Below are 234,656 nucleotides of genomic sequence, written 5' to 3'. Positions count from 1 at the left end.
TTTATTGTGATAACACAGCTACAGTTACTACTACTATTTAACACATTAACAAGTCAGTTCCTATAATCACATCATCAGAACTACTAAACAAACAAAGTGATTCAACAGAACTAGGGTTGTTTATTGTGATAACACAGCTACAGTTACTACTACTATTTAACACATTAACAAGTCAGTTCCTATAATCACATCATCAGAACTACTAAACAAACAAAGTGATTCAACAGAACTAGGGTTGTTTATTGTGATAACACAGCTACAGTTACTACTACTATTTAACACATTAACAAGTCAGTTCCTATAATCACATCATCAGAACTACTAAACAAACAAAGTGATTCAACAGAACTAGGGTTGTTTATTGTGATAACACAGCTACAGTTACTACTACTATTTAACACATTAACAAGTCAGTTCCTATAATCACATCATCAGAACTACTAAACAAACAAAGTGATTCAACAGAACTAGGGTTGTTTATTGTGATAACACAGCTACAGTTACTACTACTATTACTAACACATTAACAAGTCAGTTCCTATAATCACATCATCAGAACTACTAAACAAACAAAGTGATTCAACAGAACTAGGGTTGTTTATTGTGATAACACAGCTACAGTTACTACTACTATTTAACACATTAACAAGTCAGTTCCTATAATCACATCATCAGAACTACTAAACAAACAAAGTGATTCAACAGAACTAGGGTTGTTTATTGTGATAACACAGCTACAGTTACTACTACTATTTAACACATTAACAAGTCAGTTCCTATAATCACATCATCAGAACTACTAAACAAACAAAGTGATTCAACAGAACTAGGGTTGTTTATTGTGATAACACAGCTACAGTTACTACTACTATTTAACACATTAACAAGTCAGTTCCTATAATCACATCATCAGAACTACTAAACAAACAAAGTGATTCAACAGAACTAGGGTTGTTTATTGTGATAACACAGCTACAGTTACTACTACTATTTAACACATTAACAAGTCAGTTCCTATAATCACATCATCAGAACTACTAAACAAACAAAGTGATTCAACAGAACTAGGGTTGTTTATTGTGATAACACAGCTACAGTTACTACTACTATTTAACACATTAACAAGTCAGTTCCTATAATCACATCATCAGAACTACTAAACAAACAAAGTGATTCAACAGAACTAGGGTTGTTTATTGTGATAACACAGCTACAGTTACTACTACTATTTAACACATTAACAAGTCAGTTCCTATAATCACATCATCAGAACTACTAAACAAACAAAGTGATTCAACAGAACTAGGGTTGTTTATTGTGATAACACAGCTACAGTTACTACTACTATTTAACACATTAACAAGTCAGTTCCTATAATCACATCATCAGAACTACTAAACAAACAAAGTGATTCAACAGAACTAGGGTTGTTTATTGTGATAACACAGCTACAGTTACTACTACTATTTAACACATTAACAAGTCAGTTCCTATAATCACATCATCAGAACTACTAAACAAACAAAGTGATTCAACAGAACTAGGGTTGTTTATTGTGATAACACAGCTACAGTTACTACTACTATTTAACACATTAACAAGTCAGTTCCTATAATCACATCATCAGAACTACTAAACAAACAAAGTGATTCAACAGAACTAGGGTTGTTTATTGTGATAACACAGCTACAGTTACTACTACTATTTAACACATTAACAAGTCAGTTCCTATAATCACATCATCAGAACTACTAAACAAACAAAGTGATTCAACAGAACTAGGGTTGTTTATTGTGATAACACAGCTACAGTTACTACTACTATTTAACACATTAACAAGTCAGTTCCTATAATCACATCATCAGAACTACTAAACAAACAAAGTGATTCAACAGAACTAGGGTTGTTTATTGTGATAACACAGCTACAGTTACTACTACTATTTAACACATTAACAAGTCAGTTCCTATAATCACATCATCAGAACTACTAAACAAACAAAGTGATTCAACAGAACTAGGGTTGTTTATTGTGATAACACAGCTACAGTTACTACTACTATTTAACACATTAACAAGTCAGTTCCTATAATCACATCATCAGAACTACTAAACAAACAAAGTGATTCAACAGAACTAGGGTTGTTTATTGTGATAACACAGCTACAGTTACTACTACTATTTAACACATTAACAAGTCAGTTCCTATAATCACATCATCAGAACTACTAAACAAACAAAGTGATTCAACAGAACTAGGGTTGTTTATTGTGATAACACAGCTACAGTTACTACTACTATTTCAACACATTAACAAGTCAGTTCCTATAGTCATCACATCATCAGAACTACTAAACAAACAAAGTGATTCAACAGAACTAGGGTTGTTTATTGTGATAACACAGCTACAGTTACTACTACTATTTAACACATTAACAAGTCAGTTCCTATAATCACATCATCAGAACTACTAAACAAACAAAGTGATTCAACAGAACTAGGGTTGTTTATTGTGATAACACAGCTACAGTTACTACTACTATTTAACACATTAACAAGTCAGTTCCTATAATCACATCATCAGAACTACTAAACAAACAAAGTGATTCAACAGAACTAGGGTTGTTTATTGTGATAACACAGCTACAGTTACTACTACTATTTAACACATTAACAAGTCAGTTCCTATAATCACATCATCAGAACTACTAAACAAACAAAGTGATTCAACAGAACTAGGGTTGTTTATTGTGATAACACAGCTACAGTTACTACTACTATTTAACACATTAACAAGTCAGTTCCTATAATCACATCATCAGAACTACTAAACAAACAAAGTGATTCAACAGAACTAGGGTTGTTTATTGTGATAACACAGCTACAGTTACTACTACTATTTAACACATTAACAAGTCAGTTCCTATAATCACATCATCAGAACTACTAAACAAACAAAGTGATTCAACAGAACTAGGGTTGTTTATTGTGATAACACAGCTACAGTTACTACTACTATTTAACACATTAACAAGTCAGTTCCTATAATCACATCATCAGAACTACTAAACAAACAAAGTGATTCAACAGAACTAGGGTTGTTTATTGTGATAACACAGCTACAGTTACTACTACTATTTAACACATTAACAAGTCAGTTCCTATAATCACATCATCAGAACTACTAAACAAACAAAGTGATTCAACAGAACTAGGGTTGTTTATTGTGATAACACAGCTACAGTTACTACTACTATTTAACACACTACTAACAAGTCAGTTCCTATAATCACATCATCAGAACTACTAAACAAACAAAGTGATTCAACAGAACTAGGGTTGTTTATTGTGATAACACAGCTACAGTTACTACTACTATTTAACACATTAACAAGTCAGTTCCTATAATCACATCATCAGAACTACTAAACAAACAAAGTGATTCAACAGAACTAGGGTTGTTTATTGTGATAACACAGCTACAGTTACTACTACTATTTAACACATTAACAAGTCAGTTCCTATAATCACATCATCAGAACTACTAAACAAACAAAGTGATTCAACAGAACTAGGGTTGTTTATTGTGATAACACAGCTACAGTTACTACTACTATTTAACACATTTTAACAAGTCACACTAACTAGTCAGTTCCTATAATCAACTAGGGTTGTTTATCAGAACTACTACTATTTAAACAAAGTCAGTTCCTATAATCAATCAGAACTACTAAACAAACAAAGTGATTCAACAGAACTAGGGTTGTTTATTGTGATAACACAGCTACAGTTACTACTACTATTTAACACATTAACAAGTCAGTTCCTATAATCACATCATCAGAACTACTAAACAAACAAAGTGATTCAACAGAACTAGGGTTGTTTATTGTGATAACACAGCTACAGTTACTACTACTATTTAACACATTAACAAGTCAGTTCCTATAATCACATCATCAGAACTACTAAACAAACAAAGTGATTCAACAGAACTAGGGTTGTTTATTGTGATAACACAGCTACAGTTACTACTACTATTTAACACATTAACAAGTCAGTTCCTATAATCACATCATCAGAACTACTAAACAAACAAAGTGATTCAACAGAACTAGGGTTGTTTATTGTGATAACACAGCTACAGTTACTACTACTATTTAACACATTAACAAGTCAGTTCCTATAATCACATCATCAGAACTACTAAACAAACAAAGTGATTCAACAGAACTAGGGTTGTTTATTGTGATAACACAGCTACAGTTACTACTACTATTTAACACATTAACAAGTCAGTTCCTATAATCACATCATCAGAACTACTAAACAAACAAAGTGATTCAACAGAACTAGGGTTGTTTATTGTGATAACACAGCTACAGTTACTACTACTATTCAACACATTGTGATAACAAGTCAGTTCCTATAATCAGTTCCATCATCAGAACTACTAAACAAACAAAGTGATTCAACAGAACTAGGGTTGTTTATTGTGATAACACAGCTACAGTTACTACTACTATTTAACACATTAACAAGTCAGTTCCTATAATCACATCATCAGAACTACTAAACAAACAAAGTGATTCAACAGAACTAGGGTTGTTTATTGTGATAACACAGCTACAGTTACTACTACTATTTAACACATTAACAAGTCAGTTCCTATAATCACATCATCAGAACTACTAAACAAACAAAGTGATTCAACAGAACTAGGGTTGTTTATTGTGATAACACAGCTACAGTTACTACTACTATTTAACACATTAACAAGTCAGTTCCTATAATCACATCATCAGAACTACTAAACAAACAAAGTGATTCAACAGAACTAGGGTTGTTTATTGTGATAACACAGCTACAGTTACTACTACTATTTAACACATTAACAAGTCAGTTCCTATAATCAGTTCCATCATCAGAACTACTAAACAAACAAAGTGATTCAACAGAACTAGGGTTGTTTATTGTGATAACACAGCTACAGTTACTACTACTATTTAACACATTAACAAGTCAGTTCCTATAATCACATCATCAGAACTACTAAACAAACAAAGTGATTCAACAGAACTAGGGTTGTTTATTGTGATAACACAGCTACAGTTACTACTACTATTTAACACATTAACAAGTCAGTTCCTATAATCACATCATCAGAACTACTAAACAAACAAAGTGATTCAACAGAACTAGGGTTGTTTATTGTGATAACACAGCTACAGTTACTACTACTATTTAACACATTAACAAGTCAGTTCCTATAATCACATCATCAGAACTACTAAACAAACAAAGTGATTCAACAGAACTAGGGTTGTTTATTGTGATAACACAGCTACAGTTACTACTACTATTTAACACATTAACAAGTCAGTTCCTATAATCACATCATCAGAACTACTAAACAAACAAAGTGATTCAACAGAACTAGGGTTGTTTATTGTGATAACACAGCTACAGTTACTACTACTATTTAACACATTAACAAGTCAGTTCCTATAATCACATCATCAGAACTACTAAACAAACAAAGTGATTCAACAGAACTAGGGTTGTTTATTGTGATAACACAGCTACAGTTACTACTACTATTTAACACATTAACAAGTCAGTTCCTATAATCACATCATCAGAACTACTAAACAAACAAAGTGATTCAACAGAACTAGGGTTGTTTATTGTGATAACACAGCTACAGTTACTACTACTATTTAACACATTAACAAGTCAGTTCCTATAATCACATCATCAGAACTACTAAACAAACAAAGTGATTCAACAGAACTAGGGTTGTTTATTGTGATAACACAGCTACAGTTACTACTACTATTTAACACATTAACAAGTCAGTTCCTATAATCACATCATCAGAACTACTAAACAAACAAAGTGATTCAACAGAACTAGGGTTGTTTATTGTGATAACACAGCTACAGTTACTACTACTATTTAACACATTAACAAGTCAGTTCCTATAATCACATCATCAGAACTACTAAACAAACAAAGTGATTCAACAGAACTAGGGTTGTTTATTGTTGTGATAACACAGCTACAGAACTACTAAACAAACAAAGTGATTTACAGTTACTACTATTTAACACATTAACAAGTCAGTTCCTATAATCACATCATCAGAACTACTAAACAAACAAAGTGATTCAACAGAACTAGGGTTGTTTATTGTGATAACACAGCTACAGTTACTACTACTATTTAACACATTAACAAGTCAGTTCCTATAATCACATCATCAGAACTACTAAACAAACAAAGTGATTCAACAGAACTAGGGTTGTTTATTGTGATAACACAGCTACAGTTACTACTACTATTTAACACTAACAAGTCAGTTCCTATAATTCATCAGAACTACTAAACAAACAAAGTGATTCAACAGAACACAGCTACAGTTACTACTAACACATAATCAGTTCCTATAATCATCAGAACTACTAAACAAACAAAGTGATTCAACAGAACTAGGGTTGTTTATTGTGATAACACAGCTACAGTTACTACTACTATTTAACACATTAACAAGTCAGTTCCTATAATCACATCATCAGAACTACTAAACAAACAAAGTGATTCAACAGAACTAGGGTTGTTTATTGTGATAACACAGCTACAGTTACTACTACTATTTAACACATTAACAAGTCAGTTCCTATAATCACATCATCAGAACTACTAAACAAACAAAGTGATTCAACAGAACTAGGGTTGTTTATTGTGATAACACAGCTACAGTTACTACTACTATTTAACACATTAACAAGTCAGTTCCTATAATCACATCATCAGAACTACTAAACAAACAAAGTGATTCAACAGAACTAGGGTTGTTTATTGTGATAACACAGCTACAGTTACTACTACTATTTAACACATTAACAAGTCAGTTCCTATAATCACATCATCAGAACTACTAAACAAACAAAGTGATTCAACAGAACTAGGGTTGTTTATTGTGATAACACAGCTACAGTTACTACTACTATTTAACACATTAACAAGTCAGTTCCTATAATCACATCATCAGAACTACTAAACAAACAAAGTGATTCAACAGAACTAGGGTTGTTTATTGTGATAACACAGCTACAGTTACTACTACTATTTAACACATTAACAAGTCAGTTCCTATAATCACATCATCAGAACTACTAAACAAACAAAGTGATTCAACAGAACTAGGGTTGTTTATTGTGATAACACAGTGATAACACAGCTACAGTTACTACTACTATTTAACACATTAACAAGTCAGTTCCTATAATCACATCATCAGAACTACTAAACAAACAAAGTGATTCAACAGAACTAGGGTTGTTTATTGTGATAACACAGCTACAGTTACTACTACTATTTAACACATTAACAAGTCAGTTCCTATAATCACATCATCAGAACTACTAAACAAACAAAGTGATTCAACAGAACTAGGGTTGTTTATTGTGATAACACAGCTACAGTTACTACTACTATTTAACACATTAACAAGTCAGTTCCTATAATCACATCATCAGAACTACTAAACAAACAAAGTGATTCAACAGAACTAGGGTTGTTTATTGTGATAACACAGCTACAGTTACTACTACTATTTAACACATTAACAAGTCAGTTCCTATAATCACATCATCAGAACTACTAAACAAACAAAGTGATTCAACAGAACTAGGGTTGTTTATTGTGATAACACAGCTACAGTTACTACTACTATTTAACACATTAACAAGTCAGTTCCTATAATCACATCATCAGAACTACTAAACAAACAAAGTGATTCAACAGAACTAGGGTTGTTTATTGTGATAACACAGCTACAGTTACTACTACTATTTAACACATTAACAAGTCAGTTCCTATAATCAAACATCATCAGAACTACTAAACAAACAAAGTGATTCAACAGAACTAGGGTTGTTTATTGTGATAACACAGCTACAGTTACTACTACTATTTAACACATTAACAAGTCAGTTCCTATAATCACATCATCAGAACTACTAAACAAACAAAGTGATTCAACAGAACTAGGGTTGTTTATTGTGATAACACAGCTACAGTTACTACTACTATTTAACACATTAACAAGTCAGTTCCTATAATCACATCATCAGAACTACTAAACAAACAAAGTGATTCAACAGAACTAGGGTTGTTTATTGTGATAACACAGCTACAGTTACTACTACTATTTAACACATTAACAAGTCAGTTCCTATAATCACATCATCAGAACTACTAAACAAACAAAGTGATTCAACAGAACTAGGGTTGTTTATTGTGATAACACAGCTACAGTTACTACTACTATTTAACACATTAACAAGTCAGTTCCTATAATCACATCATCAGAACTACTAAACAAACAAAGTGATTCAACAGAACTAGGGTTGTTTATTGTGATAACACAGCTACAGTTACTACTACTATTTAACACATTAACAAGTCAGTTCCTATAATCACATCATCAGAACTACTAAACAAACAAAGTGATTCAACAGAACTAGGGTTGTTTATTGTGATAACACAGCTACAGTTACTACTACTATTTAACACATTAACAAGTCAGTTCCTATAATCACATCATCAGAACTACTAAACAAACAAAGTGATTCAACAGAACTAGGGTTGTTTATTGTGATAACACAGCTACAGTTACTACTACTATTTAACACATTAACAAGTCAGTTCCTATAATCACATCATCAGAACTACTAAACAAAAAAAGTGATTCAACAGAACTAGGGTTGTTTATTGTGATAACACAGCTACAGTTACTACTACTATTTAACACATTAACAAGTCAGTTCCTATAATCACATCATCAGAACTACTAAACAAACAAAGTGATTCAACAGAACTAGGGTTGTTTATTGTGATAACACAGCTACAGTTACTACTACTATTTAACACATTAACAAGTCAGTTCCTATAATCACATCATCAGAACTACTAAACAAACAAAGTGATTCAACAGAACTAGGGTTGTTTATTGTGATAACACAGCTACAGTTACTACTACTATTTAACACATTAACAAGTCAGTTCCTATAATCACATCATCAGAACTACTAAACAAACAAAGTGATTCAACAGAACTAGGGTTGTTTATTGTGATAACACAGCTACAGTTACTACTACTATTTAACACATTAACAAGTCAGTTCCTATAATCACATCATCAGAACTACTAAACAAACAAAGTGATTCAACAGAACTAGGGTTGTTTATTGTGATAACACAGCTACAGTTACTACTACTATTTAACACATTAACAAGTCAGTTCCTATAATCACATCATCAGAACTACTAAACAAACAAAGTGATTCAACAGAACTAGGGTTGTTTATTGTGATAACACAGCTACAGTTACTACTACTATTTAACACATTAACAAGTCAGTTCCTATAATCACATCATCAGAACTACTAAACAAACAAAGTGATTCAACAGAACTAGGGTTGTTTATTGTGATAACACAGCTACAGTTACTACTACTATTTAACACATTAACAAGTCAGTTCCTATAATCACATCATCAGAACTACTAAACAAACAAAGTGATTCAACAGAACTAGGGTTGTTTATTGTGATAACACAGCTACAGTTACTACTACTATTTAACACATTAACAAGTCAGTTCCTATAATCACATCATCAGAACTACTAAACAAACAAAGTGATTCAACAGAACTAGGGTTGTTTATTGTGATAACACAGCTACAGTTACTACTACTATTTAACACATTAACAAGTCAGTTCCTATAATCACATCATCAGAACTACTAAACAAACAAAGTGATTCAACAGAACTAGGGTTGTTTATTGTGATAACACAGCTACAGTTACTACTACTATTTAACACATTAACAAGTCAGTTCCTATAATCACATCATCAGAACTACTAAACAAACAAAGTGATTCAACAGAACTAGGGTTGTTTATTGTGATAACACAGCTACAGTTACTACTACTATTTAACACATTAACAAGTCAGTTCCTATAATCACATCATCAGAACTACTAAACAAACAAAGTGATTCAACAGAACTAGGGTTGTTTATTGTGATAACACAGCTACAGTTACTACTACTATTTAACACATTAACAAGTCAGTTCCTATAATCACATCATCAGAACTATCAGAACTACAAACAAAGTGATTCAACAGAACTAGGGTTGTTTATTGTGATAACACAGCTACAGTTACTACTACTATTTAACACATTAACAAGTCAGTTCCTATAATCACATCATCAGAACTACTAAACAAACAAAGTGATTCAACAGAACTAGGGTTGTTTATTGTGATAACACAGCTACAGTTACTACTACTATTTAACACATTAACAAGTCAGTTCCTATAATCACATCATCAGAACTACTAAACAAACAAAGTGATTCAACAGAACTAGGGTTGTTTATTGTGATAACACAGCTACAGTTACTACTACTATTTAACACATTAACAAGTCAGTTCCTATAATCACATCATCAGAACTACTAAACAAACAAAGTGATTCAACAGAACTAGGGTTGTTTATTGTGATAACACAGCTACAGTTACTACTACTATTTAACACATTAACAAGTCAGTTCCTATAATCACATCATCAGAACTACTAAACAAACAAAGTGATTCAACAGAACTAGGGTTGTTTATTGTGATAACACAGCTACAGTTACTACTACTATTTAACACATTAACAAGTCAGTTCCTATAATCACATCATCAGAACTACTAAACAAACAAAGTGATTCAACAGAACTAGGGTTGTTTATTGTGATAACACAGCTACAGTTACTACTACTATTTAACACATTAACAAGTCAGTTCCTATAATCACATCATCAGAACTACTAAACAAACAAAGTGATTCAACAGAACTAGGGTTGTTTATTGTGATAACACAGCTACAGTTACTACTACTATTTAACACATTAACAAGTCAGTTCCTATAATCACATCATCAGAACTACTAAACAAACAAAGTGATTCAACAGAACTAGGGTTGTTTATTGTGATAACACAGCTACAGTTACTACTACTATTTAACACATTAACAAGTCAGTTCCTATAATCACATCATCAGAACTACTAAACAAACAAAGTGATTCAACAGAACTAGGGTTGTTTATTGTGATAACACAGCTACAGTTACTACTACTATTTAACACATTAACAAGTCAGTTCCTATAATCACATCATCAGAACTACTAAACAAACAAAGTGATTCAACAGAACTAGGGTTGTTTATTGTGATAACACAGCTACAGTTACTACTACTATTTAACACATTAACAAGTCAGTTCCTATAATCATCATCAGAACTACTAAACAAACAAAGTGATTCAACAGAACTAGGGTTGTTTATTGTGATAACACAGCTACAGTTACTACTACTATTTAACACATTAACAAGTCAGTTCCTATAATCACATCATCAGAACTACTAAACAAACAAAGTGATTCAACAGAACTAGGGTTGTTTATTGTGATAACACAGCTACAGTTACTACTACTATTTAACACATTAACAAGTCAGTTCCTATAATCACATCATCAGAACTACTAAACAAACAAAGTGATTCAACAGAACTAGGGTTGTTTATTGTGATAACACAGCTACAGTTACTACTACTATTTAACACATTAACAAGTCAGTTCCTATAATCACATCATCAGAACTACTAAACAAACAAAGTGATTCAACAGAACTAGGGTTGTTTATTGTGATAACACAGCTACAGTTACTACTACTATTTAACACATTAACAAGTCAGTTCCTATAATCACATCATCAGAACTACTAAACAAACAAAGTGATTCAACAGAACTAGGGTTGTTTATTGTGATAACACAGCTACAGTTACTACTACTATTTAACACATTAACAAGTCAGTTCCTATAATCACATCATCAGAACTACTAAACAAACAAAGTGATTCAACAGAACTAGGGTTGTTTATTGTGATAACACAGCTACAGTTACTACTACTATTTAACACATTAACAAGTCAGTTCCTATAATCACATCATCAGAACTACTAAACAAACAAAGTGATTCAACAGAACTAGGGTTGTTTATTGTGATAACACAGCTACAGTTACTACTACTATTTAACACATTAACAAGTCAGTTCCTATAATCACATCATCAGAACTACTAAACAAACAAAGTGATTCAACAGAACTAGGGTTGTTTATTGTGATAACACAGCTACAGTTACTACTACTATTTAACACATTAACAAGTCAGTTCCTATAATCACATCATCAGAACTACTAAACAAACAAAGTGATTCAACAGAACTAGGGTTGTTTATTGTGATAACACAGCTACAGTTACTACTACTATTTAACACATTAACAAGTCAGTTCCTATAATCACATCATCAGAACTACTAAACAAACAAAGTGATTCAACAGAACTAGGGTTGTTTATTGTGATAACACAGCTACAGTTACTACTACTATTTAACACATTAACAAGTCAGTTCCTATAATCACATCATCAGAACTACTAAACAAACAAAGTGATTCAACAGAACTAGGGTTGTTTATTGTGATAACACAGCTACAGTTACTACTACTATTTAACACATTAACAAGTCAGTTCCTATAATCACATCATCAGAACTACTAAACAAACAAAGTGATTCAACAGAACTAGGGTTGTTTATTGTGATAACACAGCTACAGTTACTACTACTATTTAACACATTAACAAGTCAGTTCCTATAATCACATCATCAGAACTACTAAACAAACAAAGTGATTCAACAGAACTAGGGTTGTTTATTGTGATAACACAGCTACAGTTACTACTACTATTTAACACATTAACAAGTCAGTTCCTATAATCACATCATCAGAACTACTAAACAAACAAAGTGATTCAACAGAACTAGGGTTGTTTATTGTGATAACACAGCTACAGTTACTACTACTATTTAACACATTAACAAGTCAGTTCCTATAATCACATCATCAGAACTACTAAACAAACAAAGTGATTCAACAGAACTAGGGTTGTTTATTGTGATAACACAGCTACAGTTACTACTACTATTTAACACATTAACAAGTCAGTTCCTATAATCACATCATCAGAACTACTAAACAAACAAAGTGATTCAACAGAACTAGGGTTGTTTATTGTGATAACACAGCTACAGTTACTACTACTATTTAACACATTAACAAGTCAGTTCCTATAATCATCATCAGAACTACTAAACAAACAAAGTGATTCAACAGAACTAGGGTTGTTTATTGTGATAACACAGCTACAGTTACTACTACTATTATTTAACACATTAACAAGTCAGTTCCTATAATCACATCATCAGAACTACTAAACAAACAAAGTGATTCAACAGAACTAGGGTTGTTTATTGTGATAACACAGCTACAGTTACTACTACTATTTAACACATTAACAAGTCAGTTCCTATAATCACATCATCAGAACTACTAAACAAACAAAGTGATTCAACAGAACTAGGGTTGTTTATTGTGATAACACAGCTACAGTTACTACTACTATTTAACACATTAACAAGTCAGTTCCTATAATCACATCATCAGAACTACTAAACAAACAAAGTGATTCAACAGAACTAGGGTTGTTTATTGTGATAACACAGCTACAGTTACTACTACTATTTAACACATTAACAAGTCAGTTCCTATAATCACATCATCAGAACTACTAAACAAACAAAGTGATTCAACAGAACTAGGGTTGTTTATTGTGATAACACAGCTACAGTTACTACTACTATTTAACACATTAACAAGTCAGTTCCTATAATCACATCATCAGAACTACTAAACAAACAAAGTGATTCAACAGAACTAGGGTTGTTTATTGTGATAACACAGCTACAGTTACTACTACTATTTAACACATTAACAAGTCAGTTCCTATAATCACATCATCAGAACTACTAAACAAACAAAGTGATTCAACAGAACTAGGGTTGTTTATTGTGATAACACAGCTACAGTTACTACTACTATTTAACACATTAACAAGTCAGTTCCTATAATCACATCATCAGAACTACTAAACAAACAAAGTGATTCAACAGAACTAGGGTTGTTTATTGTGATAACACAGCTACAGTTACTACTACTATTTAACACATACTAACAAGTCAGTTCCTATAATCACATCATCAGAACTACTAAACAAACAAAGTGATTCAACAGAACTAGGGTTGTTTATTGTGATAACACAGCTACAGTTACTACTACTATTTAACACATTAACAAGTCAGTTCCTATAATCACATCATCAGAACTACTAAACAAACAAAGTGATTCAACAGAACTAGGGTTGTTTATTGTGATAACACAGCTACAGTTACTACTACTATTTAACACATTAACAAGTCAGTTCCTATAATCACATCATCAGAACTACTAAACAAACAAAGTGATTCAACAGAACTAGGGTTGTTTATTGTGATAACACAGCTACAGTTACTACTACTATTTAACACTAACAAGTCAGTTCCTATAATCACATCATCAGAACTACTAAACAAACAAAGTGATTCAACAGAACTAGGGTTGTTTATTGTGAGCTACAGTTACTACTACTATTTAACACATTAACAAGTCAGTTCCTATAATCACATCATCAGAACTACTAAACAAACAAAGTGATTCAACAGAACTAGGGTTGTTTATTGTGATAACACAGCTACAGTTACTACTACTATTTAACACATTAACAAGTCAGTTCCTATAATCACATCATCAGAACTACTAAACAAACAAAGTGATTCAACAGAACTAGGGTTGTTTATTGTGATAACACAGCTACAGTTACTACTACTATTTAACACATAACAAGTCAGTTCCTATAATCACATCATCAGAACTACTAAAGTGATTACTAGGGTTGTTTATTGTGATAACACAGCTACAGTTACTACTACTATTTAACACATTAACAAGTCAGTTCCTATAATCACATCATCAGAACTACTAAACAAACAAAGTGATTCAACAGAACTAGGGTTGTTTATTGTGATAACACAGCTACAGTTACTACTACTATTTAACACATTAACAAGTCAGTTCCTATAATCACATCATCAGAACTACTAAACAAACAAAGTGATTCAACAGAACTAGGGTTGTTTATTGTGATAACACAGCTACAGTTACTACTACTATTTAACACATTAACAAGTCAGTTCCTATAATCACATCATCAGAACTACTAAACAAACAAAGTGATTCAACAGAACTAGGGTTGTTTATTGTGATAACACAGCTACAGTTACTACTACTATTTAACACATTAACAAGTCAGTTCCTATAATCACATCATCAGAACTACTAAACAAACAAAGTGATTCAACAGAACTAGGGTTGTTTATTGTGATAACACAGCTACAGTTACTACTACTATTTAACACATTAACAAGTCAGTTCCTATAATCACATCATCAGAACTACTAAACAAACAAAGTGATTCAACAGAACTAGGGTTGTTTATTGTGATAACACAGCTACAGTTACTACTACTATTTTACTACTAACACAGCTACAGTTATACTACTATTTAACACATTAACAAGTCAGTTCCTATAATCACATCATCAGAACTACTAAACAAACAAAGTGATTCAACAGAACTAGGGTTGTTTATTGTGATAACACAGCTACAGTTACTACTACTATTTAACACAGTTCCTTAACAAGTCAGTTCCTATAATCACATCATCAGAACTACTAAACAAACAAAGTGATTCAACAGAACTAGGGTTGTTTATTGTGATAACACAGCTACAGTTACTACTACTATTTAACACATTAACAAGTCAGTTCCTATAATCACATCATCAGAACTACTAAACAAACAAAGTGATTCAACAGAACTAGGGTTGTTTATTGTGATAACACAGCTACAGTTACTACTACTATTTAACACATTAACAAGTCAGTTCCTATAATCACATCATCAGAACTACTAAACAAACAAAGTGATTCAACAGAACTAGGGTTGTTTATTGTGATAACACAGCTACAGTTACTACTACTATTTAACACATTAACAAGTCAGTTCCTATAATCACATCATCAGAACTACTAAACAAACAAAGTGATTCAACAGAACTAGGGTTGTTTATTGTGATAACACAGCTACAGTTACTACTACTATTTAACACATTAACAAGTCAGTTCCTATAATCACATCATCAGAACTACTAAACAAACAAAGTGATTCAACAGAACTAGGGTTGTTTATTGTGATAACACAGCTACAGTTACTACTACTATTTAACACATTAACAAGTCAGTTCCTATAATCACATCATCAGAACTACTAAACAAACAAAGTGATTCAACAGAACTAGGGTTGTTTATTGTGATAACACAGCTACAGTTACTACTACTATTTAACACATTAACAAGTCAGTTCCTATAATCACATCATCAGAACTACTAAACAAACAAAGTGATTCAACAGAACTAGGGTTGTTTATTGTGATAACACAGCTACAGTTACTACTACTATTTAACACATTAACAAGTCAGTTCCTATAATCACATCATCAGAACTACTAAACAAACAAAGTGATTCAACAGAACTAGGGTTGTTTATTGTGATAACACAGCTACAGTTACTACTACTATTTAACACATTAACAAGTCAGTTCCTATAATCACATCATCAGAACTACTAAACAAACAAAGTGATTCAACAGAACTAGGGTTGTTTATTGTGATAACACAGCTACAGTTACATACTACTATTTAACACAGGGTTGTTTATTGTGATAACAAGTCAGTTCCTATAATCAGTTCCATCATCAGAACTACTAAACAAACAAAGTGATTCAACAGAACTAGGGTTGTTTATTGTGATAACACAGCTACAGTTACTACTACTATTTAACACATTAACAAGTCAGTTCCTATAATCACATCATCAGAACTACTAAACAAACAAAGTGATTCAACAGAACTAGGGTTGTTTATTGTGATAACACAGCTACAGTTACTACTACTATTTAACACATTAACAAGTCAGTTCCTATAATCACATCATCAGAACTACTAAACAAACAAAGTGATTCAACAGAACTAGGGTTGTTTATTGTGATAACACAGCTACAGTTACTACTACTATTTAACACATTAACAAGTCAGTTCCTATAATCACATCATCAGAACTACTAAACAAACAAAGTGATTCAACAGAACTAGGGTTGTTTATTGTGATAACACAGCTACAGTTACTACTACTATTTAACACATTAACAAGTCAGTTCCTATAATCACATCATCAGAACTACTAAACAAACAAAGTGATTCAACAGAACTAGGGTTGTTTATTGTGATAACACAGCTACAGTTACTACTACTATTTAACACATTAACAAGTCAGTTCCTATAATCACATCATCAGAACTACTAAACAAACAAAGTGATTCAACAGAACTAGGGTTGTTTATTGTGATAACACAGCTACAGTTACTACTACTATTTAACACATTAACAAGTCAGTTCCTATAATCACATCATCAGAACTACTAAACAAACAAAGTGATTCAACAGAACTAGGGTTGTTTATTGTGATAACACAGCTACAGTTACTACTACTATTTACACACACAAGTCAGTTCCTATAACAAGTCAGTTCCTATAATCACATCATCAGAACTACTAAACAAACAAAGTGATTCAACAGAACTAGGGTTGTTTATTGTGATAACACAGCTACAGTTACTACTACTATTTAACACATTAACAAGTCAGTTCCTATAATCACATCATCAGAACTACTAAACAAACAAAGTGATTCAACAGAACTAGGGTTGTTTATTGTGATAACACAGCTACAGTTACTACTACTATTTAACACATTAACAAGTCAGTTCCTATAATCACATCATCAGAACTACTAAACAAACAAAGTGATTCAACAGAACTAGGGTTGTTTATTGTGATAACACAGCTACAGTTACTACTACTATTTAACACATTAACAAGTCAGTTCCTATAATCACATCATCAGAACTACTAAACAAACAAAGTGATTCAACAGAACTAGGGTTGTTTATTGTGATAACACAGCTACAGTTACTACTACTATTTAACACATTAACAAGTCAGTTCCTATAATCACATCATCAGAACTACTAAACAAACAAAGTGATTCAACAGAACTAGGGTTGTTTATTGTGATAACACAGCTACAGTTACTACTACTATTTAACACATTAACAAGTCAGTTCCTATAATCACATCATCAGAACTACTAAACAAACAAAGTGATTCAACAGAACTAGGGTTGTTTATTGTGATAACACAGCTACAGTTACTACTACTATTTAACACATTAACAAGTCAGTTCCTATAATCACATCATCAGAACTACTAAACAAACAAAGTGATTCAACAGAACTAGGGTTGTTTATTGTGATAACACAGCTACAGTTACTACTACTATTTAACACATTAACAAGTCAGTTCCTATAATCACATCATCAGAACTACTAAACAAACAAAGTGATTCAACAGAACTAGGGTTGTTTATTGTGATAACACAGCTACAGTTACTACTACTATTTAACACATTAACAAGTCAGTTCCTATAATTGTCAGAACTACTAAACAAACAAAGTGATTCAATTGTGATAACACAGCTACAGTTACTACTACTATTTAACACATTAACAAGTCAGTTCCTATAATCACATCATCAGAACTACTAAACAAACAAAGTGATTCAACAGAACTAGGGTTGTTTATTGTGATAACACAGCTACAGTTACTACTACTATTTAACACATTAACAAGTCAGTTCCTATAATCACATCATCAGAACTACTAAACAAACAAAGTGATTCAACAGAACTAGGGTTGTTTATTGTGATAACACAGCTACAGTTACTACTACTATTTAACACATTTTAACAAGTCAGTTCCTATAATCACATCATCAGAACTACTAAACAAACAAAGTGATTCAACAGAACTAGGGTTGTTTATTGTGATAACACAGCTACAGTTACTACTACTATTTAACACATTAACAAGTCAGTTCCTATAATCACATCATCAGAACTACTAAACAAACAAAGTGATTCAACAGAACTAGGGTTGTTTATTGTGATAACACAGCTACAGTTACTACTACTATTTAACACATTAACAAGTCAGTTCCTATAATCACATCATCAGAACTACTAAACAAACAAAGTGATTCAACAGAACTAGGGTTGTTTATTGTGATAACACAGCTACAGTTACTACTACTATTTAACACATTAACAAGTCAGTTCCTATAATCACATCATCAGAACTACTAAACAAACAAAGTGATTCAACAGAACTAGGGTTGTTTATTGTGATAACACAGCTACAGTTACTACTACTATTTAACACATTAACAAGTCAGTTCCTATAATCACATCATCAGAACTACTAAACAAACAAAGTGATTCAACAGAACTAGGGTTGTTTATTGTGATAACACAGCTACAGTTACTACTACTATTTAACACATTAACAAGTCAGTTCCTATAATCACATCATCAGAACTACTAAACAAACAAAGTGATTCAACAGAACTAGGGTTGTTTATTGTGATAACACAGCTACAGTTACTACTACTATTTAACACATTAACAAGTCAGTTCCTATAATCACATCATCAGAACTACTAAACAAACAAAGTGATTCAACAGAACTAGGGTTGTTTATTGTGATAACACAGCTACAGTTACTACTACTATTTAACACATTAACAAGTCAGTTCCTATAATCACATCATCAGAACTACTAAACAAACAAAGTGATTCAACAGAACTAGGGTTGTTTATTGTGATAACACAGCTACAGTTACTACTACTATTTAACACATTAACAAGTCAGTTCCTATAATCACATCATCAGAACTACTAAACAAACAAAGTGATTCAACAGAACTAGGGTTGTTTATTGTGATAACACAGCTACAGTTACTACTACTATTTAACACATTAACAAGTCAGTTCCTATAATCACATCATCAGAACTACTAAACAAACAAAGTGATTCAACAGAACTAGGGTTGTTTATTGTGATAACACAGCTACAGTTACTACTACTATTTAACACATTAACAAGTCAGTTCCTATAATCACATCATCAGAACTACTAAACAAACAAAGTGATTCAACAGAACTAGGGTTGTTTATTGTGATAACACAGCTACAGATAACACAGCAGCAGTTACTACTACTATTTAACACATTAACAAGTCAGTTCCTATAATCACATCATCAGAACTACTAAACAAACAAAGTGATTCAACAGAACTAGGGTTGTTTATTGTGATAACACAGCTACAGTTACTACTACTATTTAACACATTAACAAGTCAGTTCCTATAATCATCATCAGAACTACTAAACAAACAAAGTGATTCAACAGAACTAGGGTTGTTTATTGTGATAACACAGCTACAGTTACTACTACTATTTAACACATTAACAAGTCAGTTCCTATAATCACATCATCAGAACTACTAAACAAACAAAGTGATTCAACAGAACTAGGGTTGTTTATTGTGATAACACAGCTACAGTTACTACTACTATTTAACACATTAACAAGTCAGTTCCTATAATCACATCATCAGAACTACTAAACAAACAAAGTGATTCAACAGAACTAGGGTTGTTTATTGTGATAACACAGCTACAGTTACTACTACTATTTAACACATTAACAAGTCAGTTCCTATAATCACATCATCAGAACTACTAAACAAACAAAGTGATTCAACAGAACTAGGGTTGTTTATTGTTGTGATAACACAGCTACAGTTACTACTACTATTTAACACATTAACAAGTCAGTTCCTATAATCACATCATCAGAACTACTAAACAAACAAAGTGATTCAACAGAACTAGGGTTGTTTATTGTGATAACACAGCTACAGTTACTACTACTATTTAACACATTAACAAGTCAGTTCCTATAATCACATCATCAGAACTACTAAACAAACAAAGTGATTCAACAGAACTAGGGTTGTTTATTGTGATAACACAGCTACAGTTACTACTACTATTTAACACATTAACAAGTCAGTTCCTATAATCACATCATCAGAACTACTAAACAAACAAAGTGATTCAACAGAACTAGGGTTGTTTATTGTGATAACACAGCTACAGTTACTACTACTATTTAACACATTAACAAGTCAGTTCCTATAATCACATCATCAGAACTACTAAACAAACAAAGTGATTCAACAGAACTAGGGTTGTTTATTGTGATAACACAGCTACAGTTACTACTACTATTTAACACATTAACAAGTCAGTTCCTATAATCACATCATCAGAACTACTAAACAAACAAAGTGATTCAACAGAACTAGGGTTGTTTATTGTGATAACACAGCTACAGTTACTACTACTATTTAACACATTAACAAGTCAGTTCCTATAATCACATCATCAGAACTACTAAACAAACAAAGTGATTCAACAGAACTAGGGTTGTTTATTGTGATAACACAGCTACAGTTACTACTACTATTTAACACATTAACAAGTCAGTTCCTATAATCACATCATCAGAACTACTAAACAAACAAAGTGATTCAACAGAACTAGGGTTGTTTATTGTGATAACACAGCTACAGTTACTACTACTATTTAACACATTAACAAGTCAGTTCCTATAATCACATCATCAGAACTACTAAACAAACAAAGTGATTCAACAGAACTAGGGTTGTTTATTGTGATAACACAGCTACAGTTACTACTACTATTTAACACATTAACAAGTCAGTTCCTATAATCACATCATCAGAACTACTAAACAAACAAAGTGATTCAACAGAACTAGGGTTGTTTATTGTGATAACACAGCTACAGTACTACTACTACTATATTAACACACTACTAACAAGTCAGTTCCTATAATCACATCATCAGAACTACTAAACAAACAAAGTGATTCAACAGAACTAGGGTTGTTTATTGTGATAACACAGCTACAGTTACTACTACTATTTAACACATTAACAAGTCAGTTCCTATAATCACATCATCAGAACTACTAAACAAACAAAGTGATTCAACAGAACTAGGGTTGTTTATTGTGATAACACAGCTACAGTTACTACTACTATTTAACACATTAACAAGTCAGTTCCTATAATCACATCATCAGAACTACTAAACAAACAAAGTGATTCAACAGAACTAGGGTTGTTTATTGTGATAACACAGCTACAGTTACTACTACTATTTAACACATTAACAAGTCAGTTCCTATAATCACATCATCAGAACTACTAAACAAACAAAGTGATTCAACAGAACTAGGGTTGTTTATTGTGATAACACAGCTACAGTTACTACTACTATTTAACACACTACTAACAAGTCAGTTCCTATAATCACATCATCAGAACTACAGAAACAAACAAAGTGATTCAACAGAACTAGGGTTGTTTATTGTGATAACACAGCTACAGTTACTACTACTATTTAACACATTAACAAGTCAGTTCCTATAATCACATCATCAGAACTACTAAACAAACAAAGTGATTCAACAGAACTAGGGTTGTTTATTGTGATAACACAGCTACAGTTACTACTACTATTTAACACATTAACAAGTCAGTTCCTATAATCACATCATCAGAACTACTAAACAAACAAAGTGATTCAACAGAACTAGGGTTGTTTATTGTGATAACACAGCTACAGTTACTACTACTATTTAACACATTAACAAGTCAGTTCCTATAATCACATCATCAGAACTACTAAACAAACAAAGTGATTCAACAGAACTAGGGTTGTTTATTGTGATAACACAGCTACAGTTACTACTACTATTTAACACATTAACAAGTCAGTTCCTATAATCACATCATCAGAACTACTAAACAAACAAAGTGATTCAACAGAACTAGGGTTGTTTATTGTGATAACACAGCTACAGTTACTACTACTATTTAACACATTAACAAGTCAGTTCCTATAATCACATCATCAGAACTACTAAACAAACAAAGTGATTCAACAGAACTAGGGTTGTTTATTGTGATAACACAGCTACAGTTACTACTACTATTTAACACATTAACAAGTCAGTTCCTATAATCACATCATCAGAACTACTAAACAAACAAAGTGATTCAACAGAACTAGGGTTGTTTATTGTGATAACACAGCTACAGTTACTACTACTATTTAACACATTAACAAGTCAGTTCCTATAATCACATCATCAGAACTACTAAACAAACAAAGTGATTCAACAGAACTAGGGTTGTTTATTGTGATAACACAGCTACAGTTACTACTACTATTTAACACATTAACAAGTCAGTTCCTATAATCACATCATCAGAACTACTAAACAAACAAAGTGATTCAACAGAACTAGGGTTGTTTATTGTGATAACACAGCTACAGTTACTACTACTATTTAACACATTAACAAGTCAGTTCCTATAATCACATCATCAGAACTACTAAACAAACAAAGTGATTCAACAGAACTAGGGTTGTTTATTGTGATAACACAGCTACAGTTACTACTACTATTTAACACATTAACAAGTCAGTTCCTATAATCACATCATCAGAACTACTAAACAAACAAAGTGATTCAACAGAACTAGGGTTGTTTATTGTGATAACACAGCTACAGTTACTACTACTATTTAACACATTAACAAGTCAGTTCCTATAATCACATCATCAGAACTACTAAACAAAAAAAACTGATTCAACAGAACTAGGGTTGTTTATTGTGATAACACAGCTACAGTTACTACTACTATTTAACACATTAACAAGTCAGTTCCTATAATCACATCATCAGAACTACTAAACAAACAAAGTGATTCAACAGAACTAGGGTTGTTTATTGTGATAACACAGCTACAGTTACTACTACTATTTAACACATTAACAAGTCAGTTCCTATAATCACATCATCAGAACTACTAAACAAACAAAGTGATTCAACAGAACTAGGGTTGTTTATTGTGATAACACAGCTACAGTTACTACTACTATTTAACACATTAACAAGTCAGTTCCTATAATCACATCATCAGAACTACTAAACAAACAAAGTGATTCAACAGAACTAGGGTTGTTTATTGTGATAACACAGCTACAGTTACTACTACTATTTAACACATTAACAAGTCAGTTCCTATAATCACATCATCAGAACTACTAAACAAACAAAGTGATTCAACAGAACTAGGGTTGTTTATTGTGATAACACAGCTACAGTTACTACTACTATTTAACACACTAACAAGTCAGTTCCTATAATCACATCATCAGAACTACTAAACAAACAAAGTGATTCAACAGAACTAGGGTTGTTTATTGTGATAACACAGCTACAGTTACTACTACTATTTAACACATTAACAAGTCAGTTCCTATAATCACATCATCAGAACTACTAAACAAACAAAGTGATTCAACAGAACTAGGGTTGTTTATTGTGATAACACAGCTACAGTTACTACTACTATTTAACACATTAACAAGTCAGTTCCTATAATCACATCATCAGAACTACTAAACAAACAAAGTGATTCAACAGAACTAGGGTTGTTTATTGTGATAACACAGCTACAGTTACTACTACTATTTAACACATTAACAAGTCAGTTCCTATAATCACATCATCAGAACTACTAAACAAACAAAGTGATTCAACAGAACTAGGGTTGTTTATTGTGATAACACAGCTACAGTTACTACTACTATTTAACACATTAACAAGTCAGTTCCTATAATCACATCATCAGAACTACTAAACAAACAAAGTGATTCAACAGAACTAGGGTTGTTTATTGTGATAACACAGCTACAGTTACTACTACTATTTAACACATTAACAAGTCAGTTCCTATAATCACATCATCAGAACTACTAAACAAACAAAGTGATTCAACAGAACTAGGGTTGTTTATTGTGATAACACAGCTACAGTTACTACTACTATTTAACACATTAACAAGTCAGTTCCTATAATCACATCATCAGAACTACTAAACAAACAAAGTGATTCAACAGAACTAGGGTTGTTTATTGTGATAACACAGCTACAGTTACTACTACTATTTAACACATTAACAAGTCAGTTCCTATAATCACATCATCAGAACTACTAAACAAACAAAGTGATTCAACAGAACTAGGGTTGTTTATTGTGATAACACAGCTACAGTTACTACTACTATTTAACACATTAACAAGTCAGTTCCTATAATCACATCATCAGAACTACTAAACAAACAAAGTGATTCAACAGAACTAGGGTTGTTTATTGTGATAACACAGCTACAGTTACTACTACTATTTAACACATTAACAAGTCAGTTCCTATAATCACATCATCAGAACTACTAAACAAACAAAGTGATTCAACAGAACTAGGGTTGTTTATTGTGATAACACAGCTACAGTTACTACTACTATTTAACACATTAACAAGTCAGTTCCTATAATCACATCATCAGAACTACTAAACAAACAAAGTGATTCAACAGAACTAGGGTTGTTTATTGTGATAACACAGCTACAGTTACTACTACTATTTAACACATTAACAAGTCAGTTCCTATAATCACATCATCAGAACTACTAAACAAACAAAGTGATTCAACAGAACTAGGGTTGTTTATTGTGATAACACAGCTACAGTTACTACTACTATTTAACACATTAACAAGTCAGTTCCTATAATCACATCATCAGAACTACTAAACAAACAAAGTGATTCAACAGAACTAGGGTTGTTTATTGTGATAACACAGCTACAGTTACTACTACTATTTAACACATACTAACAAGTCAGTTCCTATAATCACATCATCAGAACTACTAAACAAACAAAGTGATTCAACAGAACTAGGGTTGTTTATTGTGATAACACAGCTACAGTTACTACTACTATTTAACACATTAACAAGTCAGTTCCTATAATCACATCATCAGAACTACTAAACAAACAAAGTGATTCAACAGAACTAGGGTTGTTTATTGTGATAACACAGCTACAGTTACTACTACTATTTAACACATTAACAAGTCAGTTCCTATAATCACATCATCAGAACTACTAAACAAACAAAGTGATTCAACAGAACTAGGGTTGTTTATTGTGATAACACAGCTACAGTTACTACTACTATTTAACACATTAACAAGTCAGTTCCTATAATCACATCATCAGAACTACTAAACAAACAAAGTGATTCAACAGAACTAGGGTTGTTTATTGTGATAACACAGCTACAGTTACTACTACTATTTAACACATTAACAAGTCAGTTCCTATAATCACATCATCAGAACTACTAAACAAACAAAGTGATTCAACAGAACTAGGGTTGTTTATTGTGATAACACAGCTACAGTTACTACTACTATTTAACACATTAACAAGTCAGTTCCTATAATCACATCATCAGAACTACTAAACAAACAAAGTGATTCAACAGAACTAGGGTTGTTTATTGTGATAACACAGCTACAGTTACTACTACTATTTAACACATTAACAAGTCAGTTCCTATAATCACATCATCAGAACTACTAAACAAACAAAGTGATTCAACAGAACTAGGGTTGTTTATTGTGATAACACAGCTACAGTTACTACTACTATTTAACACATTAACAAGTCAGTTCCTATAATCACATCATCAGAACTACTAAACAAACAAAGTGATTCAACAGAACTAGGGTTGTTTATTGTGATAACACAGCTACAGTTACTACTACTATTTAACACATTAACAAGTCAGTTCCTATAATCACATCATCAGAACTACTAAACAAACAAAGTGATTCAACAGAACTAGGGTTGTTTATTGTGATAACACAGCTACAGTTACTACTACTATTTAACACATTAACAAGTCAGTTCCTATAATCACATCATCAGAACTACTAAACAAACAAAGTGATTCAACAGAACTAGGGTTGTTTATTGTGATAACACAGCTACAGTTACTACTACTATTTAACACATTAACAAGTCAGTTCCTATAATCACATCATCAGAACTACTAAACAAACAAAGTGATTCAACAGAACTAGGGTTGTTTATTGTGATAACACAGCTACAGTTACTACTACTATTTAACACATTAACAAGTCAGTTCCTATAATCAGAACTACATCAACAGAACTAGGGTTGTTTATTGTGATAACACATCAGAACTACTAACAAGTCAGTTCCTATAATCAATCAGAACTACTAAACAAACAAAGTGATTCAACAGAACTAGGGTTGTTTATTGTGATAACACAGCTACAGTTACTACTACTATTTAACACATTAACAAGTCAGTTCCTATAATCACATCATCAGAACTACTAAACAAACAAAGTGATTCAACAGAACTAGGGTTGTTTATTGTGATAACACAGCTACAGTTACTACTACTATTTAACACATTAACAAGTCAGTTCCTATAATCACATCATCAGAACTACTAAACAAACAAAGTGATTCAACAGAACTAGGGTTGTTTATTGTGATAACACAGCTACAGTTACTACTACTATTTAACACATTAACAAGTCAGTTCCTATAATCACATCATCAGAACTACTAAACAAACAAAGTGATTCAACAGAACTAGGGTTGTTTATTGTGATAACACAGCTACAGTTACTACTACTATTTAACACATTAACAAGTCAGTTCCTATAATCACATCATCAGAACTACTAAACAAACAAAGTGATTCAACAGAACTAGGGTTGTTTATTGTGATAACACAGCTACAAGTTACTACTACTATTTAACACATTAACAAGTCAGTTCCTATAATCACATCATCAGAACTACTAAACAAACAAAGTGATTCAACAGAACTAGGGTTGTTTATTGTGATAACACAGCTACAGTTACTACTACTATTTAACACATTAACAAGTCAGTTCCTATAATCACATCATCAGAACTACTAAACAAACAAAGTGATTCAACAGAACTAGGGTTGTTTATTGTGATAACACAGCTACAGTTACTACTACTATTTAACACATTAACAAGTCAGTTCCTATAATCACATCATCAGAACTACTAAACAAACAAAGTGATTCAACAGAACTAGGGTTGTTTATTGTGATAACACAGCTACAGTTACTACTACTATTTAACACATTAACAAGTCAGTTCCTATAATCACATCATCAGAACTACTAAACAAACAAAGTGATTCAACAGAACTAGGGTTGTTTATTGTGATAACACAGCTACAGTTACTACTACTATTTTAACACATTAACAAGTCAGTTCCTATAATCACATCATCAGAACTACTAAACAAACAAAGTGATTCAACAGAACTAGGGTTGTTTATTGTGATAACACAGCTACAGTTACTACTACTATTTAACACATTAACAAGTCAGTTCCTATAATCACATCATCAGAACTACTAAACAAACAAAGTGATTCAACAGAACTAGGGTTGTTTATTGTGATAACACAGCTACAGTTACTACTACTATTTAACACATTAACAAGTCAGTTCCTATAATCACATCATCAGAACTACTAAACAAACAAAGTGATTCAACAGAACTAGGGTTGTTTATTGTGATAACACAGCTACAGTTACTACTACTATTTAACACATTAACAAGTCAGTTCCTATAATCACATCATCAGAACTACTAAACAAACAAAGTGATTCAACAGAACTAGGGTTGTTTATTGTGATAACACAGCTACAGTTACTACTACTATTTAACACATTAACAAGTCAGTTCCTATAATCACATCATCAGAACTACTAAACAGCTACAAGTTCCTATAATCACATCATCAGAACTACTAAACAAACAAAGTGATTCAACAGAACTAGGGTTGTTTATTGTGATAACACAGCTACAGTTACTACTACTATTTAACACATTAACAAGTCAGTTCCTATAATCACATCATCAGAACTACTAAACAAACAAAGTGATTCAACAGAACTAGGGTTGTTTATTGTGATAACACAGCTACAGTTACTACTACTATTTAACACATTAACAAGTCAGTTCCTATAATCACATCATCAGAACTACTAAACAAACAAAGTGATTCAACAGAACTAGGGTTGTTTATTGTGATAACACAGCTACAGTTACTACTACTATTTAACACATTAACAAGTCAGTTCCTATAATCACATCATCAGAACTACTAAACAAACAAAGTGATTCAACAGAACTAGGGTTGTTTATTGTGATAACACAGCTACAGTTACTACTACTATTTAACACATTAACAAGTCAGTTCCTATAATCACATCATCAGAACTACTAAACAAACAAAGTGATTCAACAGAACTAGGGTTGTTTATTGTGATAACACAGCTACAGTTACTACTACTATTTAACACATTAACAAGTCAGTTCCTATAATCACATCATCAGAACTACTAAACAAACAAAGTGATTCAACAGAACTAGGGTTGTTTATTGTGATAACACAGCTACAGTTACTACTACTATTTAACACATTAACAAGTCAGTTCCTATAATCACATCATCAGAACTACTAAACAAACAAAGTGATTCAACAGAACTAGGGTTGTTTATTGTGATAACACAGCTACAGTTACTACTACTATTTAACACATTAACAAGTCAGTCATCAGAACTATAATCACATCATCAGAACTACTAACAAGTCAGTTCCTAAATCAAAGTGATTCAACAGAACTAGGGTTGTTTATTGTGATAACACAGCTACAGTTACTACTACTATTTAACACATTAACAAGTCAGTTCCTATAATCACATCATCAGAACTACTAAACAAACAAAGTGATTCAACAGAACTAGGGTTGTTTATTGTGATAACACAGCTACAGTTACTACTACTATTTAACACATTAACAAGTCAGTTCCTATAATCACATCATCAGAACTACTAAACAAACAAAGTGATTCAACAGAACTAGGGTTGTTTATTGTGATAACACAGCTACAGTTACTACTACTATTTAACACATTAACAAGTCAGTTCCTATAATCACATCATCAGAACTACTAAACAAACAAAGTGATTCAACAGAACTAGGGTTGTTTATTGTGATAACACAGCTACAGTTACTACTACTATTTAACACATTAACAAGTCAGTTCCTATAATCACATCATCAGAACTACTAAACAAACAAAGTGATTCAACAGAACTAGGGTTGTTTATTGTGATAACACAGCTACAGTTACTACTACTATTTAACACATTAACAAGTCAGTTCCTATAATCACATCATCAGAACTACTAAACAAACAAAGTGATTCAACAGAACTAGGGTTGTTTATTGTGATAACACAGCTACAGTTACTACTACTATTTAACACATTAACAAGTCAGTTCCTATAATCAGAACATCATCAGAACTACTAAACAAACAAAGTGATTCAACAGAACTAGGGTTGTTTATTGTGATAACACAGCTACAGTTACTACTACTATTTAACACATTAACAAGTCAGTTCCTATAATCACATCATCAGAACTACTAAACAAACAAAGTGATTCAACAGAACTAGGGTTGTTTATTGTGATAACACAGCTACAGTTACTACTACTATTTAACACATTAACAAGTCAGTTCCTATAATCACATCATCAGAACTACTAAACAAACAAAGTGATTCAACAGAACTAGGGTTGTTTATTGTGATAACACAGCTACAGTTACTACTACTATTTAACACATTAACAAGTCAGTTCCTATAATCACATCATCAGAACTACTAAACAAACAAAGTGATTCAACAGAACTAGGGTTGTTTATTGTGATAACACAGCTACAGTTACTACTACTATTTAACACATTAACAAGTCAGTTCCTATAATCACATCATCAGAACTACTAAACAAACAAAGTGATTCAACAGAACTAGGGTTGTTTATTGTGATAACACAGCTACAGTTACTACTACTATTTAACACATTAACAAGTCAGTTCCTATAATCACATCATCAGAACTACTAAACAAACAAAGTGATTCAACAGAACTAGGGTTGTTTATTGTGATAACACAGCTACAGTTACTACTACTATTTAACACATTAACAAGTCAGTTCCTATAATCACATCATCAGAACTACTAAACAAACAAAGTGATTCAACAGAACTAGGGTTGTTTATTGTGATAACACAGCTACAGTTACTACTACTATTTAACACATTAACAAGTCAGTTCCTATAATCACATCATCAGAACTACTAAACAAACAAAGTGATTCAACAGAACTAGGGTTGTTTATTGTGATAACACAGCTACAGTTACTACTACTATTTAACACATTAACAAGTCAGTTCCTATAATCACATCATCAGAACTACTAAACAAACAAAGTGATTCAACAGAACTAGGGTTGTTTATTGTGATAACACAGCTACAGTTACTACTACTATTTAACACATTAACAAGTCAGTTCCTATAATCACATCATCAGAACTACTAAACAAACAAAGTGATTCAACAGAACTAGGGTTGTTTATTGTGATAACACAGCTACAGTTACTACTACTATTTAACACATTAACAAGTCAGTTCCTATAATCACATCATCAGAACTACTAAACAAACAAAGTGATTCAACAGAACTAGGGTTGTTTATTGTGATAACACAGCTACAGTTACTACTACTATTTAACACATTAACAAGTCAGTTCCTATAATCACATCATCAGAACTACTAAACAAACAAAGTGATTCAACAGAACTAGGGTTGTTTATTGTGATAACACAGCTACAGTTACTACTACTATTTAACACATTAACAAGTCAGTTCCTATAATCACATCATCAGAACTACTAAACAAACAAAGTGATTCAACAGAACTAGGGTTGTTTATTGTGATAACACAGCTACAGTTACTACTACTATTTAACACATTAACAAGTCAGTTCCTATAATCACATCATCAGAACTACTAAACAAACAAAGTGATTCAACAGAACTAGGGTTGTTTATTGTGATAACACAGCTACAGTTACTACTACTATTTAACACATTAACAAGTCAGTTCCTATAATCACATCATCAGAACTACTAAACAAACAAAGTGATTCAACAGAACTAGGGTTGTTTATTGTGATAACACAGCTACAGTTACTACTACTATTTAACACATTAACAAGTCAGTTCCTATAATCACATCATCAGAACTACTAAACAAACAAAGTGATTCAACAGAACTAGGGTTGTTTATTGTGATAACACAGCTACAGTTACTACTACTATTTAACACATTAACAAGTCAGTTCCTATAATCACATCATCAGAACTACTAAACAAACAAAGTGATTCAACAGAACTAGGGTTGTTTATTGTGATAACACAGCTACAGTTACTACTACTATTTAACACATTAACAAGTCAGTTCCTATAATCACATCATCAGAACTACTAAACAAACAAAGTGATTCAACAGAACTAGGGTTGTTTATTGTGATAACACAGCTACAGTTACTACTACTATTTAACACATTAACAAGTCAGTTCCTATAATCACATCATCAGAACTACTAAACAAACAAAGTGATTCAACAGAACTAGGGTTGTTTATTGTGATAACACAGCTACAGTTACTACTACTATTTAACACATTAACAAGTCAGTTCCTATAATCACATCATCAGAACTACTAAACAAACAAAGTGATTCAACAGAACTAGGGTTGTTTATTGTGATAACACAGCTACAGTTACTACTACTATTTAACACATTAACAAGTCAGTTCCTATAATCACATCATCAGAACTACTAAACAAACAAAGTGATTCAACAGAACTAGGGTTGTTTATTGTGATAACACAGCTACAGTTACTACTACTATTTAACACATTAACAAGTCAGTTCCTATAATCACATCATCAGAACTACTAAACAAACAAAGTGATTCAACAGAACTAGGGTTGTTTATTGTGATAACACAGCTACAGTTACTACTACTATTTAACACATTAACAAGTCAGTTCCTATAATCACATCATCAGAACTACTAAACAAACAAAGTGATTCAACAGAACTAGGGTTGTTTATTGTGATAACACAGCTACAGTTACTACTACTATTTAACACATTAACAAGTCAGTTCCTATAATCACATCATCAGAACTACTAAACAAACAAAGTGATTCAACAGAACTAGGGTTGTTTATTGTGATAACACAGCTACAGTTACTACTACTATTTAACACATTAACAAGTCAGTTCCTATAATCACATCATCAGAACTACTAAACAAACAAAGTGATTCAACAGAACTAGGGTTGTTTATTGTGATAACACAGCTACAGTTACTACTACTATTTAACACATTAACAAGTCAGTTCCTATAATCACATCATCAGAACTACTAAACAAACAAAGTGATTCAACAGAACTAGGGTTGTTTATTGTGATAACACAGCTACAGTTACTACTACTATTTAACACATTAACAAGTCAGTTCCTATAATCACATCATCAGAACTACTAAACAAACAAAGTGATTCAACAGAACTAGGGTTGTTTATTGTGATAACACAGCTACAGTTACTACTACTATTTAAACACATTAACAAGTCAGTTCCTATAATCACATCATCAGAACTACTAAACAAACAAAGTGATTCAACAGAACTAGGGTTGTTTATTGTGATAACACAGCTACAGTTACTACTACTATTTAACACATTAACAAGTCAGTTCCTATAATCACATCATCAGAACTACTAAACAAACAAAGTGATTCAACAGAACTAGGGTTGTTTATTGTGATAACACAGCTACAGTTACTACTACTATTTAACACATTAACAAGTCAGTTCCTATAATCACATCATCAGAACTACTAAACAAACAAAGTGATTCAACAGAACTAGGGTTGTTTATTGTGATAACACAGCTACAGTTACTACTACTATTTAACACATTAACAAGTCAGTTCCTATAATCACATCATCAGAACTACTAAACAAACAAAGTGATTCAACAGAACTAGGGTTGTTTATTGTGATAACACAGCTACAGTTACTACTACTATTTAACACATTAACAAGTCAGTTCCTATAATCACATCATCAGAACTACTAAACAAACAAAGTGATTCAACAGAACTAGGGTTGTTTATTGTGATAACACAGCTACAGTTACTACTACTATTTAACACATTAACAAGTCAGTTCCTATAATCACATCATCAGAACTACTAAACAAACAAAGTGATTCAACAGAACTAGGGTTGTTTATTGTGATAACACAGCTACAGTTACTACTACTATTTAACACATTAACAAGTCAGTTCCTATAATCACATCATCAGAACTACTAAACAAACAAAGTGATTCAACAGAACTAGGGTTGTTTATTGTGATAACACAGCTACAGTTACTACTACTATTTAACACATTAACAAGTCAGTTCCTATAATCACATCATCAGAACTACTAAACAAACAAAGTGATTCAACAGAACTAGGGTTGTTTATTGTGATAACACAGCTACAGTTACTACTACTATTTAACACATTAACAAGTCAGTTCCTATAATCACATCATCAGAACTACTAAACAAACAAAGTGATTCAACAGAACTAGGGTTGTTTATTGTGATAACACAGCTACAGTTACTACTACTATTTAACACATTAACAAGTCAGTTCCTATAATCACATCATCAGAACTACTAAACAAACAAAGTGATTCAACAGAACTAGGGTTGTTTATTGTGATAACACAGCTACAGTTACTACTACTATTTAACACACTAACAAGTCAGTTCCTATAATCACATCATCAGAACTACTAAACAAACAAAGTGATTCAACAGAACTAGGGTTGTTTATTGTGATAACACAGCTACAGTTACTACTACTATTTAACACATTAACAAGTCAGTTCCTATAATCACATCATCAGAACTACTAAACAAACAAAGTGATTCAACAGAACTAGGGTTGTTTATTGTGATAACACAGCTACAGTTACTACTACTATTTAACACATTAACAAGTCAGTTCCTATAATCACATCATCAGAACTACTAAACAAACAAAGTGATTCAACAGAACTAGGGTTGTTTATTGTGATAACACAGCTACAGTTACTACTACTATTTAACACATTAACAAGTCAGTTCCTATAATCACATCATCAGAACTACTAAACAAACAAAGTGATTCAACAGAACTAGGGTTGTTTATTGTGATAACACAGCTACAGTTACTACTACTATTTAACACATTAACAAGTCAGTTCCTATAATCACATCATCAGAACTACTAAACAAACAAAGTGATTCAACAGAACTAGGGTTGTTTATTGTGATAACACAGCTACAGTTACTACTACTATTTAACACATTAACAAGTCAGTTCCTATAATCACATCATCAGAACTACTAAACAAACAAAGTGATTCAACAGAACTAGGGTTGTTTATTGTGATAACACAGCTACAGTTACTACTACTATTTAACACATTAACAAGTCAGTTCCTATAATCACATCATCAGAACTACTAAACAAACAAAGTGATTCAACAGAACTAGGGTTGTTTATTGTGATAACACAGCTACAGTTACTACTACTATTTAACACATTAACAAGTCAGTTCCTATAATCACATCATCAGAACTACTAAACAAACAAAGTGATTCAACAGAACTAGGGTTGTTTATTGTGATAACACAGCTACAGTTACTACTACTATTTAACACATTAACAAGTCAGTTCCTATAATCATGTGATCAGAACTACTAAACAAACAAAGTGATTCAACAGAACTAGGGTTGTTTATTGTGATAACACAGCTACAGTTACTACTACTATTTAACACACTAACAAGTCAGTTCCTATAATCACATAACACATCAGAACTACTAAACAAACAAAGTGATTCAACAGAACTAGGGTTGTTTATTGTGATAACACAGCTACAGTTACTACTACTATTTAACACATTAACAAGTCAGTTCCTATAATCACATCATCAGAACTACTAAACAAACAAAGTGATTCAACAGAACTAGGGTTGTTTATTGTGATAACACAGCTACAGTTACTACTACTATTTAACACATTAACAAGTCAGTTCCTATAATCACATCATCAGAACTACTAAACAAACAAAGTGATTCAACAGAACTAGGGTTGTTTATTGTGATAACACAGCTACAGTTACTACTACTATTTAACACATTAACAAGTCAGTTCCTATAATCACATCATCAGAACTACTAAACAAACAAAGTGATTCAACAGAACTAGGGTTGTTTATTGTGATAACACAGCTACAGTTACTACTACTATTTAACACACTAACAAGTCAGTTCCTATAATCACATCATCAGAACTACTAAACAAACAAAGTGATTCAACAGAACTAGGGTTGTTTATTGTGATAACACAGCTACAGTTACTACTACTATTTAACACACTAACAAGTCAGTTCCTATAATCATGTGATCAGAACTACTAAACAAACAAAGTGATTCAACAGAACTAGGGTTGTTTATTGTGATAACACAGCTACAGTTACTACTACTATTTAACACACTAACAAGTCAGTTCCTATAATCATGTGATCAGAACTACTAAACAAACAAAGTGATTCAACAGAACTAGGGTTGTTTATTGTGATAACACAGCTACAGTTACTACTACTATTTAACACATTAACAAGTCAGTTCCTATAATCACATCATCAGAACTACTAAACAAACAAAGTGATTCAACAGAACTAGGGTTGTTTATTGTGATAACACAGCTACAGTTACTACTACTATTTAACACACTAACAAGTCAGTTCCTATAATCACATCATCAGAACTACTAAACAAACAAAGTGATTCAACAGAACTAGGGTTGTTTATTGTGATAACACAGCTACAGTTACTACTATTTACTACTATTTATCACACACTAACAAGTCAGTTCCTATAATCATAGTCATCAGAACATTCCACACTAAACAAACAACAGAGTTCCAGGACATCTGCACATATACCACCTGACTGACTCACCAGGTACATAAACAAATTAAACATTAAGACGTATAAAAGTTTTGATGTCTATAACTATCATCTTCAGCTTATCCAGACGTGTTTCATTCATCTATTAAGCAACTTATAGTTTTTTACTTTTAATTACAGTTAGGATAAGTAGAAAAACGTGATTATCCCATGATATTTACAACTGAGAAATTTTACTCCGAGTTCAGTTGTTCAACTAAACAGTACACAGTGAAAAGTAATCATAAGATTACATATATTAACTAATTTACAAAATACAGATTATAGAGAATCACGTTTTTTACTGAATCCAGCACGGGTTAAAATTAGATGTTTGTGATATCAAAATACAAAGTCTATAGTTTTGTATAAATTAGGAACTCAAACTAACAATACTGACAAGGTGAAATATAAAATAAGAATTTCATATCTTTTTATTTTCCTGAGATATGAATTACTTGTTGAATCAAACACAGTGACCCCATTCACCTCTTTCCATTTGTGTTTGTCAATGGTCCTTGTATACTCTTAATACAATACCAATACACAACTTAGAATGTCCCCCTAGTGGTTTTCTCAGCCATTTTAATCTGGGAAAAGGCTATCACATACTTTTGATCCAAGATTTCAAGGAGGGAGGTTGTGTCTCTAGTCTGCTTGAAGTTTCATATGATTTTGGACCTAAATACTGCTTAGTTACAAATTATAGTGGAATTCTGTGGTATCAGTGTAGTTATTTATGATTTTTGGTGATTCATCTGTATATAAAACCTAAAAAAAAACGTTTATTTGATATCTTCTATGAGTAAAATTTTAAAAGGCTTAGCAACCTTTGTCCAACAGCAACAAAGTTCAAAGGTCATAGCTAGAAGATAATTGTTTGATTACTTCTTTATTTATTGTGCATATATATTTTAAATAAGTTATGAAACTTATGTCTAAACAGTAGTAATCTATATACACATGTAATGATTTTGACATTACTGTATAATACAAAACACCAGTCCACTAAAATACAGTCAGACCTGGATGTGGAATAGATTTATCATAACGTGAAATCACTTTGCACTCGGATTAGTAACTAAACAGACTCGATGTTTTCACAAACAAATATTTAGTAAAAATATTTCATAAATAATCTGATTTTGTGTGTACAAAAACACTTGTAAACTTTACTAAATGTTTGCCAAATTTTGTTAAGGTACACATACTGTATAAAAAATTGTATGGTAAATACTTAACACGAACAAGGGTGTATTATACTGAGACCATTGTGAAAGAGTTAACGAACAAGTCATCTTGTAAGCTTCAATAACATTACTTAAAAAACTAAACCTTAACCTATTGTTATACAATCAGCCTTTTATACCCAGAATCATCCTAGAAGCTCTCTGTGAACCCTTTAAAGTAAGATAATATTATTTCTTAGGTATTTTCAGGATGTTATAAAAATATGTAGGTTCAAGAAGTGTTGATAGAAATGAAATAGAAATCCTATAACCCTAGCACTTTCAAAAGGTGGTTCTTTTGAAAGAGATTAGGTTTATAGGTTTCTATTTCATTTCTTGTATATTGACACTAAAACTGTACAAAGTGTGACCTAACATGTGATTTATATACAACTTATAACCACCACATCTGTAGTGTAAATACACCCTATAATTCTATCAGCTGTACTAATAACAACAGAGCCTTGTGTCAATGAATGAAATGACACTACAATACTAAGAAATATTTGTTAAGTCCTGGTTCCCTATCAATATTATTTATGTAATAAAAAACAAACTTCTGGTCATATTTTCATCATATCTCCTGATTGTCAGGTCATACATTATTCATAATTAAACTACTTTGGTTACTTTCCTAAGAAATAAAATTTTTTTACTGTTACTAAACAAGTCGTCAATGTTTGACAGCTGCCACTCCACATAGAATCATCTAGATTCATTGTGGTCTCTTCTTCAGTTACTTTGGTATTCTGTAAAAGTCAACACAAGAACACATCACTTGTTTGTGTGCATCAGAAGATATAACAAGTTCTAATACAGTTAAATGTTTGTAAACAAACACAGCTTGTCACATAATCCACCTAATTATTAAAGTTAATGTCATTCAATAAAGTACAGAGCAACTGCTGTTAGATGGTGTACAAAACCTACCTTGTGGTTTCTCAGACACAAATATAACAAACATTTTAATATCTGTTACAACTGTTTAATCACAGAATGCTTCTTTCATAAACTTGTTCTTGTTGTAGTTTTGTTCTGTTAAACTGCTGTTATGTTGTAACTTATGACCAACTAGACAATCAACATCATTTTATAACATGTAGCAACTCAGTTGTTTTATGAAACATACTTTTAGTTTTACCTTTCAAAAGATAAACCTGATTATATCATATCTCGGACATTTAAAACAAAAGCCACGATTACATGTACAATTGCCATTTGGATCACACCAATTGTTTGTACAGAAAATTTTTAAATGAACCTTGTAGCCAGAAACCAGTTTTGTACAAATAATACTGAAGCACAACCTTTAGCCAGAAATGATCTTACCAGTAGAGCTGAACAATTACTTTGATTTATCACAAGTAAATTAATACCATGAAAACAACCAACTAACCAAGCTTGGTGTTTCCATTTGTTACCCAACATGTCATACAAAGACAGATCTTGCAGATTGTTTTATCTTGAACTAAAAATGTTAGAGAGAACCTAACTGAGGTGTTCAAGAATAACAGAATTGATAGTTTATTTCTTTATCATATTTTGTACTTAATAGTGAATGTAGTAAGTCTTGGAGATATAAATATGGCACAGTTGGCATCAACATGAGCTAAAATAGCTTCATTTTTATCAAAGGGACGTTTGGTCTTTGGAAAAGATGTCTTCAGATATAGGTGTAATTAATTTAACAAAATTCAAAACAAAACTTGATGAATATTTACATGATAATGGTTGGATTGAACAGATGAAATGTACCAGAATGTTGCAAGTTTTATAACCTAATATCTTTCTTCGTACCATAACAGCTGGAATTTAATCTGAAATCTTCCTGTTAGAATAACTTCAATGTTATCCTCTAACCTAGCATCTTCCCTTCAGACTATGACCACTCTATTTGAATGCTTTAACAACACCAACAAAAGTTAAAAATCAGAAACATAACAGAAATAGAATACTATAATGGATCTATCTGTAATAGGCAAAAACTCACTCAATAATTTAGTATAATAATAAATGTGAACCATAGCCAATAAATTAAAAGATAACAGAAGATTTCTACATCCATCTAACTGTTAATATTTAGTAGTCAGAGTCAGAAAAGCTGGAAACCCCTCTTGAAAGTACTCAGCTGAGTTGATTCAAGTCCTTGTGAGGGGAAAACCAGACAGCTGGGAATAAAATCTTGGCCATCAACACTACCAAAATAATCTATCTCACCACTTCCAGGAAGATACCAGCAATTAGTAGTTAAAAATAAAGAACTGCTAACCCTAACAGTTGATCATCACAGCCTTACCTTTAAAGTTAAAAAGTCAAATACATTACCTTCACTCATAACAATCACCTGCTCAGGTCTCTAAGTGTAGCACTTTCTCCGAGTAACTACTGTGACATTCATTTGTAATATTACAACAATTATGTAAAGTATCAGAATCTAGTTGTTAATACCATTACTATTAATACTAGACTATCTATGCAGCTTTTCATAACTACAACATTAGGCTTAGCTCAATTGCTAATAGAAAAAATTAATTTTGAACTTGAATTATTCGTTTCTCTGCAAGCAGTACTATTAATACCAGTCTTTATTATGGTCCTCATCAATTTTTATATTAATTTCAAATAATGTTTTTATTTTTCAGCAATTAGTTTGTTTGTTTTTGAATTTCACGCAAAGCCACTCGAGGGCTACCTGTGCTAGCCGTCCCTAATTTAGCAGTGTAAGACTAGAGGGAAGGCAGCTAGTCATCACCACCCACCGCAAACTCTTGGGCTACTCCTTTACCAACAATATGGGATTGACCGTCATATTATAACACCACCATGGCTGCAAGGGTGAGCATCTTTTGTGCAACGGAGATTCAAACCCGCAACCGTCAGATAATGAGTTGAATGCCTTAGTCCACCAGGTCTAACAGAAATGGAAGTTTATAACAAAAACAATAAATTCAGTAATAACCATAACTCATCCCATAAACAAGAAGTAATGTCATTATATTTATCAGTTCCAAAATATTTCTATTTATTAAATTTTCTAGTTCTACACACCTAAATGACACCTATTATTTTAAACGTAAGAATGCTTACAAACACAGTTTTTACACCAACATTAGTTCTACAGTTAACTGTAACAAATATCAAAAGTGAACTTACCTGTTGCTATCTTCTATAAAACCTGTAAACTACTGTAATAGCCTAATTATAAAATTGTTTTTAATCAGGCTATGATATTTATAATTGCCTTGCTATGGGTAACCACATAATTCTTTTTTTCACATTTGTTGCATTTCCAAATGTCTCTCTGTCTATGCATGTAGGTCACTAAGTCTTACAACCTGGAGGCTGTTCTGTTATAATACTGACTTTCGTAGACCTAGAAAAGTATATAACATTTTTCTTTCGTATAGTTTCTTAAGAAAATTATTAATATGTACTTAAGATTGCCTTCTAAGTAAACTAATATGATACAAAGGAAACAGTGGTATTATCAAAAACTGAATGTTTTTACTTTGAAACAATAAACTTTGTTTTTGTCTTCTCACAGTATAACGACTACAGATGTGGAAGTTCTGGTATCAATATCTATCACCAAAGCACTTTAATTTGTAAATGTTATGTATATTCATTAACAAAACAGTTCCTGTATATTCATTAACAAAACAGTTCCTTCTTTCCTACTATCAGTTATCTAGAAAACACTATTACACAGTATGTCACAGTGAGATTGTAACATCAGATATTGTTTATGTGGGTATACTTTACTGAAAATTTGTCTTATTTTAAATCTCATGACAACATTAGGTTTACTTTGTGCTGTGAATGTCATGTTTAAATTATTTTAACTCATTCTAGTATTGTTCTTACAAATACCATGGTAGAATTCAATATATTAATAAATGTAAATAAAACTATCAATAGATGGCACTGCATGTTTCCCGGTTCATTGCAAAATAATTTACAAGATTATAAATTTTTCTTCCGACTTTCAAGGAATTATTTGCATAACCCCTAAACCTCCTCAATAAATACTTTTATAAGTATCAGTTATTTTCTTTGTCTTATTTACACAGGGGGCTGAATAACAATCTTAAATGAGACAAAATTTTAAGTTTCAATATCTTTCCAGAATTACTATAAATTACAACACAGAATCACAAACCTGCAGCTTATAACAGTGTACATTCTTTAAATTTTTGTTTTACTGGCCCTTGAACTGTCTCTCATGAAGAGGTAGACATGCTGCTCAATGTTGTGGTATCTATAATACACCTCATCGGTTATAAGTTTTAAATCTCTCGTAACTATTGAGGAGTTCTGGAAGTGTGTGATTTTTATCATTTATGGTTCCACGACTTTGAAAATTATGCTCGTTCTTTATAAAATAAAAAATTTAAATATTTTTTAACTGACTGAATACTTGTGTACTGATGCTTAATGTATTCATACAGATTGATAGCAAAGCATTTTAAATGTAACTATGAACGGTTACAGCATATGCACTTGAACTTACCCGAGGTGAAACACATAAATAACACACATTCTTTCCTCTAAAAACCCAGGTATGAGTAAGATCCAATCCTACCTTTCCACAAGATAGGTATGAAAACATTATAATAATGGTTGAAACCTTCCGTTTTTGTTGGACAAATTTTTTTATTGGCAATAAAGAAACGTACAAAATACACTGAATTTGGAAACCAACATTAGTTTCTCTAACACCCACCCTACACAGCGATAAACACAATGGATGTAAGCTTGTTTTCTGGGACTGTCAAACTACATGTTTTTGTACAATTTAATAAATGGGTCTCACAAGAAACTGGTGCTTTCCTATTCAATACCTTTCACCTTCACCCCAGGGTCATAATGGTGAAAAGCAAGAGCTCTAAACCTAATAGCCTTCAACTTTTCAAGTTTCTCCTTTTCGTTCACACGCATCTCACCGAGTCTCTTAGTTTTTAAAAGTCTATTTCCTCTAGCAATGTTCAAACGGTGTAGCCTTTCCCAATATTGCAAGGTGTTTGGATTTAACTCTTCTAGTGAAGGAAGAGGACCTAATCTGAGATCCCAGATCCAATCAGGATATTCGTTGTCATCTTTAATTTTTACATCCTGCCCATCTGTATAGATGTTGCTACCACAAACGTAATTGACCAGCTTGTGAGGATCTGTTTCAACTGGTAACCTTTTCTTTTGCACAGCCACACCAACTGATCCTTTACCTTTTCCTCCCAGTCCAGCTGGAATATTAACATATAAAAGTAATAAATATAAACAAAAATATAACATGTAGAAAATACAATGTATGTTTGTACTAAACTTTGATGGACTTCAGAAGGTGTGAAGACCAACTAGTTTTTTAAAACACGTTATCAAGATGAAAGATGGTTTTGTCTTTTTTTTCATGATAATGTCATATTTATAGAACTAAAACAATTAAACCAATAACTTAATAAGTAAAAATGTCAAGGAAGTTGTATAAGTAAAAGTAAAATATGTCAACCACACCACATCTGACACAGCATTTTACCCAATGCTAATTATCCACCCACCCACAAACAACTTAAGACAGAAAACAATTGTAGGATCTGTTACATTTAACATATCTCTCATATGTTTTTTACAAACAGCCCTCCTAACTATGTCTGTGTTCAATTTATGTTATAGCTAAATGATTTCACACAGACTAATAATGTTAGATAAAAGGAAAACATTTATCTCGTGAGAAAATAAATCAGTAAGGACAAAAGATTTTAACCATTAAGATGAATACCAAGATATTGAAACCACATCTTCATGTTTATCCAGTTTTTAACTGTTCGCTATCACATTCTAACATGTTCCTTTGGTTTCAAAAGATGCCAGTAACTCTGGTGTTATCTACCAGTTATAAGAAGCTTGACACAGGAAGTTTGGTTAAGTTTAACATCAAAACAATCTCATATCAAACCTACTAGTGTTGTGTCTCTGATGTTATTAATTGTTTTCATGAACAATTTGACAATACCTATCAGTAATCACAGCCAATCCTTTATCCTGAGTACACTAGATCCAATTTGATGAACAATTTGACAATACTTATCAGTAATCACGGCCAATCCTTTATCCTGAGTACACTGGATCCAATTTGATGAACAATTTGACAATACTTATCAGTAATCACTGCCAATCCTTTATCCTGAGTACACTGGATCCAATTTGATGAACAATTTGACAATACTTATCAGTAATCACAGCCAATCCTTTATCCTGAGTACACTAGATCCAATTTGATGAACAATTTGACAATACTTATCAGTAATCACGGCCAATCCTTTATCCTGAGTACACTGGATCCAATTTGATGAACAATTTGACAATACTTATCAGTAATCACACGTAATCCTTTACCCTGAGTACACTGGACCCAATTTGATGAACAATTTGACAATCCTTATCAATAATCACACGTAATCCTTTACCCTGAGTACACTGGACCCAATTTGATGAACAATTTGACAATACTTATCAGTAATCACACGCAATCCTTTATCCTGAGTACACTGGATCCAATTTGATGAACAATTTGACAATACTTATCAGTAATAACAGGCAATCCTTTATCCTGAGTACACTGGATCCAATTTGATGAACAATTTGACAATACTTATCAGTAATCACAGCCAATCCTTTATCCTGAGTACACTGGATCCAATTTGATGAACAATTTGACAATACTTATCAGTAATCACACGCAATCCTTTACCCTGAGTACACTGGACCCAATTTGATGAACAATTTGACAATACTTATCAGTAATCACACGCAATCCTTTATCCTGAGTACACTGGATCCAATTTGATGAACAATTTGACAATACTTATCAGTAATCACAGGCAATCCTTTATCCCGAGTACACTGGATCCAATTTGATGAACAATTTGACAATACTTATCAGTAATCACAGGCAATCCTTTATCCCGAGTACACTGGATCCAATTTGATGAACAATTTGACAATACTTATCAGTAATCACAGCCAATCCTTTATCCTGAGTACACTGGATCCAATTTGATGAACAATTTGACAATACTTATCAGTAATCATAGCCAATCCTTTATCCTGAGTACACTGGATCCAATTTGATGAACAATTTGACAATACTTATCAGTAATCATGGCCAATCCTTTATCCTGAGTACACTTAATCCAATTTGATGAACAATTTGACAATACTTATCAGTAATCACGGCCAATCCTTTATCCTGAATACACTTAATCCAATTTGATGAACAATTTGACAATACTTATCAGTAATCACAGCCAATCCTTTATCCTGAGTACACTGGATCCAATTTGATGAACAATTTGACAATACTTATCAGTAATCATGGCCAATCCTTTATCCTGAGTATACTGGATCCAATTTGATGAACAATTGGACAATACTTATCAGTAATCACAGGCAATTCTTTATCCTGAGTACACTGGATCCAATTTGATGAACAATTTGACAATACTTATCAGTAATAACGGCCAATCCTTTATCCTGAGTATACTGGATCCAATTTGATGAACAATTTGACAATACTTATCAGTAATCACAGCCAATCCTTTATCCTGAGTACACTGGATCCAATTTGATGAACAATTTGACAATACTTATCAGTAATCATGGCCAATCCTTTATCCTGAGTATACTGGATCCAATTTTATGAACAATTTGACAATACTTATCAGTAATCACAGCCAATCCTTTATGCTGAGTACACTGGATCCAATTTGATGAACAATTTGACAATACTTATCAGTAATCACAGGCAATCATTTATCCTGAGTACACTGGATCCAATTTGATGAACAATTTGACAATACTTATCAGTAATCACAGCCAATCCTTTATCCTGAGTATACTGGATCCAAGAAATGTTTTGTGGTTAATAACAAGGAATCCAGTTTTTGGGATATGAAAATTTAAGACAGCTTGCCCAGGTAAAGAGAAAACTATGTATTGTATTCATTTTTGTGTCGCATAGCATGTTGAATGGTTCAGATGAGAGTTTGTTGTAATGTCAAAATCCAAAGTCTGTAGGAACTCAAATTACCTAGATTAATAAGATAGAATACAAGAATCTCCTATTTTTTCTATTTGCTGAGATATTACTGAGGTAGTGGATCAAACACAGTGGCCCCCACTTATGTCTTCCCATTTTTAAAACTGTCCTTAAATACACTTAATTATGTACATGTCAAGTGAATAACCAATCAAAACCATAGTATTTCATGTGTTGGATACAGTCCTGTTTTTTTGAAGCAGTATTTAAAGGAGGTAGGTTGTATCTTTAGCCTGCTTGAAATTAATTACTAAACTAAATAAATTATTGTGGAATTTTATGATGTCAATATAGTTATTTATTATTTTTGGTTATTGAAATGTTTATACATAAAGCCTGAAGAAGAAATGTTTCATTTTATATTCTCCAAATGTGAGATTTCTTGAGGCTTAACAACCTATAAGAAGTAGTAACTAAGTAAAAAGGTCATTGGGTCATATCTTCATTTGTTTTATGTTTGTATAAAAATTTGTTTAAGAACTTATTTGTAAATAACACTAATCTACACACACACATATAATAATTGAAATGTAGCTGTGTATTACAAAATACTAGTCAACTAAAACATAACAAAGACAGATCACATTGTAAAAGTTAAAAGTCATTTTTATATTGTTGGATACAGTACCAATGTGTGTTGCATTATTGTAACTTATCTTTACACATATAAATGTGACATTATGAGACTTAAGCTAGTTATACTAAACACTTGTGTCTTTGAGTTATAATTTGGAGTTATTCTAGAAGTAAAAATTATAATGTATATTCATTTCTTAATTTTTTATCACAGTGAAGAGGGTGGTCAAATTGACATACCCCCCCATGGTTAGGGTAGAGAAAAAAAAAAAAAGACAAAATATAGTCTTCCTGAAAACAAGTACTTGAAACATATTCAGCAAATAATATCCGAGATTTTTAATACAAAAAATAGTTGTTGTTTTTTAATCATGACATAAGACTCACTTTGTAGTCTGAATAGTAACTCAATACTTTCACAAACAAATCTTAAGTAAAAGTTATGTCATTAAAATATACAAATGTTTCTGTACATTATTAAAGTCTACCAAATTTTGTAAAAAAATATAACTGCACCAAAGGTTGTCATATAAATAATTAACATGTGCATATGTGTACACGAACTTGCATATATTTTACCAAGCTCCTTGTGAAAGGGTTTCAATTTATGTAAAGTCTGTGGTACGTGTCAACTTCCTGTTATTTATGTAAATTTGAAATGCTGGTATTGACATTAAATGGATCATTTTACATTTCACATGCCAAGTAAGAGAACAGGTTTAAAAAGTTCCAGAAGTGCTTACACTGACATTCTGTATTTTATGAATTTTGCTTTTTTGTAAAGTTCCAGTATCATTGGATATACAGTAATGCACTTATTCAAGTTTGTAGAAAATACAAGTGATGTGAGAAAAAAGATGGAAGATTACAAACCCAAACTTTGAACTCAATGTTCAGAAATGAGGAAAAAACAAAAATACTAAATATAATTCTGTGAGTTCTTAGATGAACTTGTATTACAGGGACCAGTAGACTATCATAACATTTTACATAAAATATATTATTTTGCTTGGTATAGTCCAGAGATAAACTACCCAAATTATTCCTGGTTTAAGATGCTTATGACATAATTAGAACTCTATCTTGTATCCTCTAGAATGCAGCACTTAAAATGGTCTGATTTAGATTTTCAAATTGTTATGGGCTTTAATAAGCTACCCAAAAGGGGTTCAGAGAAGAGGTGAAGATATAATGTTGAATACTAAAATGGATACAAGCTACAAAAGTTCATATCCAGGCTGATAATCTGGCTGAATATTTTTATAATTAGTTATTAATCTGTTAAATGTTTTTGTACCTTACGTGATTAGTGCTGGTAATCTCAAACTAATTTAGTTCTGTTTGATGATTTTCCTCGATGTAAGTAGTTATACAGACTAGTTTGGTTGGTGACTTTGATGGGTTTAGTTTGAATTTTGCACGAACCTACACAAGGGTCATCTGAACTAGCTTACACTATGTATCAGCGTAAGGCTAAACGGAAGTCATCACAACCCACTACCAACTCTTTGGCGACTTTTTTTACCAATGAATAATGGGATTGACTGTTACATTATAAGGCCCTCATAGCTGAAAGTGTAAGCATGTTTGGTGTGACAGAGATGAGATTGATGGGCCACATGGCCTAAATTTATCATCACATTTTATACTTAAAATATAATTTCCATTACTTCGGGAAATTGGCCTTTATTAATTTAAAGACTTAAAATAATAATTATATACGATTTATATTTGTCAACATTTGGAAAGTATTTATGTTCTGGATTAAGGCTTAAAAAAATAGACAAAACTATTAAGTACTACTTAATTTACTCCTTAGGCTAAAACGTAAAATACTCAAAATATTGGACTAAACAACAGAACTTAAAAGTTTGTTCAGCACATTATACAAGTTTTTTATCTGCTTTTCTTCTTTAATTTAGTGAATCTTTCAGAGCCTGAAAATCTACGACTTTATATTAGGATTCCCAATTAAATCAAACTGATTAAAATCCCGAAGCTTCGAACTTCGAGGAGTTATGGTACTTGTTGCAACTTATATTACAGATCTTTAAATATTTCGACATTAAATAAAAACGCGCAACATACCTATCGATGGCTTTTTAGCATATCCTAATTTTGAAGCGTTGTGTGGTGTCCAGGAAGTACCTAACAAATTATTCTTCGTAAAGTTTTTAAACGTGATAAAGGTCCTTTTTATGTTCAACGTTACAGTAGTAGCCATTTTTATTTTAATCATTTAATCTCGTCACCAACATCCAACAAGAAATCACCAATATTTTTTTTATAAAGTATATAAATTGTGGTTTCAAAATTTCTACCTTTCTGCTAAGGTTGTTGGAAACTTCCTTTTTTACGTTAATTTTATCTTTGAGCATAATAAAATAAAACTTTTTTAAAAATAATAGAAACAATGCTCAAAACCTTGTGTTACCGCGTAAGTTGCTATCTTGTTGTATAACAAGTTTTTAACAAACAAAATATGCTGTTTTCACATAATTGTCAAATTTAATAATAATAATACATTACACTGCATACATTTTTTCATTCTCGTTGAAAACAAAATTTATGTAACATGTAACATTTCTCTTGTGTTTAGCTGGTGTCACCAAGCGACAAGACTGGAGAAGAGAACAACAACATTTTTGATATCAGTGTACCTGAATAATATCGCAATATTCTGTAGAATTCCTCTATTTTTTTTCTTCGTCAGATGACCAATAGTTTTATTAAGATGTCGTTAACGAAAAAGTATGCAAATTTGTTAATAGATTTGCCAAGTCAAATTAATTTACAGTTTTCAAGTAATTTCATATAATAACATACATATTATTAATCACAACAGGATTGCGGAAAAAGCTGGTGAAAATATTAAATTATGTTATAACTTGGCAACTGAAAGAAACGACTTGAATATAGAAGGGTGAAAGCTTGCTCCAATAGTGTATGTATGTATTAAATATATGAACCTGATGAAAACTTTCTCTCAAGGATTGTTATTCTAACAAAGTTTCGGTTTAATGTTGTTGTTGTTTTTTTATTTAAGGATGCACAGGAAAATGTGTTGAAAAACTTTTTTTAAAAAAACTGTTTCACTAGATTTCCCCAGCAATGAAATCTAAGTAATTACTTTTTACTATCATGTTATAAGAAAAAGCTGTCTCAAGTTGCTTAAAATTATTAGACTTAGACATTTAATTCATCAAAACTATCAAGTTTTCGGTATCGTATTTTATAGTAATTTAAATCGGATCAACTACATTGACAATAACAGTCAGTCTCTTTCTTGATTACGAGAAACCCACTTGAAATAAAAACGTATCTCAGAACGGCTGGTATGGGTATTAACGCTTTTATTGACAAGGAGAGAACAGTTCTCTCTTTCTTAAGCTGAGGATGACCTAGGAAGATCTAAACGCTGTTCTATCTTTATCAGTAAAAGCGTTAATACCCATACTAGCCGTTGTGATATACATTTTTATTTCAAGTGGGTTTCTCGTAATCAAGACTGAGTCTGTTTATCAAAGTCTTGTACACTAGAAGAAAACTAAAAAAAAAAAAAAACATCTACTCGACACCATCTTCACTGTCTATAAAGCCTTCAATAAACTTAATTGAGTATGGTGACATGTAACCAGCCCGACAACCTATTTAAAAAAGCAAGCTCTTCAATACAAAATCATCAGATAAGCTTTCCGCTTAATATAACACCTTAATTCCCTGAATATAGTACATCAACTCAAAAACAGAACCCTCAAGTACGCGAACAAGTGTTAACCTAACAACAGCCTGGCCTGGCATGGCCAAGCGCGTAAGGCGTGCGACTCGTAATTCGAGGGTCGCGGGTTCGCGCCCGCGTCGCGCTAAACATGCTCGCCCTCCCAGCCGTGGGGGTGTATAATGTGACGGTCAATCCCACTATTCGTTGGTAAAAGAGTAGCCCAAGAGTTGGCGGTGGATGGTGATGACTAGCTGCCTTCCCTCTAGTCTTACACTGCTAAATTAGGGACGGCTAGCACAGATAGCCCTCGAGTAGCTTTGTGCGAAATTCCAAAACAAACAAACAACAGCCACTAAACTGAACAGTTTCCAAACACTAGCAACAACCCTTAAAATATGATGTACCCATCAGATTCCTTTTTCCCCTACTGCCCTCCGCTAGTACAGCGGCATGTCTACAGATTTACAATGCTAAACTCAGGGATTCGATTCCCCTCGGTGGGCTCAGCAGATAGCCTATGTGGCTTTGCTATAAGAAAAAAACACACACACACCATTTTCCCCGATGTGTTTGTGTTTTTCTTTTAGCAAAGCCACATCGGGCTATTTGCTGGTCCACCGGAAGAAATCGAACTTCTGATTTTAGAGTTGTTGTAAATCTTGCACATCTAGATCTAAGACTAAAACAGATATAAGGAAATAAAAATAAAACTTTTTTTATTTGAATAATTTGTACGAGCTGCATGCAAAATACTAAAGGCTTAAGCAACGACGTTAAAACATCTCAACTTTATTGATTACTCTACAGGCCTAACTTGACACAGGACCCAAGGGGAACACATATTCCTTTTGTGTAGAAAGTTTTCAGTATATTCGCTCAGTTTTAAGCAGAATTAGCAATAATTGTATCTTAGTTTGTACGATAAGAATGGATGGCTATTTCGCAGAATGTTTAATGTGATCACGTGCGAAAAGATTTCTCATTGTATTTCTCTGTGTATTGAATTATTAAATCTGCAGAAGCAAGCGAAAAAAAAAATCCAAGTAAAATGAAATGTTGTTACAACAGAGAAAATTTTAGTTGCAAAAAATAACCAAAGTATGGTTCTCTAGAAATTATAGACTGTTAAATTCACAAATAAATAAATGTTCTTTAAAATGCACTGATTAACATAAAAATTACCCTTAAATACAAAATAAGGAATTCCTGAAACGACTATGGTCCCGAACGTCCTTTGGCGGTTCGTAATATTTCTTTCCTAAGTGTAGTATATCTGTTTTATGTAAATACGTATATTATTACCAATATTACGTAATTAATTAAACTCGTGTACTTTAATTAAATAATAATGAACAATTCTCTCTCTTCTTTTTTTTCTTTTTAACTGAAATTAATTTTAATTTTTCAGCATGCTGAATAGGCCTAGCATCCGCAACATTTGTCTTATGTCATTACTCGTGAACAACGTGGAGTTTACTGCCTGTCATATCGTATTTTGTGTGTATTTTTTTTTTAAGGCGAATATTTAGAAAAATATAATGTATCACAATTTGATACTCTTAAGATTTTGACTATTATAAAGATATAAAGAGTTAATTTGTATGGATTATAAGACTATAATTCAATTTTATTTGTGTATTAAAATTAAAAAAATGCTTTTTTCACGTTCTGGTGTTATTTTTGTTATTTTACTTAGTTTGAGGTGACAAATTTCAGAAGGTAAATATATTTTCACATACGCATATTTTTTTATTAGATATATCAAGAACAAAAGAAAAGAATTATGAAGGGATACGATGTATTTGTTAAAGTTGTGGTAACCTCTATTCATCAAGTCATAAAATGGAGGAAAGCGATGTCACGTCTCAGTCGCTGGGTCGCGTCTATAATAAGAGGTAACAATCTTAAAGATGGAAATATTATTGAATGCATCCATCATCCACTTGGTCAGTTGTGCAAAATATTTTGTATTGTAATTGAAGAAACAATTCCAAATCAGACATCTCGTAAATTTCAGGTAAAGGTGAAATCTATTATAAGTCGAGAGAGATATGAACAAGATATTAATTCTAAAGGTCAAAGACTTATCCTTCTTGGAGGACTAAACTCTCCAGAGTTATATCTGAAACATCTTGTCAGCTTTCCACTTCTTTATCCCCGCAGTTTGTGTAAATTAGGTCTTGAAAGTTTTAAAGGAGTACTATTGACAGGGCCACCTGGTGGTGGTAAAACGTCACTTGTTAAGAAAGTTGCTATTGATTGTAAAGCACTTCTTGTAACAGTGAGAGGCCCTGAACTCTGTCATTCTGAACCAGGAGAGAGTGAAATGGAACTACGAAAAGTGTTCGAGGACATTCAGCTTGAGAGTGAGGAAGGCCCTACGATTCTGTTTATTGATGAAATTGACAGCATTTGTCCAAAAAGACATTCTGGAATTAGTTCTCATAGCAGAAGACTTCTTGCTCAACTTCTAATTCTCATGGATGGCTTGGATGTTAGAAACAAGTTTGTTATAATTGGTGCAACAAACAGGCCTGACCTTCTTGACAGTGCTATACGAAGACCTGGCAGGTTTGATAAAGAGGTGATTTAGTAGTTGTGAAGATAATACACAAAACACTGTTATTATTAAAAAAACATACATGTATTGATGTTCAACATACACTTTTATTAATTAAATTAATAATATAACATGTTCTACTTTAATATATTTATTGCCTTAAATATTATAGTAATTTACTGTTTATTTAAGTGGATGTACACATGGATATAATAACTGAGAAAACTGTATCCATGTCAAATCACTGTTTAAATAATAACCTCCAAATGTGTTATACAGAACAAATCTAACATTTGAAATAAATTTTTCAGGTGGATCAATCTCTGAATGGTTTTCAACCCTTCTCTGAAATCTTTTTTTTTTTTCATGTAATGTCTTTCAGTAAATGAATAATGAAGTTTAAACATTTTAATTGTATATATTTCCTGTTGTTTTTATTGACTGAATTCATGTGACATATATACAAAATTATTTATCTCTCAGATAGTGAAAGTAATATATTGTAGAATTCAATAAAAGAGTTGTTTATTTATAGGTATTTATAGGAATCCCAACATTTGAGCAAAGGGAAGAGATTTTTAGAGTGTTGACCCTTGGTTTAAACCTTGCTTCAAATGTTGATCTTACTGAGCTTGCCCTCCACACACCAGGTTATGTTGGAGGTGACATTGAACTACTCTGCCAAGAAGCTACCTTCACTTGCTTAAGAAATCATCGTAATATTGACTTTAATGGAGAACAAGCTGTAAGTAAAGCTGAAAATGGTTTATAAAATGTTAACTTTAAAACATAAAGGGCACTCATTGTATTTGTATCTTGTTGCTGAATAACTTAGTGGAATAGGTGCCATTGGTAGAAATATTGGGGTGAAAACTTTGTCATTATAAACATACAGTGAATTATAAAAAAATTCAGATGTCATAGTGCATAAAATTGAAACGGGTAAACTCGTCAGATTAAAAAAAATTTATGACCAGCCAATGAAATGATTATCACATAACTGATTCTTCTACATTAATTATACAATTACAAAATATTTTTGATAAAGAAACATACTATGATCTCAACCACTCACTGAGTGAGAAAGTTATGTTTGTGTCAATTTTTTCTTAGCTTGAATGTTACGACTTTCAAAATGAAGGTAGATATTGTTGGTGTTGTTACATTTAATTATCAGAAAAGGAAAGAACCTTTCAGTAGAAATCCAAGAGGCAAACTGAGATAAGAACAAATATTTGATGGAATGTTTACTCATCAGTCGTGTAATATTACTTTACAACTTCTGAGGTACCAGATCTAGAAATGTACGAAGAAATGTATGTATGTTAAAATTAACACAAATTCGAACTTTTATGTGACTGTCTAGTGGTTGATGTTTGTGTCTTTTTATTTCACATTTCATCAAACATTTTAATTATATCTTATTGAAGAAAAAGACAAAAACGAAATTTATTTTGTTATTACCTAAATTTAAACTTTAGTTATTCAGTAAAACAGTTAAAACTTATGGAAGTTATAAACAGTTATAAACATGCTCAGAACATCAAGAAAAGAATTTCTAAGACCTTTCCATAGGCCAAGATATTACAAAAGTTTATATCTGATTTGTTGAATTACTTCATAATTTTATGTTACCAGAAAAGAGAAAATATTTATTTAAAAATAATGTCTCCAGATTGATTTGATGAATTATTACGACATCATACAAAATTCTAATCACTGGATGTTAAGACGTCTTCTGTACTTCAGAGTTTTCTTTGTTTTAATAAGATTAAATTTGTACAGTTACTATTTACAAAAAACTAACTCGTAAAAACTAGAAACTATTTTGCTTTGTAATTATTAAAATCAGTAATATGAATATATCACAATAATAATATATAATAGTAGCAGCTCTTTCAGTTGTTGCTTTTAAACCATTGTTAGCAGAATGAAAATAATACTGTTCAAGTTGGAGAAATTAATAATTTTATTTGCAACATGTTAAATATAAAAGAATAATGTGCTGAAATGTGTTTTAATATTCAACATAATTTTTCACTGTAAGTATTTGTATTCTAATTTTTATCAACACACTTACCCTTTCATGACGTAGTAGTGTAATTTTTGTTATATGTATCACATAAATATGCTAAAATAAAACCAATTGAGAGATTACGTAATTGTGTCCTTTTGACACACATGCAGGACTTTTTAAACTTGTTCCTTAAAGTGGGGATTTTATGAGGAAAAAAATCTGTGAATATAAACTTTATAACCATGTTTAATGACTGAATCACAAATGGTTACCTTGTTGACTAACACTATTAACTTTATAAACATTTAATGTAACTGTTTACTTTGTGTAACAAAAACTTAAGTTCTATTTCCCACAATTCTGTAATTATATATATTTTTTTACTGATACATGAATATGAACTAATGATATATTTTTGATAATTCTTCACATTATAACTGTGTGTGTTTTCTACTGTTTCAGGACATACAGGTTTCTCGAGAAGATTTTATGGAAGTTTTAAAACAGATGTGCCCTTCAAGTCAGAGGAGTTCTTCCTGGCAGTGTGATGTAAAACCAGTCAAATGGTCTGATATTGGTGGACTGGAACAGGTCAAACGAAGGATGCAGATTGTAAGATTTGTAAAGATGTTACAAACCACAATTATTTGGTGTAAACTATGTTTGTTTTTCTACTGAGAGACAAGAACAGGGTATATAGTTATGGATGTAAAAAATCATTAGAGATGTGTGTATTTTTATAGCATTCTTTCCAGTTAGTTCATTAGGGAATCCTTGTATGTAGAGACATAGGTGTGAGACTTATTGGAAACCTCAACTTTTCTCCAGTTCAGCCAGTTAAAGACAGGATAAAAGTGACTGTTCATTTTAAAGTAGACTCAGGTGATAGAAACATGGATTTACTGCATTTAATATAAAAATTCAGTCACATTGTGACCAGTTTCAAGGTCGTATAAGACAGGATTTGAAAGGTCAGTGGGCACTACAATTCTGTCCCCTTCTTGATCTTACTCTCTGATGGTCAGGAGGTGGCTGATGTCCAGAGCATTGCTGATACTCTAGGTGAAAGCTTTTGCCGGGTATCTAGCACTTCTGCTTGTTCCTCCACCTTCTTGGCCATCAAGACTCGGGCAGAGCATTCACCTCTTTCCTTTCAAACTGACTGTCTCTTTGACTATAATTGTCCCTTTACACTGGTGGAACTGAAAATGGCCCTTCATCGGTCTGGCAGTACATCTGTTGGACCTGATGATGTACACTATGACATGCTGTGCTATCTCTCTCCTGCTTCTCTTGATATTTTTCTAATTGTCTTTAACCGGATCTGGCAGGAGAATGTTTTTCCTGATGCCTGGCGCCAGATTATTATTTTACCTTTCTCTAAGCCTGGGAAAGATCCCAAGATTCCTTCAAACTACCCACCAATTGCTTTGACGAGCTGTCTCTGTAAGACCGTAGAAAGGATGGTTAATGCTCGTCTTGTTTGGTTCCTCAAATCAAACAACCTCCTCTCACCCACCCAGTGTGGGTTCCGACGACAGCACTCCACCACAGACCACCTTATTCGACTTGAAACATCAATCAGAGAAGCCTTTCTCAAACGCCAACATCTTGTTTCAATATTCTTTGATATTGAAAAGGCTTATGACACAACATGGAGGTATGGCATTTTGCGAGACCTCCATACATATGGGTTACGTGGCCATTTACCCATGTTTATTAAAAATTATTTAATGGACAGGAGATTCCAAGTTCATGTGGGTTCGACACTTTTCAGTATAAAGATAAATGCCATCACTGAATAACTCCCTCTCACTGTTGCAAATGGGCTGTATGTCGACGACTGACACGAGATGTGAAAGTCGTCGAACATGAGATATATTGAGCGGCAACTACAAACTGCCCTCAATCATGTACTGAAGTGGACTATGGCAAACGGCTTTAATTGTTCTCTCACTAAAACCGTTTGCATGCACTTTTGCTGCCAACGGGGTATTCACTCTGGTCCTGAACTTCATATTGGTGAAGTTTTGCTGCCAGTGGTTCCTGAGACCAAGTTCTTGGGGCTTATCTTTGACTGTAAGCTGACCTTTATACCACACTTAAAGCAGCTACGGGTTAAATGCACAAGAGCACTGAACATTCTCCGTGTCCTCTCTACTGCCAGTTGGGGAGCAGATCGATGTTCATTGTTAAAGGTATATCGTGCTCTTATTCGATCAAAACTCAACTATGGATCAATGGTCTATGGCTCTGCCAGACCCACGGCCTTAAAGATGCTGTACTCCATTCATCACCAAGGACTTCGACTCTGCACTGGGGCTTTCCACACCTCCCTAGTTCAAAGCTTATATGTGGAATCTCAAGAACCTTCTATGCACCTTCGCTATTTTCAACTGTCTTTACTATATTCTTCTAAACTTCGTTCCTTACCAAAGCATCCCACCTGGGGATGTGTTTTCCTTCCTCAGTGGGCCGTACTTTTTCAGACCAGACGATCTGCCATTGCTCCTTTTGGCCTTCGCATCCAGGCGCTATTGGATGATTTGGATCTGTCCTTGGATAACACTGCAGAATCCACTGGTCAGCCCATCCCACCATGGCTTATTACAGTCCCCAAATGTTTTTTTTCTTTCAGTCATCTGAAAAAGGCAGATGCTCCAGATTGGAAGTACCGTCTTTTATTTAATAAACATCTTTCAAACAATCATTCCGTTCCAATTTGTACAGATGGTTCCAAATCAGGTAATTCAGTGGGCTCTGCCATGGTTTGTTGTGGTTTGGTGGTTGTGTGCAGAATCACCTCTACATCTTCTGTGTTCACTGCTGAACTGTACGCCATATCTCTTGCCCTGGATCATATTGAAGCTAAGCAGTACTCCAACTGCACTATTTATACTGACTCGCTTAGTTCTCTGCTGGCCTTGGAATCACTTCACGTTGTCTCACACCCTGTTCTCACTGATATTCAAAACCAACTGGCCCATTTCTCATTAACATCCACTTCTATCTAGGTTTTCTGGACACCAGGCCATATTGGTATTCGCAGGAATGAGCTTGCAGACACGGCAGCTAAATCTATCTGCTCAGGTACTATCACCACTGTGCCTATTCCGTACATGGACTATGATCTTGTATTCAAGGCTCGGCTCCGTGCCAGCTGGCAGTCCACTTGGAGAGAGCAACGTGACAACAAGCTTTTTCAAATAAAACCCTATATTGGACTTTGGCCATCTAGCTTCCGTAATGTTCGGAAGGAGGAAGTTGTTCTAACTAGACTACGCTTGGTCACAGTTTTTTAACTCATCATTTTCTTTTATGCACCAGTGTGTAGTTTGTGTAACACTCAAATCACTGTTAGCCACATTTTACTTTCTTGTCATCATTAGGACTCTCAACGACAGCACCATTTTAAACATGTTTTTTCCCAGGGTTTGTCTGGAACATTGGACAGTGTTATTGGTGATGGTGACACTGTCCACCTTGATAAAGTTTTTAGTTTTTTCATGGTCATTAATCTTTTTAATCTCATTTAAGTGTTGGATATTTATTCATTACACCTTTTTAATTGTGGTTCCCTTTTCAGAGTCTCAATCTCTCTAGTGCAATTTGAAATTGGAAAATGGCCAGAACATTAACTAACTCGACACCAGGACTGGAAAGACCAACTTCAGGTGACTGACGGTGGTTCTATAACTTGCCTGTTAGTCTTTCTGGTGGGTTATGATCATTACCATTATGCTACAGGAAGTCCTTTACAACTTCTTTTACTCTGCTCTCTCTCTTAACATGTAGACTTGGTGTCAACATTGGTTTTATACTTTTTCTGTTTTTCAATGATGTTTTGTTTTACCTTCATTTCCTTTTCTGTGTTTTACTACATTTAATTTGTTTTTACCTTTTTACCAGACGTTTGGCACAGATAGCCTTGCTGCTTTGTGCCATAAAACACTAAATCAATCAATCAATCAGTCACATTGTGACATTTTGGCAAAAGGCCCACATCAAACACAGAAATATGTTAAATAAATTGAACAATAAACATGCAAAAATACATAAAAAACAAAATGTTAAAAATCAAAACAAACAAGCATATACTTGGTTATTTGTCTTTCTCAGAGAATAATTGACATTTTCAATTGTTTTTCTTTTTGGGGTGGAAGGGATACTTTTAAGCCTCATCTTCATATGGTATGTATGCACCACCATTTTTGGAAATATAAAAATCTAATATCACTGACCTGTTTATGACAGTAAAGACAAACATGTTAACAACATTTTTCCAGGTCCAGATGTTGTAAAGTTTAAGTGTTCAGAACTGAAGTTGTACATATTTTTAAAAGATAAAAGGTCAAGAAAAGATAAGATGGCCTAAATCCTAAGATTAGAGAGGAAACCTTGAGCTACAACAGAAACTTAATACCTTATATTCACAACTGTGTATTATATACTCTCTTCAGGCTGTCGAATGGCCCCTTCTGTACCCTGAAGCTTTTGCCCGTATGGGAATTTCCAAGCCTCGAGGAGTGCTACTGTTTGGCCCTCCAGGTTGCTGCAAGACAAATTTAGTCCAAGCAGCAGCTACAAATTGTCATGTTACGTTCTTGGCTGTTAGTGGAGCCCAGATATTTTCACCGTTAGTAGGTGACTCTGAACGATCCATCTCCCAGGTATGTATATGTTTATCACTGTCAGATGATTGGGTTAGTAGGTGACTCTGAACAAGCCATCTCCCAGGTATGTATATGTTTATCACTGTCAGATGATTGGGTTAGTTGGCAACTCTGAACGATCCATCTCCCAGGTATTTATATGCTTGTCACTGTTAGATGATTGGGTTAGTTGGTAACTCTGAACGATCCATCTCCCAGGTATTTATATGCTTGTCACTGTTAGATGATTAGGTTAGTAGGTGACTCTGAATGATCCATCTCCCAGGTATTTATATGCTTGTCACTGTTAGATTATTGGGTTAGTTGGTAACTCTGAACGATCCATCTCCCAGGTATTTATATGCTTGTCACTGTTAGATGATTGGGTTAGTTGGTAACTCTGAACGATCCATCTCCCAGGTATTTATATGCTTGTCACTGTTAGATGATTGGGTTAGTTGGTAACTCTGAACGATCCATCTCCCAGGTATTTATATGCTTGTCACTGTTAGATGATTGGGTTAGTTGGTAACTCTGAAGGATCCATCTCCCAGGTATGTATATGCTTGTCACTGTTAGATGATTGGGTTAGTTGGTAACTCTGAATGATCCATCTCCCAGGTATGTATATGTTTATCACTGTCAGATGATTGGGTTAGTTGGTAACTCTGAACGATCCATCTCCCAGGTATTTATATGCTTGTCACTGTTAGATGATTGGGTTGGTTGGTAACTCTGAACGATCCATCTCCCAGGTATGTATATGCTTATCACTGTCAGATGAATGGGTTGGTTGGCAACTCTGAACGATCCATCTCCCAGGTATGTATATGCTTATCACTGTCAGATGATTGGGTTGGTTGGTAACTCTGAACGATCCATCTCCCAGGTATGTATATGTTTATCACTGTCAGATGATTGGGTTGGTTGGTAACTCTGAACGATCCATCTCCCAGGTATTTATATGCTTGTCACTGTCAGATGATTGGGTTAGTTGGTAACTCTGAACGATCCATCTCCCAGGTATGTATATGCTTGTCACTGTCAGATGATTGGGTTAGTTGGTAACTCTGAAGGATCCATCTCCCAGGTATGTATATGTTTATCACTGTCAGATGATTGGGTTAGTTGGTAACTCTGAACAATCCATCTCCCAGGTATGTATATGCTTGTCACTGTTAGATGATTGGGTTGGTTGGTAACTCTGAACGATCCATCTCCCAGGTATTTATATGCTTGTCACTGTTAGATGATTGGGTTAGTTGGTAACTCTGAACGATCCATCTCCCAGGTATGTATATGCTTATCACTGTCAGATGATTGGGTTAGTTGGTAACTCTGAAGGATCCATCTCCCAGGTATGTATATGTTTATCACTGTCAGATGATTGGGTTAGTTGGTAACTCTGAACAATCCATCTCCCAGGTATGTATATGCTTGTCACTGTTAGATGATTGGGTTGGTTGGTAACTCTGAACGATCCATCTCCCAGGTATGTATATGTTTATCACTGTCAGATGATTGGGTTAGTTGGCAACTCTGAACGATCCATCTCCCAGGTATGTATATGCTTATCACTGTTAGATGATTGGAAGAATCCATTACAGGTAATTAATACTGCTCTGTCACATATAAATCACATTTCTTCCTTAGTAATCTTGTTTTTTCTAAGTTGCAACATTGAATTGTTCATCTCAGTGCTACTTGTACACAGAATAAAACTTTAAGTATTACAGTATGGTCAAATATAAGTTTCATTCATCAGCTGAAGCAATCATTCTCTAGGTTTTTCACCATGCAAGACTTGGAGCACCGTCCATAGTTTTTATCGATGAATTAGACTCTGTGGTTGGAAAGCGGGCAGCTGCTAAGCACCAGAGTGTCCAGGAGAGAGTTTTATCTACATTATTAAATGAACTGGATGGTGTAGGTAAGTGACAGAAGGCCAAATTCAGCGATGTCATTGTATGTGCAGAGTCCACATATTTGTAGTTTCTGGAATTTAGTTACTGGACAAATGGGGGCAAAGCCAGTATGTTAAATGGGGCAATTAGTGTTAGCTGCACACAGGCACATCTGAGTTTGTGATGGTTTGAGAGGAATGTGTAAAACCAAGCTATGGCCAAACTACTGTTTTGTTATGAGGAATTTTTGTATTTTGTGGAAATACGGGATTTCTTTTCTGAAGGTCAGGACCTGTTGAACATTCATTTCAGACATAAAAAAATTTAGGTTTTATATTAGATATGTCAACCATTTTATTGATGGAAGAGTTATCATCTAAGGAGCAAAAATGTGTGACAGAAAACACAATGTTTGACAAGATGAGTGTGTGAATTGAATGAGTACACTAGACTCAATAGGTATATTAGGTATGTGAGTTCATTCTGTTGAATTATCAATTTTGTTTTTTTTTTAGAACATGTAACCTTGCTGGTATCAAAAATGGGTAAATTCATAAACAAGAAATTATGATCGTAAAGGAGAGCTTCAGTCCACATACCTGAAGAAGGATTATAGGGATCAATTATATTTAAACACACATCTCGCTCTTTTAATAACTTCCTTAACTGATTGTTGTTTACAGTTAAAGAACATTTACCTGAGTATGGTGAATTGATAAATACAAATAACGTAACTAATTCACGTGTTTCTGATGGAACATATGGTAAACTGATAAGTTGGGTACTTCTTGGGTGAATGGTATTCCAACCTTCTGTTTAAATAATTATGAAATATTCTATCAATAACAAAAATAGGGAAGTCATAACTGATGTCAATGAACTCCTTATTTATCACTTCATTCATATTAGGACTAAAGCTGTTCAGTGTTAATTTATTTTGTTAATGAACACTTTATGATTATTTAGTTGTTGTGTTTTCATTATGAGAGAGTTAAAGCAGATGGTGTTTGGAATTTATGCTTGTAAGTCACTGATGTTGAGAATGTAGCGAGTAGACGATTTGGTGATAAACATATAAATAGCATGAGATAAGCAGGAACAGCAGACAGACAAAGACAGTAGAAAAAAAAAAGATTAAAATTATAGGCTTAACGTTTAACTTAGGCCTAACGTTTAATATCTTAGAGTGAGACGAATATTAGGAAAGTGAAAAATAATAATAAGTTATTCCTTCAAAGTGTGATTCTAAAGTAACTGAATCAGCCTTGGTGCACTTTCACAAAAATAATAGGATATTTTGAAGAAAGAAGGCCAAATGATTATTGGAAGAGCAGTATACAAGTATGGTAACTCCCACAACGTTGTGATTTATACACCGTATGTTAATTAGTACGGTAGAAAGAGTACCGGCATTTGACAAGAACAATAGAGGTATATGTAACAAAGAGAATTTGTTCTAATAGGTTTAACTAGTTTGAATATACGTATATTATTTTGAAAACAATTTGAGAGCATGCTGTTTATATTTTAATTTATCACCAACAAGTCACACACAGCTACTGTATGAGTTTGTACTATAAAGAAATACAAGTAAGAACTTTTAGTTGATAATTGGCAAACACATTCTTTACATCTTACAATATTTTACAAGCACAATGAGACAATATTTTAACATTTTATCAGGTTTTTGTTCAGGTATAGTTTTATATTTTATTCAATAAACTGAACTAAGACAATAATTTCTTGAAAGGTAAATAATTCGTACTTCCTTTGTTATTTTAACTTAAGACTACAGAAGTTTTATTTCATATTTATCAGTCAGTAAAGTTGTGATTCATATTTACAGGTATCAGAATTGAAGACAAAAGAGGAACACTTGAATATGAAGGGACTCCTACTCTAGAAATTCAGGTTAGAACCAAAAACTAGTTTCGTGGAGTTACTGTAAAATACGAAATGAGAAACAAGACTTTCATTTTGATTAAATTATCAGTCCAGAACATATTTTTATGTTTTGACATTTTTATTAGTAACATGTTTACTTAGCATGTTTTCAGACCAAGAGCATACCTCTACCACCTAAAGAAAAAAAATTATTATTATAATTCATATAAAGCATTAAGAGTATAATGCAAGGAACAAATGGCTTTCGAAAATAAACATGTACAATTATTTAACGAAAATATTGAAAAACAAATCACTTGAAAATGTGTCCCAAATATTAAGTTCAGTGTTGTGAAAGACATGTACCTAATTGTTTTCATCCTCAGTGTAGGAAAGGTAACAGAATGAAACTTTCATCATATCATAATAATGATTTGTGTGCCTACATCTAGCATGCTGTTTACTTGTTCTCTTTGGCATCTTAGTTTCCAGTGAAAGGTAACATTGCATCCTGTTGACTGTGCAATTAGGAGAACCCTTTATATTACTCAACCTTTGGTGAATATATAACATGAAATATTTATTTTTATAAATTTTGTTTAGTTTTTCTGTATTTTTCAATAAATTAATGTAAACCGGAGAAGTAATTGTCACTTGTAATTAGTATTTTCAAAATTTCAGTATTTCAAAAGATTATTAATTGTGACTTCACCTAAAACATATTTAGGACAAATGATTCTAACATTGGATGTTCCTAGACAGATGTTGTAAGATCACAGCACATGACTCAGTTGATGTAGGTGACTTTTGATGTACAAGTGGGGTCCATATCCAATCAACATTTCAAACATTTTCTTCTAAACTTATTATTCACAAAATTACTTCTGGTTCCATTATTTTATTGGTTGCAGGGTTCCATATATGAACCACACAAACAAACATAAAACTACCATCAATATGGCATTGAAAAACATTACTTAATGTGATACAATGTTCAAATGATATTAAAGTACCTTCATACAACCAATACAGCGAAATGTCTGACACACTTATTACCTAGCAAGTTTAGATTGTTGAATTACCTATATCAAGTAGTTACATCTAACGACAGTTTAGTTTCTTGGGTTACTTGTAACATTTAGTTACATCTAACGACAGTTTAGTTTCTTGGGTGACTTGTAACGAGTAGTTACATCTAACGACAGTTTAGTTTCTTGGGTGACTTGTAACGAGTAGTTACATCTAACGACAATTTAGTTTCTTGGGTTATTTGTAACGAGTAGTTACATCTAACGACAATTTAGTTTCTTGGGTTATTTGTAACGAGTAGTTACATCTAACGACAGTTTAGTTTCTTGGGTGACTTGTAACAAGTAGTTATATTTAATGACAATTTAGTTTCTTGGGTGAGTAGTTACATCTAACGACAGTTTAGTTTCTTGGGTTACTTGTAACATTTAATTATATCTAACGACAATTTAGTTTCTTGTTACCTGTAACAAGTAGTTACATCTAACGACAGTTTAGTTTCTTGTAACAAGTAGTTATATTTAACCAGAGTTAAGAGTATCTTTATCTTGTTTGTTTTTCAGAAATCTCAATTATCCGTAGATAATAATGATGTTATGGTTGTTGGTGCAACCAATCGTCCTGACCTTGTTGACGAAGCTCTTCTTAGGCCTGGAAGATTTGATATGATCATTTATGTTCCACCACCAGATGGCCAGGTGACTTGTATACCTTATTTTAAAGGTTTTAACTGTTGTACATTGTCACTAAACACTATAGATGAAGACAGTAAGCCTGTTTGTGATGTAGACTCATTCTTACGTTATGTTTCCTTACTTGTGGGAAGAAAAACTTTTTTATGTCAAACGTTATATATCCATAAATGAAGCTTTGAGGGAAACATGACCCTGCAGTCTTGTGTTTATTTCATATACACTGTCATGGATACATAAAGATGTTTCTCTATTATTTTACGCTAGAAAAAAGAGGTGCTATCACACCATCTATAAACTATCATGGTTTCCATTAAGATGAGAACTGTTAATGTGAATTAGAAAATCAAACTGCCCTACTGATTTAATATGTTTCACTCGCAGATGATCCAAATGTATCATAATATATGTTTGTTTTTTTTCCCTCCAACTCTTGCATAAGTTGATCTTGTGTTTTTATGTTATGGATCTGTGTGTGTGTATACACATTAAATACTGTTGAATAGCAGAGTTCTAAATAATATTAAAACATGATATACCAAATAATATGTCTGATTGAAGTATTCGTGAATATTATTTTTGCCAGTTTATAAACTCAGAATCATGTTTTACATGTCATGGTGAATTCTGTACAATACACAGGCTAACCTCAGACTGGTCACTTTAAGATCAATATTAACTCTTGCAAATTTTATCTTAAAACTAAAACATTAATGTGAGGTCCAATTGTGAGTATCCAATAACCTAATGGTTTAACCTTCTAGGGAAGAGAGTCGATTTTAAAAGTATTAACGAAGAACATGCCTCTAGCAGACTGTGACTTGACCTGGCTGGCTGAAAATACACACTTATTTTCTGGTGCTGACTTAGAAAACTTGTGCAGAGAGGTAAACCCTTTCACTTTAAAAATTATGTTTCTATTTTGTTTAAGCCTCGTGAGTATTGAATAAAAGTCAGAAGCAAGTTATTTTAGTCTTTGAAGGTATAAATGATAAATACACAACTCTGAGAATGGTCTTCAATGTGGGGAATTACAAAACAAGTAGTGGTCAATGTAGTGGATCACAAGACAAGTAGTGGTCAATGTAGTGGATCACAAGACGTGTTGAACGTAGTGGATTACTAGACTTGTAGTGTTCAATGTTGATAAGTATATCCCAAACTTTTTGGACTATGGAACACTTTGATGTATAAAGCTGCTGAAGGAATCCTTAACAAACATCTATTTGTTAAAAAGGTGAAATCATAGAAAATTATCTTTGTACAATAAGTAAACACAGACACATATGAATATATAGAACTTCAGTTTTTATTTATACATTAATTAAACAGCTTGTGTTCAAGAAAGCAGTTTAGTCTTAACTTCATAATGTATAAACAAAGTCGTTTGTATTCAGTATAAAGTCAGTTTGTATTCAGTATAAAGTCAGTTTGTATTCAGTATAAAGCAGTTTAGTCTTAACTTCATAATGTATAAACAAAGTCAGTTTAACATTTCCTTTCTAATGGTAATGGTGTCGTTTGTTTCATTTGATGAATTCCCACATCAGTCACGGCATTCCATCTTGCTTCTTCACTTGAAACGCTCCATTCGACTGTCACTAGTGACTTACTCACAGTGAGTCGTCAATAAATCTACACCCATAAATGAAACAGCCAATCACAAATGGACTGCAGGGTGGCATAAAGAAAAGGCTGATGAGCTTCAAACCCTTTTACTGCAGCTGGAGCATACATTTCACAGTAAAAAGATTAAGTTATAACAAAATCTGGTCTACTTATGACTACACTACGCAAAATTTTCTTGGTAAACACAAAAACCTTAATGTGGGGGTTTACTGGATGTATAGTATTCACAAGACCAAGTCCATCTTGAATCATATACCTCCAATAAATTCTGTGTCAAGTAAAAAACTTAGAGGATACAGTGAATGATTAGAGCTTGTTTTAGAGTGTTAAAATGTGTAAGAAGCATCCTTGATACAGCGAACCAACCAACAACACTAAACGGAAGAAATATCATCAGTTTGATGCTCAAAGAGAAACTAGTTGGATGATAAAATCAACATAAAAATGCAACTGCACTAACACATTCACACAAATTGGTCTTGGCTGAACCTAACTACAAAACAGGAAATGTCATGAACTGAAATCAACCACGAATTTGAGGTAAAGCTAACTGTAGGAAACAAAAGTCAAAGAAACTGGACAAACCAGAACTCAGCGGGTTGTAATTCAGTAACCTACGGACAACCACATCAAACAAACTCTACACGTACTAAGATGACAACGCCAATCAATCACTATCACGCCGACACTGCCCGAACTATATCACATGGCTGAACAATCTTGTATAAGATCGTACCTACAGTTACATTAAGAAGGTCTTAATATAGAAGGTGAAATGTCCCAATGTACTTCAACTGGAAGTTAGTTTGTTAAAGTTTCCAAACCTACTGTTAGCCAATGTGTTCAGTTGAACACCTTGTCATATATCATTACTTTGATTCAACACAAGTGGTTCTCAATTTTTATGGTTAGGTATTCTTGGTATTTTGTTTCCTAATTAATTAAATAGGATTGCAAGTCTGAGTTTCCCTGGCTAGATGTAATATATATATATAGAAACCATCTGGTGTGTATTGTCATTAAACAAGTTTTTGTGCACATTAAACTATGATGTTTGTCACATAAATTTGTTTTTATCAACAGGCAGCTCTTGAAGCTTTAGAAGAGGATGGCTTTGAAGCTCTTGCTGTAAGAAATCACCATTTTATTCGTGCCTTGAAAAAAACCAAGCCATCTTTAACGGAAGTTCAACTTAATTATTACAACAGACTGGCCACAAGATTTATTAACAAGTCTTCAAGGTAGTGTTGTAACTTAAGCAAACAGGACAGAGTTACTCGGTACTTTTTAATGTTTTAACATGTTGGATAAAAATAAACTTCAGATTTAGGTGACATCACAGCTTGAAAGCAATGAATGACTTCAAAAATCAAAATAAGGTAAAAATCAACAATTACTACACATTAATACGTAATCAGTCTCTTCAGCCTCAGTACACACTTTCTTTAAGGGTGGTGGTTCAGAACTTTCTAGATTTTTGGGAGTTGCACCAGTTTTCTTGAACATGTACAATAACTGAGGCATGTACTTCTGTAAGTCTTTGATCTCAACCAGCTTGTCGTCAGGTTTGACTTCAGCTCCATGATTAACCAGAACTTGTCTCTGTTGGCTGTCAACAAAAAATACAACCAGAGTGAAAATATGTCTTGTTTCAAGTTTCTTAATGGATTGCCAAGTGTTTTTATCTATAAAACATACCCATTAAGAATACATATGCTGAATGAATTTGAAAATCAAAATGCTGTGGTTTGTTTGAAAGACCTCTGAGTAACAGAACCAATAGTTACAGGGTTAGATTAAGAAGTCGGTTACATCAACTAAGTAAAACTTAGACTAAACACATGTATCTACTTAAAAACTATCTCATAAGCTTGATGAATAATTACACTTGCTCAGAGACTGAAACAGTTATTACAGCTTTTACGTTAACAATAAAACAAGAACATTACTCCAATATTAGTGATGTAACTTTCCAACCAGAAATAAAACAACTTGTAAACTAATGGAGCTAACTACGTAGGAGAAACAAAAATTTGTAATGATTTATTAATCCAGTCATAAAGTGTCTTTAAAATATTGTTTTTGTTTCATTTGTGATCACCTTGTATCCACTTATTCCAATTTCCCCCTTGTTAGAAGTATCTTTCTTGATTTCAGATCCACTCAGAAACTAAGAATATACTATGTGGTTAAAGTTTTGATAAATAAACAGAACATACTATGTGGTTCAAGTTTTGATAAATAAATAGAATATACTATGTGGTTAAAGTTTTGATAAATAAACAGAACGTGCTATGTGGTTAAAGTTTTGATAAATAAACAGAACGTGCTATGTGGTTAAAGTTTTGATAAATAAACAGAACGTGCTATGTGGTTAAAGTTTTGATAAATAAACAGAACGTGCTATGTGGTTAAAGTTTTGATAAATAAACAGAAAGTGCTATGTGGTTAAAGTTTTGATAAATAAACAGAACGTGCTATGTGGTTAAAGTTTTGATAAATAAACAGAACGTGCTATGTGGTTAAAGTTTTGATAAATAACTTGTTACTATGAACTCTTATGAATTTAAACTTGCACAACCACATGTAAATTCACTACCTCCATACTCGTGTTTACTGTTTAATAGTATAAATATCACTGTAGCTGTTGTCATGCACAGAAATTATTGGCTTATAATTTGTCCAACTGTCATGTTTATTATAATTTTGAAATCATCTGACAGGCTGGATAGCTCTTTGGGTTGCATAACAAGTAAAACAGCTGAATGATCCATTATTTTAATTATGACAGACCTTCAAACCTTCGTATAATTTTAACCTACAATAATGACATTAAAGGTGTGTTGTTTGTTTGTTCCTTTTACGTACCTATTGCATGGATACATGTGTACCTTCAATACATTTTGTAACACGGATTCACATGATGTTACTGTTCCAGTCTCGAAGTTGTTTACCACTTCGGTCAGACTCGTCACCAGAACTGGTTCCGGAGAAGAATCCATGTTCACAGCCAGAAGACTCTTTCCATGAATGTTGACCTCCGAGACGGAGTAACTGATGTTAGGAACAAAGAAGCCCGTCGTCTCCGACAGTATAAGAGAGTTGTCTTTTTCAGATTCTGAATCCACATAACCACTCGAGAACCCAGAAGAGCACTTCTCAACACTAAGCTGGGCTTCAGTGTTGTCCATATTTAAAGTTTGAGATTGAACAGGTAATGGTATTATCACTTCCACAGGATATTTGGAGTTAGCATACAGTGTGTTAATATCTGTTGCAGTTAGAATAACCTTTGGAACCACTGGCATTGTAGTAGAGGACATGTTTATTGGAGTGGAATCCTTGTCAGTTGTGTCTGTTTTCAACTGTATCACTTGTGATGTCCTATCGGTTCTTTCAACAAGACTGCAGGAAGTGGGTTCTTTTGTGGAGGCCTGGATTGTTTCGTGAGACTCGGTTTCTTCTGTTATTGTAGGTAAACTGCTTTCATTTTCACTTCCTTCTTCTAAAGATGATTCAACTAAGTTTTCACAAGTAGCAGGCTGTCTGGTTTCTGAAGCAGATGGTCTCACAAAGTAACCACAAGCAGGAACTGCTGTTAATCCACCAAATAAGAGTGTTTGGTTTGGTATAAGTTTTCCCCAGTGATCCTTCAGACAAAACCCATCTTTTAGAACCTCCTTAACTCTACAAGATGCAGTTAAACTAGGCATGCTTCCTTCTGATCTAGGGACTATGTGGTAAGTATGTCGTTGTATGCTAAAATTATCAGACAGTTCACTGAAACTTAGTTGTTTTGTCCTCCCCAAAGTATCACATGCTTTACTTGTTTTTTGTTTTGTCTTAGAGTTCATTACTGTCACCTCATTCGTTGCATTTGTGTAATTTTGAGCATGAGGGGAAGAGACAGGTTTTTTAACCAAAGGTATGGTTTCTGGCCACCATTCAGCTATAACAATTCCCAACTCGGAATTGGCAGTTGATAGATTATCTACTGCTACAAAGGCAGTATCAGGTTTCACTTTTGTTTTATCCAAACCTGCAACTTGGCATAAAAACCTCATGTAAGCAACATCCCATTGAGTTCCTTTTGTTGTTTCACACTGCAATACATTCTCAGGTAACATGCAAACTGGTAGGATTTTTGATACTTCTGTCTGCACATATGGTATTATAGTTTCATTCACCTTCAACAAACCACAATCTCTTTTTCGTGTATAGTCAGAGGAAGGAGAACTGGTAAGTTTCTCTTGGCACAACTTTAAAAAGTCATAAAATTTGATGACATCTGCCAAAGAAACAATCAAGTCTTTGCTTGTAAACTCATCTTTTGCATATTGAAAACCACAATGATGTCCATTAATTTCATTCAAGAGTTTTGCTTCCCTTTTTGTAATGTAGTGACTTTTGATGTTTGTGCACGTGAAGACGTAAGGTGGTAACAGTCCAGCAAACTTCTTCACTATTTCTTGTTGTACAATTTTAACTGCAACGTATCTTTGACACAAACGAAATATAAAAGGCAAGTGAATATTACCGACGGTTACCCATCCGAAAGCTTTACCACTGTTCATTATATTTGTCACAACTTCTTTAAATCACAACTGAAGGAAAGCGGCAGTGTTGCCTTGTTGACAAGCACGAAGTTTATTGTTGTACCTTTACGTCACATTTGAGCTCGTCGGCAGTTTTTCCATGACTAGTAAATCGAAAGTTGAAAAAACATTTGTAAAAGCTGATGTCTTATCCCACATTTGGTATCAAATATACAATGTTATCCACAGTCAACCTTAATATGTTATCCACAGCACCTGGGTAACACATTTTCCACCCTCGTCTCACCTAAAAAAATTTTTTACTTTAACAAAACATTCGCATCTCTCTCAAATTCAACATAGTTTAACCTCACACTCAAACAGTTTATTTTACTATACTACCTTTATCTTACATTGTTTCCAGGCTTTCCGATATTAATTCTTGTATAATGTTTGGAAAATCTGTGGATTTCCCTCAAACCCTTTCTACCAAACTGTTGGACTCCCCAGTCAGTAAATGGTGTCAAATGAACCATCTTGGCCCTGAAACTTACACAATGGTAAAACTTTTCATTCAACCCCTTAGGGAATACAGGTATTTCACAAAAACTTTTATGGGGATTTGGAAAAGTGGACCTCGAATTTGGCATATTATTTACACTAGAGCATTTAAATAAGTAGGCCTACTAATTACTGTTTGTAATGGTTTGGTTAACAAAATTATATTAATATCGTCCATGATTATTAAACTGAAAATATGCAAAATATCAGTTGATGTATTACATGTGTAGAATAGAAATTCTGTAAATATGAGCAAATACACTCCCTAGTTAGCTGAGAAAACTACATTATTATAGTTTAGGGTTAGACCAGTTAGTTGTTTTATCAGGGCAATCAGATCAGAAATTGGGCTGTTACTGATAGAAATATAACTAGAAACTTATTAAACTTAAATATTTACTGCTTTTATGAGGATGTTGGGTGAGTTATAAAACGACTTGGACCAATTGATAAGTTCAATAAATACTTTGCAAATGACCTTTAGTTAAGCCTATAAAATCATGAAAGTTGCAAGTACACTAACGGTTAAACCAGTAAAATTTCAGGGTGTATTTATATAGTGGCGCTAAAGGGAAAGAAACTTTGTTACTCAACGCCTAAGTTAACATTTTTTATTTATATTTACATTGACAGGTAACATGGCAGTTACAGGATAATAACTAGGGGCTTCGTTAACACTCCTAATTAATGTGAAGCACAAACTTCCACCAAACACAATAAAAGTTGCTTGTCAATTGTGTTTCGTAATTACAGTTTAATGTCAATAATATTATTACGTTGACAAAATTACGTGACAATAGTATGAGGTCAGTCTCGTGCAGTGGGATCTAAAAATCTTCTGACATTTTTGTTCATAGCGCCTGGTATGGACCATCGTGGGTGTCAACAGAAGTTTCTCCAGGGGACATCTCTAAGCAACATGATATGAATGTACTGAATAAATTAAGAAATAAGCTTTTCATTTTCCGGGGGGCTGCGGACGAAGTTTGCTTTGTATATCACGACTGCCATTTTAACGGATGAATATTAAACACCTACCGAACTGAGATCCAGACTTTTTGACCTATTAAATGTGATGTGAACAAAACTAACTTGTACCGTACGTTAAAATTATGACAATTACACTGAGCCCAATCATTAACAAACAGATGAATTGACATTAGTAAATTTATTCCGTGTTAATAATTCCAAAGTTCACCATTAACATCCAAATATAATAATACAAGAAATTACGCCCCCACTGGGACAGCGGCAAGTCTACGGACTTACAACGCTAACATCAAGGGTTCGATTCCCCTCGGTGGACACAGCAGACGACCCGATATGGCTTTGCTATACAAGAAATTATTCCTATTACATTCCTCATATAAAAACACGGTTAATTGATTATGTTACGCAGTGTGGTATATATCCTTTCTATTCGTGATATGTATTACTGGTAATTCGTATGTTAAAACATTATGAAAATAAGTGTATTTATTTATTGGCTTAAATACATGTTAATTCACTAAAAACCCACGTTTCCTACCCCAGACAACCAAAAATGAGACTGCCCAACCAACCTGCTGAATTCGTAATTCATATAAAATTACTAAACGATCTAACGAAGTCTTAATAGATCATATATATTAGCATCGTATAAAACATTATACATTTATCTACCCTTTACTGAATTAGTGCCACTGACCAAAACTTGTATAGTGGAAATACGTGATATGTAAACACGTGTCGCGCTACGACAATACTGTAACCGTACTTAGCCGCTTACCCAGTCCAGTAATCCTTTGATGATAGATTTTCTTCAAATGAACCCAAATTACCAAAGTAAAAGGTGGTAATCATCACTTCTTCGTTCGGTTTTAGTACTTTAAGATTGTATGCCAATCATTTAATAATTTATACAAATAAAAACGCCTATTGTTTCGGAGATTTTTAATTTTCACAACTTGGAGATGTAAAAGAACCAATTCCATCTCTGTTACGAAGTGCAGCGAAACGACCATTCCATGTTTACTTTTTAAGGGAGAGACGTCAGTTTTGAGATGTTCTTGGTGAACAGTGCGCGTGGCACGAGCCTGCGAGACAGACTCGGACCATTTTACTTCCATAGGGGGTTACGATTTTTGCAGCATATTTATTTCGTTGAGTAATTATCGCTAATAATAGTTTGAATTTGCGAAAATACATAAATTGAAGTTATTTTGGGAACAAATAACTTCGCTAATTGCAAAAATAAAAATATAAGGCACATAAATCTGCTTGCTAAATTTATTTCAAAATGTTATTTTTTTTTCCTTTCTGATTATAGTTTATATAATATTTGAATTACCTACTTCACGTAACAATGTCAGTATTATTTAGATATTATGCTTATTGAAAGGAGTTAAAATGGTAGTGAAAAACATGAAAATAAACCTACCAGGTACGTGATTGATAGATTAGCTAATAATGACGTCACTTCTTATGTGTCTTACGCAGACACTCCCACATATTCAGTCTGAAAGTTTGTAGGTGTTTGGTTACTATGGCGTTTTACTGTGGTTCAAATTAAGGCAGAGTTTATTGTATACTCGTAAAAAGTGAGAAATCCATTTCTATAATTATAGAATACATAATAGGTATTATAAAGATATTGGTTTATGACTTAGGGTGTGAACTTTATAACAAATAACTCGTTTTATTTTATTACACCTTTTATTTTCTATATAAATAACACCTACTTTCAATATTCTAAACTTAAAGGTTAATGTCTAATGATGAAGACATCAGAGGGAGCTGGTGAATTTGAACACAGTTTTTAATTAGCAAAAAAAAATGTACGTTTGTGTGTGTGTGTACATATACACGAACGTTGTCCTTTAACACCGTATGGAAGTTGAAAATTGCTTACTCTAATCTCGAAGTGTACCATTGTTTCGGGAGTTCAACACTAGAGTGTGATGACCAAGAAAAACTTTTATGGATCTTACATGTATGTGTACGATCATAATTCCGAAGATGAATACCAAATCGCAAGTCATATTAGTAGGTCTGCCACATTTTACGGGTCTGTGTTATTAGTTTGGTGTTTCATACAGTTCAAGTATCCAGCGAGGAAAAGGATGTTGTCTGTTCTGAAAACAGGGCGTGGATTAATATTATATACTACAGCTATGTATATTGTAGTTAGCGAGTCGGGTTCGAATCCTTGTGATACAACAATATATCCTTCTCTCTTTTAGTTTTGTATGCGTTGTAAGAGTAACAAACGATTCCTTATCGTGAATAATAAAAGATAATATGGTATTAAATGGTTTCCTTCCCTCTGGTTGCTAGCTCTTAAATTAGGGACGGCGACATATTGTCGTAGTAACTTTACAATGCTGTTTACAAGTGCTATTGAAATTATGTACATGCACAATATGTATTTAAGTCGTAAAAAGGAAGCCGAAGTCGAGAATTTATTGGTGATTTAGGTTTAAATTAAAGTTTCGTTCCCCGGGGGGGATGAAAAATAACCAGGGGGAGTCAAAAACGCCAGTTTCTCTTCACCCCACTCGCAGCTATGAATTATAGGGCGCGTAACTTTTTAGTTTATATGTGTTCTCGAGATTCGAAAGAAAATAAATATTCATTCGTTCAGTTTCGTGGAGAGAGGAAACAGTCAAGAGAAGCTATGAATAAGTCAAGGGGAGAGAAAGAAAAAGAGGCTGATTAGGGAAGCTGAGGCCTGTTTGAGAATGGTATTACGCATGTCGTCTTTGCCAGGAGTAGTGTTCTTTATTGTTTTAATAGATGTTGTGACTTCGGTTATTGTTACCAGTTTGGTAAGGAGCTAGGTATTAGTAAGGTAGTTATTGTTTTCGCAGGATAAGGTGCTGGTGAAGTGAGAGCAGAAACAACCGGAGTTTTCTTCAATGTGGAGTTCTATTTGGTTGAAGTGATCGCTGTCAAAGTTCAGCGAATTAGGGGTAGAAAATATATGTTTATAATAATCAGTCAAAAGATTATCTGTTTCTTGGGCGAAAGCTGCAGTCCTATTATTGTATTCTTGGTAGGTTGAATTGTAGTTGCATATGGCTTTGAATCTTTTTTTTCAGAATGAGGAAGGATCCTTGTAGGAATTGTCTTATGATGTGCAGAAGTCCACCCAGTTTTTGTTTGTCAATCTGGTGACGGATGAGATTATTAATCTGGTTTATTCTGGTCATCAGATCGCAGGAGTTGATGAATTGGCTTCTTAATTTTCATCTTTTTCTGATTACCTTGTGAATTTCTTTTCTTAGTTACCATGAGATAAGGTGTATAATGAGGGTATGTTCAGGTACTATTGATTCTATTCCAGTGGTTATTTGTGCCAGATGTGGTTGTAGGAGATATAGATTGCTAGCATTGAAATTTTTTGACAGTTTGGTTGTTGGATTTCAGCTAACTTGAATTCGTTCGTTGGGCTTACGTTTCTGTTTGGAAATGATACACTTCGTTATTAGATGTGCAGAACTGAGATACCTCTCCTGTTACGTCCTTTGTACTATAGTAGTCTGGCAAGTTATTGATACTTATGGTAAAGATATGGAGGTTTTCGTTTTTACAAAGATCAAACGATTTTTGGGTTTAAGTCACCATGAATGCTAATAGAAAGTACAATTAACATCATAACTGATCCTCCTCTTGGTTAATTCTGATGAAGACATGCTCATTTTGATCCTTTAACATCACATGGGTGAAATCCCAAGTAGAAGGGAGCAAACTTTATGAAATCTTGGATTAGCTCGTCACTACTCAAAATGTCACCAGACGTATCACCAAAGACCACGTCTGTGACGAAGGCGATGACTTCTTGTATTAGCAGATGGTGGGTTTGGGTTAATTGCGCCGTTGGACGAGGGTTGAAGGTGGCCTCAGCGTAGAATGGGTTCTGCGTCGTAGGGACTGGACGAGTTGAGTGGATTGTTTTGGTTGTTGGGTAGACATACTTGGAAATTCGTTGAGTTAATCATCATTGGTGATTGTGTTTCTGACATTCACTGGTTTAAGTGGCTTGTTTCTTCTGAGGGTGATACCCCCTGAGTACTTGGTGTAGCACGTCTCTTCTCCCTTCCTCGAGCATTTGGCTACTTGGTGTGATCCACTGCATCTAACACATCTGGGTGCTGTTGTACAGACAGCCTGGGTGTGGCCGTATTTCTGCCAGTTGAGATACTGCAGGACTTTGGCAGGCTAGTTAGATTCTTTAACTTTCAAAGAAACAAAATGGCGACTCCTTCCTTGATGAGTTGTTAAGTTAGAAGAACGTCTTTAAGGTTAGCACGGACTAGAGGTGTTGGCAGGCTGGTGTTAGAGAATTTAATGCGGTAGATGCTGGTAACTTTAAAGTCTTCGCTTCGAAGCTCATATTTAATTTCTTGGAGACTGATGTCACGGTAGATACCTCGGATGACGGCCCAGCATGGCCAAGTGGTTAAGGCACTCGACTCGTAATCCGAGGGTCTTGGGTCCGAATCTCCGTCACACCAAACATGCTCGTCATTTCAGCCGAGGGGGCGTAATAATGTAGCGGTAAATCGCACTATTCGTTGCTAAAAGAGTACCCCAAGAGTTGGCGGTGGGTGATGACTAATTGCCTTCCATCTAGTCCTACACTATTAAATTAGGGACGACTAGCGCAGATAGCCCTCGTGCAGCTTTGAGCGAAATTGAAAATCAAAACAAACCTCGGATGACAATTGATTTCGTGGGGATATATTTACCCGGCCCGTGGATGTTGAGTTTTGCTTTGGCGAAGGCTTTGGCTGGCCATGGCTTAAGGAGTTTAACGTAATTCTTCAGATGTAGGCATTTGATTACCAGACCTCCGCGAGGAAGGTGAAAAACTTCGGTGAAGTTGACTGAAGTAAGATGATTGTTTGTTGTCTGGCAATCTCTGATTGTCCAACTACTGTAGGAATTCTTTCAACGATAATGGCAGAGCAGGTTGTTTTTGTTGGGGACCTGTTGCCGAGGAAGTTGGCGAGTTGACGTGGTCAGTCATTGGGTTCTCTTTGACTTATTGCTGTGGATGGTTAGTGGTATCTGATTCTTGAATGGAGATATTGAATGAGGATATTTCACCGACAATGCTTGGCTGCTGATGGAAGTGCTGCTGGTGTCTAGGTTGCGAATGGCAGCTGAAGCGTCAGTTTCGGATGTGGACATTTTTTTTCAGCGATCGTGGCGAGCATATGAAGCTGTGAAGATGATAAAAACGGAGGGCCGTTGGTTCTCGTTCTCGTGTTTTGGTGTTCCTCTTAGCCCGGATAAGGACTTTTTATTATGCTGATACTAAAGTCTAGTATGTAGCTGGATGTACGAAGTTTTAACAAAATATAACGTGTTTCACATGGGTGAAGACTTACCTTATAGGACCTTCGGAACTTACTTGTGTTAGATTAGTAGTGGAGCTGTTAGGAAACACATCTTACCTCTCCAGGAGTTCGAACTAAAGTCTCTAAAGAGAAGGAAAGAATTAAGTGCATAACCTAAAAAAAAGGTTTATTGTATTGTTTATGTATGTACTTACAAGTTAATCAAAGTATCGCCCTCTAGTGGCTCAGCAATACGGTTGAAGACTTATAATTCTAAAAAAAAATATTTGTTTCAACACTCGCGGTGAACACACTATTGTACTTATGAACAAAACTTAGTTCTGACCTTTCGAACAATAGAGTTTTTATGGTATACGTATTGTAGACCATTTTTATTGAATATGGTCTTATGTAATGATTAAAATAGTAATTTAGATCAGCAGTATTTCCACAAATACTTTGTTGAGGAGGTGAGATTTTGATAGCTGTCGGGAATTATGATAATATTTTTCTAAATTGTGAGCTAATCATTCAGTTTGACTAAACAATTAGTTGTGTAGTTGTAGTTGTTGACTTTAATTTCTACGGTTACGGTTTATGGAACTACTGTCTTTATATCAATCCTGTGTTAGCTATTTCTAGATCCATTGTTTTATATTTATTTTATGTTTACTATTTCTGAAGCCATTTATTTATCTCTGTTTTTATATTCAATTTTTCGGAAGCCATTTTGGTGCTTAGAATTTCAACTATATATAATATTAAAACTGATAACACCTTCAAAAGCTAAAAAAAATGTATGGTTAACATGACTGAGTGTTATATAAAACTAATTTGTATTCAGTAGGACAGTTGAGCAACCTCAACTGCTCATTTTACAAATCTCTTGTGTGAAAGTTGACCCCATTACCACAACTGTTTACCGTTGAAGAGAAAGCACGTGAATATTCTTTGCAGCCAGTTAAGGTAATTCTTTGAACTATTGGCACAAAAAGCTGGTGAGCTTTTAAATTTAGTTTAAGTAAAGTTTATTTTAAAGTATTTTATTTATTTCCTCGTGAGGAGAGTCAGTAGATAAAAGGTTCAATGTTGAGACTGGAAAGTATCCATTGATAAGCATAAATAATGTTAGAAATTTCTTGTCAAATGAGAGATAATATTTAACTGTAAGTTTGTCATAAGTAAGAACATTTAAAGTGAGAAAAATAAACTTATTTAGGTGATAATTATGAGATAAACTGTTAAGTAACTAATCTTAAGGGAATATTGTCTTCGTGAACTTCAAATCACAACTTGCAAAATATATGAAATAGGCTTAGAAGTTAAGAGTTAGATTAAGAAATTAGCGAAAGTTGCTTAACAAGTTTTTGTTTTAATGGTATTTAACAATGCGGTATTATTTAGTGATAGAAATATTAATATTAATGAAGCTCTAAACTATTGATATAACGAAAGAACAATAAATATTAAAAACATTTCAGAGACAGGGTAAGTTTTCAACTTGGCGTCCGCAAGTAGACTAAACGTCATATTCGTTTATTTCGCAGATTAAGCATTAATCACGCCTTTTGTATCTACCATTTTCATAAGCTTATTGTTTGTTTTTTTCAAAATTAGTAACGATATTAGGTAGTTAACAAAAAAGATTACATACATGGATGAGAAAAGTTAACTGGCCTTCTGTTGTTTACTAGTTTCCTTCTGATTATACATAAGAGTATGTTTCTGTAGTGTTGTTTAATTTATATGTTATTTGTGAAAATAGATCCACCTATAACTTATTAAGTAACTTTAGTTGTCATGTGGTAAACATAATTCAGTGATAAGTGTGCCAAACTTTACATCTGAAGTTCTATGGTCCACATCCATTACCACTAAAAAATGTTAAAAGTAATACTCCAAACTTCATGGCTGTGAAAAATGTTATAAGAGTAGCTGTCAGTATTTGTAAGCCAACAGTTTTTACACTGCGACAGTGGCTGGTCCAGTCATCAACCACACAGGATGTGTATGTTGGTGGTGGAAGATTTTAATTTGCAAACTTCAGATTGTCACCTTTTGTGTTCACTTCATCAAAGACGGTTATATTTTTGTAGACACCCAAATCAAGTCATACATTTAATACTTCCTTAAAATAAACCTTAATCACTCAAAATTAAAACCAGATGTCAGTCAGTATCCTTTTGAACAGAGGATGGTAATTAAAGCTTTGCTAGCCTTGCACAAAGAGACAATAATTTTGTTGCACCGAAAGTTGCATAAACGACAGATTTTTTAAGACTTTTTGTCCATGGCTTGTAAACACAAAATGTAATGAACCTTCTGTATATTACATAAAGGAAATTGAACTCCAAGTGTTCAATTATTAAAATTAACCTTGTATTTTAAACAGTGAAAATTAAATAGCTACTCAAGTAAGATAGAAAACTGTAAATAAAAAATTTATGAAACAAGTGTGTTGTCTTAATAATAAAGGTGGTAACAGAGTATATATTTTGTGTTTCTTGTCATCGTGCAGTCGGCTGGGGCCGTGATGATCAAACTACTAGAGGCTTCGGAGAAGATCCTGGGGTGAAGTCACAGCTGATAAACCTGATTCATTCCATTCGAACCGTCATGAGGAGTTAGTGATGTTTTTGTTGTTAGTTTGATTATGTTTCAATTAAATAACTTTTAATGGAATAATATATTTGCTGTAGACACATATATAGTGGTTGTTCTAAAGTTAATATAACTTTTACTACATTTGAACATAATGAATGACGTCAGAATGTACAAACCTTGCTATGACCAACATTATACATTAAAATATTAAGTATTGGTAAGCTTAAGAATTATATGTGCTAATTTTTAAAATACGTTTTCACATGAGTTTAAATTCTCTGAAATTTTAAGACAAAATGTGTAAATAAAACAATTTTAACAATTGTAGTAAAGCAAAAGGGAAAAAAAAATCTCTTTATGTCTTGGATTTATAAATAAAATTTCCTCTTAAGAAAAAAACTTTTAACCTTAAATTTCATTATTGTGATTGAATTATTAGATTAATTCATGCACGTGTCATTTTCAGTATCAGTGTGGAAATTTTATGTCGCATGTACTGCAGTAAAACTACTACTATTTTTATTGAAGTTTAAATAATGTAGTTCAAATATACTTGTACATTTTTGTTATAATTGGCTAATCAGTTAATTTTCATATAACTTATTCTTGTTTGCTCTTACTGTAATATATTTCATTTTCAGTACCACTTATTCTCGTGAATATTATGACAATACTATTTAAGCTGATCTTGGGATAGTATCTGTTCTTGCCAAGTAGCAGTTTAAAGTTCAGACAGAATTATGGTAGGTCATCTTATGTTATCATCAGAAGTCTTGATGGATTATGTGAGGGCAACAACTTGTTTCAACTTGAAGTTGAGGACAGTTCCGAGAATAACAGTATGTTCCATTATCCATTTTCAACGAGTGTTTTGTGTGAGGCATGTTTCATTGTTAGTTAATGTTTTGTTACTACATTATACTTGAGTCTATATTGCTAAAATAACAAGAGCTGTTACTAAAATTTCACTTGATAAATATTTACATTATTTTAAAATAAAGTAGCAGGTGGTGAGTTTGCCCATGACACAAGTGTGAAAGAAAACTGTGAACTTGTAGCTTTGGAATAGCCTGAGCTATATTTTTCTCCAAGAACACTTCACGAGAGATGTCACTGACTATATTATGCCAAGAGTTTTGGTGACTTATTAAAATTTACATAACAGGTTATTTGTTTTCTCAATTTGGAAAGTCAGTCATTATTTAAATAAAAGTTATGTGAACACAAAACGACCATCAGAATTTGTGTTTTTAAATCTTGTGAAAGGTACTTATGTACACAATTTCATTTCTTCAGTGATCTAACATTTTGAACACCCACGCTGGTTTATTGCAAGTTTTCATGTTTAAGATCTTCCATACAGAACATTTTTATATATCTACGGGTGACTATGTTTGTGATTTATAATTTCTAAATGCTGTCTACAGTTGGTGAAACTTTGTAACATTCTTGTTTCACCTTAAGGTATTTTCGGACATTGTTTAATCGACACTAAGCTCAAGACACAATTACAAATAATTTTTTTATAAAGTTGGCTTTTCAAGCTGTCTCTTTCTATATTCATTATAGTTGTAAAGTTAAATTTTCATCTCATAATTAAAACTAAAAGAAAAAAAACACAATTGTTCGTTACAAATTAATGACAGAAAATATTTAACTGTTCTGTTACAAGATAAAAAATCACAGTGTTCATATACATTAAGTGTTTCATTGTTTTTTTAACACAGGATTGTGTTACTTAAAGCTAAGGTAATATGTACTTATTTAACAAAGTGGCTTATATGATTCTCAAATTGACTGTAAAATTAATGTGTAATGTTTCTTATTAGTAAAAGGTTTGCACTCTTACCTGCCCAGAAATATCTTGAACTTTTGTACTTGTATAACACTGTACTTCAAGATTTAACTTTAAATACATTGACATTCTGAGCTGATCTGAGCTTTAAATATTATATTTTTGTCTTTTGTTTAGCAGACAAAAAGCATAAATCATTTGTTATTACAACAATACTAAAAACCACTTTTAGATTTTGTATCCTACATATATATAATTAAAAACCTCAAGTTCTTTTTTGTAAACAAATTTAACTAACAGTAAGAAATTACCATGGATTAATTTAACAACTAATTACTCATACAAATTATATTAATAATAATAACCTTCACAAATTGGACAAACACATAATGCTACTTATCATAACTGGTGACATTTATACAAAGATATGTTTCATACTTAAAAATCAACATACTGTTATAAACCAGCATACCCAATAATTTGGATAAAATCATGTTATGCTACATGGTTTTTCATTTCCACATTGTGGACCCAGTATTAAACCTGAGGGCTTATAACACTAAAGCATTTGGGGACGATTGACTCATCCAGTGAACAGTGTAAATGGACTATTATGTAACTTGCACAGAAAATCTGGACCCCAGCATGATTTTAACCACAATTATTAGGCCTAAACACAGTGAATGTTAAAGCCTCAAATTACTGGATGCTTCAGTGTTACATTAGTCTGAGTGGTGAAGAGAGATGTGGGGTACCATCAAGGTTGTATTTTTCTCAGAAAGAGGAGATAACCAAATGTGAATTTAAAAACAAACATTTAATTACTTAGTTTTTAAAACAAAGAAATTAAATTGTATGAGGAACTTTTCACTCCCGTTATTAAGTTTAGGGAAATAACATTGATCTACTGGAGATTCAACAGGATATTATAAAGTAATCCCAAATATTCAGAGTTTGAGAAAAAGAGACACTGAACATGAGTGGATAAAAACATTCAAACTTGCAAACAGTCAGAATGAAGTACATATGATACTTTTTACTGTATTGTTAATTTCTCAAGAACATATAATGCTTAATAATTGTTTTAAAGTCGTGGGTTAAACTTTAAGAGAATATGACAATTAATGAAGGTAGGATTTGAACTTCTGCCTTAAGACACTTGAAGTTCAGGGACCTGAGTAACATGTGACACAGTATTCAAAATTTTGTCTGTCATTCTCACTGAAATATTAGGAACGTCATAACGATGAGATGTTGTCAAACCTGTGAAGGACACTGGTATTGCTAATGCAACAACACAGCAGTATCCCAAAAAAGCTACATATACTCAGAATAAGTGCGATAACAAAACCAGAGTTGAACGCCTTAATCAACCTGGTCAGGCGGACCAATGATAAAAGCATTTGCACAAGGTATTGACTCGTAATTTTGAAAGATAAAATTGCTACAGTGATCCTTTTAATTTGTTTATTAAATATATCTCTTTCACATCAGTGTAGCAATTACTTTCTGACTTAAGTATGAAACATTTTATTACAGGTATTGATTTAAAGAGAAACAAGGTTTGATGTACCGTATATTTCTTGTTCAGGAGTTTTTCTTCACCTTGATATTAAATGACACATTACTTACTTACGTATTAATGACAGAGAAATATTTTAACTGTTTGTTCTGTAACAAACAGTAAACCATGAGTAATTACACTTAATTTACATGTTCTCTGTAAAACAGTATATATTACAGTTACTGTTATTTACAAGGTAAACTTACTGAATTGTCTGTATTATATAAGCCACCATTTACCACAGTGAGCCTTGAATGTTTATTTTAGGCGTTATAAGCCTCATCTGACCCTCTGAGACTGTACAAGTGGTTAGGGGGGCACTCATCCTGCAACCTGAGGGTCCAGTGTTTATATTCTCATAACTGAACACGTTTGCCATTTCAGCTATGGTAGTGTGTGTTATAATTACAGTCAATCCTGCTATATGTTGGCATTAGGTATGGCTTACTAACTGCCTTCTATTTAGTCTAGCACTGCTAAATTAGGGCCAGCTAGCATCCACAGTCCTCAAGTAGTTTGCACGAAATTCAACAAACATACAGGTATTTGAAATTGAAATAAACAATTTTCTTGGAATTGTTTTCTCAAGGGCTACAATAAACCTGAAATTATAAAAGTCGAATATAACAAGGAATCAAAATTTATTTTGTCTGATAAATAGTTTCTCTTTGGGGTGATACAGGGCAGCTAGTTAGACTGCTACTGAAACTGATAAAATGAAGGATAAATTTTATAATTTAATTTCAGATATACAAGTTGGGAGATCTTCATACTCAAACTGTCCAGGTTTTTTTCCTCACTTTACTGAACCTCAACAGTAAGTCTTTGGACTTATTGCAACTAAAAATTTAGTTTCAATACTGCTGTGCTGACCAATCAATACAAGTTGTCCTTTCTTTCAAACCTGTGACCGAAATATCATTCTTCCGTATAATAAAACATTAAACCTGATTGTACGTGTTAATCAAATGTCGATAAATATGTTCAGAAAGAGCAGTATATTTGCTTACTCATGCCACAAGAAACTGGATTTCAATACTGTGATTGTGTAGATTGGTTCCAAGCAAACATAATAAATCATAAATAAACTACAGAAATAATAACGATAATTTCATTTTATATGAAGATGAAGGGTAGATGACATGATCTTTTTAAATATGCAAATCAGTAGTCACGTGATCACTATTTTTTTTATGTTTCCCTCTCATAACCGAGACCTTATGAGTGTTTTAAACATTTACAAAAGTTACTTGAGTTTTTAATCCACTTAAAAATATTTCAAATTTAAGTTTACAATGACAGTTGTGATTAAGAATTTTGTATCAATTTCTATGTGGATGGAAACATCTACTTTTGCCATTACATAATTTAATTAATGGCTTTTGAAGTGTAGAAACTGGGGGGATCACAAGAATGGTTACTTGTATATTACTACAATTTAGATTCTTCCAACAAAACTATACACAAGTTCTAATAACTTTGAGCTATAATGTTTCATCACTCCACTTTCCAGTTAAACCAACTTTTCATCAGCCAAGCTAGCTCGATAAGTAGATGCTATTAGTTGGCAAGTTTGTATCATTCTCATTAACGACTCAACCCCTAAATGTTGTCTTTTTGTTGGCCTCTTGTTGTGTGTTTTTCTCAGTAAACTTCTCAGCAGTTCCACAGTAATCATTTTCTTTGACCGAGTACAACAGAATTGACTTTATTACACTGATGAACATGAGTAAGAATAAAAGGACAGATTTAGAAGCAGGTTTAAATAGTACTCTAAATGTTTTTATCACCACAAAGACTTAATGCAACTGGAAACAAAACAGAGGCTCACTTTATTTTTGAGTTTGTTACGTATTTCTTTATGGAAGATTCTAGAAAGTTTTACTTATGCACAGTCATAATAATTTAATATTACTCAACAAACATTAAACTTGCAAGAGTATTCAAACCTACCATTTGTCATCTGTTAGTGATGTATACTCTGTACTACCTTGTGTTATATTTTTAACAGTATTGGTTAATTGCACTTTTATTAAAACTGTGGACAAATAAAGTGACGTAAACCTTAGATACCTTGTCTCTGAAACAGTTTTCTGCTCTTTCGGATTTCTTCTTCCAGTTCTTGGATTCTTCTTTTAAGTTCTCGATTTTTTGTAACTAATTGCCTGAAATGCCAAAAAACATTCTGTAAAAGTACTAAGTCTAAAAACATTAATGTTATGATAAATTTGAAATATCCGTGAAAGTCTTATTAAACCAAATTCTAATTTTGATATATTTTTTATATACGTAAAGAAAATATTAATACTGAAGTTATATATATATATATATATATATATATATAGAACAAAATCAAAGGGAAGGACGACGTGAAAAACAACAAATTCAAGTCAAAACAAAAAGCTGCACCACTTGAAAGGATCCCCAGGATACAGATATGTGAATTTTTTTGGCTTGTTTTTTTTTATAATAAACTATTTTTTAATATATATTGTTTTTTGGTATACCTTTAATACTATACAGTTACAGAAATTCAAATTACTGCATACTTAAAAGAATAACAGTTGTAAACACCTACTGTGCATACGTGTTCCAAGATCTGTGTAAAAATATAGCAGTTTCTTGGTTTTTCACAAACTGCTGCATTGCTACCTGGGTTGAGACTTTGAAAAATTTCACTGATATTCCTAACAGTGCTTTGTCCTTCTCCGAGATATGGGGATAGCATTTCAGGTCTTTGTCAGTACTGTTGGCTTTTGTTACTTTCCAAAGAACGTAGCATGAGAAAGATAGATAAAGCCAACAGAAGCGATCACCTCCAGGAGATAAGAAGAGTGAAGGACCAAACCTTATAAAGTTAGCTTCCGAATCCTCCTTAACATTTGGAAAGAGCAAATATCTTATTCGTATGTTACGACTTACTTTATACATTAGCAGTTCTTAGATAATTATAAATAATTTCATTCAAACCATGAACAAAGGAAAAAAAAATATGCTAGCAAGATTCAGATGTATTTTCAATATTTTATTCAACCACAATATTCTTGGATACAGGTTATTCTATGAAATAGAAATCTTACTTTTAATATCAAAAACACAAATAAAATGCGTTTTAATTAATTGTAATTATAATTTATTTACACAAACCTATCATTTTAAATTTCCAGATATATGTTAGAATCACTTGTATTTAAATTTTGTCTTGCTTAATATCAAAACAGATGGACGAGTCAAACGTACCCGATTTATTTTAGTCAACCAGTTATAACAAGCTTTTCTAAACTCCTGTTCATCTTTCTTGTCAAGCGTTGGCCAACAAGTTCTGAAGGAGTCATGATGATTAGTGTCGAAATAAAGTTAAAAACAAACAAACTATACAAAACTCTACAAAAATCCAATTTTATGATACTGTTTAACAAGAACTACTTGAATTACCTGTGGTTCTCGAGGACTGACATGTGGGTAGAGTCTAAAGGTACATATAAGTAAATAAACACACACAAGGTTTGGTGACAATTGATTCATCAGTTTGTCAAATATAAACAGACATACACATACCCATACTTCTGCTGAGTAACAGCTTAAAAATGCTATCAAAGATGATATGCAGCTGCTAATTCACCCACACACATTGCCAGTCAATGAAATTTTTAAATTTCTCTGACATGATGTAGGCTTAGCTTCTTGAATTAATACTGCTGTAAACCTTTAAACTATAAACTAAAATACCACCTCATGCAACTGAATTAGGTGTAAAATAAAAGTTTGCATGTAATCTTTCCACTATAGTATTTCATTATACATACATTAACTTCAAATTCAAGTAGAACTTTTGACAAAACTTGAAAAGAAAAGAGAAAATGAGGCATTCTATTATCTCTCTGGTAAATGATGGCACGACTGACCAGAAATAGTTTCATTTATTTATTTACTGGAGGGTAATATGATTACTTAAAATAAAACAAAACAAGAAAGCATACATTAACTTAGCAACAAAACCAAACTTCAACACGAAAGTGATAAGTGTGAAATGTTTATGTAAGCACATTATTCAAAGTACAAAACAATCTTGTGACACCAATTTACTCAAGGACTTGTGTCATAATGAACAAGCTAGCCAATAAAACAATATGTGTAATGAAATTCCTGTAAGCATGCACAAGTAACACCACTATAAAACAACAAACGGACGTAATTTATGTAACGTCATCGTAAACATGAATTATTTAGCAATAGACAGAACACCTGTGGTCACAGCATGTTGATGAACCAGTTGTATATTTGACTGCAGTTTATATGAACATTTATAGGGTTAGTTAATCTCCACAACTATGTTTCACAATATTTCATTTTAGGGTTTAGTATGGTAAATGGGATGGCCTGGACTGTCCAACAGGTTGCTTATTGTCTGCGAAGTTGTGTGTGTGTGATTGTAGCAAACACTTGTACAGGAAGACTACATTATGTAACACAAATTTTGTTCCTGGATAGTATGTGTTATTTCTTAATTGCTTGTGTTGTAAAAGTACAGAAAATGACCATTATTCACTTCAAACTTTGCTTTAGTGACCTGGATTATGAAATTTAGAAATTAATCTATTTTCTAAGTAAAAACAGGCAAATTTGCACATTTTCATTTACACAAGGTCGGAATAAAACAACATATGAATCAAGATTTACATGTATTTATACTAAAGTTATACAAAAATGTTTAGAAGTGAGTAGTTTTTCGAGATTTGCGACTGTAATGTAAATCACTTTCATGTATCAGCCCCCAAATATAGTCTCCCATCATGTTTTCGTTATTGAAAAAAAAAAAAAAAAAAAGGTCTTTTACATTTACTTTAGGCTTAAGTTATTGAGAAATAAGACTTTCTGTTCAGGAAGAAGGAAAATTAAAAATGTTGTTACATAGTGTAATTCAAGCTGCCTCCACTTACCCACAGACTACACAAAACATACATCGCACTAGAAGTTTAAATGTTTTACTTCCTGAAACTTAATTATGATATCCTGAGTCACTGTTCAAACACCAGTGGATAAAATGATTATTGAAGTAATTCACTATCATACTGTTAAAAGTGATCATTGCAATGTTTAGAGTGAAGGGACCAAAATCTGTAGCAGTTAAAAATGATCAAATAAATTGGCTAGTTAATTTTAGGTGTGAGATTCCTATGATCCAATAGAAAAAGAAATTATAGTATACATTTAGTTTACTACTGTTTTAAATATATGTACAAGAAAATCAGCAAAAAATAAACGTAACAATACTACCTTACCTGAAAACATCTTTGCTGGTCTGTGGATCAAGTTTAGTGAACAAGAAATGAGATACCACTTGGAAAGCACGTATGTTTGGAAGCTGGAACATGTCTCTGTTGTGGGGAAGTACATGTTAAAAATAACAAAAACATGTATCTGACATCTAACACATGAATATTGAGTATTTTTCTAAATTGTATACTCAAAATGGTTTAAATACGTGTAATGTCACGACTACATATTACATAAAACTTGAATACTTATGGGACTGCTAATAATAAACACTTTAACCCGAGTGTGATTTCTGTATTCTATAACCAGTAACTTAACAATGGTTATAGTAGAAGATTCAAACATCAGACATGGCAACACCGAACCAGAGGTCAACACAATCTGCGACATCAGACATGGCAACACCGAACCAGAGGTCAACACAATCTGCGACATCAGACATGGCAACACCGAACCAGAGGTCAACACAATCTGCGCGACATCAGACATGGCAACACCGAACCAGAGGTCAACACAGTCTGTGATATTAGACACGACCGTACTTTATTAGGGTCAATATAGAATATAAAACTATACATGACATGCCAGTGCCAACGTAACCTGTAATGTTAGATTCGCGACATATTCAATGTTTTGATAAAGTACAGAACCAAGAACAACAAATTTTGAAAATTCACACAGAAAGTAATGTTCTTAAAACACCATATTGCAGCATGGGTTAAAACAGTGGTTTCCAAACTGGGGTCCATGAGACAGTTTTAGGTAATGAAGGCTCTATACTCTTTAGAACTTCAACACTGAACAATGAAATATTTTTGAGGAAAATAATGTCCATTGAAAAGAAAAACATGACAATATTTATCCTTCAAAATACAAACTGCAGTAACAATAAAACATACGAAAGTTTCTATTTAAAATTTATATTAAGTCATTATATATGTCAGTGGTCACTTAAAATCTTGGGCGGAAGGTGACCCCAAGCTAAATGTATTGGAACCTCTAGTATAAAACATCTCACTCAGCTGACTTAGCAGCATTGTTTTTAAAATATTAGAAAAAGTTTCTAATATGAATTAGTAAAGTTAGACATGGTGTAAACAAATCTTATCTATATCAGTTTATGAACCATTTTTACATAATACTGTTGATGATAGTTCATATAATGAAGGCTTTATGTGATAAAATATATAGAGCAATAAATAATCAACACATTACTGAAGCTTAGCATTTGATTGTAGTCCCCTAACTGACCAAAGAAATATTCTGGTATACCCCTTATTTCTATTCATAGGGGTTACATAGAAGTTTTCATGCTGAAGCCAGTCATATAAGGTTTGTAGCACCTTTCTTAACTAAATCTACACTAAACCATTCATATGGGTGTAAATGTCCTTCAAACAAATTCACAGGTGTGTGCCCCCTCACCACTTTCCTGGTTTTCTGACTATCTAGGACTGGATGACAACAGTTACAACAGCATGGTTTTAATGACATTAGTTAATACACAGGTTATACTGGATGACCTCTTTCTTCTTTTTTTTTTTTTTAATCAATTTTTGTTCCTTTCCATGATTACAAATCCTTCTTTACACTAAAAATACACAAAATATTGGTATTTCATAAAATGTCCTTATTTTCTGGTTACTAGTAATACAAAATAATAGTTTGTGAAAGCTTACGGACATTCATATAGCTCAGAGAAACCAACCAATGACAATTTTTTTCTCTAACATGTAAGAGTCAGTGTGTGTTAGATCATGCATAATTTCTTGAAACAGGAGTCATGAAATCCAAAATTTAAACATACAGAATAGTTTGATCAGTATGATTTTAGTGCACAGCAGCCATGAGGTGTGAAACCTTGTAAGTGTTGGTATAATAAGCGCGAGATAAAGATGTAGCATGAGTCCACCTGGCCAAGAGCCAAGTCATACTACCTTTTAAAACAGATCTTATGTTTCTTTTCCATTCCAACAGGATCAAACCCAAGTAAAAGTAAGTTGGTAAAGAAGACTTGATTTCTGCTGGAACTTGAACTTGTCACATCCATAGTACCTGCTTAAAAAGTGAACATATATAAATTAATCAGTCAACCATTGGTTATAAGTTTATACATTTGTAAGAATTTCAAGATATCAGAGATAGAATGCTCAAATAAAAATAATGTTTTCATATTCATTAGTTTTCTTACACTTCAGCCAACTTAAGTGTTGCAGAACACAACTGATATACACATATACCAAAGCAGGTAGACAGAACATTATCTGATGTTAATTTCAGTGTTTCAGAACACAACTGACATACATATATACCATAGCAGGTAGACAGAACATTATCTGATGTTAAGTTCAGTGTTTCAGAACACAACTGACATACATATATACCATAGCAGGTAGACAGAACATTATTTATTACTTGAAATCTTTTTAAACTTTTAAGTGACCACAAAAATGTACAATGAATAATAATATATTTGTTAATAGAAAGACCAAATTCAAAACATGGATTCATACAATCACAATTTAAAAATTCAGGAGAACAAAAACATAAAATATGTGGAAGTTGTTTCATTCTACAAATGGAAAACTGACAGATTCTTCGGACAACATCTGTACTTCAGGTCTTCATTAAACCTGTTTACAGCTCAGTTTTTGAAAGTATTCATTTCAAATCATGTGAAAGTAACAAAAACTGGTTTGATATTGTTTTAGTTAAGCCTTAAAAGATATGTGTATTCCTTTTAATGTCAGGTTTAATACATTTTGGTTTCAATTTCATGCAAAACTACTCAAGGACTATCTGCACTAGCCGTCCCTAATTTAGCAGTGTAAGTCTAGAGGTAAGGTAGCTAGTCATCACCACCCACCGCCAACTCTTGGGCTACTCTTTTACCAACAAACAGTAGAATTGACCATCACATTATTGTGCCCTCATGGCTGAAAGGAAGAGCACGTTTGGCGAGATGGGGATTCAAACCCATGGTCCTCAGATTACGAGTCAAATGCCTTAACCCACCTGGCCATGCCGAGCTTTGACTTTAACATACTTAAATCATTTTCACAGATATCTACATCTTTTATAAGCTCTTCCCTATCCAGAATACAATTTTTTTTTCATTCCCTGTTTATTCTTCTAACTGTTCTCCACAACAAACAAGTGGCATTTCAAACAATAAAATCATTGTTGACAAAGAAGACATTTCTTCAGTATATATCAATTTTTCTTAATACTTAAACTGATGTTTTGATTATGCATCTAATATATTTGTTTCATAAATTTAAGATGATTAAAAAAAATTTCATCTAACTTTAGATGTGGAATTAATTAAAACACTTAAGTATTTAAAACTATTTTAGACTGGATTCATACATGCAAATTAAATTTTATAGCTTTTACGTGTAAGTAACCTACACATTATAGAAACAGAGGCCAAAGTTACAAAAATATCCAACTCTGAATCTGTGGACAATAAAGAATTATTTGATCCCTAAAAGTTGTCCTTTTTTTTTTTTTCAAAACATTAAAACATAGGTTTAAGACTTGGAAAAGCCACACTAAGCTTCAGTAAAGACAATTTTATTTTCCAAAAAGGATGACCACTTTATGGAAAGAACTGCTATCAACAACATGATGTCAGATTAGGAACACAGAAATATTGAATATAAGCCTCAGGGGGTCATCAGATTATTTTACAAAATGTCACTGGAGATGTTAATTATCGTGAATAAAAATTAGTGTTAAACTGTAAAAAAAAGTCCAAGGAAAAGATGAATGCAGGTTGGAAAAAACTATTGTACGGGAATAAGATACAATTTCTTGAAATGTTTATTGGAAAGAAAAGCTCAGGGAAACATGAGTGAATTTTGTATGATTCTCAGAAGTCTGCAACCTAAAAATTCATTTTTTTAATACAGAATTGAAGGTAGTTAGAATAGAGTATACAGGTTTAAAATATAGGAACAGTTTGCTTTCAACTCTAATAGGAGCTACAGCATTGAATGATGGAGTTCAAAAGGTGGCAGGATAAATGTCTTATAAGGATCATACTGTGATTTATAGATATAGGACTAGTATTACAATTCATAGTAAAAACCAGCAAATGAACACCTTATTATGTAGAAATGAAACTATAAAATTATGTTTGTATAATTTATGAGAATAATATTATGGTTAATATTTAAATATTTTTAACTTTTCTTTATTGCTGTGTTTTCTTAAATATCAGTAGGTATCCTGTTTTAAACTGTTTAACATTAATCTATAAATGAATACAAACGAGTACAATTGACAATACAATGGTCTAGACCAGTATATTAACAGCTGTTAAATTCATACTTTATTTACTGCTACTGGTTGTATTATTGAATCATCAGCATATCAAATTTCAACTTTTCAAGTTTTATAATCATATAAATATGACGACTGGAAATTAAACTTAGTTGTACTGACTCTATACTATAAATTTAACTTCAGTACCACCTCGAACTTTACGTTTAATTTTAAAAGTTCAGTTTTCAATTACGATATTCAACTTAAAACAATAAGATTAAATTAAATTTTATCACATATTACTTAATTAAGGAATAATCATAACCAACTGAGAGTTAGATTCCATCAAGCTAACTCAAACGAAAGTTGAAGTTGACACGTTTAACAAAGTAACTTTTACCTTGGAAATTATTTTTCAAATTTTTTTACTCGTAGTTTTTACATGTCCAACATCAGAACCTTAATGTTCTAATTTGTTTTGTAAGATACAGCTATTAGCATCAATCAATATTAAACTCACATATTTTACGTTGACAAAATGAAATCGATTGAAAACTAGCTTACCTTCAAAATAATATACAAAAAACATGCCATTAATACTACACTAATTATACTTAAAATTTAATACTTTTCTTCCCACACATTCTATTATAACGAAAGAAACCGCCAATTTCATACTCTCTAACTCACCATAACATTATAGATAGCGCCCTACAAAAATTGTTTTTTAACCGTAGTTTTCTCTTGTAATTTTCTCTCTGGGTATCCTGCTTATCTCGGGCGTTGGTGAGAATTGCCTTTCATTGATCCCTGTCTCTCGTTGTTCTTATTATTTCCAAAATGTTTGTAATTTATAACATCTAGTTGTATATTTATATTCACCAGAACAAGCCCACTCGTATATTAGTGATGTCGAGAAACCCCCTTGTTGAGAAATTTATATGCAAAAACGGCTCGTTTTTGCATATAAATTTCTCAACAAGGGGGGGGTTTCTCGACATCACTAATATATCTGTATATTACTTCATTTAAAAGAAAACCGTACTCATATAGTATTGCAATTGGGTTAATAGTGGCCATGAGGAGGTGAACAATTGCCTCTCCCTGACAAATGAAAAACATAACTATTTCTTTATTCCTTCATCCCATGTGTATAAAACTACAAGTTTTTATTCATTCTACAATTTCGCACTACTTATCATACTTAATTTTCAATTCTAATAAAACTCGCCAGTTGCTTTACATGAAATCTCCTGATACCTATTTGTAGCTAAATATACAAAAACGTCGCTTCAACATTTAAAGAGGACGTTTAAAGTAATTGGGTTTGTCGGGTTTTACTAAAACTCCTCTACATTGTGCTTTCTCTACCCATAACAGCTGTTTTTTACATATATAATTTCACAGAGATTATTTCTTATCCCATTTATTTTGCCCAAAGACAAAATTTTCCTACACAGGTCCTGGTAATGAATATGTTAATAATTGTTCACCATGTTGTGCTATTGTCGGTATTTTATGACAGTGTTAGTGATAGATGATGTTAATTTCCTTATAGTGTCGTTCCTCGATGTAACAGCGGTAAATCTACGGATTTACAACGCTAAAATCAGAGGTTCGATTCTCGTCGTCGGACACAGTAGATATCCCCGATGTGGCTTTGCTATAAAAACAACAACACACACACACTTTCAGAGTCTAATATATCATCTTTGAAATAAAGAAGCCTAGCAAATAAAGCCTTTAAGTAGTTTTGCGCCACATTCAGCAAAAGAGACAAACCACTGTACATAAAATACTGAGGAAAGTTGTATTTTTTTGAATGAAGCTAATATTTTCTGTTATGCTAATTTAAATTGATAGATCCTAATATGTTTTATACGTTTTTTAATAACAAAATTTCATATACTTTATTTGTTTTATTTATTAATTAAATGATAAAATTGGCCTGGCATGACCAAGCGCGTAAGGCGTGCGACTCGTAATCCAAGGGTCGCGGGTTCGCGCCCGCGTCGCGCCCAACATGCTCGCCCTCCCAGCCGTGGGGTCGTTATAATGTGACGGTCAATCCCACTATTCGTTGGTAAAAGAGTACCCCAAGAGTTGGCGGTGGGTGGTGATGACTAGCTGCCTTCCATCTAGTCCTACACTATTAAATTAGGGACGACTAGCGCAGATAGCCCTCGTGCAGCTTTGAGCGAAATTGAAAATCAAAACAAACCTCGGATGACAATTGATTTCGTGGGGATATATTTACCCGGCCCGTGGATGTTGAGTTTTGCTTTGGCGAAGGCTTTGGCTGGCCATGGCTTAAGGAGTTTAACGTAATTCTTCAGATGTAGGCATTTGATTACCAGACCTCCGCGAGGAAGGTGAAAAACTTCGGTGAAGTTGACTGAAGTAAGATGATTGTTTGTTGTCTGGCAATCTCTGATTGTCCAACTACTGTAGGAATGCTTTCAACGATAATGGCAGAGCAGGTTGTTTTTGTTGGGGACCTGTTGCCGAGGAAGTTGGCGAGTTGACGTGGTCAGTCATTGGGTTCTCTTTGACTTATTGCTGTGGATGGTTAGTGGTATCTGATTCTTGAATGGAGATATTGAATGAGGATATTTCACCGACAATGCTTGGCTGCTGATGGAAGTGCTGCTGGTGTCTTGGTTGCGAATGGCAGCTGAAGCGTCAGTTTCGGATGTGGACATTTTTTTCAGCGATCGTGGCGAGCATATGAAGCTGTGAAGATGATAAAAACGGAGGGCCGTTGGTTCTCGTTCTCGTGTTTTGGTGTTCCTCTTAGCCCGGATAAGGACTTTTTATTATGCTGATACTAAAGTCTAGTATGTAGCTGGATGTACGAAGTTTTAACAAAATATAACGTGTTTCACATGGGTGAAGACTTACCTTATAGGACCTTCGGAACTTACTTGTGTTAGATTAGTAGTGGAGCTGTTAGGAAACACATCTTACCTCTCCAGGAGTTCGAACTAAAGTCTCTAAAGAGAAGGAAAGAATTAAGTGCATAACCTAAAAAAAAGGTTTATTGTATTGTTTATGTATGTACTTACAAGTTAATCAAAGTATCGCCCACTAGTGGCTCAGCAATACGGTTGAAGACTTATAATTCTAAAAAAAATATTTGTTTCAACACTCGCGGTGAACACACTATTGTACTTATGAACAAAACTTAGTTCTGACCTTTCGAACAATAGAGTTTTTATGGTATACGTATTGTAGACCATTTTTATTGAATATGGTCTTATGTAATAATATGTGGGTCTTATGCAATGATTAAAATAGTAATTTAGATCAGCAGTATTTCCACAAATACTTTGTTGAGGAGGTGGGATTTTGATAGCTGTCGGGAATTATGATAATATTTTTCTAAATTGTGAGCTAATCATTCAGTTTGACTAAACAATTAGTTGTGTAGTTGTAGTTGTTGACTTTAATTTCTACGGTTACGGTTTATGGAACTACTGTCTTTATATCAATCCTGTGTTAGCTATTTCTAGATCCATTGTTTTATATTTATTTTATGTTTACTATTTCTGAAGCCATTTATTTATCTCTGTTTTTATATTCAATTTTTCGGAAGCCATTTTGGTGCTTAGAATTTCAACTATATATAATATTAAAACTGATAACACCTTCAAAAGCTAAAAAAATGTATGGTTAACATGACTGAGTGTTATATAAAACTAATTTGTATTCAGTAGGACAGTTAAGCAACCTCAACTGCTCATTTTACAAATCTCTTGTGTGAAAGTTGACCCCATTACCACAACTGTTTACCGTTGAAGAGAAAGCACGTGAATATTCTTTGCAGCCAGTTAAGGTAATTCTTTGAACTATTGGCACAAAAAGCTGGTGAGCTTTTAAATTTAGTTTAAGTAAAGTTTATTTTAAAGTATTTTATTTATTTCCTCGTGAGGAGAGTCAGTAGATAAAAGGTTCAATGTTGAGACTGGAAAGTATCCATTGATAAGCATAAATAATGTTAGAAATTTCTTGTGCAAATGAGAGATAATATTTAACTGTAAGTTTGTCATAAGTAAGAACATTTAAAGTGAGAAAAATAAACTTATTTAGGTGATAATTATGAGATAATCTGTTAAGTAACTAATCTTAAGGGAATATTGTCTTCGTGAACTTCAGATGAACCACTGATAAAACCTGGGTTTGAGCTAGTAGTCATACAACAATTTTTTTTTTTTTTTTATGTTCGTGTATCTATTTCTCTATGTCTTTATTGTGCATTTCAGTCACATGTCTGTTGTTTTTAAAAATAATACGTGATTATTGGACTTGTACATTTGTTAGTTATTACGTTTTGTTTCCTGTTTGGTGAATTCGTTCTTGATATAAAGATGGCGCTAACGTCACCCCATGACGACAAATTCTATTACGTGTACGATTAGTTTTAAGTTTAGTATTGGTAACTATTAATCTAATAATATATATAAATTATACTACAGTATGACTTTCTCTTTGTATAGTTTATTTGAAGCAGGTTTACTTTTGGTAAATGCAGTCTCTGTTTTGCACGAAGAACGTTTTCTTTCGAAAGGTAATGCTATTTTTTTTGTAGTTTTACTGCAGTGACAAAGATTAATCTGTACAAATCACAACTTGCAAAATATATGAAATAGGCTTAGAAGTTAAGAGTTAGATTAAGAAATTAGCGAAAGTTGCTTAACATGTTTTTGTTTTAATGGTATTTAACAATGCGGTATTATTTAGTGATAGAAATATTAATATTAATGAAGCTCTAAACTATTGATATAACGAAAGAACAATAAATATTAAAAACATTTCAGAGACAGGGTAAGTTTTCAACTTGGCGTCCGCAAGTAGACAAAATGTCATATTCGTTTATTTCGCAGATTAAGCATTAATCACGCCTTTTGTATCTACCATTTTCATAAGCTTATTGTTTGTTTTTTTCAAAATTAGTAACGATATTAGGTAGTTAACAAAAAAGATTACATACATGGATGAGAAAAGTTAACTGGCCTTCTGTTGTTTACTAGTTTCCTTCTGATTATACATAAGAGTATGTTTCTGTAGTGTTGTTTAATTTATATGTTATTTGTGAAAATAGATCCACCTATAACTTATTAAGTAACTTTAGTTGTCATGTGGTAAACATAATTCAGTGATAAGTGTGCCAAACTTTACATCTGAAGTTCTATGGTCCACATCCCATTACCACTAAAAAAATGTTAAAAAGTAATACTCCAAACTTCATGGCTGTGAAAAATGTTATAAGAGTAGCTGTCAGTATTTGTAGGCCAACAGTTTTTACACTGCGACAGTGGCTGGTCCAGTCATCAACCACACAGGATGTGTATGTTTGGTGGTGGAAGATTTTAATTTGCAAACTTCAGATTGTCACCTTTTGTGTTCACTTCATCAAAGACGGTTATATTTTTGTAGACACCCAAATCAAGTCATACATTTAATACTTCCTTAAAAATAAACCTTAATCACTCAAAATTAAAACCAGATGTCAGTCAGTATCCTTTTGAACAGAGGATGGTAATTAAAGCTTTGCTAGCCTTGCACAAAGAGACAATAATTTTGTTGCACCGAAAGTTGCATAAACGACAGATTTTTTAAGACTTTTTGTCCATGGCTTGTAAACACAAAATGTAATGAACCTTCTGTATATTACATAAAGGAAATTGAACTCCAAGTGTTCAATTATTAAAATTAACCTTGTATTTTAAACAGTGAAAATTAAATAGCTACTCAAGTAAGATAGAAAACTGTAAATAAAAAATTTATGAAACAAGTGTGTTGTCTTAATAATAAAGGTGGTAACAGAGTATATATTTTGTGTTTCTTGTCATCGTGCAGTCGGCTGGGGCCGTGATGATCAAACTACTAGAGGCTTCGGAGAAGATCCTGGGGTGAAGTCACAGCTGATAAACCTGATTCATTCCATTCGAACCGTCATGAGGAGTTAGTGATGTTTTTGTTGTTAGTTTGATTATGTTTCAATTAAATAACTTTTAATGGAATAATATATTTGCTGTAGACACATATATAGTGGTTGTTCTAAAGTTAATATAACTTTTACTACATTTGAACATAATGAATGACGTCAGAATGTACAAACCTTGCTATGACCAACATTATACATTAAAATATTAAGTATTGGTAAGCTTAAGAATTATATGTGCTAATTTTTAAAATACGTTTTCACATGAGTTTAAATTCTCTGAAATTTTAAGACAAAATGTGTAAATAAAACAATTTTAACAATTGTAGTAAAGCAAAAGGGAAAAAAAATCTCTTTATGTCTTGGATTTATAAATAAAATTTCCTCTTAAGAAAAAAACTTTTAACCTTAAATTTCATTATTGTGATTGAATTATTAGATTAATTCATGCACGTGTCATTTTCAGTATCAGTGTGGAAATTTTATGTCGCATGTACTGCAGTAAAACTACTACTATTTTTATTGAAGTTTAAATAATGTAGTTCAAATATACTTGTACATTTTGTTATAATTGGCTAATCAGTTAATTTTCATATAACTTATTCTTGTTTGCTCTTACTGTAATATATTTCATTTTCAGTACCACTTATTCTCGTGAATATTATGACAATACTATTTAAGCTGATCTTGGGATAGTATCTGTTCTTGCCAAGTAGCAGTTTAAAGTTCAGACAGAATTATGGTAGGTCATCTTATGTTATCATCAGAAGTCTTGATGGATTATGTGAGGGCAACAACTTGTTTCAACTTGAAGTTGAGGACAGTTCCGAGAATAACAGTATGTTCCATTATCCATTTTCAACGAGTGTTTTGTGTGAGGCATGTTTCATTGTTAGTTAATGTTTTGTTACTACATTATACTTGAGTCTATATTGCTAAAATAACAAGAGCTGTTACTAAAATTTCACTTGATAAATATTTACATTATTTTAAAATAAAGTAGCAGGTGGTGAGTTTGCCCATGACACAAGTGTGAAAGAAAACTGTGAACTTGTAGCTTTGGAATAGCCTGAGCTATATTTTTCTCCAAGAACACTTCACGAGAGATGTCACTGACTATATTATGCCAAGAGTTTTGGTGACTTATTAAAATTTACATAACAGGTTATTTGTTTTCTCAATTTGGAAAGTCAGTCATTATTTAAATAAAAGTTATGTGAACACAAAACGACCATCAGAATTTGTGTTTTTAAATCTTGTGAAAGGTACTTATGTACACAATTTCATTTCTTCAGTGATCTAACATTTTGAACACCCACGCTGGTTTATTGTAAGTTTTCATGTTTAAGATCTTCCATACAGAACATTTTTATATATCTACCGGAGTGACTATGTTTGTGATTTATAATTTCTAAATGCTGTCTACAGTTGGTGAAACTTTGTAACATTCTTGTTTCACCTTAAGGGTACTCGGACATTGTTTAATACGACACTAAGCTCAAGACACAATTACAAATAATTTTTTTATAAAGTTGGCTTTTCAAGCTGTCTCTTTCTATATTCATTATAGTTGTAAAGTTAAATTTTTCATCTCATAATTAAAAACTAAAAGAAAAAAACACAATTGTTCGTTACAAATTAATGACAGAAAAATATTTAACTGTTCTGTTACAAGATAAAAAATCACAGTGTTCATATACATTAAGTGTTTCATTGTTTTTTTAACACAGGATTGTGTTACTTAAAGCTAAGGTAATATGTACTTATTTAACAAAGTGGCTTATATGATTCTCAAATTGACTGTAAAATTAATGTGTAATGTTTCTTATTAGTAAAAGGTTTGCACTCTTACCTGCCCAGAAATATCTTGAACTTTTGTACTTGTATAACACTGTACTTCAAGATTTAACTTTAAATACATTGACATTACGAGCTGATACGAGCTTTAAATATTATATTTTTGTCTTTTGTTTAGCAGACAAAAAGCATAAATCATTTGTTATTACAACAATACTAAAAACCACTTTTAGATTTTGTATCCTACATATATATAATTAAAAACCTCAAGTTCTTTTTTGTAAACAAATTTAACTAACAGTAAGAAATTACCATGGATTAATTTAACAACTAATTACTCATACAAATTATATTAATAATAATAACCTTCACAAATTGGACAAACACATAATGCTACTTATCATAACTGGTGACATTTATACAAAGATATGTTTCATACTTAAAAATCAACATACTGTTATAAACCAGCATACCCAATAATTTGGATAAAATCATGTTATGCTACATGGTTTTTCATTTCCACATTGTGGACCCAGTATTAAACCTGAGGGCTTATAACACTAAAGCATTTGGGGACGATTGACTCATCCAGTGAACAGTGTAAATGGACTATTATGTAACTTGCACAGAAAATCTGGACCCCAGCATGATTTTAACCACAATTATTAGGCCTAAACACAGTGAATGTTAAAGCCTCAAATTACTGGATGCTTCAGTGTTACATTAGTCTGAGTGGTGAAGAGAGATGTGGGGTACCATCAAGGTTGTATTTTTCTCAGAAAGAGGAGATAACCAAATGTGAATTTAAAAACAAACATTTAATTACTTAGTTTTAAAACAAAGAAATTAAATTGTATGAGGAACTTTTCACTCCCGTTATTAAGTTTAGGGAAATAACATTGATCTACTGGAGATTCAACAGGATATTATAAAGTAATCCCAAATATTCAGAGTTTGAGAAAAAGAGACACTGAACATGAGTGGATAAAAACATTCAAACTTGCAAACAGTCAGAATGAAGTACATATGATACTTTTTACTGTATTGTTAATTTCTCAAGAACATATAATGCTTAATAATTGTTTTAAAGTCGTGGGTTAAACTTTAAGAGAATATGACAATTAATGAAGGTAGGATTTGAACTTCTGCCTTAAGACACTTGAAGTTCAGGGACCTGAGTAACATGTGACACAGTATTCAAAATTTTGTCTGTCATTCTCACTGAAATATTAGGAACGTCATAACGATGAGATGTTGTCAAACCTGTGAAGGACACTGGTATTGCTAATGCAACAACACAGCAGTATCCCAAAAAAGCTACATATACTCAGAATAAGTGCGATAACAAAACCAGAGTTGAACGCCTTAATCAACCTGGTCAGGCCGGGCCAATGATAAAAGCATTTGCACAAGGTATTGACTCGTAATTTTGAAAGATAAAATTGCTACAGTGATCCTTTTAATTTGTTTATTAAATATATCTCTTTCACATCAGTGTAGCAATTACTTTCTGACTTAAGTATGAAACATTTTATTACAGGTATTGATTTAAAGAGAAACAAGGTTTGATGTACCGTATATTTCTTGTTCAGGAGTTTTTCTTCACCTTGATATTAAATGACACATTACTTACTTACGTATTAATGACAGAGAAATATTTTAACTGTTTGTTCTGTAACAAACAGTAAACCATGAGTAATTACACTTAATTTACATGTTCTCTGTAAAACAGTATATATTACAGTTACTGTTATTTACAAGGTAAACTTACTGAATTGTCTGTATTATATAAGCCACCATTTACCACAGTGAGCCTTGAATGTTTATTTTAGGCGTTATAAGCCTCATCTGACCCTCTGAGCCATTGGGACTGTACAAGTGGTTAGGGGGCACTCATCCTGCAACCTGAGGGTCCAGTGTTTATATTCTCGTAACTGAACACGTTTGCCATTTCAGCTAGGGTAGTGTGTGTTATAATTACAGTCAATCCTGCTATATGTTGGCATTAGGTATGGCTTACTAACTGCCTTCTATTTAGTCTAGCACTGCTAAATTAGGGCCAGCTAGCATCCACAGTCCTCAAGTAGTTTGCACGAAATTCAACAAACATACAGGTATTTGAAATTGAAATAAACAATTTTCTTGGAATTGTTTTTCTCAAGGGCTACAATAAACCTGAAATTATAAAAGTCGAATATAACAAGGAATCAAAATTTATTTTGTCTGATAAATAGTTTCTCTTTGGGGTGATACAGGGCAGCTAGTTAGACTGCTACTGAAACTGATAAAATGAAGGATAAATTTTATAATTTAATTTCAGATATACAAGTTGGGAGATCTTCATACTCAAACTGTCCAGGTTTTTTCCTCACTTTACTGAACCTCAACAGTAAGTCTTTGGACTTATTGCAACTAAAAATTTAGTTTCAATACTGCTGTGCTGACCAATCAATACAAGTTGTCCTTTCTTTCAAACCTGTGACCGAAATATCATTCTTCCGTATAATAAAACATTAAACCTGATTGTACGTGTTAATCAAATGTCGATAAATATGTTCAGAAAGAGCAGTATATTTGCTTACTCATGCCACAAGAAACTGGATTTCAATACTGTGATTGTGTAGATTGGTTCCAAGCAAACATAATAAATCATAAATAAACTACAGAAATAATAACGATAATTTCATTTTATATGAAGATGAAGGGTAGATGACATGATCTTTTTAAATATGCAAATCAGTAGTCACGTGATCACTATTTTTTTTATGTTTCCCTCTCATAACCGAGACCTTATGAGTGTTTTAAACATTTACAAAAGTTACTTGAGTTTTTAATCCACTTAAAAATATTTCAAATTTAAGTTTACAATGACAGTTGTGATTAAGAATTTTGTATCAATTTCTATGTGGATGGAAACATCTACTTTTGCCATTACATAATTTAATTAATGGCTTTTGAAGTGTAGAAACTGGGGGATCACAAGAATGGTTACTTGTATATTACTACAATTTAGATTCTTCCAACAAAACTATACACAAGTTCTAATAACTTTGAGCTATAATGTTTCATCACTCCACTTTCCAGTTAAACCAACTTTTCATCAGCCAAGCTAGCTCGATAAGTAGATGCTATTAGTTGGCAAGTTTGTATCATTCTCATTAACGACTCAACCCCTAAATGTTGTCTTTTTGTTGGCCTCTTGTTGTGTGTTTTTCTCAGTAAACTTCTCAGCAGTTCCACAGTAATCATTTTCTTTGACCGAGTACAACAGAATTGACTTTATTACACTGATGAACATGAGTAAGAATAAAAGGACAGATTTAGAAGCAGGTTTAAATAGTACTCTAAATGTTTTTATCACCACAAAGACTTAATGCAACTGGAAACAAAACAGAGGCTCACTTTATTTTTGAGTTTGTTACGTATTTCTTTATGGAAGATTCTAGAAAGTTTTACTTATGCACAGTCATAATAATTTAATATTACTCAACAAACATTAAACTTGCAAGAGTATTCAAACCTACCATTTGTCATCTGTTAGTGATGTATACTCTGTACTACCTTGTGTTATATTTTTAACAGTATTGGTTAATTGCACTTTTATTAAAACTGTGGACAAATAAAGTGACACTGAGCTGTTAATTTTTATCTGTAACAGTGTACTGCACCTGTAACAGATTATGTACTCACTGTAGGGGCCTGGCATAGCCAGGTGGATAAGGCACTTGACTCTTAACCCGAGGGTCTCGGGTTCGAATCCCCGTCACACCAAACTTGCTCGCCCTTTCAGCTGTGGGAGCATTATAATGTGTCCATCAAACCCACTATTCGTTGGTAAAAGAGTAGCCCAAGAGTTAGCGGTGGGTGGTGATGACTAGCTGCCTTCCCTCTAGTCTTACACTGCTAAATTAGGGGCGGCTAGCACAGGTAGCCCTTGTGTAGCTTTGCACAAAATTCGAAACAAACAAACCTGCTATTATAGGGTTTCTGAAATGTATCTCCATAACACCTTCTGTGAAAACTTTGCAACGTTTTACAAAAAAAAACAAAAAAACAGATAGGAACTTGAAATGAGACACTATAATCTTATTTACCCATTAAATACCTGTAACAAAAACTATCTAATTTACTTTTATCTGATACCGTACTATACGCTTTAACCAAGAATGTATCAATTAGCATCACCTTCAAGAGAGAGAGAATACTGACTACAAATTTTAACCTAGTCTGTTTTATCTGCCATTTTTATCAAAAGTCTGTTTACTTTTACTTCACTAATTATAATTTTTATTCTTTGCTCTAGAAAGTACAAGATGTTTTAAATATCATTTTGATATTTGAAGTTAGAACTGTAAGACTTTATTGAAAATATTACAATTGATAAACAGATCTCACACAAATAAAATAAAATAAACAAGTTTAGTGTAACGTACAAAAGAAAGTCATCAATGTACATTTAACTTGAAAAGTTTTCTTAAAACTTTAATCTTCAGGTTCACCAATGTTAAATACAAGAAATTTAACTTGAAGTTATTACAGACTAGAAGATAAAGGATTACACTATATAAAGATACTGCAAAAATGGATCATTTGTATCTGACTTACAACTGGTTTTAGATCAGATAGAAATAATCCATTTTAATTTGAACACTTTATACACTCTCAATGCTGGTTATAGTAAAGAAATGTCAAATTCAGGGTGTTCTGACTTTTTTAAAGTTTTCCAACCTATCAACATCTCTGTTATCGAGGGAATCAAGAAATGGTACAGATGGTAATGTCACTGAAGAGAGAAGGTCCTCGACATCAAGTATGTCTGGTAGCGACAATAAACTGTGCGATGTAAGCTGTACACTAACGGGTTCTTGTCGAGGCTCTGAACATGACCCATTGGTTTCTTTTACGCCTGGGTCTTGGTCCAGTTCAGAAGTGTCCTCACCAGTAGACTCTTTGAACGGTGACTTTGACTTTTTTCTAATGGCCATGTTTGAGTCAAAAATTTGCAGCAAATCATGAAGAGAGTTTTGAATGGCATTAGCTGGACTTAAAGCGTCTTCTGTTTTCTGACCAGTATTATTAACCCTTTTGTCTGTAAGAAAATAAACTATGTTTAGACACTTGTTAAACTCAGCAATTAAATACAATTCAATATATATTCATATGGGACTCCACTGAAAGAAAAGTCAAGTCTTACACTGATAAGAAGTTTGAAATGGAAATGAAACCCACAAACGTCAACATATTTTATTACTTAACGAGAAAAGGATTTTTGTACAAAATGTGTCCAATGTTAATCATACATTTGGTTTGCACTGGCTGTCACTTAAATGCCTCCAAAGCCAGATGGGCAAACACTTTTGGTGTGACAAGGAATCGACCCCTTGACCCTTAAGATTATGAGTCAAGTGTCCCAACCACCTGGCCATGCTGGACCTAGAAACAGTTTTTGTGCATCTATAAGATTTCCTTGCTTTACAATAAACTCGGATGCTACACACAGAAATTTACTTCTGTATGGAACTACAGTTATGTTAGATAAAGTCAACCAGTTCAGTTCAACTTTGAGTAAGTTTTTAAAATGTCCTTCATAAAATACACATTTATATACAGGGGTTAAAAACCGGGCAATACAAGTTGAAAATCATCCAAGAAACTACAACACAAGGATGGTTTACAAAATAATAGCACAGGAAGTACTGTTTAACTTCTTAAGAATCATTAAAAATAATCTTTGGTAAAATACACATTTATTGATATTTTCAAGTAGAACCTCTGATAATTAATTCAAAAATACAACAAGTTTCACAGTTAGAAAGGTGTAATTTTAATTTTTTTTTTTTAAATCCATGGCACTGGATTATCACCAGGAGAAAGTTAGGTCTGAAAGACATTTTTTTTTTTTCAGTTTAAGTTGTACCTAAAGATGACTTTATACTAAAGGATGAAATACCGTAATCACTAAAACCAGAACCTGCCAGCTGTGAAAGTTGTTGTTTAGTAAACATGATAATATATTTACCTTCTGACACGACTGCAAGTGTTTTATCAACTGAAATCAAGTTCTGTAGACCAGTTTGTTGACTACTTGGTGTTCGACAGAGCTTTTCTTTCGATTTAAAAGCCTTTTGTCCTTCAGGGATATAAGAGAAACATTAGTATGTGAACTCTAGGTTTCAATACTAGACTAACAACATTTACACGTACACATATAAACAGGTAAAACAGTTCTGGGTTTCACAATGTTTGTATATTGTCTGTCTTTGAATAAAATAATATTTACTTTCCAACTAAATCTCAAAATCTTGTGGAATCCAATGTCCTGTTATTCAGTACTAACAAAATACAATACAAGGTTGAGGGGACCACCATAACTCCCAGAGGAAAGAACCAAGATACCCAATATTCTAAACCCTTACTAAGTCAACCACAAAGATGTGCACCTATATATTATTATTCATCCATGTGCATCTTTTTAATGAGGTAAGCTGGCAAGAAAAAACATGTAAAAAAGAAGTGGTTCCTTATATAACAACTTCTAATATATGGAGAAGCCATTTTGGTAACAATGCTTCCCACGATGACTATTGTATCATGTTTCTTAGCAATAAGACTTAATATTGTTTTTAAGAGACTATGTATTACCTTTATAAATAAACTTTATCCTGCTAAAATAAGTTCAAAATACACACATCTACATTGTCATCTAGAGTAAGTCAAACTTAATAATTTGAGCAAAGCCAGGTACTTTTGCCGGTTATATATATACAAATTGTCACTGGCTTTAGAAAAGATTCCCGAGACTGGTGTTTTTATGAACTTTCAATAAATATAAACTGGTTTGTTCTTTCATACACTAATAGAACTGTGTAGTAACTTTCAGTTACATTAGGTGACACACTTGGGTAATTAAAATTTATTACACTGTTCTATAAGTTTATGAAAAAACAAACCAGTTTATATTTATTAAACCAAAATATGAATACGTCCTATAAATTCCAAGTAACCTACCAAAAATGTTCCAGCTGTGTACATCTCCGTCGAGCTGTGGCGACATCTCCAGCAGCATTTCATCCGGTGTTTCGGTGTCATCACTTGGGATTGTGTTGTCCACAATTAAATTTACTACCTAGGAGATAAGATATGCAGGACTATTTCAGATAAGAAAAGACAGCTACAGTAAAGAAGATTATACATTACAATTTCAAGAAGTTGTTTACAGTGTGTCACTTTTTTTTTTTTACTAAAATAGCTAGGGTCTGTATTTTGCTGTTATATAACTTTTCATTTCTGGCTTAGTATTTGTTGTAATAACTACATTAAATGTTAATGAAATTATTACATCTATTTTTTTAAACCTCTGTATGAAAGCTTTAATCTGTTCAGTGCCGTAGACGAGATAACTCATCCAAGCCGATCGGTAACACAATGTCACGGACGAGTTAATTCGTTCTCAATAATACCTACCTTCAACGCTAGATGTCAGCACCATACATGCATTTGATCTACTTGCAAATTTTTTCACTTTCGATCCAAAATGGCGTCACGAAAAACGTTACAAAATGAAGAAGCATTAGAGTTGTATTGTAGCAGCTGAAATACTTGACAGTCAACAGGTTAATATTTGGTGGGGGGGTGGGAAGCTATGGGTAACGTTTCATACTTTAATTACTCACTCTTTCTGACAATTTTTCTTTTGCCACTTCGAATCTATCCCTCTTTGAAGGAATAGCTTTTTTCATGATTCTTTGGTTGGTTTTTGAAACCGAACTTTTGGGCGAAGTTGAATACAGTTCTTTAGCAGCTGATACTGAATTATTAAAAGTCTGTTTGTCCAATTTCCTGGAAATAGTGGACTTCCTCAGTGGCTTACCAGATGGTAAATATTTTCTAATGGTGGATGGAGGTTTTGATATGTTACTACTTTTGTCATTGGTATACAAGAAATCACTTGTCTTGTTGTTGCCTGGCAGAAATCCACGGAGAGGACTGACAGTGGGAGAAGATTTGCCCATAGAAAGGTTAGAAGATGCGTGTTGGATTCTGGTCTGCTGCTTTTGTCCAATCTGTTTAAGTACAACAGTGGGAACTTCCAAGCTATAAAATAAAGCATAATATATTTAATTTAAAAATTAAATATGTATTTACTGAAAGATATTTAATTGTAAATAACCAAATTTGTACCAGATCAGTTATTGCATGATAATATTGCAGATGTTAAAAACATTAGCTGCAGTTCCAATAAAACAACAGATTATAATAATTTCCTTCATAAACTGATTAATATATCCTTCCAAAATTTTCAAATAATTATTTACAACCTTTAGAACTTTAATTTAATTGGAAATTACAATTCCTAAACTATTTGGAAGTAATTTTCCAAGAAATACAGTGTGGTACTGTTTACATGTGTTCTATTCTTTCTCGAGTGGAGCATCCGTCACAAATGATTACTCCATTCTTTTGCACCTAGAGAAAACCACAAAACCAACTATGTCTCTAAATCCAGGTTAGTGGACACAACCTGATGGCATCAGTATGTACAAGTAATTTACAATAATGGACATTTGTTAAGGTGTTGTGTTTTATTCACTACTAATAATGTACATGTCTAGTTATTAGATGTGATAATTAAATATCAAAACCAAACAAACTGCTTGCATTCCACCTCTGTATGATGTATATTTTATTTGGTTCAATCTTTCAAGCACCACTGATTAACTAGTCTGTTGAAGAAGGATTAGCAGATCATGGAATACATTAAGCTTCTGTACTTTCACCATTTCTTCACTGAAATTCATGTTTTCATGAAGAAAAGAAACTAAATAAATACAAATGGATATTGACAAACATCTGATTATTATTGACTTTCAGGGATCTTCTGAACAGTGCTGTATGAAATAAAGTAAGAAGAGCAAACAGACCTGTAATGTTCTGTGGCAACATCGCTAAAACAGGACTGAGGAGTTGACAGAGGATCATAAAGAAGTGGGCTTTTTCCTCGAACAAATTTTCGTTTGTTTACCTGTTCTGGCGTGAGACCTAGAATAAATACATTGTATAAATTGACACACAGTTGTAACAGTTAAAAAAAAAAAAACATAGCTATAAGACAAGTAGAACAATGTACACACCAACATCCATCGTTTTGATGACTCAAAAGATTACATTCAGTCAGTTAAAAACCAAAGCAGTTCCAGATTCACTATCAAATCCTTTGTTTATATTAATTTTGTAACTTTTATTGAAGTAACGTTCAAAGAGGTGTTTCAAACAAAACATTTCTGACATACAAATGTGTTTTTTAAAACAGAGTTAGAAAGACACTTGGAACCTTTAAAAAACATTTATTTAGAATTAAGTCTCCTAAAGAAAAAAAACCACCTCAGGATAAGCTTACCACTTGGTGGAGTAAGATGTAATGGTTTTACTCCAATAAGAGAATTTAAGGAGTTACCAGAAGGAGAAAAAGATGGAGCAGGAGCCCCTGGCAGCAGCTGCAAAGATGTTCCCTGAATATAAAAACAACAGTTAAAAAGTTTTTATTAGAATTTAACAAAGATAAAAACTACAAAGTTGATGTGGGGAAACTACAATAAAACAATCTCTACAGCAAAATTAAAACATAAATTCACAAATTCAGACATTTAACTCACAGAATGAAATGCGCATCATGTTCACAAGATGAAAGATAAATATCTACTTTTCAATGGTCGTCTGAGAAATTCTTAACACAGAAAATAAATACTGAAGATTTTATAGAAAAGAAACTTTATATCATGAAGTTCCAAACATAACCCTCGGTGGACTCAAATTACATTCACTTGTTTATTATGAATATATAACCTCAGATAGAACAGAACCCAATCAAATGGAGTTAAGAAATTAGTACCTATCTTACCTGAACCCTAAATGGAGATGAGTACTCTTTCATATTTTCTGTTAATTTTTGGTGCAACTGTTTACATGACTGATGGACGCGAGGTATTATTTCCTGTTTAAACTTATCGCTGGAAGCATGAGGGAAGAAAAAAATGTACCAAAGAATTAGACAAATAATACATGATTCATGTCATAAAGAATGAGGTGAGCACTAAGATGCTGAAAACATTATAAACCACAACACCTCATCTTCATTACAAATTTACCAAACAGTAATCCATCAGAAGCTGTGGTATCTAAATGTAAATCTTATTCTCACCAAAAAATTGGTAAATGATGACATCCTTAGCAGATGATACATCTGTTTAGTGCTTGGCAATCAGAGTTCGACAAGCCATTCTTATGAGACTTAAAACACTTGGAACAATTGAAAATAACAATTAGAAACAGTTTTAATTGGTTGATTGTTTCTGTGAATCATGACATCACATAAGCTGAAAAGCTTTTATTTTATTTTTTATTAAAAACTGCAATACGAAATAATGTCATAGTTTTCATTACTTGGACAGTTGGTAACAAAAACCAGCAACAATCTGGAACAATAAAACTCAATGTACTGATTATTTTCATAATTATAACCAGTTTTCAGAAGTAACCAATTAATAACCCATTTCTACTGTTGAACTAAGTGAGATGGAAAATTAAGACACTGATAGTTTATTAAATCCCACCAAATGGAGCATCTACTGTTGTGAGGAAAAAGTCAGATGGAAATCCTTGTGTTAACTTGTTTATCTTCCTAGACTATTTCCAGTAACTTATTGTATTTTTTACCTACATGTAACCAACTTTCCAAATAAATCTTAATTTTAAAGTCACATTCATTTCCTCACCTAAAACACTTCATTTGTGTCCACACTGCAGAATACATTGTCGATCTCTCGTTAAGAGTGACGACTAGACCACTAAGATCGGGAAGTTTACCTATAACATCAGTAAACATTTTTATACACTGGGTAAATTGTTGAGGATAATCACTCAGCAACATTCAAGTGAAAATTTAATAATGTTTAATAAGCAAAATTATATAACTGAAATGACAAAATTGTGCTAAAGCCCTGTGAATGTGTCAAAGTGTTGTTAAAATAAATTAGGTTAACTTTTGGTTAAACCAAAAACTGCATATACAGAATTGGAATGAAAAACTAAGTTAACAAGAATGTTCAACTTAAACATCTGTAAAATGTGAAAAATTATAATTTAAAACCAAAACTAACATTGACTGTAGACTGAAGAACTTACATGTATAAATTAAAACCAAACAAAAGCCATCTTTTCATACTTACCTTTATACAACTGTTCCAGATATCTATGAAGACATGCATTCCAAACATGTATGAAACTGAAAGAAGAAAAGGAAAGTAAAAAAACCTAAACCCCATTTAATAAATAACCTGTATGATAAAAATTTGTAAGGGATTTTGTGTTTTGTTTTTCTCTGTTTGGCAATGAAGTCAAGATAAATGACTTTTACAAAACTGTTTTTTTGAAGACTGAAAATACAAAAACACTTTAAAACTAAAAAGTATAAGCTATAATATATATACATAAAACAGATTTGTGTGCTTGTCTGGCATTTTGATGTCACAAGTTATCCTGAGGAACTGGTTGAGCAAATTTTAATGAAATGTGGTTAAGAAACCCTGTTTGTAATATTTTGACATCCATTATTACATTTTACACTTGGCATCTACTCCAACTTACTTTTAATCTTATGTAAAACTAAATTCATTTCTGTCTTAAGATAACCTAAAATCACTTAGCAAACTTTATCATATGGCTACGTCTTTATAATTCCCATAAAAAAACAGTCAAACTTTATCATATGGCTACGTCTTTATAATTCCCATAAAAAAACAGTCAAACTTTATCATATGGCTACGTCTTTATAATTCCCATAAAAAAACAGTCAAACTTTATCATATGGCTACGTCTTTATAATTCCCATAAAAAAACAGTCAAACTTTATCATATGGCTACGTCTTTATAATTCCCATAAAAAAACAGTCAAACTTTATCATATGGCTACGTCTTTATAATTCCCATAAAAAAAACAGTCAAACTTTATCATATGGCTACGTCTTTATAATTCCCATAAAAAAAACAGTCAAACTTTATCATATGGCTACGTCTTTATAATTCCCATAAAAAAACAGTCAAACTTTATCATATGGCTACGTCTTTATAATTCCCATAAAAAAACAGTCAAACTTTATCATATGGCTACGTCTTTATAATTCCCATAAAAAAACAGTCAAACTTTATCATATGGCTACGTCTTTATAATTCCCATAAAAAAACAGTCAAACTTTATCATATGGCTACGTCTTTATAATTCCCATAAAAAAACAGTCAAACTTTATCATATGGCTACGTCTTTATAATTCCCATAAAAAAACAGTCAAACTTTATCATATGGCTACGTCTTTATAATTCCCATAAAAAAACAGTCAAACTTTATCATATGGCTACGTCTTTATAATTCCCATAAAAAAACAGTCAAACTTTATCATATGGCTACGTCTTTATAATTCCCATAAAAAAAACAGTCAAACTTTATCATATGGCTACGTCTTTATAATTCCCATAAAAAAAACAGTCAAACTTTATCATATGGCTACGTCTTTATAATTCCCATAAAAAAACAGTCAAACTTTATCATATGGCTACGTCTTTATAATTCCCATAAAAAAACAGTCAAACTTTATCATATGGCTACGTCTTTATAATTCCCATAAAAAAAACAGTCAAACTTTATCATATGGCTACGTCTTTATAATTCCCATAAAAAAAACAGTCAAACTTTATCATATGGCTACGTCTTTATAATTCCCATAAAAAAAACAGTCAAACTTTATCATATGGCTACGTCTTTATAATTCCCATAAAAAAAACAGTCAAACTTTATCATATGGCTACGTCTTTATAATTCCCATAAAAAAACAGTCAAACTTTATCATATGGCTACGTCTTTATAATTCCCATAAAAAAACAGTCAAACTTTATCATATGGCTACGTCTTTATAATTCCCATAAAAAAACAGTCAAACTTTATCATATATCAAACTTTATCATATGTATACGTCTTTATAATTCCCATAAAAAAACAGTCAAACTTTATCATATGGCTACGTCTTTATAATTCCCATAAAAAAACAGTCAAACTTTATCATATGGCTACGTCTTTATAATTCCCATAAAAAAACAGTCAAACTTTATCATATGGCTACGTCTTTATAATTCCCATAAAAAAAACAGTCAAACTTTATCATATGGCTACGTCTTTATAATTCCCATAAAAAAACAGTCAAACTTTATCATATGGCTACGTCTTTATAATTCCCATAAAAAAAACAGTCAAACTTTATCATATGGCTACGTCTTTATAATTCCCATAAAAAAAACAGTCAAACTTTATCATATGGCTACGTCTTTATAATTCCCATAAAAAAACAGTCAAACTTTATCATATGGCTACGTCTTTATAATTCCCATAAAAAAAACAGTCAAACTTTATCATATGGCTACGTCTTTATAATTCCCATAAAAAAAACAGTCAAACTTTATCATATGGCTACGTCTTTATAATTCCCATAAAAAAAACAGTCAAACTTTATCATATGGCTACGTCTTTATAATTCCCATAAAAAAACAGTCAAACTTTATCATATGGCTACGTCTTTATAATTCCCATAAAAAAAACAGTCAAACTTTATCATATGGCTACGTCTTTATAATTCCCATAAAAAAACAGTCAAACTTTATCATATGGCTACGTCTTTATAATTCCCATAAAAAAACAGTCAAACTTTATCATATGGCTACGTCTTTATAATTCCCATAAAAAAAACAGTCAAACTTTATCATATGGCTACGTCTTTATAATTCCCATAAAAAAAACAGTCAAACTTTATCATATAATTCCTTTATAATTCCCATAAAAAAACAGTCAAACTTTATCATATGGCTACGTCTTTATAATTCCCATAAAAAAACAGTCAAACTTTATCATATGGCTACGTCTTTATAATTCCCATAAAAAAACAGTCAAACTTTATCATATGGCTACGTCTTTATAATTCCCATAAAAAAACAGTCAAACTTTATCATATGGCTACGTCTTTATAATTCCCATAAAAAAACAGTCAAACTTTATCATATGGCTACGTCTTTATAATTCCCATAAAAAAAACAGTCAAACTTTATCATATGGCTACGTCTTTATAATTCCCATAAAAAAAACAGTCAAACTTTATCATATGGCTACGTCTTTATAATTCCCATAAAAAAACAGTCAAACTTTATCATATGGCTACGTCTTTATAATTCCCATAAAAAAACAGTCAAACTTTATCATATGGCTACGTCTTTATAATTCCCATAAAAAAACAGTCAAACTTTATCATATGGCTACGTCTTTATAATTCCCATAAAAAAACAGTCAAACTTTATCATATGGCTACGTCTTTATAATTCCCATAAAAAAACAGTCAAACTTTATCATATGGCTACGTCTTTATAATTCCCATAAAAAAACAGTCAAACTTTATCATATGGCTACGTCTTTATAATTCCCATAAAAAAACAGTCAAACTTTATCATATGGCTACGTCTTTATAATTCCCATAAAAAAACAGTCAAACTTTATCATATGGCTACGTCTTTATAATTCCCATAAAAAAACAGTCAAACTTTATCATATGGCTACGTCTTTATAATTCCCATAAAAAAACAGTCAAACTTTATCATATGGCTACGTCTTTATAATTCCCATAAAAAAACAGTCAAACTTTATCATATGGCTACGTCTTTATAATTCCCATAAAAAAACAGTCAAACTTTATCATATGGCTACGTCTTTATAATTCCCATAAAAAAACAGTCAAACTTTATCATATGGCTACGTCTTTATAATTCCCATAAAAAAACAGTCAAACTTTATCATATGGCTACGTCTTTATAATTCCCATAAAAAAACAGTCAAACTTTATCATATGGCTACGTCTTTATAATTCCCATAAAAAAACAGTCAAACTTTATAATTCCCATAAAAAAAACAGTCAAACTTTATCATATGGCTACGTCTTTATAATTCCCATAAAAAAACAGTCAAACTTTATCATATGGCTACGTCTTTATAATTCCCATAAAAAAACAGTCAAACTTTATCATATGGCTACGTCTTTATAATTCCCATAAAAAAACAGTCAAACTTTATCATATGGCTACGTCTTTATAATTCCCATAAAAAAAACAGTCAAACTTTATCATATGGTTACGTCTTTATAATTCCCATAAAAAAACAGTCAAACTTTATCATATGGCTACGTCTTTATAATTCCCATAAAAAAACAGTCAAACTTTATCATATGGCTACGTCTTTATAATTCCCATAAAAAAACAGTCAAACTTTATCATATATACGCTCTTTATACGTCTTTATAATTCCCATAAAAAAACAGTCAAACTTTATCATATGGCTACGCCTTTATAATTCCCATAAAAAAACAGTCAAACTTTATCATATGGCTACGTCTTTATAATTCCCATAAAAAAAACAGTCAAACTTTATCATATAAAAAAAAACAGTACTTTACGTCTTTATAATTCCCATAAAAAAAAACAGTCAAACTTTATCATATGGCTACGTCTTTATAATTCCCATAAAAAAACAGTCAAACTTTATCATATGGCTACGTCTTTATAATTCCCATAAAAAAACAGTCAAACTTTATCATATGGCTACGTCTTTATAATTCCCATAAAAAAAAAACAGTCAAACTTTATCATATGGCTTACGCCTTTATAATTCCCATAAAAAAACAGTCAAACTTTATCATATGGCTTACGTCTTTATAATTCCCATAAAAAAACAGTCAAACTTTATCATATGGCTACGTCTTTATAATTCCCATAAAAAAACAGTCAAACTTTATCATATGTATTACGTCTTTATAATTCCCATAAAAAAAACAGTCAAACTTTATCATATGGCTACGTCTTTATAATTCCCATAAAAAAACAGTCAAACTTTATCATATGGCTACGTCTTTATAATTCCCATAAAAAAAACAGTCAAACTTTATCATATGGCTACGTCTTTATAATTCCCATAAAAAAACAGTCAAACTTTATCATATATTACGTCTTTATAATTCCCATAAAAAAAAACAGTCAAACTTTATCATATGGCTACGTCTTTATAATTCCCATAAAAAAAACAGTCAAACTTTATCATATGGCTTACGTCTTTATAATTCCCATAAAAAAAACAGTCAAACTTTATCATATGGCTACGTCTTTATAATTCCCATAAAAAAAACAGTCAAACTTTATCATATATTACGTCTTTATAATTCCCATAAAAAAAACAGTCAAACTTTATCATATGGTTACGTCTTTATAATTCCCATAAAAAAAACAGTCAAACTTTATCATATGGCTACGTCTTTATAATTCCCATAAAAAAACAGTCAAACTTTATCATATGGCTACGTCTTTATAATTCCCATAAAAAAACAGTCAAACTTTATCATATGGCTACGTCTTTATAATTCCCATAAAAAAAACAGTCAAACTTTATCATATGGCTTACGTCTTTATAATTCCCATAAAAAAACAGTCAAACTTTATCATATGGCTACGTCTTTATAATTCCCATAAAAAAACAGTCAAACTTTATCATATGGCTACGCCTTTATAATTCCCATAAAAAAACAGTCAAACTTTATCATATGGCTACGTCTTTATAATTCCCATAAAAAAACAGTCAAACTTTATCATATGGCTACGTCTTTATAATTCCCATAAAAAAAACAGTCAAACTTTATCATATATTACGTCTTTATAATTCCCATAAAAAAAACAGTCAAACTTTATCATATGGCTACGTCTTTATAATTCCCATAAAAAAACAGTCAAACTTTATCATATGGCTACGTCTTTATAATTCCCATAAAAAAAACAGTCAAACTTTATCATATGGCTGTCTTTATAATTCCCATAAAAAAACAGTCAAACTTTATTACGCCTTTATAATTCCCATAAAAAAACAGTCAAACTTTATCATATGGCTACGTCTTTATAATTCCCATAAAAAAACAGTCAAACTTTATCATATACGTCTTTATAATTCCCATAAAAAAAACAGTCAAACTTTATCATATGGCTACGCCTTTATAATTCCCATAAAAAAACAGTCAAACTTTATCATATGGCTACGTCTTTATAATTCCCATAAAAAAACAGTCAAACTTTATCATATGGCTACGTCTTTATAATTCCCATAAAAAAAACAGTCAAACTTTATCATATGGTTACGTCAAACTTTATCTTTATAATTCCCATAAAAAAAACAGTCAAACTTTATCATATGGCTACGTCTTTATAATTCCCATAAAAAAAACAGTCAAACTTTATCATATGGCTACGTCTTTATAATTCCCATAAAAAAAACAGTCAAACTTTATCATATGGCTACGTCTTTATAATTCCCATAAAAAAACAGTCAAACTTTATCATATGGCTACGTCTTTATAATTCCCATAAAAAAAACAGTCAAACTTTATCATATATTACGTCTTTATAATTCCCATAAAAAAAACAGTCAAACTTTATCATATGGCTACGCCTTTATAATTCCCATAAAAAAACAGTCAAACTTTATCATATGGCTACGTCTTTATAATTCCCATAAAAAAAACAGTCAAACTTTATCATATGGCTACGTCTTTATAATTCCCAAAAAAAAAAACAGTCAAACTTTATCATATGGCTTACGTCTTTATAATTCCCATAAAAAAACAGTCAAACTTTATCATATGGCTACGTCTTTATAATTCCCATAAAAAAAACAGTCAAACTTTATCATATGGCTACGTCTTTATAATTCCCATAAAAAAACAGTCAAACTTTATCATATGGCTACGCCTTTATAATTCCCATAAAAAAACAGTCAAACTTTATCATATGGCTACGTCTTTATAATTCCCATAAAAAAACAGTCAAACTTTATCATATGGCTACGTCTTTATAATTCCCATAAAAAAAACAGTCAAACTTTATCATATGGCTACGCCTTTATAATTCCCATAAAAAAACAGTCAAACTTTATCATATGGCTACGCCTTTATAATTCCCATAAAAAAACAGTCAAACTTTATCATATGGCTACGTCTTTATAATTCCCATAAAAAAACAGTCAAACTTTATCATATGGCTACGTCTTTATAATTCCCATAAAAAAACAGTCAAACTTTATCATATGGCTACGTCTTTATAATTCCCATAAAAAAAAAAACAGTCAAACTTTATCATATGGCTACGTCTTTATAATTCCCATAAAAAAACAGTCAAACTTTATCATATGGCTACGTCTTTATAATTCCCATAAAAAAACAGTCAAACTTTATCATATGGCTACGTCTTTATAATTCCCATAAAAAAACAGTCAAACTTTATCATATGGCTACGTCTTTATAATTCCCATAAAAAAACAGTCAAACTTTATCATATGGCTACGTCTTTATAATTCCCATAAAAAAACAGTCAAACTTTATCATATGGCTACGTCTTTATAATTCCCATAAAAAAAACAGTCAAACTTTATCATATGGCTACGTCTTTATAATTCCCATAAAAAAACAGTCAAACTTTATCATATATGCTACGTCTTTATAATTCCCATAAAAAAACAGTCAAACTTTATCATATGGCTACGTCTTTATAATTCCCATAAAAAAACAGTCAAACTTTATCATATGGCTACGTCTTTATAATTCCCATAAAAAAAACAGTCAAACTTTATCATATGGCTACGTCTTTATAATTCCCATAAAAAAAACAGTCAAACTTTATCATATGGCTACGTCTTTATAATTCCCATAAAAAAACAGTCAAACTTTATCATATGGCTACGTCTTTATAATTCCCATAAAAAAACAGTCAAACTTTATCATATGGCTACGTCTTTATAATTCCCATAAAAAAAACAGTCAAACTTTATCATATGGCTACGTCTTTATAATTCCCATAAAAAAAACAGTCAAACTTTATCATATGGCTACGTCTTTATAATTCCCATAAAAAAACAGTCAAACTTTATCATATGGCTACGTCTTTATAATTCCCATAAAAAAACAGTCAAACTTTATCATATGGCTACGTCTTTATAATTCCCATAAAAAAAACAGTCAAACTTTATCATATGGCTACGTCTTTATAATTCCCATAAAAAAAACAGTCAAACTTTATCATATGGCTACGTCTTTATAATTCCCATAAAAAAAAACAGTCAAACTTTATCATATGGCTACGTCTTTATAATTCCCATAAAAAAACAGTCAAACTTTATCATATGGCTACGTCTTTATAATTCCCATAAAAAAACAGTCAAACTTTATCATATATACGTCTTTATAATTCCCATAAAAAAACAGTCAAACTTTATCATATGGCTACGTCTTTATAATTCCCATAAAAAAAACAGTCAAACTTTATCATATATATTACGTCTTTATAATTCCCATAAAAAAAACAGTCAAACTTTATCATATGGCTACGTCTTTATAATTCCCATAAAAAAACAGTCAAACTTTATCATATGGCTACGTCTTTATAATTCCCATAAAAAAACAGTCAAACTTTATCATATGGCTACGTCTTTATAATTCCCATAAAAAAAACAGTCAAACTTTATCATATGCTACGCTTTATAATTCCCATAAAAAAACAGTCAAACTTTATAATTCCTTTATAATAAAAAAAACAGTCAAACTTTATCATATGGCTACGTCTTTATAATTCCCATAAAAAAAACAGTCAAACTTTATCATATGGCTCGTCTTTATAATTCCCATAAAAAAACAGTCAAACTTTATCATAATTCGCCTTTATAATTCCCATAAAAAAACAGTCAAACTTTATCATATGGCTACGTCTTTATAATTCCCATAAAAAAACAGTCAAACTTTATCATATGGCTACGTCTTTATAATTCCCATAAAAAAACAGTCAAACTTTATCATATGGCTACGTCTTTATAATTCCCATAAAAAAAACAGTCAAACTTTATCATATGGCTACGTCTTTATAATTCCCATAAAAAAACAGTCAAACTTTATCATATGGCTCGTCTTTATAATTCCCATAAAAAAACAGTCAAACTTTATCATATGGCTACGTCTTTATAATTCCCATAAAAAAACAGTCAAACTTTATCATATGGCTACGTCTTTATAATTCCCATAAAAAAACAGTCAAACTTTATCATATGGCTACGTCTTTATAATTCCCATAAAAAAACAGTCAAACTTTATCATATGGCTACGTCTTTATAATTCCCATAAAAAAACAGTCAAACTTTATCATATGGCTACGTCTTTATAATTCCCATAAAAAAACAGTCAAACTTTATCATATGGCTACGTCTTTATAATTCCCATAAAAAAACAGTCAAACTTTATCATATGGCTACGTCTTTATAATTCCCATAAAAAAAACAGTCAAACTTTATCATATGGCTACGTCTTTATAATTCCCATAAAAAAACAGTCAAACTTTATCATATGGCTACGTCTTTATAATTCCCATAAAAAAACAGTCAAACTTTATCATATGGCTACGTCTTTATAATTCCCATAAAAAAACAGTCAAACTTTATCATATGGCTACGTCTTTATAATTCCCATAAAAAAACAGTCAAACTTTATCATATATAATTCCCATAAAAAAACAGTCTTTATAATTCCCATAAAAAAACAGTCAAACTTTATCATATGGCTACGTCTTTATAATTCCCATAAAAAAACAGTCATATTTTATCATATGGCTACGTCTTTATAATTCCTATAAAAACAGTCATATTTTTCATATGGCTACATTTTATTCTCCTATATAGTTTCTAAACAACTAAGTAAGATATTACGTTATAAAAACCTGAATAACTTAAACACACAATATGCAAGTTTGCACGTTACCACGGTCAGTAAATGTTTTAAACAATATGACATACAAAAAACAACAACATACAAACATGATTTCATATCACTACTAACTTACTTTTCAACATCAAGCTGGCCATCTTTATACACACTCAAAACATTTCTCTGTCAAAGATATATAAATATATAAAACATTAATACAAATTTTCTCTTAATTTTATACCTAAAGGTGGGTGGCTGGAAGATTAGCTGTTTAATCCATAAAGTTCTTTGTTGCAATATGTATAACATTTTATTTGAATGTTTAAATCTAAGTATGATATAAATTAACTTGTAACATACAAAACAAGTCCTGACATAAGATTAGTCTAAGGTTTGAAAATCCATAAACATAATCTCCAAAACACTTAATTGTTATTGTTTATTTGCAAATTAATTACATAATCCCAGTCAAAACAGTAGCTAATAACTTCCCTTCCACTGAGCATTGACGTAACAACTTCGTATTGATTGTCTTCACTGAATTTCAGTTCTAAATATTTATTAATAGCTCCCCTTCCACTGAGCATTGAGGTAATAACTTCGGATTGATTGTCTTCACTGAATTTCAGTTCTAAATATTTATGACGATATTTTACACATTTGAGTGTTACTTTTGATTCGATATCTGGAACACGAACAGAAATGTTCATATGTTTGAAGAGCACAAGTACAAATGTCTTTAAATTTAAGGTTAAGTTCAACTTGGACCTTTTATCTCCTGCAAAATTAAAATATCAGAAGCATTAAAGTGGCCATAAATACAGTTATATTTTGTTACCTTTAATGTTATTCTGTGTAGGTAGCACATAACATGCACAATTACTGATTAACCAATTTGTATGAAACGTGAAACTAATTCACAGCACAAGTGGTTTCAGATCTGGTAAGATACCCATCCGCCACCAAGCTGCTGTCACTACACCAACAGGTAGCGTGTTACAGCTGTTGTACCATCATGTAACTTAATGTAGCACCAAAATGTTGGTGTTACATGTGAAGTGACAAGATGAATAACTCTTAATTTCAACATTATGATACAATGTCCCTGACAACGTATATAATTTTTTAATTTAAATGTTTGTGACTGGGAAACTACAAAATTTAATTTTCAATGTTGACAACAGATATGATTATATTCTCTTTCCAATAGTTTTGTTGTTGTTCATGTTCTAAACTTAGTAACAAATGTAACAGAAAGCAGATTTAAATTAACCTTGTTGAGGAAATAAATTTAGACATTTGCAAGCAAAATAATGTGTCAAGATTTACAAACCATCAGGTTAATGTCTGTATAAACACGTGTCCCAAATGGGATTTGATAACATTATAAAGAAAGCTACCTACTCTCTTTAAGGTTGCCACAAATCTCAAACAAACTTCACACAAAAAGCAGTATTTATGGCTAGTTCTTCCTGAATTGTGTTTTGTTAAAACAGGTACAAATATTCATGATGAATTATCTGCTAAAACCCTATTACTGTATTGTACAGATGTACAATACACTTAAGTACAAGTTAAAGCTTTCTAATTTCCATCTAGTTGCAGGTAACTTCAAGAGATCCTGAATAAGAGATCACATGATGTTTAGTTTCGTGCAAGTAACAATCTACGTTCTTACCTCAATCACTTATGTTTTCAAAACAAATTTTGGAAACAATTCTTTGAATAAATAGAAAACTAGAAACACATGCACATAAGAGAATTTATCATAAACAATAAGAAACATGACTGAAAATTAGTATCTAATAACAATGTAAATTTTCGGCTCACTGTTTCCTATAGCATTTATGAAAAGAAAAACAATTACTTTTTGAAGATTTTTTCCCTCTGCATTTACAAGCTCTTTGGAAATGTGAACAGGCATAAAGTTCCCGTCAAGATGATAGGTACGACTTCCTTTTCCTCCACGTACCGAGTTCAGAATTTCCCACTGACGGTCTTCACTCCTTTTGAATTCTTCAAGTTTTTTCCAATATTCTTTAACCTGTGTAAACTTCACTTGTTTTTATTAAAACCAAGAATTAATAAACTAGAATTCTAATCCTTGAACAGAAACAAGAAAAAAATTTGTATAAATGACAACTACACATAAACCTGAAATTACAGAACCATTACAGTATCACAATTATTTTACCTGCCCTAAATTGGCTATAATTGTACAAGTAATTATTTTATATCATTAGAAATAAAGCTAAAGATTAATGAAAAATAATACTCCGAAAACTTTTAATATTCTGGTTGTATTTATTAATATTTATTCTGTCCAATAACAAAATAACACAAGTATTTATTACACAACTGAAGGTAGAGTTTTTACAACAGTATAAACCAAAATTATATATTCCTGACAAACTACCATGTAACACGCTGTACCTGTTGCAACTGTTTCTTGCAATTTTCAGTAAGCTTCAAGAGATAGTTTTCAGGTCCCACAGAATCATCAAATTCAATGTCACTAAGAAATAAGTAAATGAACGTTACTGAATAACCTCTATCTGACAAATAGGAAACAAATAACACAGCAAGGCATCATTCTTGTCCAATATAACAACCTCAGTCGTGACATATTCAGGAGATCAAACCACTTTATAACAATGACAATATGGTAAAACACGTCTAAAAAGGAGCCATGGTAACCTTGAATACACCCGTGGAACTCACTTAAATGAAATGTTTTCCATATTTAGAGCAATAATAGTAAAAATTACAGTTGTTTACAGTTCATTTTACTTGGCTGTTAGAGCTGAGAATAACCCACTTTTGTTTTGAAATCAAATTATCTTGTAGCTGTAAAAATTCTGAGGACTTAAACTGTCACTACTGTAGTCAGAACTTTAAATGGTAATATAATAGTACAAATTACAGTATTAACCCTTAATCTATATAACTTCTCACACATTTTCCATTCAAATACTACAATGTCACATGGTTAGAAAGCTCTTTGTTCAAGGAGCCCAGAATACACATTGACTTTTAAATTCAATTAATATAGTACATAATAGTACAATGTCATTGTTATCATGTGGCAACTGTCTTAGATTTCAGTTTACTTACTTTTCTTTAATGTATCTCACAAACTACTAAAACTGCATGTAATTTCCTAAAAAAAAAAAAAAAAGACATTACATTGAATAATTAATGTTCAATGACCTTTTTAGACTTATTTAATTTACTTAGATCTAAAATATCCATGTGTATTTCATTCAAAAATCATATGCTTATCACATTGCAAACACACATACAGATGTTTCTGTATAGTCAGCAACGTTTGCCTTCATTACAATTTTGGTTCACTTCACAGACTGCTATGAACACTTTTTATCTTTACTCTGGATTTTATTTTCTATTTCAGCAAGTTTCTTTTTTCAACAATTAATTAAAACATATCGTACACTGAAGAGGCATAACAGTTGCATATCCTTTACACTGTTATAAATAACATTAATTTATTGTGCAATTTACAGGAACCTTTATAACATAAAGTAATATCTACAAAAGTTTCTTTGCCGGGGTGTGTAAAATGTTTTACAAATGGACTATGATTTATTAATCTAAAACCATGCCTGCAAAAAACAGCTTAAACGGCTTCTGTGAAAATAAACAAAGGTCACAGAAACTACTATAAATATTTCGTGGATTGTGTCCAGTAGGTCAATACGTCATGACACGTCTCTCATATCGTCAGAATTCCACACAAAGTTTATTTTCTTGGTGACTGAAACATTCAGTGTTAAATATATTATTTCAACAATATAAATCACCCAGTAAGTGAAACGTTTGGTTGAATGAAAATAATAATAAAGCAAGTGTATTGGTTAAAACACTTAACTAACAATAGCTAAACAAATTGAACATCAATAATCTGTTTCATTCTATTAATTCTTTTCTTGTACTTTACTCTCCGTCGTACAGTGGACGTATACAGAGCTATACTTGTAAACCTTAGATATCTTGTCTCTGAATCCGTCGTACAGTGGACGTATACAGAGCTATACTTGTAAACCTTAGATACCTCGTCTCTGAATCCGTCGTACAGTGGACGTATACAGAGCTATACTTGTAAACCTTAGATACCTTGTCTCTGAATCCGTCGTACAGTGGACTTGTACAGAGCTATACTTGTAAACCTTAGATACCTTGTCTCTGAATCCCTCGTACAGTGGACTTGTACAGAGCTATACTTGTAAACCTTAGATACCTTGTCTCTGAATCCGTCGTACAGTGGACTTGTACAGAGCTATACTTGTAAACCTTAGATACCTTGTCTCTGAAACAGTTTTCTGCTCTTTTCGGATTTCTTCTTCCAGTTCTTGGATTCTTCTTTTAAGTTCTCGATTTTTTGTAACTAATTGCCTGAAATGCCAAAAAACATTCTGTAAAAGTACTAAGTCTAAAAACATTAATGTTATGATAAATTTGAAATATCCGTGAAAGTCTTATTAAACCAAATTCTAATTTTGATATATTTTTTATATACGTAAAGAAAATATTAATACTGAAGTATATATATATATATATAGAACAAAATCAAAGGGAAGGACGACGTGAAAAACAGCAAATTCAAGTCAAAACAAAAAGCTGCACCACTTGAAAGGATCCCCAGGATACAGATATGTGAATTTTTTTGGCTTGTTTTTTTTTATAATAAACTATTTTTTAATATATATTGTTTTTTGGTATACCTTTAATACTATACAGTTACAGAAATTCAAATTACTGCATACTTAAAAGAATAACAGTTGTAAACACCTACTGTGCATACGTGTTCCAAGATCTGTGTAAAAATATAGCAGTTTCTTGGTTTTTCACAAACTGCTGCATTGCTACCTGGGTTGAGACTTTGAAAAATTTCACTGATATTCCTAACAGTGCTTTGTCCTTCTCCGAGATATGGGGATAGCATTTCAGGTCTTTGTCAGTACTGTTGGCTTTTGTTACTTTCCAAAGAACGTAGCATGAGAAAGATAGATAAAGCCAACAGAAGCGATCACCTCCAGGAGATAAGAAGAGTGAAGGACCAAACCTTATAAAGTTAGCTTCCGAATCCTCCTTAACATTTGGAAAGAGCAAATATCTTATTCGTATGTTACGACTTACTTTATACATTAGCAGTTCTTAGATAATTATAAATAATTTCATTCAAACCATGAACAAAGGAAAAAAAAATATGCTAGCAAGATTCAGATGTATTTTCAATATTTTATTCAACCACAATATTCTTGGATACAGGTTATTCTATGAAATAGAAATCTTACTTTTAATATCAAAAACACAAATAAAATGCGTTTTAATTAATTGTAATTATAATTTATTTACACAAACCTATCATTTTAAATTTCCAGATATATGTTAGAATCACTTGTATTTAAATTTTGTCTTGCTTAATATCAAAACAGATGGACGAGTCAAAGCGTGCCGATTTATTTTAGTCAACCAGTTATAACAAGCTTTTCTAAACTCCTGTTCATCTTTCTTGTCAAGCGTTGGCCAACAAGTTCTGAAGGAGTCATGATGATTAGTGTCGAAATAAAGTTAAAAACAAACAAACTATACAAAACTCTACAAAAATCCAATTTTATGATACTGTTTAACAAGAACTACTTGAATTACCTGTGGTTCTCGAGGACTGACATGTGGGTAGAGTCTAAAGGTACATATAAGTAAATAAACACACACAAGGTTTGGTGACAATTGATTCATCAGTTTGTCAAATATAAACAGACATACACATACCCATACTTCTGCTGAGTAACAGCTTAAAAATGCTATCAAAGATGATATGCAGCTGCTAATTCACCCACACACATTGCCAGTCAATGAAATTTTTAAATTTCTCTGACATGATGTAGGCTTAGCTTCTTGAATTAATACTGCTGTAAACCTTTAAACTATAAACTAAAATACCACCTCATGCAACTGAATTAGGTGTAAAATAAAAGTTTGCATGTAATCTTTCCACTATAGTATTTCATTATACATACATTAACTTCAAATTCAAGTAGAACTTTTGACAAAACTTGAAAAGAAAAAGAGAAAATGAGGCATTCTATTATCTCTCTGGTAAATGATGGCACGACTGACCAGAAATAGTTTCATTTATTTATTTACTGGAGGGTAATATGATTACTTAAAATAAAACAAAACAAGAAAGCATACATTAACTTAGCAACAAAACCAAACTTCAACACGAGTGATAAGTGTGAAATGTTTATGTAAGCACATTATTCAAAGTACAAAACAATCTTGTGACACCAATTTACTCAAGGACTTGTGTCATAATGAACAAGCTAGCCAATAAAACAATCTGTGTAATGAAATTCCTGTAAGCATGCACAAGTAACACCACTATAAAACAACAAACGGGACGTAATTTATGTAACGTCATCGTAAACATGAATTATTTAGCAATAGACAGAACACCTGTGGTCACAGCATGTTGATGAACCAGTTGTATATTTGACTGCAGTTTATATGAACATTTATAGGGTTAGTTAATCTCCACAACTATGTTTCACAATATTTCATTTTAGGGTTTAGTATGGTAAATGGGATGGCCTGGACTGTCCAACAGGTTGCTTATTGTCTGCGAGTTGTGTGTGTGTGATTGTAGCAAACACTTGTACAGGAAGACTACATTATGTAACACAAATTTTGTTCCTGGATAGTATGTGTTATTTCTTAATTGCTTGTGTTGTAAAAGTACAGAAAATGACCATTATTCACTTCAAACTTTGCTTTAGTGACCTGGATTATGAAATTTAGAAATTAATCTATTTTCTAAGTAAAAACAGGCAAATTTGCACATTTTCATTTACACAAGGTCGGAATAAAACAACATATGAATCAAGATTTACATGTATTTATACTAAAGTTATACAAAAATGTTTAGAAGTGAGTAGTTTTTCGAGATTTGCGACTGTAATGTAAATCACTTTCATGTATCAGCCCCCAAATATAGTCTCCCATCATGTTTTCGTTATTGAAAAAAAAAAAAAAAAATAGGTCTTTTACATTTACTTTAGGCTTAAGTTATTGAGAAATAAGACTTTCTGTTCAGGAAGAAGGAAAATTAAAAATGTTGTTACATAGTGTAATTCAAGCTGCCTCCACTTACCCACAGACTACACAAAACATACATCGCACTAGAAGTTTAAATGTTTTACTTCCTGAAACTTAATTATGATATCCTGAGTCACTGTTCAAACACCAGTGGATAAAATGATTATTGAAGTAATTCACTATCATACTGTTAAAAGTGATCATTGCAATGTTTAGAGTGAAGGGACCAAAATCTGTAGCAGTTAAAAATGATCAAATAAATTGGCTAGTTAATTTTAGGTGTGAGATTCCTATGATCCAATAGAAAAAGAAATTATAGTATACATTTAGTTTACTACTGTTTTAAATATATGTACAAGAAAATCAGCAAAAAATAAACGTAACAATACTACCTTACCTGAAAACATCTTTGCTGGTCTGTGGATCAAGTTTAGTGAACAAGAAATGAGATACCACTTGGAAAGCACGTATGTTTGGAAGCTGGAACATGTCTCTGTTGTGGGGAAGTACATGTTAAAAATAACAAAAACATGTATCTGACATCTAACACATGAATATTGAGTATTTTTCTAAATTGTATACTCAAAATGGTTTAAATACGTGTAATGTCACGACTACATATTACATAAAACTTGAATACTTATGGGACTGCTAATAATAAACACTTTAACCCGAGTGTGATTTCTGTATTCTATAACCAGTAACTTAACAATGGTTATAGTAGAAGATTCAACTGCGACATTAGACATGGCAACACCGAACCAGAGGTCAACACAATCTGCGACATCAGACATGGCAACACCGAACCAGAGGTCAACACAATCTGCGACATCAGACATGGCAACACCGAACCAGAGGTCAACACAGTCTGTGATATTAGACACGACCGTACTTTATTAGGGTCAATATAGAATATAAAACTATACATGACATGCCAGTGCCAACGTAACCTGTAATGTTAGATTCGCGACATATTCAATGTTTTGATAAAGTACAGAACCAAGAACAACAAATTTTGAAAATTCACACAGAAAGTAATGTTCTTAAAACACCATATTGCAGCATGGGTTAAAACAGTGGTTTCCAAACTGGGGTCCATGAGACAGTTTTAGGTAATGAAGGCTCTATACTCTTTAGAACTTCAACACTGAACAATGAAATATTTTTGAGGAAAATAATGTCCATTGAAAAGAAAAACATGACAATATTTATCCTTCAAAATACAAACTGCAGTAACAATAAAACATACGAAAGTTTCTATTTAAAATTTATATTAAGTCATTATATATGTCAGTGGTCACTTAAAATCTTGGGGGAAGGTGACCCCAAGCTAAATGTATTGGAACCTCTAGTATAAAACATCTCACTCAGCTGACTTAGCAGCATTGTTTTAAAATATTAGAAAAAGTTTCTAATATGAATTAGTAAAGTTAGACATGGTGTAAACAAATCTTATCTATATCAGTTTATGAACCATTTTTACATAATACTGTTGATGATAGTTCATATAATGAAGGCTTTATGTGATAAAATATATAGAGCAATAAATAATCAACACATTACTGAAGCTTAGCATTTGATTGTAGTCCCTAACTGACCAAAGAAATATTCTGGTATACCCCTTATTTCTATTCATAGGGGTTACATAGAAGTTTTCATGCTGAAGCCAGTCATATAAGGTTTGTAGCACCTTTCTTAACTAAATCTACACTAAACCATTCATATGGGTGTAAATGTCCTTCAAACAAATTCACAGGTGTGTGCCCCCTCACCACTTTCCTGGTTTTCTGACTATCTAGGACTGGATGACAACAGTTACAACAGCATGGTTTTAATGACATTAGTTAATACACAGGTTATACTGGATGACCTCTTTCTTCTTTTTTTTTTTTTTTAATCAATTTTGTTCCTTTCCATGATTACAAATCCTTCTTTACACTAAAATACACAAAATATTGGTATTTCATAAAATGACCTTATTTTCTGGTTACTAGTAATACAAAATAATAGTTTGTGAAAGCTTACGGACATTCATATAGCTCAGAGAAACCAACCAATGACAATTTTTTTCTCTAACATGTAAGAGTCAGTGTGTGTTAGATCATGCATAATTTCTTGAAACAGGAGTCATGAAATCCAAAATTTAAACATACAGAATAGTTTGATCAGTATGATTTTAGTGCACAGCAGCCATGAGGTGTGAAACCTTGTAAGTGTTGGTATAATAAGCGCGAGATAAAGATGTAGCATGAGTCCACCTGGCCAAGAGCCAAGTCATACTACCTTTTAAAACAGATCTTATGTTTCTTTTCCATTCCAACAGGATCAAACCCAAGTAAAAGTAAGTTGGTAAAGAAGACTTGATTTCTGCTGGAACTTGAACTTGTCACATCCATAGTACCTGCTTAAAAAGTGAACATATATAAATTAATCAGTCAACCATTGGTTATAAGTTTATACATTTGTAAGAATTTCAAGATATCAGAGATAGAATGCTCAAATAAAAATAATGTTTTCATATTCATTAGTTTTCTTACACTTCAGCCAACTTAAGTGTTGCAGAACACAACTGATATACACATATACCAAAGCAGGTAGACAGAACATTATCTGATGTTAAGTTCAGTGTTTCAGAACACAACTGACATACATATATACCATAGCAGGTAGACAGAACATTATTTATTACTTGAAATCTTTTTAAACTTTTAAGTGACCACAAAAATGTACAATGAATAATAATATATTTGTTAATAGAAAGACCAAATTCAAAACATGGATTCATACAATCACAATTTAAAAATTCAGGAGAACAAAAACATAAAATATGTGGAAGTTGTTTCATTCTACAAATGGAAAACTGACAGATTCTTCGGACAACATCTGTACTTCAGGTCTTCATTAAACCTGTTTACAGCTCAGTTTTTGAAAGTATTCATTTCAAATCATGTGAAAGTAACAAAAACTGGTTTGATATTGTTTTAGTTAAGCCTTAAAAGATATGTGTATTCCTTTTAATGTCAGGTTTAATACATTTTGGTTTCAATTTCATGCAAAACTACTCAAGGACTATCTGCACTAGCCGTCCCTAATTTAGCAGTGTAAGTCTAGAGGTAAGGTAGCTAGTCATCACCACCCACCGCCAACTCTTGGGCTACTCTTTTACCAACAAACAGTAGAATTGACCATCACATTATTGTGCCCTCATGGCTGAAAGGAAGAGCACGTTTGGCGAGATGGGGATTCAAACCCATGGTCCTCAGATTACGAGTCAAATGCCTTAACCCACCTGGCCATGCCGAGCTTTGACTTTAACATACTTAAATCATTTTCACAGATATCTACATCTTTTATAAGCTCTTCCCTATCCAGAATACAATTTTTTTTTCATTCCCTGTTTATTCTTCTAACTGTTCTCCACAACAAACAAGTGGCATTTCAAACAATAAAATCATTGTTGACAAAGAAGACATTTCTTCAGTATATATCAATTTTTCTTAATACTTAAACTGATGTTTTGATTATGCATCTAATATATTTGTTTCATAAATTTAAGATGATTAAAAAAAATTTCATCTAACTTTAGATGTGGAATTAATTAAAACACTTAAGTATTTAAAACTATTTTAGACTGGATTCATACATGCAAATTAAATTTTATAGCTTTTACGTGTAAGTAACCTACACATTATAGAAACAGAGGCCAAAGTTACAAAATATCCAACTCTGAATCTGTGGACAATAAAGAATTATTTGATCCCTAAAAGTTGTCCTTTTTTTTTTTTCAAAACATTAAAACATAGGTTTAAGACTTGGAAAAGCCACACTAAGCTTCAGTAAAGACAATTTTATTTTCCAAAAAGGATGACCACTTTATGGAAAGAACTGCTATCAACAACATGATGTCAGATTAGGAACACAGAAATATTGAATATAAGCCTCAGGGGGTCATCAGATTATTTTACAAAATGTCACTGGAGATGTTAATTATCGTGAATAAAAATTAGTGTTAAACTGTAAAAAAAAGTCCAAGGAAAAGATGAATGCAGGTTGGAAAAAACTATTGTACGGGAATAAGATACAATTTCTTGAAATGTTTATTGATAAGAAAAGCTCAGGGAAACATGAGTGAATTTTGTATGATTCTCAGAAGTCTGCAACCTAAAAATTCATTTTTTTAATACAGAATTGAAGGTAGTTAGAATAGAGTATACAGGTTTAAAATATAGGAACAGTTTGCTTTCAACTCTAATAGGAGCTACAGCATTGAATGATGGAGTTCAAAAGGTGGCAGGATAAATGTCTTATAAGGATCATACTGTGATTTATAGATATAGGACTAGTATTACAATTCATAGTAAAAACCAGCAAATGAACACCTTATTATGTAGAAATGAAACTATAAAATTATGTTTGTATAATTTATGAGAATAATATTATGGTTAATATTTAAATATTTTTAACTTTTCTTTATTGCTGTGTTTTCTTAAATATCAGTAGGTATCCTGTTTTAAACTGTTTAACATTAATCTATAAATGAATACAAACGAGTACAATTGACAATACAATGGTCTAGACCAGTATATTAACAGCTGTTAAATTCATACTTTATTTACTGCTACTGGTTGTATTATTGAATCATCAGCATATCAAATTTCAACTTTTCAAGTTTTATAATCATATAAATATGACGACTGGAAATTAAACTTAGTTGTACTGACTCTATACTATAAATTTAACTTCAGTACCACCTCGAACTTTACGTTTAATTTTAAAAGTTCAGTTTTCAATTACGATATTCAACTTAAAACAATAAGATTAAATTAAATTTTATCACATATTACTTAATTAAGGAATAATCATAACCAACTGAGAGTTAGATTCCATCAAGCTAACTCAAACGAAAGTTGAAGTTGACACGTTTAACAAAGTAACTTTTACCTTGGAAATTATTTTTCAAATTTTTTTACTCGTAGTTTTTACATGTCCAACATCAGAACCTTAATGTTCTAATTTGTTTTGTAAGATACAGCTATTAGCATCAATCAATATTAAACTCACATATTTTACGTTGACAAAATGAAATCGATTGAAAACTAGCTTACCTTCAAAATAATATACAAAAACATGCCATTAATACTACACTAATTATACTTAAAATTTAATACTTTTCTTCCCACACATTCTATTATAACGAAAGAAACCGCCAATTTCATACTCTCTAACTCACCATAACATTATAGATAGCGCCCTACAAAAATTGTTTTTAACCGTAGTTTTCTCTTGTAATTTTCTCTCTGGGTATCCTGCTTATCTCGGGCGTTGGTGAGAATTGCCTTTCATTGATCCCTGTCTCTCGTTGTTCTTATTATTTCCAAAATGTTTGTAATTTATAACATCTAGTTGTATATTTATATTCACCAGAACAAGCCCACTCGTATATTAGTGATGTCGAGAAACCCCTTGTTGAGAATTTATATGCAAAAACGAGCCGTTTTTGCATATAAATTTCTCAACAAGGGGGTTTCTCGACATCACTAATATATCTGTATATTACTTCATTTAAAAGAAAACCGTACTCATATAGTATTGCAATTGGGTTAATAGTGGCCATGAGGAGGTGAACAATTGCCTCTCCCTGACAAATGAAAACATAACTATTTCTTTATTCCTTCATCCCATGTGTATAAAACTACAAGTTTTATTCATTCTACAATTTCGCACTACTTATCATACTTAATTTTCAATTCTAATAAAACTCGCCAGTTGTTTTACATGAAATCTCCTGATACCTATTTGTAGCTAAATATACAAAAACGTCGCTTCAACATTTAAAGAGGACGTTTAAAGTAATTGGGTTTGTCGGGTTTTACTAAAACTCCTCTACATTGTGCTTTCTCTACCCATAACAGCTGTTTTTTACATATATAATTTCACAGAGATTATTTCTTATCCCATTTATTTTGCCCAAAGACAAAATTTTCCTACACAGGTCCTGGTAATGAATATGTTAATAATTGTTCACCATGTTGTGCTATTGTCGGTATTTTATGACAGTGTTAGTGATAGATGATGTTAATTTCCTTATAGTGTCGTTCCTCGATGTAACAGCGGTAAATCTACGGATTTACAACGCTAAAATCAGAGGTTCGATTCTCGTCGTCGGACACAGTAGATATCCCCGATGTGGCTTTGCTATAAAACAACAACACACACACACTTTCAGAGTCTAATATATCATCTTTGAAATAAAGAAGCCTAGCAAATAAAGCCTTTAAGTAGTTTTGCGCTACATTCAGCAAAAGAGACAAACCACTGTACATAAAATACTGAGGAAAGTTTTATTTTTTTGAATGAAGCTAATATTTTCTGTTATGCTAATTTAAATTGATAGATCCTAATATGTTTTATACGTTTTTTAATAACAAAATTTCATATACTTTATTTGTTTTATTTATTAATTAAATGATAAAATTGGCCTGGCATGACCAAGCGCGTAAGGCGTGCGACTCGTAATCCAAGGGTCGCGGGTTCGCGCCCGCGTCGCGCTCAACATGCTCGCCCTCCCAGCCGTGGGGTCGTTATAATGTGACGGTCAATCCCACTATTCGTTGGTAAAAGAGTACCCCAAGAGTTGGCGGTGGGTGGTGATGACTAGCTGCCTTCCCTCTAGTCTTACACTGCTAAATTAGGGACGGCTCGGTGCAGCGGGCTAACAACCTACTCACTTAAATACTTGTTGAAGAATCCGCAAGCGATTGCGGCCCTATGTTCCTAGATGGAATCTAATGGTGATAACTAACTAACTAACTAAATGATAAAATTAGTTTAAAAATTACCTTATAAAATTCTGGCAAGTAAATTTATTAGTTTTATTGTTTGGATAAGTTTTATTTACAAGTTGTTATGCAGGGTGCTTATGAAGTGACAGTCGTACGGTAAATGCTTAAGTGCCAAAAGCCAAAACTAAAATATGTGTTAGTTGTAAAACAAACAGAATATCCACACACACACGGAACAACTGTTCACAAGAAAAGAGGGAACATAAACAAAATAATAAGAAAATAAATATTTTATGTTTAGTATCTCACTACTGGTGTTTCGTTTCAATATGATACGTTAATTATTGCATACGATGTGAGTACAATGTTGAAATAAAATAACGCAAATCTTGTAATAACCTCAGCTTAAACACCTAATTATTATTATAGATGGTCTGATACATTAGTAAGCTTTCATAATATTGGTGATTATTATTGTTATGTACAAATATTCACAATATAACGAAATACTTAAGCTCACAGTAATCACATTGTTAGTTTTTAACCGAAGAATCCAAAGATGAAAACATATGACACAATCACACACACGCGCATATACACATATTTGACAGGTAGAAAAGCGCCATCACGCGGTAGTCCTTGGAAATCAAAAAGGCAATGAGCAATGTTTTTTATTGGAGTGATTTGATGGTTGTAAGAATGCTGAGAAGATAATTAAACTTTGTGGTAAATATAATTCATTATGGCTAATCCAAGAAAGTTTAGTGAAAAAATAGCACTTCACAATCAAAAACAAGCAGAGGAGACTGCTGCTTTTGAGCAAGTGATGCGTGAAGTGATGGGAGCTACGAGGGTGAGTTTTTATTTAGCTGGTGTACTCCATAGACGAACTTAACGAAACGTTCTTAACGCCTTAGTTAGGGCTAAGAACTTAGGCTTAACGTAATAGACTTAACGCCTAAATTAATTATATTAATCACAGTGTTGGTGGTGCCGTTAAGCCTAACAGTGTAAATGACGGGTTAGTTAGGAATCCTCTAAGGCAACTTTTACTGTGAACTGGACGAGATATAATAAAAAAAGGAAAAGGAAAAGCGTAATTATTGTTTTATTATGCTTTGATATTGGTTTTATAGTCTATAGGTGCTACAGAGTAACAGTAACACGGACTCTGTGAGATAGTAGTTCTGGCTTACCGAGTTCGTGTTATTGTGATGCAAATTGGGTTGACATTTTGTAAAGTTAAGATTTGTTGATCAATACAGGTGTAATACTGATAGTACTATAGTAAATAATATGTTTACAGCCACTGTTCTGCTTTTGTAACTTTTAACCGTTGTGTAATACAGTTTTATTTTTTTATGTAACAAAATGTAATATTTACGCACACCTCATCATGAGTTTTATACAAGCCTAGGAATCAGAGTGGATAAACAACAGAGTGTGTTTAGTGTAGAAAATTGTATGTAGTTTAGTATGTAAGTTGTTAGTTAGAGTCACGTTGTTTATAATCATATTATCCTGGTATAAATTAAAACTTAAAATAATTATGTTATTTTGAAAACTAAATTATTGTACATGGAAAGAAAAATATTAGTTTCTTTTTTCTGAACTAGAACTTTTTCTTAACTGTTACAAGAAAAAAAAATCAGTATAATACTCCAAATTACTAGTAAAAGTGCATTTCTTCTAAGATTGATATGTATTTGGAAATGTTTCCAATTCTATTGTTAACATTTTTTGTTAATGTTATTTGCATCATAAATTCAGAACAAGAAAAATTTAAGATGAAAAATTAAAAATAAGTTTTATTTATTTATATAGTAATAATAAAATCCATAACTTGGATGTGCAGTAAAATGAAATTATTAAAAATCCAATTAACATTGTAACACTTTGTTGTTCTTGTAATTTCCTAAAATAAATAGAGTTTCACTGTGATATATATTGTAACTAAACTGGCTTAAAGAGCCTCACAAGTACTGGATATAATGGATATGTTGTGATTGATTTTATACATTTTTTTTTTACTATCACCTGGAAGCTCTTATTAACCTTTTTGCAATGGGAGCCCCTTCAAACAGTTTTCTGTACGATTCACTATGTTAACATTCAATATTTAATTGAGCACCTTTATGAACAGTGCATATGAAAGAAATTAATATTATGATGTATGTTATGATTCAAAGTTGTTGTTTTTTTCAAATTTTAACTCTTTTTTATTTCAAAATAAACCTTTAAAAACTAAAAACTTCAGGTGTATTGTCACATGACCAACAAATTATGAAAATTCTCTACTTTGACTGTCTGTATCTTCAATAATACAATGGCATTTGAGTAGAGGTACATCTGGACAAGTTGTTAACCTAACATTTTGACTCTTTTTTCAAAGTTTTCTGAATGAATACAGTTGAAACAAGTTATAAATTTTTTCAACCCCTAATAACTGCCATACCCATGTTCAACAGGTTTGTTTGAGTTTTATATATAGCTGACGTGTTTATTCTTCGATTTTTTTCTGTCTCTTATGCCATTACTTATTTCATCCAGAGTGTTTTATGTTGTCTCTCTTAAGCATTTTTGTTTTTAAATTATGAATGTCATAAGCGTTTCTGTAATTGAAACGTCAGTGATTAAGAGTAGACATTCAGAAAGTAACTTAAGTATGACGTAAACCCAGTAAATAAGTTATACTTTGTTTATAACAAAACTGAGGTAACATTAATCTTTATTAATTTCCAAAGAAATGAATTGCACTATTTTTAAAATGAGTTTCACTGTTTTCAGAATGCTCAACCACAGTATCTTCACCTCAGTCCTACTCTCGGCTCGTACAGAGGTGGATCTCTTCCAAATGTTAACCAGATTGGAAACAACAGCATTGACCTTCAGGTGGGAAGCAACATTTAATTTCAAGGGCACATGTTATTATCGTTAAACGTGTATATGTCGATTGTGTCTGAAAAATAGAATATCTCATTTTTAACTACCAAGTAAATTCAGCTTGAGCTATGACCAAACATTTTACTGAAAAAGAATTTCTACATTTTGAAGTTGTGTGTTAAACGTGATTTTCTAGAGTAGTTTTAACTGTGATATTATTATAAGGTATTTCTGCTTGTTTTTCCCAGAGTGCTCTTACCAGTCTTGAGGACATGAAGCAAGGAAAAGATCATGCTGTATCTGACAGAATACAAAGAGAGCGAGGTCGGCAGACGTCTCCTCATCGGTCAAGACAGTTTCCTTTTCAGAAGCATGTATCCTTTTTTGCTGCATAAGTATTTCAGGAAGTTATCATGCATTAGTGTGTGTTTAATATACATTAATGTTGTGTCCCTTCAATAGTTTACTGACGTGTCTTTAAGGTTAAATTGAAATTCATCTGTGATTAGGTTATAATCACTTCTTTTGCCATGACCTACAGTAAACACACATACATACACGTACTAGTGCTTCTGTTTGATGGACACTAGTTTTCATGAGCTTTCATACTTTAAGAATGGTGTTAATAGCCTTTGTCAGTGAATAAAATGATTTTTGCTATATTTTTCATGTTACAGGAAATATTTTGGGAAGATTGAGAATGGTACAATGTTGTTACATTTATTAGAAATAAACTTCTTGTCACATCAACAGCTGGGCAGTTAATGGGATTTGGTAATCAGTTAATTGTTAGGCTTGTTAATTGGTTACGTTCAACTAATCGATCAGTCTAATGAGATGGCTCATATAAAATAAAACTTCCAATGTGTTGAATCAAGTGGCTATATCTGTGACAGGCGAAGCCATTTGTGTTTACCAACATATGAATGCAATGGTAATACTTGTATTATGTGGACAGTTAAAATACTACAAATAATAATAAAAAAAAACTACAACTTTGATTTTATTTCTTGAGTCATAATAATTCATGGGTAGCTTGAACAGTTGAAAACAGTAATACTTGGAAACTCTAATAATCACTCAATAATAACCAGAAACATGATCTGATTATTTTCATGACAATAATTTTAATCATAATTTATTAATGATTTATTTTACTTGTCATTAATCAGTGTAATTGATGCTCACAGGTAATTAATTACCCAGCTCATGTTACGACCTGCAAATGATTTTCATCTTGTGATAAAACTGTCATCTCCACTATTCCTCTTGTCATACATGAGCCATATGCTTTGCTTGGTCTCTCAGTTGGCCTAGTAATGTGACATGAGTGAACTTTTGTCTGTGTTATCATAGATAGTGAAACTTAATCGGAAACAGGATATTGAAATTATTCAATGAAAATGTGATCTTACTTTATCAGTTTAAATTAATGGATGTAATAACTGAAACTTTAAAAATCTGTTTCACAAACTTTTAAGTGTAACTTTGTTAAAATACTTTGTGTTAGTGACCACGAATGTATCAAATTTTTTTTATTTTCTGTATACCTCTCTCCTGTAATATTCAAACCTCTTAGAAAGTACAGCTCTGTTTGACTTAGGCTGTGTGCAGCCCTTGTACATTTTTCAAACACAAAGTAGTGATGTGTTGTTTTCTTTTCATGAAATAAGGTACTTTCCAGTAAATATAATTAAAGTATCACATGTGGTGCAAAATTCCACACCTGACATCTGTGTAATTGTAAGAAACTATAATTATATCTTCCTGTTGAAAATGTAAGCCTGTTAAATGCATATAGACACACACACACACACACACACACACACACACACACACACACACACACACACACACACACACATTATATTTAGAATGCAGCTTGCTTACGTAACATCTTACTTGAATAAATATTGATTGGTTTCATTTGTATTCATAACATTTTCTTCAGTATATCAACCATATAATATGAACTGTGTAGCAAATTTTATCTCATCCTGATAAGGAAAATTTGTCTTTAACATGCACAGTGGTATTAAAAATAAGTACACGGCTATTGATTTTGAAAGGTTATGTTCAAGCTGTTTTTATAAGTTTGAAAAAAAACAACCTGTATTTGATTGTGGCTTTGTAACAATAAAAACATACATGTTGTATTTAAATACATGTACATTGGATATTCCACTTTTATCTTAGAGTTTAGCTATTACAAAAAATGTATGTAAACCATTTTATTAGTTTCATTTTCATAACCTGTCATCTAGATTGATGTTTCCCCTTATGGATCAACTGCATATCTCTCTCCACCCCCAGACACTAATTGGAGAAGGTATAGTGTTACAGAAATAAGTTAAAGTAGATAAAATAATAGTAATTTTCTGTTGTTTTTTTCAAGTGCACTATAATGAGGGGAGGATATTTGTAAAACAAAGAAATAAAGCCAAGATCTCACAAGAGATAAAATTACATAAATTACCTGCATACTGAGAATCAGCTTGGGTTTTAGCGTGTGTTGTTTTTTAGTTCTGTATGCATTGTTTCATTTTGAACTCATTTTGGAGGACTTTTATTGTTAAGCTCGGATCACACACCTGGGATGGTATTTCTGTTACGTGATAATTTATATGGTTTGGTATCTATTCTTAAGAATAATACCTTAAGTAAGTAGTTAATTTCAAACCTGATATGTAGTTAATGAAATTATGAGTGGTACTGTTTTCTGAAAGTTGTATTATACATGTGTAGTACATCAGAATGCTGAACCAGAATATCCTCACCTCAGTCCTACATTGCTATACACAAAATAACAATATCAGCTCTTCATGAATAGAATTCTGTTGTAGAATTTTTTTATTAACTTTGAGAAACCTTGTTTCAGGTACTTCCTTATCTTAAATTTGTAATATTAAATAATTTATAAAATTGTTCAGCATTTTTAAAAGAATAATTCTAGATTTATTGTTGATAAATTATTACTTTCAAACCTGTACATGGTTAATTATTTTTCCGAGTAATTAAAGCTTTTTGCTTGAGAGTAAACTTGCTGGTGTATGTACCTGTTGTTATTGAGTTGGGTGTGTCTCTTTTTCATTAATTTAATACATTACGTCTTTTGCTTTTAGTTGGGACAACTTTTAAATTCACATCTAAAGTGATTGTACTACTTCAGTGTCATTTATTGGTTACTATTTACGTGACTTGTAGAACAGCTGGACTGTAGTACACTGTTAATAAAGTTATAAATGTGTCTCTCGGGTGGTTTTAGTATAAGTTATGAATAATAATAACTACACTTTTAACAGAAATTAATTACTGTTTATTCATATATTTGAACCTAGCTGAGAAACTACTTAAAAAGATAAGTTAGAAATGGAGTGAAGTTTACAGCTAGATTTTATGTAGCTCTATCTCCAAAACATTAAATTTTTTAACCTATTTTAATGAAATTGGATTGTACTTACTGTTGAGCTCAAAAGGAATATAATTTTAAAAACATACCCCAAGCTCTGTATTACAGAGGTTTTATTCATAATTTAATTTGTTAGTAAAGAATTTTGAAGAAGTGTAATATTTGATATATTTTTCAGAACCAACTCTGATTCTGCATTACACCAAAGTGCAATGAATCTACAAGAAAGCGTGTATGGAGTTAACACTTCACCAGTGAGACGTGGTAAACACTTTGTAAAGTATTCCATTTATCTTTATAACTACTGCTTACTTTGTTTTTACTTATCAACATTCTAGATAGTGTTGTGCATATTTTGTGCTTAGGGTATTGTGGGAAAAAAAACTGTCAAGTTTAAACCTTAGCAACATTAAGTTTGTTATCTACTTGACAGTTAGGCCATTTTCACACACATTTTTCAGAATGTTTCACCTGTTTAATGATGTGCTTAGTTGTAAGTGTTGATATGTGAAAGACAAATACACTATTTAGAATCAATGTTGATAGTGGCTTAATGTGTTATATTGGCAGTAAAATTTTATTAGTTCTGAAAAAAAGGCCTAATTTGAAATATTTTGTCATTTATGAGGTGAAAAATATAATCATTCTGAAATTAACAAATATAGTAACATTTCTTTATGAACACATGAGACACAAGATTGCACATAGCATATAAACACTCCTCTTAAAAATACTGTAATAACACATCAACAAATGAATAAATTATTCATAAATTCAACTAGTTTTGAAAGATCAACATTCCTATTATCTTGTCAAAACTTGTTGTAATAATTTGTGGATTACTGAGGTATTTTTAATGAAATCCCACAAAGTACTTTTCAAACATACTTTGCCACTGTACTGCCTCTTGTGGCAGAGGTTTGACTGTATTATCTCTCTAATGGAAGTAAAACCATTTTATTAAAAAAAAATTCACAGTTCATTTATTTCATTCCTACCCTGACATAATGGTTGAAATAAATTAATAGTTCAAGTTTTATTTTTGTCAGAAATTGGTTCAAAAAACAAAAATTGAACTGAGTGGTGTTATGAAAAGTTATGCAGTATTTATGTTTCTTTTGTAACAACAGTTAGGAACTCTTAACTGTTTTAGATTAAAATTATCAGATATTTGTGGTAAACTATGAAACCTATTGGTTAGTTTCTTTATATTTCTAGAGTTATCAGTTGTTCCAGTTACAGTTGAACATATTTTGTATTATTTTTCATATATTTCTTAAATAGAATATCTAAGCTTGTTTGTTTTTGATTAAATTTTTTTTAGTCCATGACATGGATGGTGGTATAATGCATGACACATACAATAATCATGTGAAGGAACACTGGGACCCCAGGAAGGTAAGTTTATGTTTTGTTATTTGGTGATATGGCAGAGGTTACTCAAGTAGAATATAACAGAATTAGAGATGTCATTTCAAGCTCCAAAACAAACTGCTCCTTGTTAAATTAAGTTTTCTTTTTTTTCCCAGCTTAAACTTGAAGCAAAAACTACTTTTGTGGCACAATTTTATTTGCCCAGTTTATTTCAAGATGATCAGCCGGTACAATTCTTCACTTTGTTTTTACACTATTTCTTCCTTTAGAGAGAACATTTGTGATCCTGGATATGTTTTAGTGGGTATTGTGCCAGACTGTTAATTATCTAAGGTTGGGATGTAAAATATCTCTCTAAACTTTGATGATACGAGTGTGTTGTAAGAGTTATGATGAAATCACAGTATGCGGTGAGAATTGTGTAAGTTTAAAATTAGGGACAGCTAGTGCAGATGGCTTTTGTGTAGTTTTATACAGAAGAAATGAACAATATTCATGAACTTGTTTATTAATTTGATTAAAATGGTTAGGTGTTTATGGAGCTTTTATTCTAATAAATCTTAATTTCAAGCATATGGATCTGATTGTAGCTAAAACAGCTTGACTAGAGGTGAAATAAAAATGATTAAATATTATTATACAATATCAACCAGTTATGAGTAATTCATGAGTTTGGTGGCTCTGCTATCAGGTTGTTTCCAGCCTATAAACAACCATATTTATGGGTTGATCTTTCAAGTGTTTATTTGTATTTGATACAGATATTCCAACTGAAATGTGTTATATCATATTTTTTTAATGCATACGAAGTTTTTTTGTAAAAAATGCAATGCTAACTAGCAGTTCACAGATTTACTGGTATTAAATTCGAACCATGAATATGGTTTTTCTGCAACTCAAATGTGTAACTTGTGTATAAGGCATTAAAAGCTTAATGTTTTTAATTTGGAAATGTTTGTTGTATCAAACTAAAATTTTGAAATATTCTGCAATGTGTTAGGTATACTTTATACTGCTAAGTTTCTTGTGGATAAATAATATTTGCACTACTTTTGGTTTTATAGACCCGAAATGTTACCTTTATCAAGGCTTCTTGTGAGATACCCTGTAATGCCGTGTACTGCATGACTGTCATATATGGTCATTATTACATAAATTACGTAAAGACAGCAGTTTTAATGTACAGCTTAAAACGTGTGCAGACATAGCTAACATTTAATATCTTGTGTGTGGTTTCAGAATAAATGATTTTGACACAAGTATTAAGTTCTCAGTTTCTCTAGATAGTTCTCGAGGTTCCATACAGCATCAGTTCTCCTATTCTTGAATGTATCCCATGACGTTTGAAATTTTAATTCTATGTCCTATCACTTTATCTGTTCTTCTAATTAATGTTTTTAGCACTTTCTACTAAGGTTTCTAAAACTTGTGTGGTGGAAACTAGAACTGACATATATAAATGAAAAGAAAGTAATGATTATTGGTTGGAAGTTTTGACAGGTTATGTGTTATTGGTTGATGGTAGTTAGTGGTAATCTTGACAGGTTGTGTGTTATTGGTTGGTGGTAGTTGGTGGTAGTCTTGACAGGTTGTGTGTTACTGGTTGGTGGTAGTTAGTGGTCTTCTTGACAGGTCATGTGTTACTGGTTGGTGGTAGTTAGTGGTCGTTTTGACAGGTTGTGTGTAACTGGTTGGTGGCAGTCTTGACAGGTCGTGTGTTACTGGTTGGTGGTAGTCTTGACAGGTCGTGTGTTACTGGTTGGTGGTAGTCTTGACAGGTCGTGTGTTACTGGTTGGTGGTAGTCTTGACAGGTCGTGTGTTACTGGTTGGTGGCAGTCTTGACAGGTCGTGTGTTACTGGTTGGTGGCAGTCTTGACAGGTCGTGTGTTACTGGTTGGTGGCAGTCTTGACAGGTCGTGTTACTGGTTGGTGGCAGTCTTGACAGTGTTACTGGTTGGTGGCAGTCTTGACAGGTCGTGTGTTACTGGTTGGTGGCAGTCTTGACAGGTCGGTGTTACTGGTTGGTGGCAGTCTTGACAGGTCGCGGTGTTACTGGTTGGTGGCAGTCTTGACAGGTCGTGGTGTTACTGGTTGGTGGCAGTCTTGACAGGTCGTGTGTTACTGGTTGGTGGCAGTCTTGACAGGTCGTGTGTTACTGGTTGGTGGCAGTCTTGACAGGTCGCGGTGTTACTGGTTGGTGGCAGTCTTGACAGGTCGTGGTGTTACTGGTTGGTGGCAGTCTTGACAGGTCGTGTGTTACTGGTTGGTGGCAGTCTTGACAGGTCGTGTGTTACTGGTTGGTGGTAGTCTTGACAGGTCGTGTGTTACTGGTTGGTGGTAGTCTTGACAGGTCGTGTGTTACTGGTTGGTGGTAGTCTTGACAGGTCGTGTGTTACTGGTTGGTGGTAGTCTTGACAGGTGGTGTTACTGGTTGGTGGTAGTCTTGACACGTGGTGTTACTGGTTGGTGGTAGTCTTGACAGGTCGTGTGTTACTGGTTGGTGGTAGTCTTGACAGGTCGTGTGTTACTGGTTGGTGGTAGTCTTGACAGGTCGTGTGTTACTGGTTGGTGGTAGTCTTGACAGGTCGTGTGTTACTGGTTGGTGGTAGTCTTGACAGTAGTGACAGGTCGGTGTTACTGGTTGGTGGTAGTCTTGACAGGTCGCGTGTGTTACTGGTTGGTGGTAGTCTTGACAGGTCGTGTGTTACTGGTTGGTGGTAGTCTTGACAGTGTTACTGGTTGGTGGTAGTCTTGACAGGTCGTGTGTTACTGGTTGGTGGTAGTCTTGACAGGTCGTGTGTTACTGGTTGGTGGTAGTCTTGACAGGTCGTGTGTTACTGGTTGGTGGTAGTCTTGACAGGTTGTGTGTTATTGATTTGTGGAAGTTAGTGGTAGGCTTGACGGGTTGTGTGGTTTACCTCATTAATTATTTAATTTATCAGTAAAGTTGTTATAGACAAGAAGATTTCAATATGGGGGCGGAGGGTGACTCTCGATGGTAGAAGTGCATTGTAAAATTAGCTGCACCCATGATGAGAAAAAAGTGGGTGGATTTAAAGACCTGTTTCTTGGATGCTTGGGGACTTTAATGTGTTTGAAAGTGAAGTCTGAGATTGTGCATTAGGGAAATATTGTTCAATTTATTTTTATCTCAATGTGTTTCAACAAAAAATATAACATGAAAAATATGTTACGTACGAGAGCAAACAAAGCTATAAAAAGTGAATCTACGCACATTTATTTCCATAGATTAGTGGTTAATGTTGGTGAATAAAGTTCTGGTGTCAACAAAAATAAAACGTGTTAACAGAAATGTATAATTTACAAACGATACTTGATAAAACATTTATTCTGATAACAAATTATAAGGACAACAGTTCTCAACTTAGTGACTTACTCTAACAACTTACGAACTCATTCACCGATTTTCTATTCTGATCATCGGGTCATAGAGAAAATAGATGTGGCCTGACAAAGTGGTCCATATTGACTGAAGACGTCTCTGCTTCAGGAGCATGTTTGGGACACTTAAAAAGCCTTTGCTTGAGTTCTGTCTTTTAGTGAAATGTCTTTGAGATTATATTGATCAATGAAGTTCTTAGAATTTGTAAGAGGGGCAGAGATTATATCAACATTATTATGAATATCAGTTGGGTAGAGTCTTCAGTGATAGTACATGTCAAATTATTGAGAAGTTTTTAGCATGTTAATAATGATTATTGTTAAAAAACAAATTAGGCTTAGTTTATGTTTACTGAAAAACAAATTGCATTGCTTTGTTCGTAACTACAGACAACAACAGTTTGATTGAAGTGTTTTATTGGGTACAAGAAATTAAATTTGAAAATGTTGAACTCAAGCAGTGTTTGTGTAGTTTGTGAGCTGAATATTAGTGTTTTTAGTTTTGGGGTAAAATCATTTATGAAAAAAGGATACTGTACAAAGAATTTGTTTTTTTAAGAACAAAGCCATATTTTTGACATTTAACTCAAATGAGCAAACTTGAAAAGAAACCGAATTGAATTTTTTATGGACAGTTAATTGTAATATAATTAAAACAGATTTTATTGTAATAATATATATGTAAAAACTGCTCAATTGGGTTCAGAAAATTTGTTACGTAGAGGAACAAAGACCAAAGAAGGTCGAAACGTTGTTTGCTCCTCTACGTAAAAAATGTTCTCAACCCAAACGAGCCGTTTTTACATATAAATTTTGGTGTAATAAGGTTTGTATTTAAATTTGTTGTACATTCATTTTGTTGTTCACTTAAGGTTTTTTAAAATAATCTTGTTATTTGTTTCTACAAAGCAACCACAAGAACCACATCAAGTAGGTTTATCTCCACCGTCTCCTCATGCACGTCCGAAATCATGTGAAGTTCCTGATATTAAGTAAGACTGTGAATCTGACTGACAAGCTATTGGGTTTAATCATATGCAGTGAATATAAAGTTGGAGCATATAGGCTTCTACAATACCAATATAAATTACCAGTATAGATGAAAAACTCTTTTTGTAAAATAAAGTTACATTTTAAGTTTAAAGACTGAAATTATTATGAGTTATTTAAATTTTTGTATTTCTAGTGATTTGTTAAATTTATTTTTTCATTATTTCTTGAAGATCTTTTCATGTTGAAACTTCTGAGTAAGCGTGGTGTTTAAAAGAAATTATTATAGTGCATATTACAAAACAATTTCATGTTTTACTAGTGCTATTTATAACTTCATGTTGTTTGAAGATAGGGGTGTTTTTTTTAGTAAACTGATAGCAGTGACAGTCTTATTATTACAATGAATAAGATACTTTTATTTTTCAGGGGTGATAAATTATTTTTAGGACGTGTATCATTTTTTTAAAGTTATTTTTAGGTTTACTTTCATGAGTAAATCTCTCTCTGTATTTACTGTGGTTTTGTTTGCATTAAGTTAAATATTTTTTACCTAGCATTTATCCTTCGCAAGAGGAAAGCAGTTTAATTCATGTACCAATTTCCAACAACACTGGCTCCTTGCCAGATTTAACCAATCTCCACTTTCCTTCACCTTTGGCCACGCCACTGGATATAGAAGATCATTCAGGTTTGGTCTACAGCCAACACAGTCCTTCTCAATCTAATGTTGTTACTTACTCTCATGTCTCATCCTTGTCACCTCAACAGCATCATACACATGGTATTGGTGAGTTTCTCATGGTATTCATTAGTTTTTTTTTGTCTTCATATCATTTAAAAAACAAAGGTTGGATTTAGATAAAAATTTAGATATTTTTTTGAAATAGTTAATCAGGGTCTGAAGGTGCGACAGACATCATTAGCATCAAATGAGAACATGAGGGTAATTTTTGCTAGTTAGTAATTCTTAAGGTATTTAAGTAATTACATGTTTTTGAGTCTGGCATGATATGGTGGTTAGGACATTCAACTCGAGGTCTGTTGGTTATGGGTTTCACTTTTGTCACTTAACATGACACTTCAGTCATCACTAGCCTATCACTTCTCAATCAGTGTTGGCTTGTATGGATAGCTCATGAGCATATTTATGGAAAATTCAACAAAACAAACTTATTTTCGTAGGTTAAGACTATAATATGTCAATTTATACAGCAATAAATTCAAAAAATAACTAAATTACCTTGGTCAATATAACCTTGGTCAGTTTGACTGACGACATGACCTCTTTGTACTAATTTATAGTCTTTATATATTTAATACTTCTAACTTTCAATATAGTGTGCACATCTTCACAAAATTTGGCTTTCTTTCAGTTAACTTTACAGGTCTTTCGCGTACAAAAACATTTTAATTGAAGTATTTCTAATAAACTAAAAGAGTTGTCCATGAATATATTGAGTATCTCTTTTGAATAGTCCATGTGTAAAAGGTTATTTTCATGCAGCAGATGATGAAACTGTTTGTAATGTATGGTTTGTGTACAGATGCATGTATGTCATTTAGATAAATTTACAAAGGGATGCATCTCCTAATATAAATTTCACTCTTATACCCCTATTATCTCTCACAAATTAAAAATGTGAATGGTCTACTGGTGCTTCTTGTTGGTCATGTCATATATGTGCTAATAAAAGGTGTATTTCAGCTTTGTTTTCTTCAACAGGTCCAAATGTTAGTAGTGGTACACTCATCCAGCCCACAGCAGGTGTGGGTGGTGCAGGAGGGAGTCGTCACAACAGCCCAGGACCTTCTCCTTCCCCGTCCTCGCGACGACGACATCATCACAACTCCAATAACTTGATGATTGGGAGCAGTAACCTGCGACATCATGGCCTCCATTCTTCACAACAGCAAGTATGTTACTCATCTCCAAGACACGAACCACCCCGAATTACAGTAGAGGTAGGGTTGAGACCAGAGATGGCTGGTAGTGTTTCCTGCTTAAAACTGTCATGCCCTTTATGACAGCTGCCTGGTTCTGGCATCTGTTTCTTTTCATCTTCAAATCTTTTACCTGATAACATCAAGGAATGGCTGCACCTTTCTCTGGAACTTGTTACTCTTTCTAAAATGTCAACAGTCCGTTTCCTTTTTCTTCCTTGTTTCCTTTCTCACTTATGTTTAATATTTTTCATGTTTATTCTCTTCATTTGTATCTAATAAAAAAAACAGAGATTTTCAAGATTTAAAAACACAGCAATGTTTTAAATTGTTGATAAATTTAAGTGTGTGTAGTCGGGTGGAAATGAACAAAATTCGGACATTAAAATGGGAAGGGTTATGTTAAAGTATCGGGTGGAACCTCCGAGTATGTGAAACCTGCTTAACAATATTTAATATCTTATCTGGGGAAAAGTGTAAAAACCAGTTGTTTTTGTCTTCTTGCAAATTGTTGCTCAAGTCTAAAATTTCTTTCATTGAAAGCTCAAAAGATAACATTTCTAAAAAGTATATGTATCAACACACATGCATACTAGCTGTCATATAATAAATATCGTGTAAAAAAAACCCTGGGATTCTTCACCCTCCCTTCACTAAGCTTCGTTTGTAAAACCTTCTCTTTCATCATGAAAGAAAAACAATCTCACTTTGATAAAATAAAAATATTTATTTCAATTGGTTAATGGAGGAAATACGATTATTTTCCATAAATTATCTCATGAAATGAAACATTTTTAGAATGAGCATTGGTTGCTACATGTTCCTGTGGGAACAAGGATCACTAAATACTGGAGTGGACATTTGTTACTAAATATTTCAGGGTAGATTTTGGCCACTAAATATTTTAGAGAAGACATTAAACATTACGGATTTGACAACACCCACTAAACTTTTCAGAACAAACTTTCGTCACTGAATGTTTTACGAAAGTCCACTTTCAGCATGAAGCTTAACAACAGTATCGGGTCATATTTTTGTTCCTGTGAATCACGGCATAAAAAATTGTAACATCTATAACATCCCATAATAGTTAAAGCCTTTTTGTAATTATGTGGATTTAGGCATTCAACTTATATACTGTTGTTGGCCTAACAACAGTATCAGGTGACAGTTTTGTTGCTGAGTGTAACAAAAGGACAGACACTACATTTTATATATATGTAACAGTTATATGTATGTGTGTGTGTGTATATATAGGTATGTATGCAGTTAATAAATAACTAGTTAAATGTTAAAATATGGGAATTAGATTCTTGGAGATAAATCATTGTTAAAACTATGATTGTGTTTTACTTTCTTGTTATCATTTCTACCAAATGCTTTGTATGAAACCAGAAACAAGTTTATCAGTACATGGCAACAAAACTGTTTCACACACACGTATGTATGCAGCTGCATATTTTGTTTCTCGTCATCCATGTGCAAAATTCAGCAAGGTGGTGCATGCGAGTACAAACTTGTTTAGTTTCGTGACCAGTGTAGTTCGTTGTCTTCTGTATCGTGCAATGTATTATAATTGTATTGTGGCTGTGTTTTACAAAGTGTTGATCCATTAGAACAAACCCAAGATAGTATTGGATATGGTAATATTAGATACACAATAACTGAAACTTCTGCTGTGTTAGTCGGCCATAATTGAAGAAGCAGTGAAACAAAAATAACACTTATGTATGGTATCATAAGATTTAAGCAATTTAGACTAAACATTTATAATTTCACATTATAAGTTGTAGTTATTCTAGAAACAAAGAAGCCAAATTTTGTTTTATTTTCTCTTTTTTTAATGATGGTTACGAGGTCAATCAGATTGACCGAATAGTCGCAGAAGAATGTTGAGTAGTCAGCATTCGAAAAGAAAGAATGCATGAGCAGATACATAGTTAAAAAATCTGGTATTTGTTGTAGAAAAGTTGTGTTAAATGACAGCCTGCCAAAGTTTGTTAAGATGCACATGTTATGTTAACAAGTATAAAATGATTATGAGGTCAGTCCCTGGTACCAAGCTTGTAGTGCAGGACCATCGAGAACCATTGGGGGGACCCCAGAGCAGCAATCATTAAGCACCCCCCCACCCTACATATATACCCAAAGTGGCAAGGCATTATATATAGGCTCTCCTCCTGGGCCTCAGGGCACCGTGACCCCCTGACTCCCCCTCTTGTTGGGCCTGATGTAGTGAAAGGGTTAATTGTTTTGTTAACATTTGTAATCTCTCCCTTCGTAATCTAAACAAAACTACAAACAAGCACTAACTCTTTATGCATAGATCTGCCAATGAGGCAGAAAATATTAATCAGTAACATAAGTGAAAGCATGAGATTAAATTTTCCATATGGTCAGTATGTATAGGACAACTTTACCATGTGGTGTCTGTGTATAGGTGAACTCTACCAAATATTCCTGGTGTTGGGGTGTACTTCACTGTGTGGGGATTAATATATAATCTTTGCTTCGGAGTGAACATTAATATATGGTCGATGTGTAGAGGTCAATTTTACCACATGATCAGTGTGAAGAGGAAGAAATGAGTTAACAAAGAGTCCAAAATAATGTGAAACAGGAAAAACGTGTAATTTTAAACAATACAAGTTCAGCATTCAAAGGTCATTGAGAAAATATTTTCTTACGTTGACAAGGCTTCAGATGTTTTATCACCTTTACATCTTTCTGTCTTTAACAGCTAAAATCAAAAGTGTTGGGTTAAGAGTTTTGCTTGCATTATTTACACACAATTCAAGAAGTAACTTTCCCAGTAAATAATGATTGCATATTTAACCCATTAACTATTGGTTTGCCAAGTAGGGTAGAGTCTATCAGTTGAATGAGAGTGTGCTGTTTGCTGTGCATGGCTTGAAAAGAAATTTTCATGTGTGTTTAGAGCAGCTACATCTGGTGGGTTAATGAATACTTTTTAAAGATAAACATGAAAACATATTCTGTATTTGAAACTTTTATAAAGTTTAACACAGTTATGAAATATCAGTTGTTTTCTCAATTTGAAGTGTGATATAAGAGAAGAATATTCAAATTAAAATGCATGTCAGTTAAGGTTATTTAAATAATCAAACCAACAGATGCTAGGGAAGCTTTACAAGTTCCATGCAGAAAGATGCTGTCTCCCTGTTCTGGTCACTGTTGTCCAGGTGATTTTGTTCAAATGACATTAAAGCCATCCCTTATCTCTTCACACTTCCACTGTTGGTATGCTTTATCTCTTGTTCCTCTTTGTGGTGATGCTGTCTGTGTCTGTAATTTCTACTAAAGCTTTGGAAAATAATTGCACTTTAATTCATAGTTGTTCCAGTTTTTGACGTTTTCGTATCGATTGAATGTGGCTGATTTTTAGTTCAGTACTGCAATGCCAAGTTGATGCTTTTGTTGAATTAATTTTATAATTTAGTTTTGTTGTTTTGAATTATAAATAAAAGGATGAATTCATGTTTTTAGGGCTTGACTATTGACACAAATGCTCTTTCGTTAAACAACTATCTGCCTCAGCAGCCAACATTTGGTATGTATCCACAGCAACAATCTAATCAGAGCCCACACCATAATTATGGACAAGGTCAAGCACTTTCGCAGGTAACTATATTCTGAAAACTGGAATAAGTTTAGATAAGTTCATTACTTTGTCAGGTAATATTCTTCATTAAAGTCCACTAGTTGTATGGGTAAGATTTGAAATAATTTCACTACTTAATATAGGATATTGTAGACAAGTCCAGTAGTTGTACAAGTAAGATTTGAAATAATTTCACTACTTAAAATAGGATATTGTAGACAAGTCCAGTAGTTGTACAAGTAAGATTTGAAATAATTTCACTACTTAAAATAGGATATTGTAGACAAGTCAAGTAGTTGTACAAGTAAGATTTGAAATAATTCCACTACTTAATATAGGATATTGTAGACAAGTCCAGTAGTTGTACAAGTAAGATTTGAAATAATTCCACTACTTAATATAGGATATTGTAGACAAGTCCAGTAGTTGTACAAGTAAGATTTGAAATAATTCCACTACTTAATATAGGATATTGTAGACAAGTCCAGTAGTTGTACAAGCAAGATTTGAAATAATTCCACTACTTAATATAGGTCAGTTTCTTGAAAACTGGTCACTACAGGTATAGGTAATATTCTAAATAAACCCAGCAGGTTTGTAGGAATATTCTATATAAAGTTCACTACTTTTATATGTTTTAAATGTTCTTCTATTTAATGTTTTTAGGTAATTGTTAAAATTTTTTCACGTGAGATCTGGTAGTAACAAAACTATGAAATTGCCCAAATATCCCACATGTAATACTTTTAACACTCCTACGAAAAGTGGGGCCTAATAGGCCCCAGAGCAACTTGAAAGGTTATTAATATTAGGCTAATAATTTTGTATTTAAATGAAATTGCCATTTAAATCCATTAATGAATGGATTAACGAGATTCCCACTGTCCCTATCTACTATCTAGCGAAACCACAGCCAGGGGAACGGGCTTGGAGAAATCAGGACTAGAAACGTCTTTTCGTAGGAGTGTTAAATAATAATAATGTGAACATAGGTAATGCCTAAATGATTTTAAGGATAAACTCTGGAGTAGCAATTTAAATATAGATAATACCTGTATCACAGTTAACATTCTTGTATAATAACTTAAATACAGAGAATGCCCAAATTATAATGGGTGAGGTCCTTGAGTAGCAATACTGACACAGTGTACCCTAATTTATAGCTAAAAACCTTAAACTGGAATAACAATTCCATTAAAACTGATTGAAAGATAGATAAGGATAATGTATGAGTGTTTCACAAGCAAGAACTCTGAGCAACAATATAACTGCTGAAAGTGCTCACATCTTTTACAATTAACTTTTTCTGGATTGAGAGAAGTATCGCTATTCTCTCTTGATATTTTCTTGCTTTTGTAGCTCTCTTAACACAGACTAGGTTGAATTGACCAACTGTGTGACCATCTGTTATAGTTTCATTACTACCAAATTTTATAATATTATAGTGTATCTTCACAAACTTTGGCAGACTTTCAGGAAATAGTACAATCTTTTATATACCAAAGATATCAGATTTGTTTAATGAAGTATTTTTAATAAAGATATGTCTGTGAATGTATTGAGTCTTTTTTTTTATTATTCTTATGTGAGTACAAAGTAATTTTCATGTTAAGATTAAAAATACTTGTTTCATCTCAGACACATGAAAGTTCATATGCATATTTCTAAAACCTCCTAAATATTTTTCAGTAAAATTTTATATTTTACCTGTTATTTTTTCCAATTTAACTCTGTACAAGGTGGGTCGATTTGACCGACCTCCTAACCACCACAAAAAAAATCTGAAGTTCCCTTTTTTACTTTCTAGAATGACTTAAAATTGTAACGTGAAACTAAGTTTGTTTACCCTAATTATTTTTAAACTTGTGACAGAGTACGTGTATTTAAATTTAAATTTTGTTGTTTCATTTCCCTTTGAATCTTGTTTAACTACAATTCGCACCATTATAAGTTGTCTATCTCTTTAGGATTATAGGCTTATGTTATGGTATAGAAATTAACCAAAATAGATCTCTTATTTTTGACATTTTAATTTATTTTATAATAAATAAAGAACTTACATGGGCCTTTATTTTTCTTTTTTGGTGTTGATTCTTGAGGACACTTAAATCTATTTTTCTGTGCTAAGTAATGCATTAAATAATTTTTTTATCTAATTGGAATGATAACATCTAAAAATAACAATGTCCCATAACTTTCACAGTTTTTCTGGCTTCCTAACGATTAGATAAAAGTTGTTAAAAATTTATCGACGCTAGTTGATGAGCTTCCTGTGAAATGGAGCTTGTACTGAAAGATAAATTTGACAATTCTCTCTGTAGAAAACAATGTAATATAATACATCATTTGACAGCCTTGGTTTGTTTATTTATTATAAGTAATATAATATTGAGGTAAAGAGAATTACTGAGAAGGAAGGTGTGACAGATGGATGTGATGAGATGGAGTTTATTTTTTACTTGGTGTGTTTGTAACCATACAAATGCTCAAGTGATGGAAATATTCTATTGCATAATTTATATTAAAATTTTGCAGGGGTAGTAGTTATATTGGAGAAGAGGAGATGCCAAGAAAAAACAAACTTCATATTTCTCACACTAGGGGGAGGAAATTAAAGATTTTTTTTTATTGCCTTATAAAATTAAGTTGAACTTGCATGATATTAAAATATGTCGTACCTTCCTCGGAGAAAGACCTCTAACGAACAGTACAAGTGCAAACAGTGTTCGGATTTGTCTTAGATAAGACAAACAATATGTCGTACCTTCCTCGGAGAAAGACCTCTAACGAACAGTACAAGTGCAAACAGTGTTCGGATTTGTCTTAGATAAGACAAACAATATGTCGTACCTTCCTCGGAGAAAGACCTCTAACGAACAGTACAAGTGCAAACAGTGTTCGGATTTGTCTTAGATAAGACAAACAATATGTCGTACCTTCCTCGGAGAAAGACCTCTAACGAACAGTACAAGTGCAAACAGTGTTCGGATTTGTCTTAGATAAGACAAACAATATGTCGTACCTTCCTCGGAGAAAGACCTCTAACGAACAGTACAAGTGCAAACAGTGTTCGGATTTGTCTTGGATAAGACAAACAATATGTCGCACCTTCCTCGGAGAAAGACCTCTAACGAACAGTACAAGTGCAAACAGTGTTCGGATTTGTCTTGGATAAGACAAACAATATGTCGTACCTTCCTCGGAGAAAGACCTCTAACGAACAGTACAAGTGCAAACAGTGTTCGGATTTGTCTTGGATAAGACAAACAATATGTCGTACCTTCCTCGGAGAAAGACCTCTAACAAACAGTACAAGTGCAAACAGTGTTCGGATTTGTCTTAGATAAGACAAACAATATGTCATGCAGTGTGAACACATTCCTCAAACAGTAATCACATGATTTTTAAAATTTTTTACTGTTTAGTTGCTTTTGTTAAGAAATGCATAACAGAAAAAATATGTCACTGGTTTTCCTATCTTTAGGCGGGCTTGTACTTCATTGTCTGCTTTTGTTAGTCATCTTTTTTATCTAATTATGTTTATTGTGTCTTAAGCATAATAACTTTAATAACACAAAAAATGCATCAGGAACTCAAATAGAATGTTTAAAAACCACTGTAAGTTAGTTGGATATCTAACTAAGTTATAAATAAATTTAAAATTTTCCTTTGGTGTTTGGAGCTACCATCTTCACTATATACACACACATCAAAATCTACTTTTTAAATACGTGCTAGGGAAATAAAACACAGTATCATCATATTGCATAATTCATAAGAGACCTTTCCGGTTGTTATACCGTGGACAAGTGACAAGCAGTCATCAAGATGCGAAGAATTGGAATCCACATCTAATAAATTTATTGAAATAATGACACAAGGTTGCTGTTATATGTTCTGTCCTGTACGTGTCTGGAGTTTGCATACATAGTTTATCAACACTGAGGAAATAAAACATGAGAAGGAGAATTCTATAAAAATGTCGTGACATACACTTTGACCCCTACCCAACCATGTTGAAACTGTTAATATAATGTGCATTAGGTACTTGTAGTTTTTACTTTTTCCATCATGTGTACATTTCTGACATGTTTAATAAATTGTATTTTGTTACAGTCTCAATGTCCACAGATGATGCCAGTGGGGCCATACCATAGCAACAGTGTAGCTGACCACTCGTCCAGTGTTCCTAATTCACCTGTGTCTCAGAATTTTTCCCCCATCAACTCTCCGGGCCTTGGACCTAGTTTATCTTTGAATAAGGGTCCTTTTACAGACAATAATAACTATACGTTTCACCAACACCAACAGAACCACCATGCAAATATTCTACACCATCAGTTGGAGCAGTATGATGTTGTAGGTGAAAGTTTTGAAGAACCCGACCAGTTTGTAATGGTAAGCCTATACTTGAGTGCTGTCTTAAGGGAATGGGTAAATAATGCTCACTTGAAGCACCGTGGGAGGTATTTTGAAACTGTTCTTTGCAATTTTGTGCAGTTTTTTTAGTTTGTATAGTCATCAGACACTGGAAAATGGGAGAGCTTTGGAATAGTTGGCTTGTAGTCATTCTTTTAAATGTACAACTCCATTGAGGGGTATTCACCCTTTTGCAGTGGGTACCCTTTCAGGAATTTTTCTGTGCAAGTCACTGTATTACATTCAAAATGTGATTATACACCTCTATTATTGATGTATGTAAATGAAATTAGCATTATAATGTACAATTCAAAGGTTTATTCTGTCAAAGTTTTAAGTTCTTTATTACAAAAGAAACCTTTAAAGAATCAACTTAAAACTTCAGATCTATTTTGTCACATGACCAACAAACTATGAAAATTCTCAGCCTTGGCACTGTGTATTTTCAGTAATACAATACCAGATGCAAAGAGATACATCTAGACTCTAAAATACATAACTTTTTGACTCGCACATTTTAAAAGTTCCTTGAATGAAAACAGTAACGAGTAATACATTTTTTCAACCCCTGACAGAACCCACACCCACCTTCAACAGGTTTGTTTGAGTTTTGTAACGTGCATACGTGTGTATGATCATTAGAAAGACCACATTTTACACTGTAGTCTAAAAGTGGTATATTTTGAAACATGTGTCCAGTTTTGATGATAAAGCACATGAAATTGTTGACTGTTGTTTCACTCTAGTACAGGGGTTCCCAACCGGTGGGTCGCGACCCACCAGGGGGTCGCAAAGCCTTGGCAGGGGAGTCGGGTAGCCTTGTTAGAAGTAGCTTGGGATAACATTAATTTTATTTCATCAATTACATTTTCAAGTCACGAGTGCCAAAAGGTTGGGAACCCCTGCTCTAGTACTTAGTTTTTTCTTACCTGAATATCTTATACTTAGAGATACATTTTAAATTATATTTGGGTGTAACTATTATATTTTAGTTAATTATGTATTATTTACATTTTAAATTGCATAATTAAAAGGTTTAAACATTTTTTTTTAAATATAGATCATTCTTTGTGTCAGTTCTCAAGATTTATGCTATTAAATGGTGCACGAGACTTTTGTTACAGGGTTGGGCATGTCTACAAGAAACACTATAATATGCCTCGAGGGCACCTTTGATTTGTGTCAAGATGAATAAAAAATGAGGAGAAGAAACTGAAACATAAGTGAAAAGATTTGAAACTACAAATGTAAACAATTTTCCATAAAAATTAAATATGTACTTTATGTTTTAACCATCTCATTGCATTATACATTAATGATAATATATATCATCGAGAAATAAAATGAATACATGTATATAAATTTACCTAATATAAACTTTCGGTGCTCCTTTTGGAGGTTGTAGAAGTTATGCAAGTGAAATGGGAAAATTATAACACAAATAAAAGTATTTTTACACTTAAAATGAAAATAGTCTTGCACTCAGTTTGAATACAGAATACTGCTGTATGTAATTAAACTTTTTATTGGATAGATGTAATTGAAGTAGTGGCCTTCTTCATCTACAAGATACTTATAATTACAGTATTGTTGTGTCAAGTGGGTGTGGTCACATATCTTCGTTCATTCCAGGAATAAACTTTGTTCTGTTTTTGGAATCTGTTTGAACTGACAATAGTAATTATACCAAACCAAGAATTAATCCATCAGATGCCTTATACATGGATTTGTTTTTAATAATGAAAATACTCGAAACATTTTGATACAAATCTGTTTCATAGTTGTGTGAGAATTAATATTTCTTTAATGTTTCAATGTACATAACCTTATTGTTGATTATGAAAAAATACTTTTTTAAACCTTTAGGTTAGTAGGTTAGGTCTGTTTTTACTGTTTTATCATGAGAACTTACAAGTAAACTTGTTGAGGTGAATGAGGTTAACACTATATTTGTGCATCAGTATTCTTAGGTAGGGTTAATTCTGTTGCATTTAATAAACTTTAGCCACCAGAGGACACAGTTGTAGTTAGGGCTAACAGTGTTACATACCTTTACAGGCAAAACTGTTGTTTTGCTTTAATGTTCTTTTTTGCATGTTTTTTTATAGCTTTATAAAAGGCATAAAAATATGTAAATATGAATGTGATTATTAACACCAAGTGCTCTTCTTGTTCTTTAAATGTTTGAAAATCACAGATGTAAGACATCATAAGTCGTTGTTAGTGTGTTATGGAAGTTTCAGAGAAATAAAGGTTTTTGCAATATATTAAATGTGTAGGGTTTTATTTAGATATTTGTTTATTGTATAATCTGTGAAGTATATATACGTTATATTTATTACGTATTTTATAAATTACATAAATTACGTAATTTATTATACCTATTATTACGTTATATTAGTTGTTACTTATTTTTATGTTATGTTACTTGTTACCTATTTTTACGTTATGTTACTTGTTACCTATTGTTATGTTATGTTATGTTACCTATTGTTACGTTATGTCAGTTGTTACCTTTTGTTACGTTATGTCAGTCGTTACCTATTTTTACGTTATGTCAGTCGTTACCTATTTTTATGTTCTTTATTTAGCAGTTTCCACAGAGAAGGAATACAACATCCAATAAGAATGTATCACCACCTAATGTTTCCACTATGTACCACACAAATTTTGATTCTGTAGATGGGTCAGGATCACAGGTCACCGCAGATGTAGGTATGGGTGAAAGAAATCAGTTTCACTATGCTGACCTCCAAGGCGAAGGCCTGCCCAGACCCCAGGACGGTGTAGATACCAATATCATGTATTATGGGATATCTTCCACGGTATCAGAGCCTCACCATCATTCTCCAACACTGTACTCTAAATCTACAGTCATCTCCTCTGTTCCACAGTCCTCACCCCAGACCCCTCAAACACCAACTATCATTCTCACAAGTAAGATTGTTAAAAACCTCTGCTGTTCAACTTTACTATCTCTGTTTAGAAGTAGATTTTGAAAATTTTCTATTAGTAATTTAAAACAAAAACTGGTATTTGAAATTTTAGCAAAAAAGAAAATAAAATCCATCTTTTACAATGTGTAGTTTTAAGAAACTAGTGTAATCCTCAGTGAAACTAACCTCTTTTTATTTTAAAGACATTTTTTTTGGTTTTCATACTCACAAATATAAGATAAGGGAAATGTACCTTATCAACAAGTGTATAACTATTACTTTGTAAATGATAAACAAAGATAACACTATGTAACAAAATGTTTACTTTTTCTTGTTCCTGGGCAGAAAGTGTTATTTCCCAATTACTTAAGCCTAGAGTAAAATGGAAAAGACCTTTTTTTGTTTTCAAACTGTGCTTTTGTATAGCTTTAGTATAAATACATGTAAATCTTGATTCATATGTTGTTTTATTCAGACCTTATGTAAATGAAAATGTGCAAATTTGCCTGTTTTTACATACAAAATAGATTAATTTCTAAACTTCATTATCCAGGTCACAAAAGCAAAGTTTGAGGTGAATAATGGTCATTTTAGTACTTTTACAACAGAAGCAATTAAGAAATAACACGTACTATCCAGGAACAAAATTTGTGTTATACAGTTGAATGACTTTACATTGTAATATGTAACTAATTTCATTTATCCTGATTGGTTTTAAACTTGTAACAGTATATGTCCAGTTTTATTTAAAGTTTATTGTTTTATTCTCTTTAAACCATGTTTAACAACAACTTGCACTTTTGTAAGTGTTATTTCACTTGGGGAATGTGGAGCTCACATTATGCTATCAAATTACATTACTCACAAGCTGCTCGCATGCGTGCCACGTGAAACATTATTATAAAGGTATTAATTATTTTACCTAATCTAACCTTAACTAACCTAAGGATATCCCTATTTCTACATTTTAGTTATTTTTATAATAAATAAATGTAAAAGCAAGAAGCAGTTACACGGGTCTTCGTTTTTTTGCAGTTGACTGTCGACGACACTTATCTGTACTTTTTTTTATACTTGTGGTAGTAATCCACTAAATAATTGTTATTAAATTATATAATGCAGTAAAGAACATGGAATAATAACATTCAAAGAGCAGACAATTTCCCTTTACTACTACAGTTTTTCTGGCCTTCAAATTATGTGTTGAAAACTGTTACAACTTCACAGAAGCTTGTTTATTTTTCCCATGAGAACAAAGCTTGTACTAACTAAGAAATTGACAGTTTTCTGTTCAGAAAACAATGTTTCATCTAACAGATGCAAACTCTTGCTTTCTATTGGTTGTAAATAACAGAGAACCATTAATAAATCCTGAAAGAGAGGATTTGACAGGTAGGTGGTGCAAAAGGGGTCTGATTTTCTGCTCCCCTGTAGGGGTAAATTTACAGATGTACAATGCTGAAAGCAGGGGCTTGATTTCCCAGGGTGAGTGTAACAGATAGTTCAAGGTGGCTTTGCTGTTTAAAAAACAAAACAAAAAATGATTCTCTATTTGAAGGCTTTGTAACCAACAAGATAGAAGACTATAAAAATTATGTTTAGTCTGAGCAATGATGATTTTATAGCGAGTGATTCACTTAAAATTTTGTACATATTGGAGGGGTCATATGTCACATTTCTAACACCAGAGAAAGTACAGGATGTTTGTTAATATTAGCTTATAAAATTAAGAACTTGTATATTATTAAAACACAGATTATTAGCTATGATTTAATGCTATACTAATGGGTATAGTTTAAAAAGAAGTCAATTTGAATGTTTCTCAAATCTCGTGACATGCACAGTAAGGGAAGGCTGGGGTGTAAGGGTCAAAAGGACAAGTTTATTTTAAGTAATAGTTAATGTAATTTGATGGCTGGGGTGTAAAGGTCAGAAGGACAAGTTTATTTTAAGTAATAGTTAATGTAATTTGATGGCTCGGGTGTAAAGGTCAGAAGGACAAGTTTATTTTAAGTAATAGTTAATGTAATTTGATGGCTCGGGTGTAAAGGTCAGAAGGACAAGTTTATTTTAAGTAATAGTTAATGTAATTTGATGGCTGGGGTGTAAAGGTCAAAAGGACAAGTTTATTTTAAGTAATAGTTAATGTAATTTGATGGCTGGGGTGTAAAGGTCAAAAGGACAAGTTTATTTTAAGTAATAGTTAATGTAATTTGATGTTTCAACTGTACTTAGTGTTTACTAAAAAGAGAATCTGTTGTATACAATATCTAAGTAAAATGTTAATTATAATATTCAGATGGTCAAGAAGATCATAGTAGAGGAGATGTTAAAGGGATTGGTTCTTTGTGTTGAAGTAACCTGTTTAATAACTTTATTGTTCTCATAGTTGTCTGAAGATTTGTAAAACTGTTATTGATGGGGTTGAGTTTCTAGTGAGTTTCTGTCACTTATGTTAAGTGTATTCATTGTATATGTCACAATAAACGTGGTTATTAAAACTTGGAAAAGATTCTGTGATAGTGGTTCCTCAGAATGCAGACTTCATCAGTTCTTTTTTTTTTTAATTTTCCCTTTTTTATCAGGACATATCTCCTTTTAATTTGGATTGTTTTACCATTCCTCAGCCCCTGGAGGAGAGGAACCCCTGATGAGGCAGGACTTTGCCAAAGACATTGGTTCTGCTATGGCCAGCATGACTGGTTCATTTGACACAGACTTTTTCACTCCCGATGATGCATTACGAGCTGGTTTGGATCCTATTGACTTTGATGGATTGCAGATCCTTACAGATCCTGATATTTCTGTAATAAGTGACCCAGCTACTGAGGAGACATTTAGGCTTGAACACTCGTAGCAACTTCAGCCATCAGTGTGAAGGTTTGTAACCTTGCCCTTTGACACAGTCAAGCCTGTGTAGGGGTTTAACAACTTAATCAATCAGTCCTTTCTTACCCTCTTCAAAAATGTAAAATTAACTGTACTTCAACTTACCTTGCAAGTCAAAAAGTCGGGAGTGGTTGCCGATGGTCATTTTGCCACATTTCAATTTGAACTATTTATTTGTTTTTGTATAAAATGGAATGGATTATTTTTAAGGAAATCTTTGTTCTCGTGAAAACAATTTATTGTTTGAAGAGCCTAGTAATAGTATGTAAGTCCTCCTGAACTTAGTGCTTGTATTTTTAAAACAAGTTATCATGCCTTAAGTGCATGACTAATACTTTTAGTGTACATAGCTGTACATTGTCATGTTTTTAGTGTTTATCCATTTAAATTTTAATATGGCTAACAAAGCACAGTATTAAAGATACTAAAACATGCACATAAAACTAGCATTTATTGTACAAAGAGAAGTGTCGTGAAATTGGCTGTAAAGATGGTAGATCTGTTTAAGGTCTTTTTCAGAGATAAATCTCAGTTTATTTCAGCATGCATTTTTCTTGACATTTTGTGTTGTGTTAAATCTTTAAAAATAGTGTTGTCAGTATGTGACTTTTAGTGTAACTGTTCTAATAATAATTGAATATTTTTTCCTGTGGTTACTTTTACAGTCAGCTTACTTGTTTTCGGTATATGTATATGTCAAGGATAGCTTAAGGTTATTTTGGAGGTGCCGAGTGGGAGTGGCATAAGCAGTGTTTTTCATTTGCTAATGTGTACAATGAAAATAGGATTTTCCTATATCTGGGCAGGTAATATGTTTGGTTTCATTCTGTCACTCGAGTTATGTTGCTAATTGATTGAGTCTAATCATGTCACTCTGCTCTTACCACAGCTTGCTGTATAAAGTCACGTTTGAAGGCTTTTTGTCTTTACAAACAACTGACTGTTTCTTGACACATATGTATTTTACAAATGGTTTGTGAAGCCACTTGAACCCCTGTGATTAAATTGTTAATTTGTATTACTTGGTTGTCAGGTTAATTAATGTAGCTGTGAACATAATACTTGGCTTTTTTTATTCGTGTTGTCAAAATTTAGCAAAAGCAGTTAAATGTATCAAAAGCCAAATGCAGCAACGTTTGGATATTAATTAAAAATAAATTATTGTTGCCTTTCAATTCAGGGGAACTGTCTAAAAGATTACATTTTTTTAACTGCAAGTTGTAAAATATTGTATCAATTGAATTTTAAATAATAAGATAATTTGTGTAAAATACACTCAGGTTTTGACTGGGTACTAAATCGTGATTCTCGACACATCTAACAAGTAAGCTAAGTAATGCCTACTGACTGTATGTTTCTTATATTGACTTTGTCGTGGGAATATTTTTTGGAGTTTCTTAGTCTTCAGAATGCCTCGGAAGTAACTATTTGCTGTTTCATATTTAATCTCTAAATATAACCTCTTTAAGACTTTACATTAAATCCTTTTGTATCTTTTTAACTCTTGATATACTGAGTAAAATCTTGACCAGTTAAAATATTTTTTGAAAGTATGTTACATTTACAAATTCAATTGTCATTTGTCAGTGTACAGTCATGTGAGATATTCATTTCATTTTCTATTGGATAAAGTGTAATATTTTGCTTTCTTATCAGTGGATAGTAAAGACGAAAACAAAAAAGGTTATATGTATCATATTCAATTTTTCTCTCTCTATTTTTTTCTCTCATGTAAACTTTGCCTTAGATGTAAGGTGCAATCTCCACATTGGTATTGAACTATACTTAATATGTTCGACATGAATATTAGTCACTTTTATAGCCAAAATAAAGCTCACCCATATTCTACTGATTTGTAGTATTGCCTAGTATACCAGTTGATTTACAAAATTAGTGAAGTATGAAAATGTAGAGATTGCTTAGCTTCCATATGTGTGGCTAATTTAACATCAATGGATTTCTCAAATTTATATTTTTAGTACATACATTGTGAACATTAACAACACCACCTGTTATGACCTAATCACAATATTTATCTAATGCTGTTTCAACTTTTATGAAGTTTTTAGGTATCCTAACAAATATCTCATTCTACCGAAAAAAGAACTTAACCATTTTTTTTTTCTACACTTTCAAACTTCTTCCTTATAAGGGTAAAAGATCAAATTTCATTTGGTATATTCCAGAACTGAGTTAAATAACATATCATTGAATATAACACTTAATAAATCCCTTTCCGATGATCTGTTTTAAATTTTTCATTAGTAACAGGAAACTAATCTGAAAACAAAACACTTTCTTCAGTTGTTCCAAATGTTAGAGTATTGATAAAACGTGATATACTGCTGTGACCTGAGAAGCAGTGATGTGTAGGGTTAGTGTCATTACAAGTGAGCTGGTTTTGACCGAGTGATTAGTATGAAGTATCGTGATTCTTGTCTGTCTCCACAAAAATGTGCTCTACACTTTGGGATCATTGATTTGCTATAAAAGTGACAGTCAAAGCCCACTATTTGACCAGATGAACAACCCAAGAGTTTGCTGTGGATACAGTTGACTAGCTGCCTTTCTTGTTGTCTATCAGTTGAAAGTTTGGAAGGGTTAAGTGTAAATAACCCTTTGTATGAAAATTCTGAAATAAACGTAAACTTACGCATGGCAAGCCATGATTGTCGTTGTAAAACATCTTCCATTAGCTGTGTGTATGTTCTCTCGTAAATGCAAGAATAATTATTCTTTCATATAAACACATTATAGGATGAACTTTCCATTGAAAGAGATTTTTTTTCAAAATGTGCAAAAGTCTTATTTCTTTATTAAAACTAAAATAATAAAAATAAATTGCCATATATTTGCTGCACTCATATCAGTTGTTTGTAAAATGATTATATTATTATAACTAATTTACATGTCCAGTCTACATGTCAGTTAAGGAAAGTTTCACATTTCTTTGCACACTGTGTTCCTTCAAGGATATTTTTGTGTATCGTCTTTCCACGTATATTAAGTTTGTTCTGTTCTGTAGAAAGTCTTGATTTATTTTATCTTTTTTATTTATAACTAAATCTTTAAAATGAAACAAATTAATCTTACCAGTTTTAACCTAAACATATAGATGTAATATATTGTCTCTTGGTAAACGGTATCTAAAGTGGAAATCATAATTATGTGGTCAGTGTGGGCTTGGTTTTGAGCCTTTTCTGAGATGTTTACTTTAGTATACAAGTTTTCCACACTGAATAACCTCTGCTTGAATGTTTAGGAAAATATTTATTAACGTAAGAAAGAGTAACTCCAGAAAATACAACCAGTTTTAATCCAGTATGAACGATGGTCATAAAATATATGAAAGTTGAAAAATCCCTAAAACGATAAGAGAGCTTGGTGTAAAATGAGGGCAGTTTTAAGTTTACTTTCTCTAAATGTTTTCTTCAAATTTTTTGAGTGGGTAAAGTGTATTGAACTTGTGAAATATGTATTACTTCATCCTTAAGCATAAAGGTATGTGTTACACAAATGTGTGTGTTCTGTGGTACTGAACGTAATCTTATGTGTTACACAAATGTGTGTGTTCTGTGGCACTGAACGTAATCCGGGACTCAAGTTTATACTGGTGTTGCTCGATTTTTGTTTAATTTCTTTATGTGAAAATATAAAGCCCCTTAAGTTGTAGAAATATTTTGAGTTTAACATCTGTTTTTTATCACTTTAGGTGTTGTACTGTTCATAGCAATATAGTATATATTTTATATTGTTAGATGTTACTATTTATTAACCAAATAGTAAGTTCTTTCAAGTCAGGTTTTACTTCTGATCAGCTGCATGGAATGTGTTCTGTCAGCTGAAACTATCATTTCTATTCTCAGTCTGTGTTATCTAAGGTTGTTTTTCATCAGAAGTGTGCAGTTATAATCTCACAAATTTGTCTTACAGTTAAAAAATGATAACTTGATCCTCTTGTTAAAAACATCTGAATAACAGAAAGTTATTCAAACAGTTTTGTGTAAACTTTTCTTGTGTACTCAACATATATTTGTCTCAAAAGTTTTCATTCTACATTGAACATGTTCCAGAGTTTGTATTTTTCTAAAGGTTATGGAACTAGTAACTGTTAGACACTTGGATTGAGTAAATAAAACTAATGTAGCTCTACAAATAAGGAAAAAAACCAACTAACCAAGTTATAGTGCCAACTTTGGTGAATATTTCTTATGTAACCTCTATGTTTTTCATTTAAACACGAAACATTAATTCAGTATCAAACAGATTTTGACTAGCTGTTAATTGTTATGTGCTAAGTGGTTTAAATGTTTACTTTCGTTTCTTTCTGTGTTATAAAAACTGTTGGGTTAGATTTTTATTCCAATTAAATGTATGTTACATACGTGCAATGTAACAAAAAAGTTGTATGAAAATACATGTAAAGCTGGTCTACACTATTATGTATAATGTTAATTAATGTAGGGCTTGTTACTTTTTATTACATATTCAAACAAATAACCATTTCTAGCTGCCTTTCTCTTGTCAGTTGTTTGAGGCTGTTCTGTCGTAATTGTCAAGGGTTTCTTGTTAGTAGCATTATTTCTTCCAAGTTGTTATTCGTCATAGTGTGTAATCTCTTTATTATGTGTTTCATTTTAAATAATTTGTCTTGGTTGTGTGGTCATTGTTCCTCCCAATTTATTGGTATTTTTCAACAGATTGGTAAAGATGTTCATGCGAGATTTCTTTGGTAAATTGTTCACTTGGTTGTTTGTGAGTTCAGTAAGATAATATACATTTATATGTATGTACATACACACACGTTTAGTTTACCTACACGAGTTAAAAGTTCGAGATCTACATGTAGTGAAAATCAGGTCACTGTTATCCAGACTAAACAATTTACAGTGACATTTGTTTAAATTAGTTTGTTTGCTTTGGTAATTTTAGAAGATGACTGATTGCCAAGTTCTCTACTCGATGGGGGTAGACCTATGACTCTCAAAATCCTATAGATAACAGCACAAAACTTGAATATAAATACATTGTCAAGACATGTACTAGCGTTTCATATATTGTGCTAATAATATTGAAGTAATATTCTTTTAACTAAGAAATATTTGTTTGAAAAATATGGTTGTGCAGGCCGTTTGTTAAGTACCGTAAGAGGACACATACCCCTGTTACTGTTCTGTCGTTTCTTTGAGTGTTGTGAAGTGTATTATGTGAATAATTGAAATAATTCTATCAAACAGGAAACCAAATCTCTCTTGATTGTTATTAAAACTTGTTGATGAAGTGAATTTTTTTTAGTTCTTACGCTTTCCCTTTATGGATAAATTGTGCTAAAAATATTTTAAAGGTAAAAATAACTTAATATTTCATTGTTTATCTGAAAGGAAAATGTTGGTGAAGTTTTAACATTTTGAAGGGAGGACACCCTTTTGGTGGTACAGAATGTGAAACGCTATATTGAGAGAAAATGTCGTGAGTAAATAGTTTATTGTTAGCCGTGGGGGAAAAATAAAAATTCCGATAAATAGGTTAGCAAATCCGTGAAATGTAACTTTGTTGCGACGTTTCGGATAGGAAAGGGGGTCGTTGAGGGGTAAGAAAATTCAAAATTTGTCATAAGTGCTACATGAAGCGAAACGCGTTTACAGAAGTATTGTTGAAATAACAAATATACTCCGTCGTAACTATTCACCAATCAAGAATTATTTTGCTATATGTTACATTCTTTACAATAAGGAAGATTACTTTTTAAGAACAGGTGGGTGAAAAAAACGGAGAATACAAGTTCTTTGTTTACAGGTAAGGGGGCGTTGAAAAATTGGGTTGTCTTGTTTACGTGTTTTTTAAAGAGATGTTAGCGACTGCCCTCCATATTTTGCGCTCTCGTAGAAGGGATGGAACACTGCTTCTGTGTTTATGAGGATTTGGAAATCCTTTGAGACCGTTACAAATCCGCACAAACGTTAGAACTTGTGAAGTGAGGGTGATCAAAACGTCGTTTTTGTTGTAAAAATAAATATCCTACTGTTAAAACTGTAATAAAATATAACCTGTACCTTATTCACTGCTAGAACCCGTGTATTCGAAAATTATCGCAGTTTCTAAAGAAATGTCGATCGTACCTGTTTTAAAACAAATTACCTACTGTAAAAGTTGTAACATGTTTAGAAAAAAAAACATACGATATATATTAACACAAAATGATCTGTTATGTGTTTCGTTGAGAGAAGAAAAGCTTTGGACAAGTTACTGATATAAAAACAATTTAATAAAACAAAGAAATAATTGGAAAGAGAGTCTAGTAAAGAAGTCTTGTTTGACAAAAATAAAAATAGAAAATGGTTTGCAATTTAAATTCCAATTGTTTAATTCCAGAAAACTACACTTAATTGCAAGATGACGTGAGGTCCAAGCTTTCTTGGTTTATCATTTATTGATATGCCTTTTCCGACAAAGACTTGTCGGAATTTTAAAAAATGTTTCAAAAACTGAGAAGGACGTTTAGATCTGTGTGCGAAATCGATCGACAAAACTTTTGAAGGTTTTTTTTTTACCTCAATAACACGGTTTTAGTCATTTACTCCCTGATAAAGGAAGTCTGTCCAAAACGTTTTGAAAAAAATAAAGTTGTCATGAAAGGTCACGTGCTAACCAAGTTCAGAATTTTCTGTAAGAGGAGATATATATGTGCTTTAGGCAGTGGAAGAAATTTGATATGGATAAGTCACACAAGGGAATTAACACGTTTCATCTGTGCAAGAATGAATTGCGATAAACATTAAGCGTTTATGGGAAAGCTCATGTAAAGTTCGAGCAATCTTTTAAATTAAGAAATGCTAGATTAATCAGGTTTTAAACTTAGCGACCATTTGATTGTATAGCAGATAGTGAGATTAGTAACCACACACACTTTACTCTGTTACCATAAAATATGCCTTTTATTCTCGGGTATCGTGTTTTGTATACTAAGCTTTTTTGTTACCAGTTTAAGAATGCTAACATTTTTATTTTATTGTTAATAATTGCAGCCTCCATTTGTTTTTACAGTTAAATGTGTATATATACTTATCAATTATTTGTATCTTATGATGAATTTTGATTTATTCTAAGAAATGTCAATTCTCTGACAAAACAAATTTGGACATTTGTTTATTATTGTGTCATGTACAAAAGTTTGTTTTTCTTGTTTAGTGTATGTGTGTTTTTCTCGTAGCAAAGCCATATCGGGCTATCTGCTGTGTCCACAGAGGGTAATCGAACCCTCTAATTTTAGCGTTGTAAATACGTTTAGTGGAAGATTCATCATTGTATTAATACAATGTTTATTTTAACTATATTCGCACCAAGTATAAACTTCATAACAATGTAAAACTTATAAAATCGTTTTCAAAATAATTGTTATGCTTACAGAGAAATATTGCAATTTTTTATTATAACACATTTTCATAAATTATAAAATGTTCTTTTGGAAAATAAAGGCCCAAAGAGAGTTCTGGTGATTAACGTAACGTTTGGGATAACATGAGACCTATTGGCCAGTCTCGGCTGTTACGCTCCCCAAACTAAATTAGCTTAAAAAAAACCTAAAGCCAGCCTTTATCATTCGTATACTTACTTATCATGTTTTCTCTTTAACTCATTTAGATTCACTGCCTTAACATCTGAAAGCAACACATTCTAATGGTCAACCACCCTGTTATAAAAACAAAACTGTCTTGTCTGAAAGTGACTTCTACCCTGCTAAAATTTATATTCGTGTCTCCTAGTCCTACTATTGTTACTGTTAAATATTTTTAATTTGTAATGAGCACAATAAAAGAGCTATCAAAATGAAATAACTCTTAATTAGTACACCCGCATCACAATTAAACTCTGATATTTTGTTAACATATTTAACCAATTCTCTGTTTATAAATGCTGGCCTTCAGTTTTGATTTCGAGGTATGTGTGTGTGTATATCTCTTTCTCTCTTTCTATATATATATGTCTATATTTATACATGTATGTGGTAATTATTCACATATTATTCATTTGTAATCACTTGTAATATATTTCGCAAACATTTTTTTATTTTGTAAAAATATCTGATGTCATGACTGATTTTCGGTGAACTTTTCATAAAAAATGGATGGCCGACTTAAAAATGTGTAAGACTGTTCGTTTTCTTGTCTACATTGTGTATTAAATTTCAACAAAGTGTTTCACTGAACAAAAAGAAAATAACTCGGACAGAAATAAACAAGCTTCAGTCAACTGGTATATTTTATCTCTAACATGATGTATGTGTTATTTAACCAAATATTTTCCAGTTTGGATTGTTGTCAGTTGTGTGGAAACCACAATAAAAATGTGCGTGAGACGCCCACTTACCCAAATAAAAGCGGCCTGATTATGCCATCTAGTGTCGTATTTATTTTTCTTAATATAGTAAAAAGAAGTAGATTCGTGAAAAAAATACATTTTTCCCAACTTATGATCTATGCAATTAGGTGAAAGACCATTTTCTAAAAATATTTACTTGAGAAAACGTTTTTTTCGAGAAAAATTGGGAATGTTCAGAAAATTCGTCACAAATATATAACATATAGATCAACAATGGTGCACTCTTTAGTTCACGCACATATAACTGCAATTATAATTTATTTTTGTTTTATTTCTACATGACCACTCAGATAAAACGCTTTATATAGTTTTTATATATAAGGCTCTCGTAATCTGAGGGTCGCGGATTCGAATCTCCTTCACCAAACATTCCCTTTTATCCGCGAGGACTTTATAATGTGACGGTAAATCCCACTATTTTGTTGGTAAAAGAGTAGCCCAAGAGTTGGCGGTGGGTTGTAATGACTGTTTTCTTTCTAGTCTTACTCTACTAAATTAAGGATGGCTTAACGCAGATAGTTATTGTGTACTTTTGCGAGAAATAAACAAGTTGTTTCCTCAGGCTGCGTAGACGTGAGATAAGTGAAGATGATTTTTTTTGTCATGATAATGAAAAAAGAGAGAGAGACTTGTAAATTAACACTCTTTGATGTTATTATTTGCCAGTTAGTGAATCTGTTTAAGTAAATTTCGCTTTATAATTGCAATTAATTCTTAAGCTTTTTAAGAGCTTTTGGAGGGAATTTGAACTGAACACGAGGTTAAAAAAACAACAGCCAGAACTATATATGAATGGCACTCTACTCCAGATTGCCCCATCGGCAAAATTTTTAGGTCTGACCTATGATTCAAAACTAACTTGGATCAATCATGTGAACGAAATTAAAAATAAAGTCTGGCGAAGAACGAACTATGCTAGGAGTCTAACTGGTAAAAACAGTGGAACGTCTACAGATAACATACTAAAAATCTACAAAACATATATTAGACCCGTAATAGACTATGCAGCTCCAGCATGGATAACTGTAAGCAATAAAATAATTAAAACTAAACTACAAACAATCCAAAACACACTCCTCACAACTGCATACAGAGTTCCAAGGACAATTTCATCTCAATTCATTCACAAATACTCGAACATACCAACCATACCAGATAGACTCCTACATATTACAATAATGTACTTTAATAAAAATTGGATGAAAAACGAATTACTATGAGAACTAGACAGGTACCTCATACATGATGAAGCTAGTCCTAAATATCTCTCCCCAGTTAACTTATATTTCAAATATAAAAATAAATAAAAAGAAAAAAAATATGTAAAAACTTTAAATAATAATAAAAAATATAAAAACTTTAAATAATAATTTTAAAAAATATATATAAACTTTAAATAATAATAAAAAATATATATAAACTTAAATAATAATTAAAAAAAATATTTATATTTTATTTATTTATGTATTAAAAAAATGCCACCAGCAAACTTGACATTCTGCTAATAGAATAAAATAATAACTGTATACGAATCAAAATACATGGACATTGTCCTGAAAAGGACCAAATAAAATTCAGTTCACAGTCATAAATATCAATCAGTTAAGAATATAAGTACGGGGAGGAGGAAGAGGTCATAGAGAACCTGACCCTCCAGGGTATGAACTTTTATTACCCAAACACCGATGACATTCATTCATGGTGTGGTGACAATTAAAATGCAATTTCGTGATTTTGGGAGTTAGTGATTCACTATTTTCACAATTTTATTTCAAATTATCTTTAACAGGCTAAATTTAGTCATCAAACTCCATTGTTAAATCGATTAAAATACCTCTATAATAATTGTGCTACTTAGAAATTTAAAGATACTGATAAACAATTAGAAATCAATCATTCGTACGGTTTTGTATTATTTTGATATTATAATTGGGTAATTGTAATAATTTGTATTGGAAATATCAAAGCCCTCTTCAGGACGGTAACAAAATTTGGCCAAAGGAGTAGAAAGTCGTCTGGCACGGACATCTAGGCCTTAATAAGTAGGTTGGTATCCTTAAAAAGTAGTTATAAGTAGAACAAAGAAATGTAAAAATTGAAATTCTTACTGATTCTATTTCATGGTTTCTTTTTTAAATTAAAAATGAATACTTAGTAGGTTTCATTAAACGTGTACAAGTTTTTGAGTAGAGACGAGGCTTAGCTCTAGGTCCCTTGTCCTTTATTGTCTGCTTTTTCTATGTGTTATCCATTATTAACTTTATGAACGAAGGTAATCATAAGTATATAAAATAGAAATTGTCATTCCCTGCTTTTGTTATTATGTTGTTACGACGATAAAGCAAGGAAAATTTACCAAACCTCTCAAACGTTTTTAAGAACAAAAGTATACTTAACATATTTATTGACTACAAAAACAATAATGTTTAAGACATACTATATCTTGAACTGTGTGACTTGATTAACTCAACTTCTGTCTTTTACTAAATTTATTTCTATGAGTATATGATACTAAACAGTTACCATGCATGTTATATATTTGCCATGAAATGTTAGTGTTAGGCCTATTATATTTTTAAACAGTACATTATTTATGGAGTATATATAACAGCTAATAGGCTTCATACTGACCTCTTATGACAGTTGTACTCCGTTACCTTGTAAAAGGCATCACACCGAAACAATTGTAACAAAACTTGTGTATATAGTTTTCCGACTGTTGCTGTATCCCAACCGGCATGTCCACTCTGGATTGCCGTTAACAATTAATAATAGGATAAATATTGTGTGGTTGGAATAATATTATCATAATCTCATAATTCTTCAAAATTCCTAACAGACAAGATAAAGGATATAGTGATTAAAAATATACCCAAAAACTATTATCTCATGACAACTGTAGTTACCAGAAAAAATCTTCAAACTAGGAGTGGCTGTGTGTGATAGTTATCACTAATCGTTTTGTTCAGTCTTCATTGAACGAAGTTTAGAAAAAGTGCACATTAAACAAGGGACTTTTTTTCTGAGAAGTACTGCACATTAAAAGTGTTAGAATTGTGCTGATATAAATTAATGTTTATACATATATCTTGAAAGTGTACCCTTTATTTAAAAAACAAGTTTTAATAACTTTGTTTAGTACTATATTTACAAACTACGTTATAAAACATATGATCAAACCGTCACGTATAGTCTAAGTGAAAATTGTGCTATTGTTGTGAAGGGCGTACTTGCATTTAAAATTATGTTTTGTGGTAAAGAAATGGTTGTTGCACATACCTCAGTGATTTTTCTGGTTGCCTGAATCTTGAATATCCAATGTGTGAAACTTTTTATAGATATTTCGTGGTTCAATTCAATAGATGGCGCCACATTGTATTATTTTAGTCCACGCTATGCACTATAGTAAGATAATCATTCTTTGTAAGCTTGTTCTAGGAATCTAGGTGTTCACAGTCACAGCAGTGAAACTTAACTCATTCATTTTTAAATAACTGTAAGACCTTCAAAAATGAAACAAACTTCTCTGTGTCCACCTGGAGCATGTAGGAATGCTCAATAGCCTCGTATTACCAAATTAATGGACTTTCTCAAGGAATCGGGACTATTCGCATGTCCATTGTTTGTAAATTTCTCGAGAAGAACGACCACAATAATGATTTCATACAGGCCAATTTAAATTGAGAAAACTGGACATAAATATACACTTTTTACGAGTTTGTTCATATTGATAAAAATGTTCTTGAATAGCGAAATAAAACTACCAATATTTAAATTGTGTGATATATATAAATACAGGGTGTTCGGAAAGTTACTGTGCAGTTTGTAACCATATTTTATTCAGTCTATTTCAAGCCAGCAACTGATAGCGGTGTTTAGAAACAAAATAAGAAGGATCCAGACCTGTATTGATGCCAATAGGGGTCACTTTCAACATTGTTTATAATTGTCATTCATATTTACCTCCTGTATTCTATATTGAAACATGTCGGTTAATAAATATATAAGTGCACAGTGACTTTCCGAACATCCTGTACATTTAAACTTGCTCTTCTGTAGTTATAAATAATAACATTTTATTTAACTTTAGCAATATATAACTCGGAAGGTTGGTAACAACGAGAATTGCTATAGTCTTATAACTTTCGACCATATATTTTTTTTAAGTGTTCTTATTGGCAGCAGTTGGGCTGCAGATTTGTTGGTCACTACTTGTTCTGTTTAACAATTCGGGTATGACAATAGAAAGCAGTTTAATGTATATGACCAATATGATTGCGTTTGTCTCTCTCTGTAATATTTCTCGCTATAAGTCTCATATTTTTCGAAAAGTCTTAAGTCCGAGAGATCGGTATTACATATTAGCTTTTCAGTTCAGAATCATCCTACCTGTTCTTTTTGCACATTCAAATTTTTCAGTGTATTGATTATTGTGATCACGTGAAGACTGACTTCAATTTAAAAGTTTTTATTTACTAAGAATATCAAACAACTCTTAACCCGCGTACAATTTCTTGAAAGAATAAACATCACACTAAATGCAATTGCAAAGGGCTTTCTTGATTTGATTAGGTCTTAAAATACGCATGCGCAGTTCGTTCAAAACCCCATGTTTATCACTTAATGAGCACGCATTCAAACGTTTCTGAATATGCAGCTAAGTTTACCGTTATTACAACTTTACGTTCACTTTGAAATGGCTCGGCATGGCCAGGTGGCTAAGGCACTCGACTCTTAATCCGAGGGTCGCAGGTTCGAATCCCCGTCACACCAAACATGCTCTCCCGTGGGGGAGTTATAAAGTGACGGCCAGTACCACTATTCGTTTGGTAAAAGAGTAGCCAAAGAGTTGGCGGCGGTGGGTGGTGGTGACTAGCTGCCTTCCCTCTAGTCTTACACTGTAAAATTAGGGACGGCTAGCGCAGATAGCCCTCGAGTAGCTTTGTGCGAAATTCAAAAACAAACAAACAATTCTCGTTATTGTGATGATCTCTGTTTCAACTAGTAAAAATGTATCATACACTTAATGATCATAACTGCTTCATTCTCTGTAAGGTATAATAAGTACCATTACTTTATTGGTTACCTTCCATGAAGATTATTAAATAAAGTTACTTCTGCGTAAGTTTGTTTGTTTGACCGCATACATTTTTAGAAATAGCACGGAAATGTATTGTTGTAACACACATTATATTTTATATGATAAAATAAGAAAATTTCAAGCAAAGAGCAGTAAATTTATCGCAAATGTTTTGCGGCTGGTATTAAATATTTGTATTATTAATTATTTTATAAAGATTAAATATTATCACAAACAGAATGACACAAATTACTTTTCCTTCCAGAATTTTTAGAAATGTTTTACACAAAACTCATACATCTTACAGACTTGTTTAAGAAAAAGTTATGTTACTGAATGTCTGGAAATCCCCGAGTTAGTCTTGATTATTGTTTTCTTAAAACATATTTTATTAATGTTATTTTTACTAGAAATATAAACTACTGTGTGTTCGACCTGCTGGATTCGTCAAATATCAAAAGGAGTTTGGTGTAGACAAGAACAAATGTGTTGAGGTGATGTCTACAATAAATTTTACAAACTAAAGACAATTATTAATAATTAACCAAAGACGAATTTACAGTAAAAAGAACAGTGGCGTAGCTAGTGGGGGGCAAGGGAGTACATCTGTCCCCGGGCGCAGCATCGGAGGGGCGCCAAATTGATGTTACATAATTAGGAATTATGGCTTACATTTTGTCACGAGGGTGCGCGAAAACTGACTTTGTCTCCGGGCGCTGGAGAATTGACACTAAAAAAGAACATCAACCTGCATTTTGAATTTTTCCAAGATAAATATCACAGCAAATTAGAAAAAAAACTGTTGGTTAGTAATTAACCAAGAACAATCTTTTTCGTGAAGTATTGAAACAAAGAAAATGCTATTGTATTTTTTAAACAAGCCGTGAATGAGTAATTTACCAAGGGTAAGTTTTGCAGAGGCGCTTTGAATGATTGCAAATTGGTTTAAAATAACACACAAAAAACAGTTAAAATGAGAAATAATGAAAACATGTACAGATGTAGCTTCGAGTTAACTTTGATGAAACGTTGTCTATTACTTGTTTCAACTGTTTTTACTGATTCTAATTTAATCATTAGGATGCCTGTAAACATTGCAGTGTAATTGTATTTACATCGAACATCGATGGGAATTATTTTTTATCAGTGCAGTTCGTGGTTTTACAGTTTACTGTTTCAATTAATTTGTAGCTTTGTATGTGTGTTTTTTATCAGTTCTATCTGTAATAAAAGGATTGGTTTCAATGTAAAAAACAAAAGAATTTCGGACGTACTCTTCGTATTTCTTCATATGCGATTTATTCTGTAAAAAAATAACGATTTTTACAGCAAGTCAAAAGTCACCATAACCAAGAAATTATACACATGAAATTGCAAGTTAGTCGTGTTAGGATTGTTTGTTTTAGCTGTATGCTTTGTCCACCGTCGGAAACGAACCCTATATTTTTGCGTTGTATGTTCATAAATTTACCGCTGATTCATCGAGGGACACTTGGAAACGACTCTGAACAAAAGAACGTTGAAGGATTTTGTTTCTTTGTTGTTAAGCCCAAATCTGCACAATGTGCTATCTGTGCAGTGCTCACCGCAAATATATAAACCCGATGTTTTAGCGTTATAAGCCCTCAGACTTAACGCTTAGCCACCGAGAAACACGTTCAAGGAATGACCCAATTTTCATAGCCGTAATCCAGAATTTTGAAGATATAATTCTACTTTTTTCCACAATTAGAAATTCGACATCAGATTACACTCGGAGTATTAGCATTAAAAATATATTAAAATCTGAATTTGTTGGATGAATGTAGAAAGTAGTCCGTCAGTGAAATAAGTTAACTCTTTACAAATTTACCAAGTGTACTGTCGGTAACGTTTGTATTCACTTTTAAAGTAGAGCAATGTGTATTTGTATTTAGCTTGACTTAAATGTAGTCCAACACAAAACCGATTCGGTTTAGCAAAAGCACTAAGAAGTGTGTTTTTTTGTTTTTAAATCATTCAGTTTAAACGGATTGTAGTCGAGCACTAAAAGCGATTAGGCTTAGGAAATTAACTAAAAAGAACTACCGTGGAAACGTTTCAGCTTCCTAGACTGATATTTTTGCAGTTCGGACGGCTTTTCACTTACAACTACATCTAATATATGTTTAAATATAACTTGTATGTATATTAGCATGTACAAACAAAAGTAATATATGATAAATCATTATTTATGGATGTTTAGAAATCCCAGTCATATTTTCAGATCTTAAACATTTGGGACAATGTCATTTTCTTTCGATATTCCACAGTCTTGTTGATTTATTGTTCTCAGACTATTCAATACGATCCCTTTCCTTTGGAGATTTTTGTAGATGGCGTCCAGTAAACCGGCAGTCAGGTATTTTTCCCGTGAAAGAATCCACAATTTTTCTACAAATTATGAAAACTCACTAAATAAGTAATTAGTTGTTTATTTTAAATACATAAATCCATTTCTCTCAGCTCTACTCAGTTATGAACGTGTGAATATTTATTGATCACTTGTCCAAGCAAATTAAATTTTAAAGTTGTAAGGATAAGTCACTATCTTCTCAAAATGGTTTTATCAAAATAAAGTCACGTGTCAATTTATTTATTCAAATTATGGTTCTAACCCTATTTTTTCCTGGTTTTTATTATTCACTTGATTTGTGCTGTACACGTCAAGGATATACTTTCAACGTACTTCCAACCACGGTCAGGTGGGTTAAGGCAAGGCGTTCGACTCGTAATCTGAGGGTCGCGGGTTCGAATCCCCTTCGCACCAAACATGCTCTCCCACTTTCAGTGGGGGCATTATAAATGTGACGGTTAATCCCACTATTCGTTGGTAAAAGAGTAGCCCAAGAGTTGGCGGTGGGTGGTGATGACTAGCTGCCTTCCCTCTTGTCTTACACTGCTAAATTAGGGACGGCTGGTGCAGATAGCCCTCGTGTAGCTTTGCGCGAAATTCAAAAACAAACATATTTCCAGCCACGTTATCGATACTAGGGGTTAATATTCATTAAAGTATCTAGATACTTCATCAGTCGGAAAATACGCTAATTACCGCAGTTACTATTAGCTTGTGACCATTTATAGAATTACCACAAAGGGAAGCTATCACTTCCTGATTTTTATTCATCGTGCCAACAAGTTGTTTTATATATGAATAAAATAGGTTATGCTGTTCAATTAATGTACCTTGATTTCATACACTGGTGATTGGTTAACAGTTACAAACTGTGATACTTTATATTTTGAATATGAAACTGAGTAAATGATTTTATTAAAAATTGGCCTGGCATGGCCAGATGAATAAGGCACTCGACTCGTAATCCGAGGGTCGCGGTTCGTATCCCCATCGCACCAAACATGCTCGCCCTTTCATTCGTGGGGCGTTATAATGTGACAGTCAATCCCACAATTCGTTGGTAAAAGAGTTGGCGGTGGGTGGCGATGACTAGCTGTCTTCCCTCTAATCTTACATTGCTAAATTAGGGACGGCTGGCTCAGATAGCCCTCGTGTAGCTTTGCGCGAAATTAAAAACAAACAAACAAATTAACAGAGTTTGTATTTTAATATACTTCGTTCCGTCATAGCTGGGTGGTTGTATTGTTTTAAGGTTTGTTTTACTTCTGTTTTGTTCTTTTTATAATTGGACCTTTTATTGTAGACTGGAGGTGGACAAGTTAAATACCTTTACACACGGTTTTAGCTAGCTATGAAATCATCTAGGTCCGAACTTTGTTTAAAATTTGAAATTTAATGTAACGTGCTGTTGATTAATTAATTTTACGCCTATGTGGGAGAGGTATACAATATAAAAGGCTTGTCAGTGTTTGGATCTCGGGTAAATTTTCACTTAGCTACGGCTGAACTAAATTTTAAGTTTATAAATTGTACAAGTAACGGGGAAGGTAGTTAAATGCTCTACTGTTAAATGGAATTAAACCTAATGCGTGGTTTGTGGATTTAGTACTAAACTTGTAATAAGTCATATTTCCAAAAGTATGTGCGTTACTATAATTGTTAATAGGTATAAGAGTTTTACTTTCTTGTTGTTTAAAACAAAATATACATTTTGAATATTACAACAATAACGTGGACTTATATTCTCTGTAACAATATTATGCGTACAAATTATGTGTCATACTGACCAGAATGTAGAAGTCCAAAAGGTCCTATATTGAAGCAAGACCAGACGACAGCATAACGATTGTAGTCGGTATCCAGTATCCAGTAGTTAACTGGGATTAACGGCGCTGTAATTAAGAAACACAAGGAAGTTTTTGTATATATTTATCTGTTTTAGTTACTGTATTTAACAAAGTCTAACATGACTGCTAATTTTGTCTACATTTATTGATACCGAAACTTGTTAAATAAACTAGAAACAACTTTAAAATAGGTCGGGAAACACTAAAAAGTTCAAGTGATGTATTTCTTTAAATTTAGTTGTTTGTAAATAATTTTAATTTGTTCTACTTACCCACTTGAAACTTGATTATCATCTTAGCTGGTTCCGAAAGTTTTGGCACAATGGCTTGTCCTCCGATGCTTTTCGAAACACCACTGAAAAATTGTGAAATTTTATTCGCAGACAAAAGGGGAAAAAAACATTCAATTTGATGATCGGTGTGAAACATTTATTGGTGATTTTGATGGATCTTTGGTTGATTTATTAATTATTTACCAAGTTTCCTTTTTGTAAAATTAATTCAAAATATTAAAAACTCTTGACTTAATAATAGAGGCCCGGCATGGCCAAGTGTGTTAAGGCGTTCGACTCGTAATCCGAGGGTCGCACCAAACATGTTCGCCCGTTCAGCCGTGGGGGCGTTATAATGTTACAGTCAATCCCACTAATCGTTGGTAAAAGAGTTGGCGGTGGGTGGTGATGACTAGCTGCCTTCCCTCTAGTCTTACACTACTAAATTAGGGAGGGCTAGCGCAGATAGCTCTCGAATAGCTTTGCGCGAAATTCCAAAAAACAAACAAACTTAATAAAAGTTTTCCTGGGTAAACGTTCCAAAGGACGTTGGTTGGTAGTTTTTCATACGAGATAGTATTTAAACATTATTTTGCTGACTAGATAATTGGGTTAATGATTCATATAAGAGCAAACTGCGTGTTTTTTTTCATCTCTTGCTATTCCAATAAAGGTGGAACTAGGATATCGAGTTCGCTGTTTGATTACCTCATTAGTATGTTAAATAAATAAAGACAGCATATCACACAAATATTTGCAAAATAAGATATCATTACAAATTCTTTCTTTCTAATAGACTACACAGAAACACTCAGTTCTGTGATTTTTCTCACTTGTTTTTCAGGTAGTAAATATTATATGCCTTTTTCCTTTTCGTGAAAACTTCAATGTTAATCATAATAAAAGATAAACACCTGACAACGAATTCTTAGGACACCTATGTTAAGTAACACCACCGTACATTGCCAGTGTTATGTTTGTTTGTTTGTTTGTTTTGGAATTTCGCACAAAGCTACTCGAGGGCTATCTGTGCTAGCCGTCCCTAATTTAGTAGTGTAAGACTAGAGGGAAGGCAGCTAGTCATCACCACCCACCGCCAACTCTTGGGCTACTCTTTTACCAACGAATAGTGGGATTGACCGTCACATTATACACCCCCACGGCTGGGAGGGCGAGCATGTTTAGCGCGACGCGGGCGCGAACCCGCGACCCTCAGATTACGAGTCGCACGCCTTACGCGCTTGGCCATGCCAGGCCCACCAGTGTTATGTATGATCAATACAGAAATATAAATCCTCTCACCTTTTGTCCGTGCCAGTTCTTTTCACGAGAATTTTACCTTTTCCCAAGTTGTTATACTCGGCATTAACACACCTTAAATTTCGTTCAAAAAACGTGTAGGTTTTTTGTATTTCATACCATTTCCCGAGAAACTGCGAAAGGAAAAGAAACACACTTTGGTTTAACTGTTACTCCGTCTACAGAGCTTAATTAATACACTGGTTTAACTGTTACTCCGTCTACAGAGCTTAATTAACACACTGGTTTAACTGTTACTCCGTCTACAGAGCTTAATTAACACACTGGTTTAACTGTTATTCCGTCTACAGATCTTAATTAACACACTGGTTTAACTGTTATTCCGTCTACAGAGCTTAATCAGTGAATTTCATGTTTTTTAGAAATTTGTGTGACACGAAGATTCAATGTTTTTGGCCGTTTCCATAATAAAAAACCTTTCAATTAATCTCAGTGTGTTATTGAAATATGGTTAATGTTCAGAGCTTGTTATCAAATAGTTGTAGGTTCGAAACTTAACCGTACCAATTTGTCTTTGTTGAAGACATTTTACCTTAAATTTGTAATTAAACCTCCAACTCTCCGTTGGCTCAGCGGTAAGTGTGCAGACATGCGGCTGTGCCAGAGGTAGGGTTGACTTATAGAGGTGTTGATTATTTACAATAACGATGGATGAGTCTTATGCGAACTCAAAATTTTGTATTTTATGTTTCTTTTATCTGCTATAAATGTTTAATACTATGAGCATTATTTTACGTCTGGGCCTGGCATGGCCAAGCGCGTAAGGCATGCGACTCGTGATCCGAGGGTCGCGCCAAACATGCTCGCCCTCCCAGCCGTGGGGGTGTATAATGTGACGGTTAATCCCACTATTCGTTGGTAAAAGAGTAGCCCAAGAGTTGGCGGTGGGTGGTGATGACTAGCTGCCTTCCCTCTAGTCTTACACTGCTAAATTAGGGACGGCTAGCACAGATAGCCCTCGAGTAGCTTTGTGCGAAATTCCCAAACAAAAAAAATTTTTACCTTTTGTTGTTTTGTATGTGACTTAGGCCTAACCAAAATCACTTAAGCTTGTCAAGTGTCATAAGATACGAGAATTACAGTCGAAAGTATTGATAACAACAGTTTGATTACTTAATTTGTGGTTTTTATGACGTTTCTACTTTTAGATAAACTGTAATATGTATTAAATTAGAAACTTTATTGACAGTACTAAGGCCTTGCATAGTCTGTTTTTTATGTATTTGATTAAAACCTGCGGGTTGCCCGTTCGAATCCCGTCAACAAATATGCTCGCCCTCTAATATGTGGGGCGTAACATGACGGTCAGTAGGACTGTTCATTGGAAAACAGTAGTCAAAGAGTTGGTCGGGATGGTGTTGACAAAGTACCTTCTGTCTATGACTTCAAAATTAGAGACTGTGAGCACAGTTAGCGGTTGAGTAACTTTGTGGGTAATTCAACGAAAAAACAAACACTGTGAGTTTTAGTTCTGATCAAAGTGGGTGGCTTGTTTTGAACGAATCTACTGATAATTTATAATAATAATGCCTGTTTGTGTGGAAGTATTTACGTATCTGAGGAATAAATAATGACAAGCAGAACACCAGGACTACATGTTATGTTAAAAAAGTAGTTTGAGAGAAGGTATAAGATGGTAATTGTTAAGTATCGTAATTAACTGGTTTTAATAAGACGAATCTGAAAGTTTTAAACTCTAACCTTGTTAAGATTGAGGTTTTTCACGACTTCTGGTCGAGAACAGCTTCCAGGAGCTAAATACTGGCTCTTACACAGCCCACAGATGAGGGCCACAACAATAACTTGGCTTTTCATTTTGATGTCCAGTGATCTTTCTTATTGAAATCTCCCTATTCTTCTTAGCTTTATGAACGAATGCGTGATCTTAGCAGGTGTTTAGATGTCTGTGTATATATATACAATGATGCCACACTAGGGGGTGTTAATATTTCTAATACGCTGTAAAACAATTCAAGGACAAAGAAGAAACGAAAAGGGCTAACCACGTACGTTTGTGATACTTATTAATATGCTACCTGGGATGAAGGGTCAAGCAGTCAAGGCTGTGTTTCCTGCGCAAACATATTTTGAAAGAACTTTTTCTTTGGTGTTTTGCAAGAGCTTTACAACGACTGGATCTGAGTAAATACATCTCTGGGTTAGGTATAAATGTGTGTCCATAAAAAGATGTGCAGCAAGGCAAATACCACTTGAGACATTTATTTTTATTTTTGGTCTTCAAACGATGTCGTAAACTTTAAATTCTAGCTTATATCATTTTATCTTTCTGTAACTGTCAAAGTTCAAATGTCAAAACTCCCATGACGCAAGAGATGTGTCGAAATTCTTGAATGCATTCTGTTTTGATTGTTTGTTTACTCTCGCACGAAGTTACATAAAGGCCACTTTCACACAACCGGCTCCATACTTTTCAACTGATGGACTGAAAGAAAGGCAACTAGTCAAGAGCACCTGCCGCTAACTCTTTGGCTATTCTTGTCGGACCGAGTAGTGCGATTTGACCGTCATGCTTATAACTCAACCACTGCACCAAAATGCGAGACGTAATTTTTCATTAACAAGTTGCGAATCTTCTGACCATGTCAGGCCCTATAGTTGTAAGAAGTTTGCACTTTATGTTTGGCAGGAACTTAAAATAATACTGAATATATTATCTCACCTATTTACGTAACAAGCTCCTAGATTTCTGGACCGAGTAGGTATGAATCATTCCAAATAAAATAAGAAAATCTGTCTTTTCATTTTAACATTAAATATATAAACTTGTATCATATAATTTTTATGACACAAGTTGAAACACAAGCAATTAACACAGCATTACATTCACCACTATACTGGTACAGATATGTAGATGACACGATTGCAGGATTCATATCTACAGAACACACACTTATTTTTTTCAATCATATTAATTCTATACATCCTAACATTAACTTCATATGTGAAAATTAAGAAAGCAATCAAATATCATTTCTCAATCTCAAAATTACAAGAACCGATACAGAATTTAAAACAGAAATCCACCGAAAAATCACCCATACTGGACTATACATTCCTTGAACCAAAACAAAAACTCAACATACTAAGAATCCAAATAAACATAGCCATAAAACTATGCTCACCAGATAAAATTAACGATGAATTAGACAAAATAAAACAATACTTCATCAACATCAATAGGTTTCCTCCACAAACCGTAGAAAACATTATACGCACACACTTAGACATAAAGTAAAATCAACCAACAAAATTAAATGTATCTCACGAATCAAAAAATCACGAAACCATATACTGCTGCATACCATATATTCCCGACATCAGCAGACAAATAACCAACATTTGGCAAAAACTAGTAACAAAATATAACATTCCACTTAATACTAAATTTATTCAAAAACCAGACACAAAACTAAGGTCTATACTATGTAAAAACTACACTGACAAACACCACACCAACATTATTTATAAAATACAATGTGATAACTGCCACGACTTCTACATTGGAGAAACAAGTAGAAAAATGGAAACCAGATTCAAAGAACATAAAGAGTCACCTTTACACGTTTTCGAACACTGCAAATCAAATAAACATAACCATAGAAAACACTCAAATACTAAATAAAGAAACAAACATAAACAAACGCAAAATTAAAGAAGTCTTACTTATACAACAACTCAAGCCTAAAATAAACCAATACAAAGGAACACCTTTATACCTATATTAATAAATATAATATGTATGTGTTTGTATGTGTTTTCTTTTAGCAAAGCCACAAAGGCTATCTGCTCAGCCCACCGAGGGGAATCGAACCCCTGATTTTAGCGTTGTAAATCCGGAGACATACCGCTGTACTAGCGGGGGCAATAAATATAATAAAACATCTAAGCACGCCATCTAGATTCCTACACTCAGTTACACAACCCCGTTTAAACGTTTGGTCAGCTATCGGTCAGTTACTTCTTTCTTTGTGAACCTGACGATGACCGAAGAAGGTCGAAATGTTGTTTGCTCCGCGACATAGAATGTTCTCCATTCAATCAAGCCGTTTTTACATATATACTTTTTTCTCTACAAGTGGGTTTTCTCGTCATCACGGATTAGAGGTCCTTTGAAAATCGTGTGGGGACAAATGTTCTTTTTGCTTCCTGGCTGCTAGCACCCAGAAAGAGGGTTTATTATTGTTGTTGTGGTAATAAAGTCATCAAAACAGTTAAAAGTTTTCTAGTTCGTATTTCCATATCACGGTAGCTATTCAGTGTTTTTTTTTTGTTATTGTTATTCAGTTACGTGCGCCATTTATATCCTTATATAGAGGTGTTTTAAAATTCTATCTTTTGGAGTTACATCGTTTTAGTACGAGGAAGAGATCTAGTGTACCTGACCCTCCTGGGTATACAAATAAACACCTAGAGATAGATTGTTTTAGTCATCAACCTATCAATTACCACCTTATTTTATGCTGGTTACTGTGTATCGATAGTTCACATATAGCTTCATATTGAACAGTTTTATATTTCTACGTTTTGCAACATTCCTGTAAAAAAATTGTCAAAAAATATAGCTTCAGATTAAAGCTCGTCATGGCAACTTGAAAACCCGGAGTTCCGCCATATTTTAAGTTATTTACCCGACCCGGGTATTTATTTTTAACTACTTGTTATCAATTATTGGTTTACGAACTTGAGGACAATGAAGGAAATACCACGTTTTAAAACCTAAAAAAGACGACACTTTTATTTGTGATAAGGTTTTCCAAGTATTTTTCACAGCGGGTTCCAATGTAAAGTGATACCATCCAATTTAAACACCAACTCGTTGAGTACTTGGTATAAAATATCTTCCACAGTTAGAAAAGTAAAGCAAGTTTTGATTTGAGAAAGAATATCTTCAACCTTTTTATTTTTCAAAAGTCCACAAATGATTCAATTGAAGTAATAGTTGTTACTTACGTATATATACTTTTGCATTTCAAAGCTTTTAATCTACTGTGAAATGAAATAAGTTTAAGGTAATTTTAAAGTTAAAGTGGTACCGTATCCCATTGCTTTCACAACTTATCCACGGTTTATCCACATTGTGAAGAAAAAGCAATGATTTTGATCATTCGCAAAATAGGCTAAAATTATAGTACAGTTTTAACACTTCATGTTCACCAAGTTAATTATTTCCAGGATTGTAAATAACTTTCCTGTAGCCTTAACCTTTATTTGATAGCATGTAATGTCTTGCAGCAGGGGTTATACATGTGTGATTTTTAGAAGATTTGCAAGGTCAAGGATTATTTTTAGTTTTCTACAGGTTAGTATTGATAACAAATAGCGTTTGTTATGTACACATTGTTCCAAGTGAATGAGCGATAATCTGGTAAACTTTGTAAACATCACTTGTAACTACTGAAATCATTTTAAAAAGTAAATTATATCAGAAATCTTATTATTTAATGATAACCTACGTTAATTCAGATCACCAGACTAAGTCATCCAGGTGACCTTGCCAGTTAATGGACTTAATAAAAGTAATTAGAAGGTTTAGTGTTTATACTTAGATGCTTGGAATACTTTGGTCTCTACTGTTATTTCTGTTATACAGTTAAGTAAAAATAATTACACAGACAATGTTCAGGTGTTTCAAGTATATATTTGCTCTGTTTCTACCTGTAAAGTACATTCTTAAAACTCAAAACAGCTACTCGATTGATTCAGTATATATATTCGTTGCATGTTTTCCTTCTTTCGGCGATTTCAAGGTTATTCAATAAAAAACAAACAAACACACGTGGCGAGTGTGGCTCAGTGGTAAGCAGGTCATTTTATGGATCTGTGTGTTTGACGTTTGTGTCCCGTTAGCGAAATATTAAATAAATAAAATCACACTTTGGAGCCATGGTTACATATAAAGGTAGTAATTAATTACCACTATTTAATCAGATAAGAGTAACACAAGTGTTGGCACTTTGTACTGTTGACTGACTGGCTTCCTTCTAGTCATCAGTTTAAAACAGTTCGAACAGTTTCGTTTGCTTATTCAAAAAGGAATGAACAAAGAATTACATACAAACGTTTGATTCATTTCATAATTTTCGTTAGTTTCACTAACGTACAAACTACACATTTTCACGTTTTTTTCCCGTGAAAACATACACGTGAAATGGTAAATATTTTTAAAAATACTATCGAGTGTAAGTGATTTTTATAGATAGGTGAAAAAAAGTTTAACTTCACAACATTCGATGAAGTTTCTGCTGGTCAGTATTTTTAAAGTGACCCCTCCGAATGACTCAGTCGTAAGTCTGTAGACTAATAATGCTAAAAATCAGGCTTTGATACCCGTGGTGGCCAATAGAACACAGAAAACTCGCCGCGCATCTTTCTGCCTGGAAATCAAAATCAGACATCTTTCACAAGTCATTTATTTATAGAAAACGGCGTTCTCTCGATATTTTTGAAAAGCTTACACGAGATCCTGTTTCCCACCACCTCGCGCAGCATGAATTTTCGTGCAAAAAATGTCCGGAAAGGTGTGACGTAATTACTTGATTTTAGAGTTTCATTGGGTATAATAGGTATGTAAAACGTAACGAACGCAAATCAGAAATAAATCGTGTATAAGACAAGAAGACGGCTAAGAAGGAAGATTGATAGAAAGATGGCGGAAGAGGACTCAACTATAAAATTAATGTATGGAAAAAGGAAAAAAATAGATCAACAAAATAGGAAATAATATAACAAGGAAAAAGATACAAAGAACGATGGATAAAGTCGAACCTGAGCGAGTTTTATAAAGAGGAACCATTTTGTTGTGATAAAAATAATATTCATTTCTACCAGGGGTCCGGCATGGCCAAATGTGTTAAGCATTCTTTGTATGAGCATATGTTGATGGCGGAAAGGGGTATTTTAATGTTATAAATGTAATCAATAAGGAGCGTCGCTAGTAGCTGGCACACACGGGCCCGTGCCCCAAATTCCCTTTTAGTGTCTTTAAAAATCTGAATATAAAAACCATTACCGATATAATCTTTATAATCCCAAAATTCAGGCGCCTATGAGCCCGAGTTCCAAATGTTTTAAATACCTATCGGTTGCAGATGATGGTCACATACATAAAATTCTAAAAGATACCATTACCATAAATCATTCAAGTTATCTATGGAAAGCTCTTAACCATTTAAAAGTTTAATTCTAACTTCTAATCCACACGTAATACGTGTGTGGGCTTGTTCAGGCATAAAAGTTCACAATAGAGTAGATTCTAAATGACTAAACTGTGTGTTTTAAATTACTTCCGCTCAGTTTTCAGTTAGATGGGTCGACGTTCTGTCATTGTATGTTAAGTGATTAAATAAATTATGAACAAACTGACATACGCTGAATGTGAAACAGATAGTTTGTTAGAAGTATAAACAGTTTGAAGTTTTAGATTCTATATAACAATAATGATTTCGTTATGAGAGAGATGGGCAGTTAACACAACATTGCCAAGAATACTGCCTGTTTAATCACAGGACTTGGGAAACCTGACATCGAAGAGACATTTATTAAATGTGGTGAAAGATAATTAGGTAGAATTATATCAAGGCATCGTTAATCTGTTCAGTGCCGCAGACGAAATAACTCGTCCAAGCCGATCGGTTACACAGTGCCACGGACGAGTTAATTCGTTCTTAATAATACCTAACTTCAACGCTAGATGTCAGCACCATACATGCATTTGACCTACTTACATATTGTTTCACTTTCGATCCAAAATGGCGTCACGAGAAATGTTACAAAATGAAGAAGCATTAGAGTTGTATTTTGAACTTGGTTCGGAGTTGCCGCAGCAGCTGAAATATTTGGCAGTCAACAGGTTAAAGTATATTTTGTTGAAAACCAAAGTAAACATGAAGAGTTCTGTTTAATTAACCCTAAAGTGTGTTTTAATATTTTGCTTTACATCTAATGTTGGTTATAGAAAGATTTTTGAACACTAACGAGTTACGATTCACTGTCTATGCAATGTCGAGGTATACAGCATTCAACTAATTCGTATTTTCCTCAAACGATTACAAGCCGGCCTAATTTTATTCAGTCAGATATAAATAGAGGCCATTAAGAAAAATGAGATACGTGCTGATGAACAGAAAGATGAAGTTTATCTTACAGTTAAGTTTGTTAACAGACGCACTGAACGAGTTAAACACACTCTAGATTAAAAATGTAATTTATCATTTTAAATTTATTTGCCTTTTAACTTGTACGCCTCTCAGTGGCACAGCAGTATGTCTGTGAGACTTCCAACGTTAAAATCCCGGTTTCTATACCCGTGGTGGGCAGAGCACAAAGAGTACTTTGTGTAGCTTTTTGCTAAAGTACAAACAAATTATGTCGTAGCCAATAAGGATCTGTGACATTTAATTTAAATAAAAGGTCATACATTTTACTGGAATTGAATTTCAAAAAAACTCAATACTACAAAAGTCATGATGAAAAAAATTACGTAAAAGTAACCCTATTAAAATATGACTAGATGAAATTAAAGACATAATCCGTAAAGTAAATTTAATATTAACAACATAGAATAAGTTTTGAATGAGAAAGAAGCTACTGAAAGTTGGGGCACCAGCATGGCCAGGTGGTTAAGGCGCTCGACTCGTTCTTCTTCGAAAACTGTGTTCAATGAGTATTATGTTTCAGTGTTAGGCCTACATCAGATATAACTTAATGAAACAAACGCGTCAACCACATCCACGCAAATAATCCCTCGGTTTATGTCCCCTCCAATGGCACAGCGAAATGTCTACAGAGTTAAAATGGTAAAAACTGGGTTTCGATAGCAGTTGTAGGCATACTACAGATAGCCCTTTGTATGGCTTTGTGCTCAAACAGATTCTCTCGTTACGTTATAAAATAAAAGAAAGAAAACAAGAAACTATCCGCAGCATGTGATACAAGGAAACGGACTACAGGCTGTTATTTCAGAATATAACTTTACATCACACAATACACGTGAATACAAATATGTATTTACATTGGGATAATTAACCAGAGTTTGTAATAACAGTCTACATGTAAACGTACCAGCGATAAGACAGTACACATGTTCGTATTTACTTTGGTTTTAAACAAACATGCTGGTTAAATGTATACCTACAGTCAAATATTTAAATACTGAAGTCCACAACGTACCAGAAAATAATGATGTAATATTGTTTATTTAATAGATTGAATAACGCGAGTAGACTGTTATAACAATAAATTTAAAATTCCAAACATCTTGGCATGGCCAAGCGAGTAAGGCGCGCGACTCGTAATCCGCGGGTTCGCGCCCGCGTCGCGCTAAACATGCTCGCCCTCCCAGCCGTGGGGGCGTTATAATGTGTGGTCAATCCCACTATTCGTTGGTAAAAGAGTAGCCCAAGAGTTGGCGGTGGGTGGTGATGACTAGCTGCCTTCCCTCTAGTCTTACACTGCTAAGTTAGGGACGGCTAGCACAGATAACCCTCGAGTAGCTTTGTGCGAAATTCCAAAAAAAAACCAAACATTTGTTTGAGGAAACAAATAAAAATGTATAGGATAAAATTTTGGGATAGTTATTGATACCTGTATATATTTACACCATAAAATAATCAATCAGTCTGTGTTACCAGTTCCTATGTACATAAAGAACAGGCCAGCTGGCTGTAATATTCAGTAACAGTAATTAATAAAACGTATGTGGTAAGGAGCTGACCAGTTGGAATATCAATTGGTTTCTTGTTATGGGCATGTTGTTAACTTAAATATACAACAATTGAGGTCCCCCAGTGGCTCAGCGGTAAAATCCGGGTTTCGATACCCATGGTGGGCAGAACACAGATAGCCCATTGTGTAGCTTTGTGTTTAATTCAAAACAACAACAACAATTGAGGTTATTGTTTTTTTTATTAGTTCCTAAGATGTTCATTTATAGACTAACGCATAGGATTATGGGTGTCTCCGTAATGTAAATGATTTTACAAAGTATGTAATGTAATTGATACACAGCGTTTTGTGTTATAAATTTCTTCAACATTTGGCAGGAAGTGATGTCAGTTCAGCACGTAACGTCCAGGAGGTCCGAGTACAAATCCCATAAGAATATTATTTATTTTTATATTCTTGTGTTTCGCAACTCCTAGTATTCACCAACTTTTTTTTTTAATTTTTAGTTCTGTACCTAATGGATCTGGAGAGTTAGGCTAAAACAAGATCTGGAGAGATAGGCTAAAACAAGAATGAACGTATCAGTCATACGGTGTTTGGTTTATCAGGATTGTATTCTAGTTTCTTCTTTGCTCTTTCTAAAACTATTATCATACGATACTATTTAATGTCGGATGTTTTTTATAGTTCTGTGCTTTCTGATTTGATAATGCTTTGTGAATAAGTTCTAAAACGAATGAAACAGTTCAAATATTCCTTTTTAAACGCTGTTCTTTCTATAGGCTTCAGAATCAGTATTGTAATGTTGTTTTTCGTCACTGAAATCGACCTTTTTTAAACAATAATTTCATCTTTTGTGTATGTAATAACGTTTTCTTTTCTTTCTCACCATAGGTGAAATTGAAAAGAAAATATGTGACGCTGAGGCCTAATGAATTATTTGATTGGCCGTAACCTCTGCTGTGAACTGTAGTTTAACCCATTCAAGGCTCATTAGTGCATCCTTGGTCAGTAAATCAAATATGTACCATTAGACCTCTTGTAATGGTAAAGTTTATATGGTATTACACGTGAGATTTTGAAACAGACTAAAAAACGTATGTACATTATATTCCTCTTTTGCTTGTTTGTTTGTTTTTACAGCCAGGCCACATTGGGCTATTTGTTTTGTTCACCATGGGGAATTAAACCCAGGACTTTAGCGTTTTGAATCTGCAGACTTACCGCTGTCCCATTGGGGGGCAATTTCTTGCAATGTACAGCGTTTGTATGTGAATGTTTCGTAACTAAACATATTAGGTAAAGTTAAGCGTTTCAGATTGTACCCTGAGAGACTGAAACTAACTATCCTGAATGGTGGTTAACCCACTTTATATCATTAAAGGTACTCTAACTAAATCTGTCAACCCAATTTATATCATTAAAGGTACCCTAACTAAACCTGTCAACCCATTTTATATCATTAAAGGTACCCTAACTAAACCTGTCAACCCACTTTATATCATTAAAGGTACCCTAACTAAACCTGTTAACCCACTTTATTTCATTAAAGGTACCCTAACTAAACCTGTCGTCCAAAAAGTGACATACGAATTTTAGTAGATCTTTGAATGCTTTAAAAGAAAGATAATTTTTAATCACATATCCAAATCCTGATGACCTCCAGAAATTATAATTTAACTTATTGTTTAGGGCACTTGACTCGTATCTATGGATTGCGGGTTCAAATCCAGTCATTGAACATGGTTGCTCTGTCATATTACCTTATAATGTGACGGTAAATCCTATTGTTCATTGGTAAAGATTAGCATTCGAGTGCCTTTACGGGAAATCCAACAAACTATCCATTGTAATTTTATAATAGGTTGTTACACAGACATGAAATGTGGAATGCGTTTTTTTTTTGTTAGCCCTTTTATGATTGGTAGAATAGAATTAATATTCTAACATGTTCTTGAATTTGATTTTGCACGATACTCAGTTTTGAAAACATAATGTTTGGAATGCAGTTTATATTTGTTTTTGTTTTTTTTAATGTAAGAATCATATACCGGATAATGAACTATTATGAACAGATAATTGTCAATAATCTTTATTGATTTTCTTCAATTTATGAGAATAGTAACACATAATTGGACTCAAAATGTATTGCAAATTTACAAGTTGTTACTATATAGAAGTAATGAGTAATAATTTTGTTATGGTAATTGTTAAATTCATTTATAACTCATTAGATAAAAATGACGTATAATCATTTTGTTATTATGAATTTTTAATGTATTTACTTTATACACCACTAGATGGCAGGGACATCTTCATAAGTTAATACAACTGAATTACATCAATAACTGTGAAATATACTGTTTTCCTAAGACTTCTTATATGCAGAAACGACTCGTTTGGGTTAAGAAAATATTTGACCAAAGATGAAAATGAAAGTGTAAAAAAACAACAAAGAATAGACGTAATAAAAATTATCTTTCTTGGTGTATAAGAAATAATGTTATCAATAACTATATAGTTAATTTGTTGTTAACGATAACTGTCTGTCAGTATCTAACATTATAACAAGCTCTACTACACAAAATAAATGGAACCATCTTTACGTAACGTTCATTTTATGCAGACTCTGCATACCAGTTACAAAACTACACAATAACTATACCTCTGCCCGGCATGGGCAAGCGTGTTAAGGCGTTCGACTCGTAATCTGAGGGTCGCGGGTTCGGATTCCGGTCGTACCAAACATGCTCGCCCTCCTAGCCGTGGGGGCATTGTAATGTCACGGTCAATCCCACTATTCATTTGTAAAAGAGTAGCCCAAGAGTTGGCGGTGGGTGGTGATAACTAGCTGCCTTCCCTCTAATCTTACACTGCTAAATTAGGGACGGCTAGCGTAGATAGCCCTCGAGCAGCTTTGCGCGAAATTCAAAAACAAGCAAACAAACAAACAGTCCAGCAAACTCTGGCACCAAATAGATGAGAGGAAAAGTGATAGACCAGTAAACACAAATACCAGTCAGAATGGTAGATCAGCAAGCACAAATATCAGTTAATAAAGAAAAAAAACACACATTTATTTCAATAAAATTACCTTCCGCTTTCATTTGTCGGAATACAAGTCAGAACAAGCAAGAAGACTCAATCCAACATACCTACGAGTTTTGAGCCCGAAGTCTTCGAAAGTTGAGATATCTCTCAAGATGCTCTAAACTTGCGGTTTAAGCGGAAATTTAAGCGTGTTATGAATTGCTTTGACGATAAGCAAGAAGACAGCCTAAATCCGTTAGGGCAAACCCTTTGTTGAAGTTGTAAGTTAGTATCGACTCTTTGAGTCAATTATGTAGTGATTCACTCATGCATTGTTTACTAACAAGATATGTACTCCACTTTTAAGTTTTTATTTCAGACACTGGTCTGATAGAATTGTCGGCGACCAACTGATAGAGTAGATTTTACTTCGGGTAGTCCACTTCTCCAGATACACAAAACCTAAAAATTTTTGATATAGGATCTTTTTTGACCACCCTCCCCAAGTTTTGGATCTTGTGATTCCATTACGGCTGTTGAGGTGGATTCTGTGATCTCTATTCTTCCGTAAAGACTTCAGTTACTCCTTGAACGGACCGAAGAGGAGTCAGTTCAGTCTCTGAGCATCCTGGTCCTTAAACACTAAACAAGGTAGTGAACGTCTGTTTATAGTGAAGACGCGTGTTGTCAAGAGCTTGAACTAATGGTACTAACAAACAAAAATATACGAGTTTTACAAAGTAAAACCAAAATAAAACATCAAGTGTGACACTTCCATGAGAGAAAAGCAGCCAATAAAGCTGAGAATAAGTGAAGATTAGACACAGCCATCGAAGTGAATTAATTTATATCGCACATACCTCGTTTTGTGGCAGTGGTTATTTCAGCGACAGAGAAATAAACCTTTCTGGAAGGTTTGTTTTGTATCAGTTTTACATTCTAAGTAGAACCGTCCTTTTTATTTATGCCAACAATATCAGTTCTAACTTCAAAAGTTCAAGTACACGTTTAATTTTGTAAGGTGAAAATCCTAATGCAACCAGTGACATCAGAATGTCTTGACATCATGGATGGAGAATCATTGATATACAACTAAGACGTTTGGAAATTCATATGTGGATGAAATCTTGGTAAAATAACGAGTCTATGTTACGAAACAAGCTTTTGTTTTATAAGTTTTTATAGTCCCGCAGCGGCGCAGTCTGTGGACTTACAACTCTAGAAACTGGCCTTCCATACCCGTGGTTGGTACAGTACAGAAGGCCCATTGTGTAGCATTGTCCTTAATTTCAAAACAAACTTAGAGCTGTTTTTTTTTTTTTCCCCAGTAAAGCTACGTTATGGACAGTCTGCGTTCTGTGGTCGTTGGAAATCTAACCGATATCACTCACCAGAGCGCTGTGTTTTATAAATAGCACTTATTGTCATATTATGATTTTTTCCCCTTTTTGTATAATAATTTGCAGTTGTAAAAATCTCGTGTATTTGTTTTTCATTTTATTAGATGTAGGGCAGATGGCGACACTATTCATCAGAATCCAGGAAAAACGTCAAATCGACGTTCAAATTCGTTTAAACAGAATTAGAGCCAGAATGGCTTGTAGATGCGTGGAAGACATTTTATTTGGATGGAATTTTCCTAATCTCAGGAGTTCTAGTAATATCTCTGAGCCTGGCCTGGCCTGGCCAGGTGGGCTAAGGCGTTTGACTCGTAATCTGAGGGTCGCGGGTTCAAATCTTCGTCACACCAAACATGCTCGCCCTTTCAGCCGTGGGGGCGTTATAATGTGACGGTCAATCCCACTATTTGTTGTTAAAAGAGTAGCCCAACAGTTGCGCTGGGTGGTGATGACCAGCTGCCTTCCCTCTAGTCTTACGCTGTTAAATTGGGGACGGCTAGCGCAGACAGCCCTCGTGTAGCTTTGCGCTATTTTTAAAAACAAAAAACAAAACAAACATATCTCTGAACAGTTATGACGAGAAAACCCACTTGTAGAGAAAAATATATGTAAAAACGGCTGGTTTGGGCTGAGAAAAAACTTAAAATTTATAGTTCCGTCATTTCACTGTGAAATTTCTTCTTACATTTGTTTCATATTTGTATAAGAACTCTTATGTCGAATACTAATAATAATACGTGTAAACCGATTCAAATTTTCCAAAATTAAGTGAGTGGTAATAGATACCAATATTTAGACATCATGCGTGCGTTCGGGCGTTTTTCGTATAGCAAAGCCACAAAGGGCTATCTGCTCAGCCCACCGAGGGGAATCGAACCCCTGATTTTAGCGTTGTAAATTCGGAGACATACCGCTGTACTAGCGGGGGGCGTTTAGATATCATAAAATTATAACAGAAATTACATTTAATTTGATATTCTGTTTGTTATGGTTGTGGGAGGGTAAATGTTTCGAACAACAAACGATGATGGAGCTAAATAAAACGAATTAGCAGGGGGGGTAGAGGTGGTGACACCATTTGTAACCCTTTTGCTGTTCCCAACGCAGTCACAAACACAAATGCATTGCAATGTCCGACTGTGGTATTGTAACTGGTTTTCGTACGAGAAAACTGTTATATCTGTAGGTGTAAACGGCAAGTTTGCTAGCACATAATGGAAATATGAAGGAAAACTTTCCTTATAATCAAATGAACACATGAAGGAAAGGGTTCTTATGTTTTATAAGTAAGAGAAGATTTAATCAATAAACCAATGATTTCCTTTTAAATATAGTTGAAGAAACATTTTAATATTTAGAGGTCCAGCACACCCAAACATTCCACATATTCTGAATAGCAGAATTTAAGTCTCGTAACGAAGACGTACCTTTGAGGTCACTTGTCTCTACCTCTAAGACTACCTGAGAACGAGGGTCTTGGCTGACTAAAAATTATCGTGGAATTCTTAGATTTTTGTAAATATGACGCAACAATATTTAAATGACTTAGAAAGCTCTTATGGATCTGTTCTCACCAATAACTATTTCAGATTTGGAAGAACACTTTACATTCTAATACGTGACGTTGTCATATGAATTCATTTTGTTTCTATATTTTCAATAGTTTTTTTGCACATACTGAATCAAAGATTTTAAACAACGGTCGGAACTTATTTTCATTTCATCGAATAATGTTGTTAGGAAAACTTGTAGGTTAAAAGCTCATTAAAGACAAACGTTAAACGCTACAACCCAAGTGACTTCGAAACGAGAACCTTTCTTCACCAGGAGAAGAAACCATTGGAAGTATTGAGTTTTATATTAATTATAATGATGACAGTTTTGTTGTCTCTTGTACGGAATTAAAATTAACAAATTATTTACCACCCGTATGTGAAACCAACACACAATGGAATCTAATGGAACTGTAATTACTAAAACAATCTGTTGTTCTATCATACTATTTGAGGATATTAAACTCTGACCCTCATTGGCATGGCCAAGCGTGTTAAGGCGTGCGACTCGTAATCTGAGGGTCGCGGGTTCGCATTCCCGTCGTGCCAAACATGCTTGCCCTCTCAGCCGTGGGGGCGTTATAATGTGACGGTCAATCCCACTATTCGTTAGTAAAAGAGTAGCCCAAGAGTTGTCGGTGGGTAGTGATGACTAGCTGCCTTCTCTGTAGTCTTACATTGCTAAATTAGGGACGGCTAGCACAAATATCCCTCGAGTAGCTTTGTGCGAAATTCAAAACAAACAAACAAACTGACCCTCAAAAATTATAATCAAGCAGCTTACCGGCAAAGTTGTGCTGCCTGTGGTCCCTGAGACAAACTTCTTGGGGCTTATCTTTGCTAAAGATATATCGTGCTCTTATTCAATCGAAACTTGACTGTGGATCACTGGTCTATGGCTCGGCCAGAATCTCAGCCTTAAAGATGCTGGACCCCATTGATCATCAAGGACTTTGGCTCTGCACGGTTCAGAGCTTATACGTAAAGTTTCATGAACCTTCTCTTCACCTCTGCTGTTTGCAACTGTCTTTATTATATGCTTCTAAACTTCGTTCCTTACCAAAGCATCCCACCTGGGGTTGTGTTTTCCTTCCTCGGTGGGCCATACTTTTCAGAACAGACAATCTGCCATTGCTACTTTTGGCTTTCGTATCCAGGAGCAGTTGTATGAACTGGGTCTATCCTTGAATAACATTGCTGTATCCAATGGTCAGCCCATCCCACCATAGCTTCTTACAGTCTTCAATTGTGACCTACCTTTAAGTCATCTGAGAAAAGCAGACACTCCTGATTGGAAGTACTGTCTGTTCTTTGCTGAACATCTTTTGAACCATCCTTCCACTCTTATTTATATAGATGGTTCAAAATCAGGTGACTGTGTGGTCTCTGCCATGGTTTGTTGTGGTTGCATGCAGAATTCCCTCAACAGCTTCTGTGTTCACTGCTGAACTGTACGCCATTTCTCTTGCCCTGGATCACATTGAAGCTGAGCAGTTAAACTAAACTAAACTAAACTACCGTGGCAGGGGTTCAGTTTAGAGAGAGAGAAATCAGAAGACTTCTCTCTCCAACTGGGGTGTTCAGGAACTTTGTAGTTCATCGTCGTCCCCTTTCGTGGATTGTTATTAAGATTAAGTGGTGGTTTTTTTTATTATTATTTTAATAAATTAATTATCGTTATTATTCTTGACTTTTTGGGTGGAGGATGTCTCTCTAAATGTTGTTTTGGGTGGAGGCAAAGGCAGCAGTGGAAGGAAAGGCTGGGACCTGTCCCGAAAGGAAGAAGTTGGGCAGATGTGAACATGAATATAATTCATTTAAATCCAGATCAAATCAAACGGCACGATTCAGGGTCGAATCGTGAGCTGAGCAGTTCTCAAACTGCGCTATTTATACTGACTCGCTTAGTTCTATACTGGCCCTGGAATCGCTTCATGTTGTTTCACACCCTGTTCACACCAATATTCAAAACAGACTGACGCAATTATCTTTAACATCTGCTTCTATCCAGTTTTTCTGGATACCAGTCCACATTGGTATTCGTGGGAACGAGCTTGCAGACACTGCAGCTCAATCTATCTAAAAACATTGGTTTTTTACTTTGTTATATTTTACCTTAATTTCCTTTTATAATTTTACTTTAATTTTAACTTTTTTACTGGATGTTTGGCACAGATAACCAAGCTGCTTTGTGCCATAAAACACCAAATCAAACAAACAGCTTATGTATAACAACCAAAATCATTTTTAGTAACATTTGTCTCAGCACACGTTCAGAAAAACTGCGCTATTTATACTGACTCGCTTAGTTCTATACTGGCCCTGGAATCGCTTCATGTTGTTTCACACCCTGTTCACACCAATATTCAAAACAGACTGACACAATTATCTTTAACATCTGCTTCTATCCAGTTTTTCTGGATACCAGTCCACATTGGTATTCGTGGGAACGAGCTTGCAGACACTGCAGCTCAATCTATCTGCTCTGGCACTATCACCACTGTGCCTGTTCCATACATGGACTATGATCCTGTATTCAAAGCTCGGCTCTGTGCTAGTTGGCAGTCGACTTTGAGTGAGCAACGTGACAACAAGCTTTTCCAAATAAAACCCTATATTGGACTTTGGCCGTCTTGCTTCCGTAAAGATCGGAAAGAGGAAGTTGTTCTAACTAGACCACGCATTGGTAACAGTTTCTTAACTCATCGTTTTCTTTTATCTAGAACTGATGCACCAATGTGTAGTCTGTGTGATACTCAGAGCACAATAAGTCACATTTTACTTTGTTGTCGTTATTATGACTCTCAACGACGGCGCCATTTTAACCATATTCTGTCCCGAGGTTTGTCCATAACGCTAGACAGTGTTATTGGTGATGGTGACACTGTCCACCTTGTAAATATTTTTAGTTTTTTAAAGGCCAACAATCTGTTTAATATCATTTAAGTTTTGTAACATTAGACCTTTTTAATTAAGATTCTCTTTTAAGAATCACAGTCCGTCCAGTTCGATTTTGAAAATGGCCATAATGACACACAACCTGGAACCAGGACTGAAAAGGTCAACTTCAGGTGACTGACTGTGGTTTTTGTACTTACCTGTCAGTCTTCCTGGCGAGTTATGATTATTATAGTCACGCTACAGAAAGTCCTCTACAGGTTGTATTACTGTAGTTTTACTTTTACTGATGTAAACATTGGTTTTTTTACTTTGTTATATTTTACCTTAATTTCCTTTTATAATTTTACTTTAATTTTAACTTTTTTACTGGATGTTTGGCACAGATAACCTAGCTGCTTTGTGCCATAAAACACCAAATCAAACAAACAGCTTATGTATAACAACCAAAATCATTTTTAGTAACATTTATCTCAGCACACGTTCAGAAAAACAAAGAAAACTATAACCGCCATCACTTCCTGCCAAATGTTGAAGAAATATTTATAACACAAAACGCTGTTTACCAATTACATTACATACTTTGTAAAATCATTTACATTACGGAGACACCCATAATCCCATGTGTTAGTCTATAAATGAACATCTTAAAAACTAATAAAAAAACAATAACCACAATTGTTGTTGTTTTGAATTAAACACAAAGCTACACAATGGGCTATCTGTGTTCTGCGCACCATGGGTATCAAAACCCGGATTTTACCGCTGAGCCACTGGGGGGCCTCAATTGTTGTATATTTAAGTTAGCAACATGCCCATAACAAGAAACCTATTGATATTCCAACTGGTCAGCTCCTTACCACATGCGTTTCATTAATTACTGTTACTGAATATTAGAGCCAGCTGGCTGTTCTTTATGTACATAGGAACTGGTCACATAGATTCATTGATTATTTTATAGTGTAAATATATACAGGTATCTATAACTATCCCAAAATTGTATCCTATACATTTTTATTTGTTTCCTCAAACAGATGTTTGGAATTTTAAATTTATTGTTTTCACATTCTATTCATGTTATTCTGTCTATTAAATAAACAATATTGCATCACGAATGTCTTATTTTCTGGTGTTGACTTTATACCTACAGTCAAATATTCATAACTATATATGTAACCAGCATGTTTTGTATGAAGACCAACGTAAATACGACCATGTGTACTGTCTTGTCGCTGGTACGTTTACATTTTGAGACTGTTATTACAAGTTAATTATCCTAGTATAAATATATATTTAAACTTGTATTTTGAAATAAAAATCTGCAGTTCGTATCCTTGTATCACATGCTACTGATAGTTTCCTGTTTTCGTTCTGTATCTTGTTTCATGACCCGAGTGATAATTGAGGTATGCGTGGTATCTACCATGTTTATTCTGTTGAGTTGTATCTGATGTGGACCTAACACCGTAACATCCACTAAACACATGTTTTTGAGAAGGGCGAAAGACATATGTGTCATAAAACTTAATTTTTCACAAATCAATAATACCTGCTAAAACTATACACCGTTTTTACATGAAAACACGTATACATTGGTATACATTCGTTTTTAAAAAGTAATACTGTTTGTAGACATCCTTAAAGGACTACTGTCTGCTTTAAATAAAGTTTTATTAAACTATAGTTTGCATTCTGTAAGACCCAGTGACGTAATGCAAAAACAGTTTTGTTTCCTGAACTACATAAAGGACTATAGAAATACAGCTTTATTGTACAGGTCATTTCTGATACGTATTGGTCTGAAATACATTTAAACAAATTCTACAATATTAACAAATTAAGAACTGATATTATTCGCTCATTACCGTCAGCGTGAAGAAAACATTTGAATGCTGTAAGTTTAAAACTGTAGAAACCTTTAATTTTGTAATATATTAATAATATACCAAAATGTGTTGCATTTATAGTTTTAAGATTTTTTAACACTTCTTGTGTCCACTGATGAAAGAATGGTAAGTTATGGACTTAGGATGTTAAATTTCTGAGTCAGAATCTCAACTATGAACATTGCAGATAAACTAATGTAGCTTTGCTCTCAAACAAACGATTCTCGTAAATTAATGCTTCATTTAAGTAAAAATAAATGTTTGTGTGATAACGTTACTCAAAGAAATAATCATAGCTTTACAAAAATTAAATTATTACAAGCTTTGTATTTTGAATTTCAACCTTCCAACAACTTCAAGGAACAGAAGCTCAGCCCATGAGTTGCACATTTATATTTCTTCGAACTTGGATTTCCGTTAATGACAAACCTCAGTAAGACAAGACAACGATAAAACTTCGGATATTGGTTATGGTTGTAGATATATTGGTGACATCCTTCAGCTAACTGTCAATGTCTTTTCGACATTGTCAAACAGATGTGTTCACTAAAACTTACTCTGTAAAATAAAAGCTTTTTCACTGACACAAAACCGGATTTGATTATAAACGTTGTTAATAGAACATGTAAGTTCAATATTTTCAATAAAAGTGCACTCTTAATTTTGCGGTTATAAAAACATTACAATATCTACTATTTGCAGTTTATTAGATGTACTAGAACAGATTAAACATTACATGATGTTTCGTGATATATTGGGTTTACGACCAAAATGTCGTTAAGAGCGAAGGTGTCAAAATAATTCATAATGAACTTCCCAAGCAACTTGATTTGAACGTTATACGTAATTTCTTACGTTCGTCACCTGTTTTTATTATTAGCTGTAATGTATATACGTAACTTGCATTAACCAGAAGGTTACAGATTGTAAATAATTCGTTTGTAGCACCGGTTCTGTAGAGAGTGCATATCGTAACTAGTTTCGTTCTATCACTAATTTTCTGCCAAGTACGTGTTATTACGTTCTGATTATTGCACTTGTTTAGTGATGAGGACTTAACGTGGACATACTGGTAAGTACAGCCACAGCTTTCATAAAACTTGACCTTGTGCAGCGTCATGTGTTTACTTAAAACTGCTCGTGACTTTTGTTGGAGCTTTGCCGATTACTATAGGTTACTGCATAAGACACGAAACCAGTGAAACAACTGTTGACTGGTATAGAACATTTACAATAAGAAAAAAAAAACTTTAAACAAAGGTTATAAATTCCAAGAAGTTCTATTTGTTCAGTTTTGCCCCTTCCGACCTCTCATATTTACATTGTTACACATAATAATAAAAATAAAGGACAGGTAATTTTCAAACGAAAGTTGGGAGTTAACATTAGTCACCCCCGTTAAATATGTCTTGATAGAAGATAAAACAATTGGGTTTAAGTATATAAAAGGGCTTTAGTAAGTTTAAAGTCCTGGGACGTTTGGTTTACACAAAAATAATGGAGAACCTTCAGTTACGTGCACAAAGTTTCAAGTTTCTTTGTTCATTTAAAAGTCATTCACTTTGAAAAACCTCACCCAGATACTAGATATTTATCAGTTAATATTTTTGCACCAAAGACTGTTGCGTAGCAGTTTTATTTTATTAATAATGTTGTGCTTAGAGATACAGTAAACCTAACGCTATTGTCTTATAACATTTCTGTTTGTTTGTGGTTAAGAAAAAAAAACAGAACGTGGAACAATGTGTACAACAATACATCTTACAAATTATACCTCAACAATGTGTACTGCAAAGCTCTTACTAATTATACCTTAACAAAGTATACTACAATGCCTCTTACCCATCATACCGTAACAATATAAACAACAGTATCTCTTACTAAGTATACCTTAACAATATATGTTACAGTGTTTCTAAATAATTATACGTCAACAATATAAACAACAGTATCTCTTACTAAGTATACCTTAACAATATATGTTACAGTGTTTCTAAATAATTATACGTCAACAATATATACAATAGTGTCTCTTAGTAAGTATACATTAAGAATATGTATTACAATGCCTCTTACTAATTATACTTCAACAATATATATTACAATGTTTCTTACTAATTACACTTCAACAATATATACCACAATGCCTCTTACTAATTATACTTCAACAATATATATTACAATGCCTCTTACTAATTATACTTCAACAATATATACCACAATGCCTCTTACTAATTATACTTCAACAATATATATTACAATGACTTATTAATTGTACCTGAACAATATATATTACAATGTTTCTTACTAATTACACTTCAACAATATATACCACAATGCCTCTTACTAATTATACTTCAACAATATATATTACAATGCCTCTTACTAATTTATACTTCAACAATATATACCACAATGCCTCTTACTAATTATACTTCAACAATATATATTACAATGACTCTTATTAATTGTACCTGAACAATATATATTACAATGTTTCTTACTAATTATACTTCAACAATATATATTACAATGACTCTTATTAATTGTACCTGAACAATATATATTACAATGTTTCTTACTAATTATACTTCAACAATATATACTACAATGCCTCTTATTAATTGTACCTGAACAATATATACCACAATGCCTCTTACTAATTATACTTCAACAATATATATTACAATGACTCTTATTAATTGTACCTGAACAATATATATTACAATGTTTCTTACTAATTACACTTCAAAAATGTATACTACAATGCCTCTTATTAATTGTACCTGAACAATATATACCACAATGCCTCTTACTAATTATACTTCAACAATATATATTACAATGACTCTTATTAATTGTACCTGAACAATATATATTACAATGTTTCTTACTAATTACACTTCAACAATATATACCACAATGCCTCTTACTAATTATACTTCAACAATATATATTACAATGACTCTTATTAATTGTACCTGAACAATATATATTACAATGTTTCTTACTAATTATACTTCAACAATATATACTACAATGCCTCTTATTAATTATACTTCAACAATATATACCACAATGCCTCTTACTAATTATACTTCAACAATATATATTACAATGACTCTTATTAATTGTACCTGAACAATATATATTACAATGTTTCTTACTAATTACACTTCAACAATATATATTACAATGACTCTTATTAATTGTACCTGAACAATATATATTACAATGTTTCTTACTAATTATACTTCAACAATATATATTACAATGACTCTTATTAATTGTACCTGAACAATATATATTACAATTTTTCTTACTAATTATACTTCAACAATATATACTACAATGCCTCTTACTAATTGTACCTCAACAATATATATTACAATGCCTCTTATTAATTGTACCTGAACAATATATACCACAATGCCTCTTACTAATTATACTTCAACAATATATACCACAATGCCTCTTACTAATTATACTTCAACAATATATATTACAATGACTCTTATTAATTGTACCTGAACAATATATATTACAATGTTTCTTACTAATTACACTTCAACAATATATACCACAATGCCTCTTACTAATTATACTTCAACAATATATATTACAATGACTCTTATTAATTGTACCTGAACAATATATATTACAATGTTTCTTACTAATTATACTTCAACAATATATATTACAATGCCTCTTACTAATTATACCTGAACAATATATATTACAATGCCTTCAACAATATATACTAATTAATACTTCAACAATATATATTACAATGCCTCTTACTAATTATACTTCAACAATATATTACAATGCCTCTTACTAATTATACCTCAACAATATATATTACAATGCCTCTTACTAATTATACCTCAACAATATATATTACAATGCCTCTTACTAATTATACTTCAACAATGTATACCACAATGCCTCTTACTAATTATACTTCAACAATATATACTACAATGCCTTTTATTAATTGTACCTCAACAATATATATTACAATGCCTCTTATTAATTGTACCTGAACAATATATACTACAATGCCTCTTACTATACTTCAACAATATATACCACAATGCCTCTTACTAATTATACTTCAACAATATATATTACAATGACTCTTATTAATTGTACCTGAACAATATATATTACAATGTTTTTACTAATTTACTTAATATACCACAACTACAATACTAATATATATACTTCAACAATTATATATATACAATGCCTCTTACTAATTATACCTCAACAATATATATTACAATGACTCTTACTAATTGTACCTCAACAATATATATTACAATGCCTCTTACTAATTATACTTCAACAATATATACCACAATGCCTCTTACTAATTATACTTCAACAATATATACTACAATGCCTTTTATTAATTGTACCTCAACAATATATATTACAATGCCTCTTATTAATTATACTTCAACAATATATATTACAATGCCTCTTACTAATTATACTTCAACAATATATATTACAATGACTCTTATTAATTGTACCTGAACAATATATATTACAATGTTTCTTACTAATTATACTTCAACAATATATACCACAATGCCTCTTACTAATTATACTTCAACAATTTATACTACAATGCCTTTTATTAATTATACCTGAACAATATATATTACAATGACTATTATATTATATTATAATTACTAATTACACTTCAACAATATATATTACAATGACTCTTATTAATTGTACCTGAACAATATATATTACAATGTTTCTTACTAATTATACTTCAACAATATATATATACTCTTACAATGCTTCTCTCTTACTAATTACTCAACAATATATATTACAATGCCTCTTACTAATTATACTTCAACAATATATATTACAATGACTCTTATTAATTGTACCTGAACAATATATATTACAATGTTTCTTACTAATTATACTTCAACAATATATACCACAATGCCTCTTACTAATTATACTTCAACAATATATTACAATACTAATTTATTAATTATACCTGAACAATATATATTACAATGTTTCTTACTAATTACACTTCAACAATATATACCACAATGCCTCTTACTAATTATACTTCAACAATATATATTACAATGACTCTTATTAATTGTACCTGAACAATATATATTACAATGTTTCTTACTAATTATACTTCAACAATATATACCACAATGCCTCTTACTAATTATACTTCAACAATATATACTACAATGCCTCTTACTAATTATACTTCAACAATATATACCACAATGCCTCTTACTAATTATATCAACAATATATATTACAATGACTCTTATTAATTGTACCTGAACAATATATATTACAATGTTTCTTACTAATTACACTTCAACAATATATACCACAATGCCTCTTACTAATTATACTTCAACAATATATACTACAATGCCTCTTATTAATTGTACCTGAACAATATATATTACAATGTTTCTTACTAATTATACTTCAACAATATATACCACAATGCCTCTTACTAATTATACTTCAACAATATATATTACAATGACTCTTATTAATTGTACCTGAACAATATATACAATGCCTCTTCTAATTTACTAATTACAACTTCAACAATATATACCACAATGCCTCTTACTAATTATACTTCAACAATATATACTACAATGCCTCTTACTAATTATACTTCAACAATATATATTACAATGCCTCTTACTAATTATACCTCAACAATATATATTACAATGCCTCTTACTAATTATATCTCAACAATATATATTACAATGCCTCTTACTAATTATACTTCAACAATATATAACAATACTCTTACAATATAATTATACCTAAACAATATATATTACAATGCCTCTTACTAATTATACTTCAACAATATATACCACAATGCCTCTTACTAATTATACTTCAACAATATATATTACAATGCCTCTTACTAATTATACCTCAACAATATATATTACAATGACTCTTATTAATTGTACCTGAACAATATATATTACAATGTTTCTTACTAATTACACTTCAACAATATATACCACAATGCCTCTTACTAATTATACTTCAACAATATATATTACAATGACTCTTATTAATTGTACCTGAACAATATATATTACAATGTTTCTTACTAATTATACTTCAACAATATATACCACAATGCCTCTTACTAATTGTACCTCAACAATATATATTACAATGTTTCTTACTAATTACACTTCAACAATATATACCACAATGCCTCTTACTAATTATACTTCAACAATATATACTACAATGCCTTTTATTAATTGTACCTGAACAATATATACCACAATGCCTCTTACTAATTATACTTCAACAATATATACCACAATGCCTCTTACTAATTATACTTCAACAATATATATTACAATGCTCTAATTTACAATATATATAATACAATGCCTCTTACTAATTATACCTCAACAATATATATTACAATGCCTCTTACTAATTATACTTCAACAATATATATTACAATGTTTCTTACTAATTATACTTCAACAATATATATTACAATGATACTTATTAATTGTACCTGAACAATATATATTACAATGTTTCTTACTAATTATACTTCAACAACAATATATACCACAATGCCTCTTACTAATTATACTTCAACAATATATATTACAATGACTCTTATTAATTGTACCTCAACAATATATATTACAATGTTTCTTACTAATTATACTTCAACAATATATATTACAATGCCTCTTATTAATTGTACCTGAACAATATATATTACAATGCCTCTTACTAATTATACTTCAACAATGTATACCACAATGCCTCTTACTAATTATACTTCAACAATATATACTACAATGCCTCTTATTAATTATACTTGAACAATATATACCACAATGCCTCTTACTAATTATACTTCAACAATATATACTACAATGCCTTTTATTAATTGTACCTGAACAATATATACCACAATGCCTCTTACTAATTATACCTCAACAATATATAATACAATGCCTCTTACTAATTATACCTCAACAATATATAATACAATGCCTCTTACTAATTATACTCAACAATATATATTACAATGCCTCTTACTAATTATACTTCAACAATATATATTACAATGCCTCTTACTAATTTACTGAACAATATATATACAATGCCTCTTACTAAGTATATCTTAACAATATATATTACAATGCCTCTTACTAATTATACTTCAACAATATATATTACAATGCCTCTTACTAATTATACTTCAACAATATATATTACAATGCCTCTTTAATTATACCTCAACAATATATATTACAATATACTTCAACAATATATATTACAATGCCTCTTACTAATTATACTTCTACAATGCCTCTTACTAATTGTACTTCAACAATATATATTACAATGACTCTTACTAAGTATACCTCAACAATATATATTACAATGCCTCTTACTAATTATACTTCAACAATATATACCACAATGCCTCTTACTAATTATACTTCAACAATATATATTACAATGACTCTTATTAATTGTACCTGAACAATATATATTACAATGTTTCTTACTAATTATACTTCAACAATATATACCACAATGCCTCTTACTAATTATACTTCAACAATATATATTACAATATATATATATTACAATCAACTATACTAATTACCTCTTACTAATTAACTTCAACAATATATATTACAATGCCTCTTACTAATTTATACAATATATATTACAATGTTTCTTACTAATACTTCAACAATATATACCACAATGCCTCTTACTAATTATACTTCAACAATATATATTACAATGCCTCTTACTAATTATACTTCAACAATATATATACTTATTAATTGTTTCTTACTAATTATACTTCAACAATATATATTACAATGCCTCTTACTAATTATACTTCAACAATATATATTACAATGCCTCTTACTAATTATACTTCAACAATATATATTACAATGCCTCTTACTAATTATACTTCAACAATATATATTACAATGCCTCTTACTAATTATACCTCAACAATATATATTACAATGCCTCTTACTAATTATACTTCAACAATATATATTACAATGACTTATTAATTTCTTACAATATATATTACAATGTTTCTTACTAATTACTTCAACAATATATACCACAATGCCTCTTACTAATTTATACTTCAACAATATATATTACAATGACTACTTATATATTACAATTTGTACCTGAACAATATATATTACAATGTTTCTTACTAATTATACTTCAACAATATATACCACAATGCCTCTTACTAATTATACTCAACAATATATATTATTATGTACAATGCCTCTTACTAATTATACTTCAACAATATATATTACAATGCCTCTTACTAATTATACTTCAACAATATATATACAATGCCTCTTATTAATTGTACCTGAACAATAAATATTACATTGTTTCTTACTAATTATGCCTCAACAATATATACCACAATACCTCTTACTAAGTATATCTTAACAATATATATTACAATGCCTCTTATTAATTACACTTCAACAATGTATACCACAATGCCTTTTACTAATTATACTTCAACAATATATATTACAATGCCTCTTACTAATTTACCTCAACAATATATATTACAATGCCTCTTACTAATTATACTTCAACAATATATACCACAATGCCTCTTACTAATTATACTTCAACAATATATATTACAATGCCTCTTATTAATTGTACCTCAACAATATATAACAATATATATTCAACAATATATACCACAATGCCTCTTACTAATTATACTTCAACAATATAATACTCTTACAATGTACCTGAACAATATTATTAATTATACAACAAATATATATTACAATGCCTCTTACTAATTATACTTCAACAATGTATACCACAATGCCTCTTACTAATTATACTTCAACAATATATACTACAATGCCTTTTATTAATTGTACCTGAACAATATATACCACAATGCCTCTTACTAATTATACTTCAACAATGTATACCACAATGCCTCTTACTAATTATACTTCAACAATATATACTACAATGCCTCTTATTAATTGTACCTGAACAATATATAACAAATCAACAATATACAATGCCTCTTACTAATTATACTTCAACAATATATATTACAATGCCTCTTACTAATTATACTTCAACAATATATATTACAATGCCTCTTACTAATTATACCTCAACAATATATATTACAATGCCTCTTACTAATTATACCTCAACTTACAATGCCTCTTACTAATTATATATATTACAATGCCTCTTACTAATTATACCTCAACAATATATATTACAACTTACTAATTGTACCTCAACTACAATGACTCTTACTAATTATACTTCAACAATATATATTACAATGACTCTTACTAATTATACCTGAACAATATATATTACAATGTTTCTTACTAATTATACTTCAACAATATATATTACAATGCCTCTTACTAATTATACTTCAACAATATATATTACAATGCCTCTTACTAATTATACTTCAACAATATATATTACAATGATTCTTATTAATTGTACCTGAACAATATATATTACAATGTTTTACTAATTATACTTCAACAATATATACCACAATGCCTCTTACTAATTATACTTCAACAATATATATTACAATGCCTCTTACTAATTATATCAACAATATATATTACAATGCCTCTTACTAATTATACTTCAACAATATATATTACAATGCCTCTTACTAATTGTACCTCAACAATATATATTACAATACCACCTCTTACTAATTATACTTCAACAATATATATTACAATGCCTCTTACTAATTATACTTCAACAATATATATACAATACTCTTATTAATGTACCTGAACAATATATATTACAATGCCTCTTACTAATTATACTTCAACAATATATACCACAATGCCTCTTACTAATTATACTTCAACAATATATACCACAATGCCTCTTACTAATTATACTTCAACAATATATATTACAATGACTCTTATTAATTGTACCTGAACAATATAACAATGTTTCTTACTAATATACTTCAACAATATATACCACAATGCCTCTTACTAATTATACTTCAACAAATATATACTCTTACAATGTACCTGAACAATATATATTACAATGACTCTTACTAATTATACTTCAACAATATATATTACAACAATGAACAATATATATTACAATCTCTTACTAATTATACTTCAACAATATATACCACAATGCCTCTTACTAATTATACTTCAACAATATATATTACAATGACTCTTATTAATTGTACCTGAACAATATATATTACAATGTTTCTTACTAATTATACTTCAACAATGTATACCACAATGCCTCTTACTAATTATACTTCAACAATATATACCACAATGCCTCTTACTAATTATACTTCAACAATATATATTACAATGACTCTTATTAATTGTACCTGAACAATATATACCACAATGCCTCTTACTAATTATACTTCAACAATATATTACAATGCCTCTTACTAATTACACTTCAACAATATATATTACAATGCCTCTTATTAATTGTACCTGAACAATATATATTACAATGTTTCTTACTACTTCAACAATATATACCACAATGCCTCTTACTAATTATACTTCAACAATATATATACCTCTTACAATGCCTCTTACTAATTATACTTCAACAATATATATTACAATGACTCTTATTAATTGTACCTGAACAATATATATTACAATGTTTCTTACTAATTATACTTCAACAATATATACCACAATGCCTCTTACTAATTATACTTCAACAATATATATTACAATGCCTCTTATTAATTGTACCTGAACAATATATATTACAATGCTCTTACTAATTTACTAATTATACTTCAACAATATATATTACAATGCCTCTTACTAATTATACCTCAACAATATATATTACAATGCCTCTTACTAATTATACTTCAACAATATATATTACAATGTATTAATTGTACCTGAACAATATATATTACAATGTTTCTTACTAATTATACTTCAACAAATATACCACAATGCCTCTTACTAATTATACTTCAACAATATATACTACAATGCCTCTTACTAATTATACTTGAACAATATATACTACAATGCCTCTTATTAATTATACTTCAACAATATATACCACAATGCCTCTTACTAATTATACTTCAACAATATATATTACAATGCCTCTTACTAATTTACCTGAACCTACAAACAATATACTAATATACAATGCCTCTTACTAATTATACTTCAACAATATATATTACAATGCCTCTTACTAATTATACTTCAACAATATATATTACAATGCCTCTTACTAATTATACCTCAACAATATATATTACAATGCCTCTTACTAATTGTACCTGAACAATATATATTACAATATTTATTACAATCTTGAACAATATATATTACAATGCCTCTTACTAATTATACTTCAACAATATATACCACAATGCCTCTTACTAATTATACTTCAACAATATATATTACAATGCCTCTTACTAATTATACTTCAACAATATATAATACAATGCCTCTTACTAATTATACTTCAACAATATATATTACAATGCCTCTTACTAATTATACTTCAACAATATATATTACAATGCCTCTTACTAATTATACCTCAACAATATATATTACAATGCTCTTACTAATTATACTTCAACAATATATACCACAATGCCTCTTACTAATTATACTTCAACAATATATATTACAATGACTCTTATTAATTGTACCTGAACAATATATATTACAATGTTTCTTACTAATTTACTTAATTATACTTCAACAATATATATTACAATGACTCTTATTAATTAATTATATACCTGAACAAACTAATACCTCAACAATATATATTACAATGCCTCTTACTAATTATACTTCAACAATATATACCACAATGCCTCTTACTAATTACAACTTCAACAATATATATTACAATGCCTCTTACTAATTATACTTCAACAACAATGCCTCTTACTAATATATACAAATATATACAATGCCTCTTACTAATTGTACCTGAACAATATATATACAATGCCTCTTACTAATTATACTTCAACAATATATACCACAATGCCTCTTACTAATTATACTTCAACAATATATATTACAATGCCTCTTACTAATTATACTTCAACAATATATATTACAATGCCTCTTACTAATTATACTTCAACAATATATACTTCAACAATGCCTCTTACTAATTATACTTCAACAATATATATTACAATGACTCTTATTAATTGTACCTGAACAATATATATTACAATGTTTCTTACTAATTACACTTCAACAATATATACCACAATGCCTCTTACTAATTATACTTCAACAATATATACTACAATGCCTCTTATTAATTATACCTGAACAATATATATTACAATGCCTCTTACTAATTATACTTCAACAATATATACCACAATGCCTCTTACTAATTATACTTCAACAATATATACCACAATGCCTCTTACTAATTATACTTCAACAATATATGCCTCTTACTAATTGTACTGAACAATGCCTCTTACTAATTATACTTCAACAATATATATTACAATGCCTCTTACTAATTATACTCAACAATATATAACAACAATATATATTACAATGCCTCTTACTAATTATACTTCAACAATGTATACCACAATGCCTCTTACTAATTATACTTCAACAATATATACTACAATGCCTTTTATTAATTGTACCTGAACAATATATACCACAATGCCTCTTACTAATTATACTTCAACAATATATATACAATGCCTCTTACTAATTATACTTCAACAATATATATTACAATGCCTCTTATTAATTGTACCTGAACAATATATATTACAATTACTAATTATACTTCAACAATATATAACAATGCCTCTTATTATACCTGAACAATACAATGTTTCTCTTACTAATTATACTTACTACAATGCCTCTTATTAATACTTCAACAATATATACCACAATGCCTCTTACTAATTATACTTCAACAATATATACTACAATGCCTCTTACTAATTATACCTCAACAATATATATTACAATGCCTCTTACTAATTATACTTCAACAATATATACCACAATGCCTCTTACTAATTATACCTCAACTACAATGCCTCTTACTAATTATACCTCAACAATATATATTACAATGTTTTACTAATTATACTTCAACAATATATACCACAATGCCTCTTACTAATTATACTTCAACAATATATATTACAATGCCTCTTACTAATTATACCTCAACAATATATAATACAATGACTCTTATTAATTGTACCTGAACAATATATATTACAATGTTTCTTACTAATTATACTTCAACAATATATATTACAATGACTCTTTCTAATTGTACCTATACTTCAACAATATATACCACAATGCCTCTTACTAATTATACTTCAACAATATATACTACAATGTTTATTAATTTTACAATAATTTATACCTCAACAATATATATTACAATGCCTCTTACTAATTATACTTCAACAATATATACCACAATGCCTCTTACTAATTATACTTCAACAATATATATTACAATGACTCTTATTAATTGTACCTGAACAATATATATTACAATGTTTCTTACTAATTATACTTCAACAATATATACCACAATGCCTCTTACTAATTATACTTCAACAATATATACTACAATGCCTCTTACTAATTATATACAATATATATTACAATGCCTCTTACTAATTATACTTCAACAATATATATTACAATGCCTCTTACTAATTATACTTCAACAATATATATATCTTACTAATTGTACCTCAACAATATATATTACAATGCCTCTTACTCTACAATGCCTCTTACTAATTATACTTCAACAATATATATTACAATGCCTCTTACTAATTATACTTCAACAATATATATTACAATGCCTCTTACTAATTGTACCTCAACAATATATATTACAATGACTCTTACTAATTTATACTTCAACAATATATATTACAATGCCTCTTACTAATTATACTTCAACAATATATACAATGCCTCTTACTAATTATACCTCAACATATGCCTCTTACTAATTATACCTCAACAATATATATTACAATGCCTCTTACTAATTATACTTCAACAATATATATTACAATGCCTCTTACTAATTATACTTCAACAATATATATTACAATGACTCTTATTAATTGTACCTGAACAATATATATTACAATGTTTCTTACTAATTACACTTCAACAATGTATACCACAATGCCTCTTACTAATTATACTTCAACAATATATACTACAATGCCTTTATTAATTGTACCTGAACAATATATACCACAATGCCTCTTACTAATTATACTTCAACAATATATATTACAATGCCTCTTACTAATTATACTTCAACAATATATATTACAATGCCTCTTACTAATTTACCTGAACTTACAATGCCTCTTACTAATTATATATTACAATGACTCTTACTAATTATACCTCAACAATATATATTACAATGCCTCTTACTAATTATACTTCAACAATATATACCACAATGCCTCTTACTAATTATACTTCAACAATATATACTACAATGCCTTTTACTAATTGTACCTGAACAATATATATTACAATGCCTCTTACTAATTATACTTCAACAATATATACCACAATGCCTCTTACTAATTATACCTCAACAATATATAATACAATGCCTCTTACTAAGTATACCTCAACAATATATATTACAATGACTCTTACTAATTGTACCTCAACAATATATATTACAATGCCTCTTACTAATTACACTTCAACAATATATATTACAATGCCTCTTACTAATTATACTTCAACAATATATACTACAATGCCTCTTATTAATTGTACCTGAACAATATATATTACATTGTTTCTTACTAATTATACAATGCCTCTTACAACTTACAACAATGACTTTATTAATTGTATGAACAATATATATTACAATGCCTCTTACTAATATACTTCAACAATATATATTACAATGCCTCTTACTAATTATACTTCAACAATATATATTACAATGCCTCTTACTAATTATACTTCAACAATATATATTACAATGCCTCTTACTAATTTACTCAACAATTATACTACAACTTACTAATTATATCAACAATATTACAATGCCTCTTACTAATTATACTTCAACAATATATACCACAATGCCTCTTTACTAATTATACCACAACTTCAACAATATATATTACAATGACTCTTATTAATTGTACCTGAACAATATATATTACAATGTTTCTTACTAATTATACTTCAACAATATATATTCACAATGCCTCTTACTAATTATACTTCAACAATATATATTACAATGCCTCTTACTAATTATACTTCAACAATATATACCACAATGCCTCTTACTAATTATACTTACAATGCCTCTTATTAATTGTACCTGAACAATATATATTACAATGCCTCTTTTAATTACTAATTATACTTCAACAATATATACCACAATGCCTCTTACTAATTATACTTCAACAATATATATTACAAATTATTAATTGTACCTGAACAATATATATTACAATGCTAATTCTTACTAATTATTATACTTCAACAATATATACCACAATGCCTCTTACTAATTATACTTCAACAATATATATTACAATGCCTCTTACTAATTATACTTCAACAATATATATTACAATGCCTCTTATTAATTTACCTGAACAATATATCTTATTAATTGTACCTCAACAATATATATTACAATGCCTCTTACTAATTATACTTCAACAATATATATTACAATGACTCTTACTAATTGTACCTGAACAATATATATTACAATGCCTCTTATTAATTACACTTCAACAATGTATACCACAATGCCTCTTACTAATTATACTTCAACAATATCTAGTACAATGCCTTTTATTAATTGTACCTGAACAATATATACTACAATGCCTCTTACTAATTATACTTCAACAATATATATTACAATGCCTCTTACTAATTATACTTCAACAATATATATTACAATGCCTTCTTACTAATTATACTTCAACAATATATACCACAATGCCTCTTACTAATTATACTTCAACAATATATACTACAATGCCTCTTACTAATTATACCTCAACAATATATATTACAATGCCTCTTACTAATTATACTTCAACAATATATATTACAATGCCTCTTACTAATTATACTTCAACAATATATATTACAATGCCTCTTACTAATTATACCTCAACAATATATATTACAATGCCTCTTACTAATTATACCTCAACAATATATATTACAATGCCTTTTACTAATTATACTAATTATGCCTCTTACTTCAACAACAATATATTACAATGCCTCTTACTAATTGTACCTGAACAATATATACCACAATGCCTCTTACTAATTATACTTCAACAATATATACCACAATGCCTCTTACTAATTATACTTCAACAATATATACTACAATGCCTTTTATTAATTGTACCTGAACAATATATACCACAATGCCTCTTACTAATTATACTTCAACAATATATACCACAATGCCTCTTACTAATTATACTTCAACAATATATATACAATGCCTCTTACAATGCCTCTTACTAATTATTCAACAATATATATTACAATGCCTCTTACTAATTATACCTCAACAATATATATTACAATGCCTCTTACTAATTACACTTCAACAATATATATTACAATGCCTCTTACTAATTATACTTCAACAATACATATACAACAATGTACCTCTTACTAAGTATATCTGAACAATATATATTACAATGCCTCTTACTAATTATACCTCAACAATATATATTACAATGCCTCTTACTAATTATACCTCAACAATATATATTACAATGACTCTTACTAATTATACCTCAACAATATATATTACAATGCCTCTTACTAATTATACTTCAACAATATATATTACAATGCCTCTTACTAATTATACCTCAACAATATATATTACAATGCCTCTTACTAATTATGCCTCAACAATACATACTACAATGCCTCTTACTAATTATACCTCAACAATATATATTACAATGCCTCTTACTAATTACACTTCAACAATATATACCACAATGCCTCTTACTAATTATACTTCAACAATATATATTACAATGACTCTTATTAATTGTACCTGAACAATATATATTACAATTATTAATGTACCTGAACAATATATATTACAATGCCTCTTACTAATTATACTTCAACAATATATACCACAATGCCTCTTACTAATTATACTTCAACAATATATATTACAATGACTCTTATTAATACCTGAACAATATATATTACAATGCCTCTTACTAATTATACTTCAACAATATATATACTAATTATACAATGCCTCTTACTAATTTATACTTCAACAATATATGAACAATACAATGCAATCTTACTAATTATACTTCAACAATATATAACAAATATATACCACAATGCCTCTTACTAATTATACTTCAACAATATATAACAATGCCTCTTACTAATTATATCAACAATATATACCACAATGCCTCTTACTAATTATACTTCAACAATATATAATTATACCTTTATTAATTGTACTGAATATATATACCACAATGCCTCTTACTAATTATACTTCAACAATATATATTACAATGCCTCTTACTAATTATACTTCAACAATATATATTACAATGCCTCTTACTAATTATACTTCAACAATATATACCACAATGCCTCTTACTAATTATACTTCAACAATAATATACTCTTAACAATATATATATTACTCTTACTAATTATCAACAATATACTTACAATGCCTCTTATTAATTATACCTCAACAATATATATTACAATGCCTCTTACTAATTATACTCAACAATGCCTCTTACTAATTATACTTCAACAATATATATACAATGCCTCTTACTAATTATACCTCAACAATATATATTACAATGCCTCTTACTAATTATACTTCAACAATATATATTACAATGCCTCTTACTAATTATACCTCAACAATATATATTACAATGCCTCTTACTAATTATACTTCAACAATATATATTACAATGACTCTTACTAATTATACCTCAACAATATATATACAATGACTCTTACAATGAACAATATATATTACTTCTTACTAATTATACTTCAACAATATATACCACAATGCCTCTTACTAATTATACTTCAACAATATATACCACAATGCCTCTTACTAATTATACTTCAACAATATATACTACAATGACTCTTATTAATTGTACCTGAACAATATATACCACAATGCCTCTTACTAATTATACTTCAACAATATATACCACAATGCCTCTTACTAATTATACCTCAACAATATATAATACAATGCCTCTTACTAAGTATACCTCAACAATATATAATACAATGCTTCTTACTAATTACACTTCAACAATATATATTACAATGCCTCTTACTAATTATACTTCAACAATATATATTACAATGCCTCTTACTAATTATACTTCAACAATATATATTACAATGACTCTTATTAATTGTACCTGAACAATATATATTACAATGTTTCTTACTAATTATACTTCAACAATATATACCACAATGCCTCTTACTAATTATACTTCAACAATATAATTACAATACTTACTAATTTCAACAATATAATATATACAACAATATATATTACAATGTTTCTCTTATATACCACAATGCCTCTTACTAATTATACTTCAACAATATATATTACAATGCCTCTTACTAATTATACTTCAACAATATATATTACAATGCCTCTTACTAATTATACTTCAACAATATATATTACAATGCCTCTTACTAATTATACCTCAACAATACATACTGCAATGCCTCTTACTAATTATACTTCAACAATATATATTACAATGCCTCTTACTAATTATACCTCAACAATATATATTACAATGCCTCTTACTAATTATACTTCAACAATATATATTACAATGCCTCTTACTAATTATACTTCTTACTAATTATACTTCAACAATATATATTACAATGCCTCTTACTAATTATACCTTCAACAATATATATTACAATGCCTCTTACTAATTATACTTCAACAATATATACCACAATGCCTCTTACTAATTATACTTCAACAATATATATTACAATGCCTCTTATTAATTGTACCTGAACAATATATATTACAATGCCTCTTATTAATTAATTAACAATATATATTACAAACTAAATATATTACAACAATATATACAATGCCTCTTATTAATTGTACCTGAACAATATATATTACAATGCCTCTTACTAAATATATATATACCACAATGCCTCTTACTAATTATACTTCAACAATGTATACCACAATGCCTCTTACTAATTATACTTCAACAATATATATTACAATGCCTCTTACTAATTTACCTGAACAATATATATTACAATGCCTCTTACTAATTATATCAACAATATATATTACAATGCCTCTTACTAATTATACCTCAACAATATATATTACAATGCCTCTTACTAATTATACTTCAACAATATATATTACAATGCCTCTTACTAATTATACTTCAACAATATATATTACAATGCCTCTTACTAATTATACTTCAACAATGCCTCTTACTAATTATACTTCAACAATATATATTACAATGACTCTTTCTAATTGTACCTGAACAATATATATTACAATGTTTCTTACTAATTATACTTCAACTATATATACCACAATGCCTCTTACTAATTATACTTCAACAATATATACTACAATGCCTTTTAATAATTGTACCTGAACAATATATACCACAATGCCTCTTACTAATTATAGTTCAACAATGTATACCACAATGCCTCTTACTAATTATACTTCAACTTACAATGCCTCTTACTAAGTATATCTTAACAATATATATTACAATGCTTCTTACTAATTATACCTCAACAACATATATCACAATGTTTCTTACTAATTTTACTTCAACAATATATATTACAATGCCTCTTACTAATTATATCTCAACAATATATATTACAATGCCTCTTACTAATTATACCTCAACAATATATATTACAATGCCTCTTACTAATTATACTTCAACAATATATATTACAATGCCTCTTACTAATTTACCTGAACAATATATACCACAAACAATATATATCAACATATATTACAATGCCTCTTACTAATTGTACCTGAACAATATATATTACAATGTTTCTTACTAATTATACTTCAACAATATATACCACAATGCCTCTTACTAATTATACTTCAACAATATATACCACAATGCCTCTTACTAATTATACTTCAACAATATATATTACAATGACTCTTATTAATTGTACCTGAACAATATATATTACAATGTTTCTTACTAATTACACTTCAACAATGTATACCACAATGCCTCTTACTAATTATACTTCAACAATATATACTACAACTTATTAATTGTACCTGAACAATATATACTACAATGCCTCTTACTAATTATACTTCAACACAATGCCTCTTACTAATTATACTTCAACAATATATACCACAATGCCTCTTACTAATTATATCAACAATATATACCACAATGCCTCTTACAATCAACAATATATTACAATGACTCTTATTAATTGTACCTGAACAATATATATTACAATGTTTCTTACTAATTATACTTCAACAATATATACCACAATGCCTCTTACTAATTATACTTCAACAATATATATTACAATGACTCTTATTAATTGTACCTGAACAATATATATTACAATGTTTCTTACTAATTACACTTCAACAATGTATACCACAATGCCTCTTACTAATTATATCAACAATATATATACAATACCTCAACAATATATATTACAATGCCTCTTACTAATTATACCTCAACAATATATAATACAATGCCTCTTATTAATTGTACCTGAACAATATATATTACAATGCCTCTTACTAATTATACTTCAACAATATATACCACAATGCCTCTTACTAATTATACTTCAACAATATATATTACAATGACTCTTATTAATTGTACCTGAACAATATATATTACAATGTTTCTTACTAATTATACTTCAACAATATATATTACAATGACTCTTACTAATTATACTTCAACAATATATATACAATGCCTCTTACTAATTATACTTCAACAATATATATTACAATGCCTCTTACTAATTACTAATTTACTCAACAATATATATCACAATGCCTCTTACTAATTATACTTCAACAATATATACCACAATGCCTCTTACTAATTATACTTCAACAATATATATTACAATGACTCTTATTAATTGTACCTGAACAATATATATTACAATGTTTCTTACTAATTACACTTCAACAATGTATACCACAATGCCTCTTACTAATTATACTTCAACAATATATACTACAATGCCTTTTATTAATTGTACCTGAACAATATATACCACAATGCCTCTTACTAATTATACTTCAACAATATATACCACAATGCCTCTTACTAATTATACTTCAACAATATATACTACAATGCCTCTTACTAATTATACCTCAACAATATATATTACAATGTTTCTTACTAATTACACTTCAACAATATATATTACAATGCCTCAACAATTACTAATGCCTCTTATATTTACCAACAATATATATTACAATGCCTCTTACTAATTATACTTCAACAATATATACCACAATGCCTCTTACTAATTATACTTCAACAATATATATTACAATGACTCTTATTAATTGTACCTGAACAATATATATTACAATGTTTCTTACTAATTATACTTCAACAATATATATATACCACAATGCCTCTTACTAATTATACTTCAACAATATATATTACAATGCCTCTTACTAATTACACTTCAACAATATATATTACAATGCCTCTTACTAATTATACTTCAACAATATATAATTTACTCAACAATATATATTACAATGCCTCTTACTAATTATACTTCAACAATATTACCACAATGCCTCTTACTAATTATACTTACTTCAACAATATATATTACAATACTAATTATACTCTTATTAATTGTACCTGAACAATATATATTACAATGTTTCTTACTAATTATACTTCAACAATATATACCACAATGCCTCTTACTAATTATACTTCAACAATATATATTACAATGCCTCTTACTAATTATACTTCAACAATATATATTACAATGACTCTTATTAATTGTACCTGAACAATATATATTACAATGTTTCTTACTAATTATACTTCTAATTATTACAATGACTCTTATTAATTGTACCTGAACAATATATATTACAATGCCTCTTACTACCACAACACTTCAACAATATATATTACAATGCCTCTTACTAATTTACCTGAACAATATATATTACAATGTTTCTTACTAATTACCTCAACAATATATACTACAATGCCTCTTACTAATTATACTTCAACAATATATATTACAATGCCTCTTACTAATTATACCTCAACAATATATATTACAATGCCTCTTATTAATTACACTTCAACAATGTATACCACAATGCCTTTTACTAATTATACTTCAACAATATCTCATACAATGCCTTTTATTAATTGTACCTGAACAATATATACCACAATGCCTCTTACTAATTATACTTCAACAATGTATACCACAATGCCTCTTACTAATTATACTCAACAATCAACAAATATATACTTCAACAATATATATTACAATGACTCTTACTAATTGTACCTGAACAATATATATTACAATGACTCTTATTAATTGTACCTGAACAATATATATTACAATGTTTCTTACTAATTATACTTCAACAATGTATACCACAATGCCTCTTACTAATTATACCTCAACAATATATAATACAATGCCTCTTACTAAGTATACCTCAACAATATATGATACAATGTTTCTTACTAATTATACTTTCTTACTAACAATATATATTCAACAATATATACCACAATGCCTCTTACTAATTATACTTCAACAATATATACCACAATGCCTCTTACTAATTATACTTCAACAATATATATTACAATGCCTCTTATTAATTGTACCTGAACAATATATATTACAATGTTTCTTACTAATTATACTTCAACAATATATATATACAATGCCTCTTACTAATTATACCTCAACTACAATGCCTCTTACTAATTATATCAACAATATATACCACAATGCCTCTTACTAATTATACTAATATATGCCTCTTACTTCAACAATATATATTACAATGCTCTTCTTACTAATTATACCTCAACAATATATATTACAATGCCTCTTACTAATTATACTTCAACAATATATATTACAATGCCTCTTACTAATTATACTTCAACAATATATATTACAATGACTCTTATTAATTATACTTCAACAATATATATTACAATGCCTCTTACTAATTATACTTCAACAATATATATTACAATGCCTCTTACTAATTATACTTCAACAATATATATTACAATGCCTCTTATTAATTGTACCTGAACAATATATATTACAATGTTTCTTACTAATTATACTTCAACAATATATACCACAATGCCTCTTACTAATTATACTTCAACAATATATACTACAATGCCTTTTATTAATTGTACCTGAACAATATATATTACAATGTTTCTTACTAATACTTCAACAATATATACCACAATGCCTCTTACTAATTATACTTCAACAATATATATATTACAATGCCTCTTACTAATTATACCTCAACAATATATATTACAATGCCTCTTACTAATTATACCTCAACAATATATATTACAATGCCTCTTACTAATTTACTCAACAATATATATTACAATGCCTCTTACTAATTATACTTCAACAATATATACCACAATATTACAATGAACTACAATCTTACTAATTTACTGAACAATATATATTACAATGTTTCTTACTAATTATACTTCAACAATATATATTACAATGCCTCTTACTAATTATACCTGAACAATATATATTACAATGCCTCTTACTAATTATACTTCAACAATATATACCACAATGCCTCTTACTAATTATACTTCAACAATATATACCACAATGCCTCTTACTAATTATACTTCAACAATATATATTACAATGACTCTTATTAATTGTACCTGAACAATATATATTACAATGTTTCTTACTAATTATACTTCAACAATATATACCACAATGCCTCTTACTAATTATACTTCAACAATATATATTACAATGCCTCTTACTAATTTACCTGAACAATATATACTCTCAACAATATATACCACAATGCCTCTTACTAATTATACTTCAACAATGTATACTACAATGCCTCTTACTAATTATACCTCAACAATATATATTACAATGCCTCTTACTAATTATACCTCAACAATATATGATACAATGTCTCTTACTAATTACACTTCAACAATATATATTACAATGCTCTTACTAATTATACTTACAACAATATATATTACAATGCCTCTTACTAATTATACCTGAACAATATATATTACAATGCCTCTTACTAATTATACTTCAACAATATATACCACAATGCCTCTTACTAATTATACTTCAACAATATATATTACAATGACTCTTATTAATTGTACCTGAACAATATATATTACAATGTTTCTTACTAATTATACTTCAACAATATATACCACAATGCCTCTTACTAATTATACTTCAACAATATATATTACAATGCCTCTTATTAATTATACTTCAACAATATATACCACAATGCCTCTTACTAATTATACTTCAACAATATATATTACAATGCCTCTTACTAATTATACCTCAACAATATATATTACAATGCCTCTTACTAATTATACCTTCAACAATATATATTACAATGCCTCTTACTAATTATACTCTTACTAATTAATACTTCAACAATATATATTACAATGCCTCTTACTAATTATACCTCAACAATATATAATACAATGCCTCTTACTAAGTATACCTCAACAATATATATTACAATGCCTCTTACTAATTATACTTCAACAATATATTACAATGCCTCTTACTAATTATACTTCAACAATGTATACCACAATGCCTCTTACTAATTATACTTCAACAATATATACTACAATGCCTTTTATTAATTGTACCTGAACAATATATACCACAATGCCTCTTACTAATTATACTTCAACAATATATACCACAATGCCTCTTACTAATTATACTCAACAATATATACTACAACTTCAACAATATATATACCACAATGCCTCTTACTAATTATACTTCAACAATATATACCACAATGCCTCTTACTAATTATACTTCAACAATATATATTACAATGCCTCTTACTAATTATACCTCAACAATATATATTACAATGCCTCTTACTAATTATACTTCAACAATATATATTACAATGCCTCTTACTAATTATACCTCAACAATATATATTACAATGCCTCTTACTAATTACACTTCAACAATATATATTACAATGCCTCTTATTAATTATACTTCAACAATATATATTACAATGCCTCTTACTAATTATACTTCAACAATATATATTACAATGACTCTTACTAATTGTACCTGAACAATATATATTACAATGTCTCTTACTAATTATACTTCAACAATATATACCACAATGCCTCTTACTAATTATACTTCAACAATATATATTACAATGACTTTATTAATTGTACCTGAACAATATATATTACAATGTTTCTTACTAATTATACTTCAACAATATATACCACAATGCCTCTTACTAATTATACTTCAACAATATATACCACAATGCCTCTTACTAATTATACCTCAACAATATATATTACAATGACTCTTACTAATTATACCTCAACAATATATAATACAATGTTTCTTACTAATTATACTCAACAATATATATTACAATGCCTCTTACTAATTATACTTCAACAATATATATTACAATGCCTCTTACTAATTATACCTCAACAATATATATTACAATGCCTCTTACTAATTATACTTCAACAATATATATTACAATGCCTCTTACTAATTTACTATATATATACAATGCCTCTTACTAATTCAACAATATATATTACAATGCCTCTTACTAATTATACTTCAACAATATATATTACAATGCCTCTTACTAATTATATCAACAATATATATTACAATGCCTCTTACTAATTATACAACAATATATTACAATGCCTCTTACTAATTATACTTCAACAATATATACTACAATGACTCTTATTAATTGTACCTGAACAATATATATTACAATGTTTCTTACTAATTATACTTCAACAATATATACCACAATGCCTCTTACTAATTATACTTCAACAATATATACCACAATGCCTCTTACTAATTATACTTCAACAATATATATTACAATGCCTCTTACTAATTATACCTCAACAATATATATTACAATGCTCTTACTAATTTACTCAACAATATATATACAATGCCTCTTACTAAATATATATATATTACAATGCCTCTTACTAATTATACCTCAACAATATATATTACAATGACTCTTACTAATTATACTTCAACAATATATATTACAATGCCTCTTATAATTATACCTTCAACAATATATATTACAATGCCTCTTACTAATTATACTTCAACAATATATATTACAATGCCTCTTACTAATTATACCTGAACAATATATATTACAATGCCTCTTACTAATTATACTTCAACAATATATACCACAATGCCTCTTACTAATTATACTTCAACAATATATACCACAATGCCTCTTACTAATTATACTTCAACAATATATATTACAATGCCTCTTATTAATTGTACCTGAACAATATATATTACAATGTTTCTTACTAATTATACTTCAACAATATATACCACAATGCCTCTTACTAATTATACTTCAACAATATATATTACAATGCCTCTTACTAATTGTACCTGAACAATATATATTACAATGACTCTACCTCAACAATATATATTACAATGCCTCTTACTAATTATACTTCAACAATGTATACCACAATGCCTCTTACTAATTATACCTCAACAATATATAATACAATGCCTCTTACTAATTATACCTCAACAATATATAATACAATGCTCTCTTACTAATTATACTTCAACAATATATATTACAATGCCTCTTATTAATTATACCTCAACAATATATATTACAATGCCTCTTACTAATTGCCTCTTACTAATTTCAACAATATATATTACAATGCCTCTTACTAATTATACTTCAACAATATATATTACAATGCCTCTTACTAATTATACTTCAACAATATATATTACAATGCCTCTTATTAACTCAATATTATTACAATTAATTGTACCTCAACAATATATATTACAATGCCTCTTACTAATTATACTTCAACAATATATACCACAATGCCTCTTACTAATTATACTTCAACAATATATATTACAATGACTCTTATTAATTGTACCTGAACATTACAATATATATTACAATATACCACAATTCTTACTAATTATACTTCAACAATATATATTACAATGCCTCTTACTAATTATACTTCAACAATATATATTACAATGCCTCTTACTAATTATACCTCAACAATATATATTACAATATACTCAACTTACTAATTGTACCTCAACAATATATATTACAATGCCTCTTACTAATTATACTTCAACAATATATATTACAATGCCTCTTACTAATTATACTTCAACAATATATATTACAATGCCTACTTTATTAATTGTACCTGAACAATATATATTACAATGACTCTTACTAATTTCAACAATATATATTAATACTTCAACAATATATATATACCACAATGCCTCTTACTAATTACTAATAATATACTTCAACAATATATACAATGCCTCTTATTAATTTACTAATTATATCAACAATATATATATACAATGCCTTTTACTAATTATACTTCAACAATATATATTACAATGCCTCTTACTAATTATACTTCAACAATATATATTACAATGCCTCTTACTAATTATACTTCAACAATATATATTACAATGCCTCTTACTAATTATACTTCAACAATATATATTACAATGTTTCTCTTACTAATTATACTTCAACAATATATATTACAATGCCTCTTACTAATTATACTTCAACAATATATACACAATGCCTCTTACTAATTATACTTCAACAATATATATTACAATGCCTCTTACTAATTATACTTCAACAATATATATTACAATGACTCTTATTAATTGTACCTGAACAATATATATTACAATGTTTCTTACTAATTATACTTCAACAATATATACCACAATGCCTCTTACTAATTATACTTCAACAATATATATTACAATGACTCTTATTAATTGTACCTGAACAATATATATTACAATGTTTCTTTACTCAAATTACACTCTTACTAATTTCAACAATATATATTACAATGCCTCTTACTAATTACACTTCAACAATATATATTACAATGCCTCTTACTAATTATACTTCAACAATATATATTACAATGCCTCTTACTAATTATACTTCAACAATATATATTACAATGACTCTTATTAATTGTACCTGAACAATATATATTACAATGTTTCTTACTAATTATACTTCAACAATATATACCACAATGCCTCTTACTAATTATACTTCAACAATATATATTACAATGCCTCTTATTAATTATACCTGAACAATATATATTACAATGCCTCTTACTAATTATACTTCAACAATATATACCACAATGCCTCTTACTAATTATACTTCAACAATATATACCAATATATACCACAATGCCTCTTACTAATTATACCTCAACAATATATAATACAATGCCTCTTACTAATTATACCTCAACAATATATATTACAATGCCTCTTACTAATTACACTTCAACAATATATACCACAATGCCTCTTACTAATTATACTTCAACAATATATATTACAATGCCTCTCTTACTAATTATACTTCAACAATATATATTACAATGCCTCTTACTAATTATACTTCAACAATATATATTACAATGCCTCTTACTAATTATACTTCAACAATATATACCACAATGCCTCTTACTAATTATACTTCAACAATATATATTACAATGCCTCTTATTAATTATACCTCAACAATATATATTACAATCAACTCTTTACAATAATTGTACCTGAACAATATATATTACAATGTTTCTTACTAATTATACTTCAACAATATATACCACAATGCCTCTTACTAATTATACTTCAACAATATATACTACAATGCCTTTTATTAATTGTACCTGAACAATATATACTACAATGCCTCTTACTAATTATACTTCAACAATATATATATAATTATACTTACAATGCTACTCTTACTAATTATACCTGAACAATATATATTACAATGCCTCTTACTAATTATACTTCAACAATATATACCACAATGCCTCTTACTAATTATACTTCAACAATATATATTACAATGCCTCTTTACTAATTATACCTCAACAATATATATTACAATGCTCTTACTAATTATATCAACAATATATATTACAATGCCTCTTACTAATTATACTTCAACAATATATACCACAATGCCTCTTACTAATTATACTTCAACAATATATATTACAATGCCTCTTACTAATTATATTCAACAATATATATTACAATGCCTCTTACTAATTATACTCAACAATATATATTACAATGCCTCTTACTAATTATACCTCAACAATAAATATTACAATGCCTCTTACTAATTATACTTCAACAATATATACTACAATGCCTCTTACTAATTATACCTCAACAATATATATTACAATGCCTCTTACTAATTATACCTCAACAATATATATTACAATGCCTCTTACTAATTATACTTCAACAATATATACCACAATGCCTCTTACTAATTATACTTCAACAATATATATTACAATGCCTTTTATTAATTGTACCTGAACAATATATACCACAATGCCTCTTACTAATTATACTTCAACAATATATACTACAATGCCTCTTACTAATACAATGCCTCTTACTAATTATACTTCAACAATATATACCACAATGCCTCTTACTAATTATACTTCAACAATTTATACTACAATGCCTTTTATTAATTATACCTGAACAATATATATTACAATGTTTCTTACTAATTATACTTCAACAATATATACCACAATGCCTCTTACTAATTATACTTCAACAATATATACCACAATGCCTCTTACTAATTATACTTCAACAATATATATTACAATGACTCTTATTAATTGTACCTGAACAATATATATTACAATGTTTCTTACTAATTACACTTCAACAATATATACCACAATGCCTCTTACTAATTATAC

General features: G+C 31.7%; 10 protein-coding genes across 19 annotated transcripts; 4 read left to right on the top strand and 6 right to left on the bottom strand.

Moving 5' to 3' along the window:
• Positions 1-42,945: 42,945 nt before the first annotated feature.
• mRpL54 (mitochondrial ribosomal protein L54) lies at positions 42,946-49,236 on the bottom strand. Its single transcript, XM_076494156.1, has 2 exons — positions 49,069-49,236; positions 42,946-43,552 (listed from the first exon to the last, which is right to left on the bottom strand). Exons 1-2 carry the CDS (start codon positions 49,217-49,219, stop codon positions 43,143-43,145), a joined length of 561 nt encoding a protein of 186 aa, XP_076350271.1. The 5' UTR covers positions 49,220-49,236; the 3' UTR covers positions 42,946-43,142.
• A 2,373-nt stretch (positions 49,237-51,609) lies between these two features.
• LOC143246892 (ATPase family gene 2 protein homolog B-like) lies at positions 51,610-68,402 on the top strand. Of its 3 annotated transcripts, none has more exons than XM_076494147.1 (10): positions 51,790-51,941; positions 52,458-53,285; positions 53,797-54,006; positions 55,741-55,890; positions 59,739-59,948; positions 61,716-61,860; positions 63,681-63,745; positions 65,311-65,445; positions 66,204-66,326; positions 68,152-68,402. In XM_076494147.1, the coding sequence occupies exons 2-10, from the start codon at positions 52,485-52,487 to the stop codon at positions 68,311-68,313; spliced, it is 2,001 nt and encodes a 666-aa protein (XP_076350262.1). In that variant the 5' UTR covers positions 51,790-51,941; positions 52,458-52,484; the 3' UTR covers positions 68,314-68,402. The 3 variants fall into 3 exon arrangements, with proteins under 3 accessions (XP_076350264.1, XP_076350262.1, XP_076350263.1); XM_076494148.1 differs by lacking the exon at positions 51,790-51,941 and adding an exon at positions 51,978-52,198; XM_076494149.1 differs by lacking the exons at positions 66,204-66,326; positions 68,152-68,402 and adding an exon at positions 64,204-64,276 and having other exon boundaries at positions 51,610-51,941.
• Positions 66,731-74,659, bottom strand: LOC143246893 (uncharacterized). 4 transcript variants are annotated; one of them, XM_076494151.1, is made up of 3 exons: positions 74,584-74,659; positions 69,937-71,910; positions 66,731-68,677 (listed from the first exon to the last, which is right to left on the bottom strand). In XM_076494151.1, exons 2-3 carry the CDS (start codon positions 71,640-71,642, stop codon positions 68,455-68,457), a joined length of 1,929 nt encoding a protein of 642 aa, XP_076350266.1. In that variant the 5' UTR covers positions 71,643-71,910; positions 74,584-74,659; the 3' UTR covers positions 66,731-68,454. The 4 variants fall into 4 exon arrangements, with proteins under 4 accessions (XP_076350266.1, XP_076350265.1, XP_076350268.1 ...); XM_076494150.1 differs by lacking the exon at positions 74,584-74,659 and adding an exon at positions 73,933-74,272; XM_076494153.1 differs by lacking the exon at positions 74,584-74,659 and adding an exon at positions 73,933-74,226 and having other exon boundaries at positions 69,937-71,767.
• Positions 74,660-79,457: 4,798 nt separating this feature from the next.
• LOC143246895 (immediate early response 3-interacting protein 1-like) lies at positions 79,458-82,324 on the top strand (the record flags this gene model as incomplete). The annotated part of the gene is made up of 3 exons (XM_076494154.1): positions 79,458-79,485; positions 81,006-81,110; positions 81,733-82,324. Coding segments are annotated over 3 exons (189 nt in total), but the record flags the coding sequence as incomplete, so codon positions are not given.
• A 1,712-nt stretch (positions 82,325-84,036) lies between these two features.
• On the bottom strand, positions 84,037-94,686 carry LOC143245865 (uncharacterized). The gene is made up of 7 exons (XM_076492120.1): positions 94,561-94,686; positions 91,665-91,782; positions 89,733-89,828; positions 87,691-87,772; positions 87,029-87,324; positions 86,524-86,615; positions 84,037-84,170 (listed from the first exon to the last, which is right to left on the bottom strand). Exons 1-7 carry the CDS (start codon positions 94,583-94,585, stop codon positions 84,037-84,039), a joined length of 843 nt encoding a protein of 280 aa, XP_076348235.1. The 5' UTR covers positions 94,586-94,686.
• A 3,662-nt stretch (positions 94,687-98,348) lies between these two features.
• LOC143246888 (immediate early response 3-interacting protein 1-like) lies at positions 98,349-101,178 on the top strand. Its single transcript, XM_076494143.1, has 3 exons — positions 98,349-98,563; positions 99,856-99,960; positions 100,581-101,178. Exons 1-3 carry the CDS (start codon positions 98,473-98,475, stop codon positions 100,634-100,636), a joined length of 252 nt encoding a protein of 83 aa, XP_076350258.1. The 5' UTR covers positions 98,349-98,472; the 3' UTR covers positions 100,637-101,178.
• A 4,887-nt stretch (positions 101,179-106,065) lies between these two features.
• LOC143246887 (uncharacterized) lies at positions 106,066-127,779 on the bottom strand. 2 transcript variants are annotated; one of them, XM_076494141.1, is made up of 14 exons: positions 127,412-127,779; positions 126,919-127,011; positions 125,032-125,113; positions 124,466-124,651; positions 122,735-122,781; positions 112,963-113,018; positions 112,510-112,600; positions 111,636-111,744; positions 111,135-111,246; positions 110,659-110,776; positions 109,411-109,831; positions 108,746-108,863; positions 107,757-107,867; positions 106,066-106,826 (listed from the first exon to the last, which is right to left on the bottom strand). In XM_076494141.1, the coding sequence occupies exons 1-14, from the start codon at positions 127,762-127,764 to the stop codon at positions 106,432-106,434; spliced, it is 2,292 nt and encodes a 763-aa protein (XP_076350256.1). In that variant the 5' UTR covers positions 127,765-127,779; the 3' UTR covers positions 106,066-106,431. The 2 variants fall into 2 exon arrangements, with proteins under 2 accessions (XP_076350256.1, XP_076350257.1); XM_076494142.1 differs by having other exon boundaries at positions 124,466-124,642.
• A 234-nt stretch (positions 127,780-128,013) lies between these two features.
• Positions 128,014-135,104, bottom strand: LOC143245864 (HAUS augmin-like complex subunit 6). The gene is made up of 4 exons (XM_076492118.1): positions 134,948-135,104; positions 132,001-132,118; positions 130,115-130,210; positions 128,014-128,155 (listed from the first exon to the last, which is right to left on the bottom strand). The coding sequence occupies exons 2-4, from the start codon at positions 132,111-132,113 to the stop codon at positions 128,014-128,016; spliced, it is 351 nt and encodes a 116-aa protein (XP_076348233.1). The 5' UTR covers positions 132,114-132,118; positions 134,948-135,104.
• A 2,017-nt stretch (positions 135,105-137,121) lies between these two features.
• On the top strand, positions 137,122-166,217 carry LOC143246885 (CREB-regulated transcription coactivator 1-like). Of its 4 annotated transcripts, none has more exons than XM_076494139.1 (13): positions 137,122-137,352; positions 139,287-139,391; positions 139,631-139,756; positions 141,647-141,711; positions 142,970-143,055; positions 144,116-144,189; positions 148,478-148,560; positions 149,116-149,348; positions 150,285-150,475; positions 154,010-154,144; positions 158,241-158,522; positions 161,135-161,480; positions 164,107-166,217. In XM_076494139.1, exons 1-13 carry the CDS (start codon positions 137,242-137,244, stop codon positions 164,334-164,336), a joined length of 2,067 nt encoding a protein of 688 aa, XP_076350254.1. In that variant the 5' UTR covers positions 137,122-137,241; the 3' UTR covers positions 164,337-166,217. The 4 variants fall into 4 exon arrangements, with proteins under 4 accessions (XP_076350254.1, XP_076350252.1, XP_076350253.1 ...); XM_076494137.1 differs by having other exon boundaries at positions 150,285-150,523; XM_076494138.1 differs by having other exon boundaries at positions 150,285-150,523; positions 161,138-161,480; positions 164,107-165,553.
• Positions 166,218-179,107: 12,890 nt separating this feature from the next.
• On the bottom strand, positions 179,108-185,636 carry LOC143246884 (apolipoprotein D-like). The gene is made up of 5 exons (XM_076494136.1): positions 185,342-185,636; positions 183,623-183,753; positions 182,321-182,403; positions 181,989-182,093; positions 179,108-180,239 (listed from the first exon to the last, which is right to left on the bottom strand). Exons 1-5 carry the CDS (start codon positions 185,453-185,455, stop codon positions 180,076-180,078), a joined length of 597 nt encoding a protein of 198 aa, XP_076350251.1. The 5' UTR covers positions 185,456-185,636; the 3' UTR covers positions 179,108-180,075.
• Between the last annotated feature and the right edge of the window lie 49,020 nt (positions 185,637-234,656).

Source organism: Tachypleus tridentatus, chromosome 3, assembly GCF_004210375.1.
Source record: "Tachypleus tridentatus isolate NWPU-2018 chromosome 3, ASM421037v1, whole genome shotgun sequence".
Taxonomy (NCBI): domain Eukaryota; kingdom Metazoa; phylum Arthropoda; class Merostomata; order Xiphosura; family Limulidae; genus Tachypleus; species Tachypleus tridentatus.
This window is presented reverse-complemented; position numbering and strand designations above follow the sequence as displayed.

Coding starts and splice junctions, on each gene's coding strand:
- mRpL54 (XM_076494156.1), bottom strand. CDS start 49,219: ATGATTAAAATAAAAATGGCTACTACTGTAACGTTGAACATAAAAAGG. Junction 43,553..49,068: donor TGCTAAAAAGCCATCGATAG/GTATGTTGCGCG, acceptor TTAATATTCCAG/CTGGACTGGGAGGAAAAGGT.
- LOC143246892 (XM_076494147.1), top strand. CDS start 52,485: ATGAAGGGATACGATGTATTTGTTAAAGTTGTGGTAACCTCTATTCAT. Junction 53,286..53,796: donor CTGGCAGGTTTGATAAAGAG/GTGATTTAGTAG, acceptor GTTTATTTATAG/GTATTTATAGGAATCCCAAC. Junction 63,746..65,310: donor CTCCTACTCTAGAAATTCAG/GTTAGAACCAAA, acceptor TTTGTTTTTCAG/AAATCTCAATTATCCGTAGA.
- LOC143246893 (XM_076494151.1), bottom strand. CDS start 71,642: ATGAACAGTGGTAAAGCTTTCGGATGGGTAACCGTCGGTAATATTCAC. Junction 68,678..69,936: donor CACATGTATCCATGCAATAG/GTACGTAAAAGG, acceptor TTTTGTTGACAG/CCAACAGAGACAAGTTCTGG.
- LOC143245865 (XM_076492120.1), bottom strand. CDS start 94,585: ATGTTTTTTGTATATTATTTTGAAG. Junction 89,829..91,664: donor CATAAGATCTGTTTTAAAAG/GTAGTATGACTT, acceptor TCCCCACAACAG/AGACATGTTCCAGCTTCCAA. Junction 87,773..89,732: donor ACCAGCAAAGATGTTTTCAG/GTAAGGTAGTAT, acceptor TGACTCCTTCAG/AACTTGTTGGCCAACGCTTG.
- LOC143246888 (XM_076494143.1), top strand. CDS start 98,473: ATGACTTTCTCTTTGTATAGTTTATTTGAAGCAGGTTTACTTTTGGTA. Junction 98,564..99,855: donor AGAACGTTTTCTTTCGAAAG/GTAATGCTATTT, acceptor GTCATCGTGCAG/TCGGCTGGGGCCGTGATGAT. Junction 99,961..100,580: donor CATTCGAACCGTCATGAGGA/GTTAGTGATGTT, acceptor TTTCATTTTCAG/TACCACTTATTCTCGTGAAT.
- LOC143246887 (XM_076494141.1), bottom strand. CDS start 127,764: ATGTATAAAGTAAGTCGTAACATACGAATAAGATATTTGCTCTTTCCA. Junction 111,745..112,509: donor ACACAAATGAAGTGTTTTAG/GTGAGGAAATGA, acceptor TCATGCTTCCAG/CGATAAGTTTAAACAGGAAA. Junction 107,868..108,745: donor ACACAGCTGGAACATTTTTG/GTAGGTTACTTG, acceptor ATATCCCTGAAG/GACAAAAGGCTTTTAAATCG.
- LOC143245864 (XM_076492118.1), bottom strand. CDS start 132,113: ATGGATGTGACAAGTTCAAGTTCCAGCAGAAATCAAGTCTTCTTTACC. Junction 130,211..132,000: donor CATAAGATCTGTTTTAAAAG/GTAGTATGACTT, acceptor TCCCCACAACAG/AGACATGTTCCAGCTTCCAA. Junction 128,156..130,114: donor ACCAGCAAAGATGTTTTCAG/GTAAGGTAGTAT, acceptor TGACTCCTTCAG/AACTTGTTGGCCAACGCTTG.
- LOC143246885 (XM_076494137.1), top strand. CDS start 137,242: ATGGCTAATCCAAGAAAGTTTAGTGAAAAAATAGCACTTCACAATCAA. Junction 137,353..139,286: donor AAGTGATGGGAGCTACGAGG/GTGAGTTTTTAT, acceptor CACTGTTTTCAG/AATGCTCAACCACAGTATCT. Junction 150,524..154,009: donor CACCCCGAATTACAGTAGAG/GTAGGGTTGAGA, acceptor TCATGTTTTTAG/GGCTTGACTATTGACACAAA.
- LOC143246884 (XM_076494136.1), bottom strand. CDS start 185,455: ATGAAAAGCCAAGTTATTGTTGTGGCCCTCATCTGTGGGCTGTGTAAG. Junction 183,754..185,341: donor AAAACCTCAATCTTAACAAG/GTTAGAGTTTAA, acceptor TTCCTTTCGCAG/TTTCTCGGGAAATGGTATGA. Junction 182,404..183,622: donor AGAACTGGCACGGACAAAAG/GTGAGAGGATTT, acceptor ACAATTTTTCAG/TGGTGTTTCGAAAAGCATCG.